This window comes from Pimephales promelas, chromosome 25, assembly GCF_988280905.1.
Source record: "Pimephales promelas chromosome 25, fPimPro1.hap1.1, whole genome shotgun sequence".
NCBI classification, from domain to species: Eukaryota; Metazoa; Chordata; class Actinopteri; order Cypriniformes; family Leuciscidae; genus Pimephales; species Pimephales promelas.
This window is the reverse complement of record NC_142793.1, coordinates 1,467,333-1,755,690: the sequence shown is the minus strand read 5'-3', so window position 1 is coordinate 1,755,690 and position 288,358 is coordinate 1,467,333. Positions and strand designations below refer to the sequence as shown.

At 41.5% G+C, this 288,358-nt stretch overlaps 9 protein-coding genes, 2 long non-coding RNA genes and 4 pseudogenes across 18 annotated transcripts; 6 read left to right on the top strand and 9 right to left on the bottom strand.

Annotated features, from left to right (window-relative positions):
- Positions 1-70,571: 70,571 nt before the first annotated feature.
- On the bottom strand, positions 70,572-75,248 carry urahb (urate (5-hydroxyiso-) hydrolase b). 3 transcript variants are annotated; one of them, XM_039674608.2, is made up of 5 exons: positions 75,181-75,248; positions 74,932-74,985; positions 73,766-73,907; positions 70,922-71,057; positions 70,572-70,843 (listed from the first exon to the last, which is right to left on the bottom strand). In XM_039674608.2, exons 3-5 carry the CDS (start codon positions 73,894-73,896, stop codon positions 70,754-70,756), a joined length of 357 nt encoding a protein of 118 aa, XP_039530542.1. In that variant the 5' UTR covers positions 73,897-73,907; positions 74,932-74,985; positions 75,181-75,248; the 3' UTR covers positions 70,572-70,753. The 3 variants fall into 3 exon arrangements, with proteins under 3 accessions (XP_039530542.1, XP_039530540.2, XP_088983872.1); XM_039674606.2 differs by having other exon boundaries at positions 74,932-74,956; positions 75,181-75,225; XM_089127746.1 differs by lacking the exon at positions 75,181-75,248 and adding an exon at positions 75,154-75,172.
- Positions 75,249-75,380: 132 nt separating this feature from the next.
- Positions 75,381-113,480, bottom strand: LOC120481146 (uncharacterized). 2 transcript variants are annotated; one of them, XM_039674605.2, is made up of 8 exons: positions 113,237-113,353; positions 102,925-103,017; positions 101,500-101,575; positions 88,386-88,540; positions 84,149-84,262; positions 83,838-83,977; positions 76,381-76,425; positions 75,381-76,299 (listed from the first exon to the last, which is right to left on the bottom strand). In XM_039674605.2, exons 3-7 carry the CDS (start codon positions 101,565-101,567, stop codon positions 76,390-76,392), a joined length of 513 nt encoding a protein of 170 aa, XP_039530539.2. In that variant the 5' UTR covers positions 101,568-101,575; positions 102,925-103,017; positions 113,237-113,353; the 3' UTR covers positions 75,381-76,299; positions 76,381-76,389. The 2 variants fall into 2 exon arrangements, with proteins under 2 accessions (XP_039530539.2, XP_088983816.1); XM_089127690.1 differs by lacking the exon at positions 102,925-103,017 and having other exon boundaries at positions 113,237-113,480.
- On the top strand, positions 107,168-119,663 carry LOC120481142 (fibulin-7). Its single transcript, XM_039674601.2, has 7 exons — positions 107,168-107,370; positions 111,547-111,697; positions 111,791-111,964; positions 113,456-113,590; positions 114,418-114,555; positions 118,156-118,291; positions 118,659-119,663. The coding sequence occupies exons 1-7, from the start codon at positions 107,308-107,310 to the stop codon at positions 119,017-119,019; spliced, it is 1,158 nt and encodes a 385-aa protein (XP_039530535.2). The 5' UTR covers positions 107,168-107,307; the 3' UTR covers positions 119,020-119,663.
- A 5,520-nt stretch (positions 119,664-125,183) lies between these two features.
- glg1a (golgi glycoprotein 1a) lies at positions 125,184-168,332 on the bottom strand. 4 transcript variants are annotated; one of them, XM_039674594.2, is made up of 28 exons: positions 167,994-168,332; positions 152,609-152,638; positions 152,251-152,337; positions 151,961-152,176; positions 150,566-150,772; positions 150,421-150,492; positions 149,244-149,430; positions 148,854-149,065; positions 147,607-147,728; positions 147,183-147,284; positions 146,011-146,164; positions 145,875-145,913; positions 144,844-144,981; positions 141,443-141,529; positions 141,291-141,353; positions 139,078-139,191; positions 138,897-138,985; positions 138,693-138,810; positions 136,722-136,814; positions 136,506-136,643; positions 135,946-136,069; positions 135,381-135,523; positions 132,896-132,997; positions 132,601-132,708; positions 132,172-132,292; positions 131,977-132,083; positions 126,605-126,768; positions 125,184-125,389 (listed from the first exon to the last, which is right to left on the bottom strand). In XM_039674594.2, the coding sequence occupies exons 1-28, from the start codon at positions 168,294-168,296 to the stop codon at positions 125,323-125,325; spliced, it is 3,507 nt and encodes a 1,168-aa protein (XP_039530528.2). In that variant the 5' UTR covers positions 168,297-168,332; the 3' UTR covers positions 125,184-125,322. The 4 variants fall into 4 exon arrangements, with proteins under 4 accessions (XP_039530528.2, XP_039530529.2, XP_088983814.1 ...); XM_039674595.2 differs by lacking the exon at positions 145,875-145,913; XM_089127688.1 differs by lacking the exon at positions 125,184-125,389 and having other exon boundaries at positions 126,219-126,768.
- A 1,300-nt stretch (positions 168,333-169,632) lies between these two features.
- rfwd3 (ring finger and WD repeat domain 3) lies at positions 169,633-189,258 on the bottom strand. 2 transcript variants are annotated; one of them, XM_089127866.1, is made up of 13 exons: positions 189,079-189,258; positions 187,057-187,221; positions 186,703-186,884; positions 182,018-182,079; positions 181,535-181,933; positions 177,678-177,769; positions 177,484-177,598; positions 174,937-175,153; positions 174,714-174,864; positions 172,536-172,712; positions 172,238-172,452; positions 170,584-170,801; positions 169,633-169,942 (listed from the first exon to the last, which is right to left on the bottom strand). In XM_089127866.1, the coding sequence occupies exons 2-13, from the start codon at positions 187,206-187,208 to the stop codon at positions 169,799-169,801; spliced, it is 2,124 nt and encodes a 707-aa protein (XP_088983992.1). In that variant the 5' UTR covers positions 187,209-187,221; positions 189,079-189,258; the 3' UTR covers positions 169,633-169,798. The 2 variants fall into 2 exon arrangements, with proteins under 2 accessions (XP_088983992.1, XP_088983993.1); XM_089127867.1 differs by having other exon boundaries at positions 181,535-181,900.
- A 23,688-nt stretch (positions 189,259-212,946) lies between these two features.
- LOC120481141 (uncharacterized) lies at positions 212,947-230,203 on the top strand. Its single transcript, XM_039674600.2, has 5 exons — positions 212,947-213,489; positions 221,603-221,779; positions 222,936-223,157; positions 225,379-225,592; positions 226,203-230,203. Exons 1-5 carry the CDS (start codon positions 213,037-213,039, stop codon positions 226,379-226,381), a joined length of 1,245 nt encoding a protein of 414 aa, XP_039530534.2. The 5' UTR covers positions 212,947-213,036; the 3' UTR covers positions 226,382-230,203.
- Positions 230,204-230,503: 300 nt separating this feature from the next.
- On the bottom strand, positions 230,504-232,562 carry nudt7 (nudix (nucleoside diphosphate linked moiety X)-type motif 7). Its single transcript, XM_039674604.2, has 3 exons — positions 232,218-232,562; positions 231,410-231,568; positions 230,504-231,336 (listed from the first exon to the last, which is right to left on the bottom strand). Exons 1-3 carry the CDS (start codon positions 232,374-232,376, stop codon positions 230,986-230,988), a joined length of 669 nt encoding a protein of 222 aa, XP_039530538.2. The 5' UTR covers positions 232,377-232,562; the 3' UTR covers positions 230,504-230,985.
- Positions 232,563-240,001: 7,439 nt separating this feature from the next.
- Positions 240,002-243,759, top strand: tmed6 (transmembrane p24 trafficking protein 6). Its single transcript, XM_039656728.2, has 4 exons — positions 240,002-240,404; positions 240,484-240,610; positions 240,919-241,094; positions 241,301-243,759. The coding sequence occupies exons 1-4, from the start codon at positions 240,192-240,194 to the stop codon at positions 241,529-241,531; spliced, it is 747 nt and encodes a 248-aa protein (XP_039512662.2). The 5' UTR covers positions 240,002-240,191; the 3' UTR covers positions 241,532-243,759.
- Positions 243,760-245,022: 1,263 nt separating this feature from the next.
- On the bottom strand, positions 245,023-248,277 carry LOC120460139 (uncharacterized; annotated as a pseudogene).
- Positions 248,278-248,671: 394 nt separating this feature from the next.
- On the top strand, positions 248,672-250,304 carry LOC148964965 (immunoglobulin lambda constant 7 pseudogene; annotated as a pseudogene).
- A 9,645-nt stretch (positions 250,305-259,949) lies between these two features.
- Positions 259,950-260,653, bottom strand: LOC148964964 (uncharacterized). Its single transcript, XR_016150774.1, has 2 exons — positions 260,500-260,653; positions 259,950-260,203 (listed from the first exon to the last, which is right to left on the bottom strand). It is a non-coding gene; the product is annotated as an uncharacterized LOC148964964 (long non-coding RNA).
- A 3,172-nt stretch (positions 260,654-263,825) lies between these two features.
- On the top strand, positions 263,826-265,448 carry LOC120483650 (immunoglobulin lambda constant 7 pseudogene; annotated as a pseudogene).
- Positions 265,449-273,095: 7,647 nt separating this feature from the next.
- Positions 273,096-276,315, bottom strand: LOC120468093 (uncharacterized). The gene is made up of 3 exons (XR_016150682.1): positions 276,121-276,315; positions 275,571-276,050; positions 273,096-273,806 (listed from the first exon to the last, which is right to left on the bottom strand). It is a non-coding gene; the product is annotated as an uncharacterized LOC120468093 (long non-coding RNA).
- A 394-nt stretch (positions 276,316-276,709) lies between these two features.
- LOC148964963 (immunoglobulin lambda constant 7 pseudogene) lies at positions 276,710-278,248 on the top strand (annotated as a pseudogene).
- A 4,150-nt stretch (positions 278,249-282,398) lies between these two features.
- LOC148964962 (uncharacterized) lies at positions 282,399-286,137 on the bottom strand. The gene is made up of 3 exons (XM_089127735.1): positions 286,062-286,137; positions 284,491-284,617; positions 282,399-284,117 (listed from the first exon to the last, which is right to left on the bottom strand). The coding sequence occupies exon 3, from the start codon at positions 284,101-284,103 to the stop codon at positions 283,087-283,089; it is 1,017 nt and encodes a 338-aa protein (XP_088983861.1). The 5' UTR covers positions 284,104-284,117; positions 284,491-284,617; positions 286,062-286,137; the 3' UTR covers positions 282,399-283,086.
- Between the last annotated feature and the right edge of the window lie 2,221 nt (positions 286,138-288,358).

Sequence of the window (288,358 nt, the reverse complement as noted above, 5' to 3'; positions counted from 1 at the left end):
CTCAGCTCTGGAAGGGGCTAGAGCCTCCATTTTTGCACTCAGGTCTAAGTCTCATGGCCCTCTATCAGAATTTGGGAAGATTGGAGAAACTTAATTTTTCGCCCAAAAAAAAAAACGTAAGGGGTACCACTGTCGTTTTTTTTTCGGGCCGAATTTTTGAGTTTCGATATCTCAGCTCTGGAAGGGGCTAGAGCCTCCATTTTTGCACTCAGGTCTAAGTCTCATGGCCCTCTATCAGAATTTGGGAAGATTGGAGAAACTTAATTTTTCGCCCAAAAAAAAAAACGTAAGGGGTACCACTGTCATTTTTTTTTCGGGCCTAATTTTTGAGTTTCGATATCTCAGCTCTGGAAGGGGCTAGAGCCTCCATTTTTGCACTCAGGTCTAAGTCTCATGGCCCTCTATCAGAATTTGGGAAGATTGGAGAAACTTAATTTTTCGCCCAAAAAAAAAAAACGTAAGGGGTACCACTGTCGTTTTTTTTTCGGGCCGAATTTTTGAGTTTCGATATCTCAGCTCTGGAAGGGGCTAGAGCCTCCATTTTTGCACTCAGGTCTAAGTCTCATGGCCCTCTATCAGAATTTGGGAAGATTGGAGAAACTTAATTTTTCGCCCAAAAAAAAAAACGTAAGGGGTACCACTGTCATTTTTTTTTCGGGCCTAATTTTTGAGTTTCGATATCTCAGCTCTGGAAGGGGCTAAAGTCCCATTTTTGCACTCAGGTCTAAGTCTCATGGCCCTCTATCAGAATTTGGGAAGATTGGAGAAACTTAATTTTTCGCCCAAAAAAAAAAAACGTAAGGGGTACCACTGTCGTTTTTTTTTCGGGCCGAATTTTTGAGTTTCGATATCTCAGCTCTGGAAGGGGCTAGAGCCTCCATTTTTGCACTCAGGTCTAAGTCTCATGGCCCTCTATCAGAATTTGGGAAGATTGGAGAAACTTAATTTTTCGCCCAAAAAAAAAAACGTAAGGGGTACCACTGTCGTTTTTTTTCGGGCCTAATTTTTGAGTTTCGATATCTCAGCTCTGGAAGGGGCTAGAGCCTCCATTTTTGCACTCAGGTCTAAGTCTCATGGCCCTCTATCAGAATCCAGAGTTTTGGGAAGATTGAAGAAACTTAATTTTTCGCCCAAAAAAAAAAAAACGTAAGGGGTACCACTGTCGTTTTTTTTCGGGCCTAATTTTTGAGTTTTGATATCTCAGCTCTGGAAGGGGCTAGAGCCTCCATTTTTGCACTCAGGTCTAAGTCTCATGGCCCTCTATCAGAATTTGGGAAGATTGGAGAAACTTAATTTTTCGCCCAAAAAAAAAAACGTAAGGGGTACCACTGTCGTTTTTTTTTCGGGCCGAATTTTTGAGTTTCGATATTTCAGCTCTGGAAGGGGCTAGAGCCTCCATTTTTGCACTCAGGTCTAAGTCTCATGGCCCTCTATCAGAATTTGGGAAGATTGGAGAAACTTAATTTTTCGCCCAAAAAAAAAACGTAAGGGGTACCACTGTCGTTTTTTTTCGGACCTAATTTTTGAGTTTCGATATCTCAGCTCTGGAAGGGGCTAGAGCCTCCATTTTTGCACTCAGGTCTAAGTCTCATGGCCCTCTATCAGAATTTGGGAAGATTGGAGAAACTTAATTTTTCGCCCAAAAAAAAAAAAAACGTAAGGGGTACCACTGTCGTTTTTTTTTCTGGCCGAATTTTTGAGTTTCGATATCTCAGCTCTGGAAGGGGCTAGAGCCTCCATTTTTGCACTCAGGTCTAAGTCTCATGGCCCTCTATCAAAATTTGGGAAGATTGGAGAAACTTAATTTTTCTCCCAAAAAAAAAAAACGTAAGGGGTACCACTGTCGTTTTTTTTTCGGGCCGAATTTTTGAGTTTCGATATCTCAGCTCTGGAAGGGGCTAGAGCCTCCATTTTTGCACTCAGGTCTAAGTCTCATGGCCCTCTATCAGAATTTGGGAAGATTGGAGAAACTTAATTTTTCGCCCAAAAAAAAAAACGTAAGGGGTACCACTGTCGTTTTTTTTTCGGGCCGAATTTTTGAGTTTCGATATCTCAGCTCTGGAAGGGGCTAGAGCCTCCATTTTTGCACTCAGGTCTAAGTCTCATGGCCCTCTATCAGAATTTGGGAAGATTGGAGAAACTTAATTTTTCGCCCAAAAAAAAAAAACGTAAGGGGTACCACTGTCGGTTTTTTTTCGGGCCGAATTTTTGAGTTTCGATATCTCAGCTCTGGAAGGGGCTAGAGCCTCCATTTTTGCACTCAGGTCTAAGTCTCATGGCCCTCTATCAGAATTTGGGAAGATTGGAGAAACTTAATTTTTCGCCCAAAAAAAAAAACGTAAGGGGTACCACTGTCGTTTTTTTTTCGGGCCTAATTTTTGAGTTTCGATATCTCAGCTCTGGAAGGGGCTAGAGCCTCCATTTTTGCACTCAGGTCTAAGTCTCATGGCCCTCTATCAGAATCCAGAGTTTTGGGAAGATTGAAGAAACTTAATTTTTCGCCCAAAAAAAAAAAAACGTAAGGGGTACCACTGTCGTTTTTTTTTCGGGCCGAATTTTTGAGTTTCGATATCTCAGCTCTGGAAGGGGCTAGAGCCTCCATTTTTGCACTCAGGTCTAAGTCTCATGGCCCTCTATCAGAATTTGGGAAGATTGGAGAAACTTAATTTTTTGCCCAAAAAAAAAACGTAAGGGGTACCACTGTCGTTTTTTTTTCGGGCCGAATTTTTGAGTTTCGATATCTCAGCTCTGGAAGGGGCTAGAGCCTCCATTTTTGCACTCAGGTCTAAGTCTCATGGCCCTCTATCAGAATTTGGGAAGATTGGAGAAACTTAATTTTTCGCCCAAAAAAAAAAACGTAAGGGGTACCACTGTCATTTTTTTTTCGGGCCTAATTTTTGAGTTTCGATATCTCAGCTCTGGAAGGGGCTAGAGCCTCCATTTTTGCACTCAGGTCTAAGTCTCATGGCCCTCTATCAGAATTTGGGAAGATTGGAGAAACTTAATTTTTCGCCCAAAAAAAAAAAACGTAAGGGGTACCACTGTCGTTTTTTTTTCGGGCCGAATTTTTGAGTTTCGATATCTCAGCTCTGGAAGGGGCTAGAGCCTCCATTTTTGCACTCAGGTCTAAGTCTCATGGCCCTCTATCAGAATTTGGGAAGATTGGAGAAACTTAATTTTTCGCCCAAAAAAAAAAAACGTAAGGGGTACCACTGTCGTTTTTTTTCGGGCCTACTTTTTGAGTTTCGATATCTCAGCTCTGGAAGGGGCTAGAGCCTCCATTTTTGCACTCAGGTCTAAGTCTCATGGCCCTCTATCAGAATCCAGAGTTTTGGGAAGATTGAAGAAACTTAATTTTTCGCCCAAAAAAAAAAAACGTAAGGGGTACCACTGTCGTTTTTTTTTTCGGGCCGAATTTTTGAGTTTCGATATCTCAGCTCTGGAAGGGGCTAGAGCCTCCATTTTTGCACTCAGGTCTAAGTCTCATGGCCCTCTATCAGAATTTGGGAAGATTGGAGAAACTTAATTTTTCGCCCAAAAAAAAAAACGTAAGGGGTACCACTGTCGTTTTTTTTTCGGGCCGAATTTTTGAGTTTCGATATTTCAGCTCTGGAAGGGGCTAGAGCCTCCATTTTTGCACTCAGGTCTAAGTCTCATGGCCCTCTATCAGAATTTGGGAAGATTGGAGAAACTTAATTTTTCGCCCAAAAAAAAAACGTAAGGGGTACCACTGTCGTTTTTTTTCGGACCTAATTTTTGAGTTTCGATATCTCAGCTCTGGAAGGGGCTAGAGCCTCCATTTTTGCACTCAGGTCTAAGTCTCATGGCCCTCTATCAGAATTTGGGAAGATTGGAGAAACTTAATTTTTCGCCCAAAAAAAAAAAAAACGTAAGGGGTACCACTGTCGTTTTTTTTTCTGGCCGAATTTTTGAGTTTCGATATCTCAGCTCTGGAAGGGGCTAGAGCCTCCATTTTTGCACTCAGGTCTAAGTCTCATGGCCCTCTATCAAAATTTGGGAAGATTGGAGAAACTTAATTTTTCTCCCAAAAAAAAAAAACGTAAGGGGTACCACTGTCGTTTTTTTTTCGGGCCGAATTTTTGAGTTTCGATATCTCAGCTCTGGAAGGGGCTAGAGCCTCCATTTTTGCACTCAGGTCTAAGTCTCATGGCCCTCTATCAGAATTTGGGAAGATTGGAGAAACTTAATTTTTCGCCCAAAAAAAAAAACGTAAGGGGTACCACTGTCGTTTTTTTTTCGGGCCGAATTTTTGAGTTTCGATATCTCAGCTCTGGAAGGGGCTAGAGCCTCCATTTTTGCACTCAGGTCTAAGTCTCATGGCCCTCTATCAGAATTTGGGAAGATTGGAGAAACTTAATTTTTCGCCCAAAAAAAAAAAACGTAAGGGGTACCACTGTCGGTTTTTTTTCGGGCCGAATTTTTGAGTTTCGATATCTCAGCTCTGGAAGGGGCTAGAGCCTCCATTTTTGCACTCAGGTCTAAGTCTCATGGCCCTCTATCAGAATTTGGGAAGATTGGAGAAACTTAATTTTTCGCCCAAAAAAAAAAACGTAAGGGGTACCACTGTCGTTTTTTTTTCGGGCCTAATTTTTGAGTTTCGATATCTCAGCTCTGGAAGGGGCTAGAGCCTCCATTTTTGCACTCAGGTCTAAGTCTCATGGCCCTCTATCAGAATCCAGAGTTTTGGGAAGATTGAAGAAACTTAATTTTTCGCCCAAAAAAAAAAAACGTAAGGGGTACCACTGTCGTTTTTTTTTCGGGCCGAATTTTTGAGTTTCGATATCTCAGCTCTGGAAGGGGCTAGAGCCTCCATTTTTGCACTCAGGTCTAAGTCTCATGGCCCTCTATCAGAATTTGGGAAGATTGGAGAAACTTAATTTTTTGCCCAAAAAAAAAACGTAAGGGGTACCACTGTCGTTTTTTTTTCGGGCCGAATTTTTGAGTTTCGATATCTCAGCTCTGGAAGGGGCTAGAGCCTCCATTTTTGCACTCAGGTCTAAGTCTCATGGCCCTCTATCAGAATTTGGGAAGATTGGAGAAACTTAATTTTTCGCCCAAAAAAAAAAACGTAAGGGGTACCACTGTCATTTTTTTTTCGGGCCTAATTTTTGAGTTTCGATATCTCAGCTCTGGAAGGGGCTAGAGCCTCCATTTTTGCACTCAGGTCTAAGTCTCATGGCCCTCTATCAGAATTTGGGAAGATTGGAGAAACTTAATTTTTCGCCCAAAAAAAAAAAACGTAAGGGGTACCACTGTCGTTTTTTTTTCGGGCCGAATTTTTGAGTTTCGATATCTCAGCTCTGGAAGGGGCTAGAGCCTCCATTTTTGCACTCAGGTCTAAGTCTCATGGCCCTCTATCAGAATTTGGGAAGATTGGAGAAACTTAATTTTTCGCCCAAAAAAAAAAAACGTAAGGGGTACCACTGTCGTTTTTTTTCGGGCCTAATTTTTGAGTTTCGATATCTCAGCTCTGGAAGGGGCTAGAGCCTCCATTTTTGCACTCAGGTCTAAGTCTCATGGCCCTCTATCAGAATCCAGAGTTTTGGGAAGATTGAAGAAACTTAATTTTTCGCCCAAAAAAAAAAAAACGTAAGGGGTACCACTGTCGTTTTTTTTTTCGGGCCGAATTTTTGAGTTTCGATATCTCAGCTCTGGAAGGGGCTAGAGCCTCCATTTTTGCACTCAGGTCTAAGTCTCATGGCCCTCTATCAGAATTTGGGAAGATTGGAGAAACTTAATTTTTCGCCCAAAAAAAAAACGTAAGGGGTACCACTGTCGTTTTTTTTCGGGCCTAATTTTTGAGTTTTGATATCTCAGCTCTGGAAGGGGCTAGAGCCTCCATTTTTGCACTCAGGTCTAAGTCTCATGGCCCTCTATCAGAATTTGGGAAGATTGGAGAAACTTAATTTTTCGCCCAAAAAAAAAAACGTAAGGGGTACCACTGTCGTTTTTTTTTCGGGCCGAATTTTTGAGTTTCGATATTTCAGCTCTGGAAGGGGCTAGAGCCTCCATTTTTGCACTCAGGTCTAAGTCTCATGGCCCTCTATCAGAATTTGGGAAGATTGGAGAAACTTAATTTTTCGCCCAAAAAAAAAACGTAAGGGGTACCACTGTCGTTTTTTTTCGGACCTAATTTTTGAGTTTCGATATCTCAGCTCTGGAAGGGGCTAGAGCCTCCATTTTTGCACTCAGGTCTAAGTCTCATGGCCCTCTATCAGAATTTGGGAAGATTGGAGAAACTTAATTTTTCGCCCAAAAAAAAAAAAACCGTAAGGGGTACCACTGTCGTTTTTTTTTCTGGCCGAATTTTTGAGTTTCGATATCTCAGCTCTGGAAGGGGCTAGAGCCTCCATTTTTGCACTCAGGTCTAAGTCTCATGGCCCTCTATCAGAATTTGGGAAGATTGGAGAAACTTAATTTTTCGCCAAAAAAAAAAAGCGTAAGGGGTACCACTGTCGTTTTTTTTTCGGGCCTAATTTTTGAGTTTCGATATCTCAGCTCTGGAAGGTTCTAGAGCCTCCATTTTTGCACTCAGGTCTAAGTCTCATGACCCTCTATCAGAATCCAGAGTTTTGGGAAGATTGGAGAAACTTAATTTTTCGCCCCAAAAAAAAAAACCGTAAGGGGTACCACTGTGGTTTTTTTTTAGGGCCGAATTTTTGAGTTTCGATATCTCAGCTCTGGAAGGGGCTAGAGCCTCCATTTTTGCACTCAGGTCTAAGTCTCATGGCCCTCTATCAGAATCCAGAGTTTTGGGAAGATTGAAGAAACTTAATTTTTCGCCCAAAAAAAAAAAACGTAAGGGGTACCACTGTCATTTTTTTTTCGGGCCGAATTTTCGAGTTTCGATATCTCAGCTCTGGAAGGGGCTAGAGCCTCCATTTTTGCACTCAGGTCTAAGTCTCATGGCCCTCTATCAGAATTTGGGAAGATTGGAGAAACTTAATTTTTCGCCCAAAAAAAAAAACCGTAAGGGGTACCACTGTCGTTTTTTTTTCGGGCCGAATTTTTGAGTTTCGATATCTCAGCTCTGGAAGGGGCTAGAGACTCCATTTTTGCACTCAGGTCTAAGTCTCATGGCCCTCTATCAGAATTTGGGAAGATTGGAGAAACTTAATTTTTCGCCCAAAAAAAAAAAAACGTAAGGGGTACCACTGTCATTTTTTTTTCGGGCCTAATTTTTGAGTTTCGATATCTCAGCTCTGGAAGGGGCTAGAGCCTCCATTTTTGCACTCAGGTCTAAGTCTCATGGCCCTCTATCAGAATTTGGGAAGATTGGAGAAACTTAATTTTTCGCCCAAAAAAAAAAAACGTAAGGGGTACCACTGTCATTTTTTTTTCGGGCCTAATTTTTGAGTTTCGATATCTCAGCTCTGGAAGGGGCTAGAGCCTCCATTTTTGCACTCAGGTCTAAGTCTCATGGCCCTCTATCAGAATCCAGAGTTTTGGGAAGATTGAAGAAACTTAATTTTTCGCCCAAAAAAAAAAAAACGTAAGGGGTACCACTGTCGTTTTTTTTTCGGGCCGAATTTTTGAGTTTTGATATCTCAGCTCTGGAAGGGGCTAGAGCCTCCATTTTTGCACTCAGGTCTAAGTCTCATGGCCCTCTATCAGAATCCAGAGTTTTGGGAAGATTGAAGAAACTTAATTTTTCGCCCAAAAAAAAAAAAACGTAAGGGGTACCACTGTCGTTTTTTTTCGGGCCTAATTTTTGAGTTTTGATATCTCAGCTCTGGAAGGGGCTAGAGCCTCCATTTTTGCACTCAGGTCTAAGTCTCATGGCCCTCTATCAGAATTTGGGAAGATTGGAGAAACTTAATTTTTCGCCCAAAAAAAAAAACGTAAGGGGTACCACTGTCGTTTTTTTTTCGGGCCGAATTTTTGAGTTTCGATATTTCAGCTCTGGAAGGGGCTAGAGCCTCCATTTTTGCACTCAGGTCTAAGTCTCATGGCCCTCTATCAGAATTTGGGAAGATTGGAGAAACTTAATTTTTCGCCCAAAAAAAAAACGTAAGGGGTACCACTGTCGTTTTTTTTCGGACCTAATTTTTGAGTTTCGATATCTCAGCTCTGGAAGGGGCTAGAGCCTCCATTTTTGCACTCAGGTCTAAGTCTCATGGCCCTCTATCAGAATTTGGGAAGATTGGAGAAACTTAATTTTTCGCCCAAAAAAAAAAAAAACGTAAGGGGTACCACTGTCGTTTTTTTTTCTGGCCGAATTTTTGAGTTTCGATATCTCAGCTCTGGAAGGGGCTAGAGCCTCCATTTTTGCACTCAGGTCTAAGTCTCATGGCCCTCTATCAAAATTTGGGAAGATTGGAGAAACTTAATTTTTCTCCCAAAAAAAAAAAACGTAAGGGGTACCACTGTCGTTTTTTTTTCGGGCCGACTTTTTGAGTTTCGATATCTCAGCTCTGGAAGGGGCTAGAGCCTCCATTTTTGCACTCAGGTCTAAGTCTCATGGCCCTCTATCAGAATTTGGGAAGATTGGAGAAACTTAATTTTTCGCCCAAAAAAAAAAACGTAAGGGGTACCACTGTCGTTTTTTTTTCGGGCCGAATTTTTGAGTTTCGATATCTCAGCTCTGGAAGGGGCTAGAGCCTCCATTTTTGCACTCAGGTCTAAGTCTCATGGCCCTCTATCAGAATTTGGGAAGATTGGAGAAACTTAATTTTTCGCCCAAAAAAAAAAAACGTAAGGGGTACCACTGTCGGTTTTTTTTCGGGCCGAATTTTTGAGTTTCGATATCTCAGCTCTGGAAGGGGCTAGAGCCTCCATTTTTGCACTCAGGTCTAAGTCTCATGGCCCTCTATCAGAATTTGGGAAGATTGGAGAAACTTAATTTTTCGCCCAAAAAAAAAAACGTAAGGGGTACCACTGTCGTTTTTTTTTTCGGGCCTAATTTTTGAGTTTCGATATCTCAGCTCTGGAAGGGGCTAGAGCCTCCATTTTTGCACTCAGGTCTAAGTCTCATGGCCCTCTATCAGAATCCAGAGTTTTGGGAAGATTGAAGAAACTTAATTTTTCGCCCAAAAAAAAAAAAACGTAAGGGGTACCACTGTCGTTTTTTTTTCGGGCCGAATTTTTGAGTTTCGATATCTCAGCTCTGGAAGGGGCTAGAGCCTCCATTTTTGCACTCAGGTCTAAGTCTCATGGCCCTCTATCAGAATTTGGGAAGATTGGAGAAACTTAATTTTTTGCCCAAAAAAAAAACGTAAGGGGTACCACTGTCGTTTTTTTTTCGGGCCGAATTTTTGAGTTTCGATATCTCAGCTCTGGAAGGGGCTAGAGCCTCCATTTTTGCACTCAGGTCTAAGTCTCATGGCCCTCTATCAGAATTTGGGAAGATTGGAGAAACTTAATTTTTCGCCCAAAAAAAAAAACGTAAGGGGTACCACTGTCATTTTTTTTTCGGGCCTAATTTTTGAGTTTCGATATCTCAGCTCTGGAAGGGGCTAGAGCCTCCATTTTTGCACTCAGGTCTAAGTCTCATGGCCCTCTATCAGAATTTGGGAAGATTGGAGAAACTTAATTTTTCGCCCAAAAAAAAAAAACGTAAGGGGTACCACTGTCGTTTTTTTGTCGGGCCGAATTTTTGAGTTTCGATATCTCAGCTCTGGAAGGGGCTAGAGCCTCCATTTTTGCACTCAGGTCTAAGTCTCATGGCCCTCTATCAGAATCCAGAGTTTTGGGAAGATTGAAGAAACTTAATTTTTCGCCCAAAAAAAAAAAAACGTAAGGGGTACCACTGTCGTTTTTTTTTTCGGGCCGAATTTTTGAGTTTCGATATCTCAGCTCTGGAAGGGGCTAGAGCCTCCATTTTTGCACTCAGGTCTAAGTCTCATGGCCCTCTATCAGAATTTGGGAAGATTGGAGAAACTTAATTTTTCGCCCAAAAAAAAACGTAAGGGGTACCACTGTCGTTTTTTTTCGGGCCTAATTTTTGAGTTTTGATATCTCAGCTCTGGAAGGGGCTAGAGCCTCCATTTTTGCACTCAGGTCTAAGTCTCATGGCCCTCTATCAGAATTTGGGAAGATTGGAGAAACTTAATTTTTCGCCCAAAAAAAAAAACGTAAGGGGTACCACTGTCGTTTTTTTTTCGGGCCGAATTTTTGAGTTTCGATATTTCAGCTCTGGAAGGGGCTAGAGCCTCCATTTTTGCACTCAGGTCTAAGTCTCATGGCCCTCTATCAGAATTTGGGAAGATTGGAGAAACTTAATTTTTCACCCAAAAAAAAAACGTAAGGGGTACCACTGTCGTTTTTTTTCGGACCTAATTTTTGAGTTTCGATATCTCAGCTCTGGAAGGGGCTAGAGCCTCCATTTTTGCACTCAGGTCTAAGTCTCATGGCCCTCTATCAGAATTTGGGAAGATTGGAGAAACTTAATTTTTCGCCCAAAAAAAAAAAAAACCGTAAGGGGTACCACTGTCGTTTTTTTTTCTGGCCGAATTTTTGAGTTTCGATATCTCAGCTCTGGAAGGGGCTAGAGCCTCCATTTTTGCACTCAGGTCTAAGTCTCATGGCCCTCTATCAGAATTTGGGAAGATTGGAGAAACTTAATTTTTCGCCAAAAAAAAAAAGCGTAAGGGGTACCACTGTCGTTTTTTTTTCGGGCCTAATTTTTGAGTTTCGATATCTCAGCTCTGGAAGGTTCTAGAGCCTCCATTTTTGCACTCAGGTCTAAGTCTCATGACCCTCTATCAGAATCCAGAGTTTTGGGAAGATTGGAGAAACTTAATTTTTCGCCCCAAAAAAAAAAACCGTAAGGGGTACCACTGTGGTTTTTTTTTAGGGCCGAATTTTTGAGTTTCGATATCTCAGCTCTGGAAGGGGCTAGAGCCTCCATTTTTGCACTCAGGTCTAAGTCTCATGGCCCTCTATCAGAATCCAGAGTTTTGGGAAGATTGAAGAAACTTAATTTTTCGCCCAAAAAAAAAAAACGTAAGGGGTACCACTGTCATTTTTTTTTCGGGCCGAATTTTCGAGTTTCGATATCTCAGCTCTGGAAGGGGCTAGAGCCTCCATTTTTGCACTCAGGTCTAAGTCTCATGGCCCTCTATCAGAATTTGGGAAGATTGGAGAAACTTAATTTTTCGCCCAAAAAAAAAAACCGTAAGGGGTACCACTGTCGTTTTTTTTTCGGGCCGAATTTTTGAGTTTCGATATCTCAGCTCTGGAAGGGGCTAGAGACTCCATTTTTGCACTCAGGTCTAAGTCTCATGGCCCTCTATCAGAATTTGGGAAGATTGGAGAAACTTAATTTTTCGCCCAAAAAAAAAAAAACGTAAGGGGTACCACTGTCATTTTTTTTTCGGGCCTAATTTTTGAGTTTCGATATCTCAGCTCTGGAAGGGGCTAGAGCCTCCATTTTTGCACTCAGGTCTAAGTCTCATGGCCCTCTATCAGAATTTGGGAAGATTGGAGAAACTTAATTTTTCGCCCAAAAAAAAAAAACGTAAGGGGTACCACTGTCATTTTTTTTTCGGGCCTAATTTTTGAGTTTCGATATCTCAGCTCTGGAAGGGGCTAGAGCCTCCATTTTTGCACTCAGGTCTAAGTCTCATGGCCCTCTATCAGAATCCAGAGTTTTGGGAAGATTGAAGAAACTTAATTTTTCGCCCAAAAAAAAAAAACGTAAGGGGTACCACTGTCGTTTTTTTTTCGGGCCGAATTTTTGAGTTTCGATATCTCAGCTCTGGAAGGGGCTAGAGCCTCCATTTTTGCACTCAGGTCTAAGTCTCATGGCCCTCTATCAGAATTTGGGAAGATTGGAGAAACTTAATTTTTCGCCCAAAAAAAAAACGTAAGGGGTACCACTGTCGTTTTTTTTCGGGCCTAATTTTTGAGTTTCGATATCTCAGCTCTGGAAGGGGCTAGAGCCTCCATTTTTGCACTCAGGTCTAAGTCTCATGGCCCTCTATCAGAATTTGGGAAGATTGGAGAAACTTAATTTTTCGCCCAAAAAAAAAAAACGTAAGGGGTACCACTGTCATTTTTTTTTCGGGCCTAATTTTTGAGTTTCGATATCTCAGCTCTGGAAGGGGCTAGAGCCTCCATTTTTGCACTCAGGTCTAAGTCTCATGGCCCTCTATCAGAATTTGGGAAGATTGGAGAAACTTAATTTTTCGCCCAAAAAAAAAAAACGTAAGGGGTACCACTGTCATTTTTTTTTCGGGCCGAATTTTTGAGTTTCGATATCTCAGCTCTGGAAGGGGCTAGAGCCTCCATTTTTGCACTCAGGTCTAAGTCTCATGGCCCTCTATCAGAATCCAGAGTTTTGGGAAGATTGAAGAAACTTAATTTTTCGCCCAAAAAAAAAAAAACGTAAGGGGTACCACTGTCGTTTTTTTTTCGGGCCGAATTTTTGAGTTTCGATATCTCAGCTCTGGAAGGGACTAGAGCCTCCATTTTTGCACTCAGGTCTAAGTCTCATGGCCCTCTATCAGAATTTGGGAAGATTGGAGAAACTTAATTTTTCGCCAAAAAAAAAAAGCGTAAGGGGTACCACTGTCGTTTTTTTTTCGGGCCTAATTTTTGAGTTTCGATATCTCAGCTCTGGAAGGTTCTAGAGCCTCCATTTTTGCACTCAGGTCTAAGTCTCATGACCCTCTATCAGAATCCAGAGTTTTGGGAAGATTGGAGAAACTTAATTTTTCGCCCCAAAAAAAAAAACCGTAAGGGGTACCACTGTGGTTTTTTTTTAGGGCCGAATTTTTGAGTTTCGATATCTCAGCTCTGGAAGGGGCTAGAGCCTCCATTTTTGCACTCAGGTCTAAGTCTCATGGCCCTCTATCAGAATCCAGAGTTTTGGGAAGATTGAAGAAACTTAATTTTTCGCCCAAAAAAAAAAAAACGTAAGGGGTACCACTGTCATTTTTTTTTTCGGGCCGAATTTTCGAGTTTCGATATCTCAGCTCTGGAAGGGGCTAGAGCCTCCATTTTTGCACTCAGGTCTAAGTCTCATGGCCCTCTATCAGAATTTGGGAAGATTGGAGAAACTTAATTTTTCGCCCAAAAAAAAAAACCGTAAGGGGTACCACTGTCGTTTTTTTTTCGGGCCGAATTTTTGAGTTTCGATATCTCAGCTCTGGAAGGGGCTAGAGACTCCATTTTTGCACTCAGGTCTAAGTCTCATGGCCCTCTATCAGAATTTGGGAAGATTGGAGAAACTTAATTTTTCGCCCAAAAAAAAAAAAACGTAAGGGGTACCACTGTCATTTTTTTTTCGGGCCTAATTTTTGAGTTTCGATATCTCAGCTCTGGAAGGGGCTAGAGCCTCCATTTTTGCACTCAGGTCTAAGTCTCATGGCCCTCTATCAGAATTTGGGAAGATTGGAGAAACTTAATTTTTCGCCCAAAAAAAAAAAACGTAAGGGGTACCACTGTCATTTTTTTTTCGGGCCTAATTTTTGAGTTTCGATATCTCAGCTCTGGAAGGGGCTAGAGCCTCCATTTTTGCACTCAGGTCTAAGTCTCATGGCCCTCTATCAGAATCCAGAGTTTTGGGAAGATTGAAGAAACTTAATTTTTCGCCCAAAAAAAAAAAACGTAAGGGGTACCACTGTCGTTTTTTTTTCGGGCCGAATTTTTGAGTTTCGATATCTCAGCTCTGGAAGGGGCTAGAGCCTCCATTTTTGCACTCAGGTCTAAGTCTCATGGCCCTCTATCAGAATTTGGGAAGATTGGAGAAACTTAATTTTTCGCCCAAAAAAAAAACGTAAGGGGTACCACTGTCGTTTTTTTTCGGGCCTAATTTTTGAGTTTCGATATCTCAGCTCTGGAAGGGGCTAGAGCCTCCATTTTTGCACTCAGGTCTAAGTCTCATGGCCCTCTATCAGAATTTGGGAAGATTGGAGAAACTTAATTTTTCGCCCAAAAAAAAAAAACGTAAGGGGTACCACTGTCATTTTTTTTTCGGGCCTAATTTTTGAGTTTCGATATCTCAGCTCTGGAAGGGGCTAGAGCCTCCATTTTTGCACTCAGGTCTAAGTCTCATGGCCCTCTATCAGAATTTGGGAAGATTGGAGAAACTTAATTTTTCGCCCAAAAAAAAAAAACGTAAGGGGTACCACTGTCATTTTTTTTTCGGGCCTAATTTTTGAGTTTCGATATCTCAGCTCTGGAAGGGGCTAGAGCCTCCATTTTTGCACTCAGGTCTAAGTCTCATGGCCCTCTATCAGAATTTGGGAAGATTGGAGAAACTTAATTTTTCGCCAAAAAAAAAAAAGCGTAAGGGGTACCACTGTCGTTTTTTTTCGGGCCTAATTTTTGAGTTTCGATATCTCAGCTCTGGAAGGGGCTAGAGCCTCCATTTTTGCACTCAGGTCTAAGTCTCATGGCCCTCTATCAGAATTTGGGAAGATTGGAGAAACTTAATTTTTCGCCCAAAAAAAAAACGTAAGGGGTACCACTGTCGTTTTTTTTCGGGCCTAATTTTTGAGTTTCGATATCTCAGCTCTGGAAGGGGCTAGAGCCTCCATTTTTGCACTCAGGTCTAAGTCTCATGGCCCTCTATCAGAATTTGGGAAGATTGGAGAAACTTAATTTTTCGCCCAAAAAAAAAAAACGTAAGGGGTACCACTGTCATTTTTTTTTCGGGCCTAATTTTTGAGTTTCGATATCTCAGCTCTGGAAGGGGCTAGAGCCTCCATTTTTGCACTCAGGTCTAAGTCTCATGGCCCTCTATCAGAATTTGGGAAGATTGGAGAAACTTAATTTTTCGCCCAAAAAAAAAAAACGTAAGGGGTACCACTGTCATTTTTTTTTCGGGCCTAATTTTTGAGTTTCGATATCTCAGCTCTGGAAGGGGCTAGAGCCTCCATTTTTGCACTCAGGTCTAAGTCTCATGGCCCTCTATCAGAATCCAGAGTTTTGGGAAGATTGAAGAAACTTAATTTTTCGCCCAAAAAAAAAAAACGTAAGGGGTACCACTGTCGTTTTTTTTTCGGGCCGAATTTTTGAGTTTCGATATCTCAGCTCTGGAAGGGGCTAGAGCCTCCATTTTTGCACTCAGGTCTAAGTCTCATGGCCCTCTATCAGAATTTGGGAAGATTGGAGAAACTTAATTTTTCGCCCAAAAAAAAAACGTAAGGGGTACCACTGTCGTTTTTTTTCGGGCCTAATTTTTGAGTTTCGATATCTCAGCTCTGGAAGGGGCTAGAGCCTCCATTTTTGCACTCAGGTCTAAGTCTCATGGCCCTCTATCAGAATTTGGGAAGATTGGAGAAACTTAATTTTTCGCCCAAAAAAAAAAAACGTAAGGGGTACCACTGTCATTTTTTTTTCGGGCCTAATTTTTGAGTTTCGATATCTCAGCTCTGGAAGGGGCTAGAGCCTCCATTTTTGCACTCAGGTCTAAGTCTCGTGGCCCTCTATCAGAATTTGGGAAGATTGGAGAAACTTAATTTTTCGCCCAAAAAAAAAAAAACGTAAGGGGTACCACTGTCGTTTTTTTTTCTGGCCGAATTTTTGAGTTTCGATATCTCAGCTCTGGAAGGGGCTAGAGCCTCCATTTTTGCACTCAGGTCTAAGTCTCATGGCCCTCTATCAGAATTTGGGAAGATTGGAGAAACTTAATTTTTCGCCCAAAAAAAAAAACGTAAGGGGTACCACTGTCGTTTTTTTTTTCGGGCCGAATTTTTGAGTTTCGATATCTCCGCTCTGGAAGGGGCTAGAGCCTCAATTTTTGCACTCAGGTCTAAGTCTCATGGCCCTCTATCAGAATCCAGAGTTTTGGGAAGATTGAAGAAACTTAATTTTTCGCCCAAAAAAAAAAAAACGTAAGGGGTACCACTGTCGTTTTTTTTTTCGGGCCGAATTTTTGAGTTTCGATATCTCAGCTCTGGAAGGGGCTAGAGCCTCCATTTTTGCACTCAGCTCTAAGTCTCATGGCCCTCTATCAGAATTTGGGAAGATTGGAGAAACTTAATTTTTCGCCCAAAAAAAAAACGTAAGGGGTACCACTGTCGTTTTTTTTCGGGCCTAATTTTTGAGTTTCGATATCTCAGCTCTGGAAGGGGCTAGAGCCTCCATTTTTGCACTCAGGTCTAAGTCTCATGGCCCTCTATCAGAATTTGGGAAGATTGGAGAAACTTAATTTTTCGCCCAAAAAAAAAAACGTAAGGGGTACCACTGTCATTTTTTTTTCGGGCCTAATTTTTGAGTTTCGATATCTCAGCTCTGGAAGGGGCTAGAGCCTCCATTTTTGCACTCAGGTCTAAGTCTCATGGCCCTCTATCAGAATTTGGGAAGATTGGAGAAACTTAATTTTTCGCCCAAAAAAAAAAAACGTAAGGGGTACCACTGTCGTTTTTTTTTTCTGGCCGAATTTTTGAGTTTCGATATCTCAGCTCTGGAAGGGGCTAGAGCCTCCATTTTTGCACTCAGGTCTAAGTCTCATGGCCCTCTATCAGAATTTGGGAAGATTGGAGAAACTTAATTTTTCGCCCAAAAAAAAAAAACGTAAGGGGTACCACTGTCATTTTTTTTTCGGGCCGAATTTTTGAGTTTCGATATCTCAGCTCTGGAAGGGGCTAGAGCCTCCATTTTTGCACTCAGGTCTAAGTCTCATGGCCCTCTATCAGAATCCAGAGTTTTGGGAAGATTGAAGAAACTTAATTTTTCGCCCAAAAAAAAAAAAACGTAAGGGGTACCACTGTCGTTTTTTTTTCGGGCCGAATTTTTGAGTTTCGATATCTCAGCTCTGGAAGGGACTAGAGCCTCCATTTTTGCACTCAGGTCTAAGTCTCATGGCCCTCTATCAGAATTTGGGAAGATTGGAGAAACTTAATTTTTCGCCAAAAAAAAAAAAGCGTAAGGGGTACCACTGTCGTTTTTTTTTCGGGCCTAATTTTTGAGTTTCGATATCTCAGCTCTGGAAGGTTCTAGAGCCTCCATTTTTGCACTCAGGTCTAAGTCTCATGACCCTCTATCAGAATCCAGAGTTTTGGGAAGATTGGAGAAACTTAATTTTTCGCCCCAAAAAAAAAAACCGTAAGGGGTACCACTGTGGTTTTTTTTTAGGGCCGAATTTTTGAGTTTCGATATCTCAGCTCTGGAAGGGGCTAGAGCCTCCATTTTTGCACTCAGGTCTAAGTCTCATGGCCCTCTATCAGAATCCAGAGTTTTGGGAAGATTGAAGAAACTTAATTTTTCGCCCAAAAAAAAAAAAACGTAAGGGGTACCACTGTCATTTTTTTTTTCGGGCCGAATTTTCGAGTTTCGATATCTCAGCTCTGGAAGGGGCTAGAGCCTCCATTTTTGCACTCAGGTCTAAGTCTCATGGCCCTCTATCAGAATTTGGGAAGATTGGAGAAACTTAATTTTTCGCCCAAAAAAAAAAACCGTAAGGGGTACCACTGTCGTTTTTTTTTCGGGCCGAATTTTTGAGTTTCGATATCTCAGCTCTGGAAGGGGCTAGAGACTCCATTTTTGCACTCAGGTCTAAGTCTCATGGCCCTCTATCAGAATTTGGGAAGATTGGAGAAACTTAATTTTTCGCCCAAAAAAAAAAAAACGTAAGGGGTACCACTGTCATTTTTTTTTCGGGCCTAATTTTTGAGTTTCGATATCTCAGCTCTGGAAGGGGCTAGAGCCTCCATTTTTGCACTCAGGTCTAAGTCTCATGGCCCTCTATCAGAATTTGGGAAGATTGGAGAAACTTAATTTTTCGCCCAAAAAAAAAAAACGTAAGGGGTACCACTGTCATTTTTTTTTCGGGCCTAATTTTTGAGTTTCGATATCTCAGCTCTGGAAGGGGCTAGAGCCTCCATTTTTGCACTCAGGTCTAAGTCTCATGGCCCTCTATCAGAATCCAGAGTTTTGGGAAGATTGAAGAAACTTAATTTTTCGCCCAAAAAAAAAAAAACGTAAGGGGTACCACTGTCGTTTTTTTTTCGGGCCGAATTTTTGAGTTTCGATATCTCAGCTCTGGAAGGGGCTAGAGCCTCCATTTTTGCACTCAGGTCTAAGTCTCATGGCCCTCTATCAGAATTTGGGAAGATTGGAGAAACTTAATTTTTCGCCCAAAAAAAAAACGTAAGGGGTACCACTGTCGTTTTTTTTCGGGCCTAATTTTTGAGTTTCGATATCTCAGCTCTGGAAGGGGCTAGAGCCTCCATTTTTGCACTCAGGTCTAAGTCTCATGGCCCTCTATCAGAATTTGGGAAGATTGGAGAAACTTAATTTTTCGCCCAAAAAAAAAAAACGTAAGGGGTACCACTGTCATTTTTTTTTCGGGCCTAATTTTTGAGTTTCGATATCTCAGCTCTGGAAGGGGCTAGAGCCTCCATTTTTGCACTCAGGTCTAAGTCTCATGGCCCTCTATCAGAATTTGGGAAGATTGGAGAAACTTAATTTTTCGCCCAAAAAAAAAAAACGTAAGGGGTACCACTGTCATTTTTTTTTCGGGCCTAATTTTTGAGTTTCGATATCTCAGCTCTGGAAGGGGCTAGAGCCTCCATTTTTGCACTCAGGTCTAAGTCTCATGGCCCTCTATCAGAATTTGGGAAGATTGGAGAAACTTAATTTTTCGCCAAAAAAAAAAAAGCGTAAGGGGTACCACTGTCGTTTTTTTTCGGGCCTAATTTTTGAGTTTCGATATCTCAGCTCTGGAAGGGGCTAGAGCCTCCATTTTTGCACTCAGGTCTAAGTCTCATGGCCCTCTATCAGAATTTGGGAAGATTGGAGAAACTTAATTTTTCGCCCAAAAAAAAAACGTAAGGGGTACCACTGTCGTTTTTTTTCGGGCCTAATTTTTGAGTTTCGATATCTCAGCTCTGGAAGGGGCTAGAGCCTCCATTTTTGCACTCAGGTCTAAGTCTCATGGCCCTCTATCAGAATTTGGGAAGATTGGAGAAACTTAATTTTTCGCCCAAAAAAAAAAAACGTAAGGGGTACCACTGTCATTTTTTTTTCGGGCCTAATTTTTGAGTTTCGATATCTCAGCTCTGGAAGGGGCTAGAGCCTCCATTTTTGCACTCAGGTCTAAGTCTCATGGCCCTCTATCAGAATTTGGGAAGATTGGAGAAACTTAATTTTTCGCCCAAAAAAAAAAAACGTAAGGGGTACCACTGTCATTTTTTTTTCGGGCCTAATTTTTGAGTTTCGATATCTCAGCTCTGGAAGGGGCTAGAGCCTCCATTTTTGCACTCAGGTCTAAGTCTCATGGCCCTCTATCAGAATCCAGAGTTTTGGGAAGATTGAAGAAACTTAATTTTTCGCCCAAAAAAAAAAAAACGTAAGGGGTACCACTGTCGTTTTTTTTTCGGGCCGAATTTTTGAGTTTCGATATCTCAGCTCTGGAAGGGGCTAGAGCCTCCATTTTTGCACTCAGGTCTAAGTCTCATGGCCCTCTATCAGAATTTGGGAAGATTGGAGAAACTTAATTTTTCGCCCAAAAAAAAAACGTAAGGGGTTCCACTGTCGTTTTTTTTCGGGCCTAATTTTTGAGTTTCGATATCTCAGCTCTGGAAGGGGCTAGAGCCTCCATTTTTGCACTCAGGTCTAAGTCTCATGGCCCTCTATCAGAATTTGGGAAGATTGGAGAAACTTAATTTTTCGCCCAAAAAAAAAAACGTAAGGGGTACCACTGTCATTTTTTTTTCGGGCCTAATTTTTGAGTTTCGATATCTCAGCTCTGGAAGGGGCTAGAGCCTCCATTTTTGCACTCAGGTCTAAGTCTCGTGGCCCTCTATCAGAATTTGGGAAGATTGGAGAAACTTATTTTTTCGCCCAAAAAAAAAAAAAAAACGTAAGGGGTACCACTGTCGTTTTTTTTTCTGGCCGAATTTTTGAGTTTCGATATCTCAGCTCTGGAAGGGGCTAGAGCCTCCATTTTTGCACTCAGGTCTAAGTCTCATGGCCCTCTATCAGAATTTGGGAAGATTGGAGAAACTTAATTTTTCGCCCAAAAAAAAAAACGTAAGGGGTACCACTGTCGTTTTTTTTTTCGGGCCGAATTTTTGAGTTTCGATATCTCCGCTCTGGAAGGGGCTAGAGCCTCAATTTTTGCACTCAGGTCTAAGTCTCATGGCCCTCTATCAGAATCCAGAGTTTTGGGAAGATTGAAGAAACTTAATTTTTCGCCCAAAAAAAAAAAAAACGTAAGGGGTACCACTGTCGTTTTTTTTTTTCGGGCCGAATTTTTGAGTTTCGATATCTCAGCTCTGGAAGGGGCTAGAGCCTCCATTTTTGCACTCAGCTCTAAGTCTCATGGCCCTCTATCAGAATTTGGGAAGATTGGAGAAACTTAATTTTTCGCCCAAAAAAAAAACGTAAGGGGTACCACTGTCGTTTTTTTTCGGGCCTAATTTTTGAGTTTCGATATCTCAGCTCTGGAAGGGGCTAGAGCCTCCATTTTTGCACTCAGGTCTAAGTCTCATGGCCCTCTATCAGAATTTGGGAAGATTGGAGAAACTTAATTTTTCGCCCAAAAAAAAAAACGTAAGGGGTACCACTGTCATTTTTTTTTCGGGCCTAATTTTTGAGTTTCGATATCTCAGCTCTGGAAGGGGCTAGAGCCTCCATTTTTGCACTCAGGTCTAAGTCTCATGGCCCTCTATCAGAATTTGGGAAGATTGGAGAAACTTAATTTTTCGCCCAAAAAAAAAAAACGTAAGGGGTACCACTGTCGTTTTTTTTTTCTGGCCGAATTTTTGAGTTTCGATATCTCAGCTCTGGAAGGGGCTAGAGCCTCCATTTTTGCACTCAGGTCTAAGTCTCATGGCCCTCTATCAGAATTTGGGAAGATTGGAGAAACTTAATTTTTCGCCAAAAAAAAAAAAAGCGTAAGGGGTACCACTGTCGTTTTTTTTTCGGGCCTAATTTTTGAGTTTCGATATCTCAGCTCTGGAAGGTTCTAGAGCCTCCATTTTTGCACTCAGGTCTAAGTCTCATGACCCTCTATCAGAATCCAGAGTTTTGGGAAGATTGGAGAAACTTAATTTTTCGCCCCAAAAAAAAAAAACCGTAAGGGGTACCACTGTGGTTTTTTTTTAGGGCCGAATTTTTGAGTTTCGATATCTCAGCTCTGGAAGGGGCTAGAGCCTCCATTTTTGCACTCAGGTCTAAGTCTCATGGCCCTCTATCAGAATCCAGAGTTTTGGGAAGATTGAAGAAACTTAATTTTTCGCCCAAAAAAAAAAAAAACGTAAGGGGTACCACTGTCATTTTTTTTTCGGGCCGAATTTTCGAGTTTCGATATCTCAGCTCTGGAAGGGGCTAGAGCCTCCATTTTTGCACTCAGGTCTAAGTCTCATGGCCCTCTATCAGAATTTGGGAAGATTGGAGAAACTTAATTTTTCGCCCCAAAAAAAAAACGTAAGGGTTACCACTGTCGTTTTTTTTTCGGGCCGAATTTTTGAGTTTCGATATCTCAGCTCTGGAAGGGGCTAGAGCCTCCATTTTTGCACTCAGGTCTAAGTCTCATGGCCCTCTATCAGAATTTGGGAAGATTGGAGAAACTTAATTTTTCGCCCAAAAAAAAAAAACGTAAGGGGTACCACTGTCGTTTTTTTTTCGGGCCGAATTTTTGAGTTTCGATATCTCAGCTCTGGAAGGGGCTAGAGCCTCCATTTTTGCACTCAGGTCTAAGTCTCATGGCCCTCTATCAGAATTTGGGAAGATTGGAGAAACTTAATTTTTCGCCCAAAAAAAAAAACGTAAGGGGTACCACTGTCGTTTTTTTTTCGGGCCTAATTTTTGAGTTTCGATATCTCAGCTCTGGAAGGGGCTAGAGCCTCCATTTTTGCACTCAGGTCTAAGTCTCATGGCCCTCTATCAGAATCCAGAGTTTTGGGAAGATTGGAGAAACTTAATTTTTCGCCCCAAAAAAAAAAAAAACGTAAGGGGTACCACTGTCGTTTTTTTTTCGGGCCGAATTTTTGAGTTTCGATATCTCAGCTCTGGAAGGGGCTAGAGCCTCCATTTTTGCACTCAGGTCTAAGTCTCATGGCCCTCTATCAGAATTTGGGAAGATTGGAGAAACTTAATTTTTCGCCCCAAAAAAAAAACGTAAGGGGTACCACTGTCGTTTTTTTTTTTCAGGCCTAATTTTTGAGTTTCGATATCTCAGCTCTGGAAGGGGCTAGAGCCTCCATTTTTGCACTCAGGTCTAAGTCTCATGGCCCTCTATCAGAATCCAGAGTTTTGGGAAGATTGGAGAAACTTAATTTTTCGCCCAAAAAAAAAAAACGTAAGGGGTACCACTGTCGTTTTTTATTTCGGGCCGAATTTTTGAGTTTCGATATCTCAGCTCTGGAAGGGGCTAGAGCCTCCATTTTTGCACTCAGGTCTAAGTCTCATGGCCCTCTATCAGAATTTGGGAAGATTGGAGAAACTTAATTTTTCGCCCAAAAAAAAAAACGTAAGGGGTACCACTGTCGTTTTTTTTTCGGGCCGAATTTTTGAGTTTCGATATCTCAGCTCTGGAAGGGGCTAGAGCCTCCATTTTTGCACTCAGGTCTAAGTCTCATGGCCCTCTATCAGAATTTGGGAAGATTGGAGAAACTTAATTTTTCGCCCCAAAAAAAAAACGTAAGGGGTACCACTGTCATTTTTTTTTCAGGCCTAATTTTTGAGTTTCGATATCTCAGCTATGGAAGGGGCTAGAGCCTCCATTTTTGCACTCAGGTCTAAGTCTCATGGCCCTCTATCAGAATTTGGGAAGATTGGAGAAACTTAATTTTTCGCCCAAAAAAAAAATGTAAGGGGTACCACTGTCGTTTTTTTTTCGGGCCGAATTTTTGAGTTTCGATATCTCAGCTCTGGAAGGGGCTAGAGACTCCATTTTTGCACTCAGGTCTAAGTCTCATGGCCCTCTATCAGAATTTGGGAAGATTGGAGAAACTTAATTTTTCGCCCAAAAAAAAAAAATGTAAGGGGTACCACTGTCGTTTTTTTTTCGGGCCGAATTTTTGAGTTTCGATATCTCAGCTCTGGAAGGGGCTAGAGACTCCATTTTTGCACTCAGGTCTAAGTCTCATGGCCCTCTATCAGAATCCAGAGTTTTGGGAAGATTGAAGAAACTTAATTTTTCGCCCCAAAAAAAAAAACGTAAGGGGTACCACTGTCGTTTTTTTTTCGGGCCGAATTTTTGAGTTTCGATATCTCAGCTCTGGAAGGGGCTAGAGCCTCCATTTTAGCACTCAGGTCTAAGTCTCATGGCCCTCTATCAGAATTTGGGAAGATTGGAGAAACTTAATTTTTCGCCCAAAAAAAAAAACGTAAGGGGTACCACTGTCGTTTTTTTTTTCGGGCCGAATTTTTGAGTTTCGATATCTCAGCTCTGGAAGGGGCTAGAGCCTCCATTTTTGCACTCAGGTCTAAGTCTCATGGCCCTCTATCAGAATTTGGGAAGATTGGAGAAACTTAATTTTTCGCCCAAAAAAAAAAACGTAAGGGGTACCACTGTCATTTTTTTTTCGGGCCTAATTTTTGAGTTTCGATATCTCAGCTCTGGAAGGGGCTAGAGCCTCCATTTTTGCACTCAGGTCTAAGTCTCATGGCCCTCTATCAGAATTTGGGAAGATTGGAGAAACTTAATTTTTCGCCCAAAAAAAAAAACGTAAGGGGTACCACTGTCGTTTTTTTTTTCGGGCCGAATTTTTGAGTTTCGATATCTCAGCTCTGGAAGGGACTAGAGCCTCCATTTTTGCACTCAGGTCTAAGTCTCATGGCCCTCTATCAGAATTTGGGAAGATTGGAGAAACTTAATTTTTCGCCCAAAAAAAAAAACGTAAGGGGTACCACTGTCGTTTTTTTTTCGGGCCTAATTTTTGAGTTTCGATATCTCAGCTCTGGAAGGGGCTAGAGCCTCCATTTTTGCACTCAGGTCTAAGTCTCATGGCCCTCTATCAGAATCCAGAGTTTTGGGAAGATTGGAGAAACTTAATTTTTCACCCCCAAAAAAAAAACGTAAGGGGTACCACTGTCGTTTTTTTTTCGGGCCGAATTTTTGAGTTTCGATATCTCAGCTCTGGAAGGGGCTAGAGACTCCATTTTTGCACTCAGGTCTAAGTCTCATGGCCCTCTATCAGAATTTGGGAAGATTGGAGAAACTTAATTTTTCGCCCCAAAAAAAAAAACGTAAGGGGTACCACTGTCATTTTTTTTTTCGGGCCTAATTTTTGAGTTTCGATATCTCAGCTATGGAAGGGGCTAGAGCCTCCATTTTTGCACTCAGGTCTAAGTCTCATGGCCCTCTATCAGAATTTGGGAAGATTGGAGAAACTTAATTTTTCGCCCAAAAAAAAAAACGTAAGGGGTACCACTGTCGTTTTTTTTTTCGGGCCGAATTTTTGAGTTTCGATATCTCAGCTCTGGAAGGGGCTAGAGCCTCCATTTTTGCACTCAGGTCTAAGTCTCATGGCCCTCTATCAGAATCCAGAGTTTTGGGAAGATTGAAGAAACTTAATTTTTCGCCCAAAAAAAAAAAAACGTAAGGGGTACCACTGTCGTTTTTTTTTCGGGCCGAATTTTTGAGTTTCGATATCTCAGCTCTGGAAGGGACTAGAGCCTCCATTTTTGCACTCAGGTCTAAGTCTCATGGCCCTCTATCAGAATTTGGGAAGATTGGAGAAACTTAATTTTTCGCCCAAAAAAAAAAACGTAAGGGGTACCACTGTCATTTTTTTTTTCGGGCCTAATTTTTGAGTTTCGATATCTCAGCTCTGGAAGGGGCTAGAGCCTCAATTTTTGCACTCAGGTCTAAGTCTCATGGCCCTCTATCAGAATTTGGGAAGATTGGAGAAACTTAATTTTTCGCCCAAAAAAAAAAAAAACGTAAGGGGTACCACTGTCGTTTTTTTTTCTGGCCGAATTTTTGAGTTTCGATATCTCAGCTCTGGAAGGGACTAGAGCCTCCATTTTTGCACTCAGGTCTAAGTCTCATGACCCTCTATCAGAATCCAGAGTTTTGGGAAGATTGGAGAAACTTAATTTTTCGCCCCAAAAAAAAAAAACCGTAAGGGGTACCACTGTGGTTTTTTTTAGGGCCGAGTTTTTGAGTTTCGATATCTCAGCTCTGGAAGGGGCTAGAGCCTCCATTTTTGCACTCAGGTCTAAGTCTCATGGCCCTCTATCAGAATCCAGAGTTTTGGGAAGATTGAAGAAACTTAATTTTTCGCCCAAAAAAAAAAAAACGTAAGGGGTACCACTGTCGTTTTTTTTTCGGGCCGAATTTTTGAGTTTCGATATCTCAGCTCTGGAAGGGGCTAGAGCCTCCATTTTTGCACTCAGGTCTAAGTCTCATGGCCCTCTATCAGAATTTGGGAAGATTGGAGAAACTTAATTTTTCGCCCAAAAAAAAAAACGTAAGGGGTACCACTGTCGTTTTTTTTTCGGGCCGAATTTTTGAGTTTCGATATCTCAGCTCTGGAAGGGGCTAGAGCCTCCATTTTTGCACTCAGGTCTAAGTCTCATGGCCCTCTATCAGAATTTGGGAAGATTGGAGAAACTTAATTTTTCGCCCAAAAAAAAAAACGTAAGGGGTACCACTGTCATTTTTTTTTTCGGGCCTAATTTTTGAGTTTCGATATCTCAGCTCTGGAAGGGGCTAGAGCCTCCATTTTTGCACTCAGGTCTAAGTCTCATGGCCCTCTATCAGAATTTGGGAAGATTGGAGAAACTTAATTTTTCGCCCAAAAAAAAAAAACGTAAGGGGTACCACTGTCATTTTTTTTTTCGGGCCTAATTTTTGAGTTTCGATATCTCAGCTATGGAAGGGGCTAGAGCCTCCATTTTTGCACTCAGGTCTAAGTCTCATGGCCCTCTATCAGAATTTGGGAAGATTGGAGAAACTTAATTTTTCGCCCAAAAAAAAAAACGTAAGGGGTACCACTGTCGTTTTTTTTTTTCGGGCCGAATTTTTGAGTTTCGATATCTCAGCTCTGGAAGGGGCTAGAGCCTCCATTTTTGCACTCAGGTCTAAGTCTCATGGCCCTCTATCAGAATCCAGAGTTTTGGGAAGATTGAAGAAACTTAATTTTTCGCCCAAAAAAAAAAAAAACGTAAGGGGTACCACTGTCGTTTTTTTTTCGGGCCGAATTTTTGAGTTTCGATATCTCAGCTCTGGAAGGGGCTAGAGCCTCCATTTTTGCACTCAGGTCTAAGTCTCATGGCCCTCTATCAGAATTTGGGAAGATTGGAGAAACTTAATTTTTCGCCCAAAAAAAAAACGTAAGGGGTACCACTGTCGTTTTTTTTCGGGCCTAATTTTTGAGTTTCGATATCTCAGCTCTGGAAGGGGCTAGAGCCTCCATTTTTGCACTCAGGTCTAAGTCTCATGGCCCTCTATCAGAATTTGGGAAGATTGGAGAAACTTAATTTTTCGCCCAAAAAAAAAAACGTAAGGGGTACCACTGTCATTTTTTTTTCGGGCCTAATTTTTGAGTTTCGATATCTCAGCTCTGGAAGGGGCTAGAGCCTCAATTTTTGCACTCAGGTCTAAGTCTCATGGCCCTCTATCAGAATTTGGGAAGATTGGAGAAACGTAATTTTTCGCCCAAAAAAAAAAAAAACGTAAGGGGTACCACTGTCGTTTTTTTTTCTGGCCGAATTTTTGAGTTTCGATATCTCAGCTCTGGAAGGGGCTAGAGCCTCCATTTTTGCACTCAGGTCTAAGTCTCATGGCCCTCTATCAGAATTTGGGAAGATTGGAGAAACTTAATTTTTCGCCAAAAAAAAAAGCGTAAGGGGTACCACTGTCGTTTTTTTTTCGGGCCTAATTTTTGAGTTTCGATATCTCAGCTCTGGAAGGTTCTAGAGCCTCCATTTTTGCACTCAGGTCTAAGTCTCATGACCCTCTATCAGAATCCAGAGTTTTGGGAAGATTGGAGAAACTTAATTTTTCGCCCCAAAAAAAAAAACCGTAAGGGGTACCACTGTGGTTTTTTTTAGGGCCGAATTTTTGAGTTTCGATATCTCAGCTCTGGAAGGGGCTAGAGCCTCCATTTTTGCACTCAGGTCTAAGTCTCATGGCCCTCTATCAGAATCCAGAGTTTTGGGAAGATTGAAGAAACTTAATTTTTCGCCCAAAAAAAAAAAAACGTAAGGGGTACCACTGTCGTTTTTTTTTCGGGCCGAATTTTTGAGTTTCGATATCTCAGCTCTGGAAGGGGCTAGAGCCTCCATTTTTGCACTCAGGTCTAAGTCTCATGGCCCTCTATCAGAATTTGGGAAGATTGGAGAAACTTAATTTTTCGCCCAAAAAAAAAAACGTAAGGGGTACCACTGTCGTTTTTTTTTCGGGCCGAATTTTTGAGTTTCGATATCTCAGCTCTGGAAGGGGCTAGAGCCTCCATTTTTGCACTCAGGTCTAAGTCTCATGGCCCTCTATCAGAATTTGGGAAGATTGGAGAAACTTAATTTTTCGCCCAAAAAAAAAAACGTAAGGGGTACCACTGTCATTTTTTTTTTCGGGCCTAATTTTTGAGTTTCGATATCTCAGCTCTGGAAGGGGCTAGAGCCTCCATTTTTGCACTCAGGTCTAAGTCTCATGGCCCTCTATCAGAATTTGGGAAGATTGGAGAAACTTAATTTTTCGCCCAAAAAAAAAAAACGTAAGGGGTACCACTGTCGTTTTTTTTTCGGGCCGAATTTTTGAGTTTCGATATCTCAGCTCTGGAAGGTGCTAGAGCCTCCATTTTTGCACTCAGGTCTAAGTCTCATGGCCATCTATCAGAATTTGGGAAGATTGGAGAAACTTAATTTTTCGCCCAAAAAAAAAAACGTAAGGGGTACCACTGTCGTTTTTTTTTTCGGGCCTAATTTTTGAGTCTCGATATCTCAGCTCTGGAAGGGGCTAGAGCCTCCATTTTTGCACTCAGGTCTAAGTCTCATGGCCCTCTATCAGAATCCAGAGTTTTGGGAAGATTGGAGAAACTTAATTTTTCACCCAAAAAAAAAAAACGTAAGGGGTACCACTGTCGTTTTTTATTTCGGGCCGAATTTTTGAGTTTCAATATCTCAGCTCTGGAAGGGGCTAGAGACTCCATTTTTGCACTCAGGTCTAAGTCTCATGGCCCTCTATCAGAATTTGGGAAGATTGGAGAAACTTAATTTTTCGCCCAAAAAAAAAAAAACGTAAGGGGTACCACTGTCATTTTTTTTTCAGGCCTAATTTTTGAGTTTCGATATCTCAGCTATGGAAGGGGCTAGAGCCTCCATTTTTGCACTCAGGTCTAAGTCTCATGGCCCTCTATCAGAATTTGGGAAGATTGGAGAAACTTAATTTTTCGCCCAAAAAAAAAAACGTAAGGGGTACCACTGTCGTTTTTTTTTTCGGGCCGAATTTTTGAGTTTCGATATCTCAGCTCTGGAAGGGGCTAGAGCCTCCATTTTTGCACTCAGGTCTAAGTCTCATGGCCCTCTATCAGAATTTGGGAAGATTGGAGAAACTTAATTTTTCGCCCAAAAAAAAAAAACCGTAAGGGGTACCACTGTCGTTTTTTTTTTCGGGCCGAATTTTGGAGTTTCGCTATCTCAGCTCTGGAAGGGGCTAGAGACTCCATTTTTGCACTCAGGTCTAAGTCTCATGGCCCTCTATCAGAATTTGGGAAGATTGGAGAAACTTAATTTTTCGCCCAAAAAAAAAAACGTAAGGGGTACCACTGTCGTTTTTTTTTCGGGCCGAATTTTTGAGTTTCGATATCTCAGCTCTGGAAGGGGCTAGAGCCTCCATTTTTGCACTCAGGTCTAAGTCTCATGGCCCTCTATCAGAATTTGGGAAGATTGGAGAAACTTAATTTTTCGCCCCAAAAAAAAAACGTAAGGGGTACCACTGTCATTTTTTTTTTCAGGCCTAATTTTTGAGTTTCGATATCTCAGCTATGGAAGGGGCTAGAGCCTCCATTTTTGCACTCAGGTCTAAGTCTCATGGCCCTCTATCAGAATTTGGGAAGATTGGAGAAACTTAATTTTTCGCCCAAAAAAAAAATGTAAGGGGTACCACTGTCGTTTTTTTTTCGGGCCGAATTTTTGAGTTTCGATATCTCAGCTCTGGAAGGGGCTAGAGACTCCATTTTTGCACTCAGGTCTAAGTCTCATGGCCCTCTATCAGAATTTGGGAAGATTGGAGAAACTTAATTTTTCGCCCAAAAAAAAAAAATGTAAGGGGTACCACTGTCGTTTTTTTTTCGGGCCGAATTTTTGAGTTTCGATATCTCAGCTCTGGAAGGGGCTAGAGACTCCATTTTTGCACTCAGGTCTAAGTCTCATGGCCCTCTATCAGAATCCAGAGTTTTGGGAAGATTGAAGAAACTTAATTTTTCGCCCCAAAAAAAAAAACGTAAGGGGTACCACTGTCGTTTTTTTTTCGGGCCGAATTTTTGAGTTTCGATATCTCAGCTCTGGAAGGGGCTAGAGCCTCCATTTTAGCACTCAGGTCTAAGTCTCATGGCCCTCTATCAGAATTTGGGAAGATTGGAGAAACTTAATTTTTCGCCCAAAAAAAAAAAACGTAAGGGGTACCACTGTCGTTTTTTTTTTCGGGCCGAATTTTTGAGTTTCGATATCTCAGCTCTGGAAGGGGCTAGAGCCTCCATTTTTGCACTCAGGTCTAAGTCTCATGGCCCTCTATCAGAATTTGGGAAGATTGGAGAAACTTAATTTTTCGCCCAAAAAAAAAAACGTAAGGGGTACCACTGTCATTTTTTTTTCGGGCCTAATTTTTGAGTTTCGATATCTCAGCTCTGGAAGGGGCTAGAGCCTCCATTTTTGCACTCAGGTCTAAGTCTCATGGCCCTCTATCAGAATTTGGGAAGATTGGAGAAACTTAATTTTTCGCCCAAAAAAAAAAACGTAAGGGGTACCACTGTCGTTTTTTTTTTCGGGCCGAATTTTTGAGTTTCGATATCTCAGCTCTGGAAGGGACTAGAGCCTCCATTTTTGCACTCAGGTCTAAGTCTCATGGCCCTCTATCAGAATTTGGGAAGATTGGAGAAACTTAATTTTTCGCCCAAAAAAAAAAACGTAAGGGGTACCACTGTCGTTTTTTTTTCGGGCCTAATTTTTGAGTTTCGATATCTCAGCTCTGGAAGGGGCTAGAGCCTCCATTTTTGCACTCAGGTCTAAGTCTCATGGCCCTCTATCAGAATCCAGAGTTTTGGGAAGATTGGAGAAACTTAATTTTTCACCCCCAAAAAAAAAACGTAAGGGGTACCACTGTCGTTTTTTTTTCGGGCCGAATTTTTGAGTTTCGATATCTCAGCTCTGGAAGGGGCTAGAGACTCCATTTTTGCACTCAGGTCTAAGTCTCATGGCCCTCTATCAGAATTTGGGAAGATTGGAGAAACTTAATTTTTCGCCCCAAAAAAAAAAACGTAAGGGGTACCACTGTCATTTTTTTTTTCGGGCCTAATTTTTGAGTTTCGATATCTCAGCTATGGAAGGGGCTAGAGCCTCCATTTTTGCACTCAGGTCTAAGTCTCATGGCCCTCTATCAGAATTTGGGAAGATTGGAGAAACTTAATTTTTCGCCCAAAAAAAAAAACGTAAGGGGTACCACTGTCGTTTTTTTTTTCGGGCCGAATTTTTGAGTTTCGATATCTCAGCTCTGGAAGGGGCTAGAGCCTCCATTTTTGCACTCAGGTCTAAGTCTCATGGCCCTCTATCAGAATCCAGAGTTTTGGGAAGATTGAAGAAACTTAATTTTTCGCCCAAAAAAAAAAAACGTAAGGGGTACCACTGTCGTTTTTTTTTCGGGCCGAATTTTTGAGTTTCGATATCTCAGCTCTGGAAGGGACTAGAGCCTCCATTTTTGCACTCAGGTCTAAGTCTCATGACCCTCTATCAGAATCCAGAGTTTTGGGAAGATTGGAGAAACTTAATTTTTCGCCCCAAAAAAAAAAAACCGTAAGGGGTACCACTGTGGTTTTTTTTAGGGCCGAGTTTTTGAGTTTCGATATCTCAGCTCTGGAAGGGGCTAGAGCCTCCATTTTTGCACTCAGGTCTAAGTCTCATGGCCCTCTATCAGAATCCAGAGTTTTGGGAAGATTGAAGAAACTTAATTTTTCGCCCAAAAAAAAAAAAACGTAAGGGGTACCACTGTCGTTTTTTTTTCGGGCCGAATTTTTGAGTTTCGATATCTCAGCTCTGGAAGGGGCTAGAGCCTCCATTTTTGCACTCAGGTCTAAGTCTCATGGCCCTCTATCAGAATTTGGGAAGATTGGAGAAACTTAATTTTTCGCCCAAAAAAAAAAACGTAAGGGGTACCACTGTCGTTTTTTTTTCGGGCCGAATTTTTGAGTTTCGATATCTCAGCTCTGGAAGGGGCTAGAGCCTCCATTTTTGCACTCAGGTCTAAGTCTCATGGCCCTCTATCAGAATTTGGGAAGATTGGAGAAACTTAATTTTTCGCCCAAAAAAAAAAACGTAAGGGGTACCACTGTCATTTTTTTTTTCGGGCCTAATTTTTGAGTTTCGATATCTCAGCTCTGGAAGGGGCTAGAGCCTCCATTTTTGCACTCAGGTCTAAGTCTCATGGCCCTCTATCAGAATTTGGGAAGATTGGAGAAACTTAATTTTTCGCCCAAAAAAAAAAAACGTAAGGGGTACCACTGTCATTTTTTTTTTCGGGCCTAATTTTTGAGTTTCGATATCTCAGCTATGGAAGGGGCTAGAGCCTCCATTTTTGCACTCAGGTCTAAGTCTCATGGCCCTCTATCAGAATTTGGGAAGATTGGAGAAACTTAATTTTTCGCCCAAAAAAAAAAACGTAAGGGGTACCACTGTCGTTTTTTTTTTTCGGGCCGAATTTTTGAGTTTCGATATCTCAGCTCTGGAAGGGGCTAGAGCCTCCATTTTTGCACTCAGGTCTAAGTCTCATGGCCCTCTATCAGAATCCAGAGTTTTGGGAAGATTGAAGAAACTTAATTTTTCGCCCAAAAAAAAAAAAAACGTAAGGGGTACCACTGTCGTTTTTTTTTCGGGCCGAATTTTTGAGTTTCGATATCTCAGCTCTGGAAGGGGCTAGAGCCTCCATTTTTGCACTCAGGTCTAAGTCTCATGGCCCTCTATCAGAATTTGGGAAGATTGGAGAAACTTAATTTTTCGCCCAAAAAAAAAACGTAAGGGGTACCACTGTCGTTTTTTTTCGGGCCTAATTTTTGAGTTTCGATATCTCAGCTCTGGAAGGGGCTAGAGCCTCCATTTTTGCACTCAGGTCTAAGTCTCATGGCCCTCTATCAGAATTTGGGAAGATTGGAGAAACTTAATTTTTCGCCCAAAAAAAAAAACGTAAGGGGTACCACTGTCATTTTTTTTTCGGGCCTAATTTTTGAGTTTCGATATCTCAGCTCTGGAAGGGGCTAGAGCCTCAATTTTTGCACTCAGGTCTAAGTCTCATGGCCCTCTATCAGAATTTGGGAAGATTGGAGAAACTTAATTTTTCGCCCAAAAAAAAAAAAAACGTAAGGGGTACCACTGTCGTTTTTTTTTCTGGCCGAATTTTTGAGTTTCGATATCTCAGCTCTGGAAGGGGCTAGAGCCTCCATTTTTGCACTCAGGTCTAAGTCTCATGGCCCTCTATCAGAATTTGGGAAGATTGGAGAAACTTAATTTTTCGCCAAAAAAAAAAAGCGTAAGGGGTACCACTGTCGTTTTTTTTTCGGGCCTAATTTTTGAGTTTCGATATCTCAGCTCTGGAAGGTTCTAGAGCCTCCATTTTTGCACTCAGGTCTAAGTCTCATGACCCTCTATCAGAATCCAGAGTTTTGGGAAGATTGGAGAAACTTAATTTTTCGCCCCAAAAAAAAAAAACCGTAAGGGGTACCACTGTGGTTTTTTTTAGGGCCGAATTTTTGAGTTTCGATATCTCAGCTCTGGAAGGGGCTAGAGCCTCCATTTTTGCACTCAGGTCTAAGTCTCATGGCCCTCTATCAGAATCCAGAGTTTTGGGAAGATTGAAGAAACTTAATTTTTCGCCCAAAAAAAAAAAACGTAAGGGGTACCACTGTCGTTTTTTTTTCGGGCCGAATTTTTGAGTTTCGATATCTCAGCTCTGGAAGGGGCTAGAGCCTCCATTTTTGCACTCAGGTCTAAGTCTCATGGCCCTCTATCAGAATTTGGGAAGATTGGAGAAACTTAATTTTTCGCCCAAAAAAAAAAACGTAAGGGGTACCACTGTCGTTTTTTTTTCGGGCCGAATTTTTGAGTTTCGATATCTCAGCTCTGGAAGGGGCTAGAGCCTCCATTTTTGCACTCAGGTCTAAGTCTCATGGACCTCTATCAGAATTTGGGAAGATTGGAGAAACTTAATTTTTCGCCCAAAAAAAAAAACGTAAGGGGTACCACTGTCATTTTTTTTTTCGGGCCTAATTTTTGAGTTTCGATATCTCAGCTCTGGAAGGGGCTAGAGCCTCCATTTTTGCACTCAGGTCTAAGTCTCATGGCCCTCTATCAGAATTTGGGAAGATTGGAGAAACTTAATTTTTCGCCCAAAAAAAAAAAACGTAAGGGGTACCACTGTCGTTTTTTTTTCGGGCCGAATTTTTGAGTTTCGATATCTCAGCTCTGGAAGGTGCTAGAGCCTCCATTTTTGCACTCAGGTCTAAGTCTCATGGCCATCTATCAGAATTTGGGAAGATTGGAGAAACTTAATTTTTCGCCCAAAAAAAAAACGTAAGGGGTACCACTGTCGTTTTTTTTTTCGGGCCTAATTTTTGAGTCTCGATATCTCAGCTCTGGAAGGGGCTAGAGCCTCCATTTTTGCACTCAGGTCTAAGTCTCATGGCCCTCTATCAGAATCCAGAGTTTTGGGAAGATTGGAGAAACTTAATTTTTCACCCAAAAAAAAAAAACGTAAGGGGTACCACTGTCGTTTTTTATTTCGGGCCGAATTTTTGAGTTTCAATATCTCAGCTCTGGAAGGGGCTAGAGACTCCATTTTTGCACTCAGGTCTAAGTCTCATGGCCCTCTATCAGAATTTGGGAAGATTGGAGAAACTTAATTTTTCGCCCAAAAAAAAAAAAACGTAAGGGGTACCACTGTCATTTTTTTTTCAGGCCTAATTTTTGAGTTTCGATATCTCAGCTATGGAAGGGGCTAGAGCCTCCATTTTTGCACTCAGGTCTAAGTCTCATGGCCCTCTATCAGAATTTGGGAAGATTGGAGAAACTTAATTTTTCGCCCAAAAAAAAAAACGTAAGGGGTACCACTGTCGTTTTTTTTTTCGGGCCGAATTTTTGAGTTTCGATATCTCAGCTCTGGAAGGGGCTAGAGCCTCCATTTTTGCACTCAGGTCTAAGTCTCATGGCCCTCTATCAGAATTTGGGAAGATTGGAGAAACTTAATTTTTCGCCCAAAAAAAAAAAACCGTAAGGGGTACCACTGTCGTTTTTTTTTTCGGGCCGAATTTTGGAGTTTCGCTATCTCAGCTCTGGAAGGGGCTAGAGACTCCATTTTTGCACTCAGGTCTAAGTCTCATGGCCCTCTATCAGAATTTGGGAAGATTGGAGAAACTTAATTTTTCGCCCAAAAAAAAAAACGTAAGGGGTACCACTGTCGTTTTTTTTTTTCGGGCCTAATTTTTGAGTTTCGATATCTCAGCTCTGGAAGGGGCTAGAGCCTCCATTTTTGCACTCAGGTCTAAGTCTCATGGCCCTCTATCAGAATCCAGAGTTTTGGGAAGATTGGAGAAACTTAATTTTTCACCCAAAAAAAAAAAAAAACGTAAGGGGTACCACTGTCGTTTTTTTTTCGGGCCGAATTTTTGAGTTTCGATATCTCAGCTCTGGAAGATGCTAGATCCTCCATTTTTGCACTCAGGTCTAAGTCTCATGGCCCTCTATCAGAATTTGGGAAGATTGGAGAAACTTAATTTTTCGCCCCAAAAAAAAACGTAAGGGGTACCACTGTCGTTTTTTTTTTCGGGCCTAATTTTTGAGTTTCGATATCTCAGCTCTGGAAGGGGCTAGAGACTCCATTTTTGCACTCAGGTCTAAGTCTCATGGCCCTCTATCAGAATTTGGGAAGATTGGAGAAACTTAATTTTTCGCCCAAAAAAAAAAAACGTAAGGGGTACCACTGTCGTTTTTTTTTTCGGGCCGAATTTTTGAGTTTCGATATCTCAGCTCTGGAAGGGGCTAGAGCCTCCATTTTTGCACTCAGGTCTAAGTCTCATGGCCCTCTATCAGAATTTGGGAAGATTGGAGAAACTTAATTTTTCGCCCCAAAAAAAAAACGTAAGAGGTACCACTGTCGTTTTTTTTTTCGGGCCTAATTTTTGAGTTTCGATATCTCAGCTCTGGAAGGGGCTAGAGCCTCCATTTTTGCACTCAGGTCTAAGTCTCATGGCCCTCTATCAGAATCCAGAGTTTTGGGAAGATTGGAGAAACTTAATTTTTCGCCCAAAAAAAAAAACGTAAGGGGTACCACTATCGTTTTTTATTTCGGGCCGAATTTTTGAGTTTCGATATCTCAGCTCTGGAAGGGGCTAGAGCCTCCATTTTTGCACTCAGGTCTAAGTCTCATGGCCCTCTATCAGAATTTGGGAAGATTGGAGAAACTTAATTTTTCGCCCAAAAAAAAAAAACGTAAGGGGTACCACTGTCGTTTTTTTTTCGGGCCGAATTTTTGAGTTTCGATATCTCAGCTCTGGAAGGGGCTAGAGACTCCATTTTTGCACTCAGGTCTAAGTCTCATGGCCCTCTATCAGAATTTGGGAAGATTGGAGAAACTTAATTTTTCGCCCAAAAAAAAAAAACGTAAGGGGTACCACTGTCATTTTTTTTTCAGGCCTAATTTTTGAGTTTCGATATCTCAGCTATGGAAGGGGCTAGAGCCTCCATTTTTGCACTCAGGTCTAAGTCTCATGGCCCTCTATCAGAATTTGGGAAGATTGGAGAAACTTAATTTTTCGCCCAAAAAAAAAACGTAAGGGGTACCACTGTCGTTTTTTTTTTTTTGGGCCGAATTTTTGAGTTTCGATATCTCAGCTCTGGAAGGGGCTAGAGCCTCCATTTTTGCACTCAGGTCTAAGTCTCATGGCCCTCGATCAGAATTTGGGAAGATTGGAGAAACTTAATTTTTCGCCCAAAAAAAAAAACGTAAGGGGTACCACTGTCGTTTTTTTTTTCGGGCCTAATTTTTGAGTTTCGATATCTCAGCTCTGGAAGGGGCTAGAGCCTCCATTTTTGCACTCAGGTCTAAGTCTCATGGCCCTCTATCAGAATTTGGGAAGATTGGAGAAACTTAATTTTTCGCCCAAAAAAAAAAACGTAAGGGGTACAACTGTCATTTTTTTTTCGGGCCTAATTTTTGAGTTTCGATATCTCAGCTCTGGAAGGGGCTAGAGCCTCCATTTTTGCACTCAGGTCTAAGTATCATGGCCCTCTATCAGAATTTGGGAAGATTGGAGAAACTTAATTTTTCGCCCAAAAAAAAAAAACGTAAGGGGTACCACTGTCGTTTTTTTTTTCGGGCCGAATTTTTGAGTTTCGATATCTCAGCTCTGGAAGGGGCTAGAGCCTCCATTTTTGCACTCAGGTCTAAGTCTCATGGCCCTCTATCAGAATTTGGGAAGATTGGAGAAACTTAATTTTTCGCCCCAAAAAAAAAACGTAAGAGGTACCACTGTCGTTTTTTTTTTCGGGCCTAATTTTTGAGTTTCGATATCTCAGCTCTGGAAGGGGCTAGAGCCTCCATTTTTGCACTCAGGTCTAAGTCTCATGGCCCTCTATCAGAATCCAGAGTTTTGGGAAGATTGGAGAAACTTAATTTTTCGCCCAAAAAAAAAAAACGTAAGGGGTACCACTATCGTTTTTTATTTCGGGCCGAATTTTTGAGTTTCGATATCTCAGCTCTGGAAGGGGCTAGAGCCTCCATTTTTGCACTCAGGTCTAAGTCTCATGGCCCTCTATCAGAATTTGGGAAGATTGGAGAAACTTAATTTTTCGCCCAAAAAAAAAAAACGTAAGGGGTACCACTGTCGTTTTTTTTTCGGGCCGAATTTTTGAGTTTCGATATCTCAGCTCTGGAAGGGGCTAGAGACTCCATTTTTGCACTCAGGTCTAAGTCTCATGGCCCTCTATCAGAATTTGGGAAGATTGGAGAAACTTAATTTTTCGCCCAAAAAAAAAAAAACGTAAGGGGTACCACTGTCATTTTTTTTTCAGGCCTAATTTTTGAGTTTCGATATCTCAGCTATGGAAGGGGCTAGAGCCTCCATTTTTGCACTCAGGTCTAAGTCTCATGGCCCTCTATCAGAATTTGGGAAGATTGGAGAAACTTAATTTTTCGCCCAAAAAAAAAAAACGTAAGGGGTACCACTGTCGTTTTTTTTTTCGGGCCGAATTTTTTGAGTTTCGATATCTCAGCTCTGGAAGGGGCTAGAGCCTCCATTTTTGCACTCAGGTCTAAGTCTCATGGCCCTCTATCAGAATTTGGGAAGATTGGAGAAACTTAATTTTTCGCCCAAAAAAAAAACGTAAGAGGTACCACTGTCGTTTTTTTTTCGGGCCTAATTTTTGAGTTTCGATATCTCAGCTCTGGAAGGGGCTAGAGCCTCCATTTTTGCACTCAGGTCTAAGTCTCATGGCCCTCTATCAGAATCCAGAGTTTTGGGAAGATTGGAGAAACTTAATTTTTCGCCCAAAAAAAAAAAACGTAAGGGGTACCACTATCGTTTTTTATTTCGGGCCGAATTTTTGAGTTTCGATATCTCAGCTCTGGAAGGGGCTAGAGCCTCCATTTTTGCACTCAGGTCTAAGTCTCATGGCCCTCTATCAGAATTTGGGAAGATTGGAGAAACTTAATTTTTCGCCCAAAAAAAAAAAACGTAAGGGGTACCACTGTCGTTTTTTTTTCGGGCCTAATTTTTGAGTTTCGATATCTCAGCTCTGGAAGGGGCTAGAGACTCCATTTTTGCACTCAGGTCTAAGTCTCATGGCCCTCTATCAGAATTTGGGAAGATTGGAGAAACTTAATTTTTCGCCCAAAAAAAAAAAAACGTAAGGGGTACCACTGTCATTTTTTTTTCAGGCCTAATTTTTGAGTTTCGATATCTCAGCTATGGAAGGGGCTAGAGCCTCCATTTTTGCACTCAGGTCTAAGTCTCATGGCCCTCTATCAGAATTTGGGAAGATTGGAGAAACTTAATTTTTCGCCCAAAAAAAAAACGTAAGGGGTACCACTGTCGTTTTTTTTTTTCGGGCCGAATTTTTGAGTTTCGATATCTCAGCTCTGGAAGGGGCTAGAGACTCCATTTTTGCACTCAGGTCTAAGTCTCATGGCCCTCTATCAGAATTTGGGAAGATTGGAGAAACTTAATTTTTCGCCCAAAAAAAAAAAACGTAAGGGGTACCACTGTCGTTTTTTTTTCGGGCCGAATTTTTGAGTTTCGATATCTCAGCTCTGGAAGGGGCTAGAGCCTCCATTTTTGCACTCAGGTCTAAGTCTCATGGCCCTCTATCAGAATTTGGGAAGATTGGAGAAACTTAATTTTTCGCCCAAAAAAAAAAAACGTAAGGGGTACCACTGTCGTTTTTTTTTTCGGGCCGAATTTTTGAGTTTCGATATCTCAGCTCTGGAAGGGGCTAGAGCCTCCATTTTTGCACTCAGGTCTAAGTCTCATGGCCCTCTATCAGAATTTGGGAAGATTGGAGAAACTTAATTTTTCGCCCCAAAAAAAAAACGTAAGAGGTACCACTGTCGTTTTTTTTTCGGGCCTAATTTTTGAGTTTCGATATCTCAGCTCTGGAAGGGGCTAGAGCCTCCATTTTTGCACTCAGGTCTAAGTCTCATGGCCCTCTATCAGAATCCAGAGTTTTGGGAAGATTGGAGAAACTTAATTTTTCGCCCAAAAAAAAAAAACGTAAGGGGTACCACTATCGTTTTTTATTTCGGGCCGAATTTTTGAGTTTCGATATCTCAGCTCTGGAAGGGGCTAGAGCCTCCATTTTTGCACTCAGGTCTAAGTCTCATGGCCCTCTATCAGAATTTGGGAAGATTGGAGAAACTTAATTTTTCGCCCAAAAAAAAAAAACGTAAGGGGTACCACTGTCGTTTTTTTTTCGGGCCGAATTTTTGAGTTTCGATATCTCAGCTCTGGAAGGGGCTAGAGACTCCATTTTTGCACTCAGGTCTAAGTCTCATGGCCCTCTATCAGAATTTGGGAAGATTGGAGAAACTTAATTTTTCGCCCAAAAAAAAAAAAACGTAAGGGGTACCACTGTCATTTTTTTTTCAGGCCTAATTTTTGAGTTTCGATATCTCAGCTATGGAAGGGGCTAGAGCCTCCATTTTTGCACTCAGGTCTAAGTCTCATGGCCCTCTATCAGAATTTGGGAAGATTGGAGAAACTTAATTTTTCGCCCAAAAAAAAAACGTAAGGGGTACCACTGTCGTTTTTTTTTTTCGGGCCGAATTTTTGAGTTTCGATATCTCAGCTCTGGAAGGGGCTAGAGCCTCCATTTTTGCACTCAGGTCTAAGTCTCATGGCCCTCTATCAGAATTTGGGAAGATTGGAGAAACTTAATTTTTCGCCCAAAAAAAAAAAACGTAAGGGGTACCACTGTCGTTTTTTTTTTCGGGCCGAATTTTTGAGTTTCGATATCTCAGCTCTGGAAGGGGCTAGAGACTCCATTTTTGCACTCAGGTCTAAGTCTCATGGCCCTCTATCAGAATTTGGGAAGATTGGAGAAACTTAATTTTTCACCCAAAAAAAAAAAACGTAAGGGGTACCACTGTCGTTTTTTTTTTCGGGCCGAATTTTTGAGTTTCGATATCTCAGCTCTGGAAGGGGCTAGAGCCTCCATTTTTGCACTCAGGTCTAAGTCTCATGGCCCTCTATCAGAATTTGGGAAGATTGGAGAAACTTAATTTTTCGCCCAAAAAAAAAACGTAAGGGGTACCACTGTCGTTTTTTTTTTCGGGCCTAATTTTTGAGTTTCGACATCTCAGCTCTGGAAGGGGCTAGAGCCTCCATTTTTGCACTCAGGTCTAAGTCTCATGGCCCTCTATCAGAATCCAGAGTTTTGGGAAGATTGGAGAAACTTAATTTTTCACCCAAAAAAAAAAAAAAAACGTAAGGGGTACCACTGTCGTTTTTTTTTCGGGCCGAATTTTTGAGTTTCGATATCTCAGCTCTGGAAGAGGCTAGAGCCTCCATTTTTGCACTCAGGTCTAAGTCTCATGGCCCTCTATCAGAATTTGGGAAGATTGGAGAAACTTAATTTTTCGCCCCAAAAAAAAACGTAAGGGGTACCACTGTCGTTTTTTTTTCGGGCCTAATTTTTGAGTTTCGATATCTCAGCTCTGGAAGGGGCTAGAGACTCCATTTTTGCACTCAGGTCTAAGTCTCATGGCCCTCTATCAGAATTTGGGAAGATTGGAGAAACTTAATTTTTCGCCCAAAAAAAAAAAACGTAAGGGGTACCACTGTCGTTTTTTTTTCGGGCCGAATTTTTGAGTTTCGATATCTCAGCTCTGGAAGAGGCTAGAGCCTCCATTTTTGCACTCAGGTCTAAGTCTCATGGCCCTCTATCAGAATTTGGGAAGATTGGAGAAACTTAATTTTTCGCCCCAAAAAAAAACGTAAGGGGTACCACTGTCGTTTTTTTTTCGGGCCTAATTTTTGAGTTTCGATATCTCAGCTCTGGAAGGGGCTAGAGCCTCCATTTTTGCACTCAGGTCTAAGTCTCATGGCCCTCTATCAGAATCCAGAGTTTTGGGAAGATTGGAGAAACTTAATTTTTCACCCAAAAAAAAAAAAAAAACGTAAGGGGTACCACTGTCGTTTTTTTTTCGGGCCGAATTTTTGAGTTTCGATATCTCAGCTCTGGAAGAGGCTAGAGCCTCCATTTTTGCACTCAGGTCTAAGTCTCATGGCCCTCTATCAGAATTTGGGAAGATTGGAGAAACTTAATTTTTCGCCCCAAAAAAAAACGTAAGGGGTACCACTGTCGTTTTTTTTTCGGGCCTAATTTTTGAGTTTCGATATCTCAGCTCTGGAAGGGGCTAGAGACTCCATTTTTGCACTCAGGTCTAAGTCTCATGGCCCTCTATCAGAATTTGGGAAGATTGGAGAAACTTAATTTTTCGCCCAAAAAAAAAAAACGTAAGGGGTACCACTGTCGTTTTTTTTTCGGGCCGAATTTTTGAGTTTCGATATCTCAGCTCTGGAAGAGGCTAGAGCCTCCATTTTTGCACTCAGGTCTAAGTCTCATGGCCCTCTATCAGAATTTGGGAAGATTGGAGAAACTTAATTTTTCGCCCCAAAAAAAAACGTAAGGGGTACCACTGTCGTTTTTTTTTCGGGCCTAATTTTTGAGTTTCGATATCTCAGCTCTGGAAGGGGCTAGAGCCTCCATTTTTGCACTCAGGTCTAAGTCTCATGGCCCTCTATCAGAATCCAGAGTTTTGGGAAGATTGGAGAAACTTAATTTTTCGCCCAAAAAAAAAAACGTAAGGGGTACCACTGTCGTTTTTTATTTCGGGCCGAATTTTTGAGTTTCGATATCTCAGCTCTGGAAGGGGCTAGAGCCTCCATTTTTGCACTCAGGTCTAAGTCTCATGGCCCTCTATCAGAATTTGGGAAGATTGGAGAAACTTAATTTTTCGCCCAAAAAAAAAAACCGTAAGGGGTACCACTGTCGTTTTTTTTTCGGGCCCAATTTTTGAGTTTCGATATCTCAGCTCTGGAAGGGGCTAGAGACTCCATTTTTGCACTCAGGTCTAAGTCTCATGGCCCTCTATCAGAATTTGGGAAGATTGGAGAAACTTAATTTTTCGCCCAAAAAAAAAAAAAAACGTAAGGGGTACCACTGTCATTTTTTTTTCCGGCCTAATTTTTGAGTTTCGATATCTCAGCTATGGAAGGGGCTAGAGCCTCCATTTTTGCACTCAGGTCTAAGTCTCATGGCCCTCTATCAGAATTTGGGAAGATTGGAGAAACTTAATTTTTCGCCCAAAAAAAAAAACGTAAGGGGTACCACTGTCGTTTTTTTTTTCGGGCCGAATTTTTGAGTTTCGATATCTCAGCTCTGGAAGGGGCTAGAGCCTCCATTTTTGCACTCAGGTCTAAGTCTCATGGCCCTCTATCAGAATTTGGGAAGATTGGAGAAACTTAATTTTTCGCCCAAAAAAAAAAACGTAAGGGGTACCACTGTCGTTTTTTTTTTCGGGCCGAATTTTTGAGTTTCGATATCTCAGCTCTGGAAGGGGCTAGAGCCTCCATTTTTGCACTCAGGTCTAAGTCTCATGGCCCTCTATCAGAATTTGGGAAGATTGGAGAAACTTAATTTTTCGCCCAAAAAAAAAAAACGTAAGGGGTACCACTGTCGTTTTTTTTTTCGGGCCGAATTTTTGAGTTTCGATATCTCAGCTCTGGAAGGGGCTAGAGCCTCCATTTTTGCACTCAGGTCTAAGTCTCATGGCCCTCTATCAGAATCCAGAGTTTTGGGAAGATTGGAGAAACTTAATTTTTCACCCAAAAAAAAAAAAAACGTAAGGGGTACCACTGTCGTTTTTTTTTCGGGCCGAATTTTTGAGTTTCGATATCTCAGCTCTGGAAGAGGCTAGAGCCTCCATTTTTGCACTCAGGTCTAAGTCTCATGGCCCTCTATCAGAATTTGGGAAGATTGGAGAAACTTAATTTTTCGCCCCAAAAAAAAACGTAAGGGGTACCACTGTCGTTTTTTTTTCGGGCCTAATTTTTGAGTTTCGATATCTCAGCTCTGGAAGGGGCTAGAGACTCCATTTTTGCACTCAGGTCTAAGTCTCATGGCCCTCTATCAGAATTTGGGAAGATTGGAGAAACTTAATTTTTCGCCCAAAAAAAAAAAACGTAAGGGGTACCACTGTCGTTTTTTTTTCGGGCCGAAATTTTTGAGTTTCGATATCTCAGCTCTGGAAGGGGCTAGAGACTCCATTTTTGCACTCAGGTCTAAGTCTCATGGCCCTCTATCAGAATTTGGGAAGATTGGAGAAACTTAATTTTTCGCTTAAAAAAAAAAAAAACGTAAGGGGTACCACTGTCATTTTTTTTTCGGGCCTAATTTTTGAGTTTCGATATCTCAGCTCTGGAAGGGGCTAGAGACTCCATTTTTGCACTCAGGTCTAAGTCTCATGGCCCTCTATCAGAATTTGGGAAGATTGGAGAAACTTAATTTTTCGCCCAAAAAAAAAAAACGTAAGGGGTACCACTGTCGTTTTTTTTTTCGGGCCGAATTTTTGAGTTTCGATATCTCAGCTCTGGAAGGGGCTAGAGCCTCCATTTTTGCACTCAGGTCTAAGTCTCATGGCCCTCTATCAGAATTTGGGAAGATTGGAGAAACTTAATTTTTCGCCCAAAAAAAAAAACGTAAGGGGTACCACTGTCGTTTTTTTTTTCGGGCCTAATTTTTGAGTTTCGATATCTCAGCTCTGGAAGGGGCTAGAGCCTCCATTTTTGCACTCAGGTCTAAGTCTCATGGCCCTCTATCAGAATCCAGAGTTTTGGGAAGATTGGAGAAACTTAATTTTTCACCAAAAAAAAAAAAAAACGTAAGGGGTACCACTGTCGTTTTTTTTTCGGGCCGAATTTTTGAGTTTCGATATCTCAGCTCTGGAAGAGGCTAGAGCCTCCATTTTTGCACTCAGGTCTAAGTCTCATGGCCCTCTATCAGAATTTGGGAAGATTGGAGAAACTTAATTTTTCACCCAAAAAAAAAAAAAACGTAAGGGGTACCACTGTCGTTTTTTTTTCGGGCCGAATTTTTGAGTTTCGATATCTCAGCTCTGGAAGAGGCTAGAGCCTCCATTTTTGCACTCAGGTCTAAGTCTCATGGCCCTCTATCAGAATTTGGGAAGATTGGAGAAACTTAATTTTTCGCCCCAAAAAAAAACGTAAGGGGTACCACTGTCGTTTTTTTTTCGGGCCTAATTTTTGAGTTTCGATATCTCAGCTCTGGAAGGGGCTAGAGACTCCATTTTTGCACTCAGGTCTAAGTCTCATGGCCCTCTATCAGAATTTGGGAAGATTGGAGAAACTTAATTTTTCGCCCAAAAAAAAAAAACGTAAGGGGTACCACTGTCGTTTTTTTTTCGGGCCGAAATTTTTGAGTTTCGATATCTCAGCTCTGGAAGGGGCTAGAGACTCCATTTTTGCACTCAGGTCTAAGTCTCATGGCCCTCTATCAGAATTTGGGAAGATTGGAGAAACTTAATTTTTCGCTTAAAAAAAAAAAAACGTAAGGGGTACCACTGTCATTTTTTTTTCGGGCCTAATTTTTGAGTTTCGATATCTCAGCTCTGGAAGGGGCTAGAGACTCCATTTTTGCACTCAGGTCTAAGTCTCATGGCCCTCTATCAGAATTTGGGAAGATTGGAGAAACTTAATTTTTCGCCCAAAAAAAAAAAACGTAAGGGGTACCACTGTCGTTTTTTTTTTCGGGCCGAATTTTTGAGTTTCGATATCTCAGCTCTGGAAGGGGCTAGAGCCTCCATTTTTGCACTCAGGTCTAAGTCTCATGGCCCTCTATCAGAATTTGGGAAGATTGGAGAAACTTAATTTTTCGCCCAAAAAAAAAAACGTAAGGGGTACCACTGTCGTTTTTTTTTTCGGGCCTAATTTTTGAGTTTCGATATCTCAGCTCTGGAAGGGGCTAGAGCCTCCATTTTTGCACTCAGGTCTAAGTCTCATGGCCCTCTATCAGAATCCAGAGTTTTGGGAAGATTGGAGAAACTTAATTTTTCACCAAAAAAAAAAAAAAAACGTAAGGGGTACCACTGTCGTTTTTTTTTCGGGCCGAATTTTTGAGTTTCGATATCTCAGCTCTGGAAGAGGCTAGAGCCTCCATTTTTGCACTCAGGTCTAAGTCTCATGGCCCTCTATCAGAATTTGGGAAGATTGGAGAAACTTAATTTTTCGCCCCAAAAAAAAAACGTAAGGGGTACCACTGTCGTTTTTTTTTCGGGCCTAATTTTTGAGTTTCGATATCTCAGCTCTGGAAGGGGCTAGAGACTCCATTTTTGCACTCAGGTCTAAGTCTCATGGCCCTCTATCAGAATTTGGGAAGATTGGAGAAACTTAATTTTTCGCCCAAAAAAAAAAACGTAAGGGGTACCACTGTCGTTTTTTTTTCGGGCCGAATTTTTGAGTTTCGATATCTCAGCTCTGGAAGGGGCTAGAGACTCCATTTTTGCACTCAGGTCTAAGTCTCATGGCCCTCTATCAGAATTTGGGAAGATTGGAGAAACTTAATTTTTCGCCCAAAAAAAAAAAAACGTAAGGGGTACCACTGTCGTTTTTTATTTCGGGCCGAATTTTTGAGTTTCGATATCTCAGCTCTGGAAGGGGCTAGAGCCTCCATTTTTGCACTCAGGTCTAAGTCTCATGGCCCTCTATCAGAATTTGGGAAGATTGGAGAAACTTAATTTTTCGCCCAAAAAAAAAAACCGTAAGGGGTACCACTGTCGTTTTTTTTTCGGGCCCAATTTTTGAGTTTCGATATCTCAGCTCTGGAAGGGGCTAGAGACTCCATTTTTGCACTCAGGTCTAAGTCTCATGGCCCTCTATCAGAATTTGGGAAGATTGGAGAAACTTAATTTTTCGCCCAAAAAAAAAAAAAACGTAAGGGGTACCACTGTCATTTTTTTTTCCGGCCTAATTTTTGAGTTTCGATATCTCAGCTATGGAAGGGGCTAGAGCCTCCATTTTTGCACTCAGGTCTAAGTCTCATGGCCCTCTATCAGAATTTGGGAAGATTGGAGAAACTTAATTTTTCGCCCAAAAAAAAAAAACGTAAGGGGTACCACTGTCATTTTTTTTTCAGGCCTAATTTTTGAGTTTCGATATCTCAGCTATGGAAGGGGCTAGAGCCTCCATTTTTGCACTCAGGTCTAAGTCTCATGGCCCTCTATCAGAATTTGGGAAGATTGGAGAAACTTAATTTTTCGCCCAAAAAAAAAAAAACGTAAGGGGTACCACTGTCATTTTTTTTTCAGGCCTAATTTTTGAGTTTCGATATCTCAGCTATGGAAGGGGCTAGAGCCTCCATTTTTGCACTCAGGTCTAAGTCTCATGGCCCTCTATCAGAATTTGGGAAGATTGGAGAAACTTAATTTTTCGCCCAAAAAAAAAAAACGTAAGGGGTACCACTGTCGTTTTTTTTTTCGGGCCGAATTTTTGAGTTTCGATATCTCAGCTCTGGAAGGGGCTAGAGCCTCCATTTTTGCACTCAGGTCTAAGTCTCATGGCCCTCTATCAGAATTTGGGAAGATTGGAGAAACTTAATTTTTCGCCCAAAAAAAAAACGTAAGAGGTACCACTGTCGTTTTTTTTTCGGGCCTAATTTTTGAGTTTCGATATCTCAGCTCTGGAAGGGGCTAGAGCCTCCATTTTTGCACTCAGGTCTAAGTCTCATGGCCCTCTATCAGAATCCAGAGTTTTGGGAAGATTGGAGAAACTTAATTTTTCGCCCAAAAAAAAAAAACGTAAGGGGTACCACTATCGTTTTTTATTTCGGGCCGAATTTTTGAGTTTCGATATCTCAGCTCTGGAAGGGGCTAGAGCCTCCATTTTTGCACTCAGGTCTAAGTCTCATGGCCCTCTATCAGAATTTGGGAAGATTGGAGAAACTTAATTTTTCGCCCAAAAAAAAAAAACGTAAGGGGTACCACTGTCGTTTTTTTTTCGGGCCTAATTTTTGAGTTTCGATATCTCAGCTCTGGAAGGGGCTAGAGACTCCATTTTTGCACTCAGGTCTAAGTCTCATGGCCCTCTATCAGAATTTGGGAAGATTGGAGAAACTTAATTTTTCGCCCAAAAAAAAAAAAACGTAAGGGGTACCACTGTCATTTTTTTTTCAGGCCTAATTTTTGAGTTTCGATATCTCAGCTATGGAAGGGGCTAGAGCCTCCATTTTTGCACTCAGGTCTAAGTCTCATGGCCCTCTATCAGAATTTGGGAAGATTGGAGAAACTTAATTTTTCGCCCCAAAAAAAAACGTAAGGGGTACCACTGTCGTTTTTTTTTTTCGGGCCGAATTTTTGAGTTTCGATATCTCAGCTCTGGAAGGGGCTAGAGACTCCATTTTTGCACTCAGGTCTAAGTCTCATGGCCCTCTATCAGAATTTGGGAAGATTGGAGAAACTTAATTTTTCGCCCAAAAAAAAAAAACGTAAGGGGTACCACTGTCGTTTTTTTTTCGGGCCGAATTTTTGAGTTTCGATATCTCAGCTCTGGAAGGGGCTAGAGCCTCCATTTTTGCACTCAGGTCTAAGTCTCATGGCCCTCTATCAGAATTTGGGAAGATTGGAGAAACTTAATTTTTCGCCCAAAAAAAAAAAACGTAAGGGGTACCACTGTCGTTTTTTTTTTCGGGCCGAATTTTTGAGTTTCGATATCTCAGCTCTGGAAGGGGCTAGAGCCTCCATTTTTGCACTCAGGTCTAAGTCTCATGGCCCTCTATCAGAATTTGGGAAGATTGGAGAAACTTAATTTTTCGCCCCAAAAAAAAAACGTAAGAGGTACCACTGTCGTTTTTTTTTCGGGCCTAATTTTTGAGTTTCGATATCTCAGCTCTGGAAGGGGCTAGAGCCTCCATTTTTGCACTCAGGTCTAAGTCTCATGGCCCTCTATCAGAATCCAGAGTTTTGGGAAGATTGGAGAAACTTAATTTTTCGCCCAAAAAAAAAAAACGTAAGGGGTACCACTATCGTTTTTTATTTCGGGCCGAATTTTTGAGTTTCGATATCTCAGCTCTGGAAGGGGCTAGAGCCTCCATTTTTGCACTCAGGTCTAAGTCTCATGGCCCTCTATCAGAATTTGGGAAGATTGGAGAAACTTAATTTTTCGCCCAAAAAAAAAAAACGTAAGGGGTACCACTGTCGTTTTTTTTTCGGGCCGAATTTTTGAGTTTCGATATCTCAGCTCTGGAAGGGGCTAGAGACTCCATTTTTGCACTCAGGTCTAAGTCTCATGGCCCTCTATCAGAATTTGGGAAGATTGGAGAAACTTAATTTTTCGCCCAAAAAAAAAAAAACGTAAGGGGTACCACTGTCATTTTTTTTTCAGGCCTAATTTTTGAGTTTCGATATCTCAGCTATGGAAGGGGCTAGAGCCTCCATTTTTGCACTCAGGTCTAAGTCTCATGGCCCTCTATCAGAATTTGGGAAGATTGGAGAAACTTAATTTTTCGCCCAAAAAAAAAACGTAAGGGGTACCACTGTCGTTTTTTTTTTTCGGGCCGAATTTTTGAGTTTCGATATCTCAGCTCTGGAAGGGGCTAGAGCCTCCATTTTTGCACTCAGGTCTAAGTCTCATGGCCCTCTATCAGAATTTGGGAAGATTGGAGAAACTTAATTTTTCGCCCAAAAAAAAAAAACGTAAGGGGTACCACTGTCGTTTTTTTTTTCGGGCCGAATTTTTGAGTTTCGATATCTCAGCTCTGGAAGGGGCTAGAGACTCCATTTTTGCACTCAGGTCTAAGTCTCATGGCCCTCTATCAGAATTTGGGAAGATTGGAGAAACTTAATTTTTCACCCAAAAAAAAAAAACGTAAGGGGTACCACTGTCGTTTTTTTTTTCGGGCCGAATTTTTGAGTTTCGATATCTCAGCTCTGGAAGGGGCTAGAGCCTCCATTTTTGCACTCAGGTCTAAGTCTCATGGCCCTCTATCAGAATTTGGGAAGATTGGAGAAACTTAATTTTTCGCCCAAAAAAAAAACGTAAGGGGTACCACTGTCGTTTTTTTTTTCGGGCCTAATTTTTGAGTTTCGACATCTCAGCTCTGGAAGGGGCTAGAGCCTCCATTTTTGCACTCAGGTCTAAGTCTCATGGCCCTCTATCAGAATCCAGAGTTTTGGGAAGATTGGAGAAACTTAATTTTTCACCCAAAAAAAAAAAAAAAACGTAAGGGGTACCACTGTCGTTTTTTTTTCGGGCCGAATTTTTGAGTTTCGATATCTCAGCTCTGGAAGAGGCTAGAGCCTCCATTTTTGCACTCAGGTCTAAGTCTCATGGCCCTCTATCAGAATTTGGGAAGATTGGAGAAACTTAATTTTTCGCCCCAAAAAAAAACGTAAGGGGTACCACTGTCGTTTTTTTTTCGGGCCTAATTTTTGAGTTTCGATATCTCAGCTCTGGAAGGGGCTAGAGACTCCATTTTTGCACTCAGGTCTAAGTCTCATGGCCCTCTATCAGAATTTGGGAAGATTGGAGAAACTTAATTTTTCGCCCAAAAAAAAAAAACGTAAGGGGTACCACTGTCGTTTTTTTTTCGGGCCGAATTTTTGAGTTTCGATATCTCAGCTCTGGAAGAGGCTAGAGCCTCCATTTTTGCACTCAGGTCTAAGTCTCATGGCCCTCTATCAGAATTTGGGAAGATTGGAGAAACTTAATTTTTCGCCCCAAAAAAAAACGTAAGGGGTACCACTGTCGTTTTTTTTTCGGGCCTAATTTTTGAGTTTCGATATCTCAGCTCTGGAAGGGGCTAGAGCCTCCATTTTTGCACTCAGGTCTAAGTCTCATGGCCCTCTATCAGAATCCAGAGTTTTGGGAAGATTGGAGAAACTTAATTTTTCACCCAAAAAAAAAAAAAAAAACGTAAGGGGTACCACTGTCGTTTTTTTTTCGGGCCGAATTTTTGAGTTTCGATATCTCAGCTCTGGAAGAGGCTAGAGCCTCCATTTTTGCACTCAGGTCTAAGTCTCATGGCCCTCTATCAGAATTTGGGAAGATTGGAGAAACTTAATTTTTCGCCCCAAAAAAAAACGTAAGGGGTACCACTGTCGTTTTTTTTTCGGGCCTAATTTTTGAGTTTCGATATCTCAGCTCTGGAAGGGGCTAGAGACTCCATTTTTGCACTCAGGTCTAAGTCTCATGGCCCTCTATCAGAATTTGGGAAGATTGGAGAAACTTAATTTTTCGCCCAAAAAAAAAAAACGTAAGGGGTACCACTGTCGTTTTTTTTTCGGGCCGAATTTTTGAGTTTCGATATCTCAGCTCTGGAAGAGGCTAGAGCCTCCATTTTTGCACTCAGGTCTAAGTCTCATGGCCCTCTATCAGAATTTGGGAAGATTGGAGAAACTTAATTTTTCGCCCCAAAAAAAAACGTAAGGGGTACCACTGTCGTTTTTTTTTCGGGCCTAATTTTTGAGTTTCGATATCTCAGCTCTGGAAGGGGCTAGAGCCTCCATTTTTGCACTCAGGTCTAAGTCTCATGGCCCTCTATCAGAATCCAGAGTTTTGGGAAGATTGGAGAAACTTAATTTTTCGCCCAAAAAAAAAAACGTAAGGGGTACCACTGTCGTTTTTTATTTCGGGCCGAATTTTTGAGTTTCGATATCTCAGCTCTGGAAGGGGCTAGAGCCTCCATTTTTGCACTCAGGTCTAAGTCTCATGGCCCTCTATCAGAATTTGGGAAGATTGGAGAAACTTAATTTTTCGCCCAAAAAAAAAAACCGTAAGGGGTACCACTGTCGTTTTTTTTTCGGGCCCAATTTTTGAGTTTCGATATCTCAGCTCTGGAAGGGGCTAGAGACTCCATTTTTGCACTCAGGTCTAAGTCTCATGGCCCTCTATCAGAATTTGGGAAGATTGGAGAAACTTAATTTTTCGCCCAAAAAAAAAAAAACGTAAGGGGTACCACTGTCATTTTTTTTTCCGGCCTAATTTTTGAGTTTCGATATCTCAGCTATGGAAGGGGCTAGAGCCTCCATTTTTGCACTCAGGTCTAAGTCTCATGGCCCTCTATCAGAATTTGGGAAGATTGGAGAAACTTAATTTTTCGCCCAAAAAAAAAAACGTAAGGGGTACCACTGTCGTTTTTTTTTTCGGGCCGAATTTTTGAGTTTCGATATCTCAGCTCTGGAAGGGGCTAGAGCCTCCATTTTTGCACTCAGGTCTAAGTCTCATGGCCCTCTATCAGAATTTGGGAAGATTGGAGAAACTTAATTTTTCGCCCAAAAAAAAAAACGTAAGGGGTACCACTGTCGTTTTTTTTTTCGGGCCGAATTTTTGAGTTTCGATATCTCAGCTCTGGAAGGGGCTAGAGCCTCCATTTTTGCACTCAGGTCTAAGTCTCATGGCCCTCTATCAGAATTTGGGAAGATTGGAGAAACTTAATTTTTCGCCCAAAAAAAAAAAACGTAAGGGGTACCACTGTCGTTTTTTTTTTCGGGCCGAATTTTTGAGTTTCGATATCTCAGCTCTGGAAGGGGCTAGAGCCTCCATTTTTGCACTCAGGTCTAAGTCTCATGGCCCTCTATCAGAATCCAGAGTTTTGGGAAGATTGGAGAAACTTAATTTTTCACCCAAAAAAAAAAAAAACGTAAGGGGTACCACTGTCGTTTTTTTTTCGGGCCGAATTTTTGAGTTTCGATATCTCAGCTCTGGAAGAGGCTAGAGCCTCCATTTTTGCACTCAGGTCTAAGTCTCATGGCCCTCTATCAGAATTTGGGAAGATTGGAGAAACTTAATTTTTCGCCCCAAAAAAAAACGTAAGGGGTACCACTGTCGTTTTTTTTTCGGGCCTAATTTTTGAGTTTCGATATCTCAGCTCTGGAAGGGGCTAGAGACTCCATTTTTGCACTCAGGTCTAAGTCTCATGGCCCTCTATCAGAATTTGGGAAGATTGGAGAAACTTAATTTTTCGCCCAAAAAAAAAAAACGTAAGGGGTACCACTGTCGTTTTTTTTTCGGGCCGAAATTTTTGAGTTTCGATATCTCAGCTCTGGAAGGGGCTAGAGACTCCATTTTTGCACTCAGGTCTAAGTCTCATGGCCCTCTATCAGAATTTGGGAAGATTGGAGAAACTTAATTTTTCGCTTAAAAAAAAAAAAACGTAAGGGGTACCACTGTCATTTTTTTTTCGGGCCTAATTTTTGAGTTTCGATATCTCAGCTCTGGAAGGGGCTAGAGACTCCATTTTTGCACTCAGGTCTAAGTCTCATGGCCCTCTATCAGAATTTGGGAAGATTGGAGAAACTTAATTTTTCGCCCAAAAAAAAAAAACGTAAGGGGTACCACTGTCGTTTTTTTTTTCGGGCCGAATTTTTGAGTTTCGATATCTCAGCTCTGGAAGGGGCTAGAGCCTCCATTTTTGCACTCAGGTCTAAGTCTCATGGCCCTCTATCAGAATTTGGGAAGATTGGAGAAACTTAATTTTTCGCCCAAAAAAAAAAACGTAAGGGGTACCACTGTCGTTTTTTTTTTCGGGCCTAATTTTTGAGTTTCGATATCTCAGCTCTGGAAGGGGCTAGAGCCTCCATTTTTGCACTCAGGTCTAAGTCTCATGGCCCTCTATCAGAATCCAGAGTTTTGGGAAGATTGGAGAAACTTAATTTTTCACCAAAAAAAAAAAAAAAACGTAAGGGGTACCACTGTCGTTTTTTTTTCGGGCCGAATTTTTGAGTTTCGATATCTCAGCTCTGGAAGAGGCTAGAGCCTCCATTTTTGCACTCAGGTCTAAGTCTCATGGCCCTCTATCAGAATTTGGGAAGATTGGAGAAACTTAATTTTTCGCCCCAAAAAAAAAACGTAAGGGGTACCACTGTCGTTTTTTTTTCGGGCCTAATTTTTGAGTTTCGATATCTCAGCTCTGGAAGGGGCTAGAGACTCCATTTTTGCACTCAGGTCTAAGTCTCATGGCCCTCTATCAGAATTTGGGAAGATTGGAGAAACTTAATTTTTCGCCCAAAAAAAAAAACGTAAGGGGTACCACTGTCGTTTTTTTTTCGGGCCGAATTTTTGAGTTTCGATATCTCAGCTCTGGAAGGGGCTAGAGACTCCATTTTTGCACTCAGGTCTAAGTCTCATGGCCCTCTATCAGAATTTGGGAAGATTGGAGAAACTTAATTTTTCGCCCAAAAAAAAAAAACGTAAGGGGTACCACTGTCGTTTTTTATTTCGGGCCGAATTTTTGAGTTTCGATATCTCAGCTCTGGAAGGGGCTAGAGCCTCCATTTTTGCACTCAGGTCTAAGTCTCATGGCCCTCTATCAGAATTTGGGAAGATTGGAGAAACTTAATTTTTCGCCCAAAAAAAAAAACCGTAAGGGGTACCACTGTCGTTTTTTTTTCGGGCCCAATTTTTGAGTTTCGATATCTCAGCTCTGGAAGGGGCTAGAGACTCCATTTTTGCACTCAGGTCTAAGTCTCATGGCCCTCTATCAGAATTTGGGAAGATTGGAGAAACTTAATTTTTCGCCCAAAAAAAAAAAAAACGTAAGGGGTACCACTGTCATTTTTTTTTCCGGCCTAATTTTTGAGTTTCGATATCTCAGCTATGGAAGGGGCTAGAGCCTCCATTTTTGCACTCAGGTCTAAGTCTCATGGCCCTCTATCAGAATTTGGGAAGATTGGAGAAACTTAATTTTTCGCCCAAAAAAAAAAACGTAAGGGGTACCACTGTCGTTTTTTTTTTCGGGCCGAATTTTTGAGTTTCGATATCTCAGCTCTGGAAGGGGCTAGAGCCTCCATTTTTGCACTCAGGTCTAAGTCTCATGGCCCTCTATCAGAATTTGGGAAGATTGGAGAAACTTAATTTTTCGCCCAAAAAAAAAAAACGTAAGGGGTACCACTGTCGTTTTTTTTTCGGGCCGAATTTTTGAGTTTCGATATCTCAGCTCTGGAAGGGGCTAGAGCCTCCATTTTTGCACTCAGGTCTAAGTCTCATGGCCCTCTATCAGAATCCAGAGTTTTGGGAAGATTGGAGAAACTTAATTTTTCACCCAAAAAAAAAAAAAACGTAAGGGGTACCACTGTCGTTTTTTTTTCGGGCCGAATTTTTGAGTTTCGATATCTCAGCTCTGGAAGAGGCTAGAGCCTCCATTTTTGCACTCAGGTCTAAGTCTCATGGCCCTCTATCAGAATTTGGGAAGATTGGAGAAACTTAATTTTTCGCCCCAAAAAAAAACGTAAGGGGTACCACTGTCGTTTTTTTTTCGGGCCTAATTTTTGAGTTTCGATATCTCAGCTCTGGAAGGGGCTAGAGACTCCATTTTTGCACTCAGGTCTAAGTCTCATGGCCCTCTATCAGAATTTGGGAAGATTGGAGAAACTTAATTTTTCGCCCAAAAAAAAAAAACGTAAGGGGTACCACTGTCGTTTTTTTTTCGGGCCGAAATTTTTGAGTTTCGATATCTCAGCTCTGGAAGGGGCTAGAGACTCCATTTTTGCACTCAGGTCTAAGTCTCATGGCCCTCTATCAGAATTTGGGAAGATTGGAGAAACTTAATTTTTCGCTTAAAAAAAAAAAAACGTAAGGGGTACCACTGTCATTTTTTTTTCGGGCCTAATTTTTGAGTTTCGATATCTCAGCTCTGGAAGGGGCTAGAGACTCCATTTTTGCACTCAGGTCTAAGTCTCATGGCCCTCTATCAGAATTTGGGAAGATTGGAGAAACTTAATTTTTCTCCCAAAAAAAAAAAACGTAAGGGGTACCACTGTCGTTTTTTTTTTCGGGCCGAATTTTTGAGTTTCGATATCTCAGCTCTGGAAGGGGCTAGAGCCTCCATTTTTGCACTCAGGTCTAACTCTCATGGCCCTCTATCAGAATTTGGGAAGATTGGAGAAACTTAATTTTTCGCCCAAAAAAAAAAACGTAAGGGGTACCACTGTCGTTTTTTTTTTCGGGCCTAATTTTTGAGTTTCGATATCTCAGCTCTGGAAGGGGCTAGAGCCTCCATTTTTGCACTCAGGTCTAAGTCTCATGGCCCTCTATCAGAATCCAGAGTTTTGGGAAGATTGGAGAAACTTAATTTTTCACCAAAAAAAAAAAAAAAACGTAAGGGGTACCACTGTCGTTTTTTTTTCGGGCCGAATTTTTGAGTTTCGATATCTCAGCTCTGGAAGAGGCTAGAGCCTCCATTTTTGCACTCAGGTCTAAGTCTCATGGCCCTCTATCAGAATTTGGGAAGATTGGAGAAACTTAATTTTTCGCCCCAAAAAAAAAACGTAAGGGGTACCACTGTCGTTTTTTTTTCGGGCCTAATTTTTGAGTTTCGATATCTCAGCTCTGGAAGGGGCTAGAGACTCCATTTTTGCACTCAGGTCTAAGTCTCATGGCCCTCTATCAGAATTTGGGAAGATTGGAGAAACTTAATTTTTCGCCCAAAAAAAAAAACGTAAGGGGTACCACTGTCGTTTTTTTTTCGGGCCGAATTTTTGAGTTTCGATATCTCAGCTCTGGAAGGGGCTAGAGACTCCATTTTTGCACTCAGGTCTAAGTCTCATGGCCCTCTATCAGAATTTGGGAAGATTGGAGAAACTTAATTTTTCGCCCAAAAAAAAAAAACGTAAGGGGTACCACTGTCATTTTTTTTTCGGGCCTAATTTTTGAGTTTCGATATCTCAGCTATGGAAGGGGCTAGAGCCTCCATTTTTGCACTCAGGTCTAAGTCTCATGGCCCTCTATCAGAATTTGGGAAGATTGGAGAAACTTAATTTTTCGCCCAAAAAAAAAACGTAAGGGGTACCACTGTCGTTTTTTTTTTTCGGGCCGAATTTTTGAGTTTCGATATCTCAGCTCTGGAAGAGGCTAGAGCCTCCATTTTTGCACTCAGGTCTAAGTCTCATGGCCCTCTATCAGAATCCAGAGTTTTGGGAAGATTGAAGAAACTTAATTTTTCGCCCAAAAAAAAAAAAACGTAAGGGGTACCACTGTCGTTTTTTTTTTCGGGCCGAATTTTTGAGTTTCGATATCTCAGCTCTGGAAGGGGCTAGAGCCTCCATTTTTGCACTCAGGTCTAAGTCTCATGGCCCTCTATCAGAATTTGGGAAGATTGGAGAAACTTAATTTTTCGCCCAAAAAAAAAACGTAAGGGGTACCACTGTCGTTTTTTTTCGGGCCGAATTTTTGAGTTTCGATATCTCAGCTCTGGAAGGGGCTAGAGCCTCCATTTTTGCACTCAGGTCTAAGTCTCATGGCCCTCTATCAGAATTTGGGAAGATTGGAGAAACTTAATTTTTCGCCCAAAAAAAACAAAAACGTAAGGGGTACCACTGTCGTTTTTTTTTCTGGCCGAATTTTTGAGTTTCGATATCTCAGCTCTGGAAGGGGCTAGAGCCTCCATTTTTGCACTCAGGTCTAAGTCTCATGGCCCTCTATCAGAATTTGGGAAGATTGGAGAAACTTAATTTTTCGCCAAAAAAAAAAAGCGTAAGGGGTACCACTGTCGTTTTTTTTTCGGGCCTAATTTTTGAGTTTCGATATCTCAGCTCTGGAAGGTTCTAGAACCTCTATTTTTGCACTCAGGTCTAAGTCTCATGACCCTCTATCAGAATCCAGAGTTTTGGGAAGATTGGAGAAACTTAATTTTTCGCCCCAAAAAAAAAAACGTAAGGGGTACCACTGTGGTTTTTTTTTAGGGCCGAATTTTTGAGTTTCGATATCTCAGCTCTGGAAGGGGCTAGAGCCTCCATTTTTGCACTCAGGTCTAAGTCTCATGGCCCTCTATCAGAATTTGGGAAGATTGGAGAAACTTAATTTTTCGCCCAAAAAAAAAAAACGTAAGGGGTACCACTGTCGTTTTTTTTTCGGGCCGAATTTTTGAGTTTCGATTTTCTCAGCTCTGGAAGGGGCTAGAGACTCCATTTTTGCACTCAGGTCTAAGTCTCATGACCCTCTATCAGAATCCAGAGTTTTGGGAAGATTGGAGAAACTTAATTTTTCGCCCCAAAAAAAAAAACGTAAGGGGTACCACTGTGGGTTTTTTTTAGGGCCGAATTTTTGAGTTTCGATATCTCAGCTCTGGAAGGGGCTAGAGCCTCCATTTTTGCACTCAGGTCTAAGTCTCATGGCCCTCTATCAGAATCCAGAGTTTTGGGAAGATTGAAGAAACTTAATTTTTTGCCCAAAAAAAAAAAACGTAAGGGGTACCACTGTCGTTTTTTTTTCGGGCCGAATTTTTGAGTTTCGATATCTCAGCTCTGGAAGGGGCTAGAGCCTCCATTTTTGCACTCAGGTCTAAGTCTCATGGCCCTCTATCAGAATTTGGGAAGATTGGAGAAACTTAATTTTTCGCCCAAAAAAAAAAACGTAAGGGGTACCACTGTCGTTTTTTTTTCGGGCCGAATTTTTGAGTTTCGATATCTCAGCTATGGAAGGGGCTAGAGCCTCCATTTTTGCACTCAGGTCTAAGTCTCATGGCCCTCTATCAGAATTTGGGAAGATTGGAGAAACTTAATTTTTCGCCCAAAAAAAAAAAACGTAAGGGGTACCACTGTCGTTTTTTTTTTCGGGCCGAATTTTTGAGTTTCGATATCTCAGCTCTGGAAGGGGCTAGAGCCTCCATTTTTGCACTCAGGTCTAAGTCTCATGGCCCTCTATCAGAATTTGGGAAGATTGGAGAAACTTAATTTTTCGCCCAAAAAAAAAAACGTAAGGGGTACCACTGTCGTTTTTTTTTCGGGCCGAATTTTTGAGTTTCGATATCTCAGCTCTGGAAGGGGCTAGAGCCTCCATTTTTGCACTCAGGTCTAAGTCTCATGGCCCTCTATCAGAATCCAGAGTTTTGGGAAGATTGAAGAAACTTAATTTTTCGCCCAAAAAAAAAAACGTAAGGGGTACCACTGTCGTTTTTTTTTTCGGGCCGAATTTTTGAGTTTCGATATCTCAGCTCTGGAAGGGGCTAGAGCCTCCATTTTTGCACTCAGGTCTAAGTCTCATGGCCCTCTATCAGAATTTGGGAAGATTGGAGAAACTTAATTTTTCGCCCAAAAAAAAAAAAACGTAAGGGGTACCACTGTCGTTTTTTTTTCTGGCCGAATTTTTGAGTTTCGATATCTCAGCTCTGGAAGGGGCTAGAGCCTCCATTTTTGCACTCAGGTCTAAGTCTCATGGCCCTCTATCAGAATTTGGGAAGATTGGAGAAACTTAATTTTTCGCCCCAAAAAAAAACGTAAGGGGTACCACTGTCGTTTTTTTTTCGGACCTAATTTTTGAGTTTCGATATCTCAGCTCTGGAAGGGGCTAGAGACTCCATTTTTGCACTCAGGTCTAAGTCTCATGGCCCTCTATCAGAATTTGGGAAGATTGGAGAAACTTAATTTTTCGCCCAAAAAAAAAAACGTAAGGGGTACCACTGTCGTTTTTTTTTCGGGCCGAATTTTTGAGTTTCGATATCTCAGCTCTGGAAGAGGCTAGAGCCTCCATTTTTGCACTCAGGTCTAAGTCTCATGGCCCTCTATCAGAATTTGGGAAGATTGGAGAAACTTAATTTTTCGCCCCAAAAAAAAACGTAAGGGGTACCACTGTCGTTTTTTTTCGGGCCTAATTTTTGAGTTTCGATATCTCAGCTCTGGAAGGGGCTAGAGCCTCCATTTTTGCACTCAGGTCTAAGTCTCATGGCCCTCTATCAGAATCCAGAGTTTTGGGAAGATTGGAGAAACTTAATTTTTCGCCCAAAAAAAAAAAACGTAAGGGGTACCACTGTCGTTTTTTATTTCGGGCCGAATTTTTGAGTTTCGATATCTCAGCTCTGGAAGGGGCTAGAGCCTCCATTTTTGCACTCAGGTCTAAGTCTCATGGCCCTCTATCAGAATTTGGGAAGATTGGAGAAACTTAATTTTTCGCCCAAAAAAAAAAACGTAAGGGGTACCACTGTCGTTTTTTTTTCGGGCCGAATTTTTGAGTTTCGATATCTCAGCTATGGAAGGGGCTAGAGCCTCCATTTTTGCACTCAGGTCTAAGTCTCATGGCCCTCTATCAGAATTTGGGAAGATTGGAGAAACGTAATTTTTCGCCCCAAAAAAAAAAACGTAAGGGGTACCACTGTCGTTTTTTTTTTTCGGGCCGAATTTTTGAGTTTCGATATCTCAGCTCTGGAAGGGGCTAGAGCCTCCATTTTTGCACTCAGGTCTAAGTCTCATGGCCCTCTATCAGAATTTGGGAAGATTGGAGAAACTTAATTTTTCGCCCAAAAAAAAAAACGTAAGGGGTACCACTGTCGTTTTTTTTTCGGGCCGAATTTTTGAGTTTCGATATCTCAGCTCTGGAAGGGGCTAGAGCCTCCATTTTTGCACTCAGGTCTAAGTCTCATGGCCCTCTATCAGAATCCAGAGTTTTGGGAAGATTGAAGAAACTTAATTTTTCGCCCAAAAAAAAAAACGTAAGGGGTACCACTGTCGTTTTTTTTTTCGGGCCGAATTTTTGAGTTTCGATATCTCAGCTCTGGAAGGGGCTAGAGCCTCCATTTTTGCACTCAGGTCTAAGTCTCATGGCCCTCTATCAGAATTTGGGAAGATTGGAGAAACTTAATTTTTCGCCCAAAAAAAAAAAAACGTAAGGGGTACCACTGTCGTTTTTTTTTCTGGCCGAATTTTTGAGTTTCGATATCTCAGCTCTGGAAGGGGCTAGAGCCTCCATTTTTGCACTCAGGTCTAAGTCTCATGGCCCTCTATCAGAATTTGGGAAGATTGGAGAAACTTAATTTTTCGCCCCAAAAAAAAACGTAAGGGGTACCACTGTCGTTTTTTTTTCGGGCCTAATTTTTGAGTTTCGATATCTCAGCTCTGGAAGGGGCTAGAGACTCCATTTTTGCACTCAGGTCTAAGTCTCATGGCCCTCTATCAGAATTTGGGAAGATTGGAGAAACTTAATTTTTCGCCCAAAAAAAAAAAACGTAAGGGGTACCACTGTCGTTTTTTTTTCGGGCCGAATTTTTGAGTTTCGATATCTCAGCTCTGGAAGAGGCTAGAGCCTCCATTTTTGCACTCAGGTCTAAGTCTCATGGCCCTCTATCAGAATTTGGGAAGATTGGAGAAACTTAATTTTTCGCCCCAAAAAAAAAAGCGTAAGGGGTACCACTGTCGTTTTTTTTTCGGGCCTAATTTTTGAGTTTCGATATCTCAGCTCTGGAAGGTTCTAGAACCTCTATTTTTGCACTCAGGTCTAAGTCTCATGACCCTCTATCAGAATCCAGAGTTTTGGGAAGATTGGAGAAACTTAATTTTTCGCCCCAAAAAAAAAAACGTAAGGGGTATCACTGTGGTTTTTTTTTAGGGCCGAATTTTTGAGTTTCGATATCTCAGCTCTGGAAGGGGCTAGAGCCTCCATTTTTGCACTCAGGTCTAAGTCTCATGGCCCTCTATCAGAATCCAGAGTTTTGGGAAGATTGAAGAAACTTAATTTTTTGCCCAAAAAAAAAAAAACGTAAGGGGTACCACTGTCGTTTTTTTTTCGGGCCGAATTTTTGAGTTTCGATATCTCAGCTCTGGAAGGGGCTAGAGCCTCCATTTTTGCACTCAGGTCTAAGTCTCATGGCCCTCTATCAGAATTTGGGAAGATTGGAGAAACTTAATTTTTCGCCCAAAAAAAAAAACGTAAGGGGTACCACTGTCGTTTTTTTTTCGGGCCGAATTTTTGAGTTTCGATATCTCAGCTATGGAAGGGGCTAGAGCCTCCATTTTTGCACTCAGGTCTAAGTCTCATGGCCCTCTATCAGAATTTGGGAAGATTGGAGAAACTTAATTTTTCGCCCAAAAAAAAAAAACGTAAGGGGTACCACTGTCGTTTTTTTTTTCGGGCCGAATTTTTGAGTTTCGATATCTCAGCTCTGGAAGGGGCTAGAGCCTCCATTTTTGCACTCAGGTCTAAGTCTCATGGCCCTCTATCAGAATTTGGGAAGATTGGAGAAACTTAATTTTTCGCCCAAAAAAAAAAAACGTAAGGGGTACCACTGTCGTTTTTTTTTCGGGCCGAATTTTTGAGTTTCGATATCTCAGCTCTGGAAGGGGCTAGAGCCTCCATTTTTGCACTCAGGTCTAAGTCTCATGGCCCTCTATCAGAATTTGGGAAGATTGGAGAAACTTAATTTTTCGCCCAAAAAAAAAAAAACGTAAGGGGTACCACTGTCGTTTTTTTTTCTGGCCGAATTTTTGAGTTTCGATATCTCAGCTCTGGAAGGGGCTAGAGCCTCCATTTTTGCACTCAGGTCTAAGTCTCATGGCCCTCTATCAGAATTTGGGAAGATTGGAGAAACTTAATTTTTCGCCCCAAAAAAAAACGTAAGGGGTACCACTGTCGTTTTTTTTTCGGACCTAATTTTTGAGTTTCGATATCTCAGCTCTGGAAGGGGCTAGAGACTCCATTTTTGCACTCAGGTCTAAGTCTCATGGCCCTCTATCAGAATTTGGGAAGATTGGAGAAACTTAATTTTTCGCCCAAAAAAAAAAACGTAAGGGGTACCACTGTCGTTTTTTTTTCGGGCCGAATTTTTGAGTTTCGATATCTCAGCTCTGGAAGAGGCTAGAGCCTCCATTTTTGCACTCAGGTCTAAGTCTCATGGCCCTCTATCAGAATTTGGGAAGATTGGAGAAACTTAATTTTTCGCCCCAAAAAAAAACGTAAGGGGTACCACTGTCGTTTTTTTTCGGGCCTAATTTTTGAGTTTCGATATCTCAGCTCTGGAAGGGGCTAGAGCCTCCATTTTTGCACTCAGGTCTAAGTCTCATGGCCCTCTATCAGAATCCAGAGTTTTGGGAAGATTGGAGAAACTTAATTTTTCGCCCAAAAAAAAAAAACGTAAGGGGTACCACTGTCGTTTTTTATTTCGGGCCGAATTTTTGAGTTTCGATATCTCAGCTCTGGAAGGGGCTAGAGCCTCCATTTTTGCACTCAGGTCTAAGTCTCATGGCCCTCTATCAGAATTTGGGAAGATTGGAGAAACTTAATTTTTCGCCCAAAAAAAAAAACGTAAGGGGTACCACTGTCGTTTTTTTTTTCGGGCCGAATTTTTGAGTTTCGATATCTCAGCTATGGAAGGGGCTAGAGCCTCCATTTTTGCACTCAGGTCTAAGTCTCATGGCCCTCTATCAGAATTTGGGAAGATTGGAGAAACGTAATTTTTCGCCCCAAAAAAAAAAACGTAAGGGGTACCACTGTCGTTTTTTTTTTCGGGCCGAATTTTTGAGTTTCGATATCTCAGCTCTGGAAGGGGCTAGAGCCTCCATTTTTGCACTCAGGTCTAAGTCTCATGGCCCTCTATCAGAATTTGGGAAGATTGGAGAAACTTAATTTTTCGCCCAAAAAAAAAAACGTAAGGGGTACCACTGTCGTTTTTTTTTCGGGCCGAATTTTTGAGTTTCGATATCTCAGCTCTGGAAGGGGCTAGAGCCTCCATTTTTGCACTCAGGTCTAAGTCTCATGGCCCTCTATCAGAATCCAGAGTTTTGGGAAGATTGAAGAAACTTAATTTTTCGCCCAAAAAAAAAAACGTAAGGGGTACCACTGTCGTTTTTTTTTTCGGGCCGAATTTTTGAGTTTCGATATCTCAGCTCTGGAAGGGGCTAGAGCCTCCATTTTTGCACTCAGGTCTAAGTCTCATGGCCCTCTATCAGAATTTGGGAAGATTGGAGAAACTTAATTTTTCGCCCAAAAAAAAAAAAACGTAAGGGGTACCACTGTCGTTTTTTTTTCTGGCCGAATTTTTGAGTTTCGATATCTCAGCTCTGGAAGGGGCTAGAGCCTCCATTTTTGCACTCAGGTCTAAGTCTCATGGCCCTCTATCAGAATTTGGGAAGATTGGAGAAACTTAATTTTTCGCCCCAAAAAAAAACGTAAGGGGTACCACTGTCGTTTTTTTTTCGGGCCTAATTTTTGAGTTTCGATATCTCAGCTCTGGAAGGGGCTAGAGACTCCATTTTTGCACTCAGGTCTAAGTCTCATGGCCCTCTATCAGAATTTGGGAAGATTGGAGAAACTTAATTTTTCGCCCAAAAAAAAAAAACGTAAGGGGTACCACTGTCGTTTTTTTTTCGGGCCGAATTTTTGAGTTTCGATATCTCAGCTCTGGAAGAGGCTAGAGCCTCCATTTTTGCACTCAGGTCTAAGTCTCATGGCCCTCTATCAGAATTTGGGAAGATTGGAGAAACTTAATTTTTCGCCCCAAAAAAAAAAGCGTAAGGGGTACCACTGTCGTTTTTTTTTCGGGCCTAATTTTTGAGTTTCGATATCTCAGCTCTGGAAGGTTCTAGAACCTCTATTTTTGCACTCAGGTCTAAGTCTCATGACCCTCTATCAGAATCCAGAGTTTTGGGAAGATTGGAGAAACTTAATTTTTCGCCCCAAAAAAAAAAACGTAAGGGGTATCACTGTGGTTTTTTTTTAGGGCCGAATTTTTGAGTTTCGATATCTCAGCTCTGGAAGGGGCTAGAGCCTCCATTTTTGCACTCAGGTCTAAGTCTCATGGCCCTCTATCAGAATCCAGAGTTTTGGGAAGATTGAAGAAACTTAATTTTTTGCCCAAAAAAAAAAAAACGTAAGGGGTACCACTGTCGTTTTTTTTTCGGGCCGAATTTTTGAGTTTCGATATCTCAGCTCTGGAAGGGGCTAGAGCCTCCATTTTTGCACTCAGGTCTAAGTCTCATGGCCCTCTATCAGAATTTGGGAAGATTGGAGAAACTTAATTTTTCGCCCAAAAAAAAAAACGTAAGGGGTACCACTGTCGTTTTTTTTTCGGGCCGAATTTTTGAGTTTCGATATCTCAGCTATGGAAGGGGCTAGAGCCTCCATTTTTGCACTCAGGTCTAAGTCTCATGGCCCTCTATCAGAATTTGGGAAGATTGGAGAAACTTAATTTTTCGCCCAAAAAAAAAAAACGTAAGGGGTACCACTGTCGTTTTTTTTTTCGGGCCGAATTTTTGAGTTTCGATATCTCAGCTCTGGAAGGGGCTAGAGCCTCCATTTTTGCACTCAGGTCTAAGTCTCATGGCCCTCTATCAGAATTTGGGAAGATTGGAGAAACTTAATTTTTCGCCCAAAAAAAAAAAACGTAAGGGGTACCACTGTCGTTTTTTTTTCGGGCCGAATTTTTGAGTTTCGATATCTCAGCTCTGGAAGGGGCTAGAGCCTCCATTTTTGCACTCAGGTCTAAGTCTCATGGCCCTCTATCAGAATCCAGAGTTTTGGGAAGATTGAAGAAACTTAATTTTTCGCCCAAAAAAAAAAACGTAAGGGGTACCACTGTCGTTTTTTTTTTCGGGCCGAATTTTTGAGTTTCGATATCTCAGCTCTGGAAGGGGCTAGAGCCTCCATTTTTGCACTCAGGTCTAAGTCTCATGGCCCTCTATCAGAATTTGGGAAGATTGGAGAAACTTAATTTTTCGCCCAAAAAAAAAAAACGTAAGGGGTACCACTGTCGTTTTTTTTTTCGGGCCGAATTTTTGAGTTTCGATATCTCAGCTCTGGAAGGGGCTAGAGCCTCCATTTTTGCACTCAGGTCTAAGTCTCATGGCCCTCTATCAGAATCCAGAGTTTTGGGAAGATTGGAGAAACTTAATTTTTCACCCAAAAAAAAAAAAACGTAAGGGGTACCACTGTCGTTTTTTTTTCGGGCCGAATTTTTGAGTTTCGATATCTCAGCTCTGGAAGAGGCTAGAGCCTCCATTTTTGCACTCAGGTCTAAGTCTCATGGCCCTCTATCAGAATTTGGGAAGATTGGAGAAACTTAATTTTTCGCCCCAAAAAAAAACGTAAGGGGTACCACTGTCGTTTTTTTTTCGGGCCTAATTTTTGAGTTTCGATATCTCAGCTCTGGAAGGGGCTAGAGACTCCATTTTTGCACTCAGGTCTAAGTCTCATGGCCCTCTATCAGAATTTGGGAAGATTGGAGAAACTTAATTTTTCGCCCAAAAAAAAAAAACGTAAGGGGTACCACTGTCGTTTTTTTTTCGGGCCGAATTTTTGAGTTTCGATATCTCAGCTCTGGAAGGGGCTAGAGACTCCATTTTTGCACTCAGGTCTAAGTCTCATGGCCCTCTATCAGAATTTGGGAAGATTGGAGAAACTTAATTTTTCGCTTAAAAAAAAAAAAACGTAAGGGGTACCACTGTCATTTTTTTTTCGGGCCTAATTTTTGAGTTTCGATATCTCAGCTCTGGAAGGGGCTAGAGACTCCATTTTTGCACTCAGGTCTAAGTCTCATGGCCCTCTATCAGAATTTGGGAAGATTGGAGAAACTTAATTTTTCGCCCAAAAAAAAAAACGTAAGGGGTACCACTGTCGTTTTTTTTTCGGGCCGAATTTTTGAGTTTCGATATCTCAGCTCTGGAAGGGGCTAGAGACTCCATTTTTGCACTCAGGTCTAAGTCTCATGGCCCTCTATCAGAATTTGGGAAGATTGGAGAAACTTAATTTTTCGCCCAAAAAAAAAAAACGTAAGGGGTACCACTGTCATTTTTTTTTCGGGCCTAATTTTTGAGTTTCGATATCTCAGCTATGGAAGGGGCTAGAGCCTCCATTTTTGCACTCAGGTCTAAGTCTCATGGCCCTCTATCAGAATTTGGGAAGATTGGAGAAACTTAATTTTTCGCCCAAAAAAAAAAACGTAAGGGGTACCACTGTCGTTTTTTTTTTTCGGGCCGAATTTTTGAGTTTCGATATCTCAGCTCTGGAAGAGGCTAGAGCCTCCATTTTTGCACTCAGGTCTAAGTCTCATGGCCCTCTATCAGAATCCAGAGTTTTGGGAAGATTGAAGAAACTTAATTTTTCGCCCAAAAAAAAAAAACGTAAGGGGTACCACTGTCGTTTTTTTTTCGGGCCGAATTTTTGAGTTTCGATATCTCAGCTCTGGAAGGGGCTAGAGCCTCCATTTTTGCACTCAGGTCTAAGTCTCATGGCCCTCTATCAGAATTTGGGAAGATTGGAGAAACTTAATTTTTCGCCCAAAAAAAAAACGTAAGGGGTACCACTGTCGTTTTTTTTCGGGCCTAATTTTTGAGTTTCGATATCTCAGCTCTGGAAGGGGCTAGAGCCTCCATTTTTGCACTCAGGTCTAAGTCTCATGGCCCTCTATCAGAATTTGGGAAGATTGGAGAAACTTAATTTTTCGCCCAAAAAAAACAAAAACGTAAGGGGTACCACTGTCGTTTTTTTTTCTGGCCGAATTTTTGAGTTTCGATATCTCAGCTCTGGAAGGGGCTAGAGCCTCCATTTTTGCACTCAGGTCTAAGTCTCATGGCACTCTATCAGAATTTGGGAAGATTGGAGAAACTTAATTTTTCGCCAAAAAAAAAAGCGTAAGGGGTACCACTGTCGTTTTTTTTTTCGGGCCTAATTTTTGAGTTTCGATATCTCAGCTCTGGAAGGTTCTAGAACCTCTATTTTTGCACTCAGGTCTAAGTCTCATGACCCTCTATCAGAATCCAGAGTTTTGGGAAGATTGGAGAAACTTAATTTTTCGCCCCCAAAAAAAAAACGTAAGGGGTACCACTGTGGGTTTTTTTTAGGGCCGAATTTTTGAGTTTCGATATCTCAGCTCTGGAAGGGGCTAGAGCCTCCATTTTTGCACTCAGGTCTAAGTCTCATGGCCCTCTATCAGAATCCAGAGTTTTGGGAAGATTGAAGAAACTTAATTTTTTGCCCAAAAAAAAAAAACGTAAGGGGTACCACTGTCGTTTTTTTTTCGGGCCGAATTTTTGAGTTTCGATATCTCAGCTCTGGAAGGGGCTAGAGCCTCCATTTTTGCACTCAGGTCTAAGTCTCATGGCCCTCTATCAGAATTTGGGAAGATTGGAGAAACTTAATTTTTCGCCCAAAAAAAAAAACGTAAGGGGTACCACTGTCGTTTTTTTTTCGGGCCGAATTTTTGAGTTTCGATATCTCAGCTATGGAAGGGGCTAGAGCCTCCATTTTTGCACTCAGGTCTAAGTCTCATGGCCCTCTATCAGAATTTGGGAAGATTGGAGAAACTTAATTTTTCGCCCAAAAAAAAAAAACGTAAGGGGTACCACTGTCGTTTTTTTTTTCGGGCCGAATTTTTGAGTTTCGATATCTCAGCTCTGGAAGGGGCTAGAGCCTCCATTTTTGCACTCAGGTCTAAGTCTCATGGCCCTCTATCAGAATTTGGGAAGATTGGAGAAACTTAATTTTTCGCCCAAAAAAAAAAACGTAAGGGGTACCACTGTCGTTTTTTTTTTCGGGCCGAATTTTTGAGTTTCGATATCTCAGCTCTGGAAGGGGCTAGAGCCTCCATTTTTGCACTCAGGTCTAAGTCTCATGGCCCTCTATCAGAATCCAGAGTTTTGGGAAGATTGAAGAAACTTAATTTTTCGCCCAAAAAAAAAAAACGTAAGGGGTACCACTGTCGTTTTTTTTTTCGGGCCGAATTTTTGAGTTTCGATATCTCAGCTCTGGAAGGGGCTAGAGCCTCCATTTTTGCACTCAGGTCTAAGTCTCATGGCCCTCTATCAGAATTTGGGAAGATTGGAGAAACTTAATTTTTCGCCCAAAAAAAAAAAAACGTAAGGGGTACCACTGTCGTTTTTTTTTTCTGGCCGAATTTTTGAGTTTCGATATCTCAGCTCTGGAAGGGGCTAGAGCCTCCATTTTTGCACTCAGGTCTAAGTCTCATGGCCCTCTATCAGAATCCAGAGTTTTGGGAAGATTGGAGAAACTTAATTTTTCGCCCAAAAAAAAAAAAAAAACGTAAGGGGTACCACTGTCGTTTTTTTTTTCGGGCCGAATTTTTGAGTTTCGATATCTCAGCTCTGGAAGGGGCTAGAGCCTCCATTTTTGCACTCAGGTCTAAGTCTCATGGCCCTCTATCAGAATTTGGGAAGATTGGAGAAACTTAATTTTTCGCCCCAAAAAAAAAACGTAAGGGGTACCACTGTCGTTTTTTATTTCGGGCCGAATTTTTGAGTTTCGATATCTCAGCTCTGGAAGGGGCTAGAGCCTCCATTTTTGCACTCAGGTCTAAGTCTCATGGCCCTCTATCAGAATTTGGGAAGATTGGAGAAACTTAATTTTTCGCCCAAAAAAAAAAAAACGTAAGGGGTACCACTGTCGTTTTTTTTTTCGGGCCGAATTTTGGAGTTTCGCTATCTCAGCTCTGGAAGGGGCTAGAGCCTCCATTTTTGCACTCAGGTCTAAGTCTCATGGCCCTTCATCAGAATCCAGAGTTTTGGGAAGATTGGAGAAACTTAATTTTTCGCCCAAAAAAAAAAACGTAAGGGGTACCACTGTCGTTTTTTATTTCGGGCCGAATTTTTGAGTTTCGATATCTCAGCTCTGGAAGGGGCTAGAGCCTCCATTTTTGCACTCAGGTCTAAGTCTCATGGCCCTCTATCAGAATTTGGGAAGATTGGAGAAACTTAATTTTTCGCCCAAAAAAAAAAAAACGTAAGGGGTACCACTGTCGTTTTTTTTTTCGGGCCGAATTTTGGAGTTTCGCTATCTCAGCTCTGGAAGGGGCTAGAGCCTCCATTTTTGCACTCAGGTCTAAGTCTCATGGCCCTCTATCAGAATTTGGGAAGATTGGAGAAACTTAATTTTTCGCCCAAAAAAAAAAAAACGTAAGGGGTACCACTGTCATTTTTTTTTCAGGCCTAATTTTTGAGTTTCGATATCTCAGCTATGGAAGGGGCTAGAGCCTCCATTTTTGCACTCAGGTCTAAGTCTCATGGCCCTCTATCAGAATTTGGGAAGATTGGAGAAACTTAATTTTTCGCCCAAAAAAAAAAACGTAAGGGGTACCACTGTCGTTTTTTTTTCGGGCCGAATTTTTGAGTTTCGATATCTCAGCTCTGGAAGGGGCTAGAGCCTCCATTTTTGCACTCAGGTCTAAGTCTCATGGCCCTCTATCAGAATCCAGAGTTTTGGGAAGATTGAAGAAACTTAATTTTTCGCCCAAAAAAAAAAAAACGTAAGGGGTACCACTGTCGTTTTTTTTTCGGGCCGAATTTTTGAGTTTCGATATCTCAGCTCTGGAAGGGGCTAGAGCCTCCATTTTTGCACTCAGGTCTAAGTCTCATGGCCCTCTATCAGAATCCAGAGTTTTGGGAAGATTGGAGAAACTTAAGTTTTCGCCCAAAAAAAAAAAACGTAAGGGGTACCACTGTCGTTTTTTTTTTCGGGCCGAATTTTTGAGTTTCGATATCTCAGCTCTGGAAGGGGCTAGAGCCTCCATTTTTGCACTCAGGTCTAAGTCTCATGGCCCTCTATCAGAATCCAAAGTGTTGGGAAGATTGGAGAAACTTAATTTTTCGCCCAAAAAAAAAAACGTAAGGGGTACCACTGTCGTTTTTTTTTTCGGGCCGAATTTTTGAGTTTCGATATCTCAGCTCTGGAAGGGGCTAGAGCCTCCATTTTTGCACTCAGGTCTAAGTCTCATGGCCCTCTATCAGAATCCAGAGTTTTGGGAAGATTGGAGAAACTTCATTTTTCGCACAAAAAAAAAACGTAAGGGGTACCACTGTCGTTTTTTTTCGGGCCGAATTTTTGAGTTTCGATATCTCAGCTCTGGAAGGGGCTAGAGCCTCCATTTTTGCACTCAGGTCTAAGTCTCATGGCCCTCTATCAGAATCCAGAGTTTTGGGAAGATTGAAGAAACTTAATTTTTCGCCCAAAAAAAAAAAACCGTAAGGGGTACCACTGTTGTTTTTTTTTCGGGCCGAATTTTTGAGCTTCGATATCTCAGCTCTGGAAGGGGCTAGAGCCTCCATTTTTGCACTCAGGTCTAAGTCTCATGGCCCTCTATCAGAATCCAGAGTTTTGGGAAGATTGGAGAAACTTAAGTTTTCGCCCAAAAAAAAAAAAACGTAAGGGGTACCACTGTCGTTTTTTTTTTCGGGCCGAATTTTTGAGTTTCGATATCTCAGCTCTGGAAGGGGCTAGAGCCTCCATTTTTGCACTCAGGTCTAAGTCTCATGGCCCTCTATCAGAATCCAGAGTTTTGGGAAGATTGGAGAAAATTAATTTTTCGCCCAAAAAAAAAAAACGTAAGGGGTACCACTGTCGTTTTTTTTTCGGGCCGAATTTTTGAGTTTCGATATCTCAGCTCTGGAAGGGGCTAGAGCCTCCATTTTTGCACTCAGGTCTAAGTCTCATGGCCCTCTATCAGAATCCAGAGTTTTGGGAAGATTGGAGAAACTTCATTTTTCGCACAAAAAAAAAACGTAAGGGGTACCACTGTCGTTTTTTTTTCGGGCCGAATTTTTGAGTTTCGATATCTCAGCTCTGGAAGGGGCAAGAGCCTCCATTTTTGCACTCAGGTCTAAGTCTCATGGCCCTCTATCAGAATCCAGAGTTTTGGGAAGATTGGAGAAACTTAATTTTTCACCCAAAAAAAAAAAACGTAAGGGGTACCACTGTCGTTTTTTTTTTCGGGCCGAATTTTTGAGTTTCGATATCTCAGCTCTGGAAGGGGCTAGAGCCTCCATTTTTGCACTCAGGTACAAGTCTCATGGCCCTCTATCAGAATCCAGAGTTTTGGGAAGATTGGAGAAACTTAATTTTTCGCCCAAAAAAAAAAACGTAAGGGGTACCACTGTCGTTTTTTTTTTTCGGGTCGAAATTTTGAGTTTCGGTATCTCAGCTCTGGAAGGGTCTAGAGCCTCCATTTTTGCACTCAGGACTAAGTCTCATGGCCCTCTATCAGAATCCAGAGTTTTGAGAAGATTGGGGAAACTTAATTTTTCGCCCCCCCCCCCCCCCAAAAAAAAAACGTAAGGGGTACCAAATTAGACAGCATAGTCTAATGATGAAAGTATAAACAGAAAGTATGACACTTCTGAATGAGTAGCCAACTTTGTGATGTATTTGCGTCAATAATTAACAGATGTGTGCATTTGATAAAAAAAAAAAAGAATAATAATAATTAAATAATACAATAAAGGCAACCAGAAACTGAGATATTAATATTATTGAGACAATAGAATTTATTTTTATTTTTGGTCATTCAAAAAAATACTGAACAAACAACAACAGGATGAGGTTCAGATTGTTGACCGCTGTTGAAGTTGACCCATAGTGATGTGATGAATGAAACTCCAGCACAGTGTGTGTGTGTGTGTGTGTGTGTGTGTGTGTGTGCTCTAGCTCCCCCTGTAGGTGCTGTACGAGTATCTGCTCACCAGCAGCGGCACATGGACGCTCTGATCGGCAGCGCTTACAGTAAAGACAATCTAAATCAAGAAGAATACACACATTAGCATTCAGACTCTGTGAATACAGTCCGTTCGCCATTAGCCTTTCCTACACACCTCAACATACGGGTAAAAGCTGGACTGGCCCAAACTCTCCCAGTACTGGCCCGTCTCGAAGCGCATCTTGTACAGTCCTGGAGTGAAGGCGTCGCTGGTTATCAGTCCCGGACAGCGTCCGTCCTCATTTGTGTTTCTGGAAAAATCAGTGACAACATCATGACATATTTATTTTCCAGGGTTTTGATTTTAAACCTCTCCAAATTTGACCCAAACCACTTTGGACAGTTTCGATGGCAACAGTTTGCAGAAGAACACTATTACAATAATTTAAACTTTGTTTTGGACAAAGCGAAGACTTGACACAAGTGATGTCAACAGAGCTGAGTGTTAGCATTAGCATGCTAGCTAGGGTGGGTGACCAGACGCCCTATCGACCGCTACTGCCCGTGGAGTGGAGCTGCCATCTTAAACCGGTCATCCGCTCCGCTCAGTGTAATCTGAGTGCTGTCAGCACATTAAATTAATCATATCTCACTGAATACTGAACTGATTTTCACACGCTTTTTTTTTTTTTTTTTTTTTTGCTGCAAAGGTCATTCATGTAGCTATGATACAGGACACCAGTGGTGGAATGTAACGAAGTACAAATACTTCGTTACTTTACTTAAGTACATTTTTCACGTATCTTTACTTTACTTAAGTACAATAAATAGTGCATACTTTTTACTTTTACTTCGTTACATTTTGCAGCAATTATTATACTTTCTACTCCACTACATTTCTACAACTTCTGTTACATTTTCGTTACATTTTCCCCTGCCAAAACGTCATCTGACCGTCCGTTCGTTGCATGTTTGTCTCACCAGTGACGTTTGGTTGCCATAGATACAGTATATCAACCCGGTCACACTAAATGCGTCTCGCACGCAGTGTGTTTATCATGCAACTCATACGCGAAAATTTGTTTTTACGTGCATAGGAAACGCACCGTGTGTAATATATGTTTGGTTTGGTTAGGATTATGGCAAGCCAAGAGGTTCAGAATTACACCATAAATGAATCGCGTTTACTGCCAAACATAGTTATTAACATATAGTAAGGATAAGCATGATATTGCCTAATTGCAAGCTTGTTTCAGTAATGGTGACATTTTTTTTCCATCATTATTGAACATCATTATAGGAGTAGGCTATTAGGTTGAATGAGTTAGAATTAAATGTTTTATTAATCATTAGAAAATAGACATTAAGATAATAAATTGTTATGCAAGTACTTTTAATACTTAAAGTACATTTAAAATAAAGTACTTTGTACTTTTTACTTAAGTATGGTTGTCATTGTGTTACTTCTACTTTTACTAAAGTAAATATTTATCTGGGTATTTGTACTTTTACTTAAGTACTGAGATTCAGTACTTCCTCCACCACTGCAGGACACATGGTTCAGTGTATTTTAATATCCATAGTAAGTTTAACAGTAATATAGTATTCTGATATAGTGACCAGACACAATATGTGTGATGAAGGATATAATGTAAGCAGAAACAGATAGTAGCAGTAAAGTAAGATATTTTAATAAGTTGAAGAAACAATTTATGATTTGTAACAAGCACATACACACACGAACAGACACACAAACAAATACAAACAGACACAAACAAACATGGACAGACAAACACACACTCTCTCTCTCACACACACACACACACACACACACACAAACACACTCTCTCTCTCTCTCTCTCTCTCTCTCTCTCTCTAGAGCTAACATACCCTAATTAACGGTTCCGATTTCAGTACCGTAATAGCAAATATCCTTGCTCCTTCTCGATTATCTGGTAAAATTCTATTCACAAAATACAACCAATAGTACGGTAATGTTAAGACTTACTTGTGAAAAGTCCTATTTTTGATGGTCCTGCCATTAAAACAGGAAAATGCTCCACAATGCTCTGGCGAAACTAGGAATACGGCCGGTTCAAGATGGCGGCCGGATTTCTCGGTTTCCAGTGGCCAATAGGGCATCTAGTCTCTATATGATATCTATGGACTAGACACCCTGTTTTCTGAGGACAATCCTGGGTTTTGTTGTCCTTTTCTGAACTCGCTTTCCCTGAAATATCTCAAAATGCCCCGCAAAAAAAAAAATCATGAAATTTTTAATTACTGCATACAGTATATTCATAGTAATTAAAATGTTAAATACATTTATTTCTTAAAAGTGGTTTTATTTATATATTCTAATTAATTTTGGTTTATTTTTGCAGAATGGTCTGTTCGCAGTGGTAATTATTTACTATTGTTCATTGTGTAATTTTTAGTAAAACCTAGTCCGCACACAACCCTGTACACAACTCATATAATATAATAAACATAAAAAATGTACTAAATATTGGGTACAGCAGTCCATTTTAATAAGTCTAAACAATTAATACTGATACTTTTTAATTCTTGAGAGATTTCAAGTACATGTATTGCCGTTTTGGATGATTTTTTTCACTGAGGTTATCGCTACACATTCTGAGATTGCTTTCTCTGTGTAAGATATATGCTTTATTACTACTATTGTTTTATTCTTGTAAACTGTCCAAAAGAATCAGACATTGCAGCAGTTTTGGACAATAAAGTCATAAAGTCAGTAAAAAAGTCAATAAAGTCATAAAGTCAATAAAGTCAGTTATCCACAATAAAGTCGTATTAATGGCTGTTTTAAAGGTGAAGTGTAATTTCAGCGCCATAATATCACCAAACAGACTCACTATTGTCAAACAGGTTTTCCAACCCACCCTCCCCCCTCTGCCATTGGTTGTCCAAACAGATATCCCCGCCCCAAAGTCACATGACTGGTTGTGGCAGTGTTTTTGCGTCAGGAAGATGTTCACACACACATGCGTGGACTCACCCGACGGCCACGAGGCTCCAGACGGTGATGCGGGGGTCCAGGCGGTGTAGACTGAGGGCCATGCGTGCCGCTGGGACCCCGTCCCCGGTGTTCAGCACATGTGTAGTGAGGGGACCTTTCACCGAATCCATCGCTCTCAACCCTACAACACAGTAGATCACCACGTCCCAGGCATTTATTATACGACCGTTTAAACCTGAGACCATGTACAGGCAACTTCCACATCTGTACCTGGAGATGTTAAAGGTCCCGTATTATGCCCTTTTTCACAAGATGTAAAATAAGTCTCTGATGTCTCCAGAATGTGTATGTGAAGTTTTAGCTCAAAATACACAACAGAACATTTTTTACAGCATGTTTAAATTGGAGTTTTTGGTGGCTCAGAAAAACGCGCTGTTTTAGTGTGGGCCCTTTAAATGCAAATGAGCTGCTGTTGCTGCCGGCACAGGGGGCGGAGCTTCATGAGCTCGCGCTCAGTCTCTCAGGACAATTTCATCTCACGGAACGATGATAATATCAGAAACTCTCAGTAAAGGTGTTCATTTCCAGTAGGACAATAATGCCTACAGAGTCAGAGTGCTGTATAGAGATGGAACAGGTATAGTTTAGTAGTTTAATTACGCTTATCACAACGTATTTGTCATCTGCTTGTGTCCATTATTAGCCTACAAGTCTGCTGTTTCGGACCACCAGGTCCGAATGATGATCAAATATATACTGATGAGTTTAATAAAGTTTACTGTACATCACACAAAAGATGAAGTGTCAGTTTTACTTCAGAAAATCACCGTAAGAGCTGAGTAAACACAGTAAGTTATAAGAAGTGCGAGAGTTGCGGGACGTCGGGACCATTCCTTTGGGCGGACGCTAGTCAAAAAACTGTTCTACTGACGTCATTAAAGAAGGAAGTAGATGGATGTAGTCCAAACCGGCTGTTAGATGTATGCTACTTCTGTTAAATAAAATATCTCTATTAATTGGCATTGAACTTTGAGCGTTATAATTTTACAGATATACTTTATACTCTTAACAACAACATTACACACTACCTAAACTTTGAAACATGGATCACGAAGAACAGGACAACTGAAGCATATTTAAAATGGCTCGACACACTTTCATATGCGCCTTTTCTAACAGAATTACTGAAGATATTAAGATCTTACCTGTTATGAAGTCTGTGTCATCTGGCTGTGTGTCGCCGTTTATATGAGGAGGATCTGGACACCGTTTGATTAGTTTCAATGAGTTAATCAACAAAACAAACCAGCGTAAGCACACATGCAGGGTTAATATTTAAGCAAACCCGTCTTAAAAAGTTCCAGTATCACAAACCTTTAGACTATAAAGTACTACAAAACTAAGACAAGATATCTGAATCTACATACAATCCTAGCTTAAAGTCGTTTACATACGAGAGCGGTGGAAATCCTGTTAGGGCAGATGGACTTTGAGCTCTGGGAACTTGTTTGGTTTGGATCTTTAGACGAGTGGAAAAACATGAAGGTTAACTATGAAGACTGCACTTCTATCCTCTGCTAGACTGCCTTCGGGTTCAAAACCATGATGATTGTACAGATACTGGCTTTTGAAATTATATTCAGACTGCATAGCCTACTATACATGAATGTATTTTTATTTCGATTGGTGAATACATTCAAAATTCTGTGATACAAACCAATGTAGCATTCCCATTATATTTGACATAATCACAGATATCTATTACGAAAGATACACAAGCATGCAGCGGGAAACCGCTTTACCATGTTATGCCTTATTTCAAAGAACGGTTTTGATAAGTGCTACATTTTTACATGAAAAAAATGACATAAGCTGATCATAAATCTAGTCATGAAACTAAATTGGCCATATTGATGGATGAGCCGATAGCAAATGACATTTGGGTTCAGATAAGTGTTTTAAATATAAATCTTAAATCTCACATACATTTAATTAACATAATTAAATTAATTTGTAAATATCAGGGTCATGTATGGGGTTATCAGTTGATATAGATTTATTTAGATATCGTTATTGGCATCAGCTGTTTAATAACCCATATCAGTGACCCATAACTATTGCGTACATATCATAAAATTATGCATGTAGGATATTTGCAATAACATGGTGTGTCTGTGTTTCAATATTATCGTGTCGGTACTTTACTGATTGAAATCATGGAAAAACACCAGTAACACAATAAGTCATAAAATCAGCAGCAGCGTTTGACAACCAAATGCAGCAGTTGAGTTTGTTTCGGTCTGTTCATAGCACACAGATCATCCTGAACTGGATTCAAACCAGATTCAAACACTTCAAGCTGAAATCAATGAGTGTTTCAGCATCAGTCCATCACTGAACTCATAAAGATACGAGCTGACATCATTCAGCTCTGCGCTCATGTTTAGTTTACAAGATGAAGCGGTCAGCAGATCAGTGGAAATTGTCCAAACATCTCTCCTCGTTTATAATGGTCCTTTTCTTTACACCATCACAGATTAATCCCGTGGCTTTTCCCAAATAACTTGGCGTGTCTGTGAGAAAGAGCAACAGAGCACTTAAGAATCAGTTTCATACAGTTTATTTAAAACCAATAGTTACAGATTTTACTTTACCTGAAGTCTTTACATGTAGAACAAATCTGGTTCATAGTCATTAACCTAGCAAACACACGCATAGATACATGTTAAGCAAAAACTCTTAAACATTATATCATTATTGTATTTCCTGAAATTTTGTAGGAAGATGTTTTAGTCCAAAAAAATAAGTTTGTTCGATCACAATAACATACATTTACCAAGGTACGCCATTATTACTACAGATATTGTTACTAGGCGAGTCTCAAGAAACCTGGGCACGTTCTTGACAGGTTTGGACTCAACTACTGTAAAATCCTAATAAATTAATACAAAATCTCCTTCAGGAAAGATAAGAAACTTCACAATCTTAAAAATGTAACTATTTTAACCGCAGCCACAATATCTATAAAAATGGGTAACACTTTATTTTGATAGTCCACTTTAGACATTCTACTAACCATAAGTAACTTTTCAACTACATGTCAACTAACTGTCATTAGAGGATTAGTAGACTGTCAGCTTAATATCTGCTAACACTTTATTTTGTTGGTCCCCCAACAGACATTCAACTGACTATAAGTAACTTGGCGACTACAAGTAAACTTATTCTGCTAACCCAAAGCCTAACACCTAACCCTAACCTAACAGTCTACTGACAGTCTATTATAATATACTAATACTTTAATGAGATTTAGTTGACATGTAGTTGAAAAGTTACTTATAATTAGTAGAACGTCTAAAGTGTAACCTAAAAAGTGTAACCTAAAAAGGTAACCTAGGGTTCCTGAAAAAGGGGACGAGACTCCTCAGAGTGACCGGTGCCTGAAGCACGTGGTAAAACGCGACAATTTTATTGGCCGGCAATAGCCTATGTCACCACTACCAGTGCGAGCGTGAGTATACATCATCCTCTTGTTGTCTAGTGACAGTTTAGCCATAATTATTGGCTTATTCTGGTCAATAACCTTAAATATCACTCAATAAGTGCCATAATTAAAGGATAAAACTTTCTCTTTGGAACACTTTAGGTCAAATTGTCTTTATTACACTATTTTAGCAATTTACGTAATTACACGTAGGCTAACTTGCAAGTATGGACGTACAGAAAAAAAATCTATTTATACGGAGCGGGACATGAATGTTTCGGGCAGGAGCGGTAGAAGCTAACATCTGAAGTCTCAACACTGATGTAGCTCTGGGGGACTCTACATGATGACCCTCTAAAACAAGAGGAGAACTTACAGTTTATCAAGGAGGCCTGAAGAAAGTTTCTCTACTTGAAATAAATATGTTGTTAAAAGAGGCCCCAGCAGACCCACCGTTAACTACGGTGGCCCCTGGAGGCGAAGCCCATCACTAGACAATCCTGTTATATTAGCTCTAATGGAGTGGGTATTGATTGAGAGTGTTGAACAGTACAAGTATTCGGGTACTGTCTTAGATAACAATTTGTCTTTTTATCTAAATTCTGAAGCTTTGTGTAAGAGGGGGCAGCAAAGATCGTATTACTTGCGGAAACTAATTATAATAATTAATTAGTGGTAATTAACCTGGATAAAACATTGATGTGTATGTTCTACATATCCTATATTGAGTCTCTGTTATCTCGTTCACTGTTGTGCAGGTTTAATTCTCTAAATTTGAAAAACAAGAATAGTATTGAGAGGATTGTAAACCAGGGAAGTAAAATAACGAAGCTGATGACCATGGCCCAGCTATATCACAGATGGTATTGGGTAAAGCCCAGAGCATAATGTTAGATGATTCCCACACCATGCATCACAAGTTTTTAACTCCTCCCTTCTGGTATTCGGTATAGAACTCCTATTAGTAAAACAAATCGGTTTAGACGTTCACTGCTGTAAAGTTCCTAAATTTGAGGTTAATACTTTTTAGAAAGGAAATTTAGAGACTTTTGCTGAAAGACTCTCTAAACAAGAGGAGGTAACCCAGATAGCAAACTGACATTGAATCAACGTGGAAACATGACATCGAAACAACGTTGATCTGACATTGTTTTGCTCATCGAATTAACGTTGAACCAACGTCAGACGCGTCATTCTTTCAAAACTAACGGAAAATCAACTTGAAATCAACGCGTTGTTTCAACGTTATGAAAGCAAACCAATTTTCGATTTTCATTTAGCTTTGAAGAATGCCGCGTCTGACGTTGGTTCAACGTTAATTCGATGAGGAAAATCAACGTTGTTTCAAAGTCATGAGAGACGTCGTTTCCACGTCGATTCAATGTCAGTTTGCTGTCTGGGAATAGTTCCTCGTACTAGGGCTGCTTAATGAGGAGGCTCAGAAAGACACTCACTTACTTTTACAAAGAACAGGGCTTTTAGGGAGCGAGTACTCAGTGTATTGACCCTCAGTACTAGGGGAGTACTAATAACGCTCAACTATGATCCTGCTAGTGAAGGCACTGTTTTTCTTGGAAAGCCATTCGCCTGATAATAGAGCTCTTAGGGAGCAGGGTACTCAGCATGAAGACCCTCTGACGGGAGTACTACCAATGCTTGACAAAATGAGATTGTCAAAAATTGCTTAGCAGAAGCCATTCAACTTAACTTAATAGGGAAGGGTAGTTTCATCATGGTTTGCAAGGAAGGCCCTTAGTGGGCCGACCTGACAAAAGCCATAACATCAGTACCATAACATTAAAGGATTAGTTCACTTTTGAAAAAACTTTTGCTGATAATTTACTCACCCCCATGTCATCCAAGATGTGCATGTCTTTCTTTCCTCAGTCGAAAACAAATTAAGGTTTTTGATGAAAACATTCCAGGATTTTTCTCCATATAATGGACTTACATGGGAACCAGACGGTCCAAGGTCCAAAAGACCGTTAATAACAGTTTCAGATGCAGCTTCAAATGTCTTTAAACGACACCAGACGATGAATAAGGGTCTTATCATGCGAAACGATCGGTTATTTCAAAGCTTATTGCAAAAATGTAACTTTTCTAAGGACAAATGCTAGCCTCTCTCTATTCTGTGAGGCGCGTTTGTAACGTCACGTAATACGTAATTACGTTAAAAAGGTCACGGGCGACGTAGCCGGAAGTACAGAGTCAGAGAGTTTACAAGTTGAACGCATAGGTTGAACGTGCAAACTAACTCAAACGGCGTTTACAAAAAAGGAATTAAAAGGTAAAACAACGATGTCGGACGATTTTGATTCTGTACTTCCGGCTACGTCGCCCGTGACCTTTTGAACGTAATTACGTATTACGTCACGTTGCAAACGCGCCTCACAGAATACAGCAAGGCTAGCATTTGTCCTTAGAAAAGTTACATTTTTGGAATAAGCTTTGAAATAAGCGATCGTTTCGCATGATAAGACCCTTATTCATCGTCTGGTGTCGTTTAAAGACATTTGAAGCTGCATCTGAAACTGTTATAAACTGTCTTTTGGACCTTGGACCGTCTGGTTCCCATGTAAGTCCATTATATGGAGAAAAATCCTGGAATGTTTTCATCAAAAACCTTAATTTGTTTTTGACTGAGGAAAGAAAGACATGGACATCTTGGATGACATGGGGGTGAGTAAATTATCAGCAAAACTTTTTTCAAAAGTGAACTAATCCTTTAAGGAGGCTCAGCAAGAGCCTTACAACTTAATGCTAATTAACTCAGAGGAGAAATGCCACCTGAAGAACGCAGGAAAATACTCAACTCTGGATAAGAAATCATATGCTCATTTTAAAGACCTGAGCTGAACCATCAGAAGGCAGATCTTATCTTCGCCAAATCTATCGGTAGTTCAGCCCGGTGGAGTACACAACTTATCGACCCTTTGAAATGAGGGAAATACAAACAACACTCAAGCATAACTAAACTTGTCAAAAAGGCTCACAAAAAGCCATTTAACTTGAGCTTTTACGGAGCGGAGTACTAACATGCTAAACATGGGGGGGATCTGCCTCAAGACATAGTACAACCTTCACCTGTGTGTGGACAGCAGATTGGGGTGGATTTATTAATAACATCTGCCTCATCTCACTCTGTATCCGATTCCTCAGAATTAGACATTTCACCTTAATCAGAGCTAGCAGGAAGAGTCCAAAAATGAAAGGACTTCCCATCTAACTCTGCCAGGAATGCATCACTACAAGATTTTTTTCAACTCTCTCCAGAGCTAAATGTGCTCATACTAATGCTGATATGGGTGGAGCTTCTCACCGTGACCATGAATACATCGCTAAGAGTGCCTTTATCTCCCTCAATGAGTACTATACCTCAGGAGAGAAAAAAGAAGCACAAAGCTTCTTACCAGTTTCTTTCAAGTGAGCATATCCAGAGGAGTCAAGTGCGCTTCACCCGTGGCGTTTCTGTCTGATACGTGCATACAGACAGCTCCTGAAGACAAAAAAGATGATGACGTGTTCCTCAGGTGCCCTTTTGTACTTTATGTACTGGTAGTGACGTCTTAGGCTGTTGCGAACCAATACAATTATCGCATTTAGACGCGTGCTTCAGACACTGTTCAAGCTCTGTGAGTTCCCATTCAAAATGGAAATCCAGTTTTAATTTATGGGTAAAATTATTTAATCACATTGTTCCTCTGTGTTTCAGTCTCTCTGTGTGTGTTGTGTGTGGGCAGGAGTGGGCATGTTTAGCTACAGTGGGGGAAATAACAATTTGATCCCCGAGCAAAACATGCCTTGTTATTTGGTGGAGAAACCTTTTTGTTGGCAAGCACAGAGGTAAGATGTTTCTTGTAGTTGGTCACCAGGTTTATACACATCTCACAAGGGATTTTGGTCCTCTTTACAGATACTCTCAAAATCCTTAAGGGTTCTTGGCTGTCGCTCGGCAACTCAAAGTTTAAGCTCCCTCCACAGATTTTCTATAAAGGATTACTGGCTAGGCCTCTCCAAGACCTTAATGTGCTTCTTCTTTAGCCACTTCTTTGTTGGCCTGGCAGTATGTTTTGGCTCATCCACAATCTATCTTCAGTGTTCTGGCTGAGGGAAGGAGGTACTCGTCCAAGACTTTATGGAAAAAATTGCATTCCATCAATTCCCCGTCCATCGGCCCCTCAATACAGTGAAGTTGTTCTGTACCAGTCGTCCAGAACATGATGTTTCCACCTCGTGCTTGACTGTAGGGATGGTTCTTGAGGTCATAGTCAGCATTTCTCTCCCCCTAAACACGACAAGCTCAATATTGGACTCATTTGACCACAGCACTTTCTCCCAAGCCTTCTCTGAATCATTTGATGTTTATTGGCAAACTTCAGACAGGCTTGTACATGAGCAGCCTTCTTGAGCAGGGGGACCTTAGCCCCTTTTCCACCAAAGCATTTTGAGAGCCGGTGCCTGCGCGCGAACCAGTTCTTTGTGTTTCGACAGCCAACGAACCGGTTCTCGGCCCGGAGAACTGGTTCCAAAGCGGTACCAACTCTTTGCTGGACTAGAACCGTTCTTTTACCGCGTCATGCTTACGTCGGGGGCTTGGCCGGGTTTAGATGTGTTTTAAACATCTTTTCTGACCATAAAAAAAGGATCGCAAAGCCAAGAGAAACATTTGCAGAAACACGATGGAGTCCACCTTTGTAATTGCTATGCTTGAAGTCAACGCAAGCGTTTCTATTTTTGTAAAAAAAAAATTTTGAAGACATTATAAGCAAAGAAGAAAACCGTCACAATATAGAACAAATAAATGGAAAGAAAAAAACAAGACAGGGGTACATAATTTATCAGAAAAGATTACATATAACAAAAAGATTAAAAGACTTAAATATATCAATTGTCTTTAAAGCCTTCTTGGTACACGAGTTAGAGATAATTCCAAAGTAATGTTGTACTTGCAAGCGTTTCTAGCTAAGACATATGGCGACGTACACAGTGACGTAACGACGTCGTTCCCTGGGCGCTCTAGTAGTCAGTGGAAAAACAAACAGGTTCTGAAGCGGTTCGCAAGTTGAACCAACTCCGAACCAACTTTGAACCAGCACCAGTTTCGAACCAGTTCTTTTTTTGGTGGAAAAGGGGCAGGACTTCAATCCATTGTGGCGTAGTGCTTGGTGACTGTGGTCCCAACTGCCTTGAGATCATTAACAAGCGTTGTAGTTCTGGGCTGACCCCTCACCTTTCTCATGATCATCCTTACCTCATGAGGCGAGATCTTGCATGGAGATACAGACCGAAGGCAATTGATTTTTTAATTTTTTCCATTTCTGAATAATCACACCAGACAAAAGTCTCCTTCTCACCAAGCTTCTTGCAGTTGGTCTTGTAGCCCATTCCAGCCTTGTGCAGGTCTACAATCTGGTCCCTGACGTTTGACAGCTCTTTGGTCTTGCCCGTGGTGGTGGACAGGTGTCTTTTATACACATAATGAGCTGACATCAGGAATCCTTTCACAGGACTAGTCCAGGACTAATCTGTGTTTCACATGGGCACATATGAGGGGATCCGATACTTATTTCACTCGATCAAATGCTAATCAATTTACAACCTTTATATGATGGATTTTCTGGAATTTTTGGCTGATATTCTGTCTCTTTCCATTAAAATGAACCTACCATAAAAATGAAAGACCCTTCATTTCTTTGTAAGTGGGCGAACATACAAAATCAGCAGAGGATCAAATTGTTATTTCCCCTACTGTATACTTGTGAGGATCAAATGTCCCCACAAGGATAGTAAAACCTGAGATTACCTACATTGTGAGGACCGCTGGCTGGTCCTCACAGGGGAAATGTATTAATAAACATAATATATTGTGCTTTTTTGAAAAAATAAAAATGCAGAATGAATGAGAAGGTTTAGGGGTAGGGTTAGGGTTAGTGTAAAGGCCAATTTATACTTCTGCGTAGGGTGCGCGCAGTAGGGACGGCATAGCATACGCACAGACGCGTCCCATACCGCGTACCCTTCGCCGTCGCCTGACGCGCACCTCTTCAAAAATGTAACTACACGTCGCGACGACGCGGACCGCAAGATCGGTGATTGGTCGGCTTGGTAGCATCGCATTTCCTGCTACGCATTTCCGCACGTACCTTCTCACGCATTTCCATCACTGTCTATGATTTCCACACGTACCATCTCCTCCGACGTCTTCTGTCATTTCTGCCTTTCAGTTTTAGTAATTTCACTAAAGTGAACTGTTTTTCCACCTCAATAAGCTCCAACTCCAACATGATCAGCTCTCTTTCAGTCGCTATTGCTTGTAGCAACCTAGCCGTGAGGAATCTAAACACAGTGGAACATTAAAACCCTCCGCCGCCAACTAGCGTTTCGGAGCAGTACTGCAGAGCAACCAAGACCTGAACGCAGAAGTATAAATGCTCACAACGGCGTCGCCTACGTGCGTAGCAAACGCCGTGCACTACGGCGTACCCTCGACGCAGAAGTATAAATTGGCCTTAAGGGGACAGAATACAAAGTTTTTTACAGTGTAAAAATCATTATGTCTATGGAAACTCCTCATAAAATATGAAAACAACATGTGTGTGAGTATATGTGTGTGTCTGTGTTTACATGTTGTCTGTATTCATCACTGTTGACTGCTGTCTGTGGACTCTGTGTCTCTCTGTCGGTCCTCGAGGGAGGAGAGCTACCAGATGAGTCGTCCGCACTGCTCACAGAGCCGTGGAGCGGAGAGAACGCCACACTGTCTCCTGGGACACACACACACACACACACACAAAAGAGCACTAAATAGCATCAAACAGAAGATCAAGGACAGAGACAAGGCACCGTCTCTTTGGACATCCCACTTGCCCAAACTGTGAGACATAACATCAGAAATATGAGCCTGGTTCATAACGATGACAGAATGAGTGTTTTACCGCACAGCTCTTGGTTTTGAGGGTCCATCTGCTCCAGACTGTCCAGCAGCTCATCTATCTGTGATTTAATCACGGTCAGTTCCTTCTTAATGCACATGAGCTCCTCCATTCTTACTGCGGAGAGAGAAGCACAGGGTCAGCGCATCTGTTGAGTTCAGCATATACAGTGACGATCAGCAGCAGCTCAAAAATATGGAGGTACTTATATTAAAGGGGACATATCATGCAAAATCCACTTTTTTAGCCCTTAAATGCATTTTGTTGTATATTTGGAGTGTTTTTAAGTACAGAAAAGATGAAATTATTCTCTTTAGGTGCTTCATTTATATCTTTATATTCTGTTTTGGTCATATTTTTCAACCTGTTCAGATTTTTCTGTTTTCTATGACGTTTTTTGAACTATAACGTCACCGTATTTGCAGCGGAACTGACAAATAAGGACATCGACTACCGGTCCAACACTTCCAGCAATCCGCCATTATTATTTCTCGCTCCGATTTTGTAGTCCGAGCTCAATGATGCAGAAGTTACGAGAGGGCAAGTCAAAATGTTCGGTTGCTGGATGTACGTTAGTGACCTGAAGCACTTCAAGGATTCCCACTTCAACAACCTCCGCCAGTAACGTTATACAGAAGGGTTCGCCGATCGACTTCGTCTGAATGAGGGGTAAATTCATTCTATCTTTGGAGACGACGAACAGAGCGTTTCGATAAGCTGTAAATATCGTTAATAAAAATAAAGTACTTTACTTTCTTAAAACACATGGTGGTCGTGGTTTAGCAGTATCTTTGTCTTTCTTTGTTTTGGTTTTGAAGTAACGTTACACGTCTGCAGTATTATTGTTCTTGAGTTTCATCAATGCTCATTTAGCTGCTGTGTTTTCATATTAACAGCACAGATTGTTTGTGGTAAGATTAGACCGTAGTCATTTATCTTGTCAGTGTGCTTGTTTTAACAAGAGAAATAGTCGACTTTCACTAATAACACAAAACAGTTAACTCACATACCAATACATCCATATGGTTCTGCAGGTTCGTCGTCTTTATCAACTCGCACGCTCTGGCTCGAATATGTAAGGCTTGATGGACAAGTCTTCTGTTGTTGACATTTTATTAACGTGTGAATAAAAATGTTCTTTGAAGGTATCGTATATAATCGTATATCTCTAATCAAACTACAATAATGGCCGAACGTGGGGAGTTGAACCGACCCTGAACTCAGCGACCTGGAGAGCGGGCGCATCTCCTTTTTATTTAAAGGGGCCGCTTTGAAACGGGTCGCTCACAGACGCACATCAGAAAAGGGGCTTGTGGAGCTATAATAATGAGGAATTCAGACCCAAGCATTGCAGTTTTATATAGACCACAACGGTATGATTTATATGTAAAAATTAATGATTTAAAAGCATGATGTGTACCCTTTAAAGTTGAAGTGTGATATTTGAAAAATGTATTTAAATCATTAGGGATGTTCACACCATGTCGGAATTACTGTAAATGTGTTTTGAGCAGATTAAATAGTTTTGAGGCAATTGTTTGATTTTGCCAGAAGAGTCGGAGAGTCTGTGGATGTGGTTTGAAAATAAGTTTTTGTGTTTATGGTTTTGAGAAATTGAGTGATGGTTAATGGTTTCAAGAAATGTGTTTTTGCAATTCAGAAAAACTGTAATTCAGCTCACAACAGCTTACATTGGGTGTATTTGCCGACCTCTTCTGAAAAAAAAAATTATATAACATGATATTTAATGACTCTTGCCACTAGACAGCCTTATATCTTTATATGGTGAAACTGGGTCCTAAAGTTAATTCATTCAGTGTGCATTCAGATACACATGTAGACATTATAAAATCATGTTTTTTAGTAAAGTTTTAGCATTTTTAGTTTGAATTTTGAGCATTTTTAGGTTTTTCTATGCATACTGAAGCATTCCTTGATTCATTCCTATTGGGGGTCAAAATGACCCACATTGTTACTTTTTTACATTTCAACCACAAAACTCGAATCAATTACATTTTTTCTGTGTGTGTGTATTCGTGGTTCAAATGTGACAATCCTGGGTTCTTGGACTTCTCTGATGAACACTCAATTTAAAAAAAAAAAAAAAAAGGAGGGAAGGATGAGGGTTTAAGGACTGTTAAAATACGACTTTAGCTTTAAACGGAAGTCAAGCTGCTGGACATTCACAAGTCAAATAAGGAGATGTTTCAGGGATTAATTCATTCTCTTCATAAGCCCAGATATCAGCAGCAACTCTTCTAATGTCTCTAATGATGGAAACTTAGATTGGACCTCTTCAGCACAGCGTGATAATACTACACAAACACCCCTCCAATCCCAGCTGGATAAAAAAGCCCATTCCGGCTCGGCGGCAGCCATTAAAAAGCGGTTTGACCTCCCAGCTACAAAGGCAAACTCATTCTACTGTGATCTGCTGGCAGTAAAAACTATTAGGCCTTGTAATAAAGCACTATAAACGCTTCTTATTGGTTATGCACTATTAATTTGCTATAATTGCTTTTGGTGATAGGCTAGGTTTGATTACGGAGGGAGTAGTCCTATAGCGAAGGGAGGATTTTAATGAAGAAACCATCTGGAGTTCAACAGCAGAGGAGCATGCATGCACGTACACACACACACTTATATATGCAACATATACCAACACAATAGTGTGGAAAACATGGAGACGAGAGACGAGCTGATATTTGTCACGAGACAGAGACACAGACAAATTACGGTGACGGACTCCAGTACTGAAGAGGGCGATAGAGTTAACTTAAAATTGCGGAGTTTGCTATAAACATACTGACAGTTTAACTAACTTTAAATTCTTTAGTATCTTTAGATTGTCAAGTTAAGATGTGCGTAACATTAAAAAAAACAATTGGGTTTAGTTTATGTAGCGCAGCAAAACCATGATTTGCTATTTGCTATTATTAGTCAAATTCTTATTCTTGAGAGCATTTTACTGGACAGAAAAATTACATATTCCCCTTAGTGCGAGATGATGTCATCAATAAATTCAGCCCTTTTTCGTTGAAGAGAAAAATCAATTATGTATATATATATATTAGAGCCCAACCGATAAAGGATTTTGAAGGCCGATACTGATACAAATATTTTTGGGTTTTAAAATCCGATATTCCGATATATCGGCCGATATGTTATTTATTTATTTATTTATTTATTTTAAACTGGACATGATAGTCACAAATTTTGTCCTGCTTATTTGAGTTGAGCGAACTGATGGGGATGATCTTTTAATTGTTATTCAAGCAATGTATGTATCGTGACCAACTCAACGAGTGTTGCCAACAGGAACGGTGTAGAGTGCCCTCTGGTGGACAAACTATACAACTCCAACACTCATGACATGGTTGAAGCGTGTTTCGTCTGTTTTTATTTTATTTTTTAAATATTCATTTATCGGCCATCATAACTGCCGATACCGATAGTTTGGAAAATGCCTAATATCGGCCGATAATATCGGTCTGCTGATGTATCGGTCTGGCTCTAATATATATATATATATATATATACACACACATACATACAGTACTTACTATAATATATATAGTATAAGTCATAATACTATGACTTATACTATAACTTATATAGAATAAGTTGAATATAGTAAGTTGTATTTAGTTGTAGTTGTATTTTTCGAAGCTTTTTCCCCCAAAACTGAACACTTTACAATTTAGATTTTTGTTTTAACAGAGTCTTAATTATGTCATAAAGTGGATTGATTCTGCTTTTCTCCAGGTTTATCTCTCTTTAGTGTGTAATGTTGACTGTTTGAGCATGAAAAAGCTCTGGAAAGCTGCAGTTCTCCTCTATATCAGTGTCAGTGTTCTACCGGGAACACGTCACAATATTCCTCATTATAATAATCCATACGCAGAATAAAGGGGCGGGGCCTGGTTGAGTTAGTTAGTCGTGTGTTAAACTGGCGGTTATGGGAAGAGGCGGGACATTTCCAAAACGCATTCGAAGCGCTCGACCAATCACAGCACACTGCTCCAGCCGACCAATCAGAGCACAGTTTGCTTTTCAGAGGAGGGGCTTCATAGAGACAGGAAGTAAACAGAGCGTTACTGACAGACTGGGAAGAGAGGAGCCGCAACAATGGAGAATATGAGGAGAATAATCAACATTCAAGCAGGAAAACCTGTTCTAGACTCTGTGAACGTGTTTAACAGCTCCTGTTTAAGCTTTGAAAGAGGCGAGTGCTTCTTACGCTGGGTCCCTCTCCTCCGGGACTTGTGTTTGCTCTGAGGTTTGTCTCTGCTTTGCCGGAGGTCTGCAGAAGATGGAGAGGGAGAGGAACACGTCCGTCCGAAAGGAGCAAAGTCACACGTCACAGACACCGGGACATGTTGATAATCGAAAACCCTGAAAATGAAAACCACATCAGTCAAGCTGAAAGAAATAGTCAGACTTTCGTTGAAGTTGTGCTTCACAAGGCCTAGTTATCATTGGCAGCTCTGGCCTACTTCTGCACTGAGGAACATCAGCTGATTCGGCACGATACACACATTAGCGGAACGCCACTTCACTGATCACACTCCAGCACATCCTCGGCACGCTGCCAACGTCTCCGGAGAAACCCTGGCCACAAAACTCGCAAGGCTTTTATTTAAAGATTAGCAGTTTCTATGAAAGTGGAGAGTTTTCCCATTATGCCCCAGGGCCGAGCGGTTTGTGACCGGAGAGAGATATCAGCGGATGAGAGAAATCTGCGGCTCGTGTCAAGAGCATGATGGAGCATGCAATTAAAAAAACGGGGTAGGATCGGGTGAAAGAAACGAGACCTGACAGATAGAGACATAAGCAGGGCCGGATGGAGTCTGCAGCTAAACACAACGGATTTCATCATAAACCGTATTAAAACAGCATAATTAGGGATACATTCGACCTGGATCTAGATGCACCGATGTATCAGACGATTTATCGGATCAATTGACAACCGTTGGCATATTGGCGATGCCACGAAACAGGCTAATTTAACAAATTGATGGATTATTAGTTAATTGATGAAAGCACTGAGCTGTATAATGTCTGTAATACTCCTGCTGTCTGCGTTTGAATGTTAATCAAACAACTATAGACAAAAAAATTACTCACTACTCTTGACTAAATAACTTTTCTAACTATCATAGGGGTTAATATATGAATTTGTCAAAGTTTAGGTTAGTAAACGTAAATAAAATAGTGTCTGTGAATATTAAGCTGCAAAAAGATTTAAATATGAATCCTGCATGTTCTGCGTGTAACTGTGTGTGAATGAATGGCTCAGACAAGCAGTTTCATTTACCTCACACACACACACACACACAGAAGCACGCATGACGTTTTTCTCCATATGAGGGCATGAATGCATGAACTTCAGCTCCAGAGTCACTTCATCCGCATTTTACCAGTTCATTTGACAAAACTATCGTCATATCAAAACACACAGAAACTCGAACGTCTTCACGGCAACCCGTCAAAATAAAAGTTCAGCGTAACAAAGTAATACGTCTCAATGTAATAATAATATATGTATTTAATATAAACAGTGAAGAATATGCAGTGTTATTAGAGTTGATACTTTATTTCTGTACCCGAAACATCTAAAAAGCACTGTTTATTTCATATGTATCTTTGTTGTGTTGTGTATTTCTGTTGGCCTGCTGAATGCTAATGGACCCAATCCATGTTCATTGGAAACGGTTTGATGATGCCGCAATAAACAAGTAACTTAAAGAGTAACTAAACACTTAACCAACTTTTTTTAGTCAATGATCTGTAAGAATGGATCTTTATTAATACCAGTTATTGATTCGAGTTACTTTTTTGACATTTGTTTATAAAGTGGTCAATTTCTACAATATATGGTGTAAAAGCGTCTTAGTGCTGCCCTCTTCAGGTTGAACGGTGGCTACTGCAGTTGAATTCTCCTATTGGATGTTAGCGATTCTTTGTGACGTATGCAGGTTTCAGCTCACCACTCAATATAAAAAGGAGTTGGAATTGTGAGTATTGAAAACGATCAGGATAGAGTGTTTTAGCATCTATTTCGTCCCCTCTATCTCCGCTGGGGTCTGCCCACGTTTTCAGCATTTTCAAATATTGCCAGTGGGTGGAGTCAGGCTCTGACCAGAGGTTTAGTTACCCTGTTTAATGCATTTGAACTTTGCTGATTTAAACACCATCAATTTTAATGACAAAAGTTAAAATAAGAGAGCAAATATCAGTATTAGCCAATAATTGTTTGTTAAAATCCTATTGGTGCACCCCTACTTGCTACATGTGTTTTTTAAGCCGATAAGAACTAGTCGTTGGTACTAGGATTCACTAAATAATTGAGAAACGTGAGGGATTCGAGACACAAAGCAGGCTGGAATCAAACCTCAGACTCCCACATGAGCACCACGGCTTGAGCTAACGCTAGGCCACGGCTCCACAACCGCTAATGCTCTTTACTCGCTCTCCCTCGGAGAAGGAAATGGGATCACACGCCACACGGAGAGGTCTCTTCAAACTAATGAGATTTTGTAGTAAAGTGACAGGCTGATCTCTCAGACAAGCTTCATTATCCCGAGTTCAGTCTCCGTCTGACGGCTCACGGGGAGAGAGCGAGCGGCAGACGCGGCTCCAGCTAACGCTTCACTGTGTGCCGTTTTATCAACGCTCATTCATGTACATTTGGACAGATATCAGCTTTCATTTTATTGCAAAGCAGTTCAATAAATCATAGAACAGCAGGAGCCATAAAGACAGCGATGATATCTCTCTTTATGAGCTTAAAAATAAAGAAAATCGAGTTGGCACGAAACATTCTGATCTATGTCTGAAATGGTTTGCTGCATCATTAGCGCATCTGTTTGTTGTTGACTAAATTCGCCGCGTAAATCATTGCAGGACAGAAGGTGTTAAATGGGACGAACTCACTGAAGGGATATTGGGACGTGGTGTAAATGTAAAACTGCTCTCTTGTCCTTCGTGAGTAGGACATGATTGATTCTCTCCCTGAGGTAATTCAGATCGATTAATTCAGATTGAGTGTGCACGCAGGGGGAAAGTGGTTTGGCTGAAATGAATGGGGATCACAGAAGCGGGATGGAGGTTAATGGAGTGGAAGGAAATCTTTTGCTATTTCAGCAGTTAAAAATCAAAACATGGCCATTTCCGATGAACAGGAAAATAACGTCAAGAGCTCACACACACACTGCTGCATCCACACAAGTGAAATCTGTAAACGCTGCTGCTGTGGATGCATGCGCAAGCCTTACGACATGACCTGAGAGATCACCAACAATCATTTGTATTAGTCTCACAGTATGGAGAGTTGACTGAAACATTCCTGCTGAGCTTGGCTAATGTGTCGAATGTACATGGATTAAAAAACACAGTTCGTTTAGAAAAGGCAGCAAATAGTTCTCCAGTTTGGTAACACTTAATAATAATGTTATATATGTTAACATTATTTAATGCATGGGTTGGTTGGTTAGTTGTTTGTTGGCTGGCTGGTTGAATTAAATATACTGACAATTGATTGGTTAAGTGTCTGGCTGGTTGGATCATTGATACAACAGAACAATAATATGTTGATTGGTAGACGGACTAATTGATTAGTTGGATAATTGCCTGGCTAACTGGTTGGTTGGTTGATAGAAAAGTGTGCATGTGCGAACTTGCTCTAGTACGTAATAACGAGCCTAGATTGAATCAGGAGAAATGAGAAAAATGAGGGTGGCCCATGAAGCACGGTCGCCTCAGGTCGGCAGTTCGAGGCCTTTCTGTGTGGAGTTTGCATGTTCTCCCCGTGTCAGCGTGCGTTTCCCAGTTTCCCCCACAGTCTAAAGACATGCAGGAAAGATTGATTGGATATGCCAAATTGTCCTAGTGTGATTGTGAATGTGTCGCAGCACTCTCAGTGATTGTGACAGGAAGGGTATTTGATGTAAAACCTGTGCCGAATCATGTGTGTGTGAAGCGGACCCTGCAAATGAGTGGGAATAACGCTTAAACAAAGAGAAAGTACTGAGAAATATTCCTCAGACGCCATGTCTGTCATTTACAGCAAAACATCTAGCATTAATTTGATCTCAGACAGATTTATTAAAGGGTTAGTTCACCCAAAAATGAAAATTAAGTCATTAATTACTCACCCCCATGCTGTACCAACCCCGTAAGACCTTCGTTCATCTTCGGAACACAAATAAAGATATTGTTGGTTGAATCTGAGAGCTGGATCACTCTTCCATTGGCTTCCTAAGGGACTGGCTCTTGACGGCCCATAAAGTCATTAAAGAAAATGTTTAAATGTTCCATGTGCCTACAGCGGCTCAATTATAAGTTTATCAAGCGACGAGACTACTTTTTGTGCGAAAAAAACATAAATAACGACTTTATTCCACTATTCCATTACTTCCTTATGGGCACATGCGCGAGAACTGAGACGAGGACGTTCTCATTCGTCTACTTCTTGTTACCGGCTGCTCACCGCTTAGGAGTTTTACCGCCCCCTACCGTATAAGATGATAATAAGGCACACTGTCGTTTTTTGAGAAGATTAAAGGTTTTTAAGTGCACCTTGTAGTGCGGAAAATACGCTAATTGAAAAGCGTATGTACAGCGCGCATCTTCCTCTAATTGTAAACAGAAAGTTTTGCGCTTCCAGCTATATCAGCACATCATCTTATACGGTAGGGGGCGGTAAAACTCCTAAGCGGTGAGCAGCCGGTAACAAGAAGTAGACGAATGAGAACATCCTCGTCTCAGTTCTCGCGCATGCGCCCGTAAGGAAGTAATGGAATAGTCAAATAAAGTCGTTATTTATGTTTTTTTCACACAAAAAGTAGTCTCGTCGCTTGATAAACTTAAAATTGAGCCGCTGTAGGCACATGGAATATTTAAACATTTTCTTTAATGACTTTATGGGCCGTCAAGAGCCAGTCCCTTAGGCAGTCTATGGAAGAGTGATCCAGCTCTCAGATTCAATCAACAATATCTTTATTTGTGTTCTGAAGATGAACGAAGGTCTTACAGGGTTGGAACAGCATGGGGGTGAGTAATTAATGACTTAATTTTCATTTTTGGTGAACTAACCCTTTAAAGGGGTGGTAAAATGCCATTTTCACAAGATGTAAAATAAATCTCTGATGTCCCCAGTGTGTGTGTGTGTGTGTGTGTGTGTGTGTGTGTGTGTGTGTGAAGTTTTAGCACAAAATACCCGACAGATATTTTTATATAACATGTTAAAGTAGTCACTTTTTTAGGGTTTGCAAAAAATGCACGGTTTTGTGCCTGGCCCTTTAAATGCAAATGAGCTGCTGCAGAGGGCGGGGTTTCAAGAGCTTGCGTGTGTTAGCAGCTGCGATTACCTCACGCAGACACACTAAAATGACAGAAACTGTTCTCCCTTTAATGTTAAAACGGAGTCAGTCAAAGATGGAGCGATTCAAGAAGAAGTGACAGCATGTAGAATGCAGCAGGACGTCTCTGAATGGTTAGTTGATGAAGTTATGTTGCTAATGTGGAGTTAACTATCTTTAATTAGCATATTCTGTCATGATAATCTATACATCGCTCATATAGGAACTGTTGTAAGTTGCGCACAGAGTGACTCTATTGCATGCGAGTTAAAGTTTGAGCTGACTCACAAATGTACTCTTATACAACAGCTCTTCCTCTTCACTATGGACTGTGTGTTCCTGTGGGCGGGGTTTATGCAGATTTTAGGGTTGGTGATGTCACCAACCCTGCAGGAATGTCGTGTAGTCCCTACCAGCCATTTGTTGTAGTCCTTCCTTTGCTTGAACTTTGAGCGGTGTAATTTTGATCCTGTTGTTTATGCTCAAACAGCAACATTACACACTAACTAAAGTTAGAAAAGTGAAATCATACTTTACCACCCCTTTAAAAGTAGTTACTACTTCTTTACTACTATTACTCCACCTGCATCACATCATTAACTAACATGGTTGAACTACCAATTTGCAACAATATAGTTTTGGCAAAAAGTCATGACTAGCTAGTTGATTTCTTCAACGTACTGTGATAGTTAAGCAGCGAGTTAGAGCATTGTACGGGAAACACACCGTTGTGCGTTGATTCGTAGGCTAACTGGATGGATGGATGGATGATAGAACAGTTGGTAGGTTGTTTGGTAGACTCAATTATTGATTGATTGTTTGGCTGACTGGTTGGTTGATAGAAGAGTTAGTAGGTTGATGAGTTCACTGACAGAGTGTTTTATTAATGAGTTTGTTGGTTAATTGGTGGGTTGTTGGGTTGACTGGCTAATGGATTGGTTGGTGAGTTAGTGTGACTAATTGATTTAAGTCAAGCTCACACTACACACTAGATTTTGCTTTCTGTGACAAAACCCCGGGTCAGCAATATTTTCAAACCTGTTTGATGGCGACAGATAACAAGACACCTTGTTGTGTGGTGTGCGCACTACAGCGATTCACAGTAGTGTGAGGCTGTTAAGCTGACTGACCGAGGGGCCGTTTACACAACATCTTTTTCAGCTAAAAACGTAAAACTTTTTCTGCCTTTTGGCCATTCGTTTACACAACAATAGCGTTTTTGAGTGCCTGTGAAAACACTAACTTTTGAAAACGAGATTCAAAGTGAACGTTTTTTAAAACGGTCTCCGTGTAAACGACAAAAACCTGAATCTCTGAAGATGATGACGTCATACACATGCGTATTACCTGTTCAGTCTATTTTGTGGTTTTTGCGGATCCGTGTGACTGGGGATCGTTTTGACAATGCTGTCGTCTGTACACGGAAAACTCAAACGAAAAACTTCTCCGTTTTTAAGCATATTGTTGTCGTGTAAACGTACCCTTATTGATTGATTGATTGATTGATTGATTGATTGATTGATTGATTGATTGATTGATTGATTGATTGATTGATTGATTGATTGGTTGATTGGTTGGTTGGTTGACCAGCTCACTGAATGATTGGTGGTTGGTTGTCTGGGTGGTAAAGTGTGTTTATCACCACAATTATATTTTTATACTGTAACTGGTTCGGTTTCTTCAGCATAAATTGCTGATAAATTTAATTAGTCTCCATCACTCATATGTGCATATAACATAAACTGAAAATTACCATATAACTTATTTACTCTTGTGCAAGTTGAAATATGTAAACCGAATATGATACATTCATTGTGTTTTTGAGTGATCCCAGGTGGGTTTTGGCTTTGCTTTGAGGTTGCAAGCATTGTTCAAATAGTATATTGGTCCTGTTCCACTGTTTTATGGGCCTTACAGTTTCCCCTGGATCCAACACAGTCCCGATAGATTCTCTGATCCACAGATAGGGAGCTGTAAATGACTTTTCCTCGGAGGACTAGGGTGATTGAGGGAGATATACCTTCGACTGCAGTGGGATCAGAGCGGGTCAGATTGCTGCTCTAAGCTCTGGGATAAAAGAGTCTTACGATACTGACATCCAGCTCTTAAAATAACCTGCTCTCGGCTGCAGATCGGAGCCGCAAACAAAACCTGAACCTGCAAAAGCCAACATCACTATTACTGTCACTCAAACCACATGCCTACACGTTAAATTTCATTGCACAACAACTGTGGTTTTATTCCAATTAGCTCCCATTTATTCTCAGTTCTCGATCTCCCGTGTTTCCTTGTGGATTTAAATAGACTATTTTGTTGTTACACTGTTACGAATATCAGCCTCACAACACTGTGGAAACGGCATAGCAACATAAAAAAAGCGTAAAAATCTACTTTAAAATATCGATCATCGTAAATGTTATTTCAATATACAAAAACAATATTGCATAATTTTGCTTTTTTTTTTTGGAGGTATTTGCTGTATGGTATGGAAGACTGTTTCTGCAATATTATAAAATATAACTTAGCTTTTTATCTCAGAACTTTTTCCTTTTCTTTTTTGCATGTGGTCAGGTCAGGTTTCTAAAAATACAAGATAAAATATAAAACATATTTTAATATAATCAAAGACAGATTTTTATTTTTCCAAATATTTATATTTATTATTATTTACTTTTTAGATTTATTTTTATTATAAACTTTCTGTTCCCTGGTCTTCATGTTACTCTCTTATGTTACGCCAATATTTGTGGAGTCCACTGTATGATATCGATGCATCCATATTCATTCAGCAGCGATACAACATGCAAATATTTTATGACGCTTTTCAAATGTTCACTCACTGACAAATGTGAATCATATTTTTGAAAGGGTGCTTTTTGAGCGCCCTCATGAGCGCCAAGAAAGACCATTTTATTGTTTATTCAAAGTAATCCCTTGTGAAACCCTTTATTCCTCTCCTATATGCTTCCAAAGGAAAGAAAATGGGATTGTGAGCCAGAGGCAAGATTTTGCACAGTTGAGGTTTAAACTTAGACGTTTGTTATGGCAGACACACACACATCTCCAATCTAAAAAGAGCGGCCACCGGAGAGACGGCTCTGTGCCACACTAATGCATGCTGCCAAACGTGTGTGAGAGGTTTTCTCTATACAACGGGATGCATGGCCCTATGGGAGGGCGTTTAAAATGCAGATTGAATCTAGGGCTAGTGTTGAATCTCAGCGCACACTAATGCACTAACAACAACCCACCGCCGAATCTGACCGCAGGCAATAACCAATGAGACGTCAGATCTTCTGATGAGATTGAAATAGAGAAGAAAGTTCCTGATGTGTGAAAACACTTAACAAGACGCAAATAAGCCCAGCAGTGTGAGTCACACGGAGCCCAGAGCCGAGAGAGAAGATGCCAGTCAGAGCCGCCCCGTAACATTATGCAGATGAGCCGAGTAAATTCCTGTCGTGTGTGTGTAAGAGTGTGTGTGTTTAAGTGCTGCTAGGACGCTTAGGAAGGTAAATGAGATTAAATGGACTGTGAAACTGCATTATAGACCTTGTACTTTTTAAAGTGCATTATGGGTAGATAAAGGACATTCAATTTAGTCTGAAGGGCTCATCATAGATGTTCATCAGAAGCCGCGTTTCCACCGAAATTACCCAGAACAATTTGTCCCAGGAGCTTTTTCCCCACAGACCTGTTGCTGTCTTTTTCTCTAAAGTGCCGTGAAGATTAGGCAGATTAGACCGTGACGCAGGACTGCGCACTACTTTAAAGTTCCCGCTGGATTTCATCCTCTGAATTTAAGCTTAATAAAGCCTGAACCTCGTCGTCGGTCGTGTTTTTTAAACTCCATTGTTGATTCGAATAGCAAACATCTCTTACTGCATGCACCGCAACAGATTTAAAATAAATGGTGGTTGAAATAAACTGCTGCGTTGAGTCAACCAATAGAAATGCAGCATGAACTCAACCAATCAGCTTGTTCAGTGCCCGAGTCCCACCCCTGAAAAAGTACCACCTTGCCAGCAGGGACTTTCTGAGGGTGAAATTTTTACCCAGAACTTCATTTAGACCCGGGTTCCTGCAGTGGAAACACACCGAGTACTAACACACAGTCCCTGGTTCCTGGAGAAAGTTGCTGCGGTGGAAATACGGTTAGAGATGTGCAGTAGTGTGCCAGCTTATCCGTGGCAAGGGTCCCTTCGGTCAGGGAATAGTGGCGGTGGGAGTGGGAGGAGAGCTAGGTGCAGTTCATGTGCAATCACCACTCTCAATTGCATTCATAGCAATGCAATCTTTACTCTGCTACTTTATCTATAAAGTTATATTTCTCACAGAAATCTTTGAGAAATATAACAACCCAAAGACAAAAGAACTGATAAAAATAAGCTGTAATGTAGGAGCGTTGTGTCATATGCAATGGCTTATTTGTTCATTATTGACGTCATCTGCAACTAGTCGACGTCGACTACATAAATGTCGAATGTGAAGTCATTCAACACCATGCCTGGACACTTGTTGTAGAAAGGCACGGTCTGACCAGGGGCTGAGTGTCTGGCGACCGCTTGTGTGATGGTCATGCCCATCTCAGAACTGGGACGTGTAGAGAAGGGGTGGATGGGAGTGAGGAAGAGATTGAGGAAACTGCTCTTTTATTGAGAAAGTGTGTACTGGAACAGGACTAAAACTAAACTGAAGATTCTCCAACCGGCCCCTTCTCCGGGGGAAGGAGTGGGTCGTTCACTCTGTCCTGGTTCAGGGCAGCTCTCTCCATCACTGGGCCACCCGTCTCAGGGCAGCTTAGATGGACAGGTTACGGTTAGGTGGCCTGGATGGGGTGATTCACCTTCCGTGGGCTCGACAGGGCGAATGGGATAAGGACTCAAGTCGTGGATAAGATTTATTGCCTCAGTCTTACTAGAACAGCTGGGCGAAGTCCTCGACTGTGTCACCAAAGAGGCTGGCCTGGGAGATTAAGAAAGAGGCACATTAAGAAAGCAAACTTTGTTGACGTTCTTCACCTCAGACAGGTCCAACCAGAGATGGACAGACGTCGTCCTTTCGTCACCCGGAGGGCAAGGTGCGCGGTTCCTGCATCAACCCTGGCTGAGAACTAGCCTCATGCAGCTCTTAGAGAGTTTTTTTCCTGATGGACCTGAAGGATGGCCATGGCTGCTGTCGTCTTGCAGGCCTTGGACGGGAGATGTGGGGGATTCTGCCGGCTGGCAGGACTCTGGGCAGTGGAAGAGGCTATAGAGCGGCTACGGGCACTAAAAGGTGCCTTCCACGACTCCTGAACCTCCTCATGCTCTTCCGAAAAGAGAAGCTATGGGGAACAATGAGGTTATGAACCATGCACCACTGCATGCAGGAACAATTATCCAACCATGAGCACTCAAGGTAAGGTGGAGGGTCCCACTCAAGCCCGTTGCCCAGGCAAGCATGACAGTCAACTCTGAATCCGATTCAAGAGGGGGTCTTCATCACCCTCTCCAGAGGAGCCCGCTCCGCTCTCCGAAGCTGCGATTAACATCTGGTCCACATCTTGAGTGCCGAGGTGCCCCTCGCAAAGGGTTAACCATATCCGCGGCTCTGCTATGAGAAGCGGTGGCAGGCTGGGTAACAGCAGAGGGGACTCGTGCCACCGCAAAGAAGGGGAGTCGCCACCGCAGCCACCAACATGGACATGCGCTCGGCCCAGAAATGTGAGACTTTGTAAGACTTCTATATAAAGACGCTCCTGATTGATCTTTTCGGAAAAAAGATCACGCCGAAGTGCTAAGTGGTGAAACGCTGTACTTCTCCACCCACCGCTAGAAGCACTCTTACACCGGAAGGAGAGGTCCTCACAGGATTAGCTCTTTATTGCATTAATTACTAATATTCAAATCATACTTGAATTTAAAAGAAATGATTACAGTTGGGGGGGGAGGAGCTTTTGGCTTGTCTCCTGAGGCCACAAGAGGGCGCATTGAGCTAAATATTAATGCACCGCATTGAACTTTATTCAAAGCAATGAAATAACATGACTGAGACTGACTATACAAAAAAGTGCATAACGTTTAAACTAATGTTTATAATTCAAAATATAATTTCATAAATTGCATAAACAATTATGAACAAAAAAACATCCTGTATTTATGCCTAGTTTAAAGGGGTCATGAACTGGCTTTTTAGATTTTATCATATTGTTGTCTGAGGCCAACTTATGATGTTAGCTTGGTTTTTACAGTACATTCAAAAACATCAAAATGAATAACTAATAAGCTGTTTTCTACCCTAGTTTTGAGCCTAGCTGAAAAACGCTGGGTTTTTATGGGCGTCTCTCGCACAGAAGACTTGGAAGTAAACGCCCACTGCTGTGAGTGGATAACAGTTTCGCATATTATAATGAGTTTCAAATGACTTGTCAGTGGACGTGAGGGAAGTTGTTTTGAAAACGTCAAATGTTGTAAAATGGCAACCGGAATGATTCGCCCATACATGTTCGACCCAGAGTCCGTGTGTTGCACCATTCCTGTCAGATCCAATATAGACGGCACAGCACCGTTCTTTACTCTTAATCGCTCTGCAAATCCAGTCTTGTTTACAGAACAATCCTCAGTGAAATGAATCGAACAGACGGACGATGTTTTACCTCATCAGCTGGAACGTCATTATAAATAAAGTTTATCCATGCAGTCCTATAGGAATCCACAGGAAGCTTATGCAGCGACTGTCTTGCACAACCAGCACTGCACAATATTCTGTATCGCTCGGTTTGTCATCACGAGGTAGGCATCTATGTTATTTAGCTATGCGTGTAATGCGCGAATCGGTGGGCGGGGCTAAACCGGCCGTGTTGAAGTAGGCATTGATCTTCTTCTGCGGGGGTGGGGTTTTATCCTCTTTGACGTCATAGTTCCCCACTTTGAAAAACGAGTCGTTTGCTGAGGCTGGTGTCAATAAAAGCTTTTATTGGACTAACAAGGACGTTTTCAGTTCTGAAACTTACAGGATATTCTTATAATATGATGACCTCTTAGATGTCAAAAGCTCAAGTAAAATTTGATTTCTCAGTTCATCACCCCAAAGTGCCGATCACACAGAGTGCCTTTTTTTTTGCATTTAAAAACATGAGATGCAGTGGAATAGAAAAGTCACGAGACATGTTTTTTAAAGCCGTCTAAACACGCAGCTTTCTTGTGCGAGACGCGAGTGCAACGCCAAAGATGTCCGTCTAGCGCATGTTTTCCCATTAAACAAAGGAAAAGCAGCGCAAAAAATGTGTTCTATGTGAACAGCTTGGGTTAGGTTGACATAACTAAGATCTCCTCCACATTTATCTTCTCTATTTCTGCAATGATTTGAATGAACCGCAGCAGCGTCGCATGGTTCGACTAAAACAAATACAACTCTTCCATCGCCATCACATCTCGCGCAGTACGCCACTGATAAAGATGCCTGATGCACACCTGAAAAAAATATCAAATTATAAAATGCACCCTTTTTTAAAATCAAATGTGGATTTGTATTTTAAATTTGACAAATATTAATAAATTTGGAAAAGACTTAAATTCTAAATTAAGTATTTTTGTCCTATGTTCATATACGTTTGTGCTTCAGATTATCTTGTTGCTGGCTGGCTAGATTCATTCATGCTTATAACTCTTTTTAAAATGCCTGTGGGAAAAATTATTCAGGAACCAGCGCCGATAAAAAGTGGGCTATAGCAATCTGCCGACTGGACCAGACTTTATGCCCAGAGTCAGAAGTTTGACTATGTGAGACAAGGTACACAAATGCAATCTAACCGTCCAATCTGGCTCATAACTAGCGAAAACACCCGGAAATAGATATTGGCTAGGAATGAAATGAGAGACAAAGATGAGAAAATCACAGTGACAGAATGTCAAAAATAGAGCAGATGTTTAATGTGTTCATGACGCGAGTTGTGAAATATGCCTGTGAGAAATGAGAAATGTGTGTGTGTGTGTGTGTGTGTGCGTGTACCTGTAAGGCTGGTTCCGAGGGCGCTTCATACCGGGTCTGTGTTTGGAGCTTCGCAGAACACCCGTCATGCTTTGGTCTAAAAAGGAAAGACAGCACAATGAGCTGAATAATACAACAGCACTCCTTCTGTCACAGCGACACACACACACACACACACACACAGAGTATATCAAGAAACCGGAGAAGGGAAAATGTTAGAATGGAGAACATAGACACACGACATCTCTTTAGTGACAATGAAAATTGTCCTCATAGATTTAAAGAAACACCGTCTCGTTTTTTCACTGTCAGTATGAACACAAATGGCGTTACCCCACATCTGTTGCAGAGTTAATCATCTGTGTTTCTCAAGATTAATATCTCTGTCACTATCCAGTGCACTTTCACCACTAACGCATCATTGTCCTAGTGATATAGGCCATTTAACAAGTAATGACTACAATAAAACACCTGCAGCGTCCGTCCGGTGCACTTTTTACTTTGTAAAGTTGATCTTTACTTGTCTTGCCATGAGTAGAATAGCAGTGGCTGAATCATCATATGACTGCAGAAAGACACTGTCCAGTATAGTCTAATATCAGTCTCATATATTACAGCAGTCTGATGTTATTTTATGTATATGTTATTAGAGTGTAGAAAGTGTGCTGTTGTTATACTGTGAGACGTCTTCCTCGTCTGAAGTGACATTACTGCTCTGACCTGAAGTAGTCGATTTAAGAGTGTCGTTATTGGTACTAAAAATAAAAATAACATAGTTTTCATTAATTGAAATAAAGCTGAAATAAAATATTAATCTATTTTGACGAAAATGTAAAGCTTAATTCGAGAAAAAAAATCGTATTTAAAATTAGATACATTTAGAAATTAAATAAAATAATAAGTTCAAGTACTACAAGTACTACTTTAATAAATCTCAATAAAATTAAAGCTCAATAAAAATATTACAAAACCAAAAACTAATAAAAATCACACAAAAAAAACCACTGGACAATTAATAATATTAAAGTGATATAATAAAAAGAAATAAAATAAAAGCTAATTCAAAATATTACGATAGCAATTAAATAATACTAAAATAAATATACAGGTCTTCTTTCACCCCAAACACAAAAATAAGAAAACTAATACAGTAAATAGTAATTAATTAATTTATTTATTAATTTATTAATTAATTTATTTATGGATAAAAATCTTCATATTCTTCACGCAAAATATACTTTCTTGTTATATTTTGTAAAATGTGACAGACATTTTAAATGTAGTAATAAAATCTCTCCTCGTCCACACACACACACACACACAGAGATAATAAGACATTCCTTAACACCAGCTCACATCTGACAACACCTCAGCTCGGTGTAAATGATGCTGATGAGAGTGAGTGAGAGAAAGTGAGGAGAATGACACACGATAGCTCAGACTTACACTGAAGACTGCGATGCTGTCTTCTCACAGGCTCGGTTCAGTCTTATATTCTGCTCATCCTGCTCGTCCTCGAAATGCTGTCTTTATATCTGTCTATCCTCAGAGAGAGAGAGAGAGAGAGAGAGAGAGAGAGAGAGAGAGAGCTGTTTCTGGGTCTTATAGCTACCATACACTGGGGGTCGAACCATCGCAGTCAGAGGGGCTGCTGGACGGGTCCATTTCAGGAGAGGATAGGAGAAATACAGATGGGAAACATGAAAGTTGTAAAGCAAAATTCAGCTGAGACCTCATAAATCACTGTCTTCTCAGCACACACACACACACACTGCCTCTGTCCTTTCATTAGCGTTTGCCACATTTCCTCCAGGCGCTCTTATTAAGGAAATCAATGAAACGATAACTTAATATAAAACTGTCGGTTCCCGTTTTAACACGACACAGCTGACTGGTTCTTTTCTTGTTGTTCAGGGAGCTTTAAACTCGCTCCCTCGAGCCCCTCCCCCAGTTCCCGCGCTAATGTGACTGAGAGGATGACAGATGAAAACTAACTTTAGCTTTGAGCTCCAGCGGGTGAAATCACGCTTGTAAAATGCTGATGATGTAAAACTGTCGTGGGTTTGGGATTTAAAAGCTGTGGTCTGTGACAGCTGTGATCTCGGAGAATGTTAGTCTTGGGAACACATTCGGATGATTAATGGACGACTGGATTTCTATGAAAAGACATGACGTTTCGTTGAATGCTTTGATAGCAATAATTTAATCTATAACTAAAACATCATTTCCTGACATCATTTAGGCTGCTCACCCTCATGTGACTGACTCTCCGTCGAATTCTAAGAAAGAGGATCATACCTTGAAAACATGAAATTATTTTAGACAGTTTCATTGCCTCATTTGCCCTTATCTTGAGGACCACATAAGTTAAAAAAAGTCTCATATTCGCTCTTAAAAAGACAACCTCCATGATTTCACTATTCTAACTCTAGTTATGTTGCTGTTCGAGCATAAACATCATCTGCAAAGTTATGAAAACTTGTGAAACTCAAAGTTCAAATCAAAGGAAGATATTTGCTTTTAAAGAAATCGTTGAGGACTACAACAAAGTGACATCACAAACTCTAAAAACTACATAAACCCTGCCCCCCTGGAACACGATTTATAAATGATTGAGACAGAATATGTCTCTTCATTATCGTCTTACTCCAGTTTGAACATAAAAATTGATATTTTCAGTGCATGTCTATGAGGTAAAAGGACACGAGCTGCTGAAGCTCCGCCCCCTGCGCCGGGAGAAGCAGCTCATTTGCATTTAAAGGGGCCGACACAAAAAGTGAGGGGAAAAAATACAGGGCATAACACATATAGGCTACAATATAGTAACAGACTTTGTTGGATTCTGTCATGTATACAATTCAACAAAGTCTGTTACAATAATAATACGATTTTGAGGACAGTTACACTGTATTGAGAGAGTTATAAATAATAATATAATAATAAGAAGAAATAATATTTTTATCTTTTCAACAATAGGCCGTGTGTCCACCAAAGCATTTTTAGCTAGCTGAAAACGCTAGACGCTCTGCTATAGCGTCCTTTGAGCGCTTGAGAGCGTTTTGTCAGCGCAGCGTTTTTTCCGTTGAGACGTTTCGTTGCTATGATACAGAATATCCGCAGCAGTTAGAATGTTGTGACAGTTGGCCGGTGTGCTATTAGTCCCGCCCCTCCTCCACTGTGATTGGACGGCTGGGTAAAAAGTGATAGTGATGAGCGCTGCGTTTTATCCAAAGTTGAACATTTTTCAACTCCCAGCGACCAGTAAAAACGCTGGGCTCTCGGCGCTTCAGCGTGAAAAAGAAAAAACGCTCAGTGCCTCGGTACGCTCATGGCGTTTAAAAAACGTGGCGCTCCCATTGAAAACAATTGAAAACGTACGTCAGGCGCAAGGAAAAACGCGACACACGGCCTAATTGTCATTGTTGAACCCTTGATCTTATCATGTTTCTGATTTCTCAGATTTGTCAGTATTTTAGCAAATAATTTATTTGATATGTTTTGAGGCAATTTGTTTTAAGAAGTTTCAAATAGTAAATAAAAAGTAAAGTAAAACTTTTTTGAGAAGGCTATCTATTTTTTCTGAAGTATTTATTTTGTATTAATACATAACCTCTCTGTATTAAATTATAATGTATTAGTATATTGATCGCGTCATATTTGTATCAATAGTCGTCAAGCACAGGGGACTCGGCGTAGTGGGAGGGGCCCCCAAAAGGCTCGGGCCGGCTCTGTCTTCACATACACACTCCGGGGACATCTATTATCCCACCCCTTTAACATGCGACAAAGAGCAGGTTACTTTCCATATGAAAGTCTCAGCCTTCAAATTGCGTACGTTTTATTATGAAATTCAAACGCTCTTTATGTGGCGTGACAGATCATCTCTTCCTCTTTAATATAAGTTACAGCAGCAAATAAACATCAGTGAACATTAGAATGAATTTTCTGTTGTGGTACAATGTTGTTCTTCATAAAAATCAGATTGCATTGATATCATATCACGTACCACAGAGTCCCCCTGTGGCAAAATCCAGCTTTTAATGTTGTTTATGTGTGTATGTGGTGTTATTAATACGCTTTAACACACACCATGGGTAAGTTGATAAGTGGACAGCATTGCTGATTATTTCCTCCTTAAAACTGCAGTGAACCAAAGACAGTCTCAAACACACGGTGTGAAATCGCTGGTGTTTCTGACGTCACAAACCACCTTGTAACCAATCAGATCAACGTGTGATCGTCAACCAGTGGATCAGTAAGCCGAGTGAGTGAGTGGAGACAGGGCTCATTTGCATATTCATAGAACTGCGTATACTAAATGAGGCAAGGGTGTCGAGTTACATTTTATATATTTTAAGGGCCCACTGATCACGCTGCTTTGTTTGATGCGTTGATGTAATTTCCACTGAAACAGGAAGCTAAGGCGGGACATATTGAATGGCCCCTCCCCTTTTCAAATAGCCAATAGTGTTTAGTTTACAGTCGTAAAATATGCTTTCCACTGGACAAAAACTAGCCTACGATAAAACCTCTTGGAAATCTTTTGCATCAGTGAACACCCACAACCACAGAAACCAACCCGATCTCACGACCAAGTCGTACGAATTCGACGAATGATTAAAAAGTGGCTAATTCGTAACAATTCATACGACCTCAGTCGTACGAATTAATACGATTTTGCTAAATCGTACATATTTTACGAATTGGCCAATTCGTATGAATTCGTACGAATGACCTACCCCTTACCCCGCCCCTAAACCTAACCATCACGTGGGTTTAGACAAATCGTACGAATTAGTACGAGTGAGGTCGTACGAATTAGCCACTTTTTAATCATCCGTCGAATTCGTACGAATTGGTCGTGAGATAGTGTTGCAGAAACCTAAAATCCTGGGGCCAGCACCATGTCCAAATTTCAATGTTAAACGTTCAATTTCATCAGAAACGATCTTAAAACAGGGCTTTAAGTGTAAAAGTAACCCTTTAAAGCACTGAACATTATCTCCTCTTTAAAATTAAAAAAATAGTTTACAAACAAAACAAATTTAAAATGTTACGTGTTTACCCACAATTACATATTGCCAATCTAAACAATTACAATAATATAAAGTTTGTCGAAATTCTTAATTAATATAAATAATACTGAATATTAGCTGGTTATTTAAAATGATTAGAAATCAATTCAATGTTCAGGGATTGACTTGATAGGTGGCGAGAATCAACTGGTTTGTTCATCCCTACCATAGTAAACAATATATTATTTTTTTAATCACCTTTAATCATTGGTATCCCTCCTAAAGCTGAAATCAGATATCGGCCCTGATCTAGAGAAGAGCATTTAGGGAAAAAAGCACTTTACATAGGCTACATTATATTTTTACTCAAATACTATTACATTATTATTATTATTGTTTATTATCATAACATCCTATTATTATAAAAACCACCTTATGCAATTACAAATCAGTAATTAAATAAAAATGTACCAGCTGACAGGGTTTCCGTGTAGTTTGCAACATTAATTAACATACTATATCCATGTTTATCCAAAGGAAAAGATATTAAATCGACATGGAAACAAGACATTAAAGCGGCAATATCTTATACGCCGTCGTCGCCCAACGATAGAGTTTCTATAGACGCGCGTTCGCGTGCAGATGTGAGCGCGCTCTGATCTAAAGGGCGGGTTGAAACATCTTCTCAAAACAAGCAAAGACATCATAGATGTTCAGTCAGGACTCTCACTGGATCTATTCTACACCGGAAGAACAACAGCAATCTCGACTTCTCTGACATCCACTCAGGATTTTGAGGACTTTTGTTTTAAGGATGAAGGTGGTATTTTTTTTCATGATCATTTTTACAAGCCAAATCTTCACATCTCAGGGGCAAGTAAGTGACTTTAAAACAATATATAATAAAAATCAACAAAAAACGATCCTTAAAAAAGCTTTTTACAAATCATTTATACTTTGCTGTCATGGGATTTTCTATTGGACTTATATATCAATGTTCTCTGTCTTTAATGTATTTCTTTTAATTAATTACAATAATAATAATAATTTGTTATATTATCTGTCCTATATAATATTTCATAATTTAATGTTTTTAATAATAATATTTTTACATTTTTTAGTGAAATATACATTTTATTATGAATATCAATGTAAATATAAGAATGAATATAAATATGAAAGTCTTTTAATAAAAATACTTCATGCATTTAATATATTATTCCGGTTCTCCAGGGCCTAATGCTGAATACTCAACATTTTAAATCTCTGTTAAACAATAGCATATTAATGAGTTTAGTAATCATAACAAAGTTCCTGTTAAGCTCTCTTCATAAACATCATGATTCTCACTTGAAAACATCTTCCAGCTCAGTCTGCAAATATTTGTTTCACACTGTGAAACCGCTGTGGTGTTTGCCTTTGGTTTTAACACCAGGCTCTTATATTTTCCCAAAACACAGAGTAGATCTAGTCCAAGACTAACCAGATTTGCAGTGAACAATCCAAATGACAGGGTAATTAAACTCAGAATAGCCTTAAACTTCGTTTGGAACGGATTCTGGATTCTTCTGTAAAATGCACATAAAAACATACTGTATTGTGCCTATATATATATATATATATATAGTAGGGTGACCATATTTTGATTACCAAAAACAGAACACTCGGCCCGGCAAACAGATGGGCCTACTCAAATGATACTCGAAGTTTACTCAAAGATACCTTATTAATTTCAATACAAGTAGGTTATGCCTGCTCTGTATGGATAGAAAATGGTTATATTGTTATATGAAAACTGTCCTGGGAAAACAGGACAGTTGGTCACCCTAATATAGAGTGCATCTGGAAAGTATTCACAGTGCTTAACTTTTTTCCACATTTTGTTATGTTACAGCCTTTTTCCAAAATTGATTAAATTTATTATTAACTATTCTCCTCAAAATTCTACAAACAATACCCAATAATGACAATGTGAAATAAGTTTGTTTGAAATCTTTGCAAATTTATTAAAATTAAAAAAACATAAGTATTAACAGCCTTTGCTCAATACTTTGTTGAAGCATGTTTGGAATCAACAAAATCTCAAGTCTTTGTGAGGATGATGCTAGCTTGGCACAGCTATTTTTGGGCAGTTTCTGCCATTCTTCTTTGCAGAACCTCTCAAGCTCCATCAGGTTGGTGCACAGCCATTTCCAGATCTCTCCAGAGAGGTTCAAGTCTGGGCTCTGGCTAGGCCACTCAATGACATTCACTGAGTTGTCCCGTAGCCACTCCTGTGTTATCTTGGCTGTGTGCTTAGGGTCAGGTCTTGTTGGAAGATGAACCGTCACCCCAATCTGAGGTCCAGAGCTCTGGAGCAGGTTTTCATCAAGGATGTCTCTGTACATTCATCTTTCCCTCGATTCTGACTAGTCTCCCAGTTCCTGCCGCTGAATAACATACTCACAGCTGATGGTGCCACCACCAGGCTTCACTGTAGGGATGGTATTGGCCAGGTGATGAGCGGTGCCTGGTTTCCTCCACACGTTACGCTTGCCATTCAGGCCAAAAAGCTACTTGGAAGAACCAAAAAACAACTAATACAGCTCTCAGTGATATGTGCCGAGTCCCCGCTATGATAACCAGGGGCGGTGTGGCAATCGGGAGATTCAGGGCTTTTCCCGGTGGGCCGGTAGTGTTTCGAGGCCGCGAGGGCCGGTCTGATAATAGTTATACATTGCAAGTTCTTAGCAACACAGCATCCGGTGGCCTGGTGGTCAAACTGCAGCCTCTCAGCTCAAACCGTACATAAATGCATCGATCAGCAGGTTTTCTTTGAGTTCTTCAATGGTCTAGTGGTAGATCTTTTGCCAAGTGTGTCAGAAGTTACTGGTTCTAATCCACACTCGTATAGTTTTTTTTTTCTTTCATCAAAACCGAATATGTTCATCAGTGGTTACAGTCTATTTCAAGCATTCAATCAAAAAGTGGTGGGGGACAATATTATATCGATCCTGAGAAAAAGTGGTGGGACATGACTTGGATCTACTGGATCTAACCATATAAATCTAACCATAGATGTGACCAGTAGCGGTGGCTTTCTTAATCTATTTTAAACAATTTTGCAAGGGAGACAGCGCTCATAAAGAGAAACAATATTTGGTTAAATAGTGATGCAGGTAAAGTGATGCTGCTACTACTCGACCTCAGTGCTGCATTTGACACTGTCGATCATAACATACTTCTTGACAGGCTTTCTGGGATAGTCCTAAAATGGTTCAGGTCTTCATCAGCCCTGTGAAGGCCTCACGCCTCAACAAACTCGTATTTATACCAACATGACGACTCCAACCAGATGGAACTGGATAGTATTGTGAATGTTCTGATCCCATCTGACTTCTGACCTGCAATGTTGCCTAAATGTTAATCATACACTGTCCGTTCGTTGGCCAGAGGAGAACTGAGCGACTGAGTCTAGATTCTCTTCAGGAATGCGTTGTGGTCGTGTCCAGACTTGTCAGATGGTTCACTGTCTGATCTGGATACGGCCTGGATCCGGCTGACTTCAGTAAAGATTGGAATAAATGGAAAGACTGAAATTAGCGTAGATGCCATTCTTCTTACGATGCAACACGTACATCAGATGTTGTAGGAAGTGTCCCCGGTCCCGGCTGACATAATCTATGCAGCCTAATCAACATTTAACTGATTTGAATAATAGAAATATATAATGTTCTGTGTGAATGTGGTAAAAGAGATGTGTTTTCAATCTAGATTTAAACTGACAGAGTGTGTCTGCTTCCCGGACAATGTTAGGATATATACACTCACCTAAAGGATTATTAGGAACACCATACTAGTACTGTGTTTGACTGCCTTTTGCCTTCAGAACTGCCTTAATTCTACGTGGCATTGATTCAACAAGGTGCTGAAAGCATTCTTTAGAAATGTTGGCCCATATACTGATAGGATAGCATCTTGCAGTTGATGGAGATTTGTGAGATGCACATCCACTCCCGTTCCACCACATCCCAAAGATGCTCTATTGGGTTGAGATCTGGTGACTGTGGCGGCCATTTTAGTGCAGTCAACTCATTGACATGTTCTAGAAACCAATTTGAAATGATTCCAGCTTTGTGATATGGTGCATTATCCTGCTGGAAGTAGCCATCAGAGGATGGGGACATGGTGGCCATAAAGGGATGGACATGGTCAGAAACAATGCTCAGGTAGGCCGTGGCATTTAAACGATGCCCAATTGGCACTAAGGGGGTAAAGTGTGCCAAGAAAACATCCCCACACCATTACACCACCACCACCAGCCTGCACAGTGGGAACAAGGCATGATGATCATGTTCTCATTCTGTTTACGCCAAATTCTGACTCTACCAACAGAAATCGAGACTCATCAGACCAGGCAACATTTTTCCAGTCTTCAACTGTCCAGTTTTGGTGAGCTCTTGCAAATTGTCGCCTCTTTTTCCTATTTGTAGTGGAGATGAGTGGTACCCGGTGGGGTCTTCTGCTGTTCAAGGTTGTGCGTGTTGTGTCTTCTTCACGAATGCTTTGCTGCATACCTCGGTTGTAACGAGTGGTTATTTCAGTCAAAGTTGCTCTTCTATCAGCTTGAATCAGTCGGCCCATTCTCCTCTGACCTCTCGCATCAACAAGGTATTTTCTCCCACAGGACTGACCCATACTGGATGTTTTTCCCTTTTCACACCATTCTTTGTAAACCCTAGAAATGGTTGTGTGTGAAAATCCCAGTAACTGAGCAGATTGTGAAATACTCAGACACCAACAACCATGCCACGCTCAAAATTGCTTAAATCTCCTTTCTTTCCCATTCTGACATTCAGTTTGGAGTTCAGGAGGTCGTCTTGACCAGGACCACACCCCTAAATGCATTGAAGAAACTGCCATGTGATTGGTTGATTAGATAATTGCATTAATAAGAAATTGAACAGGTGTTCCTAAGAATCCTTTAGGTGAGTGTATATACAGTATATACATGTATATATTTTAGCATTTATCTTATAATATTGGTCTTGCATTTCTGTGTTTGATTGCTCAGGCCTGTCGGAGTGGACCGGAGGTGCTGAACGCTCTTCGGCAGGTGCAGAAGCTCCTCTCGGCCCACGAGATGTCCTTCCTACAGAGTCTGCGGAGCCTCCGCAAGAAACTGGGCCTGTTGCAGAACAGCACAGTCAAACCCAGCAGCACAGGTCAGCAGCGCCACGGCCCAACACAGATCACTGTCCTTTACACCATGTCAGTGTTGAAGTACAGGCTGTAGGAACTGCTCGTCTCGTTCCCAGTCTCGGCCTGCCCTCCTCCTGAACCGCTGGCGAACGGCCGGGTCCTCGGGAGTGTGTTTGAGTCGGGACATGAGGTCCACTTCGTGTGCAGCCCTGGCTTTGAGCGGACGGGGCCGGAGACCAGAGTCTGCCTGGAGTCCCGGAGCTGGAGCGGAGCAAAGCCGTCCTGCAGGGGTACGACTACTACACGCACCACTCTGACGTCAGTATTTAGTACGTAGCCTATGTTTGACACATGAATGTCTAGACCAGGGGTTTTCAAACTGTGGTCCAGTGCTAGTCCATGGAAAAGCAGTGTAAAAATAATGAAATAAATTTGATTAAATTAAAATTGTATTAAAATAAAAAACTAATTAAAATAAATAAATTGGACAAAAGTAAATAACTAAATGTTAATAAAATAAACAAAAATAAATATAAAAATAAGTCTAAACTAAGTAACTAAATAAATTAATGAACTTAAATTTGACTTATTTGATTAAAAGTAAATAAATTAAAAAATACATTTCTAACTTTACCTTATAATAGTTCAGCACTGCACTGAGTAGAAATGTCATAGAAACCAAATTTTTTAAACATTTGAAATATTAATTTTCCACAGTAATACAGGAGTCTTTATACATGAAATCATATAATAAAATCATATCATATTGGTCATATTTCATATGATCTGTGGCATTTGAGAGATTGAAAAGCGTTGGTCTAGACGAGTCTAAGTTGACCGAATGTTCGTTTGTGAAGCTCTCGCTTAGTGTCAGTTCAGTGTAACAAGCAGAACAAATCTGAAAAACCTCGTTTCAATTGTCGCGTAACGGTTAAATTTATGGCTTATTATAAATTATTTTTGGCTTAAAATTCATGAATAACAAATTATTGCGTTCAAATAACAAAACATACACTTAATTTATGAAGCAGCAGCTTAGCAAATAGTGTAAATTATTTGTAAAACGTTTAACAAAAACATTGAATTGATTGCAAGAATAAACGCCTCGTTTATAAAACATGAGCAACAAAATCTGTAACTCCTTCATAAAGCCTTTGGCATTAATTGTCAAGTGTAACAATGTACTCATGAAACACAAGGTGAATTATTAATTAAATCTTTAGCATAAATGTTTGCAATGAATTCAGTATGACAGTTTATGCCTTATTTGTGAAACACGAGTCAAACTAATTAGTGTAAATCCTTTGTAAAAGCTCTTGCATAAATTATTTAATTCAGTTATTACTACACAGGCATGCCTTCCTCTGTGTCACGAATAAATTATTCATTAAATCTTTTGCATGTGCACATTTAAAACAGTTTAAGAATCATTCATTAAACACAAGCTGAGCATTTTTGTGTAAATGGTTTATAAAACATGCTTCAATTCAAAGCAACACTTTTGACCTTTTCATGAAACACAAGCTGGATAATGTGTGTAAACATTTTAACAACTTTCTTACCTAAAGTCACACGTAGGTTTAATGAACGAATCTCAGTCCAGAGTTGTGTTTCTCTCGAACCGAAGCCATGTTTCACCCAGATATACAGCCGTACGACACACTGAATGGACTGTGCTTCCATCGAGACCTTGCTGTCCTGTTAACTGTGGGGTCTACCCTGACCGAAGTGTAGAAGGTCAAAGGTCAGTGTATAAGCGTGTTGTGTTTGTGTGGTCTCAGCTGTGGACTCTGACGTATCCGCGGCTCTATCAGCGTCCGTGAGGCCGTCGCGCTGCGTCCAGTTCCTGGACTCCAGTCACTGCAGCTGTGAGCCGGGGTTCAGCATCTCCAGCCACAACACCACGCTGTGCACAGGTCTCACACACACACACACACACACACACACACACATTGGCAAAATGTAGAAACTTTCAGCTGTTTGCAATGGACATATATATACACATATACATATATATACACATATATATGTCTAGAGTACACTATATATAGAATATATATATATATAGAGTATGGTGTATGTCTTGAGCATATATATATATATATATATATATATATATATGTATATTTGATATACGTTTTTTATAACGTTACAATCAATGAATTTGTTTGCCCACTAAACCCTCAGTATTGATCGTCTATCACTTCTCAGAAAGGTTATTTGTGTGCCACAGAGACTCTGGCTGTATCCGGAGTTACACAGGGCATGTACAGTATCTGGAGAGAGCCACTGTTGTGGAGGATCAGTGGCAGACCACACTTCTGCTAACAAATAACACATAATTGTGTTCTTCAATTTATATTAATCGACTATAAATGTAGGCATATATATATATGAATTAGATTTTTATATTATAAACACCTGCCCTAACCATGAAAATCAGCTTATTCCAGTAATGCATCAGTGTTGTTACTGCCTCTCAATGCCGGTGATAAAAGAACATGTCAGCCAATGGTCAATTAAATGTATTTTTAAAATGCTAAATTATTCAGTGTGATCATGTATGAAATGAAACCGAACCGAAATTAATGAATACAGCATGCTAGGTTTGATGTATGATTAATGAGTTTCATTTCTGAACAGTTTTCAGATGAAAATGCCACAGCAGCCGTGTTGGGACTGAACTGACAGCAGCGACGTCTCTCTCTCTCTCTGTGTGTGTGTGTGTGTGTGTGTGTTTCAGACATTGACGAATGCGAGCTCTTCCGCCTAACTCCACCTGGCCGTCTGTGTTTGCACACCTGTGTGAATACCGCTGGAAGTTTCCAATGCCAGTGTCCCGCCGGATACCGCCTGGGCCGCGATAGCAGGAGCTGCCATGGTGCGTTCACCACCAAACTACAGTCCCCGCGTCTGTATAATCATCTTACACTGACGACAGAGCGTCATTATCTAGTGTGCTGCTCACAGATGCACTGCCTCCTAAATACAACCTTCCTCTTTAGTTAGGGTTGGGTATCGAGAATCGAGTATCGATTGGAACCGAGACTAACTTTTCGTTTTTCCTGGAATCGTTCAAAAGTAAAAAATTCGATTCCTAGTTTCGATATTCCCAGTCCGCCGAGCGGAAGAAGAAACCGCTGAACAACACCAACGAAGAAGCGTCTACCGGAAGTGTTGGCATAACCACGCGAGTCGAACATGAGTAGCTTACGTCGGCGATCCAAAGTGTGGCTTCACTTTTCTAAAAACAACGAAATCTCGGCAAAATGCAAAATTTGTGACAAAAGGAGTATTTTTACAGAAGGAGTATTTCCTTCAGAAAGGCCGTTGGTTAGCAAGGTTAGCTAAACTTTTTTGACCCTGCCTCTTAAAAGAATCGGAATCGAGAATCGTTAGGAACCAAAACAAGGAATCGGAATCAGAATCGTTCAAATTCAAGCGATACCCAACCCTATCTTTAGTGACGGAGAGATTTGTAGCGCACTAGATCAACTTTACTTCTGGGGATTCACAAGGTGACGTAAACCCCATTCGTTGTCTTCATAGAAAATAGTTTCAGATGAATAATTATATGTTTTCCAGTCTTAAATCGAGCCGCTCGACCGCGTGACGGCACTAAATCGAACGCCCCTCCCACGACTGTTGATTGACAGCAGTGTTTCAACACAGACCCGCCCTGAGCGAGCGGTCATCATAGTCCATCATTGTTGATGCGCTGGAGCAGAATGGCGTCTGAGCGATTGTGGTGTTCTGTTCTTTGTCAGATAACAAACAGTTATTTTGATGTTCCTAAATCCGAACCGCTGAAGACGCAGTGGCTGAGTTTTATTTTGGAAGGGAATATTCCCCACGAGCAACGTCAATGCGTTCATGTTTGCGAGATTAACAAATCTTTTCTCACAGACTGCTTTATAAATGAGGATCAGACTCAATATAAAGCTGGTTTTGCCAAGAAGCTGCTCCTGAAAAATGAATCAGTGGCAACTATTCATGTTCCTGCTGCACCTCCAGAAGAAGTGTGTAAAATTTGATATTTTAGATTAATCTTTGTAAATCGCTTGCATGCTTCACGACGAATGCGGTTTACACTCAGGGTACATAACGGCATGTTTTCTATACGAAGTTCTCATTATAATTCACAATCCCTCATTTATAATGAACAACTCGTTATGGTTATTGTTTTATTACAAACTAAGTATGTATACATCAGTAAACACATAGTGTTCGTATCTCACTTTCTCTACCCTGTCAGTACACAAAGATAGAGCAAAGTGACATTACGTTATCCAACCATTCAGAAACGTCCCGTTCGAGCCTTAATTGTCAAACTTCTTTGGGCCGTCATCTTGTTTTGGGTGCGACTCCGGTTCAACCTGAGGCCATATTTTTCTCTCCGGTTTGGTTTTCTGTCCACACTGAGATGGCGTTTTAAATCAATGAAAACATAGCTTTTGGAAAACGCCCTCAAAGCGGATACATTTGAAAACGCAGTTTTCACGTTGCAGTGTGGACTGTGAAACCAGAGGTATTTGAAAACGATGGCGCAAGTTTAGTCATGTGATCCATGTTGAACCAATAGATATTCATGTTTACCGATATTGTGCCTGTTATGTGCTATTCGCTAGCACAAAAAAACACTAGTGCGGACAGGGAGCGTTTTTAAACGAAAATGCCGTACGGTTGCACAGATGTGTCCTCAGAGACTCCCGCTGCCTTTCTTTCTCCAAAATATACCTTCAACTGTTGTCAAGGCAACACTCCACAGTCAAAACGCAAAACAGAGGGGCGGAGTCAGCGAAGCTCATTATCATTTAAAGCCATATGCACTGAAACGGCGTGCTGGAAACAGAGCTGTGTTTGACCAGGTAAAATTTGTGTTCTTAAAATAATATGAGTATCATCAACAAAAAATTTCATTTAGACCCTAAAAAATCATATTAACTTGCGTGAAAATGACATTGTATGACCCCTTTAAAATACGGTGGCCGAGAGGTGCAAAACAAATCACAATTATGAAAACAAAAAAACAAGTCAGAAAACACAACGACAATTCAGAAAACAAAATAACAATTCAGAAAACACAACAACAAATCTGAAAACAAATTAACAAATCAGAAAACACAAAAACAAATCTGAAAACAAATTAACAAGTCAGAAAACACAACGACAAATCTGAAAACAAATTAACAAGTCAGAAAACACAACGACAAGTCAGACAAAACGGAAAAGGTAGGTATATGTGGCGAATGGAATACTGATCGCTGATTGGACGAGACATCTGTCAATCAAGACATACAGAAAGTACAGCAGACTGCGCCTGCGGCAGAAGAAAGATTGATTCGCATGTGTATGTGTAAATATTAGCTGTCTATTTAGCCGGCTAATTTAGTGATATTATGGAGAACAAAACTTTTCAAATTAAAATCTTCTTACCACTATTAGTAAACGCAACTCCTTTAAGCTTGCGTTCGGTTATCCACTGGACCGCGCTGCCTAGTTCAAAGTAAACTAGTGAAACAACTGAAACCAGCGCTATTTTGTTCTCTATTTGTTCAAGATTACTGACCGAGAAACAGCTTCAGATGATTCAGTGACAGAACGGTCCGAACGAATCCGAATCGTTTCCTACTGTTATGCATGCGTTTGGCCAATTCGTGAAAAGGAGATAGGAATCGAACCAACGAATGATTAATATCGCTGGTTCAGTCGACAGAAATACGGGACACACATATTAACTGCTGAAATATTCGGACTGAAAACGTTTTTCTCAGGTCAATCGGAACGCTCGTGGTACACACACAGTGCTTATACAGCTGCACGCGCCACTGCGACCACGCGCATATCAAACCAAATTTAGCCACACCACCAGAAAATAGGAGGAGGAGGATTGCTCTTGGATTGCTCTCGGGCCGCATGGAGATGATTGGGGGGCCGCCAATTGAATAGCCCTAGCCTAGACGATACAGCTAATATTTACACATGCACACGCGAATCGATCTTTCTTCTGCCTGTATGTCTTGATTGACAGATGTCTCGTCCAATCAGCGATCAGTATTCCATTCGCCACATATACCTACCTTTTCCGTTTTGTCTGACTTGTCGTTGTGTTTTCTGACTTGTTAATTTGTTTTCAGATTTGTCGTTGTGTTTTCTGACTTGTTAATTTGTTTTCAGATTTGTTTTTGTGTTTTCTGATTTGTTAATTTGTTTTCAGATTTGTTGTTGTGTTTTCTGAATTGCTATTTTGTTTTCTGAATTGTCGTTGTGTTTTTTGATTTGTTTTTTTGTTTTCATAATTGTGATTTGTTTTGCACCTCTCGGCCACCGTATTAAAATGCTTCCTTGGTAAACCACGCTCTAGGATATACAAAGCTAAGAGTCAACTAACTTAAAAATGGGAAAACTGAGGTCTAATATTCTCATAGTAGAAAAAGGGAATCTTTAAAATAAAGTTGTTTTTATCACGTGCTATGTGTAGACATTGACGAGTGTGTGAGGGCGAGCCATAACTGCAGCAGCGAGCAGGTGTGTGTGAACACATACGGAGGTCATCGCTGTGAGTCGGTGGACTGTCCTCGCTTCCACAACGCCACATACATCAAAACCTCACCGCTGTAAGTACAGCACCGCCGCCGTCATCTCAGCACGAGTGGGTCTCGAGAGACCAAAATATTACAATTGTGTAAACTCAAACTCTTTTAGCTATGCTAGCGCAATTTCACTTCATACTGACAGACCTGAAAATCGACTTGGCGCAGCTAAAAGGGTTTGGTTGGTATATTGGTTTATACAGCAACAGATGGGAACGTGTTCTCAGCATTGTTGCGAGGGCCACTATTATTTTTCCTAAGGTGATCCATAATTTGCTCCAAGTTTTAAATCTTAATTTCTGGATTTACTGCTCTGTGCCAATCACCTTGCTATATTTCCAAGACATAATTTGAGGTTATAGTTAGGTCTGGTTTCTCTTCCTCCACCCAGGCGTTGTGACCGTAACCCGTGTGTCCAAGGAGACGACTCCTGTCTGCAGGCCCCGGTCTCCATTAACTTCCACTTCATGGCAGTGGTGTCCAACATGTCGGCGCCCACCGTGCTCTTCCGCCTGTCTGCTGCCCGTGTCCTGGGCGACGCGCTGCGCTTCGGCCTGCTGGGGAAGCCGGGAGTTCAGCACTTCAGCGTCCAGCGCGCCGGCAGACACACGGGGCAGCTGGTGCTGGTGAAGCCCGTCCAGGGTCCCGCCACGCTAGAGGTCGACATCCAGATGAGCGAAATGGAAAGAAACGAGCTGTTGGGGCGATACGTCACGAAAGTCACTCTCTTTGTGTCACCATACAGCTTCTGAGACGCAGAGGACAGTGCTGTGGAATCATTCACAGGCGAGATACTGGGCACTGACCCTGCCGAAGAGAGATAGAGGCACTATTGTACTATTCCTGAGGAGCCAATTTACCAGGACAAAAGAAAACTTACGAATGGCCGGAGTCATTTAAGCCCTCAGAATAGGAGACAAAAACCTTCCATTTGGACCGAAATATTCATGCAGTGTTGAAGTTAATTACGACAATGACATGTCATTTTGAAATGCGGAGAAATTACCTAATTTGAATAGATTTGTCCTTTTTTATTGTTGTCTTCGACTACCTTATTTGTCAGGGTTTTTTTTTTCCCCAAGAAAACACAATTTTCAAGACAAGCATTTACTGACTTTTTTTCTTGATGTTACAACACATTTAAAGTAATAATTTTTTTATACTATGAATGTGTATTATGTTTAAAAATATTTTTTGAAAACATTTTAAATTATGTCACTTATGCAAGTTTTTGGAGAGTTGCACCACATGACATTGAAACAATTGCTTCACTACATATTTTTACAAAATAAAGAAATATTGTCTTGCTACTAAAGATCATTCTCAGATATTTCAGTCTTTTCATGAGACTCATGATCTCTACCTGGATATTTCTACATTAAAGGGTTAGTTCACCCAAAAATGTAAATTCTGTCATCATTTACCCTCATGCTTTTCCAACCCCGTAAATCTTTTTTGATGAAATCCAAGAGTAAATTTAAGTATATTTATATAAAGCTTTTCACAATATAGACTGTATCAAAGCAGCTTCACAGTTTCAATCAAAACATAATGTTTTTCTTAGTGGACATTTGGTAGAGCTGATCAAGGGTGACAAGGAACAGAAAAACTCCATCAAGTGACCCAACGGTGTCCTAAAACTCCATCAGGCGACCCAATGGTGTCCTTAAACTCCATCAGGCAACCCAATGGTGTCCTTAAACTCCATCAGGCGACCCAATGGTGTCCTAAAACTCCATCAGACGACCCAATGGTGTCCTTAAACTCCATCAGACGACCCAATGGTGTCCTTTAACTCCATCAGGCGACCCAATGGTGTCCTTAAACTCCATCAAGTGACCCAATGGTGTCCTAAAACTCCATCAGACGACCCAATGGTGTCCTTTAACTCCATCAGGCGACCCAATGGTGTCCTTAAACTCCATCAAGTGACCCAATGGTGTCCTTAAACTCCATCAGGCGACCCAATGGTGTCCTTAAACTCCATCAGGCGACCCAATGGTGTCCTTAAACTCCATCAGGCGACCCAATGGTGTCCTTAAACTCCATCAGGCGACCCAATGGTGTCCTTAAACTCCATCAGGCGACCCAATGGTGTCCTTAAACTCCATCAGGCGACCCAATGGTGTCCTTAAACTCCATCAAGTGACCCAATGGTGTCCTTAAACTCAATCAGACGACCCAATGGTGTCCTTAAACTCCATCAGGCAACCCAATGGTGTCCTTAAACTCCATCAGGCGACCCAATGGTGTCCTAAAACTCCATCAGACGACCCAATGGTGTCCTTAAACTCCATCAGACGACCCAATGGTGTCCTAAAACTCCATCAGGCGACCCAATGGTTTCCTAAAACTCCATCAGGCGACCCAATGGTGTCCTTAAACTCCATCAGGCGACCCAATGGTGTCCTAAAACTCCATCAGGCAACCCAATGGTGTCCTTAAACTCCATCAAGTGACCCAATGGTGTCCTAAAACTCCACCAGGCGACCCAATGATGTCCTAAAACTCCACGAGGTGAACCAATGGCGTCCTAAAACTCCATCAGGTGACCCAACGGTGTCCTTAAACTCCATCAAGTGACCCAATGGTGTCCTAAAACTCCATCAGACGACCCAATGGTGTCCTTAAACTCCATCAGACGACCCAATGGTGTCCTAAAACTCCATCAGGCGACCCAATGGTTTCCTAAAACTCCATCAGGCGACCCAATGGTGTCCTTAAACTCCATCAGGCGACCCAATGGTGTCCTTAAACTCCATCAGGCAACCCAATGGTGTCCTTAAACTCCATCAAGTGACCCAATGGTGTCCTAAAACTCCACCAGGCGACCCAATGATGTCCTAAAACTCCACGAGGTGAACCAATGGCGTCCTAAAACTCCATCAGGTGACCCAACGGTGTCCTTAAACTCCATCAAGTGACCCAATGGTGTCCTAAAACTCCATCAGGCGACCCAATGGTGTCCTTAAACTCCATCAGGCAACCTAATGGTGTCCTTAAACTCCATCAGGCGACCTAATGGTGTCCTTAAACTCCATCAAGTGACCCAATGGTGTCCTTAAACTCCATCAAGTGACCCAATAGTGTCCTAAAACTCCATCAGGCGACCCAATGGTGTCCTAAAACTCCACCAGGTGACGCAATGGTGTCCTAAACCTCCATCAGGTGACCCAATGGTGTCCTAAAACTCCATCAGGTGACCCAATGGTGTCCTAAACCTCCATCAGGCGACCCAATGGTGTCCTAAAACTCCATCAAGTGACCCAATAGTGTCCTAAAACTCCATCAGGCGACCCAATGGTGTCCTAAAACTCCACCAGGTGACCCAATGGTGTCCTAAACCTCCATCAGGTGACCCAATGGTGTCCTAAAACTCCATCAGGTGACCCAATGGTGTCCTAAACCTCCATCAGGTGACCCAATGGTGTCCTAAAACTCCATCAGGCGACCCAATGGAGAAAAAAAAACCCTTAGGAGAACCCAGGCTCAGTCGGGGGCCAGTTCTCCTCTGGTGTTTATGAACTAGAGGCCGGATTCACAGTAACTGTAAGGTAAAAATGCATATGAATGTCTCGAAACAGACTTAAAACGCCAACCTGTGATAAACGCTGATGGTGTTCACATGCGCATTAAGAATTAACTCTATAGTTATGTGTGTTTGAATATATGCGCGCAGGTTTGTAATTCGTTACAAAACCATGCCTGAGCAAACTACTTGTCTTGTTTATAAATTTGATACAGAATTTTATTTTATCACTTCGGGGTAGGTACGTGAAATGAAATTCACAACGCTTTATCTGTAGAGTAGGAAAGGGATCCTCCATAGGGAGAGGCTAGTTGGCACTTCAGCACTGCATCGTCACCGGGTCCAGGCTAAGGTCCTCATCAGATCTGGATCCAGCAGTCTGTGGGAAAACCTCGGGATAAACAAAGACACTCAAATTAGAGTAGATGCCATTCTTTTTATGATGTAACGAGTACATCAGGATTTAAGGGAAGTGTTTCCAGTTCCAGCTGACCTAATCTATGCAGTTTACCATTGAATTATAGAAATCTATAATGTATTATGTGTATGCTTAGGGCTGTGATGTGTTTTTAGTCTAGATTTGAACTGACAGATTGTGTCTGCTTCCTGGACAATGGTAGGAAGACTATTCCAGAGTTTTGGTGCTAAATAGGAAAAGGATCTCCCGCCAGCAGTCGATTTCGATATTCTAATTATTATCAACTGGCCGGAGTTTCGAAATCGCAATAGACGTGAAGGAGTATAATGCGTTAAGAGCTCGCTCAAATACTGCGGAGTAACATTTATACGATGTTTAATACGCAGCCAATGCAGGGTTGACAGAACCGGGCTAATATGGTCATTCTTCCTGGTTCTGGTAAGAACTCGAGCTGCTGCGTTTTGGACTCGCTGAAGTTTGTTTATTAAGCGTGCAGGGCAACCACCCAGTAGAGCATTACGATAATCTAGCCTTGATGTCATGAACCCATGAACTAACTGTTCCGCATTAGTCAATGAGAGCATATGACGTAATTTAGAGATATTTTTAAGGTGGAAAAATGCGGTTTTACAGATACTAGACATGTGACTTTTAAATGAGAGATTAGCATCAAAGAGCACACCCAGGTTCCTAACCGACATCATGACTTTTGCGTAAACATAAAACTTGACTCGAAAGTGGCGTGTTATCTCTCCGCATTTTGAGCTATCCGCGTGTATGTCTAGGCCATTAACGTCCGAGTGATTCCGCTTGTCTGTACACGCCGTCAAATGTCCGCGCGAAACGAAGCAAAATGTACATCTACATCTGGGGAGCGATATTTTTTTTCCTAGGATGGTAAGGGAACAGTCATAAATGCCATTAACCGCAGTGACGGGTAGGTTTAGGGACGGGGTTGAGCTAAGTCATATATTTATATATACAGTAATAACGTTAAGTCAACGGCGTTCATAAACACGCTGAAAAGCGATTATGCGTCTTGATAGCACGCCAAAAATGGAAATATACACGCTACTTCATGAGATCAGTCTGTAACCGACGACAAAGACGTAACAGATCAGCCATCGAGTGTTAGACAGTATTCTAGGCTGTAACGTGTGGACGTTTTTTGTCCAGTAATCAGAATATCTGTTTTTCATAATTTAGTAGTAGGAAATTACTAGTCATCCAATTGTTTGTATCAGCAATGCATTCTGTTAATTGGTAAGAATTGACAGCTATGCAACTACCACAAAAATGTAATGAACCGATTGTAACTAACCCAAATTATTTGAGTGATAGTCCACATTTTGTTCTTGTTGAAGCTCAAGCGTGATGCGTAACACAAGAATGAACCTCATTGGCTCTTGTTGAAGCTCAAACGTGCTGCGTAACACGAGGATGAACCTCATTGGCTCTTGCTTGTCAAGCAAACGTGCGTGAGCTTTCATTTAACACAACTGATGCGCGCGTTGATGAATAAAAGCCTAAAATCTGTTCATATAAAGCGACTAAATCTCTACAGAATATTTGGACTATATTGCCAAATGTATATGGATTACTTTTACGATCTCTTTATGAACTTTTTGAAGCATCAAATTGGTAGTTGCATAGCCGTCAATGGAGGGACAGAAATCGCTCAAAAATATCTTCATATGTGTCCCAAAAATGAAAGTAATTGGGTGAACCCTTTAAGCCATTCCTTTTTAATTCAGAAATTATTCAGTTTTAAAGTTCGATAAATTAATAGATCCATAAAAAGAGTCGCACGTCATTGACTCTTCTAAAGAATGAACCAGAATCTTTGCTGGGGAAAAAAATGGTTTCAGGAGCACACCGATTCCTTTGAAGGATTAAATTAAAAGCATTCCCTCCTCCACAAGTGCTCATTTCCATCTCACGACTATCTCCACTGAAGCACCAACAGAGAAGTGAAATGTTTGTCGTACAAAGTCTAGGTTGAGAAACTGGTTGAAGGGAATGTGGCACCTCAGTGTCGTCCGGCCACACCAGAAGATCCCGACGCCGTCTCGACACTCCTGACCTTTACTGGGTGAGGAGGATATATGACGACACTCACACACACCAACACCCAATCACGATTCCCACTGGTTATTTTCAAGTTCAAACAGGACAAAATACAGCATATACAAACCATCAGATCAATTTTATTAACAACGGTCCAATTCGACTTGTACAGAACAGAACATGAAAATGGCAAAAGGAAAGCGCAGTTATTGTGTTATCTGTATAGTTCACGGCTCGATTCGATTGAGAAATACTTTCTGAATAAATTTGTGCACGGAAAGGAAATACAAAAACAGTCCGGCATTTATCATCTCTATGTCATATATAAGCTTGACAGACAGAAAGCATTGGTTGTTGAGCAGATGAAACACTCGCACGTTTTCCAGTAAACTCGTTCAAAAATAATGTAGAAACACGTCAAGAAAAAAAACTGCACCCAGCGCCGACAGCCATAAGACAGAAAACCACCGTATATCATTGATACAAACTACTTGCAGGTCACGTTCTCAACGGATTACGACTGAGATCGGCTTAATCAGATTCTTATCAGATCTGATCAAGGCGATGAAAATTACAATAAGCTTTATTGGTTAAATGCTCAAAAAACAGCTTAGTTTTTATTCATTTAAGGGTGAACTATGAACCAGACTCACAAATATAAGCAAAAGTACCTGTTTATTCCTAATGTCGAGGCCAAACGGACAACGGTTTAAATGAACTGCTGCTTGTGCGTTAGTACCACCATGTTCAAGTAATTTGTATCAATATAAACCAATTAAAAACAGGCGGAGGAGATGAAGGACGTGGTTTCCATGCTGCGAGTGGAGAACTCAACCGTTACATGGGGAAGGAATGAAAGCGTAAAGGATTGGGCTTCCGCATGTTTGATCAACACATGAACTGAAGCAGGAGTGTGTAAAGCTAGAGACACATGGAGCGCAACGCCTAACTTGTGGAGACATTCAATGTATGGCCTAGAAATTATCTTTAGAAAATCATGCAGAAACATATTAAAGCACAGGCTAAAAGTGGCTATTTTTGTTAGTGAATAAGAACGTATCCTTTCCTGTCCTTGATTTTAGGAGCAACCCATGGCTGAGCAAGTCTTCTGCAAAGAAAAGAAGAAATGCCAAAGTTAAGGCAGAGTTTGTGAGACCCACAATCCTCCAGTAAAACCATAAAGCTATTTACAGTACGGACAGCGCATGACTTCGGATTATTAAAGCACAGCTTGAATGCACAAACACTAGAACCAAAAAGTCCACTTTAATGTCGTTTTGTACAAAAGCATACAAATATAACAACAATACAAAAGCCAAATCAAAGGCAGAGATGCTCAGGGGCCGTACTGCGGTTTTAATAGTGTGACGTCACTCCAAAGGGTGAACTTTAGTGTCACTGGGGAACAAATATGGGGGTTTATGCATTAAAGCCTTCAGTGATTCGGGGAAAAGAGTGAATCCAGTCGATAACGTTTCAGTACAAAAGAAACAGGACAAAAACAGCACGCTAAAGCTGAAACTGGGGCGTTCATGGACGGCGCTGAGCTTCACATGTTTCAACCGACTGTCAGGAAAGCTCATTTCAACAATTTGTAAAATCAACCAAAACCGGCCTAGAGGTGTCTGCGCGAGTGATCCACAGATGTGTGTGTGTGTGAACCGTCACTTTGACAGAAACTCTCCGTATGGATGTTTTATGTTAATGGCACAATGGAAACATGAATGGAGCCGTCGTGATATAAACACAGTCTACATCCGGCGGCTCCTGTGGTGCGTGTGAACCCTTCAGAAACCCTCCCCTAATGAAATAAACCAAACACAGGACAGAACAAGCTCATATTTAAAGCCCCGGCTGCGGAGACGAGACGGGGGAAATCGTGTCTCCGCAACGTGAAGAAAAAGAAACCCATGATAAAAGCAACAGAAACATCAGTGCCCGTCACACACACACACACACACGAAACAAGCTCTCTCACTCGGACGGGCAAAGGCACAAACACGCACTCATTCGATCGCTCCGTCTTTGTCAATATGCACATCTGGCTGTTTCCTAAAACACCGCACACATCCTGCGCGTCCACTCGTCAATAAATAAACAGTTCGGCTGGAGAGAGTCTCTGATGTCCGTCGATGAAGCGGTGGAGACGAGGGGGAGAGTGTGTGGAGCGATTCAAACTGGGTCCCCATGTGGCCGTCTGTGGCACACACACACACACAAACACACACACACACAGCACGAGTCTGCCCCCCGTCACCCAGTGTCCTCCCCCGGCCCGGGACGGGGTCGAGTGTGTGTCTGGGCCATGGGCGGATCCCTCTACCTGTCCTTCAGCTCCTGCGTCACACGCTTGGTGATGCGGCCGCACAGCAGACCCATGAGGAACAGCAGCAACACACACACCGCCAGCATGCACAGGATGTAGCCCTTAGCTGGAGACGTGAACACCTGACTCGCTAGGTCCGAGAACCCCTCTGCTGGAGCCACCTGTGGGGGACGAGAGCAACGAGTGTGTGTGGGTTAACTGCTCAAACTGCACACGGGTGCTGTGTGTGTGTGTGTGTGTGTGGGTGTGTGTGTGGGTTAACTACTCAAACTGCACTCAGGTGCTAAATTCGTAAAATGTCACTGTTAAAAATTTGGACAAATTTACATATTGATTTAAACGCAGAAACACGAGTAAGAATCGCGTAATTTGTCTGTAAAATGCAGGATTTGCGAGGGAAATTATGCGCAGGCTAATTGTGAACACGTGAGGTATTTACGAGTGACTGAAATCCACTACGAACCCAAGCATTTGTGAATCTGGAGGAGTTTACAATAGATACATCGGCAGACCGATATTATCGGCCGATATTAGGCATTTTCCAAACTATCGGTCCAAACTATCCAAACTACTCTACACCGTTCCTGTTGGCCAGTAGCGGAGTGGCAATCGGGAGAGTCGTGAGTTTTCCCGGTGGGCCGGTAGTGTTGAGGCCGCGAGGGCCGGTCTGATAAAATATATTTATTGGAAGTTCGCCATGACCCAAGCTAAGGGAAGAAAACATTTTTGTTTTGTTTTTTACATTTTCTATAATGGAGCATATATTTGCACTAAGTGCCTGTCTTTACAGCAAAAAGACGCACGCTTTAAACAGCCTCAGTGGCGTAGGTCGTAGGGTGTGAAGTGCATGAAAGCAGCTTTTTGATGCGCTGAACGCGAGTTCGAATCCGCCTTTTGCCGAACTCTCTCTTCTCCCTTTTCCCAACACATATATGCATAGCTGTCAACATTGAACATTGAAAATAAGGGAGTTTTCCCGGAATCAATCCCCAAAATAAGGGATTTTTTTTTACACGATTCTTACCCACAAACTTTAAAAATAAAGCACTAATCCTTAAAAGTCTAAAGGGTTTATAACTAGCCTAGAAATAGTGTGTAATTTTAAGAAAAAAAAAAATCTACATTTGGATTAGCGGTGTGTTGCTCTTGCCTTTACGACAACAATTTCATCTGTTAGCCATCACATCTTCCACAATCCGGGTGGGCTGTCTGTTTATTTCAATTACATTTTGTGTAGCTTTAAAGAGCCTATATTTAGCCTGGTCGTGGACCATCTCTCAGAAGACACTGTTGTTATTGTAGCCTATCCTATCTTTACCTGTATATCCTCCTTTTTTTTTTTTCAAAAGTTTTTTTTTTCTTCTTGATGTAATCACATTGTTAAGAGCATAAGAAACAAATGAAAAAAAGAAATGATATTTTATTCATATACTATATGACATTAAATTATATATAGGCAAAAACTAATGGCAATATTTGAATATCGATTATTATAATTATTATTTGTTTAAATTACATTGATATCTGAATTTAGGTAAAAACCTTGAATTTCAAACATCAAAATGTAAAATGTAGGCTATTCGAGTACAAAATGACAAACATCGTTTCTTATTTATTATTTATTTATTTGCCTGGAAACGCTTTCAACACGCTTGCGTGTCGCGTGAAAAATAGGCGTCAGTTCAATTTCTAGCATGCACGCGTTTTCTGGAGACGCGCGTGTCACGCAGGCAGTGTGCAAGCTCTAATCTGTTAACATGGGAGCCGAAATAAAAACGGACACGCCACGCAGCCAGTGTGTCTCCGGCCAGCGCGCGCGGCGGCACATCCGAGGATAAACGACTTCAAGCCAAATCAGTCCGAGCTCGTACGTCTCACACAATCAGAGTAAAAATACGGGATATTTTACGGGGAAATACTAAAACGGGAAGACAGCGGGAAAAGAGCAAAATTACGTGAGAAACCCGGAAAAAACGGGAGGGTTGACAGCTATGATATATGTAAAGATATAAAATGTAAAACCTAACATTAAGGTCTCTAGCGTTATATTTTGCTAACAAACTAAAATTGAAACCATGAATATATATGGCGTTGCGCCATTATAATAACTGGCATTAGAATAGCATCCAGTTTGTGCTGCGTGATTACTTTGCTCACGCGATCATCATGGTCAGGCTGCTGGTGTTTTCTCCTAAATAAAAGCTCAAGGGTTTATTTCTTGCAAGTGAAGGAATTAGGACAAAAGTATTTTAATTTTCCTATATTTAAGTGTAATGTAGGTTAAAATATACTTTTGAAATACTCATTTTCATTTACATAGTACATTTATGGGCTATAAATGGATTTTACGTCATATAAATAATTATATAAATCATTATTACATTATTATAATAATTGTTTGGCATCCTAAAACTCCATTGATAATGTAATGCAGACTGAGACTCTCATAACTAAAAAGATGTTTGAGACCTCTTTATTGTCCTGGTACAAATTAATGTTTATTCTTTGTTCAACGAGCAGTTCATGGGTTGAAGCTTTTAATTGTGATCTCTCAGAGAGCACGAGATTGATGCATTATAACCTTAACCCTTGTGCATCCTTATGGACATTTTTGTCCTTTTCAGTTTTGGTTTTTTGATCACTTTGCCTGTGTTAAAGCTAACTGCAAAAAACTTGGCACAGGTGTGTATTTTTATTGTAATTTTACTATTTCACCGTCATTTAAAAAAAAAAAATTTTTTTGCATTCGGTACAAAAAATACTCCCTCTCGGCACCTTTTGGACAAAAATGTCCCCATTAAAACTGCCATTTTTAATCCCTGGTTCAGTTAACTATAAAATTATGCAATCTTTGTTAAGAGGCTTTCATTCTGAGGGCAAGGCTTCAAAATTTTATTTTTTACTATTTTTTATCAGATGGTGTCATTTTTTTAAAGTTTGGCCTATAAAACAAATATCGCTTTATTTCTGTTTTCTGGTTCGGCATATTATAGAGCCAACTGGATAAATTATGCAACAATATTTGTGTGGGTGTGTTGGTATGGATGTCAGAATGTGGTTAGTATGTGTGTTATAAAAAAATATGTGTGTGTGCGCGCATGTGTCTGTTTGTAATACTGAGAGAGAAAAACTGCAAATTCAAATCCAATCACTGTGAGCTCCAGTGGGGTTTTGCTGGCACCCAATGAGGAAAATATGTTACTACACCCAAACAAACTGTTACCCAAAGCTCATTTTTTGAGATATCATCCTCAAATTTGGAACACAACCTATTTAGATTTATGGCTTTGATTTTATTGCAGTTTTGAGTTCAACCTGATTTAAAAAAATATATATTTTATTTAAAATATTTTTTGTAAATAATTTTCATAAACTTATACCTATAGAACTTTTTTTTGGATTCACTTATTATTATTTTTTCACTTCAGCAATAATCTGCAAAGGGTCTTCTTTAAAATGATACCAAACTTAAGTCTGTGCTCCAAAGCGTCACATTTTTATGACAGTCTTTTGACATGGACATTTTTGTCCTCTTTTTACCTATGTGTAACTTTTTTTAATTGATGCACAAGGGTTAAAATGTCCAAAATTTTCTTGCGGGGGAACATGCCCCCGAACCCCCCTAGAGGCACAGAGTCCTCCCAACATAGTTTTACAAATTACTATGGGAAAGAACGACCATTTATGAACTTTACTCCAGCATAGTACAACAAAGTTCCTTTTAAATCAGTAAAACCGTAAATGCTATCGGCTATTAAAATTGTGCCGGCGACGAGGGCCGGTGGTCTATGAAATTTCCCGGTAGATTTTTTGGTCCCACTCCGCCCCTGCTGTTGGCAACACTCGTTGAGTTGGGCATGAGACACACATTGCTTGAATAACAATTAAAAGATCATCCCCATCAGTTCTCTAAACTCAAATAAGCAGGACAAAATTTGTGACTATCATGTCCAGTTTTGCTGCTGTTAAATAAGCCGAGAGTGAAGAATTAGCTAGTAATAGTTACGTTGTGTTGTTTCAGTGTAGTCGACTGACTGTCCTTTTAACTTTTGACAATGTGACTGAAGTATTTCTTTAATAGCGCGTGACCGTTATAGCAATGAGACGTATCATCTCTCCTCGGCCTGTTATATTGAAAATTTATGTTTTACAATTTGCAGAATGACGATATCCATTGCTAAATTATGGCTCATCGTAGACTAGCTAACCATAAAGCTAGCTAATGCCACTATAATCAGTCTGTTCTGTTAAACAAGTTCATTTTTAAAATGCATTATCATATTATTTTAGTTAAAACTCATAAATAACTCATGTTAGGGAAATCTGTTAATGTTTTGTTGTGCGTTTCTGAAAAAAAAAATTAACTAAAAAATATCGGCCAATATATCAGAATATCGGATTTTAAAACCAAAAAATATTTGTATCGGTATCGGCCTCAAAATCCATTATCGGTTGGGCTCTAGTTTACAGCAAGCTCCAGTTCATGTGCAATAACTGAACATTTATAGCCTGGGTTTCCCATGATGCCTTGCAGCAGTGCGATTTTATTCACATGGACACCATGAACCATATATTCACCTGAGATAAGGAACCAATCAGAGAATGGGGAGGGAGCAGTAAGACGATGGCGACGTACATGCGACACCGGAGCAGTTTGTTTATATCTATGGACCCATCATTGATACAGCCTTTGTGTAAACATAAATCTCCTAAATCTCTGACCCATTGTCATCTTCCTCGTCTAATTTTCTGCCGCTCTACACACGTCATCTGGTATCAGTGACCCGATTGGCTGTGAGCTACATACAGGCGCATTTGATAGACATTCGTAGCACCCAATCATACGTGAACCACACCTCAAATACGAGAAAATGAACATGTGGTTTCCAGACCACGCCTCATTCTCAATGATACATGGTCTGGCGTTAGCTAGGCTAGTACATCTATGGATACTTCATTAATGGCGTTTACTGTTCGTAAAATGATTTGAGTCAGACGTTGCATTGGGTTCAGTTTTAGATTCATGCAGTCTGTGAATCTTCACAGCGCATTGAACGCAACTATTTTCAGACGATTTCTTGAAATTGTCCGTAAAAAAACATAATTACAAAAAAAAGTTGTGTTTGTAAATTGTTTGTGAAACCATTGGGATGTAAACTCAGCGAACTGATTCATTCAGAATAAGATTTGAGTGAATTGTTTGTAAAAATCTCAAATCCAAAAAAATCAAAAAATCAAATCCACCAACTTCACAAGACAGTCGTTCAGAAGATCATCCTGAGGCAACGTTCTCGTGATATACAGACCTCATAACACATGCGGAGCAGTCAGTTATCTGTGTGTGTGTGTGTGTATGTGTGTTAGCTCACCTTGGCAGCGTAACTCCACATGTCGATGCGGTCCTGTAGTCTCTTCTTGCACTCGGGCTGGAGTCTCACACGCTTGTCCTGCAGCGCCTCCATCAGACAGGACATCTCTGCACACACACACACACACACACACACACGCTGGGATTAGCATCTACACACTTCACTCAGCGCCCAATCCCTGTCGGCATGACTCACGTCGCCCTCGTCCCGGCGGGATCGCAGCACACTGGTGCTTAATGTCCAGCGCACAGGCGGTGTGGAGAACCGGATCCACGAAGATATCAGCCTTGCTCTCCTTCAGGATGTTCAGCACCTCCTGCAGTCACACACACACACACACACACACACCTCATTAGCTGGATAACAACACTGGATGAGCATTCAAAAAGCATGCGCTCAATCGAGGCGGATCTGATGAGATGACATGCGCACACACACATCTACACATTAAACACAACGTTTCCTCAGCGTCAGCTACAGTAACAAGTGGACCAATGGCATCGCAGCGTCTCTTCCGTAACTTCAGCTGGTTGCGATTCCTCACCTCACCACCAGATGCCGCTAAACATCACACACACACACACACAGCACCTTTAAATCACAGATTGAGACGGGCGGCCGAACCTTCTTGCAGCCCTCGTGGTTGATCTTCAGCAGGTTGTACTTTAAACACTCCTCCACCTGACCCGTCTGCTCCTGCGCCGCCACCTCCTCCGCACACAGCCGCGGGATCTGCACACACACACACACACACACCAGTGATTCAGCAGCAGAGCACTGCGTGTAGCTCAGGTTAAGGTGTGTAAGGTGATGGAGGTGTGCAAGATGTGTGTGTGTGTGTGTGTGTATTCACCTCCTCACTGCACTGGAGCTGCAGCTGTGTGTGTGTGTGTGTGTGTCTGTGTGTGTGTGTATTCACCTCCTCACTGCACTGGAGCTGCAGCTGTGGGTCGAGCCTGTAGTCGAGCGCCGACTCCTGCAGAATCACACTGATCTGACCCTCACAGTCCGGAGAGAGACGCTGCACACACACACACTTACATGAGTCCTGCTCAGTGCGGGGTAAGTTACTATCAAAGGTAAGTATTTACTAGTGGAATCAGCTGGATAATACAAGATACACATGAGATGTTTTAATTGTCTGAAATGAACAGTGTTGGGGAAGCTACTCTGAAACTGTAGTTTGACAAGCTACTCATAAGTTAAAGTAGTTCAACTACAGTCAAGTTACCCTTTTGGAAAAGTAGCTAGCTACACTACAAGTTACTATCAAAAAGTAGCTAGCTACGTTGAAACTACTTTTGCTTTTTGAACAACATATTATAAATATTATATTACATATTATTATTATTATAACATGCTATAAATTGTATATTATAAATAACTGAATAAGTGTCTGATGAAGGTTTTAATTAAAATATTTAGTGTTTAAAACAATGCAATACAATTATGATTTCATAGAGTATTGTTTTATTACACACAACACTCAAATATCTCAGACTGTTTGTCAAAAGTGCAAAATTGCAACAAATAGCCTAGAAACATTGCAAGAACAAAATATACATTCAACATAAATTGCATTTAGAACATTTTCTCAAAAATACCGATTCAACTTGGACAAAAGACCATGGGTAATTAACGTTAGTTGTTTCTCCATCATCCAAATCTGCCGTCACCTCTTGCTCCATCATGGATAATCATAATATGGGTGTGTCAACCCACTTATTCAGGTCAGTGAAGCGTTAGCCGCAAGACGCGTGATTAAACAACAGGTGGCGGTGATGGCAAAAAAATGAGTTTATAATCTAACGAGAAGAAGAATATCCTTGCATCGGGCTGATTCGCGCAGGCTCGACAAATGCAATGTAGCTTTTCCTCGCGCTACACCGCTACTTGCTGCAAAAAGTAGTTAGCTACTGGAAAAGCTACACTGTTTAAAAAGCAACTGAGCTACTGCCAAGCTACTGAAAAATGTAGTTAAGTTAGTAGCGTCACTACTTGTAGTTAATACTCCCCAACTCTGGAAATGAATCCTCTAAACCTGCAGGAACTACACTGACCAACACTGTGACGGCACATCAGAAACACTTCAACACACCACTGTTTATACAGAACTACTTTACACTAGGGCTGTCAACTTAATCGGTCGATGCCGTCTTGGTCGACTGACATTCTTATTGGTCGACCAGTTGCATTTTTTTATTTTTTTTTATTTTTCAATGATTTACTCCTTGATATTTATTCCTTTATGAGCAGTTATTTATTACTGTATTCTCAATATAATTAGCCTATGCTTTGTCCCCAACTTTAAAATGCTTTAATTTAGGCTATTTTTGTAACTGCGCCACAGTTTAGCGCACACACATGATACACTCGGGAACCGCACGTGTGGCCGGCTGCGCTGCTGCTCGCGCTCGGTAAGGGATGCTGTATTCATTCAGTTAGAACGACAAAATGTCCAGGAAATCGAAATCTTTTGTCTGGCTGCATTTTAAAACAAAGACGACAAGACTGTGGAGGAGGCGATCGCGTTGCTCCATTATGAACGCGCAAAAGACGTGAGCAGCCTTTTAACGGCTAGATCATGCTGACTCAATAGATTGTGTTTTCTTAATGTTTTCGTTTTTATTTGTACACTTGACGCATTTGAAAATAGCCTAAATAATGCAACAAAACGAAAATAAACCTATACGCGGTCCTACAGCCTATTATTAGGATTATTTTTTAAGTTATTTGGGTTTTTTGTGTGTTGTTTAAAACGCCTTGATCGTCAGGACGAAAGTTAACCCATAGCTTTGAAAGTAAAGAAGAATATAAAGCCTGTATAAACGAGAGCTTTTGTTGGGATTTTTCATTATGTGGTCAGGTGCGCGATTGTGACTGTTACTACAGATCTAGCACAGAGCTCTTCACTTTTTGCAGTTAAAAAAATCACTTAATTTTCAAAGAACTGTATTATTATGGTTTTATTTATTTGTGATGTTTTTTCGTTGTTGTTTTATAAATGCTCAATGACAATTGTTTAAAAAATGTTTAATCAAAACATCACGTTTTTTTTTTGTTGTTTTTTTTTAAGTCGACTAATCGTTGCGCAGGACAAGACTTTGGTCGACTAAGGATTTCTTTGGTTGACTACAGCCCTAATTTACACAGTCCAATCTCACAGCATTTCACACAACGGCTGACTCGAGTGTGTGTGTGTGTGTGTGTGCTTGTGTGATTCAGTGAACGTGAGATCGGATCGTCTACACACAGTATTACAGCAGAACTCACTCGTTAAACTACACATTTCAGAGGAATCCCTGACTTTACTTTTTTAAGGGAAAGTAATGAAGCTACAGTATCTAATTGTGTGTGTGTGTGTGAGCCGTGTTGGTGTAAGTAGCTCGTGAGCGTACACACACCTGGTCTGCGTATTTGAGCTTGAGGCAGGAGATGACCTGGCCCTCCAGCTCGTTGTCGTCTTTGGCCTTGTTGAGGATGTTCTGGCAGAACTTGGGGATGTCCGCTTTACAGGCCTTCCTCAGCACTGGGTTCAGGCGATAGTCTACAGCACACACACACACACACACACACACGTCAGTGCGGTTTACACCAATAATGCCACATTCAACTGTGACACGCAAAGGTGGCGATTTCAACCCATTCTCAAGCATGATGGGAAAAATAATAATACATTACAGTTTCATAAACATTTAAAATACATTAAATCAGTATTTTGTCAAAGTTTAGAGTTATTTTTGTTCTTCTGAACTATCTTGTTATTGCAATGTTTTATAAATTTGCAGTAATGCCACATACGTTGCCACTTAAAGAAAATACTTGATTGCAAATTACAAATCTCAATTAATTAAGTTTAGAATCAGGAACTAATTTTTCAAAAGTAAATAAAAACAAACAGCTCTAGGCGGACGGGAACAGTGAAGAGTAAACACACCTGTGTGTGTGTGTGTGTGTGTGTGTGTGTACCTGTGTTCTGGGTGATCTGTCTCTTCGTGATCATCTGTTTGCATTTCGGGTCCATGGTCTCGCTGTTCTTGTTTTGTTTCAGACACTGCAACATGTTCTTCGCATCAGTCTCGCTGCAGAAACGCTGAAGGACACACAACACAACACCGTTACAATTTACAAACAATTTCAAGCCATCATTCAATTGTAAGGTCTAATAACAGGGTTTCTGCAGCGAGATCTATAGTAGATCTATAGTAACATTTAAACCATAAAATGACTGTAAATAACAATTTAACTCAAGTTAATCTTTTTTTTTTAAATGACACCAAACATTTCAGCCTTTAAACCATTTTAAATCAAAAGTGACTATAGTTATATTCATTAAAAAAAATACCATATCCTAAATGTTTAGATTGTTTGAATGAGTATTAGGCAATTTCAAGATTTCTGCTTTCATCTCTAAAGCCGCTCTAAATGATTAAGACTTCTATATTAGCTGTCCTGGAACTGTGTGTGCGATGTGTTGTGCTGTGGGGTCGTGTCGTGTAGAGTTGTGTAGTGAGGAAGAGGCTGGTCACCCGGATCATCTGCTTGCAGACCCGCATGAGCTGGAAGTCGAGCTCGGGGTCCATCATCTCGGTCTCCTGCAGCCGGAACACCTTCTGATGGCACTGCTGGGTCAGGTGCTTCTTGTTCTCCTTCAGACACTCGATCACCTGACCACACACACACACACAGATGAGCACGTGATTGCAGGTAAAGTGATGATGATGATGATGATGATGAAGGTTTACCTGAGCGTTCCCGAACACCACGTTCTGGCAGTGCTGCTTGATGTCCTGACGACAGCTCTCGTACAGATCCGGCTCCAGACGAATGTCCTCCGACTGACACACACACACACACATCAGAGCTCTAACCGCACACATCAGTATATCTGTTCAAATGTGTTATATAAGGCCCTATGAAATGAGCTTTCTTTTTCACAAATTCAATTTTCAGTTTAGTAATCAAAATGCATGTTTAAAATTTTCTGGAGTCCTTTTCTTTTATTTATACGTTCGCGTGTGGCGCTCGCGTGCGGTCAAGCGATCTTAGCGGTGACTGGCTCAATATGTTAGCGGAGGCATGAGTCTGTTGGATGGTGCTTTAACCTGGTGAGACGCTATCAAGTAAATAACATGTGTCCCTGTCTTTTACTCACTTCGAGCTTATACTCGTTTGCTAGGTTAGCTAGCTAGCCATGTTTCATAGCCGGTCAGTGGAGCGGAAGCTAATGTGTGCGCTCTGTCGTGTCTGACGACCTCATGATTGAGTGAAGGGCTGGCTACTGTCTCGCAAACAACAGAGCGCACTCTGCTGGACAAACTGCGCCGTTACACTATTTACAAGCATTTATCCACATTGTTTTGTAAAAAAAAAAAAATTAAATCCTATCTGCGTCATATGCGCCGACACCGCTATATCTGCCTCCAATGAAGTGACTGGAGAATGTTTGTCAAAATTTTCAAATTCTATGAATTTCCACATTGTACAGTAAATTGTTTTTATGACTCCAAACACAGGGCTTTCTTTAGGGAAGGACAACATGCCTGCGCACATATATTCAAAACACACACACACGCCTATAAAATGAGCTCTTTATACACATGTGCACGCCATCAGCGTTCACACAGGCTCGCGTTTTTTCAAGTTTGCGTAGATAGAAGTTTTCTGTTAAAACGATGCGTCAGCGACCCCTGAGTTAACAACTAATGATGGATGTGACGGAAGTGAATCCATTAAACTAACTTTAAAGGGTTAGTTCACCCAAAAATGAAAATTCTGTCAGTATTTACTCACCCTCATGTTGTTCAACCCCGTAAGACCTTCGTTCATCTTCGCAACACAAATTAAGATATTTAAGATATTAAGATCGCTCCTGTATACTAGTCCATAGGCTTCTTGAGGGAATGACTCTTGCTGTCCTCGAAAAGTCATTAAAGACATCGTTAAAATAGTCCAAGTGACTACAGGGGCTCAATCTTAACTTTATCAAGCGACGAGAACACTTTTGTGCGCAAAAACAAACAAAAATAACGACTTTATTTCAACTATTCACTTCCTTCTCCATGGGCCTGTAGTCAGTTAACGTAGTGTGATTGCGTAGAGCTACGTCACACGTAGGCTCACTATTGGCCGACGCTGGTCATGTGTGTGATGCGTGTGACGTACAATAACAGAAGCTTACGCTATTAAACTAGTAACCTGACTCGCGCAGAGGGAGAAATAAACCAATAGTTGAAATAAACTCGTTATTTTTGTTGTTTTTTTGCGCACAAAAGTGTTCTCGTCGTTTGATAAACTTAAGATTGAGCCCCTGTAGTCACTTGGACTATTTTAACGATGTCTTTAATGACTTTGAGGACAGCGAGAGTCATTCCCTCAAGAAGCCTATGGACTAGTATACAGGAGTGATCTTAATATCTTAAATATCTTAATTTGTGTTGCGAAGATGAACGAAGGTCTTACAGGGGTTGAACAACATGAGGGTGAGTAAATACTGACAGAATTTTCATTTTTGGGTGAACTAACCCTTTAACTGGACAATAACTTTATTCGAGAGCTGTCATAACGCCAAAACAATCTCTGTTACTTTGATTTCCTATCATCACTGTACAGGCACTTTGGAACGATCTCCATTGCTAACAGCGCTGTGGAAATGAAGGAGACTGGCCTAGCCGGAGAGACACTGGCCTAACTGGAGAGATGACGACGGCACTGACCATCTCCAGCTCCTCCACACGCAGCTGCTTCCGGCACTTCATGGAGACGCGCTGCTCTTTGACCTCCTGTAGCGTGTCGTTCCTCACTGTGGTACTCAGACAGATCACCACATCAACCCTGAGGACACACACACACACACACACCATCAGGACCATCCCAGCATGCTTCAGTGTTCCCCAACACATCCGCTGCGCTGCGCTCACTTCTTCTTGATGTTGGGACACAGTTTGAGCACGTCCTCCTTGCAGGCCATCTTGAACTTGTAGGAGAAGCGGAAGTCCTTCATCTGGATCTGAGGATGAGGAGGAGAAACGGGCGGGTGACAGAGCTGTAGTAACAGAAGGAGAGAGAGAGAGAGAGCGAGTGTGTGATCGGCAGACGCACCAGCTGGAAGTGTGTGACTCCCACAGCACACTTCTCATTCATTTCCTTCTGGTGTTTATTGGCCACGAGACACTCCATCAGGTCCCCGGTGTCGATCTGGTTATCAGCCACGTCCTGCGAGACACAGAAGAAGAAGAAGAAGATGATGATGAATCCTCCTCTCTATGCATGGAGGAGATCCAGTCAGATGATGAAGTCTAATTTTATTTCTCAACAGCACATGATCAAATAAATGAAAAAGTAAAATTAATTTTCAAATAATCAGGATTTTGAATTTAATGAAGAAACAGGTTTAAACGAAGTAGCTCAAAAATGTAATTAATTTGTAAATTTTGGTCATAAATAAGCTGGTAATGTTCCTATTGGAACTGGCGAACCCCTGGATTATATATCAGAACATTTCCCTATTTTGAGTCTCCTGAGGCACAGGAAATAAGAGAAATTGATGAATTAAAAATATCTTCAGCGGCTCATGATAATATTTCTGTTTCTTGTCAAACAAGTGAAAATGTTTCTCTCTCTTCGAAAACAGGCAGAAGGTTTAACAGCTCAAGTTATTCCTCCGTTTAAAGCGGATGATCAGGTTGAACAGCTATAGGCCGATAAACTCAAACTTTAGAGAAACCTGTTCACGTGTGTTTCCGTCGCTCTCTCTGCTGCACTGATGGACGGGTCGTTACCCTGCTCTGGAAAACCGTGATTGACAGACAGTATTTATATAGATCCGTCAAAAGCTTTTGGTAGTTTATCATTTCATCTTATTGGAAAAGCTGTATAAATATGGTTAGCATGATATTACATACAAATGGTTTTCTGCCTCTCACTGCACAGTATTTGGACTGTATTTTCTTCCTCTAATTGTATATTATTTAACATTTACGCACATTCAACTAAACGAAAGTCTAAGGATAGACTGACCAGATATTAATCTCTGTTATACCATGGTCTGGGTGAATACTGGATTCTGATTGGCTGCAGGGTGTCCGTTAAAAGGTGATAGAGGACACCTAGTAAAGTAGTTCTGGTGAAACTGCCTGTTTACCATTCGAAATTAATAAATAAATGCGCTGCCTACAACGGCTGTGAGTAACCATAGCAACAGGCAGTCACATGCTCTATCATCTAACGTTAGATATTATAGCCTAATACAACAATGAGCGACTTCGTGCTATTTCTTTTAACATTCATGGAGAATATGGCAACTTTGACGACTGGTATGCTGCTGAAGAAAGAAAAAATGTAAATAAAACGGAGAAAATTACACCGCTGCTGCTCTGCTCCATTGAACGCTATTGGTAACGACGTAACTTGCGACCATAGTTGGATAACGATGCTTTCGGGAAACGCACCCCTGAATGAGACCCTGCGGGAGTTTTACGCAGCTGTCCAGACAACCAAGGCAGGAGAAGGCTGAACGTTACAGCGTTTCAAGCCTAAGGAGCCTGAGGCAAATGACCCTCTCTTTGATCTGATTAATTTAGAGCTAGGTTTTTTTTATTGTTGTTTGATTAATTGTTTTATGTGTAATAAAAAAAACAAAAAACTATGCCTACCTACCTTTGTTTCATGAAAAAAAAAAAATGCATTTGAGAAACCTGAAGGGATACGAGCTAAGCGGACCATAAATATCTCCGTTTGCTAAATAAACAGTCAGGCAAGGCAAGTTATTATTTGTAAAAACTAGATTTAGCCTAATTAAAATATAAACTAATGTTTTAAAAATGTTTTATTTGGCAAGTGACCATGGTATAAGCGGGTTAATGCCCTCCGAGGTGTCCATTGTCAGGTTTTAATGGACTTCGACGGAGGCAACCGCTGCGCGTCGGCCGGTTTACGCCTCGCCGTCGTCCATTAAAACCTGACAATGGACACCTCGTCGGGCATTAACCCTTACTTATACAGTTGCTTATCGGATCTGAGCCAAGTTCCTGTTCTCATATATCGCATCGGAGCAAACACACACACATCTCTGTGTGTCATGTCTTGACAGTCTTAGCTGAACATCAGTGTACAGGCTAACACCTCAGAGTAACACTTTATTCTGAGACTCGAGCCTCTGTGGCCTGTGCATCGGAGGCGAAGTACATTTCAGATGATAATACTAGTAAACTCATCAAAATGGTAGTCATGAAAAACATCAACATGTTTTAAGAAATCATTATCATGATGAGCCAGAAATATGTTGTTTTCTTCAGTAGTGATCGGAGACTCACGTGACAGTAGGACTGGATCACGGGCTCACAGGCTCGGATCAACAGCGCCTCGATCTGAATGTCCTGGAAAAGCAGACCCAGAGAAGTTAGTAAACACGCGTCTCGCTCGCAACACTACACACACATCAGACATAAACAGCATCTTTCTGTACCTCGGACTCCAGTTCTGTGAGGTTCCCCACCACATCCCTGCATTGAGGGATCAGATCCTCCAAGTGATCCTGCAGGCACTCCAATTCCTGACACACACACACACACACACATACTGAGTACGGTTCGTGTCTCTCAATTCACGCAGTTTCCACAGATGGCAAGATCAGTGAATAGAGCATCTGCTGGTGTCCCGTGAGTCTGTAGAGCGTTACTGCACCCTCTACACGGAGCGATCCCACAAGAGCCGACTGAACTCGTCTAACTCCATTACTGTGGACTCGGGCAGCTCAGCAGACACTAATCACAGCCAAAACAAGTTTAGCACAGACATCTTTTAAACATTCAAGCGCAGGAACACGTGAAAGAACACACATGCGCTGTGTGAGGAGTTGTGTGTGTGTGAGTGTGTGTGTGAGAGAGGAGTCGTGTTTGTGTGTGTGTGTGAGAGGAGTCGTGTTTGTGGAGTTGTGTTTGAGGAGTCGTGTGTGTGTGTGTCTGTGTGTGAGGAGTCGTGTTTGTGTGTCTGTGTGTGTGTGAGAGGAGTCGTGTGTGGAGTTGTGTTTAAGGAGTCGTGTGTGTGTGTGAGAGAGGAGTTGTGTGTGAGAACTGCACATCAGAAGCACACTGGATGGAACTCTTTCAAGTCTTGCGTCAAAATTGTGTCAAAATATTCATCTTGGCAAGTATCCCAGTATACACATTTAGTTGTGTGTTAACTGAACATGAACAGTAAAGAAAGCAAAAGCAGGATCATTGCAGTGGATCAGTGGATTATTGCAGTGGATCAGTGGATTATTGCAGTGGATCAGTGGATTATTGCAGTGGATCAGTGCAGTGGATCAGTGCAGTGGATCGTTGCAGTGGATCAGTGTAGAGGATCAGTGGATCAGTGCAGTGGATCAGTGGATCAGTGCAGAGGATCAGTGGATCATTGCAGTGGATCAGTGGATCATTGCAGTGGATCAGTGTAGAGGATCAGTGGATCAGTGCAGTGGATCAGTGGATCAGTGCAGAGGATCAGTGGATCATTGCAGTGGATCAGTGTAGAGGATCAGTGCAGTGGATCTGAATGTCCACTGCACTGATCCTCTATCCCACTGCACGGTCCCACTGCACGGATCGTTGCAGTGGATCAGTGGATCAGTGCAGTGGATCAGTGGATCAGTGCAGTGGATCGTTGCAGTGGATCAGTGGATCGGTGTAGAGGATCAGTGCAGTGGATCAGTCTAGTGGATCAGTGGATCATTGCAGTGGATCAGTGTAGAGGATCATTGCAGTGGATCAGTCTAGTGGATCAGTGCAGTGGATCAGTGGATCAGTGCAGTGGATCGTTGCAGTGGATCAGTGGATCGGTGTAGAGGATCAGTGCAGTGGATCAGTCTAGTGGATCAGTGGATCATTGCAGTGGATCAGTGTAGAGGATCATTGCAGTGGATCAGTGGATCAGTGTAGAGGATCGTTGCAGTGGATCAGTGGATCAGTGCAGTGGATCAGTGGATCGTTGCAGTGGATCAGTGTAGAGGATCAGTGCAGTGGATCAGTCTAGTGGATCAGTGGATCATTGCAGTGGATCAGTGGATCAGTCTAGTGGATCAGTGGATCATTGCAGTGGATCAGTGGATCGGTGTAGAGGATCAGTGCAGTGGATCAGTCTAGTGGATCAGTGGATCATTGCAGTGGATCAGTGTAGAGGATCATTGCAGTGGATCAGTGTAGAGGATCAGTGCAGTGGATCAGTGTAGTGGATCAGTGGATCAGTGTAGTGGATCAGTGCAGTGGATCAGTCTAGTGGATCAGTGGATCATTGCAGTGGATCAGTGGATCGGTGTAGAGGATCAGTGCAGTGGATCAGTCTAGTGGATCAGTGGATCATTGCAGTGGATCAGTGTAGAGGATCATTGCAGTGGATCAGTGTAGAGGATCAGTGCAGTGGATCAGTGTAGTGGATCAGTGGATCAGTGTAGAGGATCAGTGCAGTGGATCAGTGGATCAGTGTAGAGGATCAGTGCAGTGGATCAGTGTAGAGGATCAGTGCAGTGGATCAGTGTAGAGGATCATTGCAGTGGATCAGTGTAGAGGATCAGTGGATCAGTGCAGTGGATCAGTGTAGAGGATCGTTGCAGTGGATCAGTGGATCAGTGCAGTGGATCAGTGGATCGTTGCAATGGATCAGTGAAGTGGATCAGTGTAGAGGATCAGTGCAGTGGATCAGTCTAGTGGATCAGTGGATCATTGCAGTGGATCAGTGTAGAGGATCATTGCAGTGGATCAGTGGATCAGTGCAGTGGATCAGTGGATCGTTGCAGTGGATCAGTGAAGTGGATCGGTGTAGAGGATCAGTGCAGTGGATCAGTCTAGTGGATCAGTGGATCATTGCAGTGGATCAGTGTAGAGGATCATTGCAGTGGATCAGTGGATCAGTGTAGAGGATCAGTGCAGTGGATCAGTCTAGTGGATCAGTGGATCATTGCAGTGGATCAGTGGATCGGTGTAGAGGATCAGTGCAGTGGATCAGTCTAGTGGATCAGTGGATCATTGCAGTGGATCAGTGTAGAGGATCAGTGGATCAGTGTAGTGGATCAGTGCAGTGGATCAGTGTAGTGGATCAGTGGATCAGTGTAGTGGATCAGTGCAGTGGATCAGTGGATCAGTGTAGAGGATCAGTGCAGTGGATCAGTGTAGTGGATCAGTGGATCAGTGTAGTGGATCAGTGCAGTGGATCAGTGGATCAGTGTAGAGGATCAGTGCAGTGGATCAGTGGATCAGTGTAGAGGATCAGTGCAGTGGATCAGTGTAGAGGATCAGTGCAGTGGATCAGTGTAGAGGATCAGTGCAGTGGATCAGTGTAGAGGATCAGTGCAGTGGATCAGTGGATCATTGCAGTGGATCAGTGGATCAGTGTAGAGGATCAGTGCAGTGGATCAGTGGATCATTGCAGTGGATCAGTGGATCAGTGTAGAGGATCATTGCAGTGGATCGTTGCAGTGGATCAGTGCAGTGGATCGTTGCAGTGGATCAGTGTAGAGGATCAGTGCAGTGGATCAGTGGATCAGTGTAGAGGATCAGTGCGTTCACTCTTAAAGGGACAGCAGTCTCACATTTTAGCCTCATTACCCACTCTGCTGTAGTTTTCTTATGAATTATACTTGTTAATATTATAAAGTGTGTTTAAGTGAGATATGTATAACCAAGACATGAATGTTTACACGTCCTATGTTTTAGCAATGGCTACAAAAACTGTAAATCTCATAAAATTAACAGAAAAACAAAACCACTGACCATTTTAAAGATACAAAATATGTATGGGAAAGTGAGTTACAGTGTGAAATGAGTGCAGTAAAGTGTGTGTGAGTGTGTGTGTGTGTGTGTGTGTGTGTGTGTGTGTGTGTTTGTGTTTAACCTGTCCAGATTCAGTCTTCTCACTGCACCACTTCCCCAGGTCCGTCATACAGCGATGCTGAAGATCCGGGTCCAGCTTCACATCCAGAGCCCTCTGGTGCAGGATCCTCTGAACCTCAGTCTTACAGTCCCGGGACAACTGCAGAGCGACTGATGCGTTAGCACACACTCTCTCTCTCTCTCTCTCTCTCTCTCTCTCTCTCTCTCTCTCTCACACACACACAATCCTCTGGACCTCAGTCTTACAGTCCCGGGACAACTGCTGAGCGACTGATACATTTGCACACACACACACACACACAGATACCAAACACATCCACAAGTTACAACCCTTCGATCACACACACACAGACTGCTAGTTCCAGATTCAGCTGAACTGCTAAAACAGCAATCTGTGTGTGTGTGAGACACGTTACCACGGAAATCATTCAATCACAGTGTCTGTTTAGAGATCTCCCAAGACCCTCATCATTGGAGTGAATTTCCTATCAATCACTACCAGTCATTTAAAGCCCACAACATCATTCATGTGATTTCAGTCTCGAAAAGGAGGAAGACTTTGATTGGTCCCTGATAGTTTAGCAGAAAGCATGTGTTTGTAGCTTAAGCATGTTTACTCTCAGAGTGAATGAACATCGCCAGGCCTGGCAAGAACATAACCCGGTCATATCACAACATTTTGTTGTAATAATTTGAGACGTTAATATTTTCTGCACAGACACATTATTTTTTTAATTTTAGATTCAAATCAGCATAAATGAAAGTTAATACAAATAAGCATGAAGTATAAACTATATAAATACACATTGTGTGTGTGTGTGTCTCAGTGCGGTGATGTTTTTTCCTCAAATTACGGTAATGAGAATTAAGGGAGGGTCCTTAAATTTACATGAAATAATGTGTCAGTGCATAAATTGGTACAAAAACTGTTTGAATGCTAAATGTATTCATTTTTGGATGTGAAATGCAACCTAGACATGTTCTTGACAGGTTTGTGAGATCCAGCTCTTTGAAGAAATCAGATATACTCACATCCGAACTGACTTCAGAAGATTCTGAGTCTGACGAAGCCTACGGTTGCATTGAGGAAGCCTCAGATAAGCTATGGAGAAGTTTCTCAGTGCTAAAGTCTGATACAGCAGTGTGTGTGTGTGTGTGTTACTCGTACCCGTCGCCCCTGCATCTCGGTGCGGTACGCGTGCCGGTACAGGCAGGAGAAGACGGCTCCGGGAGGCATGAACTCGCTCGTCTCGTTCCAGCCGTGAGTGTGACAGATGCGGGCCGCGTCGTTCTGGCACTTCTTGTACAGGATGGGGTCCAGTCTGCCAACAGAACCGCAGAAAACACGTGTTCAGGTATATCACAGATAAATGAACAGGAACTCTCAAAGTTGTGTGTGACATGAACAAATGTTCTGACATAAAATTAACCTTCAACAAACTAAAGCAACACCAAACCAAACAAAATGCAAAAAACAAAACAAAAACCTTCTCAAAACAAACCATAATAAAGAAGACAAAATGCTGCACGATTCTGGATAAACTGAGAAGCACAATTTTTGCTTGTTTAAAATAAAGATCACGATTGTGAATAGAACAGACATAAGGGCAAAATAACACCATTTACTAGAGGCTCTGACAAAATTAATTGACACAGGCTATTTTTTAAAAATAGTTTAAATTAAATGCATTTAAAAAAGATATTTTGTGAATGATTCAATGAGCTCATAAAGACTTCACTTTCATTACTAGATGACTGAATGAATAATTAAATGACAAACACATCTGTTATTATCAGTCTCCTGACGCCACCTACTGGCAAAACGATGCAATATTCATTTAAAGCATCAAGTTTATTTCTAAAGATCGCTACCGTAGACATCAGTGTTTATATCCGAACTGTAAAATTGTATACAAACACTTCTCTATTTCTGTCTCATAATAATTCAGATGTTCAATGATACTGTGATGTTGAATAGACTGAAGCGGTTTCATGATAACGCAAAATGGACGAGTCAAAGGTTTCATACAGAAGAATCACTGAATTCAGGAATAAGATCACCATCTTTAAACAATTAATCGTGCAGTTCCAGTTAAACTTACTGGGATTATCAAATATTGCCATCATAATATTTAGCCGATTCTGCAATATGTGCTCAATCTTGCTCAATCAAGTAACATTCCTTAAAACTGTGTTACACAGAGACACATTCCTGAATTCTACCTGAAGAATGGTGAAAAAGACAAATACGGAAGTACTTGAAGTGTATGTGAAAGTTTTTCACTGGATTTTGTTCAATTAAAATTGTGGAATTTATAGTGGCTCTGTTTTGTGACTCACTTCCAGTCTCTGGAGATGAAGTACTGCAGCTCCAGCAGTCTGTGTTCACAGTCTTCAACCATCTTATCAGTGTACAGATGCTCCATCAGACACGACAGGATCCTGCATACACACACACACACACACACACATACTTGACAAAATACCTGGACTACACACTTCACCTTCAACGTTTCTATTCCTGAACAGAAAGAAGGTCAAATGTAAAGACCAATCAACGTTCTGGAAAGTTTATGGTAAAACTGGTTCGCTCGGACTTCTTCAGTGCCTGAGGCAACACAACAGGTCTTGCTACAGAAACACAAATATGCCAGTCATCCCTGACATTAATAAAAGCACTCATTTGTTCCACGTAATGTTCACGTTTGTAGCGTAGAGGATGAGTACGTGACTCGATTGACCTGGTCATCTCACACACACTCACATGGGGTCTCCGTTTCGGATGTGTTTGCAGGCGGTCTGGATGACGGACTCGCAGGCCTCGTTCAGGGCCCGGTCGATGCGATAGTCGGCCCCGGGGTCCGTCTCCTGAATCAGCGTCTGGAGCTGAGGGACACACACACACACACAGTTATGAGTGTCATTCATCAGCCGCTGCATTATTGAACATGAAAGAATCTCTCATGACTTTGTTCATGATTTAAATCAGCCTCGGTTCATTCATCAGGAACTACTGAAACAAACGCACACAATTATCTTCAGATTTTTTCAGTATTTTTACAGTATGTATGCATGTTTTTATCAGAAATAAATTCATTTATTATAAAATTATTAATATGCCCCAATTAAACACATAGTAGTAATATATTACAACTGCAAAATTTAACTATTAATCTCTTCAATTCATCCATCCCTTTCCATCTCTATATCAGCCCTATATTAATCCCTATTTCATCCCTATATCATCTCTATATCTTCCCTATATCCACCCCTATATCATCCATATATCCATCTGTTCATCACCCCTATAATCCCTATATCCATCTGTGTATCCATCTCTATCCACTTCTATATCATCCCTATAACCCCTATATCCATCTGTGTATCCATCTCTATATAACCCCTATATCCACCCCTATATCATCCTTATATCCATCTGTATATCATCCCTATAATATATCATTCCTATATCCATCTGTATATCCTCCCTATATCTATATCTATCATCTGTATATCCACCCCATATCATCCCTACATCCACCCATATCCCTATATAACCCCTATATCCATCTCTATATCATCTCTATATAACCCCTATATCCACCCAGGCTTCCAGCCAGCGACTAAATGGTGGCATTTTGCAACCTTTTTTCCTGCCGGTGAGACTAAATTTAGTTAGAAGTGCCCAACTGATAAGAGCTGCATTCCTGAATATGAGACGTGTCAAACGACAAACGAAAGTGAAATGAAAGCGTGCTTCTGGATTGAGCTGTGCTGCGGGCCGTTCATTAGCTCAGAGCGACAGACAGCGCTGAACACTGAGCGGACACCTTGCTCTTTCGGCCAAAAACACAAAATGCCATTATTGGCCGACATTTTTCTCTGGCTGAAATTCCGGAGCGCCCCTAGCAAAAAAATACTGTGCAAAATATCAGACATTAACTGGCCAGTCGCTAATACTGAATGTTGAATATCTCGAGCAGATAAACTAGCGCAGTAACTGAAACTCACAGCTTTCTGGCAGTGTCCTTCGAGGATGCCCTTTTCCCGGGACACCCTCATGAGGCAGTGCAGGGTTCGGCCCTTGTGGTGCAGGCCGGAGCAGTGTGTGTCGATCTCCCCTCGGCAGTGCAGCACGATCTCGGGACTCAGCGAGAAATCCTCCATCAGCATCCGCCTGTAGTCCAGCATCTCCCCCTGACACTCGCCACTCACGGTCTGACCTGAGGCAGAGAGAGAGAGAGAGAGAGAGAGACACTGAGTCACACTGTAGAGACGGACAGAGAGAGAGACAGCTGTAGGGGGCAGAGTGTGTGTGTGTGAGACTCACCGCGGTGTACGGCCGCCTCCAGGCACAGGTGTGTGTGTGTGTGTGTGTGTGCGTGTGTGTGTGAGACTCACCGCGGTGTACGGCCGCCTCCAGGCACAGGAGCAGGTACGAGAGCTTGGCTTCGCGCGCTCGAGGCATCGCGGTGTCCATGTTGCAGCGGTATTTACGCAGGTCCGGTTTACAGGCTTTAGCCAGTGAGTAGCTGACCTTGTAGTCCTGAGCGATCAGCTTCTGGCGAGTGGACAGAGCGTCCTTGCACTGTGCGGGACACACACACACACACAAGCAGAATAATTTACTGGGAAACGCTTCTCATTTAAATTGTTAGAGAAATGAATACTTGATCAACTTGAAATAATATAAATGTTAAAGGCACAGTTTCACCACTAGAGGACGCTTATTCAAAACCAACACAGGCGTAGCTTGATGACGGAGCGCGGGATCATGGGAGTTGAGATAATGAATAACTGTGGTCCCTCACAAATGTGCAAAGCAAACATATAGAGCATTGGTCTAGTGGGTTTTGGATAGTTTAATTTAACATAAATAAAACCAGTTAAAATGACAAGAAAATTACTTAAACCAAGATGAAAATTAACTTTAATATTTTAATGAGTTAGTGTTATTTCAGTGTTATATACTATTGTAGAATTTATTAACTTATTTATGATTTAATGCCAAATCAACAGCAATAGCTAAATTCATCCAAATCAACAGTATTTAAATTTTGAAAAATAATTCTGATTACAATCAATTCAAAACACTGTTCCCAATAATTTAATTTTTTTCTTTAAAAAAAAAAAAAAAAATTCATAAAATAAAAATAAAAATCAATATACAATAAAATCATACATTTATAATTTTTTTATATTTCTCAATTCTAAAATTATTCCTGGAGAACCTTTTTTTTTTTTTTTTTTAATTACAATTTGTATATTTTCTGAATAAAGATGTTGTGTAATATTGTTTTAAAAAGGACGTTCTATTAAAGTATGTTTTACACGTGAAATTCTTACACAAATCCCAAACCGGTTTCTCTTCCCCTTTTAAATAAATAGGACTGAGCGAGTCGTGAATGTCCAATCCGGCATCTCGTATCCATAACCTGGTCATGTCTACTCTAAAATAATGAACTCCTTATCCTGTCATTTCCAACTGAAGGGCCTCCTTAGCTGTAAAACTGCTCGTAAAGGAGGAAGAGGAAGAGGAAGACGAGCCTCAGCTGGTAAAGGACTGAAGCAAACGCACCTTCTCAGACATGCTCTCCTCGTACTTGTGGTTGAACAGGCATTTGTAGACCTTTCCTTCTCCGGCTGCAGTCTAGAAGTAAGAGGCACGGCATTAGCATTAGCATTAGCATGCAGAAGCGTGGGCGTGTGGGGTGGCGGCTCACGTGTTCGCAGAAGCGCTCGCGGTCCTCGCGGCAGGAGAAGTACAGGTGTCGGTCCAGGTGGAAGTCGTCGGACGAGAGCTCGGCCACACGCATGATGGCCTTCTTGCACTCGTCTTTGATGCCGGACTTGCCATCCTCCTCGGCCTCAGCCTCGCTCACCAGGCCCTTCTCCAGACACGAGATCACCTCGCCCTGGGAGTGCAGGTCCTGCGGGACGAGAGGAGGAACACACAACCTCAAACCTCAGCAAACGCTTGTCCTGGACACAGCTGAGCACACGTGGGTCACGCCGAGATGTTCACTCAAAACCCATAAGAGTTACAAAACACAGTGTTCGAGTGCTGTTTGAACAGTTTAAAGCAAAACTATCTTTGCTTATGACAGACCTGCGCCGCACATGAACTGCATCTTGCTTTTTTGAAGCGTCTCAGTTGAAGGAAATAACCCATTAATAAACCTTGATGCGTGACAACCAATAAGAAGGCATGCACAATATATCGCCCACCGTATATGTTCATTTTTAATGTTATTATTGTCATCGGCCCGAAAAGAGAATCCGGCCGATGACAATAATAACATTAAAAATGAACATATACGGTGGGCGATATATTGTGCATGCCTTCTTATTGGTTGTCACGCATCAAGCAAGAAAGTTCGAGTTTGCATTTACATAATGAAGTAAATCCCTTCATCATATAAAGCAAGAGTGTCTTCAGAAACCCTAAATCTCTCAATTCATACAGATTATTTTTATGACGTCTTTATGAACTGGAAGGTTTCATTAAAAATAACTCCAAAGTGTTTCAAAAATGAACAAAAGTGTTATTGGTTTGGGATGAAAAGTTGTGTAAATTAAATTTGAATGAGCTGATCAAATGACCAATGACTGACCACTGAAGCAAACCGCTGGACATCATCAACCGATGCTCGTCGCATTAGGACTGATAACCAAACCAATATATCAATGAAAACAAACCCATAGTTTAAAAAGCTTCAAGAGAATTGAAGGCATCTCCACTTTATAATCGACCGTATGACAAATGGATATTCACTAACTCATATTTAACAGTGTAATTAAATGTATTAAACTGGGAGTGTTAATAGTTGCAAAGGCAGAATTTCGAATTAATGTACTAAAACTAATTAACTATTACTTTTTCCAGCTGTTAATTTGTGGCAGAACTGTTTGACACATACGCACAGACACATTTAAATGATCAAAACTATGTTTGTAATCTTACAGTGTTTGTTCAGTTCGGTATTTGACAGTAATGTTACACAGACTGGCAGAGATACTAAAGATATCAAACAGGAAGTTCTGGTTTTAAAAAAAAGTGTTACATCCTTCCTGTAAAAAGGCTCAGGCCGAGTTACCCAGAGTGCAGTGCGCTTTACCTTCTCCCCCGTGGTGACGCTCCCGCAGTGCAGCTTGTTGATGTCGTCTCTACACTTGTCCATGAAGCCACAGATCAGCCTGTAGTCGCTGAACACTATACTGGTCATCTTGGTGATGTACTGGTCACACTGGTACTCGGAGATGTTGGTGCGGTGGTCCACTAAACACGACACCAGGTAGCCCTTCCCACGCTCCTCAGCGGCACACTCCTTGATCTGGGGAGGGGGTTAGGGTGATGAGGGTGTGTACTGTGGCAAGAGAGAGCGTGTGTGTGTGTGTGTGTACTCACCGCATTGATGGTGGTCTTGCACACCTCGACGGCCACGGACTCGAACTTCGGGTCAGTCGTCAGGTTCAGCTTGTAGTTCCAGAGCAGCTGGAGGAAACACCGGGAGATTTACTCACTGCACATCATTAATCATAAAAGTAATACAAGAAATATTTAAAACAATAAATAACAGTAAACAAGTCAATAGGTAAAAAAAAAAACTAACTTGAAAATTAAAGATGTTTAAAGTGTGAATAACAGTTCTGTCTCAGCAAACCACACAAAAAAATAAAAAAAATAAAAAAAAACTTCATTTCTACGGCTGAGTGTGTGCTAAAGTGCAGCTAGTGTGTGTGGGTCGTGCTGTGTGAAGACTTACATGATTGCAGTCTGAGGCGATCTCGGTGTCCTGGAGAGAGAAGGAGAACAGCAGGAGTTACACAATAGATCAGGGATCACACACGGACAACAGCGATTAGAGATCACACACAGACAACAGCGATCAGGGATCACACACACGGACAACAGCGATCAGGGATCACACACACGGACAACAGCGATCAGGGATCACACACGGACAACAGCGATCCGAGATCACACACGGACAACAGCGATCAGAGATCACACACGGACAACAGCGATCCGAGATCACACACGGACAACAGCGATCAGAGATCACACACGGACAACAGCGATCGGGGATCACACACGGACAACAGCGATCAGAGATCACACACGGACAACAGCGATCGGGGATCACACACGGACAACAGCGATCAGGGATCACACACAGACAACAGCGATCAGAGATCACACACAGACAACAGCAATCAGGGATCACACACGGACAACAGCGATCAGAGATCACACACGGACAACAGCGATCGGGGATCACACACGGACAACAGCGATCAGGGATCACACACAGACAACAGCGATCAGAGATCACACACGGACAACAGCGATCAGGGATCACACACGGACAACAGCGATCGGGGATCACACACGGACAACAGCGATCAGAGATCACACACGGACAACAGCGATCAGAGATCACACACGGACAACAGCGATCAGGGATCACACACAGACAACAGCGATCAGAGATCACACACAGACAACAGCAATCAGGGATCACACACGGACAACAGCGATCAGAGATCACACACGGACAACAGCGATCAGAGATCACACACAGACAACAGCGATCAGAGATCACACACAGACAACAGCGATCGGGGATCACACACGGACAACAGCGATCAGGGATCACACACAGACAACAGCGATCAGGGATCACACACGGACAACAGCGATCAGGGATCACACACGGACAACAGCGATCAGAGATCACACACGGACAACAGCGATCAGAGATCACACACAGACAACAGCGATCAGAGATCACACACGGACAACAGCGATCAGAGATCACACACAGACAACAGCGATCAGAGATCACACACGGACAACAGCGATCAGGGATCACACACGGACAACAGCGATCAGGGATCACACACAGACAACAGCGATCAGAGATCACACACAGACAACAGCAATCAGGGATCACACACAGACAACAGCGATCGGAGATCACACACGGACAACAGCGATCAGAGATCACACACGGACAACAGCGATCGGGGATCACACACGGACAACAGCGATCAGAGATCACACACGGACAACAGCGATCAGAGATCACACACGGACAACAGCGATCGGGGATCACACACGGACAACAGCGATCAGGGATCACACACAGACAACAGCGATCAGAGATCACACACGGACAACAGCGATCAGGGATCACACACGGACAACAGCGATCGGGGATCACACACGGACAACAGCGATCAGGGATCACACACAGACAACAGCGATCAGAGATCACACACAGACAACAGCAATCAGGGATCACACACGGACAACAGCGATCAGAGATCACACACGGACAACAGCGATCAGAGATCACACACAGACAACAGCGATCAGGGATCACACACGGACAACAGCGATCAGAGATCACACACGGACAACAGCGATCAGAGATCACACACGGACAACAGCGATCAGAGATCACACACGGACAACAGCGATCAGGGATCACACAAAGACAACAGCGATCAGGGATCACACACGGACAACAGCGATCAGAGATCACACACAGACAACAGCGATCAGAGATCACACACAGACAACAGCGATCGGGGATCACACACGGACAACAGCGATCAGGGATCACACACAGACAACAGCGATCAGGGATCACACACGGACAACAGCGATCGGGGATCACACACGGACAACAGCGATCAGGGATCACACACGGACAACAGCGATCAGAGATCACACACGGACAACAGCGATCAGGGATCACACACAGACAACAGCGATCAGAGATCACACACAGACAACAGCGATCAGGGATCACACACGGACAACAGCGATCAGGGATCACACACAGACAACAGCGATCGGGGATCACACACGGACAACAGCGATCAGGGATCACACACGGACAACAGCGATCAGAGATCACACACAGACAACAGCGATCAGGGATCACACACGGACAACAGCGATCAGAGATCACACACAGACAACAGCGATCAGGGATCACACACGGACAACAGCGATCAGGGATCACACACAGACAACAGCGATCGGGGATCACACACAGACAACAGCGATCAGGGATCACACACGGACAACAGCGATCAGAGATCACACACGGACAACAGCGATCGGGGATCACACACGGACAACAGCGATCAGAGATCACACACGGACAACAGCGATCGGGGATCACACACGGACAACAGCGATCAGAGATCACACACGGACAACAGCGATCGGGGATCACACACGGACAACAGCGATCAGGGATCACACACAGACAACAGCGATCAGAGATCACACACAGACAACAGCAATCAGGGATCACACACGGACAACAGCGATCAGAGATCACACACGGACAACAGCGATCGGGGATCACACACGGACAACAGCGATCAGGGATCACACACAGACAACAGCGATCAGAGATCACACACGGACAACAGCGATCAGGGATCACACACGGACAACAGCGATCGGGGATCACACACGGACAACAGCGATCAGAGATCACACACGGACAACAGCGATCAGAGATCACACACGGACAACAGCGATCAGGGATCACACACAGACAACAGCGATCAGAGATCACACACAGACAACAGCAATCAGGGATCACACACGGACAACAGCGATCAGAGATCACACACGGACAACAGCGATCAGAGATCACACACAGACAACAGCGATCAGAGATCACACACAGACAACAGCGATCGGGGATCACACACGGACAACAGCGATCAGGGATCACACACAGACAACAGCGATCAGGGATCACACACGGACAACAGCGATCAGGGATCACACACGGACAACAGCGATCAGAGATCACACACGGACAACAGCGATCAGAGATCACACACAGACAACAGCGATCAGAGATCACACACGGACAACAGCGATCAGAGATCACACACAGACAACAGCGATCAGAGATCACACACGGACAACAGCGATCAGGGATCACACACGGACAACAGCGATCAGGGATCACACACAGACAACAGCGATCAGAGATCACACACAGACAACAGCAATCAGGGATCACACACGGACAACAGCGATCAGAGATCACACACGGACAACAGCGATCGGGGATCACACACGGACAACAGCGATCAGGGATCACACACAGACAACAGCGATCAGAGATCACACACGGACAACAGCGATCAGGGATCACACACGGACAACAGCGATCGGGGATCACACACGGACAACAGCGATCAGGGATCACACACAGACAACAGCGATCAGAGATCACACACAGACAACAGCAATCAGGGATCACACACGGACAACAGCGATCAGAGATCACACACGGACAACAGCGATCAGAGATCACACACAGACAACAGCGATCAGGGATCACACACGGACAACAGCGATCAGAGATCACACACGGACAACAGCGATCAGAGATCACACACGGACAACAGCGATCAGAGATCACACACGGACAACAGCGATCAGGGATCACACAAAGACAACAGCGATCAGGGATCACACACGGACAACAGCGATCAGAGATCACACACAGACAACAGCGATCAGAGATCACACACAGACAACAGCGATCGGGGATCACACACGGACAACAGCGATCAGGGATCACACACAGACAACAGCGATCAGGGATCACACACGGACAACAGCGATCGGGGATCACACACGGACAACAGCGATCAGGGATCACACACGGACAACAGCGATCAGAGATCACACACGGACAACAGCGATCAGGGATCACACACAGACAACAGCGATCAGAGATCACACACAGACAACAGCGATCAGGGATCACACACGGACAACAGCGATCAGGGATCACACACGGACAACAGCGATCAGGGATCACACACAGACAACAGCGATCGGGGATCACACACGGACAACAGCGATCAGGGATCACACACGGACAACAGCGATCAGAGATCACACACAGACAACAGCGATCAGGGATCACACACGGACAACAGCGATCAGAGATCACACACAGACAACAGCGATCAGGGATCACACACGGACAACAGCGATCAGGGATCACACACAGACAACAGCGATCAGGGATCACACACGGACAACAGCGATCAGGGATCACACACGGACAACAGCGATCAGAGATCACACACAGACAACAGCGATCGGGGATCACACACGGACAACAGCGATCAGGGATCACACACGGACAACAGCGATCAGAGATCACACACAGACAACAGCGATCAGGGATCACACACGGACAACAGCGATCAGAGATCACACACAGACAACAGCGATCAGGGATCACACACGGACAACAGCGATCAGGGATCACACACAGACAACAGCGATCGGGGATCACACACAGACAACAGCGATCAGGGATCACACACGGACAACAGCGATCGGGGATCACACACGGACAACAGCGATCAGGGATCACACACGGACAACAGCGATCAGAGATCACACACGGACAACAGCGATCAGGGATCACACACAGACAACAGCGATCAGAGATCACACACAGACAACAGCGATCAGGGATCACACACGGACAACAGCGATCAGGGATCACACACAGACAACAGCGATCGGGGATCACACACGGACAACAGCGATCAGGGATCACACACGGACAACAGCGATCAGAGATCACACACAGACAACAGCGATCGGGGATCACACACGGACAACAGCGATCAGGGATCACACACGGACAACAGCGATCAGAGATCACACACGGACAACAGCGATCAGGGATCACACACGGACAACAGCGATCAGAGATCACACACAGACAACAGCGATCAGGGATCACACACGGACAACAGCGATCAGGGATCACACACAGACAACAGCGATCAGGGATCACACACGGACAACAGCGATCAGAGATCACACACGGACAACAGCGATCAGGGATCACACACAGACAACAGCGATCAGGGATCACACACGGACAACAGCGATCAGGGATCACACACGGACAACAGCGATCAGGGATCACACACGGACAACAGCGATCAGGGATCACACACGGACAACAGCGATCGGGGATCACACAAGTGCTTATATAATGCATTTAACGTCAAATAATACAAAGCAGACACTTCAAGATTTCTATAGATCATCTGTTCTCGTGTTGGTGCGAATAGTAGACTATTCGCTGTGTTTTGGTTGATTTTGCGTAACGTGCGCCAGAAAGTAGATTAACTTTGGAGATGTTTTCTTTATTTTTTAAAGGTATGACATTTTGTAGTCATTTATATTGTAGCCTAGGCATAAAAAAAAAATTGTTTCCGGTTTCCGACCGACCTTGTCAATTTATGTGCAACCCACATTTATTTTATGAGCTTGGGGAAGAAATAATAAAAATTAAATAAATACACAAATAAAAAAACTTTGAGGTGAACTATAAATTTATACCATCTATACTTTTTATAGCACGCGATGCAAGATGCATCTTGTCCTCCAGCAATGCTATTAACAAACGAGGCAGATATCGTTCGCCAAACTGAACTATAATACATACAAGTCTTTTTTTTGTCATTTAGGACACTTTTATTTATATTTGCACACATACAAATACATGCATTCATAGGTATGCACACACCACATACTAATACCTCCATCCGCATAGTTTTATTAAAAATCATCCCATTTCCAATCATGATCCCAATCCCATCTTCTGCGGTCTACCACTTCTTTCGCCATGTATTTGTTCGTTTCTTTCATTATTTTATGCAATCCAAAACACTCTAACCTGCCGCGGTTCGTATCTCCAGAGCCCGTCTAACTTGTCCGCTTTTCCGGGACAAATGGATTTTTGAAGGACAAGTAAAAGAGAATTTTACTCGCCCCAACGGACAAGTAGACTGATTAGAGCATCAATAACAAAAAAAAAATAACTAGGGAATCACTAAACCGAGAGAATGATTCTGATTTTATTACATTTATTGCAAGTTGCGATCGATTGTGGATAATAAATGCAGGCCTACTGTATTACTGATGGTAAGGTTGCGCTGTTGACGCTCGCGCAGAGAAATCTACACACATGAGCGGAGCCTCAATTTTTTTCCTGAATACCATCACGATTGAAAAAGTGACATTGATTTCCTACAACAGTTCAATAAACACTTTTTATAAGCAATATTGGGTGTTTTTGTTCCATTTCAGCAGCGAAAATAGTTCCAAAGAAAAGTCACAGCAGAACCACGACGCATCTCACAGGAACTCATCCTGTTTTCATTACTGAATGATTCAGCATTTTGAACGAATCGGTTGAGTCAAAGATTCAATGACCCATTCATAAACATCTGTCTCATTCTTGAATGAATCAACCGTTTGAACGAATCGTTAGAATTAATGAATCAATAACTCACTCATTTATACGGCCACCTGCCGCCACCTATTGGCAGTTTAGTGTTATGTTTATAAGTAGCCTAGTATAATTCTTTCCAATATTTCTTATTTGCACATTTAAATCAATTTCATAACATTATTTTATGAAATTGTAATTTTTCAGTGTAAATGATTTAATTTGATCAGCCCTACCTAGGGTAACAGTATGCTTCATCTTTTATTTTAAATTCCTAAATTTGATCAATAAATTCAATTATTTAGAATAATAAGACACTATAGGGCATTTAATAATATTGGGGGAGGGGGTGCCCTTAAAGGTGCAGATATTACAATATGCCTTTTTAAATATCAAAGCTGATTGAACACTGATGAGAATATTGCTTCAGAATAAAAAAATAAATACATTTAAAAAATCCGGACAAGCAACTTTTTTACTCAGACAAGTGATTGACAGATTTACTTACTTGTCCGGAGGACAAGCACGTGAAAAGGCTTAAGGGGATAGTTCACTTTGAAATTATTTTTTGATATGTTTTATCTTACCTCAAGGGCATCCACCTGTGTTTTGTTTCCACAGTAGTTTCAATTTTGATATTTTTGGGTTTGACCTAAAAATGTCAAAATTGAAAATACTGCGGAAACAAAAACACCTACATCTTGGATGCCCTTGAGGTACATATCAAAAAATAATTTTGTGAACTATCCCTCTAATGTCGAGCCCTGAATAATTTCCTACCCATCCCTTCCTGCCACTGAAAAAAAAAAAAAAAAAAAGTCCCTACTGACCCATGACCTCAACTGACAACCAACCGGAACCAAACTTTTTTTTTTTATGCCCTATACACAAATAAAAAAATGGACACTTTACTGTTTTGAAATGATGTACTCTGTGTCTTATCCGTATGACCATAAATAAGAGTATTCGTTAGTTTTCACTGCTGAGGATAAAATCCCAAATAATCGCGTCGGCGTCTCGCGTGCGTGCACATTATGTCAGTTCTAGCTCAGCTGATTTGATATTAGAAGCTTGATCATATCAAAATAAAAGTGCATAGGACAGGGCCGTACCCATAATTGAGGTCCCCGAGGTATATAATGAAAGTTGTGAAATAATTGCCTAATATTAACTTAATTAGGTGCTGCAAGAATATTGTACATCACGATGATGTACAACAACAACAACAGCTCGTCAATGTCAAAATGTTTGAGTCGGAGATGAACTCAAAGCCCTGTTCTTATGTTCACAGAAGCTCCCCGCACGACGCTTCAGTTAACGGCCGTAAAGTGCGAGATAAGATGTAGGCCTAAATAGCTAAACTAAACAGCTGTTTTAGATAGAAGTTTTAAACGAACGACTGAAACGGTTAGATTGCAAACTATCAATCAAAGCTCAGTTTGGGAAAGGAAATAGCTAGAGGTCAAGAGAAGCCTCCTGTGCCAATGAGATAACATTATATTATTATATACTATATGTTGTTTACCTAATTACAGTGGGTATGAGCTCAATTTAACAACAATTGCCATTACTATTGTTTAAATATAGACTAGGCTGTGTTTGTGTGCAGAATAGGCATAATCATTAAAACCTCTCTCATTACGCGATTGAGTTTTGATTTAGCCAACAATCATATACATTCTGCATTTCCATTTTGTATGTGGATCATTCATTGTAAAATTTAAACGGTCATCTTGACAAAAAAATGTAAGCCACTGCCCACTGCCCTGCTACTAAAGCTATAGTTATCCAGTTGTGGGGCCTTAAAACACCTTAAAATGCACATGTGTAGATCAAGAACATCAAAACTTCCTCGGGGTTGGCATCCCAAGCAAGACCACTTTTGAGACCTCAGTTGGCTATTTAGAAATCCCTGACCCTGGGTGGAGAACATTTCTGCAAAAATATTTCATTAGCCACTCGCACATTAACTTTGTACTCAATCCCTGTCATAAATATGAGCGGGTCTTTGGATTTTCTTTCCCTAACTCCAAAAATGTTTGAGAATTCCCCGAGTTCACAAACCGGTTGAAGGAGCTCAACTATAACCGGACGCAGAAACTCGAAATGCCTTTAATTCACCAAAAACACCCGTGGATCATTCAAGCACTGGTGCTGCAAAGGGTTAAGTAAATGATCTACTAAGCTAACTAAACTCAGCTAAAGCTACTCTTAAAAATATCAAACAGCTGTTGGACGACTAGGCTAAAGTTACGGCCCATCCCAAGATCAGCAGTGTGTGGTATTGACTTTAAAGCTTTGGCAGTGTGTGTGTTCGAGATGTGTGAAGAGTAGATGCAAACACAGATCTGGCCTCGCTCATCCGGTGTGGACTCATCTGATCATGTGACCGAGTCAAAGGCTCAGAGCACTGCCTTTATACGCCACGAGTTCAATATTTGACCACAAACATCCATTATAACAGCGTAATTACAGATCAGGTGAAATAAAGTACAACAAGCACTAATTAAACTTATTAGGCTTTCAGTTTTTGGTGGAGGAGAACGTTATCACGTGGTATAGTGACGTTATTTCACTCAAATTCAGTCTTGATGAACAAAATCACACTGTATATCGGCACGATATATCGGCCACCACGATATATCGGCCACCATATCGGTATCGGACGATATTTGCTCATTTTTATGTTATCGTTATCGGCCCGATAATAAAATTTGGCTGATATATTAAAGCTGATAAATGATGAATTATTTCCTTCAACACTTGACACCTGAGACACTTAAAGGGTTAGTTCACCCAAAAATGAAAATTAAGTCATTAATTACTCACCCCCATGCTGTACCAACCCCGTAAGACCTTCGTTCGTCTTCGGAACACAAATGAAGATATTTTTGATTAAATTTGAGAGCTGTATAACTACCACATTGGCTCCTAAGGGACTGCCTCTTGACGGCCCAGAAAGTCAATGAAGAAAATGTTTAAATATCCCATGTGACTACCGTGGCTCAACTATATGTTTATCAAGCGACGCGAATACTTTTTGTGCGAAAAAACAAACAAAAATAACGAGTTTATTCGACTATTTCTTTTCTTCCTTGTAGGCCAGAAACGAGACTTCCTTAGATTTCCACGACGCATGCGCGAGAATTGCGATGCATGCGCGAGATTTGCGATCTGAAGTAGCAGATCGCAATTCTCGCGCATGCGTCGTGGAAATCTAAGGAAGTCTCGTTCTGGCCTACAAGGAAGAAAAGAAATAGTCGAATAAACTCGTTATTTTTGTTTGTTTTTTCGCACAAAAAGTATTCGCGTCGCTTGATAAACATATAGTTGAGCCACGGTAGTCACTTGGGATATTTAAACCTTTTCTTCATTGACTTTCTGGGCCGTCAAGAGGCAGTCCTTTAGGAGCCAATGTGGTAGTTATACAGCTCTCAAATTTAATCAAAAATATCTTCATTTGTGTTCCGAAGACAAACGAAGGTCTTACGGGGTTGGTACAGCATGGGGGTGAGTAATTAATGACTTAATTTTCATTTTTGGGTGAACTAACCCTTTAATATGCACACTGTTCAACGTGATTGATCTTAATTGCTTGAAATATGATTGGAATCAAAAAGGAAAATATAGTTAAGTGCAAAATGTGCTGTCATATCAGCTACATGAAATTATAATGAGAACATTACAATTGTGTTAGGGGATGGATTTTAATTGTGAGACTTTTGTTTTTGCAATCAGGATTTCGAAAATTATATAAAAATTGGATTTAGATTTATCGGCCGATATATCGGTTATCGGCTTTCGAATATAAAGCGTTATCGGTTATCGGTATCGGCCAAAATGTTCATATCGGTGCATCCCTACACATGACCAACAACACTGGCTATCTTCATCTCTAATAAACGTCATACAGCTTTTATTAGTGTCTCTCACAAGAGGAAGCTCTTGTGCTTGGCATGAACAAGAGCAATATTTCCCAACATGACAGCTGATCGAGCGTTAACTTGGACTACTGTGTGACGGATTATGATGATGACACTGCAAAACACTGCAGAGAGAGAGATGAGGAGTCCAGAACAGCAACTTTAAAGGGGAAGTTCAACAGCAGTATAAAGCGAGAGAGCGTCATCATGGCCGCTTCAAGACCACATTTTAAAATGTGTATAAACACAATAACCACATTTTCTTCCTCCATAATAACTCTCTCTTTAGAGTCTCTCGAACCATGAGGACTTGATCCTGATCTTTATTAGAACAGGGTCAGTGTCTTCACATTTAGTGCCTTCTGGACACACACACACACACACACACACACCTCCTCTCAGAGCTGGACGAGCAGATCCTACTGTTCAAAACACTCTTACAGGTAAAGGTGGTAAAGACAGTAAAAGTACAGAAGTAGAAGTACTTCAGTATCAGAAGTCAATGCATTGTTTTATTATTGTTGCATTGCTGTATGAAATACCTGTGCCTGTCCTCATATCAATATCAGCTTTACTCCTCGAGCAGGTCCAGTAGTGAACCGCATGCGAGACTGAACAAGTACACTCAGCGTCCACAACGCTCCTCTAAGAGTGCAAAGAGGTCTGGCTTTTAGTATGAATATGTCAGCATTACTGTAATCTATAAGATAGTGTGCTCCAAAACTGACAACATTTGCATTCAGAAGACAAAACCCAGCCTTGAAAATGACAGAGTAGCGCGTGTATGACACGCCAATTCGTATTTCCATTTTCGGCGTGCTATCAAGACGCATAATCGCTTTTCAGCGTGTTTATGAACGCCGTTGACTTAACGTTATTACTGTATATATAAATATGACTTACCTCAACCCCGTCCCTAAACCTAACCGTCACTGGGGTTAATGGCATTTATGGCTGTTCCCTTACCATCCTAGGAAAGAAATATCCCCAGATGTAGATCTACATTTTGCTACGTTTCGCGCGGACATTTGACGGCGTGTACAGACAAGCGGAATCACTCGAAAGTGGCGTGTATGTTTACGCAAAAGTCATGATTGCAGATGAAAACCGTGCTGCCGTCAGAAACCAACATCAGTCGGGCTCCTGACTTTCATATCCACAATCCTCCCGACTGACGGCACTACCGTCTCCTCGAGGACCTCCACAGAAACGCAGCGGAGTTACAGTTAAAAGCTTCCAGAAATAATAATACTCAAGTAAATGCGTGTTGTTCCGGTCCACCTCTGGCCGCCATGTTGTTCACAGTAATGCAAACACTTCTGCTGTAGGACTACAACGTGATTTTCTCCCTCTGGCCAATCCACATATGGGTAAATAAGCTATTAAGCTAATAATTAAGCTAATAAGCTAAAATAAGCTATCTGTCCCGTTACGAGATCGACCGGCAGGCTACTTCTACAGTCTATGGCTTACATTCCCTGCAAAGCTGCTGAAGAACACTGCACTGTGGGACATATTACATTTATTCATCTGGCGTTTCAAACATCAGTTAAAGTAACTTATCTGAGGCGATTTAATGCTAACTGTTGCAGTGCCACTGCCCACAAACATTCATGCTAAATAGTGCCAACTACGTGAAGAATAGAAGTGGAATAACACTGGCTGGAAAAAATGTCCCGATGTACTCCTACAGTGTCGGTTAGTGCCGTTTATAGCAGAGCAACCCATTTATGTAGGATATTTCGATACAAATGTCCAGAGAGGATACAGAGGTGGTATGATGTCTTATGTCTACTCGGTGCAGCCCGTTATCAGCTGTCAATCAAAGCTAACCACGCCCTTATATGGCATACATTTTATTTCTAAATACGATTCTAACGAGTTAGAAAAAAGTTCACCCCCCTCACACTCGGGACATATCCACAAGTTTCCTACGCCCCATGAGGCCTTGCGTCAGAAGTGGGCGCGTCTTCCGGTTGGAAGTAAACAAAGCGCGACTTGTCATACTTCACACTCGTTCATTCAACAGTTGACAGTCATTCAAGTTATAGCGATCCAAACTAGCTAACGATGTGGAAACACAACCTCAACGAAATTAAAAAGGGTGAAATAACAGTACCTTTACCCTCGGCAGTAGCTGATTGGGAGTATTATAATAACATTATTAATAATCAATACTCATCAAGGCATGGTGACGGACAGTTGTGCGAGCTGACAAACAATTAAAATAAAAAATACACACTTAGTCATTGTGCTTTGGAGTTTATTCAAAATTAAAAATGAATGTGCTCCTAATATATTTGGTATTCTGTCAATACAGGCTTTGATCCTGAGTTTAGGTGTAACATCAGTAGTGAACAGCCAATCACATGCTGATAGAGTTTATAGAACATTAAGAATTTAAACAAATGTACACAGGAAGATTCGTCGTCTTTTGGGAGGTGATGGAAACTACAGTCGTTGGAAGGATCACTCTGATTTCGTTTTCAGGTTATGTTCAAAACAATCACGTTTAAGCCACTGAATTAGTTTAGTCCGGTTATACATACAACCACGAACAGCACATGTTGCCCCTGAGCTCCGTAACGACATCTCTCATAAAGATTTGCGTCTTTAAATAGTAAAATAATTCTCCGAAAAACAGCTAGCCTCTTCGCTAACGAACACACAAAACACCATTGGAACGCTACTCCCGCCGCCTCACCGGAAGTTTCACCCACTTTATTTTTTACAGGAGCGCCCCTCGGAAACTTGTGGATAGAAAAATACAATAAAAGTCTATGGGACGCACCTGTAAAAACATGAATTTATGCTGTGAAACACGAGGTATTTGAACACAGGGTCTGTGGGTATTTGCTCCTTTTGGGACCTCCTCTAGTCTAGCGGATTCCCGATTGCAGTTTTTGCACTTCCGGATAGGCTTCAGTTCTCAGATTATAATGTTTCCGTCTGGTGTGAACACACTCACAGAGTCACAGACACATGATCCGTGAAGGCCTTGATCAGGATGTCTAACTCTTCGTTCTCAGGGTCAATGTTACTAAAAACAGCCTCCAAATCCAATCAAAGAGAGAAACCCGCTCGCCCCAGAGTCGTCCTTCAGCAGGGTTTATCGTGGCTGAAAGCCTTTGAAATACAGAGTGTCTCTGAGCAATCTCCTGCATCTGTAATCTCTAACTCAAGTGAAAAGAACACAAGCGCTCACGTTTATAACCATGCATGATCACAGCGAGACATGGGGGAGAGAAGCCCACAGTCCAGTCCGAGCTCAGCACCATCTCTCTCTCCGGCTGGGTCAGGCTTTCGGTTCAGAAAACTGTATTTTTACAGAAGCTACAGGGCCTTTAGCCTCCGGAAGACCATCAATCATCAAGTAAACAAAGTGGCTTTATTAATAACAATGAGGAACTGTGTCCGACTGAGCGATTGGCCTTATAGTACAGCTCACACTGACACGGACTCTACAACAAGTGTTGTGTGTGTGTAATCAGTAACTAAGAACTAATGACCCGACCCACATCACACACACAGATCTGACCAAACACTGCCAGTGAACAGCACACACACTTCAGAATCATTATTACACATGGCGTTTGTGTTCGTGCCGCGACTCCACATCAGTGCGGTTTCAACAACGTCTAATCTTTGACAAACAGTCAGCAGGATTCATATTTGTGTGAAGAAGTCCTAAAACAAGTCAGTCAAGTCGAACAACTAAAGGAATCTCCACAACAGAACACACACGAGTAAAATAAATAACACACGAGTTACAATATTGGGAAAACGATGGGCAAGACACCAGACCAGTCACTCTGAGATGATGGGCATCTGTGGTGCCATCGAGGGGCGCAATCAACCGATTCTGCTGTACTGTGACGAGTGTGTGTGTGTGTGTGTCGGATTATCCCCAAAGCAATAACAGGGTCGGAGAGGGGGTAATAATACTCAACTTCAGCACATTTATCAGATATTCATTCAGTCTTTCCCATTTTGTGCCACTGTTTCATAATGAATCCAAAATGTAAAACTTATAGCCCAACAAAGGTCTCTAACGTTTTATTTTGCCAATAAGTGCCAAAATTTCTCCTAAATAAAAGCTCAAGGAGTTATCTTCTGCAAGTAAATAAATCAGGAAAAAATAATTCATTTCCTTACCAGTAAAGTAAAAAATAGTTCATTTATATTGCAATAAATGGTTATTGCCACTGAGACTAAAAGATGTTTTAACCGCTTTAAAGTCCAGGTACAAGTCAATGCATTTTCTTTGATCATTTTGCACTGTAAAGGAGTTAAAACTCTTAATTCGGAGCTCTCAAAGTGCACCATTTTGTAGGATCAAACGTTCAAAATATATCGATTTTAATTCAATTTTAAACACATTATGTATTGATTTCATGCCAACTTTAGCAGAAGTCATTCCACTCATATAATTTGCTAGCTTTAGATATTTCCCCATCGCTAGTTATCGGTATTTATTATTAGTCATAAAAAAAGTCATCGGAGTGCACGTGCTGACGTCACGCCGCATATCTGGCGTATCGGCGAGTTGCAAAACAGCTTTTAACGGTTTAAAGCACAGGCATAAACAGAAAACACATTTCCCATCTATATTAAATCACGATAACCAGATTTAAAACATTGAACACCCCCAAACCTGCATGTATGTGATATTTAAAGGCCCTTTCTTGACAAAAAGCCGTTTAGTTACTGAATATCTGCTATTTATTCTCAAGCCAGCCCTGCTTCCGTCGACATCTATAGACTGTGTGTGATCTACAACTTCTGAGTGTCGCAGGAAGACGCTGCAGGTCCAGATGTGTGTTGTTGTAACGTTACGCACTATTAGACTGGTGGTGGTGCGTTATACGCGCTTTAAATCGCAGACGCTGCGTGTATAAACATGTCCTTACGTCTTTGCGGTCCTGCAGGCACTCGAGCACGGCCAGGTTGTTGTTCCAGGAGTGTTTGGGGCAGATCCTGCTCACGTCCTCCCGACAGGCCTCCTCCTCCGCCAGCCTCCAGCCTGAGCTCCTGCGGCCCGCCTGCGGACCGTCCGCGGCCTTCGCATCCCCCGCGGGGTTCCGGGCTCTCTCGCTGATGCCCGCGGGGATATCGCCGTCTCCGAGCGCTGGTTTGGCCTCCCGAGCAGAGCAGATCGAGCCGGAGATGAAGAGCACCAGCAGGAGCCGCAGAACACGTCCACACGCCGCCATCTTCCTCAGCTGAGTTACCAATCCTACTACGCCGAAGAGCGCGCTCATGAATATTAATCAGCACGCGCTGACGTCGTGGCGTAGGCTTCTTAATATTCATGAGAGAAATCCGTCGCTGTAGTATGATTCGCTAGTTCTCTGTGGAAATAAATACTGAATTGCGGATCATGATTTCAAGCTTTATTGTTCTGTTTTGTGTAATTGCTCAAGTAAAAAGGAAATTAGAGCTTATAGCCTTGTTAGCAAATATGCTGTTGTATAAAGTAGCACACTTTTTCCCGTCCTCTGGCTCTGTTTTTATTTTTACTTTATTCGCTTTGAATGAATATGTCTCGTATTTTTCTGGTTCATGGTGCATTGATAATAATGAATAAATAAAAGGAAGATAATGGAGGGAATTAGCAGTTCGGAAAGTGGGCGGGGCTTGGATATCCCGAACTTGTCTTTAACTGGTCAGGTACAATGAGTCTAAGTATTTTAATAATTCAACTTATACCGTGTAATGTACTCTCAATCAAACAACTATACGGTTATTGGTGGCATTATTCAGATGTAAACTTTGGCCAGGACGCGATTGCTGTTGCTGGATGGTGTGGTCAGCTGGTGCGTGTTGCTCTTCTCAGCGTTGATGAGGATGGGCCAATCACAATCGTTTCTGATTACTGGGAAATGTTTATTTTAAATAAATGTATCGTAAGTCTTGTTTTGGATTTTCATTTTATGTCAGGCAATATTTCTGGAAACAACATTGAAATATGTATTTTATAGAGCAAATGAATCTTCTAATAAAATAATTAAATAAAGCGAATTTGTTTGAAGGGAGAATTCGCCCCCTAGAGGACGGCACGTTTACTTTCTACAGGAAACTTTAGTTTTATTAATATCTTGTTCATGCATCATTCGCCTGCTTTATAGGCAATTTTATTCCTAAAAACAGTGGAAATGTTTTTTTTTTTCCTGATTTATGAAGTGATTAAAAGCACATAAAAAGAAATCCCTCTGTAAAAACTTTCAAATAAGTTAATATAATTGGAATTCTGAACCTGCCTTCATCCGATGTTCATTTCTACTATGGAATGTATGCAAATTAGTGCATATTTAATTAGATAACATAATATGCATTTTTAAACATAACATTTCAGAAAACTTGTAATAAAAACAACTGTATTAATGTACTGAGATGAATAAACTGGTGAAAGAATGGGGATGCTTATATTTTAAGAAAATTTTAAAACTAAAAATAAATAAATAAATAACGCACCTGGAAATACACCGAGTGATTTTCCAAACTATATTAATGTTCCCTTCCCTTGGGTGTTTTTAAGTTCTCACAAACTGTCAAAGCACGTTTGCATTTATTATTTTAATAAAGAAATACAAAAACACTTACATATATACAAAGAAAATAGTGAGCAATGATGACTTTGAACTGAAACATTGAGAAAGCACTGATTTAAACAGAAGGCGTGGTCCCGTCGGACTCGGTTCTGGTTCTGTGGGTCTCACTCCCACTTGTAGACCTTGAGCATCTTCTCGGTGAGCGAGGCCAGGAAGCTGCTCTGCTGGGCCTGGAACGGGCAGATGTCCAGCACAGGGAGATCCGCAGGCATCTTCTGCAGCAGCGCCCCGGTGCCCGCGTCCCACACCTGAAATACACACACACACGCTCATGTAGGGCTGTCAGACGGGGAAATAAAATCACAGTCATGCATTGAATCAATGCTATATTGGTCTCTAAGTGAAGCATCAGCTTCGGCGTTACCTAGTGATGCACCGATGTGAAAATTTGTGGCCGATAACCGATATTAACATTGCTGTTATGGCCGATACCGATATTTACCGATGTCGATATTAGAGGTCATTTTTTATGCCAGTTTTTTGTATTTTTATAATAAAGTTCAGCACTGTTTTACTTGGAGTGTTATGTTTGTTTTTATCCAGTATCAATTTGAAAAACTATCGGTTGATTAATCGGTTATCGGCAAGTACAGCCCAACCTAGCTATCGTTATCGGTAAAATCCAATATCGGTCGACCTCTAGTCGATATCCCTCTATAGAAAACACATAACGAGGATTAGGGCTGCACGATATTGGTAACAAATGACATTGTGTAATTTTATTTTTTCACCAGATTATTTGAATTGCTCTATTTGGAAAGAATGAATCATTCTAGAATGACTGGGGTAGTTTTGTCATGGAGTAAATACGCATAGAAACTAATATTAGTAGAATGTTAACGTTAACGTTCAGTTATCGGAGGACGGTGGATGCAGAGCGGGGCCTCACCATGGTGGAGTTGCTGGCCTCATCTCCGGCGCACACGAGCGTGGCGCCCTGTCCCGCCGGGCTCCTGAACACACGGTTCTTGGTGAGCAGTTTGCAGGAGGCGCCAGCGCTGAAGGTCTGCACGGCCGCGCAGGAGCACACGGGCGTCTGGGTGCCATCGGTCTGGGGCGTTCGGTTCAGCTCCATCAGGACACAGCGCAGAGACGGGTGTGTACGACCTGCACAACACACACAGGCTTTACAGATGCAACCAATCAGAGGATCACGCAGGTTATCAGGGCTTCTCTATAAAGTCCCCCTGTGGTAAAAATCAAGTTTTTAAATGTTGTCTATATGTCCATGTGGTGTTTTTAATATGCTTTAATACAAACCATGTGTAAATTCATAAATCAACACCACTGCTGAGTATTTTCTCCTTAAAGTTGTTGTTGATCATTTTAATTTCTTAAAACTTACATAAGCATTTTTTCCTTGGAAAAAATATTCTTTATGCCTTAAAGGGTTAGTTCACCCAAAAACGAAAATTCTGTCAGTATTTACTCACCCTCATGTTGTTCCAACCCCGTAAGACCTTCGTTCATCTTTGAACACAAATTAAGATGTTTAAGATATTAAGATCGCTCCTGTATACTAGTCCATAGGCTTCTTGAGGGAATGACACTTGCTGGCCTCGAAAAGTTATTAAAGACATCGTTAAAATAGTCCAAGTGACTACAGGGGCTCAATCTTAAGTTTATCAAGCGACGAGAACACTTTTGTGCGCAAAAAAACAACAAAAATAACGACTTTATTTCAACTATTCACTTCCTTCTCCATGGGCCTGTAGTCAGTTAACGTAGTGTGATTGCGTAGAGCTACGTCACACGTAGGCTCACTATTGGCCGACGCTGGTCATGTGTGTGTGATGCGTGTGACGTACAATAACAGAAGCTTACGCTATTAAACTAGTAACCTGACTCGCGCAGAGGGAGAAATAAACCAATAGTTTAAATAAAGTCGTTATTTTTGTTGTTTTTTTGCGCACAAAAGTGTTCTCGTCGTTTGATAAAGTTAAGATTGAGCCCCTGTAGTCACTTGGACTATTTTAACGATGTCTTTAATGAATTTTCGATGCCAGCAAGAGTCATTCCCTCAAGAAGCCTATGGACTGTATGCAGGAGCGATCTTAATATCTTAAATATCTTAATTTGTGTTGCGAAGATGAACGAAGGTCTTACGGGGTTGAACAACATGAGGGTGAGTAAATACTGACAGAATGTTCATTTTTGGGTGAACTGACCCTTTAAAATAGCTTGAATGTAACTTGACACCCTTTTCTCGTTTAGTTTAGACTATTAATATGCAAATGAGCCCCGCCTCCACTCACTCACTCACTCAGCTCAGAGATCCACAGGTTGACGATCACACGTTGATCTGATTGGTTACAAGGTCGTTTGTGACGTCAGAAACACCAGCGATGTCACACCGTGTGTTTGAGACTGTCTTTGGTTCACTGCAGTTTTAAGGAGGAAATACTCAGCAATGCTGTCCACTTATCAACGCACACATGGATTGTCTTTAGTGAAGTGAATTTTCAAGGAAATCAAAGATGAGTTTCAGCACCTCTACGAGCAGGCCTGGTTGAGAAGTGTGTGTTGCTGCGGTGGTGCGGTACCTGGCCTGTACGTGACGAGGCAGTGTCGGCTCTCCGGCTCCACCTGGATGTCGGTGCAGTTCCCGGACTCCAGAGGCAGGATGTGAGGCGTGTATGCGGTTCCATCCACGTGCTCCCAGAAGCAGCCGCCCTCCAGCGAGCCGGCGATCAGCCCTCCGCAGGGGAACGAGCTCGAGGCGGAGCGGGGCACGTACGACAGCGACACCACCGGGCAACTGCACACACACACGACCAGATCAACACATGACACACGACCAGATCAAACTGCACACACACACACACAGTCTGTAGGGCTGACCTGGACCGCAGCGGCGCCAGCTCCTGCACGTGTGTGCTCGTGTCCCGCGTGTCGTAAACCAGCACAGAGCCGTTGCTCAGCCCGGCGTAGATGTAGTTGTTGTTGTCCTGGCACCAGCAGCAGCTCCACACGGGCCGGCCCGTGTTATAGGCCTGGACCACGGTGTTCGTCAGCAGGCTGTGGAGGAACATCTGCGTTAGCCTCGCGCAGGACACCCATAGGGCAAACATTGTACTTGACATTATTACACAACAGGGCCAGGGAATGCTTGGATCTGATTGGTTGACGGGCGCTCTAAGGTGTGCAGGTATTTTCAGGGAAACGCATGGATGAAGTAGTTGCGGCAGGTCTCGACCGCATTACAGAGAGTATATAGTCCTATCTTTAATCAATAGAAAAATAAACTCAATATGTAAACTGTTCATTGTTTGTTCATGTCAGTTCACAGTGCTTTCACTAATGTGAACAAAAACAACCGCAGATTTGAATCATGTATTAGTAAATGTTCAAACTAAGGTAGTGAACTAATGTTAACTAATGAACCGTACTGTAAAGTGTAACTGAAACATCAGAGACGAGATCGATCTCCTCGCGACCCTTCGCGTCACTGAACCGCACAGCCAAACTATTCCCCCGTTTTAAAAATTCATCTTACAAGGCCAAAATTAAGTGAAACGACCAAAAATAATAAAAAAGCAATTTACAAATAACAGGGCAAATATATGAAGGTAGATTTGTGTCTTTATTATTCAAGCAAAAAAAATATTTTCAATTAAAAAAACCTTCACTTCAATGAAAAAAAAACTTTTCAATCAAAGAAAAAAAGTATTTGAATCCAAAAATATATTTGAGACTCAAAAAAATTGTTTGTGATTGAAAATGTTTTCTTTGATAGAAGTCTGTTTTTTTGTTTTGTTTAAAGCAACCTTTTTAATTAAAGTAACATTGGTTTTTGATTGGACCATATAATGGGTAGGACATTTGTGTCTTTATCATTCAATCAAAAAAGAAGTTGCTTCAAACAAACAAACAACAGATTCAATTCAAAAGTCACTTCAATGAAAAGATAAACATTTTCAAATATAGAAAATCATTTTTGAATGCAAATAAAATATTTGAGACTCCAAAAATTGCATTTGAACACCTTTTGTTTTAATTGAAAATGTTCTCTTTGATTGAAGTAATCTTTTTTGTGTTTGGGCCATACATGGGTAGGACATTTGTGTCTTAATCATTCAATTCCAAAAAAGTTGTTTCAATCAAAAAAAAAATATTTTCAATCAAAGAAAAAACTGTTCAAAAGCAAAAAAAAAAAATGTATTTATCTTGTGAATAAAAAATTATTGAAGAGAATCTGTTTTTTCGTTGTTTTTGTTTTTTATTTGAAGTGAAAAAAAATAGAAGTTCAAATTGTTTTGATTGAATAATTTTTTTTTTTTTTAGGCGCAAAAAGTTTTGAACTTCAAATTTTTTTGATTGAATCATTTTGACACAAACGTTCCGCAGTGGGCGGGTGCTTCTCTGTTGGTCAGACATGTTTGATTGACAAGTGTCTACACCAACGACATCTTTCTGACAAAGAAAGTTAACGTTACTTTAATTAAAAAGGTTGCTTTAAACAAAAAAAAAAAAACACGGACTTCTATCAAAGAAAACATTTTCAATCAAAGAAAAGCAGTGTTCAAATGTATTTTTTTGAGTCTCAAATATATTTTTGGAATCAAATACTTTTTTTCTTTGATTGAAAAGTTTTTTTTTCATTGAAGTGAAGGTTTTTTTAATTGAAAATATATTTTTTTTGATTGAATAATAAACACACAAATCTACCTTTATACAAATACAGCATCACTGGATCTGCACCATTCATAACTTAACAGAAAAGGCGGGTTTTCCATCCTTGGCTCTGATTGGCTAATGTACTGTAAGCACTATAGCTTTTCACGTCGTTTTCTTCATATGCAAAACAGTCATGTTTAACAAATGGTTTCACAATTGATGGGGTTTTCTGATTTTATACAGTACAAACGAAGACTTGAGCTCTGGCCAAAGAGAAACAATAAAACGCTCCGCAGCTAGCAGCGCCGGTTTGACCCGCGGCTCCACAGAGCCAATTCATTCAGCAGGTCGCCGCCATGTTTGATAAGCCTTCCCTACAGGGCGAGTGTGTGAGAGCCGCACCTGGTGAGCTTGATGGTGCTGTCGAAGGAGGCGGACAGGAGCAGGCTGTCCTGCTGTTGGCTGAAGGCCAGGCCTCGGATCTGCTTGCTGTGGATGGGGATGTACTGACTCGGCTTGAGCGTCGCGGCGCTGATCATCTTCACCCCGAAGCCTGAGGTACAGATAGTCAATCACAGCGACACGAGCCCTACAGAACTGACTCCGTGTGTGTGTGTGGACTCACCGGGCAGCAGCGTGGCGTGTGTGGAGGGCTGGGACGCCAGCAGACACCCGAGGGGCTCGCAGTAGGACATCACGCGACTGCTCCCGCTCTGAGACACCAGCAGAGCCTTGGAGAACACGTAATGCCCCGCGCCGGACGCGTCCTGCCTCTGGGACGAGGAGAGGAACGAGCCCTGGGACGAGCCCAGCGACACCTGCGCTTTCCACCGCCTCAACTCCTGCGCAGAACACACACACATCACGACTCGGATGATGAAGATCATAACCGGAGCCTCTCGTTTGACAGCAACATGTGAAAAAACGTGAAAGTTAATAAGGACCAAAATTGGGTTTTTGGACCCCATTGACTTTCATTGGTAAAATATGATTCTCCCATTCTGCTTTCTAGAAACTGGTTCGACATCATGAGACTAATGAATTTCCTTCTATTAAAGCGCTAATTATTAAGCGACGAGACTACTTTTTGTGCGAAAAAAACATAAATAACGGCTTTATTCGACTATTCCATTACTTCCTTATGGGCGCATGCGCGAGAACTGAGACAAGGACGATCTCCTTCGACTTGTTACCGGCTGCTCACCGCTTAGGAGTTTTACCGCCCCCTACCGTATAAGATGATGTGCTGATATAGCTGGAAGTGCAAAACTTTCTGTTTACAATTAGAGGAAGATGCGCGCTGTACATACGCTTTTCAATTAGCGTATTTTCCGCACTACAAGGTGCACTTAAAAGCCTTTAATCTTCTCAAAAAACGACAGTGTGCCTTATTATCATCTTATACGGTAGGGGGCGGTAAAACTCCTAAGCGGTGAGCAGCCGGTAACAAGAAGTAGACGAATGAGAACGTCCTCGTCTCAGTTCTCGCGCATGCGCCCATAAGGAAGTAATGGAATAGTGGAATAAAGTCGTTATTTATGTTTTTTTCGCACAAAAAGTAGTCTCGTCGCTTAATAAACCTATAATTGAGCCGCTGTAGGCACATGGAACATTTAAACATTTTCTTTAATGACTTTATGGGCCGTCAAGAGCCAGTCCCTTAGGCAGTCTATGTAGGACTGATCCAGCTCTCAGATTCAATCAAAAATATCTTTATTTGTGTTCCGAAGATGAACGAAGGTCTTACGGGGTTGGTACAGCATGGGGGTGAGTAATTAATGACTTAATTTTCATTTTTGGGTGAACTAACCCTTTAATAAGGACCAAAATTGGGTTTTTGGACCCCATTGACTTTCATTGGTAAAATATGATTCTCCCATTCTTCATTCTGCTTTCTAGAAACTGGTTCGACATCATGAGACTAATGAATTTCCTTCTATTAAAGCGCTAATTCTAACAGGAACACGATGATCCCCACTGACGTTATTCTGAAATGTGCCTGGACTTGTTTAAAGTGATTAACGTCAAACACACACATCTGTGTATCTGTGTGGAGTGTGAGCCCAGGTTTATTAGCACAGCTCATTTCCCACACGCTAATCGCCTCAGACTCACCTTAAAATAATTTAGGCTCACCGTATATACCGGTAATAAATGATATTATCATATATTTACTGATGGTTTCAGGCTTATATTTTCATTCTTAAAGATCAATAAAGAAATTCAATATAAAGCACCATATGATTGCAATAAACTTCCAATTTCAATTCGCTTTTTAACTTCTTTTCCAATATTTAAAAGTCATTTAGCTCAACATCTTCAGAATTTATTTTATTATATTTATTTCTCACTGTAACTTATTTTTTTGGCATGGTACATATATATATATATATATATTTTTTTGTCTGTATATGAGTTTACTTGTGTTTTGATGTTGTCTTGGCACAAATGATATGGTTTACTCTATTTAGGGAGGAGTGTGCCACCTTTTGGGAGTCTTGTATGAATGAATGTCTTGTTTGGTTTTGGCTTATATATTTAGCTATACGTATAGTACTACTGTAAAGCATTTTTTTTTTCGTTTTGTTAGTTCTTCTTGTGTATTTTTTATTTGTATTTTGGTTTTTGCTATTTGTTTTGTTAAATTCCAGCTTTTTTATTTGAATCTAGAATTAACTCCTCGAAAACGAGACGGCTCATCTCAAGGGGCTATTCCTCTTTAATAAAAATGTCAAATTCTTGTTCTATAATGAAAACTGTTCAATGATGAGATTTGCTGTGGAATGAAGGGAACTAAAATGTTTGTAAACGCTTGATTTTATTTCCAGTATTTTCCATTATTTCTGAGTGTAATAATATAAAGTCACACACAGAGGTCAGATGTGACTTGTGTCACAAGGATAAATGAATCATTCAGATTTTTGTTCTGATTTTTGAACAATGTATCGTAACTGTTGTATTTATTTTAACTTTAAGTGTTTCCAGTTGATCCAAGCGCTGCCGGTTTCAGACTTGATCTCGACTCCAGCACTGCATCATGGGACACACGTGTGTGTTTGTGAGCATTGCCGTTCTGGAGTCACTAGCCAACTATCTCAACATGTGTGTCCCTGCGGTGTCGCTGCTTGTGTCTCTCAGGATGGGATCATAAACACACACGCAGGATACACACCTCGAGCTCTCTGCGCAGACGTGCGTTCTCATCGGCCACGAGCTGCTGCTGCTGACGGCACACAGCGACCTCCAGCTGCTCCATGCGGCGCATGCCCTGCTCCAGCTCCAGACAACTGCACACACACACACACACATCAGCACAGGCTCCAGACGACTGCACACACACACACACTGAGAGAGCAGGACACACACCTCTTCAGACGCACCTCCTCCGCGTTGTCCAGCGCCTTCAGTCTGCGCGCGTACAGGAAGATGATGTGGCTGCGCTTCGCCTGCTTGTTACACTGAACACAACGACAGATCATCAGATACACTCTTTTATTAACTCCAGTGCCACGTGTCTGCACATATATTCAATCAAAATTAAGGTTTTTAAATATTTAAAACATCATGTTCATTTTAATGTTATTGTTATCGGTCCGCGATATATTAACCCCTTAACTGTCACCGTCCCGGTACCGGGACGCCTAACTTTACTTCACTATATTTCTATTAAATCCTAATCTAATTATGACAAATTATATATTGTTGGAAAGGTCTAAGACTTCTAAATAAATATTCTACCCTTGTTTTGTGTTACAAATTATGTAGTAAGAGTAATTAATGAATTTATGACAAGAGTGCACCTAAAAAAATCTGCATCATAACAGGAGTTTTGACCTTTATCACAAAAAGTTGATGCACCCACTTTTAATCATTGAAACTTCTGTTTTTATGGTAAAAGTTCATAATAAAACATATAATCTAGTATTTTTCAATAAAAAATAAAAAGTATAGTATAACATTATCCTCTAAAAATTATAATATATATGTATATATTATCCTCTAAAATATAATAATATTTTTGTATAGCCTTTTTTATTATATTACATATTTTAGTAGTTATCTTAAATTAGGTATCATTTGAAAGCTTATAGAATCAGAATTCATCCTGTGAAAACCATTTTATAATTGAATGTTGCGTTACCATAGAAACGGTACTTATTTTATCAGGCTCCTCCCCTTTTGGGTATCGTTATATTTCATAATTTATTGATCAAAACCTTTTCTAATCTTGACAAAACACATATTGTCAGAAAGGTCTGAGTCTCAAGGTTCCAAATTTTGTGACAAAATTGATATTTGGACAGAAATGTATTAATTTGTTAAGGCAGAATGTTCACAACTAAATTCAATGTAATTCAATGGCACCCGGTGGCTATTTTTGGTACTACGCCTAAACAAAATCTCATGGGAACTTCAATTTTTGTGATATCAACTTCAAATTTGGAACATAACTTGGTTAGATTTATGGCTTTTTCATACTTTCATTTTTTGAACTGTTTTCACTTTAGCAATAATCTGATGAGTGTTTTCTTTAAAACAAGATCAAACTTGGGTATGTATTCCAAAGCATTCTTGAATTACAACCATTTAAGTGTGAATAGAGCATTTAACCCCCATTCTCAAAAAGGGGGGGTGACAGTTAAGGGGTTAAATCCACTTCAGTTCCCCATGATGTATACATCACTCTGACAGGAGAACGCACTTAAGTGCAGCGCAGATCTGCTTTCAGATATAGATAATTATCCGTATCGGCTTAAATGTTCATATGGGTTCATCCCTTTACTTTATATCTCCTTTTCTTTTTATCAATATCATTAAAACTCAATAGAGTAGCTATAGGTCAACATCAGCATTAAAAACCATAAATGTGTAGGAGCCAGTGTAGATGACATCACACGAGCCCATCTCAGCACTACATCCTGAACTCACACACTCATTCAGGAGTGTACAGCCCGGCTGCATCATTGACCCTTAAGAACACACTTAAGCTTCCCTTAAACTTCATAAAACATAAGCAGAAATTATATTTCTTTAGGTGAAACTTCATACAACCTAGAATTTCCCTTTAGTATCTATTTTTCCCATAAGAAATCTCTGAAAAAAAACAATAAGTGTTGCATTAAGCCCCTTTTCCTAAGTGTTACACGGCACGAGCAGATTCAATCCAGGTCTTCTAACGAGACACAATCGAATCGACCGCTTTATACAATAAACTGAGTGCCGTATTTCCATATATAAACACAAAGCACATGTTATATGGTTACCAGAAGCTCAAACATGCCTGCGTCACACACTTGCCCTCACCGAAGCAGCCTGAATCATATGGATTACCTCTATGTCTTTCAATAAATGGACAGAAATGATGAACGAATATTAAACGAATCTTTATTTGTTACTAAAGATGAATGAAAGTCTGACTGAATTGAATGAAAGGGTTTAGACCGACATGAGGGTGATTTCTGGTCTCGTCTGGTCCTTCTCTTTCATATTTGGTTTTCTTATCCATGTTTAGCTGTTTTCTGTGAAATTTACTGCTATCTGTATTAACAAATAATGTGTCCATGGTGGCAGTAATCGAATTTAATCGAACGCCCAAACCTGGGTCACTGTCGTAAAACACTTAACGGTTTCCTTTACCTAAGAGAACCATTTAAAGCATTGTATGCAGCATCCTTAAAGGAATAGTTCAGCCAAAAAACTCTCCCTCAAGTCATCCTAGCTGTATATGACATTGTTCTTTCAGACGAATACAATCATATTAAAATTGAATGCATTATACCAGTTCATACCGAAAACTGGTTTCTATTTTTGTTACGATGACATGTTCATTTTTAATATACCGCCATACTGATGTATTTAATTACACAGCGTTCGGAACGAACGTTATGCCGCGCCGCCGACACCGTCTCACACAGACCCTTTACAATGTTGCACTTCTAAGCAGCGACGGTGAGGCGAGGGTAAACCAGACAGCAGTGCTCTGGTGTTACGTTACAGCGAAGGTGGATGCTGCAGAACTATAGTTATTTTCCTGTCAAATGTCGAAAGCGCACTATTGTAGTGCTAAAGGAAATTAATATAATGCGCGAGCGCAAATCTCGCTCTCAGATACACGTTGCTCTTGTGAGAATAGGTCTATTTTCTCTGGGCTCGCTCAGAGAATCCTGCACTTAAAACATCTTCAGTGCAATCGCGAATCTATCCTCTTCCCCAGCTAACAATTTTAGGTTATAAGAATCTTTTTGTTCCCATTAAGTTATAAAAACGTTATTTCTGAATGTTCAAGGAACATTTAAAGCATCCAGTTTTTTTAGACGTTGTATTAACGTTCTTGCTTGGTTATAAGATTGTTATTAGAATGTTACCGGAAAACCGGCTTAACTCTGAAAAAAAAAAAACGTGATATCAATAATTGGTCAAACAGCCCAGCACTAATTGAATGGCCATCAAAGTGCATCTATCCATGATAAAAGTGCATCTATCCATGATAAAAGTGCATCTGTCCATCATAAAAGTGCATCTATCCATGATAAAAGTGCATCTTTCCATGATAAAAGTGCATCTGTCCATCATAAAAGTGCATCTATCCATCATAAAAGGCATCTATCCATCATAAAAGTGCATCTGTCCATCATAAAAGTGCATCTGTCCATCATAAAAGTGCATCTCTCCATCATAAAAGTGCATCTATCCATCATAAAAGTGCATCTCTCCATCATAAAAGTGCATCTATCCATGATAAAATTTCATCTGTCCATCATAAAAGTGCATCTACCCATCATAAAAGTGCATCTGTCCATCATAAAAGTGCATCTATCCATCATAAAAAGTGCATCATCCATGATAAAAGTGCATCTGTCCATCATAAAAGTGCATCTATCCATCATAAAAGTGCATCTATCCATCATAAAAAGCGAATCTATCCATCATAAAACTGCTCCACAGGCTCTGGGGGGTTATAAAGCACTTATGAAGAAAGTTTGTGTAGAAATTAGAAAGTAAAATGAATACGCTTCCGGCAGACGGCTGGAAGAATGTCATAGCCTACACCTGGGATGACTTGAGGGCAAGTAAATAATGGGCTAATTTTCATTTTTGGGTGAACTATCATTTTAGTTGTTCCCTTAGCTGAGGGGAAATCACGCCTTAAGTCTCATACTCAAGGGAAGAACGTATGCAACTGTGCACTGGCCCTGTAATGTTGAATGAGAGAGTGAGCGCACCTGTGGACACTTGTTCCCTCCGCCCGATAGCCAGCGTGAGATGCAGATGTAGCCGAACAGGTGTCCGCAGCGCAGAGCGGCCAGCCGGTGGTCCCCGGCCGAGGTCCAGGGCTCGAAGCAGATGGAGCAGATCTCGCCCTCCCCGTCCCGGTCCTCAGCCTCTCCTGCGGGACACGGCACCGCTCCTGCGGGACCCCCCGGCTCTGGCACAACCTCTCCTGCGGGAACCCCTGGCTCCGGCACAGCCTCGCCTACGGGACAGGGGACAGCTCCTGCGGGACTCTCTGGCTCCGGCAAAGGCTCGCCTGCGGGACCCACCGGCTCCGGCACAGCCTCTCCTGCGAGACCCACCGGCTCCGGCACAGCCTCTCCTGCGAGACCCATCGGCTCCGGCACAGCCTGGGTAGAGAGAGGCAAATACTGTACCCACAATCCTTCACAGAACAGCAAGAGCTCAGGACCAACACAAGCTCTCAATCACACCTCAGACTCTGGTCTCGGCTCTCCTGCTCCCGTCCCTCCGGGCTCCTGAGGAACACTGGGTCCTGTGTGTTACACACAAACATCTTCATTAGTGATCAATGGATGCTCACAATTAGATATAGTGTCTGTCATATAGGGCAAAGCGCCTTTACCTAAAGTCTTTAAAGGGTTAGTTTACTTTAAAATGAAGTGGCCATCTAGTGGCAAGAGTCATGGAATATCATGTTATATTAGGTCGGCAGACACTCAATGCAAGATATTTTGAGTTGAATTAAAAGGTTTATGCATACAAATTTAGTTATTTTAAATTTAAGTTGAAAGAATGTGAGGAAAGTGCTTAAATTACTATTTAATGATTACTTCTGATTAAATAGTCATTTAAAAGTAAATAAAAAAATAATACAAAACCAAGATAATCCATCCAGCTCACAGGTGTGGCATATCATGATGCTGGTTAGACAGTGTGATTATTGCACAGGTGTGCCTTAAGCTGACAACATTAAAAGGCCACTCTAAAATGTGCAGTTTTACTGTATTCCCCAAAAAAAGGTTGTTGATTGTGGCCTTTGAGATGTTGGTCCACTCCTCTCCAATGGAAGTGCGAAGTTGCTGGATGTTGGCAGGACCTGGAACACGCTGTCGTATACGCGGATCTAGAACATCCCAAACACATTCATTCATGCTGACTGCAGGAATGTCCACCAGAGCTGTTGCCCATGAATTTAATGTTCATTTTTCTACAATAAGCCGTCTCCAAAGGTGTTTCAGAGAACTTGGCAGTACATGCAACCAGCCTCACAACCACAGTCCACGTGTAACCCCACCAGCCCAGGACCTTCACATCCAGCATGTTCACCCCCAAGATCATCTGAGGCCAGTCACAAGACGGCCCGAGGCCACCCGCCCCGGACACAAGACGGCCCGAGGCCAGCCGCCCCGGACACAAGACGGCCCGAGACGGCCCGAGGTCAGCCGCCCCGGACACAAGACGGCCCGAGGCCACCCGCCCCGGACACAAGACAGCCCGAAGCCAGCCGCCCGGACACAAGACGGCCCGAGGCTAGTCGCCCAGGCAACAAGACGGCCCGAGGCCAGTCGCCCGGACTCAAGACCGTCTGAGGCCAGTCGCCCGGACACAAGATCGTCTGAGGCCAGTCGCCTGGACACAAGATTGTCTGAAACCGGACACAAGACCGCCCGAGGCCAGCCGCCCGGACACAAGACCGCCCATGGCCATAAACCAGGTTATTTACTATGTCAGGGTCTGTGAAAGGTGGTAGTGCTTTGGGTCTTTCGTCCATTCTGTACTAGCAGGTCGTACGGGTTCCTATGTTGTTGATGTCAAGTAGTTTCTCTAAATAACATTGTTTGGTGTTGTTATTTAGTCTCTCCCGGTAGAGCTCCTTTCCTTTTGATTCTCCCTTCTTTGTTTATTCCCAAGAAACTGTGCCTTATCGCAAAAATGCAAACAACTATCAAGCTGCTCTCTCTCTGTTGCTTTCTCTCTCAGTCTCAAGTTCGAAGTAACTATGACAACGGATAGCATATCGTTCCAAGACGTCGACACCTTACAACAATGCAACACGGAGTGAAATGCGTGACTGACACAGCCGCCCGGACACAAGACCGTCTGGGGCCAGCCGCCCGGACACAAGACCGTCTGAGGCCAGTCGCCCGGACACAAGACCGTCTGGGGCCAGTCGCCCGGACACAAGACCGTCTGGGGCCAGCCGCCCGGACACAAGACCGTCTGGGGCCAGCCGCCCGGACACAAGACCGTCTGGGGCCAGCCGCCCGGACACAAGACCGTCTGGGGCCAGCCGCCCGGACACAAGACCGTCTGGGGCCAGCCGCCCGGACACAAGACCGTCTGGGGCCAGCCGCCCGGACACAAGACCGTCTGGGGCCAGCCGCCCGGACACAAGACCGTCTGGGGCCAGCCGCCCGGACACAAGACCGTCTGGGGCCAGCCGCCCGGACACAAGACCGTCTGGGGCCAGCCGCCCGGACACAAGACCGTCTGGGGCCAGCCGCCCGGACACAAGACCGTCTGGGGCCAGCCGCCCGGACACAAGACCGTCTGGGGCCAGCCGCCCGGACACAAGACCGTCTGGGGCCAGCCGCCCGGACACAAGACCGTCTGGGGCCAGCCGCCCGGACACAAGACCGTCTGGGGCCAGCCGCCCGGACACAAGACCGTCTGGGGCCAGCCGCCCGGACACAAGACCGTCTGGGGCCAGCCGCCCGGACACAAGACCGTCTGGGGCCAGCCGCCCGGACACAAGACCGTCTGGGGCCAGCCGCCCGGACACAAGACCGTCTGGGGCCAGCCGCCCGGACACAAGACCGTCTGGGGCCAGCCGCCCGGACACAAGACCGTCTGGGGCCAGTCGCCCGGACACAAGACCGTCTGGGGCCAGTCGCCCGGACACAAGACCGTCTGGGGCCAGCCGCCCGGACACAAGACCGTCTGGGGCCAGTCGCCCGGACACAAGACCGTCTGGGGCCAGTCGCCCGGACACAAGACCGTCTGGGGCCAGTCGCCCGGACACAAGACCGTCTGGGGCCAGTCGCCCGGACACAAGACCGTCTGAGGCCAGTCGCCCGGACACAAGACCGTCTGGGGCCAGTCGCCCGGACACAAGACCGTCTGGGGCCAGTCGCCCGGACACAAGACCGTCTGAGGCCAGTCGCCCGGACACAAGACCGTCTGAGGCCAGTCGCCCGGACACAAGACCGTCTGAGGCCAGTCGCCCGGACACAAGACCGTCTGGGGTAGTAGTAGTTTCTCTAAAAAACGCTGCTTGGTGTTGTTATTTAGTCTCTCCCGATAGAGCTCCTTTCCTTTTGCTTCCGCCTTCTTCGTTTATTCACAAAAAACCGTGCCTTATCGCAAAAATGCAAACAACTATCAAGCTGCTCTCTCTCTCTCTCTCTGTCGCTATCTCTCTCAGTCTCAAGGTTGAAGTAACCATGACAATGGATAGCGTATCCTTCCAAGATGGCGACACCTTCCAACAATGCAACACGGAGTGAAACGAGCGACGTCACATTCTCATTGTCAATAAGACAGCGTGTTCCAGGTCCTGCCAATATCTAGCAACTTCGCACAGCCGTTGAAGAGGAGTGGACCAACATCCCTCAGGCCACAAACAACCTTTTTTTTTTCAACCCCAGGACCCCCAATACAGTAAAACTGCACATTTTAGAGTTGCCTTTTATTGTGGCCAGCCTAAGGCACACCTGTGCAATAATCACACTGTCTAACCAGCATCTTGATGTGCCACACCTGTGAGGTGGATGGATTATCTCGGCAAAGCAGAAGTGCTCAGTAACACAGATTTAGGCCATGTCCACACGGACACTTTATAACCGTGACTTTTTTTACGCGGTTCGGCCGTTCGTCCACACGGAAACGCAGTATCAGGACACTGAAACCGAACATTTTTGAAAACCCCTGCCAGGGTGAGTATTTTCTGAAACGGCGGTTGCTGCGTTGTCGTGTAAACAGCGAAATCGGAGTTTTTGCAGCGCTGACGGCTTCTGATTGGCTAACGTGGCTTTAGGGTTAGGTTTATATCGCCGCCTGCTGGTGTTGCATGCTCTTGACAGCACATGATAGCGTGTTTTTGCGTTTTCATGTGGACAGAGGTCTTTTTTTAAACGCAGGAGGGAAAAACTCCGGTTATAAAAATACCCGTGTCCGTGTGGACAAGGCATTAGACAGCTTGTGACAGTGTTGTAGTACTCGAGACTCGGACTCGATCTCGAGACCATATTTTAATGGTCTTGGTCTTGTCATGGACTCGTGTGCATTTGGACTCGGAATTGACTCGTACTCGAACATTTTTTTTTAGGACTCGGAACTCGGAGTCCACTCGAGTTCAATTCAAAATATTTTTCATGATTATTAATATATGTTAATAAAATATTTCTTTAAATTGATTGACACGCCCGGTGATTTTCTAGTGCGCAACTGCGCATGACAAATTGTAATAAAATTACTTTTAACACCACCTACTATGTGGCCTTTTTACCCTAAACTGATCATATTTTTTAAACTAAGTAAATTCAGTAAAAAAAAAGGATTTCTCTAAGTAAATAAAAGTAAATTAGGTAATCAACCCTCACTGGTCTCTGTCTCGACTCTCTCTGATCTCGGTCTCGACTCGAACTCGAGTGAGGTGGTCTCGACTACAACACTGGCTTGTGAACAATATTTGAGAATAATAGGCCTTTTGTGTGCATAGTAAAAGTCATAGTAATCTTTAAGTTCAGCTCATGAAAAATGGGGGCAAAAACAAAAGTGTTTATAATTTTGTTCAGTGTTTAAGGGAAGACCAAAACACTGAAGTTGGTTATGGTATCTATCTGACAAAATTATTTTGGCAAAAAACACAAACTACAGGTTTTATTTTACAATGCAAAAAAAAAATAAAAAAAAATCAGTTATTAATATTTTGTAGGTTCTCTCTTGTTTCTGCATGTTCATCATTTCTCTTGATGACAGCTTGGCCAAAAATTAGACGCACAATAGTCACAGTTTAAAACAAGACCAAACTTGAGTCTGTGCTCCAAAGGCTTTACATTTTTAGGTTTTTAACACAGGCATTTTTGTCCTCTAAGGACCTCAGAGCAACTCTTTCCTTTTGAAGGACACACATAGGGTTAGAGAATGGAGGAACCTGTGTGTGAGGAGAGGGCTGGCCGTGGGCCCGAGGCGGTGGGCTGACGGGACGTGTGTGTGATGACGGCAGCGGGCCGGCTGGAGGAGTGTGCGTGAGCGTCAGCTGTGTGTCGTCTCAGGCGCTCCGACAGCTCCTCTGTGTCCCGTATGAGCGCCTGGAGCTCTTCACGAGTGCTCAGTCTGGGAAACAGAAGAAGGCCATGGACTCATTTCTCCAACAGCAGCTTAAATGTCTATCGCTGGAAAACGTGAGTGAACCCTTTGCATTTACTTGTGAATTATATATAATTGCTGCGTAATTTACAGTTCTAAAGAAATACTGCATTATGGGGGAAAGCTGTGGTTCTGTTACCCAGTCCTCCGCCTCCTCCTCCTCTGGACCTGCAGATTCACCGGACGCCGGAGCCGATCCAACAGCGAAGACACACTCTCGTCTTCTGTGGTGCTGTCGGACTCCGAGAGCACGATCACACCGGCCGCTGCATCCACCTCCATGTCCTCCATCCTCACACACCGCCTGCAGGACACACGGAGACGTGAAACACTACACACACCGCCAGCGCTCTACTGTTTACGCCAGCGACTACAGGAAACCAATTCACTTAAACAAACCACAATTCTGAAAACAAAACAACAAATTTATAAACGCAATGGAAAGATTAAAAACAAGTGAACAAGATTGAAAACTCATTAACATTTTTGAAAACTAAATAACAAACCAGAAAACACAACGACAAGTCAGACAAAATAGAAAAGGTAGGTATATGTGGCGAATTGAACACTGACCGCTGATTGGACGAGACATCTGTCAATCACGACATGCAGAAATTACAGCAGAAGGAAGTTGATTGGCATGTGTAAATGTGTAAAACAATGAAGGTCAGTATTCCATTCGCCCGTTTTGTCTGATTTGTTGTTGTGTTTTCTGACTTGTTCATTTGTTTCTTCAGATTTGTAATTGTGTTTTCTGATTTGTTATTCTTATGCGCGTGTGATCAGCGTTTATCACAGTTTAAAGTCTGTGTAGAGAACGGTGTCGTCTTAGCGAACCCTAATTTAATAACAAATGATCATTTCGACGGAAGTGAAATCAATCAAAACTAACTTAAGCTGGAAAAAACATAATTCAAGAACCACTATAAACCCAAACCAATCTCTGGGATTGTAAATGAAATGGGTTTTTTTTTTCTAAAAAAATATATAAATGTTCTATCAAACGATACCTACCTTTTGACTCTTGCTATACTTTTGCGTTTTACAGTCTTTACTTCAGAGTATGCCTTAAAAGGAGTAGTTCACTTTTGCTGATAATTTACTCACACACAAGTCATCTGAGATGTCCATGTCTTTCTTTCTTCAGTCCAAAAGAAATTAAGGTTTTTGATGAAAACATTCCAGGATTTTCTCTATATAATGGACTTCAATGGGAACCAAACGGTTCAAGGTCCAAATGAGTTTCAGTGCAAACTGTTCAACGGGCTAAACGACACCAGACGATGAATAAGGGTCTTATATAGCAAAACTATTGCTCATTTAAAAAATGACTCGAGAAAAGAACAGGAGAGTCACGAACACACATCACAGAACAGAGCAAGGCGAGCATTTGTGCTTACAAAACGTAAACATTTTTATTTATTTTTTAAATGACTGATGGTTTCGCTTGACAAGACCCTTTTAGCTGCACTGAAACGGTGATTTGGACCTTGAACCGTTTGGTTTCCATTGAAGTCCATTATATGCAGAAAAATTCTGGAATGTTTTCATCAAAAACCTTAATTTCTTTTCGACTGAAGAAGGAAAGAAATGGATACCTTGGATGACATGAGGGTGAGTAAATTATCAGCAAAAGTTTTTTTTTTTTTTTTAAGTGAACTAAGTTACTCACAAGTGGGTAAGACACAAGTGGGTCTGCATCTCCACACCTCTGCCTCAGACGGGGAAAAGGGAATAAACATTCGCCTCTGTGTCACACCAATCCTCACCAACTCCACACAAAGGTCTTGTTTATGTAACACTTACATCATACTCTGAAAATTAACTTTATCCTTCGCTAAATTACTTTCGGTTCCCCTGAAAGAGAAGCAGAACAGAGTTCGCTATCCGGGTCTCTCTCGCATACTATCGGGTTGAGTTCGAGTACGGGGAGTATGCGAACTACACTAGCTTGAGAAACGTCCTGCTAGATCGCCTGTTAAAAGTTGTAGTCGTCAAATCACACGGTGCCTGTATAACTTAGATCAGAGTTATCTAAAGTCAACATCCAGCAGGTCAAAGCTTTCTCTAACAAACTGACCAGAGACACTGTTATCATGAGCATGATTGCTAATGTTGCTAACTACAGCACACCAAAACATCTGACATTAACAACATTTACCGAGCACAGCGTCCGGTTTGCCTGAGGGATTTCTTCGTCCGGTCGCCAACAAACCAGCTTTCCCAGCTTTAAAGTTGATCGTGGTGCGATTTCGAATAATTACAAACAATCTCGATAAATTCGTGAAAGAATGCATGCAGGATATTCGCTCCTGCTGCAAACACAACCGCCAACCCAAAGCCCCGCCCCCTCCGAGCGTTATGGCGTTTGATTGGGCAAGAGCGTGCGACGGTCTCTGACTCATTCTTCTTCTTCTCTCGAAAAATGGCGGATTGCAACCAACTTTGAGGTGCATACCGCCACCTACTGTACTGGAGTGTGTAACATCATGCTATTTAATTGATCTCATATTCTACCCATCAACCCTGTGACTTTAAGAAATTTAAAAAGTGCCATTCTGGTGCTTATAATCCCTTTCCTCTCTCCTTCTGTTCCCAGTATCCCAATCAGATTCCATTCCCGTCCTGCTTCCTGAACCCCATCTTGTAACACCCGTCTTTCCAATTCATATAATATACAGTGTAATATGACATGTTCAGCATTTTCTTTAACCCCACATTTTTCACAGTTTTCACTATTCCTTTTCCCTATTAAATACAAAGTGCTATTCAATCCTGTATGGTCCACTCTTAGTCTTGATATTATAATTTCCTCCCGCCTAGTCTTTTCTTTATAATTTTTAATACTGACACATTTTTGTACTTTATAATATCCCCTTCCTTTCGTGTCTTCTTCCCACCATTTCTGCCATATTCTCATACCTTTCTCTCTTATCACTGCTTTTCCTTCTCCTTTTCCGAGTGGAATTGGGACTGTTATTTCCTTCTGTAATGCATCTTTTGCTAGTTTGTCTGCACTCTCATTTCCTTTCACTCCCTCGTGTGCTGGTACCCAACAAAACTGAACATCTATGCCACCCCGATGTAATCTTAGCAAACTGTGATTTAGTTCTAATAGTAAGTCTTCTCTGGCAGATTCCATTGATTGTATACTTTTAATGATAGATAATGAGTCTGTACATATTACCACTCTATCAGGTCTAACCTCTTCCACCCATTGTAATGCAATGATGACTGCCACAATTTCTGCTGTGTATACTGATAACTGGTCAGATAATCTTTTCGACATATTTATTTTGAATTCAGGAATATGTATTCCAACTCCCACACATTCCTGTTTACTCTTTGATCCATCTGTATAAATTCTGAGATAATTATTGTAACTGTTCCTTATATAAATACTTGTCTTGATTCCCACTTCCTCCATTCTCCATTCCTTTTTCTTTTCTAGGATACTAACATCTGTTTTTACCTCTGGGAAAAACCATGGTGGAATATTACTAACTGGGGTAGACGTTATGAAATCTAAGGCTTTTAATCCATATTCCTCCACTCTCTTTTCCCTGGTCCAGCCAAACCCACGCCCCTGATACTTGTAGTATTCCAACACAGTCTCATGAAGATGCGTATCTATACCACGAGTGTCATTTCTCGTGGCATTTATACGCCAAAAGTGTTTTTTTCGTGTATATGGTACGCACTAAAAAACCCTGGGTTAGGTTTAGGGGGGAGGGGGGTGGGGAGTTCGTGCGTATTATACGCAAAAAAGTGCGTATCATATGTACGCGAAAATCGCGTGCCAAATACACGCAAAAACTGTTTTTGGCGTATAAATGCCACGAGAAATGACATTCGTGCCATAGACACGAACTTTCATGAGATCGGGCTGAGTATTCCCAACAGTCCTGTATGATCTCCTTAGTAGGGTTCTCTTTCCCACTTCCTTTCAATCTAATCCAATAAGCTAGTGCAAGTTTTTCTCTCCTTAACTTCAGTGGTGTCTCTCCTGTTTCTATAAGTATTGCGTTAGTGGGTGTTGACTTAATAGCTCCAATGCATACACGTAATGCTCTATATTGTAATCTATCAATTTTTTTTAATGATGTTTTTGCTGCTGCCCCATAAATTATACAACCATAATCTATTGATGACCTCATGCAAGCTCTATAGATGTCAATTAGAGATATTTTATCTGCACCCCAATCATAACCAGCCACAGCTCTCAGTAAGTTGATAACTTTTTTACATTTAGTTTCTAAGTGCTTTATGTGAGTTTTCCATGTATATTTACTATCAAACCATAAACCCAGGTACTTAAATTCATTTACTTTTACCATTGGTTGCTGGTATAATGATAATTTTTCAACCTGATACTTGCGTTTGTTTGTGAATATCATATAACATGATTTGCTTGTGGATATCTTATATGACCACTTTTCTACTTTCTCTACTGCTCTCCTTATGTTCTCTAACACGTATGTCACATTCCTTCCTCTCATCCATATGGCCCCATCATCCGCATATAGCGCTGATTTGATGCATTTATCTAAATTTGAAAACATGTCATTTATCATAATGTTAAACAATACTGGGCTGATTGCACTCCCCTGTGGAATACCATTGTTTACATTAAACTCCATGGATACCTCTGATCCAACTTTCACTCTTATTTTCCTATTTGTTAAAAAATCCATTATCCAGTTATACATCCTTCCTCCAAAACCCATTCTACTTAATTTAATAAGCAGACCTTCTCTCCACATAGTATCATACGCCTTCTCTATGTCAAAGTATACTATTGTCATCAGCTCTTTCATTTTCAATGCCTTTTCCACTTCATTACTAACTCTAACTAGAGCATCTGTTGTAGAGTGTCCTTTTCTAAATCCACTTTGTATGTTAGTCAATAATCCTCTCTGTTCTAGTACATGCGATATCCTACGAACTATAACCCTCTCCATCCATTTGCATAAATGGGATGTCAACGCTATGGGTCTATAATTACCAGGATTAGTTGGATCTTTACCTGGTTTATTAAATGGTAGTATAATTGCAGTTTTCCAGCTACTTGGTATCATTCCATACCTCCATATTTTATTAAATAACCTTAATACTAAATTACATGATTCTATTGGTAACTGTCGGAACATGGCATAACACAATTGATCATGTCCAGGAGCTGTATATCCAGTGCCCGATAAAGCCATGTTAATTTCAGACATCAAGAAATCCACATCTAGCGTTGACATACCATCTTCCCTCTTAAGCTTCAAATCCTCATTCACTCTAAGTGCAAGGTCTTTCTGCTGTTTATGAATGTCTGTAAGGTGATCACCACTGTGCACTGCCACAAATGCCCTACCCAAAACCTCAGCCTTTTCTTTATCAGACACCACCACCTTTTCACCATCAATCAAAGCTGCAACTTTTACATCTTTCCTTTTCCCACTCATTCTTTTAAACATTGACCATATATCCCCTAACTCTATCCCTCTACCTATGTTGGAACAGAACTCTCTCCAGTTGCTCTTTTTAGTATATTTAATTGTCCTACGTGCCACTGCCCTTTTCTTTTGATATTCCATAATATTCTCTTGTGACAGATTCTTCTTCAATGCTCTAAATGCCCTGTTTCGATCTTTAACAGCTCTGCTACATTCCTCATTCCACCAGGGAACTACTTTCTTCCTACCCTTTGTTGTTCTTTTTGGAATACTCATAATTGCTGCATTTAAAATATGATCAGTAAGTTGCTTTGTGCATTCCTCTATATCTCCTTCTAATGTAACCAGGTTTACTGACTTCTTACAACATGTCCTAAACATTTCCCAATCTGCTTTTTCAAAACACCATCTATTAATTGTATTTCCTTCTTGAATACTAATATTTGTGTAAACTATAGTGAGAACTGGATAATGGTCACTTCCTATAGTAGAATCACTCTTGACATACCAGTCACATCTATTTACCAAATTATCTGAAACCAACGTAAGATCCAAACATGATATCTTACCTCTATTCACATCTATTCTTGTGCCCTGTCCATTATTAATGCAGACCAATGATCTATCTTCCATCAATTCTTCGACTATGTTTCCATTACTGTCTGTGTAATTGCTACCCCATAAGCTGTTATGAGCATTAAAATCCCCACACCATATTTCTTTCTGTATGCAGTCCCTTGCGATTTCATTTAATTTGTTAATATCTAAATTTTTGCATGGGTTATAAAAATTTATCAACTTAATATTTCCCTCTTCCTTTGTGCTACAGATCTCAACTATTACACACTCTATATCTTCGGGGCTGGGGACTTCCCTATACGCTAACCCATCTTTGATAAAAGTAATACACCCTCCACCAATTTTATTGTTAGTTCTATCATATCTTACAGAATTGAACCCTGGGATCACAAAATCTAGATGAGCTTGTAACCAAGTTTCTTGTATACATACTACATCCGGAACAACATCTAATTCATGAATGTACTTTTTCAATTCTTGACCATTAGATATAAGGCTTCTGGCATTCCATTGTAATATGTGTAGTACCATACACAGGGTCCTAAACCTCAGCTTGTGTAGTATCTCCATTTTCGGTTACTGTCAACAATGCATGTATCTGATCTGCTTTGATGTCTCTCATGTCAAGAAATTTTTCTGCTGCCTCAACAATAGCCTTAATTCTGTCACTTTTCTTTTTCAACTGTGATGCAACATTGATTGTGTAGCAAATAAAACCCACAAAGTTTACTTTCTTCAGTATCAAGGTATCATCATCAATTTTACATTTGTGATCACAACCCTTCTGCATTTGTCCTGTAATCTGAATTTGTGTCTTATTAATTGGTGTTGTGTTTCTTTGAACCATTTTACTGTCATTTCTGTGATTGGTTTCTCTTACTTTCTTTAGAGCTTCTGCATATGATACCTTATTCAGAAACCTAACTTTCTGGGCTTCTCTGGCTTCTCTTTGTACTTCACATCCTCCAAAGGCTGCACTATGCTCTCCTCCACAGTTACAGCATTTAATCTTTGCATCTTTTTCACATTTACCATACTCGTGCTGACCTCCACATCTAGCACACCTTAGCTTTCCTTTGCACTGCTGTGCTGTGTGCCCCATTCTCTGGCATTTGTAACATCTGAGAGGTTTAGGAATATACTCTCTCACACTGTAATTCATATATCCCATTTGCACTGCCTTCGGGAGGGTTCTCTCGAATTGAACTACCACAGATAATGTTTCTTTTAATGTTCCATCTCGTTTAGTTTTTAGCCGTGTAGCCTCAACTATTTTGCCTCCCTGTATCTCTTTTTTGACGTCGTCCATTGACATACTCAATGGGACTCCTGAGATAACTCCTCTCACCTTTGCCATTGCTCCAGGGATGTGAGCCTTCATCCTTTCCCCTTGTAGTGAGGACATACTAAGAATTTTTTCTTGTTGTTGTTTATTGGTTGCATGAATCAGTATTCTTTTATTATTCATAAACCTTGCAAATTTAATTTTACCAATCTCCTTCTCGATCGCCTTGGTAAGTTTGATTGGGTGATAGTGTCCACCATCCTGATTAAATTCAATTATAACTTTCCATTCGTTTTCTTGTGCTGACTCTACATTCCCCATTTTTTGTTTCTCATACTGGTTAGCTCTCAGTTTCTTGCTCATGCTTCCCTCACCAGCCTCGCTATGTTCCGACCAACTTTTCCTTCTATTTCTTTCTCTCATAGCCCTTTTCATTTTTGCAGATCTGGATATCATCCAATCCATTTCATCCTCATCTGATTCTGAACTATTTGACATGACGTTACATTCACAGTACAGTTTATGCAGATCCGCCAAAACCAAAAAACAATCAAAATTCCCACGCTCACGCTCCTCTCTCTGTCAGCCGTCCCGCCGCACTTCCTTCCGGTCTCTGATTCCCCTCTGACTCATTTCCGGGAATCGGTCCTTTCAAACAGTTCATTCTACAGAACCAGTGGTCTGTTGCATAACAAACTGCTTTGAGGAATAGTCTTACAAGCTGAAGCTAGTCATGTAATTTTGTTGGGAATAACTTTTTTAAGTCACTCATAAAACTGTAGAATGGTCTAATTGGAATCCAAAAAGTAAGATTCATGATTCGTTCAGAACGACTATTTGAACTGAAAAGAATCGACTCAACAGGACGATTCGCTTAAGAAAAAAAACATAATAGAGGCAATGCTCAAATAATTTATTGTTATTTTTAAAGACTTGCCACATTATTAGGGCCCAAGCCCTGAAAGGGCGAAGGCCCTATTGTTTTCCTTCCGATTATTTTTTATTTTTTTTTTTCTTTTATTTTTCTAACGACTATTCGGGCACTTTTGGGGCCCTTAACATGCTCGAAAACTCTTGAAACTTTGCACACGGGTCAGAACCCGCGGCCATCAGAGCCGGGCTGAAGCTGGTACCCGGGCGTGGCAGGGGGGCTCGACAGCGCCCCCTGGAACGGGGTCCGAACACTTGGTCCATAAATCAAACACGCTTGCATGTAATAATATGAAACTCGGTACACATGTTGATCTCATCGTTTCATCTATACCTCGCGCTTTTACTTTTTACCCCAGCCCAACAGGAAGTCGGCTATTTAGGGTTGTTCGTAAAACACTCGCAATGGAATTTTTAATACTCCTCCTAGAGCTTTGATCCAAATTCGACGAAACTCGGTCAGCGTGAAGTCAAGACATTGAGGATGAAAGTTTGCGAGGGGATTTTTGATATCTGGAACGGTTTGGCCGTGGCGAGGAAACAAAATTATGGCGAGAAACGTGAAACAGGAAGTGTATCGTAACTTCAGCACACATCAACCGATCTTGATGAAACTTCAGCAGTGTGTTCGCTGTAAGAGGACGATCACATGGATGTGACTATTGCGAGTCAAAGTTATAGCGCCACCAACTGGTAGCAGGAAGTGTGTCATTTTCAAAATGCTTTGATATCACCCTTTTATTTTTACCCGATTTGCTTCAAACTTCATCTGTATAATGTAAACATACGGCAGATGTAGACCTGTGAATGGATTCTTGATATCTTTGAAACTGTTGCCGTGGCAACGCATCAAACTTTACCATTCTTTTAGGATGCTTTTGAGACTCTTAGCATGCTTCAAATTGCATGAAACTCGACAGACACATCACATTTATTAGCCAGTAGACATGTGCAACGTTTCAGAAACGGGTGTGGTGAGGGCTCAGTAGCGCCACCTTTTGACAAAAGTGGGGTTGTTAGTTTTATCTACAGTTACAAAAATCAGTATGTATATTGTACTCCTCGAGCCGGACAACTTTCTAATTGACACTCATTAGCTAGGACCCACAGAAAGTCAGATATGTTTGTTTGAATATAGAGAAAATCTCAGAATTTTGCCAGTGTCTCAGTGTCTCTCTGTGTGAGTGAGAGGAGGGGCGCCTGTCAGGTTAATTTTAACCCTTTATTTGCTGTGTGCAACTTCTCTGCCATTTTTGGGGGCCTTAACATCCTCTAAAACTCTTGAAACTTTGCACACGGGTCAGAACCCATGGCCATCAGGGCCGGGCTGAAGCTGGTAACCGGGCGTGGCAGGGCGGCTCGACAGCGCCCCCTGGACTGGGATTCGAAAATTTGTCCATAAATCAAACACACTTGCATGAATTAATATGAAACTCGGTACAATTAAAGATCACATCAGGCCAAACAACTTTCGTGCTCTAAGTTTTAAGAAGGAAGTTGGGAATTATGGGTTGTTTGAATAATTCTCCTAGGAGAAATACATCAAATTACAACGCATGTGTTTACCAATCACAACCAAACTCGGTGTGCATGAAGTCAAGACATTGAGGATGCTCAATTCCGGACGGATTTTTGATATCTCGAACGGTCTGGCCGTGACGAGGAAATGAATTTTATGACTAAAAAAGGACACATAAAGTGTGTTATAACTTTGCTCATTTTACCTACAGTTACAAAACTTTCCACGTATATTGTTCTCGTCAAGCCGATCAACTTTCCAATTTAAAGTCATTCGCTCTGAGCAACAGAAATTCAGATATTGTAGTTTGAATGGATTTATTTCCCCTGCGATTCACTCTCTCTCTCTCTCTCTCTCTCTCTCTCTCTGTGTGTGTGTGGGTGTGTGTGTCTGTGTGGGGAGGGGAGGGCTGTTGTCTGTGTTTGTGTGTGTGTGTGTGTGTGTGTGTGTGTGTGTGTGTGTGTGTGTGTGTGTGTGTGTGTGTGTGTGTGCATGTGCGTGTGTGTGTGGGGGGAGGGGAGGGCTGTTGTCTGTGTTTATGTATGTTTGAACCACACACTGTGGCTGGCTGCGATTTTTCCTATAAGTCCTTGTCTCTAAGTCCTTGTCTTTTTGCATAACAATTTTGTATTTTTTTTAAATGACAAAATAGGCATATAACCCCCATCTTTTAAATGTATAGTTTGCTTTAAATAAAAGTAAGATTGTATTTGTAATTGAAGCTGAATGAATTTAAAATTCTTGTGCTATATTTCAATATATTTGTTTTCCTTAAGATTTTAAAACACTAACTTCATTCTTTTCTGAATTACAAATATTTGTTTCTGTATAAAATAATACTCTGACTAAAAACACATTTGATGTTTCTTTTTGTATTTTTATTTACATGTATTTATGTATGTGTGTGTGTGTGTGTGTGTGTGTGTATAAAGTGCAGGTTTTTTGAGATAAAGTAGAATTTCTATATGTAACGGTTACCAGCTGGAGTGCCCTCTTGAGCCACCAGAGGGCACTCCAGATAAGACTATGTTTCACACAAACTACGTTTCCCAGAACTCACTGCCCGGACTCATCATCACTGATCACATCCACCTGTACCTCATTCACTGATTGCATTCACCTGTCTCATCATCCTGTTAGTCTGGCTATATATACCTTGTTCATTCAGTCACTCACCGCGAAGTCTTGTTTAAGTGTTACACTGCATTTCTGAGCGTTTTCCGTGTTTGTTTTCTGGTTTTTGACGTTGGATTGTTCTTGGATTTTGATTACTGCTGCCTGCCCTGACCTCTGCCTGTTTCCCGGATTCCCACTGTGTATTCTCCATTGTCCTGTCTGCTAATTCTCGACCCTGCCTGTACGACTAATCTTAAATAAAGCTGCATTTGGATCTTCATCTCCAAGTCTCGGAGCAGTTCTTAACAGAAGACTTCGCCACACCGAGATCCAGCAGCCATGCCAACAAGAAGCCCAGACGTCCAGATCTTGCGTCTCCGTCAGGAGAATCGGTCCGTCGAGGACTATGTTTCTGAGTTCATTGAACTGGCCCATTTCGCCTCAATGAGCACAGAGTGTTTAATGATCTTTTTCCGAGGAGGACTCTCTGAACCACTCAGTTCACTCATGCCCTTACACAATCGTCACGGGACATTAGAGGACTATATTAACCAGGCCCTTTTGCTAAGCGGTTCCTTGTTTACTGTGGGCGTTGTAGAGAAGGAGCTCCATGAACCCGTGGTATCTACTCAACCAGAGCTTCACGTTATGCCAGAGCTTCATGCCGAGCCCGCGCTCACCGTCAGCTCTGCCGAGCCCGCGCTCACCGTCAGCCCTGCCGAGCCCGCGCTCACCGTCAGCCCTGCCGAGCCCGCGCTCACCGTCAGCCCTGCCGAGCCTGCGCTCACCTTCCAGCCAGAGTCTCGTCCCGCCGAGACAGCCCAGCCAGAGTCTCGTCCCGCCGAGACAGCCCAGCCAGAGTCTCGTCCCGCCGAGACAGCCCAGCCAGAGTCTCGTCCCGCCGAGACAGCCCAGCCAGAGTCTCGTCCCGCCGAGACAGCCCAGCCAGAGTCTCGTCCCGCCGAGACAGCCCAGCCAGAGTCTCGTCCCGCCGAGACAGCCCAGCCAGAGTCTCGTCCCGCCGAGACAGCCCAGCCAGAGTCTCGTCCCGCCGAGACAGCCCAGCCAGAGTTCCATGTCAGCCCTGCCGAGACAGAGACGCTTCACGTCACTTCTGCCGAGCCAGAGACGCTCCACGTCACTTCTGCCGAGCCAGTGTCTCCGGACAAGATGGCCGCCTCCGAGCCAGTGTCTCCGGACAAGATGGCCGCCTCCGAGCCAGTGTCTCCGGACAAGATGGCCGCCTCCGAGCCAGTGTCTCCGGACAAGATGGCCGCCTCCGAGCCAGTGTCTCCGGACAAGATGGCCGCCTCCGAGCCAGTGTTTCCGGACAAGATGGCCGCCTCCGAGCCAGTGTCTCCGGACAAGATGGCCGCCTCCGAGCCAGTGTCTCCGGACAAGATGGCCGCCTCCGAGCCAGTGTCTCCGGACAAGATGGCCGCCTCCGAGCCAGTGTCTCCGGACAAGATGGCCGATCCAGTGTTTCCGGACAAGAGGGCCGATCCAGTGTCTCCGGACAAGATGGCCGATCCAGTGTCTCCGGACAAGATGGCCGATCCAGTGTCTCCGGACAAGATGGCCGATCCAGTGTCTGCTCCCGATCCAGTGTTTGTTTCTGTGTCTGTGTCTGTCCTTGTGACCATTTCTGTTGTAGTGTCTGTTCCTGAGCCAGTGCCTGGTCCTGAGAGGGCATCACCGCCGTGGCCGCCCGAGGGGTCTTCGCCGCCGTGGCCGCCCGAGGGGTCTTCGCCGCCGTGGCCGCCCGAGGGGTCCTTGCCACCGTGGCCTCCCGAGGGGTCTTCGCCGCCGTGGCCTCCCGAGGGGTCTTCGCCGGCGTGGCCGCCCGAGGGGTCTCCGCCGCCTTGGCCTCCCTTACAACCTGCTCCGCCCTGGCCGCCTGCACAGCCTGCTCCGACCTGGTCGCCTCCACAGCCAGCTCCGCCGCAGTCTCCAGGTCCTCTTCCGCTCCACGGGCCTGGCCCTCCATCCCGCCCCCAGATCCGCCTCCCTCCTGGACATTTTGAGGAGCGTCTGGAATCCGCTCCTTAAAGGGGGGGCTATGTAACGGTTACCAGCTGGAGTGCCCTCTTGAGCCACCAGAGGGCACTCCAGATAAGACTATGTTTCACACAAACTACGTTTCCCAGAACTCACTGCCCGGACTCATCATCACTGATCACATCCACCTGTACCTCATTCACTGATTGCATTCACCTGTCTCATCATCCTGTTAGTCTGGCTATATATACCTTGTTCATTCAGTCACTCACCGCGAAGTCTTGTTTAAGTGTTACACTGCATTTCTGAGCGTTTTCCGTGTTTGTTTTCTGGTTTTTGACGTTGGATTGTTCTTGGATTTTGATTACTGCTGCCTGCCCTGACCTCTGCCTGTTTCCCGGATTCCCACTGTGTATTCTCCATTGTCCTGTCTGCTAATTCTCGACCCTGCCTGTACGACTAATCTTAAATAAAGCTGCATTTGGATCTTCATCTCCAAGTCTCGGAGCAGTTCGTAACACTATAACTGTGTTGAACTGATAAATCACTCTTTTTTTTTTCTTTTTTTTTTAACCTTTATTTATCCAGGTAAAATGTTTGAGAACCACTTCTCATTTACAAACATGACCTGGCCAAGAGGCTACAGGAAAAAATAAGAACATAATGTACAGCTGTACATAGTCAAACACATAACACTTAGAACAAGCAGCTAAATAAAAATAAAAAAGACAACAAAGAGGAAAAAGAAAACGAATAGAGTGCTTAAATAAGTGTGTAAATATGGTTCATGATTGTCAGCAGGAACAAGAGTCAACTATGTAATTTTCGAGGTTTTGCTTAAAGGTGGAGATTGGGATCAGAGATGTAAGTTTCAGGGTATTTTGTAGTATGTTCCAGTCGTGTACTGATGCAAAGCGGAAGGCATTATGTCCAAAGGTAGTAGAAGTAGGGGGGATACTAAATTTAATCAAATTACTTGATCTTGTGTGATAGGTGTTATAAGCGGCATGAAATAGGGATGACAAATAGAGAGGTGCCTTGCCCAGAATTGTATATATGAAGAGAAACCAATGATGGAGCCGCCGGGTATGAAGGGAGGGCCAACCCACCAGTTTATACAGGTCGCAGTGATGAGTGTGATAGGGTGCATTAGTGGCAAAACGGATGGCTGAATGATGGATTGTGTCAAGTTTTTTTAGAGCTGTGTTTGGTGCCACTCTTGTGTGTGTTAAACACAATCTACTTAATACAGACAACTTCATTATAAAGATAAATAACAAATCCAAAAAAATATATGATTATAATCTATGACAAAAAAAGCCATTACAAACTATATTAGTGGTAAATACACATTGCTCTTTGTATTGTTGTAAAATACATTCATGAAAAACAAGATAACAAAAATCAAAAAGATAAATTATTTTAGATAGAGCCATGGCTGCTATAAAATTGAGACAACATGTTTTAAATGTATAGCAGAGATGTTAAATGAGGCAGCAACATACAAACTTTCTAGAACAACATGGACCTGGACCTGGATAGCTGGTTTTTATGGAGGACAGTGAAGAGGAAGAGGGTGCAAATCAAACAGCTCATTCTCAGACTACACAGCAAACAGCTTAAGTTTTTAGTGCTTTGTTTGAGGTTTTTAGTGCTCTGTCCTATCTTTTATCAACACATAATAGATAGAACAGAACAAGAAAGGCAATTAATAATCTGTCATTGCATTATGATATGAAAGGCTCAGTACAGTGTGGCACAAAACGCTTATGCGCATCCCGAGTGGAGAATGATGCGCTTAAAGCCACATGGAGTTACAGCGCACAGCGCATCGAGTCCGCATTGATGCAAGCTCTACAATACACTTCTTTTCGACAGTCAAAGTGGGGGTTACGTTTTTGCACGTCATACAGAATAACCCTAAAGGCACCAAGGTGGCGGTGCCACCGGCTTTATATTAAATATAAATATAGCTGTGAGCAGCGATAAAGGGCCAAAGCCGGCGGTACCACCATCCCGGTGCCTTTAGGTAACTAAAGGCATCAGGGTTGCGGTGCCACCGGCTTGGGCCCGCAATCGCTGCTCGCAGCTATATTGTTACCTTTAACATGCTACACGGACACACCGCTAATATTGTTACAGAAATGACTGTGATAGTTCAGTTCATGTAGAACTTGTACGCACACACACACACACACACACACACACACACACACACACACACACTTTAGCCAGCCCAGCAGAGGGCGTTGCGATTCTATTCTGCTGTAAAGATGCTGAATTTTGTGTTATTTCATGATCATGTCCAACATTACTCCACCTGTCGCTGCAAACAGTCCCTAACCCAAGAGTAGATAGGACATACTTTTAACAGTTGTGAAGTAATCACTTGTTCAAAAGAAGTAGCTTACATGCAATTTCAGACGCAGCTAATGAGATTAATAGAATTTAGGCCCAGAATGCATTGCAACAACCTCCAAAAAATCCTCCCAAGATGGCAGACAAAGTATAAGAAGTGTTTTTATAATAATTCACCCAATGCCAAAAATACAATAGACTATTAAATTATAATGTTTATTAGAAAATTGCTTGTTATCTTAGTAACATGCTACTGCATTGGAATCAACACTGAGTCGAGCCTCTGATGCAAAGCCTGCGGGGAACGCTATTTGTTTGACTAATTAGCACTGTCAGGTATTAAGCTAACAAAGCTGGCAAAGTGCTAGCATTGCTAAGTTTGTTGATCATGTAACCTTGTATTATGTTTTTTTTTATTATTATCTTTTGTTCTATTTTCACAATTAGCCTACATTTTCCAAACTCTTAGTACTAAAATACAGATCATCAAAAGCACTTTTTCACACACACACCGGAAGTGAGAGAGAGAGAGAGATGCATCAACAGACAGATGGCATCAAATCCTCAAGTCTGTGTCATACTTTAGCACACCTTATGATAACACACTATATAACATAATGGATTCAATTACATAAGCCTGTAATTACTTAAGAAACAAGTTTGTTTTGATACCCAGATAACAGTTTGGACAGAGACTGTCCCGCTGGATAGGGTACATGATAGCGCTAGCGCTAGCTCACAGGTCCCTGGACTAGCAGGATCCATCACTGACATCTGCTCGACATCATGTGACATCTTTATCAGGTTATATAACTCTGGCCCCGTTCACAGCTGGTTTTAAGATGTGTTTCGGTCGATCGGATCATGAGTGGACGATGCTAAAAGCTGGTGTCTAACACATTTAGAGCTTGTCCACTTTCGAAGACTTCCAGAGGTGTTGTTGTTGTTGTTGTTGTTTCTCCATCAGATCGAAAGATCTTAAAAAGCCCCTACATTCCCCCACCCATAGACCCTCACCTCTAAGAAATCAGGACAGAAGTGGGTGAAAGTGGACAGAAGAGACGGATTAAAGGGTTAGTTCACCCAAAAATGAAAATTCTGTCAGTATTTACTCACCCTCATGTTGTTCCAACCCAGTAAGACCTTTGTTCATCTTTGAACACAAATTAAGATATTTAAGATATTAAGATCGCTCCTGCATACTAGTCCATAGGCTTCTTGAGGGAATGACTCTTGCTGGCATCCAAAAGTCATTAAAAGACATCGTTAAAATAGTCCAAGTGACTACAGGGGCTCAATCTTAAGTTTATCAAACAACGAGAACACTTTTTGAGCGCAAAAAAACAACAAAAATAACGACTTTATTTCAACTATTGGTTTAATTCTCCCTCTGCGCGAGTCAGGTTACTAGTTTAATAGCGTAAGCTTCTGTTATTGTACGTCACACGCATCACACACACATGACCAGCGTCGGCCAATAGTGAGCCTTCGTGTGACGTAGCTTTACGCAATCACACTACGTTAACTGACTACAGGCCCATGGAGAAGGAAATACATATTTGAAATAAAGTCGTTATTTTTGTTTGTTTTGGCGCACAAAAGTGTTCTCGTCGTTTGATAAAGTTAAAATTGAGCCCCTGTAGTCACTTGGACTATTTTAACGAAGTCTTTAATAACTTTTCGAGGCCGACAAGTGTCATTCCCTCAAGAAGCCTATGGACTGTAGGCTATGCAGGAGCGATCTTAATATCTTAAATATCTTAATTTGTGTTGAAGATGAACGAAGGTCTTACGGGGTTGGAACAACATGAGGGTGAGTAAATACTGACAGAATTTTCATTTTTTGGTGAACTAACCCTTTAAAACACCAGGTCTAAACGGGACTGAGTCTCCATCGTCCACATCGTTCCCCATCTTAATTCCAGGTGTAAACAGGGCCTTAGACGTCCCGCCCCTCAGACAGCCTAAACCAGTCTGCACTAGTTGTACGGCACACTATTAAATCGCGTTCCCCATATGGTGTGCGTCAGAAACGGACACAATGCGAGAGAAGTATTGTGTGTTTAAGCCCTCATGTTTGCCATGTGTCTTGGTCAAGTTTTATTTGTGTAATCACTGTCTGGTAAGCTCCGTGTGCATGTCACGCTTTTGTTTTGTTTGTTCACGTTATCCTAAATAAACTGCACTTGGGTTCTCATCTACACTTGCCCCCAGTGGACTTCCTTACAATGATAAACGATCCATGCCAGAACATCGTCACACCATGTCCTGTTTCTTCACTGTCGTGTTGGTTTGCAGTCGTCAGACGTGACCCGCAGTCCTGACATCGTGGACAATGAACTGCAGATTTTAAACCACATAATCTCTTAGCAACTGGTCAACATTGCCGTAAAGATGTTATTATTAGTGATAGTTGCTGAGGCGAGGAACCAGGAACATGTAATGAGAAGGTAAATAGGGTTCATTTTCATTGTTCAAGAAACACTGGCAAACCATTAGTCATTTTGGCTATTTATGATGGCAGGAACAATCGTCAGTGTGTGAGTAACACTGATCAGAGAAGTAATATGGTGTTGCTAAGAGACTCCTCCGTCCTGGTCTCATGAACACCTGGAGTCTCTTCGGATCAATCCGCTCTGGTTGCCAGGAGCGTGAAGAGTGACACGCGTTTGCTGGAGGGGGTGAAACTGCCATCTGAAACTCCTCCAATCAGAGTGTGAGGACCTTTCAGTGTGGAAAGAGTGCTGTCTACCTACCCAGAATCCACTGCTGTGATGGTTGTCAGGGCATCCCTGTACGGTTGCTAGGTGTTCTGAGTGGTTTTAGCATGTTGCTATGAGGTTGCTAGGGTGTTCTGAATGGTTCTTTGGGCATTGTATATTGTGGGCCTGTAAAAAAAACTCCCATGATCTTTCTGTCATCTCCTAACCGCACTGTGTGGTGGCTAGGGGCTGTAGGTGTTGTTAAGGTGTCACTCTGTGCTTACTAAATAGTTGCTAGGTTGTTGCCACGGCATCGCTGTGTAGTTACTAGAGTTCTTTCCAACATGTTTCTATGTGGTCTTCGGGTTCTGGGTGGTTGCTAGGGCATTGCTATGTGGTTTCTAGGGTGTTCTGGCGGTTGCCAGGGTGTTGATACATGGTTGCTAAGTCTTTTGAGCTGTGAACATGCTGCTATGTGGTTTACAGGGCATTCTGGGTGGTTTCCAGGGCTTCGCAATGCAGCTGCTAGTTGTTCTGATCCGTTTTTAGCAGGTCACTGTTTAGATGTTAAAGTATTGTGGATGGTTGCTAGGGCATTTCTTGACGGTTGCTAGGGTATTGTTTGCTTGTAAAAAAAACTCACTGTGATGATGTTGTAAGTTGTTTACAGGGCATCACCATGGTTGATAGGTGTTCTGGGTCCTCAGTAAAGTTTTGCTATATTGTTGCTATGACGTTGCTAGGTAGTTGCCAACGCATTGGTGTTCTCGGGGTGGTTGCCAGGGAATTGCAATATTCGTTTTGTATGTATGCTGTTTGTATGTACGGATTTTGCACGTTGTCCAAGACAAATTTCCCAGCAATGGGACTAATAAAGTATAAAAAAGTAATATTGCTGTGGTGTTCTGGTTTGTTGCTAGGATGTTGCTTTGTGGTTGTGAGGGGTTCTGAATGTTTTCAACACACTGTCATGTGGTTGCCAGGGCGTCACTATGAATTTACTAAATGTAATTTTTTTAACATGTTTTAATGTTTCATGTTATAGGTGGTTGCTAGGGCATTGCTATGTGGTTTCTAGGGTGTTCTGGCGGTTGCCAGGGTGTTGATACATGGTTGCTAAGTCTTTTGAGCTGTGAACATGCTGCTATGTGGTTTACAGGGCATTCTGGGTGGTTTCCAGGGCTTCGCAATGCAGATGCTAGTTGTTCTGATCCGTTTTTAGCAGGTCACTGTTTAGATGTTAAAGTATTGTGGATGGTTGCTAGGGCATTTCTAGACGGTTGCTAGGGTATTGTTTGCTTGTAAAAAAACTCACTGTGATGATTTTTGGATGATGTAAGTTGTTTCCAGGGCATCACCATGGTTTATACAGTAGGTGTTCTGGGTCCTAAGTAAAGTATTGCTATGTGGTTGCTAGGTAGTTGCCAAGGCATTGGTGTTCCCAGGGTGGTTGCCAGGGAATTTCAATATTGCTATGGTGTTCTGGTTTGTTGCTAGGATGTTGCTTTGTGGTTGTGAGGGGTTCTGAATGTTTTCAACGCACTGTCATGTGGTTGCCAGGGCGTCACTATGAAATTACTAAATGTATTTTTTTAACATGTTTTAATGTTTCATGTTCTATGTGGTTGCTAGGGCATTTCTATGTGGTTGCTAGGGTGTTCTGGAGTTTACTATGGCATTGCTAGGGGGTTGAAGGTGGTTGCCTTGAGTCCCTCCTTTAATGAATGTTAGACACGTTCAGTTTGAGCTGCTTGCACATCTTCTATTAGCCACCCAACTTATTATCATAAAGGTCAAAGCGAGACATTGATCTTCAGTACGAGCCAGATCAGCACACTTACCCTGATGAATGTCCAGTGAGGAGAGATGTGACATGTCATTTGATTTCATGATTTCAGAAAATATGACCAGAACAAGTTTGTTTTTCATAATCAGTTTAAGCAGATCGTACAGATTCACACAAATTAGCCACCGATTCTCCAAAACGGAAATGATAAGGGATAGCCATTGTTTTTGCAATAGCACGTGATGTGGTGGTTAAGCTTCACATACAATCTTTTAATCAATCATGCTGAATTGTCCACACTCAGCTGCGTGATAATTATAGATCTGCAATCAAAATGACAAGGCCGCCCGGTCAGCATCCGATGCGTAGCGCTAAACCTTTTATTTCTGACTCGATAAAGAAAGTTATGCGACCTCTCGACTGTTCAATTCAATCCTATTTTAGTCAGAGAGCCTCTTTCAATGGTTTGAAGCACCCATAAAGAAAAGAGTTGGCCGTGAAACACTGAGCCCATGGCAACAGTAGCTAAGGGGGCGTTCTCAAAGGGAAGACGACTCGATGGACCTGAGAGCAAATCTCAGAAACCAGAGAGAACAGACCTGACACTGATCAGGCACACGATCACATAAATCATTACTTAAACTGTTTGGATATAGGTTTACTCAATTAAATGGGCCTAGTCAGGTTTAGTTACTCATAGGCCTATATATTCAATTCAATTTATTTATGAAGCACATTTAAAACAAACATAGAAAAACAAAATAAGAGCAAAAACGCTCAAACAATAATTAGTATTTAATATTTATTTATATTCAATATGAAGTCCTGTCCTGATGGGTGGAGGTTGTACAGTAAGGCAGACAGTAAGTTATAGTTTCTTGATCTATAAGCAATCTGGATGGATTGTGGAAAACATTTAAATCAGAAAGATATTTGGGAGCTAGATTGTTGAGAGCTTTGTTCAGAAATAGTCCCATTTTAAAACGGCTTCGATATCTCACCGGCAGCCAGTGCAGAGAGCGTTAAATCGGTGTCATTCGATCTCGTTTGTGGCTTCCCGTGAGCATGAGCAAGGTTTGTTTGTCTAACTTCAGACCACTATCCTAAATGTTTAGCATCAGAGGTGCGGCGGGAGGGTGCCAAGATTGATAGCATTTCCATCCCTGTGATCTTAATTGCATAATTAGTGTTTTGTCATTGTTGAGTAGATTAGACTGTTGGTGAGACACAGTTCGAGTTCATGAAGAGAGGCTTCCTTTGACCGCATAGTATAATGAAAATAGTAGCGGTCCCAAGATCGAACCCTGTGGTACACCACAAGTGAGATAGGTCGTCGAGGATGAGTGGACACCTAAACTTATAGGAAAACTTCTATTAGACATAAAAAAAGACTGGAACCCTTCAGTGCCGTACCTGTGGTCCCGATAGAGCAGTCCTGGCGAGGTAAAAGAGCCTGCGGTCCACAAACTCAAAAGCCAATCTCAAATCCAGAAGCACTCGAATTTCCCAGAATTTTTTTTAATAAAAAATATTCTTTATTGTCCCTAATGGGAAATTGGTTGTGGATTTGATAATCAACATTTCTACATCATCCGTCACACCTAGAATTATTCTAAAATCACATTCACAAAAATGTACACACATCATATGACTTTCACGTACATTCACCACACACGTGGGCTGCCGCAATAGGATTATTAAATTTGACTAGTCCTTATATAACTGTTTAATTGATACCAGCACAAATGAATTGTTAAACCTGTTCTGTCCCAGTGTAGGGCTGAGCCCCAGCTAACAAAGTTAGGTTCTGAGAACGTTTTTCTAACGTTCCATTTTGGTTGTGGGAACGTTAATTTCAAATGTTCTAAAAACGTGGAAATGTCCAGTTTGCTTAACGTTGCTGGAACGGTGTCTTAATGTTTGCAGAACGTTGCTGGAACGTTAGCATAATGTTGTTAGAACGTTATCCTAAGGTTAGCATAATGTTGCTGGAACGTTATGAGAACGTTTATCAAACACAAATAACGTGATAAAGACGTTCCGATAACGTTGTTCTAAGAACGTTTTTTATCAACGTAATGAGAACGTTCATCAAATACAAATAACGCGATAAAGACGTTCCAAGAACGTTGTTCTAAGAACGTTTTCTCTCAACGTTACAAGAACGTTAATAACGTTATATGAACGTTCCGAAAACAATATTTTAATAACGTTTTGTCCTAACATTTACACAACTTTTAAAGAACGTTAGTGAATGTTCTGGGAACGTTCCCTGTTAGCTGGGCAGGAGAACTCTTTAACCCCGGCACACCGGGGCATAACCTCATACTATAGAAAGGCTTTTACAACTTCGTCTGCACAACGGTGCGATATTCGTTATACGTTCTCTATACAGTTTGCCTGCTTTAAAGGCTTTGAGAATCCTTCCTTTTATCACTGATGCTGTTGAAAGCCAAGTGATTATAACTTTCGTTATCTAAGCGTTCAGGTTAAATCCTACATCAGTTCTAAGAAAGACCTTTAAAGAATAAGAGGTTAACCACTTTAATGGAGTCAGATTCATTATATTGGAATCAGATAAATATATGAATTATACACGCCATCCTTCAACTGCCTTTTGTTCCGATTATTGGTTCAAAATAGTAATATAAAGAAGCTAATATTTTGCTGATACTCTTCATGAAAAAGGTTTTAAACCAGCAAATTGTTTTGTTATAATGCAATTTACTTCAATGTTTTCAGAACAACGAATAAAACTTCTTTTATTCTCAGACCTTTTAAGTTCATCAATTTGAGGGCAATTTGAGTTGTAACTGAGTTATAGTCTGGCAAAGCATCATAGACAAATTATTTTTTTAACGGACGTCGTGGATAGACCTAAAACCAATCAGAGCAATGAAAGAGATGACGTATGCAGAGCGGTGGAGAAACATCTCCGAGTGTTGTTCTTTGCTCTGGTTTTTAACAAAAAGGAAAGGTTCAAATCGCTTAAAACAGACGTCCTGAACTGGTTGCAGTTCCACTCTGTGTCCATATGAGGGCGTTCACGGGCGGAGTGCAGAATGAATGGAGGTCTATGGAGCAATACCCCTCAAAACACTTCTCGGGATATCATTTTTTGTCTAGCAATTTGAATGTTGTATTCGAAAGGAGATCCAAAGGAATTACACATTGTGTTAGATTTTTTTAGAGTCACTTATTTGCTTTTAAAAAGTCTTTTAAAATGTCAATGACGTCATACACATCGTACGATGGTGCTTCCGCGCATAGACAGACAAGAGAAGCGGCGAAATTTAAAAATACAACTGTTATTCTGTCACGAAATTTAGTTTGAATAGTTTTTCAGTCGACAATGCAGTTGTTCGAATTTGTGCTCAAATTTGTGGTTTATTAATAAAGATAGCGCCTGTTTAAAAATGTCATCTGACGTTGTAAGAGCCAGTCTTTCACCGGGTTCTCAGCACTCATGTAGGCCCTAGGACAGGATATATTAGGCTGCTGTCACTTTAAGACTGATCCAATGTACTGATACGCATGCGTGACACATGTCTGTGCACTAACACCTCACATACAGCGAGTAACAAACTAAGTGCCATTTTGCTTCTTTTTGCAAAGAAACAAAGTCATAATGTGAGATTAAAAGTCACAATTACTTGTTTTATTCCCTAGTGGAAACAAGCGACGGAAACTTGCTTTTATTTGATTAATTCGCCCCCTCAACAACTGTTGTTCCTACTGAATAACGGCTCTTTAGTTTTGGGATCATAAACTGAATCAGTGTGTTTGACCTCACCTCAGGTGTCTAACACACACACACACGTCTGACAGAGGACCACTGCCTTAAAGGGACTGTCATTGATGCATTCACCGTTTATGACTATTACAGATTTTTTCCACTGTTAAATATGCAATTTACAACTCGGCACCGCTGTAAACACTGCAGAATGCAATACACCGTTCCTGATGGAGGCTTGGAAGGTAGAGGAGTAATTTATTACAGTTTAATCTGAGACTGGGTTTCATCGGCTTGACAGTTTTAGCTCTGGAGAATCAATAAAAGCTGGAGTAGCCTAACATCAGGTCTCGAACCCGACGAGCTGACTCTAAAAATAACCTACAGTGGGCCGATGATGTTACAGACACCAGAGACCAACAAAATACTGTGGGACTGCTACGGGAGAATGTTCTTTCTGCATGTATGTTATTGATTCATTAACATAGTGCGCTCATGTTTTTACTCTTGTTTTGTGAAAGATTCCTCTGTTGACATTGTCAAGAAACGCAGTCATTTCTGTGCGGTGTTGACGGATGTTATTAACGGCGTAAGAAACTCTGCATTAAACTCTGTTTAGTGTCTAATGCAGAATAAATGCACTTGAATGCTATTTTTATATTAAATACTCCAAATTCCATATCCTCATTCACCACCATTAGAGTTAAAGGAGAACTCCGGCGAACAATGAACCTTTGGTCTAATAAAACATCGGTACCTAGTCAACCGTTCTCTGTCGTTTATACCACTAACAAGGCTCAAAATAGCCCCACACTCACACAGTAACATAATGAGGGTCCATACATGCAAAACGAAGCATTGAGAACTTTGTAAGTGTACAGACCGTTTATTAAGAAGATACTTTATGAAGACAGTTCACTTCGCGTATACAGACAGGGGCCATCTTAAAAAATAGTCTCGATAAGTCGATCCCTGAACGCCGTTCATACAGTTCAGAAGTTCGCTGAACTTCATAGAGTTCAGATCACTCAGCACGACGTTCGTGGTTTGACTTATCGAGACTATTTTTTAAGATGGCTCCTGTCTGTATATGCGAAGTGAACTGTCTTCATAAAGTATCTTCTTATTAAACGGTCTGTACACTTACAAAGTTCTCAATGCTTCGTTTTGCATCTATGGACCCTCATTATGTTACTGTGGGCCATTTTGAGCCTTGTTAGTGGTATAAACGAGCGATTTCTTTTTACTTAGTCAATGCCCCCATTACTAGCATTATACGCTAAACAGTTTTTAGAGATAAAACTCTTTACATTCGATTATCATGAAAACAAATCTCAGAGAACAGTTGACTTTGTACCGATGTTTTATTAGACCAAAGGTTCATTGTTCGCCGGAGGTCTCCTTTAAGAGTCTACTGTACACGAAAAAGAAATTAATTCTAAAATTAGCTTTATTGAATTTGAAATTTCATGCTTTCACGAGTAGTTTTCCCTAACGTGCTTTATAACCTAGGACATTTCATGAGAAAATGCAGAATTTATGTTTTATGTTTGCTCCATACACAGCTCACAGGCTTATTGCTTTTATAAAACAGTTATACAAATATTTATTTTAATATTTCACAGGTGTAGCCTATGTCTATAGACATGCAGGGCTCAACCAATCAGAATCAGGGACCAAAATATCCGTTTTAACCCTTCGGTACTGTTCGTGTTTCGGTCAAAAATTACAGATTTTTATTTTTCTTTTATTTCAATTAAATGATTGTACTATTTAGTTTGATAATGATTTTATTTTATTTTATATTTTTTATGGTACTAAATTACATTTAGGCTATGCAGTAGGCCTAGTTATAATCCATCTATTCACTTTTTGATAAAATGTACACGTAAACTGTCATAAATCGTGCGTGGATGCGTCGGAGCACAGACTTCAGCTTCTATTTTTTCTTAAAGTTGTAAAATTTAAGATTTATTGTTATGAAAAATTCACAAAATTATTATTTATCAAGTTTTGTAGGCTATTATTCAAATGAAGTATTTCTTTTTTAAATAAAATCATAATAAAATCATATTTTTTATGGGCGCAAATAACAGTGATAAATACGTAAAAACTGACAGCTAAACGGTCCACCCCCAGTGTTTTTGAACTGTCTTCAGTATTCTGCCAAACTCAGTGTTGAATATCAAAATCGCTCGAAAAGCGCATTTACACCGAGCAGGCGTTCTTTTTTCAAAAGTTATTTTTAAAATGCTGAAAACTTTGTATGATTTTCACAGGCAGACACAATGACCTGATGTGCGCTCAGAAAAGAAAGCGACGCGCATCTGTACAGACTGATTTCTACTGAAGAAGGAGAGAGAGAGAGGGAGAGAGAGAGAGAGAGAGAGAGAGAGAGAGAGAGAGAGAGAGAGAGAGAGAGAGAGAGAGAGAGAGAAAGAGAGAGAGAGAGAGTTTGTGTGTGTGTGTGTGTGAGAGAGAGAGAGAGAGAGAGAGAGAGAGAGAGAGAGAGAGAGAGAGAGAGAGAGAGAGAGAGAGAGAGTGTGTGTGTGTGTGTGTTTGTGTGTGTGTGTGGGGGAGAGAGCGAGAGCGCGTTCAGTGTTCACGTGTACCGTGGCAGATCTCCTCCACCGGTGAAGCGCGCGGTCTTGTCTTCATCTGCTCGCGGAATGAGCGCGGAGAGCCCCGCGGATCAGCAGTACCGGACTCTGGCGCTCGACACGGCGCTCGGCACCGGGCTCGCAGTGCTCGTGTACGCGCTGCTGAAGCTGAGCCTCTCCGGGCTCCGCGTGTGGCGCGCACGGGTCTCGGTGCTGGTCGTGGGCGCGGGTCCGGTCGGGCTCACCGCGGCGCTGGTCGCTGTCCGCTCCGGGAAGGTGCTGAAGCTGACGCTGCTGGACGCGCGCTACCGGAGCGCGTTGCTCTGCAGACCGCAGCAAATCGCGCTGGACCCGCGCAGCGTGCGCTTTCTCCTGGACCTCGGCGTGGACTTCGACAACATGGAGGGCTGCTGGCACAACGAGCACTTCTTCACCAAGATCGGCGTGTTTCAGGAGTATCTGCTGAGCATCCTGGAGCAGAACAAGCGGGAGGGGGGCGTCGAAGTCCATCTGGGCACAAAGGTTCGTTTCTCGCAAAACAACCAGAACTACTTCGTAAAGTTAGAACCTGATTATTTTAGTCACCTGCTTGTCCTGACCTACTCATAATTACATGATGCATTAAGCTGATAGATAATGAGCTATAGCTCTGGCCTGATCACACAGCTGGTAAACTAGCTAAGACAAGACAGCTTTTTATTTCATGATGTCACATGTGTAAACATAATGATATGCATGATTCAAAAATGCTTGATATTTGTAAAAAGATATTTATTGTTTACCTTGAAAAGTAGTTTTGAAAAAGTTATTGATGATGAGGATGATGATGACGATGAATACACTCACGTCACGTCTTAAAGGTGCAAGCAAAATAAGTTATTACAGTAACACTTTACTATTCGGCTCATTAGTTAACATTAGATCACTACCTTAGTTAACATGAGCTAAGAATTAACAATACTTCTTCAGCATTTATTAATCTTAATTAATATTATTTTCAACATTTACTAACCAACGGTAGTATTTGTTAACATTTGTTAATGCACTGTGAACTAACATGAACAAACAATGAATAACTGTATTTTTATTAGCTAACATTAACAAAGATGAATAAATACTGTAATGAATGTATTGCTAATGGATAGTTCATGTTAGTTAATGCGTTAATGTTAACTACTGAACCTTATTGTAAAGTTTTACCATTATTACTTATTACTCCATTGATAGTAAGAGGCAATAAATTGAATCAGGTCCGTTTCTCCTCAGAGGTTTATGTTCACACATGTTCAGGTCTGACTGTCACTTACCACACACAGGAAAAGAAATCCAATCGCAGTAGTTTATTTAATAAGGGCAATCCAAAATCGTAGTCTTCCAGGCAGGGGTCAAAATCCAAATAATCAAACCAAACATGAAAAATAAAACTCGAACAAGCTTGAAAACAGACTTCCGAAGTGGTGACATCAAACAACGACTCCGTAGCACATACTGACACAGACAAGAAATATATACATACAGATCTAACAAAGAACTAACAAGGAACAGCTGGGTTCAATGATTACGGGGAACAGCTGAGTGCAATGAACAGTGATTGGTACAGTCAAGGATTGTGGGGAATGCAGTTCATGAAAGGATGACATTGCGGGGAACAATGTCTTGTGGACACCCGTGGAAACACAAACCAGACTCTGTGACATAATAACCCCCCTCCCCTCTACGGAGTGGCTACCAGACGCTCCATGACAACAACTAAAACATAACACAAGAGTTCAGGAGGGAGGTGGAATGGTGGAGGATCAGGGGAAGGGATGGTGGGCCAGGTCCATGAAGGGAAACAGGAACAGGGGTTGATGGTTTAGCCGGGGACCAGGGCGAAACTGAGAGTCTATCGGGCGACCAGGGCAAAACAGCGAGTCCATCGGGCGGCGAGGGCGAAGGAGAAGACATTCCATTGGGCAGCCAGGATGGTGAAGACCCCTTGGGCGGCCAGGGTGGTGACGTCACCTCGGCATGGCCATGGCAGAGGCTCTGGAACAGACAGAACTGCCCCCCTCGGCTCTGGAACAGACACTGGCACTGGCTCCCAGCTCAGGAACAGCAGATACCGGCATGTCCAGGATCCGAGCCAGACGTTTCAAGTAGTCCATAAGTGTATCTGTGGCCACACGAATGGCCATGTCCTGATCTGGACAGACGGGACATGAACAGTCTCTGGCTGGGTAGACGGGACGTGAACAGTCTCTGGCTGGGTAGACGGGACGTGAACAGTCTCTGGCTGGGTAAACGGGACGTGAACAGTCTCTGGCTGGGTAGACGGGACGTGAACAGTCTCTGGCTGGGTAGACGGGACATGAATAGTCTCTGGCTGGGTAGACGGGACGTGAATAGTCTCTGGCTGGGTAGACGGGACGTGAATAGTCTCTGACTGGGTAGACGGGACGTGAATAGTCTCTGGCTGGGTAGACGGGACGTGAATAGTCTCTGGCTGGGTAGACGGGACGTGAATAGTCTCTGGCTGGGTAGACGGGACGTGAATAGTCTCTGACTGGGCAGACGGGACATGAACAGTCTCTGCCTGGGCAGACGGGACGTGAATAGTCTCTGGCTGGGTAGACGGGACGTGAATAGTCTCTGGCTGGGTAGACGGGACGTGAATAGTCTCTGGCTGGGCAGACGGGACGTGAATAGTCTCTGGCTGGGTAGACGGGACGTGAATAGTCTCTGACTGGGCAGACGGGACGTGAATAGTCTCTGGCTGGGTAGACGGGACGTGAATAGTCTCTGACTGGGCAGACGGGACATGAACAGTCTCTGCCTGGGCAGACGGGACGTGAATAGTCTCTGGCTGGGTAGACGGGACGTGAATAGTCTCTGGCTGGGTAGACGGGACGTAAATAGTCTCTGACTGGGTAGACGGGACGTGAATAGTCTCTGGCTGGGTAGACGGGACGTGAATAGTCTCTGACTGGGCAGACGGGACGTGAATAGTCTCTGGCTGGGTAGACGGGACGTGAATAGTCTCTGGCTGGGTAGACGGGACGTGAATAGTCTCTGACTGGGCAGACGGGACGTGAATAGTCTCTGGCTGGGTAGACGGGACGTGAATAGTCTCTGACTGGGCAGACGGGACGTGAATAGTCTCTGGCTGGGTAGACGGGACGTGAATAGTCTCTGGCTGGGTAGACGGGACGTGAATAGTCTCTGGCTGGGCAGACGGGACGTGAATAGTCTCTGGCTGGGTAGACGGGACGTGAATAGTCTCTGACTGGGCAGACGGGACGTGAATAGTCTCTGGCTGGGTAGACGGGACGTGAATAGTCTCTGGCTGGGTAGACGGGACGTGAATAGTCTCTGACTGGGCAGACGGGACGTGAATAGTCTCTGGCTGGGTAGACGGGACGTGAATAGTCTCTGACTGGGCAGACGGGACGTGAATAGTCTCTGGCTGGGTAGACGGGACGTGAACAGTCTCTGCCTGGGCAGACGGGACGTGAATAGTCTCTGGCTGGGTAGACGGGACGTGAATAGTCTCTGACTGGGCAGACGGGACGTGAACAGTCTCTGACTGGGCAGACGGGACGTGAATAGTCTCTGACTGGGCAGACGGGACGTGAACAGTCTCTGACTGGGCAGACGGGACATGAACAGTCTCTGCCTGGGCAGACGGGACGTGAATAGTCTCTGGCTGGGTAGACGGGACGTGAATAGTCTCTGACTGGGTAGACGGGACGTGAATAGTCTCTGACTGGGCAGACGGGACGTGAACAGTCTCTGACTGGGCAGACGGGACGTGAATAGTCTCTGACTGGGCAGACGGGACGTGAATAGTCTCTGACTGGGCAGACGGGACGTGAACAGTCTCTGACTGGGCAGACGGGACGTGAATAGTCTCTGACTGGGCAGACGGGACGTGAACAGTCTCTGCCTGGGCAGACGGGATGTGAATAGTCTCTGACTGGGCAGACGGGACGTGAATAGTCTCTGACTGGGCAGACGGGACGTGAATAGTCTCTGACTGGGCAGACGGGACGTGAATAGTCTCTGACTGGGCAGACGGGACGTGAATAGTCTCTGACTGGGCAGACGGGACGTGAACAGTCTCTGACTGGGCAGACGGGACGTGAATAGTCTCTGACTGGGCAGACGGGACGTGAATAGTCTCTGACTGGGCAGACGGGACGTGAATAGTCTCTGGCTGGGTAGACGGGACGTGAATAGTCTCTGACTGGGCAGACGGGACGTGAATAGTCTCTGGCTGGGTAGACGGGACGTGAATAGTCTCTGACTGGGCAGACGGGACGTGAATAGTCTCTGGCTGGGCAGACGGGACGTGAACAGTCTCTGACTGGGCAGACGGGACGTGAATAGTCTCTGACTGGGCAGACGGGACGTGAACAGTCTCTGACTGGGCAGACGGGACGTGAATAGTCTCTGACTGGGCAGACGGGACGTGAACAGTCTCTGACTGGGCAGACGGGACGTGAATAGTCTCTGACTGGGCAGACGGGACGTGAATAGTCTCTGGCTGGGTAGACGGGACGTGAATAGTCTCTGACTGGGCAGACGGGACGTGAACAGTCTCTGCCTGGGCAGACGGGACGTGAATAGTCTCTGACTGGGTAGACGGGACGTGAATAGTCTCTGACTGGGCAGACGGGACGTGAATAGTCTCTGGCTGGGTAGACGGGACGTGAACAGCCTCTGACTGGGCAGACGGAACGTGAACAGTCTCTGCCTGGGTAGACGGGACGTGAATAGTCTCTGACTGGGTAGACGGGACGTGAATAGTCTCTGGCTGGGTAGACGGGACGTGAATAGTCTCTGGCTGGGCAGACGGGAAGTGAACATCTCTCAACCACCTCCTCCGCTGCGGCCTGCACGGGTCCCACGAAACTTGACCAATCAGATCCCCTTAATAAACTCCCTTCTCTCACTCGTGTTCAGGTCTGACTCCTGGGTTTTCTCAGAGGTTTAGAACAGATTTTGCACAGGATTAAACCAATGGATCTCCATCATTAGGTGAAAATTAGAACATTTTTTCATTAAACAGATTTAGTGCCAACTAACTAACTGTCATGTGTCTGTCATATATTGAAGACGTGATCGTATTTAACAGGCATTAATAAGGATAAACCATTGGCCATTCTCTTTTTGCTCTCTCTTTCGCTTTTGTCAAGGCCAACCGTGCTTTATGGTTTGCTCTAAAGTGCTGGATCTTATCTGGGTGTCTGCGTGCTGAACGCGACTCATTTCCAGTCGAGACAGGGGTTTGTGTGGGACTCTTATATTGACCGAGGGACAAGCTATTCGTCACTGAAGCAAAGATTCTTTCAGAGAAAATCAATATCGTTGGTTATTTATTATGCCAGAGATACTGAAGTGTCATTCTAGCATACTATAGACACTATTGCATATGCAGTGATCAAAATTTTTGACAAAAGTGGTCACTTTAATGCACTACATAGAATACTGTATCCCACAATGTAATGCACTCGCATATGACATCACACATCTCGTCATATGATGAAGCTCAAACGTGTGCGTGATGTGGCAACCAACGAGGTTTGATGTGCGACACACACCTGTGTGTGTGTGCCGATCATTGTTAATATGTGACTACATGCCTAAATTAAATCTGTTCATCATTTAAAGGGATCGTATCTCTTCAGAAGCCTTGGATTAAACAGACTGATTCATATATATGTGGAGCTTCTAAGTTCTGTTTACCTGGACTTTCAATGGAAGGACAGAAGCATTTAACACTTTCACCGCCGGCATTGTAAAAAAAGTTGCCAGCCAGCCAAAATTTTCATGGCCCTCAGAATATTTTGTTCTATTAATATCTGAATATGCAATACATCAAAAGAATGTACAGAGCCTCAAATACAAAACAAAACATTATTCTAGCTTAATGCATTATTTTTTTATCAGCACTTTGAAAGTGGGTATGGTTCATTAAAAAAAAAAAAAATTATCCAACACTTTGATGGGATTTAGAACGAAGGGCAACGCTGGGCAGTTTTTATTTAAATGCTGTTGAATGTTGATGATCGCGTTATTTGACATGTGCGTTAGCAACGCTTCTATCACTTGTTTCTGCTTCTTCTCCTGTGTTCTGAGATACTGTACTCTTTGAGAGGATGTGTAATAGCGCCCCCTAAAACACGGAAAGCAGAACACTGCATCAATGGGGGGAAAATATTCATTCAAATATCTTAATTTGTGTATTGAAGGTTAACCAGTCTTATGAGTTTGGAATGACATGAAGGTGAACAAGTTTTTGGCTGAACTAGCCCTTTAAATTCTCAACTTTTCAAGATTGTTCTTTCATTTATGAATTTATTTAATTTTTTATTTGAAATCTAATTAAAAGTAAAAAATAACCACTTTTATTTCCAAAATGATAACAAATGATAACAGGCTTGGGAGTGTTTCCATACGGGCGTACTTTAATTCAGACGAGTGTGCATGGCACCAACACCGTCAAAACTTAAAAGGAAAATAACACAAGCAGTTAAGTCAGATACAAAATAACCCTTTGACAAATGCAAGCTACCATAGCAAGCTAGCATCACATTGATAACAGCATAGCAGGCAACAGCCATCATGAAATTAATCTCATTACCATTTGCATGAACGTATGCAATGAATTAATATGAAACGGTACATTATAATGAACCACATACCTCACTCCGCATATCAAAGAGTGCTAAAGAGTAGTGATCCAGGGGGAGTCTGCCACCATTAACTTAACTTGGACATTAGAGAGCTATCTAGCAACTTCGTAAACTATTCTCAAACTATTACTGCCAATCAAATAATTACAGAGGAATAACACTTCAAAGAAAAAACATTTTAGTTTTAGTTTACAGTAATATTTTCCAACCTCTGACAGACTCTAAACATGCATTGTCTTATATCATGCCTTCTTGCGTTTACCCTTTTTACGAGTGAGCGCGTGCGCATAGAGAAAATAGTCCCCCCAGTGCAGATAGCATGATGTCAAAATAAAAGTCGCATAAAATAAAAATATAAAAAAAGAGGATAATCATAATAAAACACTGCTAATGGTAATCTACATCCGCCATGATGAATGTTTAAGACACTAGCTTTGAAGTGTTTCTTGTTGCATATTGTGTGCATTTCACATAAATATGTTTTTACAGTGAGGAACGAGCTCCAGTTTGAGTAAATGATTTCTCTGGCCTCGGACTCTCTTTATCCCACGTCTCTGATGTATCTAGATGAGCTCACATCCAATAAACCAAGCAGCCTTGAGTTTCATTTCATTTACAGCTATTCTGGGTGACAAGCTGTCGCCTGGTTGAATAAAAGCGTCCTTCTGCTCCGAGGAGAACAAACCACCGATGAGAAACCGAGTCTGTAGCTGTCGCTGTCTGTGCAGATCCACCTTTGATGCTCTTACACAGTCTGAACACACAAGTCTGCTGTTACAGGATGGCTATCCTTCTTCTAACGTTTCATCTTTAAGGCTGAATCCAATCCACTAACAACAACACTAAAAATGTGTATTTTTAAATCCACTTTTCTTATAGATTTACTATTCAGGCAACACTGGTCCAGTTGCATGTATTTGATTTAAAATACTTGGTTAATTTTTTCAAGAGCTGAAGAGCACTGCGTGTGTTGTCGTTTCAATCAGTCACTAAAAAGACACATAGGAGGCATTTATTCAGAAATCTCTTCTAGATTTTAATTTAAAGGGGACCCTTTTACATGGTGTTAAAACAATGTCAAATATTCTCCCATTCCACTCCCATTTTTACTCCCCATAAATTATAAACAGTGTTTCAGAAGCCATTTGCAGTTTCTATGCAGTGTGATGTCACATTGCACAGGCCCCGCCCATAAACAGCTGACAGACTCCGCCCTATTAGCATAGCTCCTCCCCTCAGTGATGTGTACACAGTCCGCCATGTTTATCTCCTATCAGTAGTTATTCATTAAAGAGCAGAAACTTTGTTTTTCTTTTGTTGTTTGATTCATATTTACAGCATATACAGCAGTAAGTCCTGTATATTATGCTGCTGTCACTTTAATACACACATATAGGCTATATATACACATGCGATTTTTTCCCCCGTGCCGTTTACGTTCAGAGACATAACCGACGGTGTTTATGTGAACTTTGTGTGTTTTGACAGTTTAAGCACAATAAGACGCTAAAGAGAACTTTTATACTCACGAGACGCTGCGTCTGACATCCGGCTTTCTGTGCAAATGCTTCGGAAGTGTGCGCTCAGAAAACCATATTTCAGAAGTTTAGACTGATATGACTTATAATAAACCGCAATGGCATGTGAGCATGGCCGCGATAGAGATGATCATCAAAACCAAACAGATGTTTTAATTCTTGGAGTAACTGAGGCACGAGCTGTACAGGCTCCGCCCTTTTCTGGAAAGGGGGCGGGGAGTAGCAGGTCATTTGCATTTAAAGATACATGCACGAAAACAGCATGTTTTCAAAAATGAAACTTCCGATGATGACAACCGAGACTTATATTACATATTGTAGAAAGGGGGCATAATCGGTCCCCAGTAAAAGCACGACTCTTCAGAGGCGTTTGCTCTGGATCTGACAACACCAGAGCGCTGATGTGTGGTTCTCCTGTAGTTCAGTGAGGAGTACCTGAGGAAGATGTCCAGGGCAGAGTGGCCGCGGGTGATCGTGGTCGCTGACGGCTCGTGTGGAGACTCCTGCTCTGTGCTGGGCATCAGCACCGATTACATCGTCGAATCGTGCCACGCTTACGGGGCCAATGCCACGATAGAGAGACTGGACCAGAGACAGGTGAGCTGCAAAAACACGCTCACATACAAGACCTTTAAATGTCATCTCACAAAGTAGCATTTTCAAGTTAAAATGACCATGTATTATGCCTTTTTCTTCCTTTCTTTTTAAATCATTACACCGTATCCCATATTTATATCTCCGTTCCCCTTCTCAAGCTGCGATCCTCAGAAATCTCTCATTGTTTTCTTGAATATTAATGTTAACCTGACAGTCGGTGTTCATGAGGTCATCATGGTCCTACTGGGCTGATTCACTTTATGAATGCTGGGGAGGAAATTAAGCCATTATGAATAATAATCGAGTCTATTTCTGCCACGGGGATGCAGGTGATCCAGCGAGAAGCATGAACTGCACATGTTTCAGTGATGCGGTCTGTAATTGGATTGTTTTTTACACAGGTTTAGAATGATGCTTTGTATAATTGATTTTCTCTCTCTCTCTCTCTCTCGCTTTAGTAAATGGGCTCTGTGTTTGAACAGATGGTAAAGCAGGTTTAGCTAATGCAGATAACGGAGGGCCGCTCGCGTCCCCTGACAGGCTGTTCTGTTAGTCTTTGTTATGTATACAGTAATTCATCAAGCAAGCTTTAGCAACCTTGATAAGGTTCAGAGATAAGCAAGGTTTCAGTCTAATTAGTGTACCTGAAACTTGGCGCTGGATATTGAGGATTCACGGCCATTGACCATAATTTTCATGACCACTTCTATCTCTCTGAGGCTTAATGTTCATGAAATCAAAACTGACAATTTTGGGGGTTTTTTTGGAACATTGCAGTGTTTATTATAAATATTCAAATATTGAAAATCGATCCATGATCCATTCAGCAGTGAGCGTAAATCTGTTCGGACAAGGTCTTGATGGGCAGAACATGTCCTGCTGGATTGTGCTGTACTGATGCTTCTGCCAGCATTATTCAATTGTTTCAGCAAATAGTGCCTGTTGGAAGATTCCCCCCATCAGTCCAATCAAATTTCCTGTCCTCATTTCATCTGACTAAAAGATCTCCAGTTTTGTCCGAGATGGGAAATAGAACAGGCGATTCATCTTTCTACTCTGCAATAATTCATTTGTCAATCATTGGGCTACAGGTATAGTGAAATTTGAATTATACATAAGCTTGAAGGTAAAGATTTGTTCAAACTCTGTTTTCTAGGTTCCCACACCAGAGATCCGTGCTCATAGTCTGTACTTTGACCTGTCGGCGTACGGGCTCGACACCGTGAAGGACCGCCGCAGCTCCGGCCAGCCCGCGGCCAAGCCCGGCTTCCACCTGAAGATATACGGCACCTTCCGGAACCGCTGCATGGCTCTGGCCTGCACTTCCGAAGCGGACTCCAAAATGATGCATTTCCTGCGCCACACGGCCAACTCTTCAGTAAGGCGCCACCATCCCAGCATGCATCTGTTTGTCTTGAAAACTTCAACTTAGGTTCAGGGTATTCTATGCATTCTTAAAGATATTCTGCTCGACCTACTAGCTGACATGACGTCAGTTGGTGTTCAGTGGTGAAACAACATTGAAACAATGTTTGATGTAAAATATTAGGGGTGTGACCGCGATATTAAAATGTGACGAGATACACTCACCTAAAGGATTATTAGGAAAACCAATCAACCAATCACATGGCAGTTACTTCAATGCATTTAGGGGGGTGGTCCTGGTCAAGACAATCTCCTGAACACCAAACTGAATGTCAGAATGGGAAAGAAAGGTGATTTAAGCAATTTTGAGTGTGGCATGGTTGTTGGTGTCTGAGTATTTCACAATCTGCTCAGTTACTGGGATTTTCACACACAACCATTTCTAGGGTTTACAAAGAATGGAGTGAAAAGGGAAAAACATCCAATATGGGTCAGTCCTGTGGGCCAAAATGCCTTGTTGATGCTCGAGGTCAGAGGAGAATGGGCCGACTGATTCAAGCTGATAGAAGAGCAACTTTGACTGAAATAACCACTCGTTACAACCGAGGTATGCAGCAAAGCATTTGTGAAGAAGACACAACACACACAACCTTGAACAGCAGAAGACCCCACCGGGTACCACTCATCTCCACTACAAATAGGAAAAGCTCACCAAAACTGGTCAGTTGAGGACTGGAAAAATGTTGCCTGGTCTGATGAGTCTCGATTTCTGTTGGTAGAGTCAGAATTTGGCGTAAACAGAATGAGAACATGGATCCATCATGCCTTGTTCCCACTGTGCAGGCTGGTGGTGGTGGTGTAATGGTGTGGGGGATGTTTTCTTGGCACACTTTACCCCCTTAGTGCCAATTGGGCATCGTTTAAATGCCACGGCCTACCTGAGCATTGTTTCTGACCATGTCCATCCCTTTACGGCCACCATGTCCCCATCCTCTGATGGCTACTTCCAGCAGGATAATGCAGCATGTCACAAAGCTCGAATCATTTCAAATTGGTTTCTTGAACATGACGATGAGTTGACTGTAGTAAAATGGCCGCCACAGTCACCAGATCTCAACCCAATAGAGCATCTTTGGGATGTGGTGGAACGGGAGCTTCGTGCCCTGGATGTGCATCCCACAAATCTCCATCAACTGCAAGATGCTATCCGATCAATATGGGCCAACATTTCTAAAGAATGCTTTCAGCACCTTGTTGAATCAATGCCACGTAGAATTAAAGCAGGGGGTCAAACACAGTATTAGTATGGAGTTCCTAATAATCCTTTAGGTGAGTGTATATCGCCATGATGGGGTGTGAGAATGAAATTAGCATAGAATATGCCACCACTATGTTACATTACATTACCTCCACTGTCCTTTTGCTTTTTTATAGGAATAACAAAACATTTAATTCAGTTGGATAAGAGTCGCTTCAATTATAAACTAAACGTCTGCTCTGCTCATCCAGCACGAGCTGCAGTCGCACAGTGCAAGAGTCATGTCCACTGATCACATGACGAGAGCGAGGCGAAATGACTGACAAGACTACGGCGGAGGATTCGTTGTGCAACAGAGCCGACGCGTCTGATAAATGTCTTATCTTGTAGAATGCGCTCAGCACCATCGCTCCCTCTACGAGCGATCGGAAATTAAAGTAAGCGACTAAAGTAAAACACGAGATGTGCGCAAATTAGGCTGCAAACAATAGTCTCCCAATATCAAACCATCTCTGGACTGTGTAGTGGAGGCTCTGGTCTCTGTTTGCACTTGAATACTGAGAGTACTTTGGTTATGGTTGAACTTATTGCACTTTTTACAGTGCTTGTATAAGTGTTTGTCTTTTTTTCCAGTCATGAATTTTTGTCATTGAGGAATTCCTAACAATACTGCGCAAAAATCCGTTCTCGTGAACACAATCTCTTGATAGTTGTAAAAGGTTTACAAAATACTTATATCAAAAGTTGTAAACAGAGTCTAAAAATAAGAAAAGAACAGAAATAGCACAAAGATGTGAGCGGTTGAAAAAGAAAAGAGACAAGATGTGTCAGGGCACAGCCGTCAGAGCAGGATATGTAATTCACTGTTACCTGGTTACAGCCACCGTGTGTGTGTGTGTGTGTGTGTGTTTAGAGGGAGTATAAAGCATGTAGGGAGGGAGACTGAACGAATCACCTGACCTCTGTGTTGACTCAGATCATGAAGAACATCTTCCACCAGTCGTTCAACGCGTACAAGACGGACATCGAGCCTCGTCTGAGCGAGCTCACGCTGCACCACATGCAGTGCAGTCGCAGGCTGTTCGAGATCATGCTGTCGTACAGGCGCGTCAGTGCCGCGTACATCGAGGGAGACGGGGTGGCCGTGACTGTGGAGGGAGAAGCAGCGAGAGTGTTGAACTTCGACACCGGTGAGAGCAGCAGCGTTTCTTTTTTATACTTGTGCTTATGGATAGTCTTCATTTACTAATTATATATCATTTAAATGATAAAAACAGAAAATGGAACCTACATTTTGTAATGCAAAAACAGGAAAGCTTTTTAAAAAATGTATACACTTTAAAAAAGTCAATACACGTTAAAGCTGCTGTCCGTAACTTTTTTGTGTTAAAAATGTACAAAAATTATAAAATGAGCAAACATGAATCCATTTTCCAAACCGTGTTTTTGTCTTATCCTGAATCACTACGATACGCTTATAATAAGTGTTTATATTGGTACTATTTTAGACCGGTTGGTCTAAAATAGTATGTTCCTCCGCAAGATGCATGCAGTTCTGTTTATTAACCACTAGAGCGCCAAAGATTACGGACTGCAGCTTTAAGTGAATGGCGAGACCAGATTATGAAGTTCGGTGAGGCATGTCCTTATGTGTTGCTGTGTTCGAAATCGCCCCCTCACTATTCCCTACATTACTCTACTAATATGTAACACTTGAAGGAGTGAGTGAATTCGGACATTGTGTGCTCTGGAAAGGCTGCTGTGATCTATGATATGAATATGTGTTTGCTGATCTGTCAGGCTGCGGTGTGAACCTGGGCATGCGAGGCCTGGAGTCGCTGGGGATGTTCATCTACAGAACCGCCACGGCTCTAGACCAGAGCGACGTGTTCGAGGCGCTCTCGGCCAAAATCCAGCACTCGCGACTCGTGGCGGAGACCTTCCGGAAGAGCGGACTGACCTCGGCCGTGTTTGAATGACCCTGCGTGTGTTATGAGGGAAGTTATAAACACAATGCTTACATATAATGATCAATGTTGTGATCGTTTGGGAATGATGAATATCCACTGCATATTGGAGTGACCAAAGCTTTAATTTGTAATCTATGTATTTGCATTTATTTTGAAATTTCTTTTTTTTATGGTGCAAGATGGAAGCTTGATATATATAAAAAAAAAAAGGTAATTGTGACTTTTTTTATCCCACAATTCTGAGATTTCTAAGAAATAATATGATATATAAACGTGCAATTAGATAAACATGTTTTTTTATATAAAAAACCTTATATCACAAATCTGTGAAATAAGAAGTCGCAATTACCTTTTTAAAGTTTTTTATTCTTATGTTGCGTGTGCAACCCGATTCCCTGACACTAGGCTGTGTCTTGGTGTTGACAGACACAATGGGGAAAGTCCTCCGAGTGACCGGTGTCTGAGGCCAGATGTAATCGTAGCAAAGGTTATGCTTTTTAAAACATAAACGCACTTGTGTAAATGGCCTGAAACTCCTCACCATGCAGAGTGGTGCCAGGGTGTCCCTAGGGTGAGATCGGGGCATCAAGGTGAAAAGTTTTCTCCTTCTTGATTCCTGACAGATTAAGACACAGGTGCTTCTCTGTGACCGTCATCGCTGTCATCGAATGACCGATGTCTTGCTGGCCCGGAGCCGTTGAGCAACTGCATGTTCAGGTGACAACCTCTGCCCCTGGTCCAAGTCCGTAAGCAGGCTGGCTTAGTTTGTCTGCCCCACCGTCATGACCCACTGCCACATGCGCCTTACCTACGACCCGCGAGGTGGTAAGACCTAAATGAGGATACCTCAGTCTATGAGAGATAGGCATCTCTTCCTCACGAGGCATCTTCATGTAACAGAGCTATGCGTGAAAACCTCACTCCCCTGATATCAAGGGTCGCTTTAGCCTCCTTGTTGGAGTGTCTCACTCCCATGCAGACGGTTTGAGTCCTGCTTTGAGCGGGACTATAGTGGTGCCGTGACCCGGGTGGGAGTGAGGTTTAGGGGGGGTTAGTGTAACAGAGGCGCTCTAGCGACTAACGTGAGAGTCTAGGGTCTTTAGCCTTTTTGTAAGTGCCATGCAAACGGTTTGAGTCCTGCTTAGAGTGGGCTGAGGGACTATAGTGGTGCCGTGACCCGGGTGGGAGTGAGATTTAGGGGGGCGAGTGTAACAGAGGCGCTCTAGCGACTGACGTGAGAGTCTAGGGTCTTTAGCCTTTTTGTAAGTGCCATGCAGACGGTTTGAGTCCTGCTTAGAGTGGGCTGAGGGACTATAGTGGTGCCGTGACCCGGGTGGGAGTGAGGTTTAGGGGGGTGAGTGTAACAGAGGCGCTCTAGCGACTAACGTGAGAGTCTAGGGTCTTTAGCCTTCTTGTAATTGCCATGCAGACGGGTTTGAGTCCTGCTTAGAGTGGGCTGAGGGACTATAGTGGTGCCGTGACCCGGGTGGGAGTGAGGTTTAGGGGGGTGAGTGTAACAGAGGCGCTCTAGCGACTGACGTGAGAGTCTAGGGTCTTTAGCCTTCTTGTAATTGCCATGCAGACGGGTTTGAGTCCTGCTTAGAGTGGGCTGAGGGACTATAGTGGTGCCGTGACCCGGGTGGGAGTGAGATTTAGGGGGGTGAGTGTAACAGAGGCGCTCTAGCGACTAACGTGAGAGTCTAGGGTCTTTAGCCTTTTTGTAAGTGCCATGCAGACGGTTTGAGTCCTGCTTAGAGTGGGCTGAGGGACTATAGTGGTGCCGTGACCCGGGTGGGAGTGAGGTTTAGGGGGGTGAGTGTAACAGAGGCGCTCTAGCGACTAACGTGAGAGTCTAGGGTCTTTAGCCTTTTTGTAAGTGCCATGCAAACGGTTTGAGTCCTGCTTAGAGTGGGCTGAGGGACTATAGTGGTGCCGTGACCCGGGTGGGAGTGAGATTTAGGGGGGCGAGTGTAACAGAGGCGCTCTAGCGACTGACGTGAGAGTCTAGGGTCTTTAGCCTTTTTGTAAGTGCCATGCAGACGGTTTGAGTCCTGCTTAGAGTGGGCTGAGGGACTATAGTGGTGCCGTGACCCGGGTGGGAGTGAGGTTTAGGGGGGTGAGTGTAACAGAGGCGCTCTAGAGACTAACGTGAGATCTAGGGTCTTTAGCCTTCTTGTAATTGCCATGCAGACGGGTTTGAGTCCTGCTTAGAGTGGGCTGAGGGACTATAGTGGTGCCGTGACCCGGGTGGGAGTGAGGTTTAGGGGGACGAGTGTAACAGAAGCGCTCTAGCGACTGATGCAAGAGTGTGGGGTCTTTAGCCTCCTTGTAATTCCCATGCGGATGGGCCAGGGTTCAAGTCCTGCTTAGTTTCACATTCACATACCCCTGCTCACATAATGCCTCCACATCTGTATGATTTGAATGTTTTAAAGGAAAAAATGGGGGTCCACCTTCAGTGTGAAGGAACGGATGGCTCACCAATTTCTCGTCCAATCAGACGTGAGTGACTTCACACTTCTCACAAGCCCAAGTCCAATGCAACCTGAACGTGGCGTGAGGCATTACATCATGCAGATCCCCACATGCAGGGCAGACAGAGGTCAGAATTTCACCATCATGCCCTATCATGCGCCAGCAACATGCTCTCTGCTAGTGTGGTAGAAAGAAAGAGTGGGATTTCGAATCAGCAGATCGACTGAAATGGCAAGAGGGATTGGGAAATGGACATCCCCCTGAGCGGACCCGCCCGAGCCACGGGTGCAGACGCCCGTTCCTCTTCCCTTGAGAAAAGGTGCGAGTGGAGATTTTTCAACTGTTAGCAGTGAGCGCAGTCATCTCCCTCGAGAACTGAACGCAGATGCTCCTGCAAGGCTAAAGATAACACCGAGCTCGAGCGGGTCCTCTGCTGTCATAAAGTGGAGGAACACACTCCCTGAAAATCTTGTTCTCCTTTGTCATGCGCTACAAACTAAAGGCTTCAGAAGACAACAGAGCTGATGCTGTGTAACCTATGGTCCATCTTAGCACGTGTAGTACAAAATAACAGTGACAAGACAGATAATAAAATAATACAAATAGAATGAGTAAATAGGAAATATACAAAAAAATATTTAAAATGTGCACTGGCATGTGACAGCGGTCACTCCGAGGCCATTCCCCATAGCGGCAAGACCAAGACTAAAGTAATATGGTGGTAAGATAATGTGTTCAGTGACTGGATCAAAAGAACTGGAGACCAATTTAGCCTAGAATAATAAAAGTACAAACAAGAAAAACTTGACTAAAGAGACAGTGATCTTAAAAAATATTTGGTCCCTTCTAAAAGTATAAAAGCCACTGTGTCGGATAACAAACTCTCATATTTAGAGCGGCGCTGGTCTTGATCCTGGCTCACGGGTCACCAACACTGAGTCCAGTGTGAAGAAGTGTGTTTCTCAGAGACATTCAGTGCCTGTGAGTTTGAACATCTGTTCATGAAGCTCGCCGTTGACGTCAGTCACTCCTTTACAGGACAAACGTGTTCACTACGGAACAAATACAAGCAAAAAATAAGTAGGTAGTAGCAGTAGATTTAGCTGTGGTATTTCCAGCACGCTTCTGTGAGTCCGTGAATGCAGTGCCACAAACACACACACACTAAACACTCTGATCCACACACACACACACACACACACACACACACAAGGAATGACTCATCAGGTCAGTAGAAACTGAAACGAAGTGCCTGCCAGAAATCACAACATTCACTTCTATAAGATTACATACAAACATGAAGATGTCTATTTATTTTGTAATATTTGTTAATAAAATAAAGTGTTTGCCTTATGATTCTGTGCATTCTCTTTTATTCATGTATAGATTTAAAGTCTCTCATATTTTTTACTAGTGAAACAGAATAGCCAATAAAACATTGTAATATGATTATATTTAATTGTTAATTCTAAAACATAAAATGCCCAGACTCAGTGTATGCACATGTGATGATGTGCCGACCTCTAGTGGACGAATGGAAAAACGCAGAACGTGAAGAGTTTGATTTGTGAGATTGCAGTAGGTTCAGGAGTTGATGAACGAAATAGAAAAACATATAAAATTAAAATAAACAATCGTATAATAAAATAAACAGGCTTGTTTTAAAAGAACATAAATATTTGTTTATCCGTCATGTGACGATTTACTGACATTGAGACCTGTTAACATGCATTGAATATATTTAAAAACATACATTTTGAATTATACTTTTAGTTTGCATTTAGTCATTTTAGGAGCTTGTGTCATTGTTAGTAATTCCATTTAGTTGTCATTTGATTTGATTACATTTTTAGCACTTTAAATAAACTTAGTTTATTTCAGGTAGTTGACAAGGCAACATCTTTAATTTTCATATAAGTTTTACTGATATTTTCACTTTAGTCACCAGTAGAAACATCGATTGAAATATTTAAATCTCAGGGTGTCTGTATTAAATCTAATATATTATTGCATAAACACTACTGGTCAAAAGTGTGGAATAGTTTGTCATGTTTTAACGATAATAATTCTGCTCATTGTAACTCATAAAAATAATTGAAGAATGACCTTGCTCATCAGAAACACTGAATCTGAGGCTTTCATAACTTGCTCAACCTGCGATTCAGAAAGTCTTTAAAGGCAGAAGCCGGGTCGCTCAAGTCGAAGCCGAGCTCGAACTCCGGCTCCTTCCCGAGGGCGAGAGCCGCGACGGTCACGGCCAGAGCCGCGGTCAGACCCCAGATCTGGTGCACGTGTCCGGTGCGGGGGTCCGTGAACAGGAAGCTGTGTGTGGGGCCGAAGGCGCTGGGCACCGGATAGCAGGAGTGATCCGCCTCTTTAGTGAAGAACTCCAGAGGAAGAGTGAACACCTCGCTGACTTCGTCTGCGTTGGGACGGGGCACGAACGAGCTCTCGATGAAAGCCACGACCGGAGTGATCAGGAGCCCGGCCTGTGCACAGGGCTTGAGCCATTACAGTTCAAATAATACCCATCAGATTAAACACACAGATATAAGAGCGAACCTGGTTTAGGACGGGGAAGAGTCTGCAGACGACCTGCACGGTGTGTGGAGGAAGGCCGATCTCCTCCTGAGCTTCTCTCAGAGCCGTGTGTGTTTCATCCGTGTCGCCGGGCTCAGACATTCCTCCCGGGAAACACACTTCTCCTGCGTGCCGCTTGAGCTGAGAGAGCGAGGGGAGAAGTGCACTTACAAGGGTACTCACCCACCACTGAAACCTGTCATCATTCACTCGCCCTCAGTCTCTTTCTTCTGCTGAACACTAAAGAAGATATTCTGGAAAATGTCAGTAGATGGACCCCATTGACTTGCATTGTATTTTTTTCCATATGAAAGACAATGGGGTCCATCAACTGTTTGGTTGCAAACATTCTTCAAAATATCTTCTTTTGTATTCAGCAGAAGGAGAAAAAAAATGCATACAGGTTTGGAACAACATGAGTCATTTATGACAGAGTTTGACTTTATTTGTGGGTGAACTAACCCTTTTAAGTCGACCTATTATGGAAAAATACACTATAAAAGAATACATTTAAAGGAATAGTTCACTTGCAAATTAGGGTGAGTAAATGTTGACAAAAAAGTGTATTTTATATCTGTTTTCAGACACTTAAATGCAATGTTATAGTTTCAATTTACATTAAATGTAATTAACAGTTTTAAAAGTATATTATATTATCTGAAAGTACAGTTTTTAAAAAATATACTTTTAATATTTGAAGTAGCCTACACTCATTTCTATAAGTTCATGAATGAGGTGTGAATACTGTTGTCATACGGGAGATACTGTGAGATCATGAAGATCTGCTTACGTGGACGGAGCGCACGGTCATGAGCGCGTGCACCTCTCCGTGTCTCAGCAACAGCGGGATCAGCACCGACGCTTTAGGAAGGGTTGCCGGTAACCGGGGAAACGCGTCGCCGCCGGCGTGTTTCTTCAACGACGCGATCGTTTTCTCCTTGAGATCCATCGCTGATTATAAACAAACGTCAGGAGACTTTCACTGTACACTTCCGCTTATCTCAGCGTTTCCCATAATGCTCCTCGGGGCTCTTGGCTCAGCTCCTGTGAAAACATTGCCTGATAACAGACAGAAATAGAACAAACAGTTTGACCAGACTGTAAAGGAGTTGAGTTTACGAGTTAAACATTTTTTACACTAAGGGCGGGGCTAAGTGGCCCTAAAGTCGTCCCTTCTGGTCAGAGAAGTTTGCGTCATTTAAAGTGACAGTGTGGAGGAACATTACTTATGAATATGTAACAGAATTACAAAAGATATTTTTCTCAGCCTAGTGTTTATCCATGACTTTGCGAACATACAAAAAACAAATAAATAAATATACTTTCTATAACTGAGATTTACATTCTTTTGCTTTGTCAGTTACACAAGAGTTTTTTTTTGTGGAATGTGGACTTTTTTGTGGACTTGATTAAAAATAAATAAATATACGAAGAAATGTAAAAAAAAAAAAAAGCAAAAATACATAAATAAATATACAAAGAAATTAAAAAAGTACAAATAAATGAGTATTTATACTTTTATTTCCTCATTTATGTATAATTATATTTTTTCACATATTTATTTTTTTAAGTCCAGTTCACCCAAATAAAGTGGATGCTGTAGTAGATAGTTAGACAGACGGGCTTTGGTTCTACTAGCGATTTGACTGGAGACCAACAGCCAATAACAATTGACCTTTAATTTTCCAATAAAATTAAGAGGTTGAGAGAGACAGAGGGGGACTTGACAGGAGCGCAGAGAATAAGTTTGAGAGAGCACCTGTAATCTGCGTGAGGGGTTATTATTGGACGACGTTAATATGGATAATAGCAAATACATTTATTGAGCACGGAATTGTTTTTTCTTTGCTCAAACCATTTTTTTTTTTTTTGCGATTGTTATTTTCTGTTCAAAATATAATGCACTGTGCTTGCAAAATATAGTTCTCTGTGCTCAAAACATACAATTACCCGCTCAGGATTGAGGCACATTTAACGCCATGCATAGTCTCAGGGTGGATCCTCGACTGATTCTGGGGCTCAGGTCAGGAATGGACAGACTAAACCAGCTGTCTCGTGTCACTGAGGTCAGATAAATCCTAGTCTCAGCCTCAGACGTCACGCCCACGGAACGTTGGCTAAACGTCTGATGCATATGGTACACTTAACTGGAAACACTTCAGGAATGTCGAAGTCGTCATCTGATTGGTTGAATTTTATCGGATTTCCGGGGGGCGTCAGTGTCGCGTTTATTTTCGGTCCGCCGGGAAACAAAGCGCAGATGTGTGATTGCGGAAGAAAAACTGTTGTGTTTATATGAGTGGCCTATGTGAGTGACAATGAGCATTTCTCAAGATCAGCTAAACGTAGTTGTATGTCCCCTCCAATCTATTATGGAAGATCAAGTGAAGTACTTAATTGCGAAGGGTATATCAGCTGCGTTTGTGGACAAACATGAAACAGACGCTGACATCGCAGCTGGCCGATTCAGTATTCATATATAGGTCGCGCACACTGGATTATAAGGCACATAAGATACTGCAGAGTCAAACGTTTGACTGGGTTTGCGTTATGCATCCACTAGATGTGCTAAAGGCTAAAGGGAATGTAGCGAGTGCGCGGCGCCGGAGGTGAGGCGTTTATTTATTTAGTAGGCGTGAGCGCACTGGGGCGGGGACGTAACTTACATTCGTGTGACAAAGCGGACATAAGATGGACATGAGCGAGTTCGTGGGTGAATTTAATAACACGGAGCGTTGTTAGCGCCTCCGGTGACTGCTGACTGACTTGTTGCACACCGGTCTGTTGTTGTGGGGACATTTCCACGCCCCGAAACATGACGCTGAACGAAACGAACTGTAATTGGTTGTTTGACATGTCGGTCTAACGGGCTTATGGGCGGGCCTTGACCAAAGAAAGCTGCTATGAATTCCAGACCTTCAGCCGTCAGTCTGAAGGTCTGGCTACGCGAGACTAGATAAATCCCATCGCATAGAGACTCTTTCACCTAGAGATCATCATATAGACACTGTGACTGTTCCCGATCTAGGAAATACATAAAACTCCCAAACCTATTTAAGGGAAAAAATTTACAAAACAAATTAAAAACAAAATTGGTTATAATTTATTATAAGGTGTCTTTGTTACAGTGTAAAGATCATTGAAGTACTGAGTGATATTAGTTAACTACATGTACTTACTATAGGGTTAGGGTAGCATTAGGATGTGGTTGAGGGTTAGTTGCATGTAATTTACTGTTAATACTACAGTATGGTAAGCAGTGTTGTGCACTCGAGACTCGGACTGGGTCTCGGGCTCGGTCTCGAGTCCATATTTTAATGGACTCGGTCTTGTCATGGACTCGTGTGCATTTTGACTCGGAATTGACTCGTACTCGAACATATTGGGAGTCGGACTTATTCCCGAGTCCACTCGAATCCCATTCAAAATATGTCATCATGATTATTACTGTATGTTAATATTTCTTTAAATTGTTGTTTGATTGAAACGTCCAATGATTGCTGACTTTCTTGTGCGCAACTGTGCATGACTTGAGACTATAATGTTCGCGGCACGCAAATGCAGCAGGACCCAGGTCAGATGTGATGTGGAGCCCCTAGCTCAACTATGTATTGAAAATGTCTGCCTTATCATCCCTAATTCAGTTTGCATATAATAGCCACACAGAATTCGTGTACAGTAATGTTCTGTGAAAGAGCACTCACTGATTGTAAAAATTGTAAGTCATATAATAAAATTACCTTTACACCACTACAGTATATGGCCTTTTACCATTACAGTGTACATGATTCCATGGTATAATTGGTTTCCTGTTTGAGTATGGTGCCAATTTTATTGTTACCACCAAATATTTTACATGTTCTTGAAGATATCTTTAAGTCTGGTTTGAGACCGAACCTTAGGTTATCCAACCTCTCTGGTCTCGGTCTCAACTCGGACTCGACTGTCTTTGGTCTCGGTCTCGACTTGGACTTGACTGTCTTTGGTCTCGGTCTCGACTCGGACTCGACTGTCTTTGGTCTCGTTCTCGACTCAGACTCGACTGTCTTTGGTCTCGGTCTCGACTCGGACTCAACTGTCTTTGGTCTCGGTCTCGGACTCGACTGTCTTTGGTCTCGGTCTCGACTCGGACTCGACTGTCTTTGGTCTCGGTCTCGACTTGGACTTGACTGTCTTTGGTCTCGGTCTCGACTCGGACTCGACTCTTTGGTCTCGGTCTCGACTCGGACTCGACTGTCTTTGGTCTCGGTCTCGACTCGGACTCGACTGTCTTTGGTCTCGGTCTCGACTCGGACTCGACTGTCTTTGGTCTCGGTCTCGACTCAGACTCGACTGTCTTTGGTCTCGGTTTCGACTCGGACTCGACTGTCTTTGGTCTCGGTCTCGACTCGGACTCGACTGTCTTTGGTCTCGGTCTCGACTCGGACTCGACTCTTTGGTCTCGGTCTCGACTCGGACTCGACTGTCTTTGGTCTCGACTCGGACTCGACTGTCTTTGGTCTCGGTCTCGACTCGGACTCGACTGTCTTTGGTCTCGTTCTCGACTCAGACTCGACTGTCTTTGGTCTCGTTCTCGACTCAGACTCGACTGTCTTTGGTCTCGGTCTCGACTCGGACTCGACTGTCTTTGGTCTCGGTCTCGACTCGGACTCAACTGTCTTTGGTCTCGTTCTCGACTCGGACTCGATTGTCTTTGGTCTCGGTCTCGACTCGGACTCGACTGTCTTTGGTCTCGGTCTCGACTCGGACTCGACTGTCTTTGGTCTCGTTCTCGACTCAGACTCGACTGTCTTTGGTCTCGTTCTCGACTCAGACTCGACTGTCTTTGGTCTCGGTCTCGACTCGGACTCGACTGTCTCTGGTCTCGGTCTCGACTCGGACTCGACTGTCTTTGGTCTCGGTCTCGACTCGGACTCGACTGTCTTTGGTCTCGGTCTCGACTCGGACTCGACTGTCTTTGGTCTCGGTCTCGACTCGGACTCGACTGTCTTTGGTCTCGTTCTCGACTCAGACTCGACTGTCTTTGGTCTCGGTCTCGACTCGGACTCGACTGTCTTTGGTCTCGGTTTCGACTCGGACTCGACTTTTTGGTCTCGGTTTCGACTCGGACTCGACTGTCTTTGGTCTCGGTCTCGACTTGGACTTGACTGTCTTTGGTCTCGGTCTCGACTCGGACTCGACTGTCTTTGGTCTCGGTCTCGACTCGGACTCGACTGTCTTTGGTCTCGTTCTCGACTCAGACTCGACTGTCTTTGGTCTCGGTCTCGACTCGGACTCGACTGTCTTTGGTCTCGGTCTCGACTCGGACTCAACTGTCTTTGGTCTCGTTCTCGACTCAGACTCGACTGTCTTTGGTCTCGGTCTCGACTCGGACTCGACTGTCTTTGGTCTCGGTCTCGACTCGGACTCGACTGTCTTTGGTCTCGGTCTCGACTCGGACTCGACTGTCTTTGGTCTCGGTCTCGGTCATGAGCGCGTGCACCTCTCCGTGTCTCAGCAACAGCGGGATCAGCACCGACGCTTTAGGAAGGGTTGCCGATAACCGGGGAAACGCGTCGCCGCCGGCGTGTTTCTTCAACGACGCGATCGTTTTCTCCTTGAGATCCATCGCGGATTATAAACACCCGTCAGGAGACTTTCACTGTACACTTCCGCTTATCTCAGCGTTTCCCATAATGCTCCTCGGGGCTCTTGCCTCAGCTCCTGTGAAAACATTGCCTGATAACAGACAGAAATAGAACAAACAGTTTGACTCATAGCCAAACTGTAAAAGAGTTAGACGAGTTAAACATTCAGAACATTCACGTTGTCCTTGACACTAAGGGCGGGGCTAACCGGCCCTAAAGTCGTCTCTAACTAGTCAAAGAAGTTTGCGTCATTTAAAGTGACAGTGTGGAGGAATATTACTGTTACAGAATTACAAAAGATAATTTTCTCTGCCTAGTGTTTATCCATGACTTTATGAACGTACGCTAAAAAATAAAATAAAATAAATAAATAAACTTTCTATAACTGAGATTTACATTATTTTGCTTTGTCAGTAGTAGACAATGATGGAGTTTTTTATGGAATGCCAATGCTGACTTGATTAAAAATAAATAAATCCATAAATAAATATACAAAGAAATGTAAAAACAAAAACAAAAAAAGTACAAAAATAAATATACAAAGAAATTTTAAAAAGTACAAATAAATTAGCATTTATACTTTTATTTCCTTATTTATGTATAATTGTATTTTTTCACACATTTATTTTTTTAAGTCCAGTTCACCCAAATAAAGTGGATGCTGTGTAGTAGATAGTTAGACAGACGGGCTTTGGTTCTACTAGCGATTTGACTGGAGACCAACAGCCAATCACAACCCAGATAGCAAACTGACATTGAATCAACGTGGAAATATGACATTGAAACAACGTTGATCTGACATTGTTTTGCTCATCGAATTAACGTTGAACCAACGTCAGACGCATCATTCTTTCAAAACTAACGCAAAATCAACTTGAAATCAACGCGTTGTTTCAACGTTATGAAAGCAAACCAATTTTTGATTTCATTTAGCTTTGAAGAATGCCGCGTCTGACGTTGGTTCAACGTTAATTCGATGAGCAAATCAACGTTGTTTCAATGTCATGAGAAACGTCGTTTCCACGTTGATTCAATGTCAGTTTGCTGTCTGGGAATTGACCTTTAATTTTCCAATTGGTTGATTCTGTGGCACACTTGTAACGCTGTTGCAAGTTGAGTGAGCTGTGTGTCCATAGACATATGTCATATACACTAGACGTCACCTTGGGGTTGTGAGCATGCGTCAAAACCGCCGCCATCTTGGAACAGGGGTTTTGTCATAGGAAGCAGGTAACGCTGCTATCTCTGCCTTTACTGCGAATTCATTGGTGGTAGGCGGACTTTTGTGCAGCGTATGATGTTCACGGATGAAATCTGAACTAGGAAGAATGTTTTTTTTTGTTTTTTTTTCCGGAATCAATGATAAATACATGTCTGACCGTTGGAACAAACAAAAAAAACGAAAAAAAAATCGCATTCATGATGATTTATGGTGATTTTATTTCCGTTAGACCTGTGTGTACATTGACGCTGATGTATTAAAGTGGAGGGGCTCCCCTGTTTCAAGATGGCGGCTCTATTGACGCTTTCTTTCCAATGAACTGCCTTAGCCAAGGTGACGTCTGTATATGTCTATGGTGTGTGTCAAGAGTTGAGCGCGCACAAAATTAAGAGGTTGAGAGAGACAGAGGGGGACTTGACAGGAGCGCAGAGAAGGGGTTATTATTGCTCATTAATGTGGATAATAGCAAATACATTTATTGAGCACGGAATCGTTTTTTCTTTGCTCAAACCAATTAATTTCTGTTCAAAATATAATGCACTGTGCTTGCAAAATATAGCTCTCTGTGTTCAAAACGTACAATTACCCGCTCAGAATTGAGGCACACATATAACGCCATACATAGTCTCAGGGTGGATCCTCGGGAAGCAGACAGACAGGCTAAACCAGCTGTCTCGCGTCACTGAGGTCAGATAAATCCCATCGCATAGAGACTCTTTCACCTAGAGATCATCATATAGACACTGTGACTGTTCACCGATCTAGGAAATACATAAAACTCCCAAACCTATTTAAGGGAAAAAAATTTCAAAACAAATAAAAGAATTCGGTTATAATTTATTATAAGGTGTCATTGTTACAGTGTAAGATTATTGAAGTACTGAGTGATATTAGTTAACTACATCTAATTACTAGAGGGTTAAGGTAGCATTAGGATGTGGTTGAGGGTTAGTTGCATGTAATTTACTATTGTGTGTTACCAAAATGTCAAAGTTCTGTTGCTTTTCTGTTTTTATTTAATGTGTGTGGACTGAAGTATGCTATGATTTCATCTGCTTTTCTTCTGTGTATAAAAAATACTTTATATATTATATCTGTGTCAAGCATTTTGGATATCATTCATGTTGCGTCAGAATCATACAATGTGGTCATCATTACTGACATGTTTTATCATTCAAAAAAACAATTCATAACTGTATATTAAATATAAAGCAGCTATATTGTCAAATAGATTGTGCATGTCAGGGTGTCGGAGAGAAAGGACCCAAAAGCGACTTGCAGCAATTAACAGTGTTTAATGAAATGAGGAAGCTGTCCACAGGCAAATCAGTAATGAACAGAATTCCTCAGAAAATGCAAAATGTTGAACAAAACTGCCAGGAGACTGGACAAGTGAAAACACATCATAAATCCTCCTCTACGACAGCGTAATGAAGGAAGCTGAGACTGATGGAAGAGCACGTGGAAAGAGTGTGTGTGTGTGTAAAGAGCGGCGAGTGTGTAACCAAAAGAGGGAGCCAGAGAAAAGAAAAAGATACCAGATCATGACAGTGTAACAATGACTATATATTTATATACAATAATGTATTATTATTGTATTGAAATAATTATTGTTTGTAAATGGTTGATATTTTACGTAGTTACAGCACAGTGAAAGAGCAAAACAAATAAGTTGAAGTAAAGTTGGTATTGGGAATCAAAATTGTTTAGTAAAAACATCTGTTTCCAGGCTCTTGAAGGCCCTCCGGAGATGTTTCCAGAGCACCTGTGGCCTAGCTGGGATTTTCCCACCTGTGAAGGGACATGTGCCACATGTCAGACTCAAAGTTAATCATCATCAGAAACTTCAGTGCACTGAAACTGAATAGATCTCCGGTGTCATTGAGCTTATTGCCAGTCATATTTCAAATCTGAAATGTTACAGAATGGCGTTTATCTTGTTTGTCTTCTGCTATTGTTTGGGCTGAGTAACAGTGGAGCGTTGAAAGAGCCTCATCCAGATCTTTCAGACCAAGAGCTTTCCTGGGGAGCGGATCAGTATGACTTTGCCATCATACTCCACGCCAGAGGCCTCCAGTGCTTCTGGCACTTTGCTCACCATGGAGAACGCTTCTACTTAAACTTCATGGTAAGACATTAATCTGCATTTAAATATTAGTATGCTCTTGAATCCTTTGAGTGTTACAGCTCAGCATGTGTGTGTTCAGGTCCAGCTGGTGACTGGCGTGGCCCTTGATTCACATCTGTCTGTGATTGTTAATGCGCCGAGCGGCTTAATAGTCGGCAAAGTTGACGATGCAAGTGGTCAGATTGGCTTAAGTGTTGAGGAGACTGGTGAGTCTCACCTTCATACTGGTTTTAGTTAATCTGCTGTCTGTGCTATGAACAGAGAAATCATCTGTTTTTACAAACCAAAGTGGATTTAATGTGGACCATGCAGAGAATGCCAGACACAAAATAATTCAAGGAGAAATTTAAAAATTATGTTGTTCCAAATGTGTATATTATTTTTTCCCCCATAAAATATTATACTCAATTATTTAACATCAAAGTACCATACTAAAAGTCACACTTTCAAACATAAAAAATATAAAAATTGAATAAATCGATCAATCAAGCAATAATCATGTGTTACCGTGCAGGTTTTTATCAGATGTGCTTCAGCAATTTCCACAATCGCTTTGGAAGCATGCAGGTTTTCCTGAACTTTGGTGTGTATTACGAGGGACAAGAGACCACTGAGAAAAAAAAGGAAGAAGAGAAGAAAAAGAAAGAGGAGGATATGAAACAAATAAACAATACATTGTCCTTCATTGAGGTAATCAACAACTGCATTTAGTGGCAACAGTGGATTTGCTTATTCAGTATGTTTTTGAATTTCTTGTTTTTCATCTCTATTTTAAAAACAATGTGAAATATTAAATAGATTTGGTTATTTTTTGACACAAAAAAATATATGTCTAGTATTTCACATATATATTGTCTTCCACCATCCAACTGAATAACGTTTTGCGCTGCATACAGGAGAGCAGCGTCAGACTGCAGAGGTTTGTCTTCCACATGTGGCGTCACTACAACTATGAGCGAATGAGACGAGGAGCTGATTTCTACCTGCTTCAGTCCAACTCCACTTATGTGAACAGCTGGTCTGCTGTCCAGAGTCTCGTCATCATCACCGCTGGATTCCTGCAGCTCCGCTTCCTCAAGAGGCTGTTTAACAGCAAACCAGCAGAGGGCGACAAACCCCGCTGTTAACAAACACTAAACCTGTGACTCTTTATCTCCCAACCAGCAGAGGGCGACAAATCCCACTGTTAACAAACACTAAACCTGCGACTGTTCATCTCCAAACCAGAAGAGGGCGACAAACCCCACAGTTAACAAACACTAAACTGCTAGTTCAGGTCATACTTATCTGACCGCTACCATTTCGTCTGCTTAAAGGGATACTCCACTTTTTTTTTTAAATACGCTCATTTTACAACTCCCCCAGATTTACCTTTTTTGAATCCATTCAGCCGATCTCCGGTTGTGGCGGTACCACTTTTAGCATAGCTTAGCATACATCACTGAAGTGCACAAGACCAGCAGCATTTCTCTCAAAAAAATTACCAAAGTGTTTCGATATTTTTCCTATTTAAAACTTGACTCTTCTATAGTTACATCGTGCACTTAGACAGACGGAAAATGTAAAGTTGCGATTTTCTAGGCTGATATGACTAGGAACTATACTCTCATTCCTGTGTAAAAAAAAAAATCGATCATAACTTCGGCAAACTATGGAGTGCCACAGGGATCTGTGTTAGGCCCTCTGCTATTCTCAATATATATGCTGCCACTTGGTAATATTATAAGGAAACATGGAATTAGTTTCCATTGTTATGCTGATGACACTCAAATATATATTTCATCACGACCAGATGAACACGCTAAATTATCCAAATTGACAGATTGTGTGAAAGATTGGATGACGCATAATTTTCTTTTATTAAATCCAGACAAGACAGAGGTAATACTTATCGGTTCTAAAAAACGTCCACAAAACCTTTCGCAGCACGACTTTAACATATTAGGATGCCCTGCTACTTTATCCGCTACAGTAAAAGACCTGGGTGTTATATTAGGCTGCAACCTGTCTTTTGAAAAGCATATTTCATGTTACAAAAACAGAAACATTGCTAAGCTACGTAACATGCTATCTGTCTCTGATGCAGAAAAGTTAGTTCACGCATTCATGACCTCGAGACTAGATTACTGTAATGCTTTATTAGCCGGTTGTCCTGCATCCTCAATAAACAAGCTACAGTTAGTACAAAATGCAGCTGCTAGAGTTCGTACTAGGTCAAGAAAATATGATCATATAACACCGATTCGATCATCACTTCACTGGTTACCTATTAAGTTCCGTATTAATTACAAGGTATTGCTTTTGACTTATAAAGCTCTAAATGGTTTAGCTCCAGTGTATTTAACAGATCTTCCTTCGCCCCACAATCCATCGCGCTCTTTAAGATCACTAAATTCGAGGCTTCTGGTCATTCCTAGGATATCCAGATCCACCAAAGGAGGGAGTGCATTTTCACGTTTAGCTCCGAAGCTCTGGAATAGCCTTCCTGATATTGTTGGTTGCTCAGACTCGCTCTCCCAGTTTAAAACTAGACTAAAGACGCATTTATTTAGCCTGGCATTCATATACATTTTTAATCTCACAGTTACTGTAAATTTGTTACCTCTAGTTCATAAACGCCAGAGGAGAACTGGCCCCCGACAGATCCTGAGTTCTCCTAAGGTTTTTTTTTTCTCCATTGGGTCATCTGATGGAGTTTTAGGACACCATGGGTCACTTGATGGAGTTTTTCCGGTTCCTTGCCACTGTTGCCTTTGGCTTGCTCAGTTGGGGATATTCAAATTAAATGACCCATCATACCATTGATCAGCTCTACCAAAAAGATTGTCTTTTCATGAATAAACAAACACTGTTATGTTGTCTTGATCGATACTGTGAAGCAGCTTTGATACAATCTGTATTGTGAAAAGCGCTATATAAATATATTTGACTTGACTTTACTAAACATGTGACTGTTAATCTCCAAACCAGCAGAGGGCGACAAACCCCACAGTTAACAATCACTAAACCTGCGACTGTTAATCTCCAAACCAGCAGAGTTTATGTAGATTGAATTATTTTACCCTTTAAAAGACTTAAGTATATTAAAGTATATAATATTTCCAACACACCGAACAATCACAAGAAGACAACAGTGTCAGTGAAGATGAAACGTGAGACATGCGATGAGTGAAGAAAATAAAGAAAAGTCAAAGTAAATATCAGAACATGTACAGTGTGTATCATTTATGATTAAGCTGTGTGGAAAAGTGTTTAGGATGCATGAAATATTAACAGGCAAGACCAAGGAGTAGGTATTTCATTCCAAAAATATTAAAAATGTCATTTCCATGACATAATGCAATTAAACTCAACAAAACATTTGAGACGTGATGGAAATTTTCATGACTTAAATGGCAAAATGGCATTATTTGTAATGTTGTATGAAAAGGAGATGAATTTCAGTAATTCTATAGTAATTCAACAGTAATTCTGTCTTCTACAGAAACATGAGACTTTATTTGATGGTTTGTAACCCCAGTATATCTCCAGAAACTGGAGAAGTGGTGTATTCCAGTAACATGAAGCTCCTGTGAACATCTGCTGATGGAGCGCCTCTATTCTCAGAGGAACACAATCACCTGATGATGCAAATATGAGTTTCACTGTCTGACACTTTATTCTCTGAAATGACTTGAGTTGGACTAAATGGAGAGATGAGCTTTGCTCATATTTAGGGTGAGTTTAGTCTGAATTATACATCTTCTTTAACAAAATACACAACATTTCCTCTCCTCTTCTCCTTTGAGGTATAACACAAAGATTACAAATTAAACTGAACCACCTATAGTCGTGAATAATGAAATGAAATTTCTCTTATAAACATTTCTATAAAAGAATGAGAACATTCAGCCTTCGAGTTGAATTCCTTATGTAAATGAACAGAACTAATGAGGGTTGAGGGTAGTCTACTTCAAACCCTAGCTAACCTTGGGAGATAATTCTGCCCCGAGCAATAAGGGGAACCCCTGACTGAGTATAATTGAAGGCGCGACTCCCGTACTGGATATCGTGGCCTGTCTGGTTTTCATTTTCTGTCAGAACAACGGGTGATGACGGTTTCCTGAGGAGATGAGCAATATGCTGTGGTAGGCTCAGAAGTGAACACTCCTGACGCTGGTGTACTGTCACTAATTTGGTCAGTAACGTCCAGTGTTGTAGTTCTCGAGACTCGGACTATTTTAATGGTCTTGGTCGTGTCATGGACTCGTGTCCATTTGGACTCGGAATTGACTCGTACTCGAACATTTTTTTTTTAGGACTCGGAATTATTCCCGAGTCCACTCGAGTTCAATTCAAAATATTTTTCATGATTATTAATATGTGTTAATAAAATATTTCTTTAAATTGATTGACACGCCCAGTGATTGGTGATTTTCTAGTGCGCAACTGCACATAAAAAATTTTAATAAAATTACTTTTAACACCACCTACTATGTGGCCTTTTTACCCTAAACTGATCATATTTTTTAACCTCTAAGTAAATTCAGTAAAAAACAAAAAAAAGGATTTCTCTAAGTAAATAAAAGTAAATTAGGTAATCAACCCTCACTGGTCTCGGACTCGACTCGGACTCGACCGTCTCTAGTCTCGGACTCGACTCGGACTCGACTCTCTCTGGTCTCGGTGTCGACTCGGACTCGAGTGAGGTGGTCTCGACTACAACACTGGTAACGTCAATGACTTTGTGGAAATTTGTCAAGCATCAAGATGTTTGTCTGAAACATGTAACCTCCTGGAGAAAGAGGATTTGGTCGTTTGAAGGACGAGAAGGAAGTAGAGCCAGTGGAGCCAGGGGATTCTCTCAAGACAAGAACAGAATACAGAGATTTACCTGCGAGATCATGAACTCCAGGCCTAAAACACCTAGAAACCCTGAGACCTGCCATGGGGTGGATGGACCAGAAGAGGAACAGACTTTATTATTTTCCAATGCATTATATTATGTGTTCTATGTTTAAACATTGAATTTCAGATAACTTAATGATTGGTTTAGGACACTCCTACTGGCTGTGCTGGTTCTTAAATGTGGTCTCACACACATACAAGATCATGTTTGTATCTCATATTTCCAAATTTTCGAAGAGTCTCTTTGATAATTCTACCCAATCGGATGGAGCTGTACCGAGTTTGCATGAGGTGTCGACCCAAAGACGGGTAAGATCCTCCGATGGCCATAGAGGGACAACCTAAGCCAGGGCTTCACCTCCACTGGGCTTCTGCCCGATAGAGAAGGGAGGAGTAATCTGTGAGTGGATGTGATGCTTCTTTTGGGCCAGGAGTATCAGAGAGGGGACTGTACGAAATTGTAGTCTGCCTCGACCCGGATTCCCCTCCCAAATATATTTTAGAATGAGCTCATCCCCAAAATGTCTTATCATAGAGATGAAGGACGTGTTATATTGTTTCTTCACCTTTTGGGTTGATCACCTAATGAATGGGAATGGGTGTGAGACACCGAGAACCTCCTCAGACAGCGACGTGTCTCAACTTTATTAACATGCAGAACACAGCAGTTACAACACAAGCAACTTCATTTACACATCATTTTTTTTCTTACAATTGTGTAGTGTGTGATCCTCCATCAGCAGCTGCAGTTTCTCTCAGCTGTATCAGTGCAGTCACTGCGACGTCTGACTGACAGAGGTTTTTGTACGACTCTTTATCACTGTGTGAACACATTCTGACTGTTGATCCAGTGATAACTCTGACAGTAATAATCTCCTGTATCTTCAGTCTGGACTCCACTAATGCTCAGAGTAAAATCACTGCCAGATCCACTGCCACTGAATCTAGATGGAGTTCCAGTATTACGGGTTGTTGCATAAGATATCAGGAGTTTATGAGCTTCTCCAGGTTTCTGTGAGTACCAGGCTAACCGATAGTGATGGCCGGTTCGTGAACGAATCGTTCTTTTGAACCGGTTCTTTTTAGTGAACCGGTCGAACCAGTACACTAAATCGGACTGAATCGTTCGAAACAGTTCGCGTCTTGCGTCAGCGCTAAACCACAAGTTACTAAAGTTACTCACTTTCAGACATGCCTGACAGTCCCTCCGAATCGAAATAAACCAATATCCAGAAGTACATTTTATTCCAGTAACTCAAAAAGTTCACTGAACGGAGACATGTTGGTGCTGAGAGAAGTGATGAGCACGAGCAGCTGATATTGCGCATGCGTGTACTACCGAACGTACAGGTACAGCGGTCGGATAACCATAACCATTTTTTTCTGAGGGACGGAATGTATGTTTCCATGTCTTTAGTTGAACATCAGTAAGTGTAACAAAATAAAACATTTTGGAAACATGTTTATCACATAATTACTGTATCACTGTATTATTTTAACGATTGGAAACAATGGTTGGATTCTAAAACTGTCAAACTACTAAACATTTATTATTATACTAAAATAATATTTTCAGGAACAGCTCATTTAATTTCTAAGTAACAATATAAATCTTTGATGTAAACTCTTGCCAAGGTTTTAATGGTGCACTGCTTAGTAAATGTTTATAATGTGTTAACATAACGAATTAAATGTTTAACATGATGTATACTGTATAGGCTACAGAAGGCTATATTAGAGACATGCATCGATTTTTTTTTTAGTTTTGTCGACTATATTAAGGTTTCAGCTCAGCACACACAGGCCTATGCTATGGTTCTCGAGTCGAGAACTGGTTGTTGCAGTTCTTGAATCACTAGTGCAGAACCGAGAACTGTTTCTTTCGGACACGTTCGATACAGAGAACCGATGAGCTGGAGATACTGCGCATGCGTGATAGCGCCGTCTCTGAACAGAACTTTCTTTCGGCCGGCTGATCCTGTGCTGATACATGAGCACGCAGTAGTACGGGTGAACCCAGGACTTAAATGAGAGGGCGAATCGGCGAAATGTAAGTTTATTTAATAACAAATAAAATGATGAAGACCATTTATGCATTTTATATATTTAAAACATGTAAAACATCCACGTTAGCACATCCCCTAGGCTGCAGCAGGGTTCGTTTTCAAAATGTAAATGTAAGAAACTTATCCAAGATGATTATGAGGATGCGTACTATTATTTGACTGAAGTTATGATTACAAATGCCTTTTATTTAAAGTGTTTTTATCCGCCGGGATGATAGAATTGACGTCATTACGTGATGACGTAAAAGAACTGGTGAACCGGGTTTTTGAACCGGTTCATTAAAACGAACTGTCCGAAAGAACCGGTTCGCGGAAAAGAACCGGACTTCCCATCACTACTAACCGATCATTACTATACACATTACTGCTGGTTTTACAGTTTATTCTGACTTGTTCTCCTGATTGAACTGCTGATATTGATGGACTCTGAGTTACAGTGATCTGTCCTCTACACTCTGGAAGAAAACACACACAAAAATGTTAATAATATGTGATATACAGCATTTATATATATATATATATATTTCACATTTTAAGAGAACTAATAATTGTTGTAAAAACTGTATCACACAAACCTTGAGCAAACAGTGCAATGGTCCAGATGAAGATGCAGATGTTGTTCATAGTTGTAGTTTAGTCTTGTGTGATGATGAAGAGTGTGTGTGTTCTGCTCTCAGTCATGAAGTGTTAAACTCACAGCACTATAAACACTCTCAGAGCACTGAAGCATGTGCTGACAATGCAAAGAAGTGGGCAGGATTTACAACAGCTTGTGCTGACAACACACTCATATACACTAGAGTTACACAATCATGACTTTATTTAGTGTGTTTATTGTGACTCCTGAGACACTGAGGATGTGCAGATGAACGTCCATCTCTGTGTCCATATTCAGTCATGTGACCATCATCACTGCTACACTTCCACTAGATGAAGCGCCATCACTAAAGTAAGATCATGAATCATGAGTGTGTTCAGAAAGTATCAGGACTGATTGTGAATCTCTAATCAGAGTTCATGGTGTCACTCCATCTATCATGAAGCCTCATGTGTGTCTGAAATCATCAGATGGAGAAGAAACAGGCTGTTAAAGATGGACACATATTAGAGCTTGTTCACGTTTCATGAGATTCAGAACCAGTCCAGATACTTTTATAACACACCTTGAATATGAAAACATGCAAAACACAACTTTGAGATCTTCATTGTCACACTTTCTATTGACTTTGACTCTAATATTCAATAAAGTCATTATTTGAACAGATTCTCACTGAAGATTGAAGTGTGAAGCTGCAGGTTTTTCTGTCAATCATGATGATTGATCTGCATATGAAGAACAGAAGCATCATTATGAAAAACTCAAACACAACATCATCCATGATCAAAGAGGTCAAAGGTCACCTCAGAGGTCACAGCTCATCACATATATTTCTTTAAACAGTGTTATATCAGAAAGCATTTAGTCAAATCTGAATGAGTGAGTGTTGAGAAGAGCTGAGGATCTTCTAATATCAGTGTGTTGAAGTGTTGTTTCTCTCTCTCTGCTGGAGTGTGTGTTCACTCGAGTGGAATAGAGGTTTTTGTACGAGTGTTTCATTAGATTGGATCACTGTGGTACACATTCGGTGGAGGAACTAAACTGGTGATCAGATGTAAGTCTTTTTAATTACATATTTAAAAAATAAATCAATTTAGATTTCAGAAAGTGTTTTACTGTTGAAACAAGAACAACATTTATTAATAATAAATGGTTATTTTGATGATTAGATATTGTGGTAAAACTTTACTTCAAGCTTTAATGTACGATACACCTTAAAGGTGTTCATAATGTATGTTATAATGCAGTATATATTTTCTTAAATAATTGCAACCACATTTAAAATGGATTATAATACTTAAAATTCTTTGTTAAATCTAAAATTGGTTGTTTGTCATGAGTGTGAAAATGAATAGATAATATTATAATGTGTTAAAGCCTTGGTTACAATTATTGATGAGATCATACATGCATTATAATGTGTAAAACAATATATAATTAATGCATTAAACATACCTAGGCTTTAATTAAAGTGTTACTGATATTTTTGTATAATTATTTAATCTAAAACAATGATATTATTATCAGAATAGCATTATTCCTTTCAACTAAATCAATACAATTCTAAGCATATCTCTATACTGCGTCTCACTATGAGTTTATTCAGTTTATTACAGGTTTGTTTTTCCTTCATTTATTTCTACACTGAGTTCATATTTAGTTCATCTTTTATTGTAGAAATCATACATGTAAAAAGAGATTTGACATCAGAATGTAAATGTTGCTCCTTTCTGTAGTTCAGTCAATGATACTGAATCTCTTTTGCTCATGTTGTGCTTATAATTCAGTGCTTTATAATACAAACACAGACGTTGTTTTCTAGTTCTTATAAGTTATATACATTTCTTTTTATGTGAGCTTGAGTCAAACTTTTACATTGAGTTTTTTATTTGTTGAATATCTCACTTGAGTACAAACTAACTTTTGGGATTTCCAATTAAACTGAATTAAAGCAGTCTGTGTATTACAATGTTTAGTTTGATTGATGCGGTGTGTGTGTGTGTGTGTGTGTGTGTGTGTGTGTCTCCTGCAGCTGGTCCCACAGTGAAGCCCTCAGTGTCTCTGCTGCCGCCCTCTTCTCTGCAGATCTCTGGAGACTCAGCCGCACTGCTCTGCCTGCTCAGCTCTTACTCTCCACAGGGGGCGCTGGTGAGCTGGACACTGGACGGGTCAGAGGTCACCGAGGGGGTTCTGACCAGCGCAGAGAGCCAGCAGGACGGCCGCTACAGCCGCAGTAGCGTCCTGACCCTCAGCAAAGCACGCTGGGAAGAGGGAGAGCTGTACGTCTGCAGAGTAACACATGATGGAGCTCCTCATGAGGTCTCGTTCCACAAGAGCTCTGAGTGCTGATGTTTCTCTCCTGAAGATGAGCCGTATCTGAGTGTCCTGTGTCAGGCAGGATTCACATGAGTCTAGTGCTGCAGCTGGAGTGCTTTACAACTCAATACTCAAACAGTGTGTGTGTGTGTGTGTGTGTGTGTGTGTGTGTTTGCTGCAACATTCAATAAAGCTTCTCAACAAGTTCACTTTGTGTCTGACAACATCATTCAACTAACAGATGAAGATGCAGGAGCTTTTCAGAAGGTTGATGTGGCAGTAAATGTCAAATAAAGCTCTTGGGGTTTGAACATGGTCTCTGGAGACAGAGCTGCTCTATTCTGAGAGATCACAATCACTCCACCCTGACAATGCAAATGGGCTTTCAGTCTCACTCTCTGATTGGTCACATCATCTGGACTGGAACACTTTCACTTCTGCTGCACATTTACATGTCAAATGTTTCACAAATAAAGCTCTTGGGGTTTGGTCCTCAAGCTTGCACACAGATCCTGTCAGCCGGAGCTGGGCCGTATGTGGCATTTAAAGAAGTTTAGCTGTAGATCTAGCGCTATAATTACAGCTGTAATGAGATAAAACACTACAGATATAAATGGGTCATTTAACTGACAATTCCTGAGCAATAAACAAAAACACTTTATATTCATCAATATATTACGCTCATATTCTCCAGAGCGGCTGTATAGATAAATTAACAAAAATGAACCATCACTGAACTTACTTAACCCGTCCAACGTGTTTTTGGGGTCCTTAAAATATTTTGACATACCCTGACATTTGTGTTTTTTCCAGTTACTTATAATCATATGAATGTCATTTCTGTCAGGCCCACTATCGTCAAATATGATTGACAGTTAGCAACAGTTTGGACTGGCGGTGGGTTTCAACATCAATGTATGCAGATATCATTCATTCAAGATTTGAAAGTATTTTAGGGGAATCAAATGCCAAACCCTGCCTGAGACAGGAGGAGCTGGGGAGGGAGGAGGGTAATCGCTCCTGAGAAACGCCACAGCTGCTGATAATACTGAAGGAGCTTATATATGTATACAGTGATAGAGTCGTATTCCTGTAGTAGACGAGGATCAGCCGAGAGTCACTGATGAGAGCTTCACTAACATGACCTGCCAGAACTGACGCTACGCTTGATTTGTGTCGTTACTCTATTCAGCACTACCAGGACTACCATCATATGTGAGCAACATGTTTGTACGGCCACTTTCAACATGCAGTCTCGCACAAATTCTCCGTCACTAAACGGCTTGCTCCGCTTAGCTATTTCTTGAGCCGGTGTTACAGCTTCACCGGTTTTAGCCAAATTGTAAAACTGACTGTAGTCAGTCCTGTCCTTGACACTGAACTTATGGTAGGTTTTATGTTTGGTATCATAATGGATTTAACAAGTTGTCAAATTCGTTCAATACTTGTACATATTTGTATACTCGTACATAATCCTGCAGCTTTTACTCCTGCTGTCATTGGCTACTGCCTCAATTCATATTTATGGCCATATTTGTAATTCAGTTTTGCCCCTTCTTGGAAAGTAGTCGGATGTCCCACACACTGTCAGAAAGTTTATATTAATTTCATTGTATTCTTTAAAATTATTACAAATTAACCCGTGTGTGTTCATGGTCCAGTGATACATGACGTCTCTCCACACATCATAACCTTCCTCTGTTTGCAAGAGTGGGAAAGCTCATCTGACTTGTCACATGACATCAGAGACTCGATTATTTGGTCATGATCAGTTACACTGCTGATAACGGTCCCGTTTGCATGTAAATCGTGTCATTTTTAAACAAGTTCACATGATTATTGCTTGCTATTAAAGACATACTTTTGCATGTATAATTCCAGACGTAGCCTTGTGTTTTATTTTTTTTAGCACTGTCTTTATTGCCACTAGGCTATTAGTTATGCTATTTTGTGTCTACAGCAAATGCATACAAACGTGAATTTTGTATAAGTACTAATGTTGTAAATGTATTTTTCATGTATAACGTTATATGTTTTATGCCGTTATTTTCGCTTTGATCAAGAACGTAAACTTGCCGACGCTGTTTGAGTATAACATTAGTAGCCAGTCAGTTGCTAATGTTGCCAGTCAGATGCTATTGTGTAAAACAAACATGTATAAAGTTTAAAAAAAAATGTAGCAAATTATCATTCAGAAACGTTTATTAAGAGCCGTGTGTGTGGTGAGGTTCTGCTTGACTCTCTTCATCGCCGCTTTCTCGGTCTGATTCTGCCTCAAACCGATACTGCAGTTCGACGCATATTTACATCTGGACCGGAGCTCATGACGTGCACGTTTCGCCCGTAAAGGTAATGGGCGTTAACTTTCCGGGCAACGTGAGCGACAGATTAGCCAATCACAACACACCGGGCTAAGCTAACCAATCTGAGCCCACTGCGTGTTTCTGAGGGAGTGGTTTCATAGACACTGACAGTAAAGGTGAAGTTTATGAAAAATAAGACTTTTTAAAAACGAAAAACCACGAATACATGTTATATTGCACCCCATAAACACAATCATGCAAAGAAAAAAAGCAGTCAACCCCCCCTTTAATATAGTATTTATAGTTTTACTGATTTACTGTTCCTCTAGGGGGGTTCGGGGGCATGCTGCCCCGCAAGAAAATTTTGTACATTTTAATGTTAAATGCATCAATCTCGTGCTCTTTGAGAGATCAAAATTAAGAGCTTCAACCGATGAACTTCCCGTTGAACAAAGAAAACGCATTGATTTGTGCCAGGACAATAAAGAGGGCTCAAACATCTTTTTAGTTATGAGAGTCTCAGTCTGCATTACATTATCAATGGTGTTTTAGGATCCTAAACAAGTATTATAATAATGATTTATATAATTATTCCTATGACGTAAAATCCATGTAGCCTATAAATGTACTATATAAATGAAAATGAATATTTCAAAAGTATATTTTAGTCTACATTACACTATAATACGAAAATTAAAATACTTTTGTCTAGGCCTGCACGATTCTGGGAAAAATATGAATCACGATTTTTAAGCTTAGAATTGATATCACGTTTTTTTCAAGATTTTTTTTCTCATAAGTGTAATCAGGGTTCGTACAGATTCTGTAAAATGAAATTCCAGGACTTTCAAGGACTTTTCAAGCACTACTTTTTTGGATTTCAAGGACTTCAATAACCAATCCCTGAATTGTCACTGCATTTGTGATTTTTAAATGTTTTTTAAAACAAAATAAGAATAAATAATGGAATTACAAGTAGGACAAATAAATACAAAAATAGAACAAAGAAAAGCTGCAAATTAAATAAACAGTGTTTTTATAGTAGATCGGTATACATTTGAATAAAGTAATCAAATGTGAAAAAATTGCAAATTCATTACTGTATAAATTAAATATAGATGGATATTTTTGTAAAGTTTAAAAGGGCAGACTATTTAGTGTAAAGCAGTGAGTAATTTATTTGTCCTTTGATTAATATGAAAACACAGCAGCAGTTTTATTAAACTCCTGCCCCTTTAAAGTCCCCGTGAACCGGAAGTTGCAAACGATTTTTCTCCAGTGCTGTGACGTATTTCCAAGTGAAACGGAATATTGAACAGAGGGCAGGGTTTTACTCTAGCGCTCCTCCTCTCCATCTCTCGCTCATAGCAAACTAACGGTTTGAGGGGAGTGGTTACGCGTTTCCCCACCCAAACTGTGAAACCTACGTCATCAGAAAAAGAAACCGTTCCAGACCGGAAGTAACTTTTCAGATTTTGATTAAAGATTACTAAGGTAAAACATTTTTTAAATATATATTCACTTGCACGGATTAATTGTTCACCACAAGACTAGTAATATGCGCTAACCAAGTAAATAGGTTCAATTTTGATTTCACGGGGACTTTAAGTCCGAACGCATGGACCCCATTTGAACATGGCTAACTTACATTCACTTGAGATATAACCGACTTTGTTAACTAATAAACTTTGTTTACTCTAAACGACTTTATTTTTACATAATTTTGTGTAAATTTGTCCATACAAGCGCAAGACGTGAAAGACAATTTAATTCAGTATTCTTGCATGTTTGCGTTTATTGAACTCCTTGACCTGCAAACGCCCAGTAATAATGTACGTAGACTCACGGCGTTCTGGACGGTGTAAATTTCTACTCACTGTGTTTCGGACAGGTAGAAAGAGTCATTTCTAATATATAACGCATACATCTCAACAACTATAAGCTGGGTTGGTCGGAAGCGAAAGAGGACGAGGCACAGATGACGTGGATATATATATATCCCAGACAGCAAACTGACATTGAATCAACGTGGAAACGACGTCTCTCATGAAATCGAAACAACGTTGATTTGCTCATCGAATTAACGTTGAACCAACGTTAGACGCGGCATTCTTCAAAGCTAAATGAAAATCGAAAATTGGTTTGCTTTCATAGCGTTGAAACAACGTTGATTTCAAGTTGATTTTCTGCTAGTTTTGAAAGAATGACGCGTCTGACGTTGGTTCAACGTTAATTCGATGAGCAAAACAATGTCAGATCAACGTTGTTTCGATGTCATGTTTCCACGTTGATTCAATGTCAGTTTGCTATCTGGGTATAGATGCAATGACCATTAAGCGTTTATTTAAAGAATTTGCGTAAAACGGTCTAGTGTCCGGAATACAGTGATGTCCAGAATACAGCGAGTCTACGTTAGAGAAACACTCGTTATACATCAATCAGGTAACAGCTCATGTTTTACTTTACCTACATATACGATTTAGTTTTCATCCAAATAACACGTGACGTGAACGACCAGCAGCATTCAACAGAAGTGCGCGCTCTCTCTCGTCAGTTAACGACGTTAATAATAAGCTAGATTACTCGTTTCAATTTTCTTTGCCATTGACATCCGACTGAACTACAAACTTTCCACTGATGTCTGTTTAAAGTGATGCGCTCGACCAGCTCGCGCGTCTGTGCCACTGCGCGTTTCTAGTGCTCGCGCACCACACTTTCCACTAATAAGACGCATTTACTTCATAGACAGCCTTCTTTTTTTATCCCCATTCTGAGTGTTTCTTTGTCTGGACTCACACACACTGTAGTAGGCTATACACGCTTCAAAATAAAGGCCGATTTTTTTTATTTTTAAATCGAAGTCATTTAAAAAATAAATCGTGAACAGGGTGAATCGAGATCGCGATTTTATAACGATTTATCGTGCAGGCCTACTTTTGTCCTTATTTCTTCACTTCCAAGAAATAAAGCCTTGAGCTTGTATTTAGGAGAAAACACCAGATGACCATCCTGATCGCGTGAGCAAAGTGCACACTTTTCTTTAAATCACCCAGCACTGATGCCTATTCTTAAAGTCTTGTGCTGTTTTATAAATGCAAACAGCCATGCGATTTTAGTTCGTTGGCAAAATAACACGCTAGAGACCTATGTTAGGTTATACATTTTACATCTCATATGTGTTGGGAAAAGGGAAAAGAGACTTCGGCAAAAGGCGGATTTGAACTCGGATCCGAGCGCATCTAAAGCTGATTTGTGCGTTTAGTGCGTTACGACCTACGCCACTTTAGATGTAACGTGATCAGCGTCTTTTTTCATAAAAGACAGGCACATTGCACAATACTGAATGCTCAGGTATATAGTATAGTAAACAAACTGTAAATCACTACTAATAAATGGTAGAGCAAACCGAATGCATGTAGAGGTTTAATAATTAGGGAAAGTTGTCAGTGTGAAAGTGTGATGAGATGGGAGATGAGTTTTTATATTTTGTGTAGAATGTATTTTAGATCTATTGCTCAAATTAATAATTGCATGTTTTTGCTCTGATTTTTTATTTATTTTTATAATTTAAGGATGACAAGCCGGAATGAAAACAAGCCGAAATTAAATAGGAGTAACTAGACTATTTTTAAAATGTATGGAGTAGACAGAACAGATAATTGAGTGGAAATGTAAGGAGTCGGCTGAAAAAGAATTACTCCAGTAAAGTACAGATGCCCAAAATGTCTACTTAAGTAAGCTAACAATTAGGGATGTCAACGATTAATCGATTATCGGTTAATTGTCAATAAAACATTAATCGATCAAACTTATCTATCATCGATTAACCAGGTCTATGCGTGTGCCTGCTGCTCAACCGCGAAACATGTAAGCGAGCGCGCCGGAGTTATGTTTGGGACTTCATCATGACTACGTTTGCGTGTGTATTCGCAGCCTTTTGTTTTATGCAAATGTAAGTTGTAATAGTTTATTTTGTGTAACGTTATGCCTTACTATATCTGATTTATCTCATATTGTCACAGTGTCTGGTTGTGTTCCCTTGTTTGTCACTAGAGGTCTTCGTGTTTAAGGTGTCCTTCACTATTGACTTCATTTCCCAGCATTCTGTCTGTCACTGTCACTCATCAGTTCATTGCACTCAGCTGTTTCCCGTCATCATTGTTCCCAGCTGTTCATTGTTAGTCTTGTTAGATCTGTGTATTTATTCCCTGTCTGTGTTAGTATGTGTACGGATTCGTTGTTAGATGGCACCACTTCTTTGGTCTGTTTCCTAGTTGGTTTGTGTTTAGTTTTCATGTTTGGTTTGATTATTTGGATTTTGACTGGAAGACTATGATTTTGGATTGTCCTTTATAATAAACATCTGCAGATTGGATCTTCCGTCCCCTGTGTGTCGTGACACATATTGGATGAATTTTGTGAAGAATTGAAGCGTGATCTTTGGCTCAAACGGCAATGCACGACTAATAATTACTATTGGGAGTGTCATATTACATAACATTATAAAGAGAACAATATTGTAATAAAATGTGGTGAATAATTTGGGTTTAGTTGCCCTGTCTCGTTGTTCCAGAAAGAGCGCGTGCACAACATTCAGTCATTCTGAATGTCACATAACGTGGTTCAAATTCACTTGTGCACAGGGACGTGCACAGGGGGGTTGCTCAGGTTGCCCGGGCAACTGCCCATATGCCCTTCTCGACTCAGGTTCCCCTTCTGAGGAAAAAAAAAAAATCGTACAATGGATGTAGAATTTCACCTAGGCCTAGACAAAAAGTAATATAAAAATCGCAAAGCCTCATTCACTTCCAAAAAAAAAAAAAAAATTGAAATTCAAACTGTTTCCACGAGACTATAGACTGCACGCGACCGTATGGTAAGGCACCGCAAATTTAAATTACTCAGGCTGCGCCTCCATCTCGTGTCGCGCGCTAATTAATGTGTACGAAGTCCATGACAAAATGAAGCGAAACTATCCTTCTCGTCACGAAAAGAGGAAGAAGAAAAACATGAGAGTGAATTGCGGGAACAGCAGTCAGGTAAACTTGTGTTCTGTCCTCTCTAGTGTCAGCAAAGTTTGATGGTTTGTCTGGGCAGGCAATGCATCTCTTGCATCACTTTTTGCCTGACAAAAGTGAGAGTAAAATACCATTATTTATTACGTTTTGTTTTTGATAAACGACAAAGTGCAACAACAGTGTTTGCTTACTGCAGCTCGGAAAACATAACCGCATCGCGTGTGTTGCGTTCATATGCGCGTGCACGAAATGAAACTCGCATTTTTCAAGCAGAAATGTGGAGACCAGAGAAATACTGTACAATACTTGAATGATGGCACTCCCAATCAAAGTACACATTATAAAGACACTGATTATCTAGTCTCAGTGTAGTTAAAAACTCTAAACAACTGCACTAATTATGCAAGATATAAACCAATGTATTGGCAATTTGACATTGATTGACTATTGATTTATAGGCTATATTGAATTTAAAATGATGATTAGATGGACATTCTGGTCAATATGGATGCAAATCCCTCAGTAAATAACCATAAATTAAGATTTGCTTTAACATGCATAAAAATAAATAAATAAATAAATAAAAATCATAGGCTACTGATTCCGAAAATACCCTGGCTGTAGAGTGAACCAAAGCTAATCCCAAAAGCCAAAGTTCAGGGTTGTACTTTATTATTTTCTTCTTGTTTATGTTTACGTTAATATTCACTTGTTATCTTAACATTCTATTAAAATGCTTTATTCAGTAAATATTGTTTGTTTGAACCTCATTCTGTTCTATATTGTTGTACTTATTCTTTGACTGTTTTGTTTAAATGAGGGAGGATTGTATTGGGCGGTATTGAGTGGCAATGGCAAATGGTTTACATGGCTCACGGCATCACAGATCAGGTAGAGGGCCCCTTAGCAGAATTTTGCTTAGGGCCCCAGGGGGAGGTCAGGATTGGCAAAAAAAGAATTGTATTTTTTCCCGAAATCTAAGCGTTTTTTATTTTTTCGAGTTTTTTCCATTCAATCCAGATTATTTCTTTTCAAATAAATAAATAGATAAATAAATAATAATTTAAAAAAAAAACAATAAACAACAATATAAAGAACTCTTTTGCTCATTTGTCTCATCTCTGACATTTTGCAATCTTTATAAATAATTATAAGACCATAAGATGAGGCATTGCGTTTGGACATAAACACGGCCAGATAAGGCAATTTGGAAGGGGACAAATTCAACTGAATATATTCCTTCATATCGCCCGTGAGTGGGGAGGAGGGGGGAGGGGGGGTGCCCTTTATTCAGGTCAGAGCAACTGCCCCTCAAAATTCCTGTGCACGTCCCTGCTTGTGCATTCACGTCATTTTGTGAAGATATTATTTGTAAAATTATGTTCATTTTGTATATATCTGACTAATCTCATATCGGTTGTGTTTCTTTGATTTAAATAACGAAAGTGCTCATCGGTTATTCATTCAGCCCGCGCTGCTCAAGCAGAAATGCACTACTAATAATAACAATGATTAATTTGTGACTGTCATCTTAGATAACATCAGAACACTATTTTATTAAATGGTTGTGAATTCATTGTGTTTGGTTGCTGTTTTCAGTGCGCGTCCACAACACATTCTGACAAGCACGCATCTGAGGCGGCGTTGGTGACACGTTGTATGAGTCGTTTTATTTGATTATTAAATAATTAATTTAACTTAATTATCTATAATATTGAATCATTTTACAATCCTACTAGCCCTTTATTTAGATTAAAAACCATTCTCTTTAATTTGGTGAGGAACATAGCGTTTTGAGCAGTAGCAGAGACCCTGTCCAGCTTTTGGCCGTACGCCACCCACTGCAGCAGACGCATTATTGATTGTTAATTTAAATGACGATCAATCATGGGAATTTGTGAAAATGGACATCCCTTCAGTTTTATATTTGACATTTCCAGGTCTGGTAATCTTACTGTGACCTTTCTCACACCAAGGGGGATTATAAGAGCTGCTGCTAATGTTTACATTTTTATACAAGTAGTTTACCAGATAGATTATTAAATATAGACTTAATATATTAATGCTAAGCCTACCCATATGGATTTTTATTAACATATATTTTATCTTGCTAAATGTTTGCAAGAGGTGAGCCAGTGCACGAATATTTTTTTATGTATTTAAATTTTCTATGCATAATTTATTTTGTTAAACTACATAAATGCCATTCTGTACCATTTCCCAACTGTTACAATAAAACATCATTTGAGCAATATAACATGATTTTTATTCAGTATATAAGCAATTGTTACGTTCCAATATGTTACGGGCGGACGGACGCCACCCTGAACATAGAGGAGAGACGCACACCGGCCAGCTCGTGTCAAAAATAGGGGTATGTTTATTTAGTAGGTCGGTCAACAAGTACCGGATAGCTTCACGAAACACAGACAGATTAGTTACAAAGGCGGAGCGCTTCTGATTCCCGGGGTGGACTGCAAAAGCTCCTACGACAGACAGCACGGCAGTGCATCGACTCAGGCTCTCGTTCTCAGGCTCTGTGTGCCCTCAGGTGTGGGTCCGGAAAGCGATTGTAGCTCGAGTATGCGGCTGCTGCTCAGGTGTAGCTCATCTATAATTAAGAGCAAGAGAAACTCAGATGTGTAGAAACACACAGCGGGCTGGGGAACGTAACAGCAATATTTCGCTTTTTATGTTAAGACACTATTGATACAGTGAGAAATGTACAATCTCAGGAAAATAGCCGCTTATCAGTTAATCGTTAATCGATCGATAAGGTTAATGAATTAATCGATAATTTGCATCCCTAGTAAGTTACTTGACACGTCTGGTTTAAACTAATCAATGACAGTTCCTAATTGATTATGTTTTTACTAGTAATATTGTTTAATTAGTTTAGATGTGAACCTTTCCTCTCCTCCTTCTTCTAGACGTATCCAAGTCCGGGCGTGAGGTGCCAGTGCAGCGAATGGGCAACAGTTTCTCCTCAAATCTCATCCCTGGTTAGATTACTCGCACTCGAAAGATGCCGTTACTGTTTTGCTTGTGGCCATTTTCCCTCCCCGATGCTCCAAGGACAGTTTTCACCTCATTCGAGGGTTATCGTAACTGTAAAAAGCCTACAATGAAAGACAGTGGTTTCTGTTCTCAGGCCAGATCTGAAGGCCATGTAAAGGCAATGTTCGTATGGACAGAAAACAAGAAAACTATGGATAAAAATACTTCAATGTTTGGACTAATGGATGAGCAAAAGAAGAAGCAGGTGGCTGAAAATCAATACTATATTAAAATGTTTTCCACAACAGTGTGTTTCATGGAAGCTTTCTAGAGTTTGAAGGGGCAGAACACCAGGATGCTGCCGCCTGAAGTGACGAGATTATCTTCTTCCTTGAGTACCATGGGCTGGAGCACAAGAAAAACCTTGTAGGCCAGGGCTACGATGGCGTAGCAGTGATGTGCGGGGACATGCAGGTGTTCAAGCTGAAATTAAAGAAGAAGCCAAACATGCCACAGTAGTGCACACTGCTTGAACTTAGTTATAGTAGACGCTGTAAAAAGTATGGCAGATGCAGGAAACTTCTGCTCATTATTGGAACGACTGCATGTATTCATGTCTGGGTCTTATGGACATAACAAATGGCTGGAAGTGCAGCGGGAGATGTTTGATGGTGCACAAGGGAACTCCAGCAGCAAGTGACACACGTTGGGCCTGTAGGCACATAGCATGTTGCAATGTTATGGACAGGTTTCCTGCAATAGTACAGATGCTTGAAGAGATCGCACCTGAGAACCATACACAAAGAGCTGTCGAAGCAAGAGGGATATTGGCTCAAATTGATCTGAATTTTGCTGGATCTCTTGTTCTGTTCAGAAAAGGTCCTGAGTGACTCCTGAGGAGGAGACGATGCTTGAACCCATTTGGGAGGCTATCAAAGATCGCAGCCTTGGTTTTAGTGCTTCTGCATCCTAATGCTGATGCTGAGAGGGTATATTCGATGGTTGGTTTGAACAAAACCTCAACAACAAAACAGCTTGTCTCAATCATGACCCTGAATTTGCTGGACTTGAGCCGAACTGTTTCAAATGGGAGCCAACGCCAGATAAAGAAGTCAAAAAAAGTCAACAAACACTTACAATAAATAGTCTCTCTATCTCTCTTTCTCTCACACACACACACATGAATTGTCAGTGCCATGATTGTGTCAAAGCTTTTCTTCTGCAAGTCAATTATTAATAACAACAAAAACACTAATAATAATATTATTAATGAAACACCCCCATTCCTGTGACCCGTCACTCTTCTCCGTCTTCAAAACTTGAGAGCTGTTACTAGGCAACAGATAAGCACCACACACACACACACACACACACACACACACACACAGACCCAACACCTACAAACACACAAGATACACAAAATGAACACACGGATCCATGAACCGTGACAATTTTAGCATAGAGAAAATACGTATGGGGTTCCCATCGCAGCTCGAAGTTCCCTTGAAAGGGAACGTCTCAGGTTACGTATGTAACCCTGGTTCGAGAGGGAACGAGAGCTGCGTTCGCCTGCCATACTTCCTGCATGCCCTGATCGACTTGCTTCAGGCCTTTCACAGAAGCTGTCGCGGTCTGATCTCAAGGGTGCTTTATAGTTTCCTGGTCGATGACGTCACCTGACGTCCTACTCTCTCATTGGACTGATTGTACAGACGCTTCACGACGCAATCACGCAGAGCGTTCCCATCGCGTTTGACAACGCAGCTCTCGTTCCATCTCAGGGAACCAGTGTTACATACGTAACCTGAGACGGTTTTACAAGAACAAGCTCCACTCACATGTTATACACATTTTAGTCCAGTTTAGTGAGAGATATTAGATTATATGTTTACTGAGTACATCCTAATAAATGAATAAAGTGTGTGAAAGGTTTGATATTGTGTAGTGTGTGATCCTCCATCAGCAGCTGCAGTTTCTCTCAGCTGTATCAGTGCAGTCACTGTGACGTCTGACTGACAGAGGTTTTTGTACGACTCTTTATCACTGTGTGAACACCCATTTACTGTTTGGATAATGTAAACTCTGACAGTAATAATCTCCTGTATCTTCAGTCTGGACTCCACTGATGCTCAGAGTAAAATCACTGCCAGATCCACTGCCACTGAATCTAGATGGAGTTCCAGTATAAAGGGTTGATGTATAATATATCAGGAGTTTAGGAGCTTCTCCAGGTTTCTGTGAGTACCAGGATAGACAATGATGACCATTATAATAAACATTGCTGCTGGTTTTACAGTTTATTCTGACTTGTTCTCCTGGTTGAACTGCTGATATTGATGGACTCTGAGTTACAGTGATCTGTCCTCTACACTCTGGAAGAAAACACACACAAAAATTAAAATTATATTATACATGATGATATACAGTAGATGATAAATAGATATAATTTGGATTTTAAGAGAATTTATAATTATTGTAAAAACTGTATCACACAAACCTTGAATAAACAGTGCAATGGTCCAGATGAAGATGCAGATGTTGTTCATAGTTGTAGTTTAGTCTTGTGTGATGATGAAGAGTGTGTGTGTTCTGCTCTCAGTCATGAAGTGTTAAACTCACAGCACTATAAACACTCTCAGAGCACTGAAGCATGTGCTGACAATGCAAAGAAGTGGGCAGGATTTACAACAGCTTGTGCTGACAACACACTCATATACACTAGAGTTACACAATCATGACTTTATTTAGTGTGTTTATTGTGACTCCTGAGACACTGAGGATGTGCAGATGAACGTCCATCTCTGTGTCCATATTCAGTCATGTGACCATCATCACTGCTACACTTCCACTAGATGAAGCGCCATCACTAAAGTAAGATCATGAATCATGAGTGTGTTCAGAAAGTATCAGGACTGATTGTGAATCTCTAATCAGAGTTCATGGTGTCACTCCATCTATCATGAAGCCTCATGTGTGTCTGAAATCATCAGATGGAGAAGAAACAGGCTGTTAAAGATGGACACATATTAGAGCTTGTTCACGTTTCATGAGATTCAGAACCAGTCCAGATACTTTTATAACACACCTTGAATATGAAAACATGCAAAACACAACTTTGAGATCTTCATTGTCACACTTTCTATTGACTTTGGCTCTAATATTCAATAAAGTCATTATTTGAACAGATTCTCACTGAAGATTGAAGTGTGAAGCTGCAGGTTTTTCTGTCAATCATGATGATTGATCTGCATATGAAGCACAGAAGCATCATTATGACAAACTCATCATCCATGATCAAAGAGGTCAAAGGTCACCTCAGAGGTCACAGCTCATCCCATATATTTCTTTAAACAGTGTTATATCAGAAAGCATTTAGTCAAATCTGAATGAGTGAGTGTTGAGAAGAGCTGAGGATCTTCTAATATCAGTGTGTTGAAGTGTTGTTTCTCTCTCTCTGCTGGAGTGTGTGTTCACTCGAGTGGAATAGAGGTTTTTGTACGAGTGTTTCATTAGATTGGATCACTGTGGTGGACATTCGGTGGAGGAACTAAACTGGTGATCAGTAAGTCTGTCCATTTAATCACCTAATAAAAATATAATTTAGATTTCAGAAAGTGTTTTACAGTTGTTAATAATAAATGGTTATTTTGATGATTAGATGTTGTGGTAAAACTTTACTTCAAGCTTTAATGTACGATACATTATAAAGTATTTCATAATGTATGTTATAATGCAGTATATATTTTCTTAAATAATTGCAACCACATTTAAAATGTATTATAATACTTAAAATTCCTTGTTAAATCTGAAATTGGTTGTTTGTCATGAGTGAGAAAATGAATAGATAATATTATAATGTGTTAAAGCCTTGGTTACAATTATTGATGAGATCATACATGCATTATAATGAGTAAAACAATATATAATTAATGCATTAAAATACCTTTATAATGCAATATGTATAAAGGCTTTAGTTAAAGTGTAACTGATATTTTTGTATAATTATTTAATCTAAAACAATGTTATTATTATCAGAATAGCATTATTCCTTTAAAAAAATGTAATACAATTCTAAGCATATCTCTATAATGTGTCTCACTATGAGTTTATTCAGTTTATTACAGGTTTGTTTCTCCTTCATTTATTTCTACACTGAGTTCATATTTAGTTCATCTTTTATTGTAGAAATCATACATGTAAAAAGAGATTTGACATCAGAATGTAAATGTTGCTCCTTTCTGTAGTTCAGTCAATGATACTGAATCTCTTTTGCTCATGTTGTGCTTATAATTCAGTGCTTTATAATACAAACACAGACGTTGTTTTCTAGTTCTTATAAGTTATATACATTTCTTTTTATGTGAGCTTGAGTCAAACTTTTACATTGAGTTTTTTATCTGTTGAATATCTCACTTGAGTACAAACTAACTTTATTTTGGGATTTCCAATTAAATTGAATTAAAGCAGTCTGTGTATTGCGATGTTTAGTTTGATTGATGCGGTGTGTGTGTGTGTGTGTGTGTGTGTGTGTGTCTCCTGCAGCTGGTCCCACAGTGAAGCCCTCAGTGTCTCTGCTGCCGCCCTCTTCTCTGCAGATCTCTGGAGACTCAGCCGCACTGCTCTGCCTGCTCAGCTCTTACTCTCCACAGGGGGCGCTGGTGAGCTGGACACTGGACGGGTCAGAGGTCACCGAGGGGGTTCTGACCAGCGCAGAGAGCCAGCAGGACGGCCGCTACAGCCGCAGTAGCGTCCTGACCCTCAGCAAAGCACGCTGGGAAGAGGGAGAGCTGTACGTCTGCAGAGTAACACATGATGGAGCTCCTCATGAGGTCTCGTTCCACAAGAGCTCTGAGTGCTGATGTTTCTCTCCTGAAGATGAGCCGTATCTGAGTGTCCTGTGTCAGGCAGGATTCACATGAGTCTAGTGCTGCAGCTGGAGTGCTTTACAACTCAATACTCAAACAGTGTGTGTGTGTGTGTGTGTGTGTGTGTGTGTGTGTGTGTTTGCTGCAACATTCAATAAAGCTTCTCAACAAGTTCACTTTGTGTCTGACAACATCATTCAACTAACAGATGAAGATGCAGGAGCTTTTCAGAAGGTTGATGTGGCAGTAAATGTCAAATAAAGCTCTTGGGGTTTGAACATGGTCTCTGGAGACAGAGCTGCTCTATTCTGAGAGATCACAATCACTCCACCCTGACAATGCAAATGGGCTTTCAGTCTCACTCTCTGATTGGTCACATCATCTGGACTGGAACACTTTCACTTCTGCTGCACATTTACATGTCAAATGTTTCACAAATAAAGCTCTTGGGGTTTGGTCCTCAAGCTTGCACACAGATCCTGTCAGCCGGAGCTGGGCCGTATGTGGCATTTAAAGAAGTTTAGCTGTAGATCTAGCGCTATAATTACAGCTGTAATGAGATAAAACACTACAGATATAAATGGGTCATTTAACTGACAATTCCTGAGCAATAAACAAAAACACTTTAAATTCTACAATATATTACGCTCATATTCTCCAGAGCGGCTGTATAGATAAATTAACAAAAATGAACCATCACTGAAATTACTTAACCCGTCCAACGTGTTTTTGTCAGGCCCACTATCGTCAAATATGATTGACAGTTAGCAACAGTTTGGACTGGCGGTGGGTTTCAACATCAAGGTATGCAGATATCATTCATTCAAGATTTGAAAGTATTTTAGGGGAATCAAATGCCAAACCCTGCCTGAGACAGGAGGAGCTGGGGAGGGAGGAGGGTAATCGCTCCTGAGAAACGCCACAGCTGCTGATAATACTGAAGGAGCTTATATATGTATACAGTGATAGAGTCGTATTCCTGTAGTAGACGAGGATCAGCCGAGAGTCACTGATGAGAGCTTCACTAACATGACCTGCCAGAACTGACGCTACGCTTGATTTGTGTCGTTACTCTATTCAGCACTACCAGGACTACCATCATATGTGAGCAACATGTTTGTACGGCCACTTTCAACATGCAGTCTCGCACAAATTCTCCGTCACTAAACGGCTTGCTCCGCTTAGCTATTTCTTGAGCCGGTGTTACAGCTTCACCGGTTTTAGCCAAATTGTGAAAACTGACTGTAGTCAGTCCTGTCCTTGACACTGAATTTATGGTAGGTTTTATGTTTGGTATCATAATGGATTTAACAAGTTGTCAAATTCGTTCAATACTCGTACATATTTGTATACTCGTACATAATCCTGCAGCTTTTACTCCTGCTGTCATTGGCTACTGCCTCAATTCATATTTATGGCCATATTTGTAATTCAGTTTTGCCCCTTCTTGGAAAGTAGTCGGATGTCCCACACACTGTCAGAAAGTTTATATTAATTGCATTGTATTCTTTAAAATGATCACAAATTAACCCGTGTGTGTTCATGGTCCAGTGATACATGACGTCTCTCCACACATCATAACCTTCCTCTGTTTGCAAGAGTGGGAAAGCTCATCTGACTTGACACATGACATCAGAGACTCGATTATTTGGTCATGATCAGTTACACTGCTGATAACGGTCCCGTTTGCATGTAAATCGTGTCATTTTTAAACAAGTTCACATGATTATTGCTTGCTATTAAAGACATACTTTTGCATGTATAATTCCAGACGTAGCCTTGTGTTTTATTTTTTTCAGCGCTGGCTTTATTGCCACTAGGCTATTAGTTATGCTATTTTGTGTCTACAGCAAATGCATACAGACATGAATTTTGTATAAGTACTAATGTTGTAAATGTATTTTTCATTTATAACGTTATATGTTTTATGCCGTTATTTTCGCTTTGATCAAGAACGTAAACTTGCCAACGCTGTTTGAGTATAACATTAGTAGCCAGTCAGTTGCTATTGTTGCCAGTCAGATGCTATTGTGTAAAACAAACATGTATAAAGTTTTTAAAAAAAGTAGCAAATTATCATTCAGAAACGTTTATTAAGAGCCGTGTGTGGTGAGGTTCTGTTTGACTCTCTTCATCGCCGCTTTCTCGGTCTGATTCTGCCTCAAACCGATACTGCAGTTCGACGCATATTTACATCTGGACCGGAGCTCATGACGTGCACGTTTCGCCCGTAAAGGTAATGGGCGTTAACTTTCCGGACAACGTGAGCGACAGATTAGCCAATCACAACACACCGGGCTAAGCTAACCAATCTGAGCCCACTGCGTGTTTCTGAGGGAGTGTTTTCATAGAATCAGGAAGTCAACCGCTCGTTTGAGGACAGAGGAGAGCGCGGCTGACAATAAACGTGAAGTTGATGAAAAATAAGACTTTTTAAAAACGAAAAACCATGAATACATGTTATATTGCACCCCATAAACACAATCATGCAAAGAAAAAAAGCAGTCAACCCCCCCCCCCCCCCTTTAATATAGTATTTATAGTTTTACTGATTTACTATTCCTCTAGGGGAGGGGGGGGGGGGTACGGGGGCATGCTCCCCCGCAAGAAAATTTTGTACAATTTAAGGTTAAATGCATCAATCTCGTGCTCTTTGAGAGATCAAAATTAAGAGCTTCAATCGATGAACTGCCCGTTGAACAAAGAAAATGCATTGATTTGTGCCAGGACAATAAAGAGGGCTCAAACATCTTTTTATGAGAGTCTCAGTCTGCATTACATTATCAATGGTGTTTTAGGATCCTAAACAAGTATTATAATAATGATTTATATAATTATTCCTATGACGTAAAATCCATATAGCCTATAAATGTACTATATAAATGAAAATGAATATTTCAAAAGTATATTTTAGTCTACATTACACTATAATACGAAAATTAAAATACTTTTTTCTAGGCCTGCACGATTCTGGGAAAAATATGAATCACGATTTTTTTAGCTTAGAATTGATATCACGATTTTTTCATGATTTTTTTCTCATAAGTGTAATCAGGGTTCGTACAGATTCTGTAAAATGAAATTCCAGGACTTTCAAGGACTTTTCAAGCACTACTTTTTTGGATTTCAAGGACTTCAATAACCAATCCCTGAATTGTCACTGCATTTGTAATTTTTAAATGTTTTTTAAAACAAAATAAGAATAAATAATGTAATTACAAGTAGGACAAATAAATACAAAAATAGAACAAAGAAAAGCTGCAAATTAAATAAACAGTGTTTTTATAGTAGATCGGTATACATTGGAATAAAGTAATCAAATGTGAAAAAATTGCAAATTCATTACTGTATAAATTAAATACAGATGGATATTTTTGTAAAGTTTAAAAGGGCAGACTATTTAGTGTAAAGCAGTGAGTAATTTATTTGTCCTTTGATTAATATGAAAACACAGCAGCAGTTTTATTAAACTCCTGCCCCTTTAAAGTCCCCGTGAACCGGAAGTTGCAAACGATTTTTCTCCAGTGCTGTGACGTATTTCCGAGTGAAACGGAATATTGAACAGAGGGCAGGGTTTGACTCTAGCGCTCCTCCTCTCCATCTCTCGCTCATAGCAAACTAACGCTTTGAGGGGAGTGGTTACGCGTTTCCCCACCCAAACTGTGAAACCTACGTCATCAGAAAAAGAAACCGTTCCAGACCGGAAGTAACTTTTCAGATTTTGATTAAAGATTACTAAGGTAAAACATTTTTTAAATATATATTCACTTGCACGGATTAATTGTTCACCACAAGACTAGTAATATGCGCTAACAAAGTAAATAGGTTCAATTTTGATTTCACGGGGACTTTAAGTCCGAACGCATGGACCCCATTTGAACATGGCTAACTTACATTCACTTGAGATATAACCGACTTTGTTAACTAATAAACTTTGTTTACTCTAAACGACTTTATTTTTACATAATTTTGTGTAAATTTGTCCATACAAGCGCAAGACGTGAAAGTCATTTAATTCAGTATTCTTGCATGTTTGCGTTTATTGAACTTCTTGACCTGCAAACGCCCAGTAATAATGTACGTAGACTCACGGCGTTCTGGACGGCTGTAAATTTCTACTCACTGTGTTTCGGACAGGTAGAAAGAGTCATTTCTAATATATAACGCATACATCTCAACAACTATAAGCTGGGTTGGTCGGAAGCGAAAGAGGACGAGGCACAGATGACGTGGATATATATATATCCCAGACAGCAAACTGACATTGAATCAACGTGGAAACGACATCGCTCATGACATTGAAACAACGTTGATTTTGCTCATCGAATTAACGTTGAACCAACGTTAGACGCGGCATTCTTCAAAGCTAAATGAAAATCGAAAATTGGTTTGCTTTCATAACGTTGAAACAACGTTGATTTCAAGTTGATTTTCCGCTAGTTTTGAAAGAATGATGCGTCTGACGTTGGTTCAACGTTAATTCGATGAGCAAAACAATGTCAGATCAACGTTGTTTCGATGTCATGTTTCCACGTTGATTCAATGTCAGTTTGCTATCTGGGTATAGATGCAATGACCGTTAAGTGTTTATTTAAAGAATTTGCAGAAAACGGTCTAGTGTCCGGAATACTGTGATGTCCAGAATACAGCGAGTCTACGTTAGAGAACTACAAACTTTCCACTGATGTCTGTTTAAAGTGATGTGCTCGACCAGCTCGTGCGTTTCTAGTGCTCGCGCACCACACTTTCCACTAATAAGACGCATTTACTTCATAGACAGCCTTCTTTTTTTATCCCCATTCTGAGTGTTTCTTTGTCTGGACTCACACACACTGTAGTAGGCTATACACGCTTCAAAATAAAGGCCGATTTTTTTTATTTTTAAATCGAAGTCATTTAAAAAATAAATCGTGAACAGGGTGAATCGAGATCGCGATTTTATAACGATTTATCGTGCAGGCCTACTTTTGTCCTTATTTCTTCACTTCCAAGAAATAAACCCTTGAGCTTGTATTTAGGAGAAAACACCAGATGACCGTCCTGATCGCGTGAGCAAAGTGCACACTTTTCTTTAAATCACCCAGCACTGATGCCTATTCTTAAAGTCTTGTGCTGTTTTAGAAACGCAAACAGCCATGCGATTTTAGTTCGTTGGCAAAATAACACGCTAGAGACCTATGTTAGGTTATACATTTTACATCTCATACTGTATGTGTTGGGAAAAGGGAGAAGAGACTTCGGCAAAAGGCGGATTTGAACTCGGATCCGAGCGCATCTAAAGCTGATTTGTGCGTTTAGTGCGTTACGACCTACGCCACTTTAGATGTAACGTGATCAGCGTCTTTTTTCATAAAAGACAGGCACATTGCACAATACTGAATGCTCAGGTATATAGTATAGTAAACAAACTGTAAATCACTACTAATAAATGGTAGAGCAAACCGAATGCATGTAGAGGTTTAATAATTAGGGAAAGTTGTCAGTGTGAAAGTGTGATGAGATGGGAGATGAGTTTTTATATTTTGTGTAGAATATATTTTAGATCTATTGCTTAAATTAATAATTGCATGTTTTTGCTCCGATTTTTTATTTATTTTTATAATTGAAGGATGACAAGCCGGAATGAAAACAAGCTGAAATTAAATAGGAGTAACTAGACTATTTTTAAAATGTATGGAGTAGAAAGAACAGATAATTGAGTAGAAATGTAAGGAGTCGGCTGAAAAAGAATTACTCCAGTAAAGTATAGATACCCAAAATGTCTACTTAAGTAAGTTAACAAATAGGGATGTCAACGATTAATCGATTATTATCGATTAATTGTCGATAAAACATGAATCGATCAAACTTATCTATCATCCATTAACCAGGTCTATGCGTGTGCCTGCTGCTCAACCGCGAAACATGTAAGCAAGCGCGCCGGAGTTATGTTTGGGACTTCATCATGACTACGTTTGCGTGTGTATTCGCAGCCTTTTGTTTAATGCAAATGTAAGTTGTAATAGTTTATTTTGTGTAACGTTATGCCTTACTATATCTGATTTATCTCATACAGTGTCTGGTTGTGTTCCCTTGTTTGTCACTAGAGGTCTTCGTGTTTAAGGTGTCCTTCACTATTGACTTCATTTCCCAGCATTCTGTCTGTCACTGTCACTCATCAGTTCATTGCACTCAGCTGTTTCCCGTCATCATTGTTCCCAGCTGTTCATTGTTAGTCTTGTTAGATCTGTGTATTTATTCCCTGTCTGTGTTAGTATGTGTACGGATTCGTTGTTAGATGGCACCACTTCTTTGGTCTGTTTCCTAGTTGGTTTGTGTTTAGTTTTCATGTTTGGTTTGATTATTTGGATTTTGACTGGAAGACTATGATTTTGGATTGCCCTTTATAATAAACATCTGCAGATTGGATCTTCTGTCCCCTGTGTGTCGTGACACATATTGGATGAATTTTGTGAAGAATTGAAGCGTGATCTTTGGCTCAAACGGCAATGCACGACTAATAATTACTATTGGGAGTGTCATATTACATAACATTATAAAGAGAACAATATTGTAATGAAACGTGGTGAATAATTTGGGTTTAGTTGCCCCGTCTCGTTGTTCCAGAAAGAGCGCGTGCACAACATTCAGTCATTCTGAATGTCACATAACGTGGTTCAAATTCACTTGTGCATTCACGTCATTTTGTGAAGATATTATTTGTAAAATTATGTTCATTTTGTATATATCTGACTAATCTCATATCGGTTGTGTTTCTTTGATTTAAATAACGAAAGTGCTCATCGGTTATTCATTCAGCCCGCGCTGCTCAAGCAGAAATGCACTACTAATAATAACAATGATTAATTTGTGACTGTCATCTTAGATAACATCAGAACACTATTTTATTAATTGGTTGTGAATTCATTGTGTTTGGTTGCTGTTTTCAGTGCGCGTCCACAACACATTCTGACAAGCACGCATCTGAGGCGGCGTTGGTGACACGTTCTATGAGTCGTTATATTTGATTATTAAATAATTAATTTAATTTAATTATCTATAATATTGAATCATTTTACAATCCTACTAGCCCTTTATTTAGATTAAAAACCATTCTCTTTAATTTGGTGAGGAACATAGCGTTTTGAGCAGTAGCAGAGACCCTGTCCAGCTTTTGGCCGTACGCCACCCACTGCAGCAGACGCATAATTGATTGTTAATTTAAATGACGATCAATCATGGGAATTTGTGAAAATGGACATCCCTTCAGTTTTATATTTGACATTTCCAGGTCTGGTAATCTTACTGTGACCTTTCTCAGACCAAGGGGGATTATAAGAGCTGCTGCTAATGTTTACATTTTTTTATACAAGTAGTTTACCAGATAGATTATTATATATAGACTTAATATATTAAGGCTAAGCCTACCCAGAAGGATTTTTATTAACATATATTTTATCTTGCTAAATGTTTGCAAGAGGTGAGCCAGTGCACGAATATTTATGTATTTAAATTTTCTATGCATAATTTATTTTGTTAAACTACATAAATGCCATTCTGTACCATATCCCAACTGTTACAATAAAAAATCATTTGAGCAATATAACATGCATTTTTATTCAGTTTATAAGGAATTGTTACGGGCGGACGGACACCACCCTGAACATAGAGGAGAGACGCACACCGGCCAGCTCGTGTCAAAAATAGGGGTATGTTTATTTAGTAGGTCGGTCAACAAGTACCGGATAGCTTCACGAAACAGACAGATTAGTTACAAAGGCGGAGCGCTTCTGATTCCCGGGGTGGACTGCAAAAGCTCCTACGACAGACAGCACGGCAGTGCATCGACTCAGGCTCTCGTTCTCAGGCTCTGTGTGCCCTCAGGTGTGGGTCCGGAAAGCGACTGTAGCTCGAGTATGCGGCTGCTGCTCAGGTGTAGCTCATCTATAATTAAGAGCAAGAGAAACTCAGACACTCAAACACACGTGTAGAAACACACAATCAATAATTTACATCCCTAGTAACAATGTTTTTGTACTTCGTTACTTGACACGTCTGGTTTAAACTAATCAATGACAGTTCCTAATTGATTATGTTTTTACTAGTAATATTGTTTAATTAGTTTAGATGTGAATCTTTCCTCTCCTCCTTCTTCTAGACGTATCCAAGTCCGGGCGTGAGGTGCCAGTGCAGTGAATGGGCAACAGTTTCCCTAAGACCCTCCAGCAGAAGCGACTGGTTCAAATCTCATCCCTGGTTAGATTACTCGCACTCGAAAGATGCCGTTACTGTTTTGCTGGTGGCCATTTTTCCTCCCCGATGCTCCAAGGACAGTTTTCACCTCATTCGAGGGTTATCGTAACTGGAAAAAGCCTACAATGAAAGACAGTGGTTTCTGTTCTCAGGCCAGATCTGAAGGCCATGTAAAGGCAATGTTCGTATGGACAGAAAACAAGAAAACTATGGATAAAAATACTTCAATGTTTGGACTAATGGATGAGCAAAAGAAGAAGCAGGAGGCTGAAAATCAATACTATATTAAAATGTTTTCCACAACAGTGTGGTTCATGGAAGCTTTCTAGAGTTTGAAGGGGCAGAACACCAGGATGCTGCCGCCTGAAGTGACGAGATTATCTTCTTCCTTGAGTACCATGGGCTGGAGTTGCAGTGCTGAAAGTTCAGTGTCAGCAGAGATATCGTCTTTTAAAAATCAGGAAGTATAATTGCCTACAAAAACGACTGGATTGGGACTACAGCTGGGTAATGGTACGTCACTAACCCACACATTTGCATCAACCCCTCCCTCTGGAATATGCAGAAAATGGCATGCGCATATTTCTGTGGCACGTCGACTCGTCGAGTGTGTTGTTCACGCAGCTGTCAGGTCTTCTGTCTTTGAGCTTCCCACGGACGCTGTACTTCGTCAACAATGGATACAATTTATGTTTGATTATATTCCTGAAAGTGACGATCGTAATCTAGCTCTCTGTGCTGCGCATTTACAGAAGACAGCTTCCAGAATCTCCACGAGTTCAACACCGGATTCAACAAGAAACTGTCACTAAAACATGAAGCAGTTTCAACTTTAAAACCAGAGGCAGCAGTTGTTGGGCCACAACCTGTAAGTAGGCGAAGACTTCATCATTTTAAATGTATTTGCATGTTTAATTCCAGACGTAGCCTTGTGTTTTTTTTTTTTTAAATGCCAGCGCTGGCTTTATAGCCACTACTAGTTAGCCTATGCTATTTTGTGTCTACGACAAACGCGTACAAACATTATGGACCTGAATTTTCTATAAGTACTAATGTTGTAAATGTATTTTTCATGTATATATGCTTTATGACGTTATTTTCGATTTGATCAAGAACGTAAACTTGCCAACGCTGTTTGAGTATAACATTAGTAGCCAGTCAGTTGCTATTGTTGCCAGTCAGATGCTATTGTGTTAATCAAACGTGTATAAAGTTAACAAATGTAGCAAATTATCATTCAGAAACGTTTATTAAGAGCCGTGTGTGGTGAGGTTCTGTTTGACTCTCTTCATCGCCGCTTTCTCGGTCTGATTCTGCCTCAAACCGATACTGCAGTTCGACACATATTTACATCTGGACCGGAGCTCATGACATACATGTTCCGTCCGTAAAGGTAATGGGCGTTAACTTTCCGGACAACGTGAGCGACAGTTTAGCCAATCACAACACACTGGCCCAAACTAACCAATCTGAGCCCACTACGTGTTTCTGAGGGAGTGTTTTCATAGAATCAGGAAGTCAACCGCTCGTTCGAGGACAGAGGAGAGCGCGGCTGACAATAAACGAGAAGTTTATGAAAAATAAGACTTTTTAAAAACGAAAAACCACGAATACATGTTATATTGCACCCCATAAACACAGTCATGCAAAGAAAAAAAGCAGTCAACCCCCCCCCCCCCCTTTAATGAAACACCCCCATTCTCGTGATCCGTCACTCTTCTCCGTCTTCAAAACTTGAGAGTTGTTACTAGGCAACAAATAAGCACCACACACACACACACACAGACCCAACACCTACAAACACACAAGATACACAAAATGAACACACGGATCCATGAACCCTGACAATTTTAGCATAGAGAAAATTGTATATTTTACATTTACCTTTAAAGTCTTTATAAAGTTTGCTAGACATTGATATTGTGTAGTGTGTGATCCTCCATCAGCAGCTGCAGTTTCTCTCAGCTGTATCAGTGCAGTCACTGTGACGTCTGACTGACAGAGGTTTTTGTACGACTCTTTATCACTGTGTGAACACACGCTGACTGTTGATCCTGTGATAACTCTGACAGTAATAATCTCCTGTATCTTCAGTCTGGACTCCACTGATGCTCAGAGTAAAATCAGTTCTGGATCCACTGCCACTGAATCTAGATGGAGTTCCAGTATAACGGTTTGTTGCTGCATATATCAGGAGTTTAGGATCTTCTCCAGGTTTCTGTGAGTACCAGGCCATACAAGCATATGAACCTGGACAGGCATCGCTCACTACTGTGTTTGTTTTGCAGTTTATCGAGACTGATTCACCAATTGTAACTGTTTTTACAGAAGGAGTTTGAGTCACAGTCACCTGTCCACTGAAACCTGTGAGAAAAAGCAGGATTGTTAATAATATTATAATCATTTATTGCGAACATTTCTTTAATTGTTTTACCTTGAATAAACAGTGCAATGGTCCAGATGAAGATGCAGATGTTGTTCATAGTTGTAGTTTAGTCTTGTGTGATGATGAAGAGTGTGTGTGTTCTGCTCTCAGTCATGAAGTGTTAAACTCACAGCACTATAAACACTCTCAGAGCACTGAAGCATGTGCTGACAATGCAAAGAAGTGGGCAGGATTTACAACAGCTTGTGCTGACAACACACTCATATACACTCTACATAGAAGATTTTACTCTCAAAATAATGTTATTCAACCATTTGTTATTTATTTATTAATTGTGAAATATTTTTGTTTTTGAGAATCATGAATGTAGATCATTTTAAACATATTTGTCAAACTCAGAAATCTCTCTTTATGAGTACAGTCATCGGCTACACCTTTAAAAGCATGATAACTATATTTAGAGCAATCCAAAAATAGTCCATTATGGTCTTTGTAATCAATGTTGTCATGTTGCTCTCTGGGAAATATTTGTCTATTTTTCCCACATTTTCCACATGAAGTTCATTCATTCTTATAATCAGTTCATATGATACTAGATTAAACAATGTGGATCTGAAAAGTTCATAATTATTGATTAATGTTAAAACCATCCGTGATCAAAGAGGTCAAAGGTCACCTCAGAGGTCACAGCTCATCCCATATATTTCTTTAAACAGTGTTATATCAGAAAGCATTTAGTCAAATCTGAATGAGTGAGTGTTGAGAAGAGCTGAGGATCTTCTAATATCAGTGTGTTGAAGTGTTGTTTCTCTCTCTCTGCTGGAGTGTGTGTTCACTCGAGTGGAATAGAGGTTTTTGTACGAGTGTTTCATTAGATTGGATCACTGTGGTGGACATTCGGTGGAGGAACTAAACTGGTGATCAGTAAGTCTGTCCATTTAATCACCTAATAAAAATATAATTTAGATTTCAGAAAGTGTTTTACAGTTGAAACAAGAACAACATTTATTAATATTAATGATTATTACATATTGAGTATAGATTATTAGTGTACTTTATGTATAATGCCTTATACAGGTTTTCATAATGTATGTTATAATGCAGTATATATTTTTTGTAAATAATTGTAACCAAAGTTAAAATGTATTATAATACTTAAAATTCCTTGTTAAACTTGTTAAAACTGTGGTTACAATTATTGATGAGATCATACATGCATTATAATGAGTAAAACAATATATAAATAATGCATTAAAAATACATGTATAATGCAATATGTATAAAGGCAAGTGTTACTGATATTTTTGTATAATTATTTAATCTAAAACTATGATAATGATAATTATTATCAGAATAGCATTATTCCTTTCACCAAAAAAATTCTAAGCATATCTCTATACTGTGTCTCACTATGAGTTTATTCAGTTTATTACAGGTTTGTTTCTCCTTCATTTATTTCTACACTGAGTTCATATTTAGTTCATCTTTTATTGTAGAAATCATACATGTAAAAAGAGATTTGACATCAGAATGTAAATGTTGCTCCTTTCTGTAGTTCAGTCAATGATACTGAATCTCTTTTGCTCATGTTGTGCTTATAATTCAGTGCTTTATAATACAAACACATACGTTGTTTTCTAGTTCTTATAAGTTATATACATTTCTTTTTATGTGAGCTTGAGTCAAACTTTTACATTGAGTTTTTTATTTGTTGAATATCTCACTTGAGTACAAACTAACTTTATTTTGGGATATCCAATTAAATTGAATTAAAGCAGTCTGTGTATTCCGATGTTTAGTTTGATTGATGCGGTGTGTGTGTGTGTGTGTGTGTGTGTGTGTGTGTGTGTCTCCTGCAGCTGGTCCCACAGTGAAGCCCTCAGTGTCTCTGCTGCCGCCCTCTTCTCTGCAGATCTCTGGAGACTCAGCCGCACTGCTCTGCCTGCTCAGCTCTTACTCTCCACAGGGGGCGCTGGTGAGCTGGACACTGGACGGGTCAGAGGTCACCGAGGGGGTTCTGACCAGCGCAGAGAGCCAGCAGGACGGCCGCTACAGCCGCAGTAGCGTCCTGACCCTCAGCAAAGCACGCTGGGAAGAGGGAGAGCTGTACGTCTGCAGAGTAACACATGATGGAGCTCCTCATGAGGTCTCGTTCCACAAGAGCTCTGAGTGCTGATGTTTCTCTCCTGAAGATGAGCCGTATCTGAGTGTCCTGTGTCAGGCAGGATTCACATGAGTCTAGTGCTGCAGCTGGAGTGCTTTACAACTCAATACTCAAACAGTGTGTGTGTGTGTGTGTGTGTGTGTGTGTGTGTGTTTGCTGCAACATTCAATAAAGCTTCTCAACAAGTTCACTTTGTGTCTGACAACATCATTCAACTAACAGATGAAGATGCAGGAGCTTTTCAGAAGGTTGATGTGGCAGTAAATGTCAAATAAAGCTCTTGGGGTTTGAACATGGTCTCTGGAGACAGAGCTGCTCTATTCTGAGAGATCACAATCACTCCACCCTGACAATGCAAATGGGCTTTCAGTCTCACTCTCTGATTGGTCACATCATCTGGACTGGAACACTTTCACTTCTGCAAATGAAGGTGCTGGTATTTAAAAAATAAAAATATAATACAAATAATTTAAGTGACTGAATGCAGTGTGTTCAGTTTGATTGACAGGATCATATATTACACCTAAAACATGATGATCATATTAAAACACTGACTCATTCTCTTCATAAACACAAGATTGATGTAGATTGTAATGATATAGTGTTATTAGTGTTTGTGCTGTGGTCAGTGTGTGTGTGATTGTGTTGTATGTATCAGTCACTGTGACGTCTGACTGACAGAGGTTTTTGTACGACTCTTTATCACTGTGTGAACACAGTTTTACCGTTGATCCAGTGATAACTCAGACAGTAATAATCTCCTGTATCTTCAGTCTGGACTCCACTGATGCTCAGAGTAAAATCAGTTCCATGATCGGCTCCATTTCCACTGAATCTAGATGGAGTTTCAGTAGCAAGGGTTCGGATGCTGCGCACTAAGAGTTTAGGAGCTTCTCCAGGTTTCTGAAGGAACCAGGACACACAAGACTTACAGTTACCGTCTGACTGACGTCCAATGGAGCTGCTGGGTTTACAGTTCAGAGTGACTGTGTGTCCGTTCTGAACATGTTTCACTGCAGGAGTCTGAACTACTGTCACCTGTCCTGTAGAATCTAATGAACAGTGAAAACACATTGAAACTAACACTGAATATTACAAGTAAGCTAATTATTTTTTCGATTATAAGGTCTTACCCTGAAAATACATTCCTAAGATCAAGAAGAAGATGATGAATGTCATTTTACTCTGTTAATATGATAAACAGTGTCAGTCATGAAGTGTTAAACTCACAGCACTATAAACACTCTTATAAGCACTGAAGCATGTGCTGACAATGCAAAGTGACTCTCTCTATTTAAATCATTCAGCTGCAGTAGATCAGTCATGAACACATTTTCCAACAACTTACTCACGATGTGAATCATGCAAATGATTCCGTGTTACGGATATGTTAGACCTATAACCTCTGCCACTAAAGATTGCTTTATAAATTATCTTCCTGATCAGTTTCATCATCTCAGCATCCCAGATAGCTTAGAAGAACTAGAGGTATTTCGCATTTCATGGAAGGAGAGCTCGATTGCTTACAGAGAGGCATTAAAAGCTGCCAGATCTGCTTATTTTTCAACCCTATTAGAAGAAAATAAACAAAACCCTGGGTATTTATGTGAAACTAAACTAAAAATAAAGCTTCAAGCCCAGACATTTCCAAGGAGCACAACAGGAATGACTTTATGAAATTCTTGACTTATAAGATTGACTTTGAGTCAGGATTTAGACCGTACCATAGCACTGAGACAGCTCTGAGTCACAAATGATTTGCTCTTGTCATCCGATCGTGGTTATATCTCTCTATTAGTGTTACTCGATCTTAGTGCTGTATTTGATACTATCGACCACAACATTATTTTAAATAGACTCCAAAATGATGTTGGCATTAGTGGAATTGCATTAACATGGGGACCAAAAACGCACCCGTGCATTTTTCTCATCAGCCAAAACGATAAAATTCTGTATTATAAATTTTAAGGCCAGACAAGTAGTTTGTTGAGGGTTGGTTTTGTGGGGAAGGACTACATACCTGCGCACAATTCAAACGCGCATACCTATAGAATGAACTCTTAATACGCATGTGCACACCATCAGCGTTCTTGTGGATTCGCGTTTTTAAAGTTTGCGTAGAGAGAACTTAACAGTTTTCTTTTAGAACAGTGTCGTGTAAGTTAATCCGATCCGATAACCGATCGTTGACCAGAGAAAGCAAAGGTGAGAGTTGTCTAAGGAGCTCAGAAAATTAATAACAGACAAGCATGGTAAAGGTAAAGGCTACAAGACCCTTTCCAAGCAGCTTGATGTTCCTGTAACAACAGTTGCAAATATTATTAAGAAGTTAAAGGTCCATGGAACTGTAGCCAACCTCCCTGGGCGCAGCCACAAGAGGAAAATCAAGCCCAGATTGAACAGAAGGATGGTGCGAATTAGGGACGTGCACAGACATTTTGAGGGGCAGGGGCTCAAGTGAAAAAAAGGGCACTTCTCATAATTATGTTTTTTTTTTCCTTTTTTTTAAACTTTTTAAACAAAGTATATAATAATAATAATTCATTACATTTATATAGCGCCTTTCTGGACAATCAAAGCGCTTCACATAGAGGGGGGGATCTCCTCAACCACCACCAGTGTGCGGCTCCACCTGGATGATGCGACGGCAGCCATATTGCGCCAGAACGCTCACCACACACCAGCTTACTGGTGAAGAGGAGACAGTGATGAAGCCAATTGATATATATGGGGATGATTAGGAGGCCATGATGGACAGAGGCCACTGGGTAAATTTGGCCAGGACTCTTTCGAAAGACATCCTGGGATTTTTAATGACCACAGAGAGTCAGGACCTTGGTTTAACGTCTCATCCGAAGGACGGTGCTCTTTTGACAGTATAGTATCCCCATCACTTTACTGGGGCATTAGGACCCACACAGACCACAGGGTGAGCGCCCCCTGTTGGCCTCACTAACACCTCTACCAGCAGCAACCTGGCTTTCTCAGAAGGTCTCCCATCCAGGTACTAACCAGACTCAGCCCTGCTTATCTTCAGCGGGCAACCAGTCTTGGGCTACAGGGTGATACGGCTGCTGGCTTTATACCGCATTTTAGAGAATCGGATCTGTTGGATTTAACAAACGTCAATTTATCCACTTCTCCCGAAATACATGAAAGTAAGTGGCCGGTGAACTGGGAGAAGCATAGAGTAAACTTGAAAGTTACTTACACAATGTGTATTTGATATGAATTTTACGTGTTGTCTATTTATAATGGAAATAATTATTATTTCCACTCTTATAGACATAAGTGTGTATTTGACAAACTCTAAATGTATTGCTTTTTTTTAGTAACTTATGTGAATTTAAATTCTGAAACCTAAAATAAACACTATGATGTTGAAAACACTGAATAGTTGTGATGTCAAGCGGTGAGCGCTCTCCGTCTCTGGCTCAGAAAATATGTGTAGCCTACTACAGAACAGGCTTATTGAAGAAACACAAAATTAGTTAATCACTTAATTATGAACTTTCAAAGAGCACCAGATTCATGAATGTATCTTTAAAAGGTGCAAACTTTACAAACATACAAATTATTGCAACGGTGGGGCACGAACCCTTCCCTACCTTCAAAGTGGGCAATGGCAGAAAACAGAGAAACACTGGGTTAGCCTATGACACTATTTCATGCGTAAATAACTTAGGCCTGCCTTATGCACAGATGTTTGTGAATACAGGTGTAAATGTTTGAATTGCGTTCGCAAACGATCCATCCATTGCGTGTAGGCCTATCACTAAATGTGTGCAGTCGGGCCATCAACAGATAGGCTACTCGCGGTGATGCGGTCAGCCCATCAATATTTCTCCGTCCCATGGCCCATCAACAGATATATAAACGTTCACAAGGATTGATATTGAATCATGGGAAATGTAGGTATTATAAATAATAATAAAAAAAATTAGATATATGTTTTGGCAGTAGTTTGCTCTGATTAGGTAGCGAGTTGTTAGCTAGCTAAGTGGCTAACAGCTGGTAGCTTGCCAATCTCTTTAATTATCTAATAGATGTTTCTCTTTGTCCACACACACACACACACACACACACACAGAGAGAGAGAGACAGAAACACACACAGGAGAACTGAGAGATCTTTAATTATATTAATGGTAGAAGAGAGAGAATACAGGACAGTCTCTGACTCCATATGTGACATATCAAACACTTCTATAAACACACAACAATATTACTAATAACTCTTCAGATTTACATGCAAGCTCTGGTTAATATTTCATATAAACTTAGATCTCTTCTGATATACTTTCTGCACTTTAAATCAAGTGTTTTTAGGGATAGTTCACCCGAAACTGTCCACTGACTTCTAATGAATGGACAAAAATATCACAATATTGTCTTTTATGTTCCACAGAAGACAGAAAGTTATTCATCTTTTGATGGACATGAGCATATGTACATTATGTCAGTTTTTGAGTGAAGCATCTTTGTAATACATTAGTAATAGATGAATAATAGCCTGAATAGTAGTTATTAGGTAAAAGAGTATAATGTAGATGCATTAGGAACACAAGCAAGACTACGAGCTGAAACTACTTGATGTTGTTGATCTGTCAGTCTATCGGGGGAATGAAGAGAGAATAAACCGTGCTTTATACAACCCTCCTCTCCATCGTATGATAAAGTCCTGCTGATCCAGAACGCCAGCAGAAGCATCAACACTACATCAACACATCTTTAATAAAACTCTGTTCACCGCATGTGTTTTATGAGCAATTGCTGAATCAAGAGTTGTCTCTAATAAAGCTGAATGCCATAGAAAGGACGGGTGTGTGAGTGAACAGAATGGCATTGACTTCATGATGTTGAAACTGAAGTGCAGGTCCGTGAATGAGACGCAGGCTTTAGCACTGAAACACAGCAGGCAAACGCTGCACTACTGACTCCAGAGTGTTCGTCCCGTGTGTGTGTCGAATCCTGATGTGTGTCAGTTCTACAACAGCAGTGAACAGACTTCATTAACCCTCCGACATCAGGCCTGATGAACATGTACAGGACACAGTCAGCCAGTGGGTTCAGGAACAGGAGACATTCAGACAAACTCCAAAATATAGAAAACAAATGAAGGTTAAAGGGAGCAAACGTATATATAATGATCAGGATTATGTAGGGGAGAATGAGAAAAGTGTAAGTCAGAAGCACCAGGAACAAACTGCCCAAAATCTTTCTGCGCTTTACAGAAGTAAGAGATATTGCGCGTGAAAGACCGAGACAAGTGCCGATAAAACACAGAATGATTATCGGGTAGGGGATTAAAAAGGCGATCGCTCGGGACAGAGGTGTAAACAGCGGATAGTAGTTAAAGTCTGCAAATATCAGAGGAACAAACCAGACGATCACAGAAATAACACAGCAGACTTTCAGTGAATGATGAGTTCTGTACCAGATAGGATGAGAAACCAGAAGATATCGTTCAAGAGCAACACATGCCATAAAATACAGACCCGCAATCAAACTATAATAATATGCCCTATCCACCTTCTCTGACTCTGTGATTGTGTCTGTTAATATACAAATGATCTGAATGAGATCTGACAGAATCAAATGAATAACAAACACTGGAGTGGAGCGCTGAGATTTGAGAAGAGCACACAACGCACACAGAGTTACGATCATGACTACAATCTCAATGCCGGCAATGGTCCTGAAAATGATTGGTTCTGCAGCATCAAGTTTCCTGTAAAATTCCCTCATTTGACGCCTCCATTCATCATAACCTCTTCTAGATCCGCTGATATTATAACCTCCTCCACCTGATCCGCTGATATTATAACCTCCTCCACCTGATCCGCTGATGCTGGTGTTTTGTCCCATTGTCTTCACAGGCACTAAATAACAAACCAGTCATTAGTTTAAAAACATGCTTTCATTTACTATTGTAATCATATATTTATCCTTATTAAAACCAACAGGGAAAATAATGTGTAAATAATAACTCAATAATATATAAAAATAACTCATAAGTTGTTTTCTGTGTGATTGTTGAAATGCAGTTTGCTCAGTTTGCTTGACATGTTCTTTAGAGGAGTGTGTGTAATGTTAGAAAGCTTTAAATACGTGAAATGTCAGATTAAAGTTTGTAAATCCTCCATTTGAACAATATGACAGAAGCAAGAATGCTGTTGTTGTGAATATTGAGTCCAGCACAGCTGCAAGTGTACAATGGTTTATTAAAGGAGGAATAAATCTTGAAGAACTTACGTTACTGACAGGAGTGTGTGTTTGGTCTGCAGGTCAAAGCAGAAGTTTGTGGAATAACACACAGACTGACAGATGTTTCACAAGTTTCCACTGCCGTGTTTAAAGAGCTCTTCATTCACTGCACACACTGGAGAAACACACATCTTAAAGCTTGTTGATCTAACGGAGGAAATGCCTGAGATTACACACACACTATTTGACCCAACGTGTGAAACTGGAATGACCTTAAACACACAATGAACCAACAATGATAGAGTGAAAAACCAGTCTAACTTTCACTAATGGTTGGGCTCAACTACGACGACTGAAGTAATGTGAAAATGCTTTATATCTGACGCTGCTTTCACTCTTAAAGTTCACTAGCGTTTATTCATATCCTCAGTAAAAGAAGAAACCCATGAATGATGGCGAGAGAAAGCACAAATACTTTGATCTCTCTAAAATATTGGTTCTTCTGCTGCTCTGCAAGCCTGTTTTCTGTCAGAGATGTAAATCTGTGTAGCTGACTGACTGAAATCACACACAATGTTCATTAAAGGAAACTAGTTTCATAATCAACATTAACCTTTTGAAACGTGACCAGATTTGGTGAATCGTTCATCGGAGGGAAATAAATCTCTCGTTTCATTAAAATATCTCAGTTTTAATCTCATATCAAGCGCGTCTCCCCTGGAGTTCTTACTCGAGCCCGATCAGCCAATCAAAGAAAGAAAGGGTTGCACAATAGCCAATCAGAAAACAGCACTATTGTATCTGGGTAAGATTTAACGCAACAACCAATGAAAATAAAGCCTGGAATAGTTCCCGTGATTCTGCTACAACATCTCCCGATAGTTTCGTTCCCGCACAGAGGAAAGCACTGAGTCTCTCATCATCTCCTGTTTTAATCTTACAACTAACTCACAACTTGACTGACACAAACAATCACAACTTGACTGCGGTTAGAGAATGATTCCCAGGTAATTATCATCAGTTTTTCACGAGTGTCATATAGCTCTGTTATAGCATTTCACTGATCTTTATTATAATGTTTTATGTTCAAGAGATTATATATCCTGCTGTACTTTTTAATTTACTTTGTATTTATTTTGCAGTGTACACAAGATAGTATATTAAAGTGTTCTTGATTTCAGAGTGTGTATGTCTTTATTTTGTTATTTTTGCACTTTTAATATACTATTTTGAATACCGCTATATACAGCTTTATTAAAAAAAAATATTTCTAATGAGCTGAAATAAAGTTGTTTCAAAATAATACATTTAATACACACTCAGTACAGTATCATTTAAATATATTAAGTATGTCCAGAAAAGACACCTGGACAGACAGATGATGAAGTTTACGATCATCATCAAATGAATATCAAGAACCTGAAATGGAAACTGGATCCGGCAGAACCTTAAAGAAAACTTCCAAACCTGCTTTAAACAATTCCACCTTATTTCTTTAGTTTCTTCTCCACAATCAAGCACACTAGTGAGTCAACAAGCTGAACAACATGTGCTAACGTTTGAGTAAAGGCAGAAACACAAGAACACAATAATTCCCACATGAGACGACATGATCTTACCGGGAATCAGACTGAAGACTGAAGACGCTGCTCGTCAGGAGATGATGGTGTTTATGAGCTGCTCTGCTTCTTTTATTAACTCCAGAAACACCAAAAAAAGATGCATTAAACATCATTAACAGTTAATGCATATGCAACCACATCAGCAATCAGCAAACCACACTACACAATATACAACCATTAACAAAAGCACAAGTGTTATACAGAGGAGAATGTGAATGGCCATTAATACAGTGTAAAACAATATTAAAATGTTGTCATACTGTAAGTTTATCAAATTATGATTATGTTTTAAGGGGAAAATAAAGACAAAATATTATAGCAAGTTTTTCTACTGAAAACAAACTCGCTACATCTTTATTTGCAGTTTCATTCCAAGTCAAGCCGAGTAGAAATGTATTTCTAGTTGGTTGTTGGCATCCTTCTGTCTTTGAGAGACAATGGTTTAGAATCTGCACCCAGGTCAGTCTGTGGTTTAGTTGCAGACTCTACTATGACTGTAGAGTCCGACACGGGAGCGACAGCACTGCTGACACTTGCTACAGGTATAAGCAGTGGTGATGTCAATGGGAACAGGCTGAACGCTTTGCTGCCGGCGAGTCCTCTTCTCCTCCCACTGCATTGCTCTTTTTTCTTCGGCTAAAAGGACACCAGTGTTAATGGTGGGTCGCCAATTTTCACGGCCCAATGTCACTGCTTCTCGGACAGATGCTGAACGTTTTCAAGTCTCGCTTGCAGGCGTCCTTATAGCGCAGGGTTTGCAGTCCAGATGGTCGTATTCCTTTGGCAAGCTCCCCGTACAGAACGTCCTTTGGGATACGACCGTCATCCATCCTGCACAGGTGACCAAGCCAGCGCAGTCGCCTCTGTGTAAGGATGGTGAACATACTTGGCATACCTGCCTAGGCCAGGATGGCTATGTTTGTGATACGATCCTGCCAGGTGATGCTCAGGAGTCGTCTGAGGCAGCGCATATGGAAGGCATTCAGTCTTTGCTCTTGGTGAGAATATAGAGTTCAAGCTTCACTGCCATAGAGTAGGGTGCTCAAGACGCATGCTTGGTACACCTTCAGTTTTGTTTTGAGTGTCAATAGAGTGTTATCCCAAGCCCTCTTTGCTAGTCGAGCCATGGCGGTGGCTGCTCTATCCTTATATTGAGCTCAGTATCCAAGGATAGGTTACTGCAGATGGTGGAGCCAAGGTATGTGAAATTCTCCACTACCTCCAGGGTGTGGTCGCTGATAGTGATTTCAGGAGTGGTGTTGACATCTTGCACCATTATTTTGGTTTTCTTGATACTGATGGCAAGGCCAAAAGTGATAAGTCTCCGGAGGGCACCCTCAGTGTGTGCAGCAAGAGCAGCATCATCTGCAAACAGCATCTCCCGTATGAGTACCCTGCGGACCTTAGTCTTTGCTCTGAGGAGGGCAAGGTTGAAAAGGTTCCTGTCACTCCTAGTATGGAGGAAGATCCCGTCTTCAGAGTTGCAGAAGGTATAGCGCAGGAGCAGGGAGAAGAACAGGCCAAAAAGGGTTGGCACCAGAACACACCCCTGCTTCACACTGCACTTGATTAGAAAAGGGTCTGAGGATGACTCGCCATACTGGAATGTGCCCATCATATTCTCACGAAATGATATAATCAACTTCAAGAGCTTGGGTGGGCATCCAATCCTGTGTAGGAGAGTGGAGAGGCCAGCCCGACTGACCATGAAGAACACCTTGGTCAGGTCTATGAAGGCAAGGAACAGAGGACGATTCTGCTCACGGCACTTCTCCTGTAGCTGCGTAAAGGTGAACACCATGTCCAGTTGTTGACCGATTTGCTTGGAACCCACATTGCGACTCCGGGTTCACACGATCGGCGAGCAGTTGTAGGCTTAACCGGATAACACGTGCAAAGGCTTTCCCGACAACACTGAGGAGGGAGATCCCACGATAGTTATTGCAGTCACTGCGATCGCCCTTGTTCTTATAAAGCATCAGGATCTTAGCGTCTCGCATGTCTTGAGGTATGATGCCCCCTTCCCAGCATTTAAGCAGGAGGTTGTGAAGATGGCCAAGAAGAGAGCTCCCCTGTCCTGCCTTGATAATCTCTGGTGGAATTCAATCACTGCCTGGTGCTTTCCCACAGGCCAGTGAATCGATGGCCTTCCCAAGTTCCTCGATGGTGGGTGGCGAGTCAAGCTCCTCCATGATGGGCAGAGGCATGCTATTTCGAATGGCTGTGTCAGCAACAATGTTCTCTCTCAGTTCCTGGTATTGCTCAAACCATCTCTCCAACTGCTTTCGGCGATC

Coding starts and splice junctions, on each gene's coding strand:
- urahb (XM_039674608.2), bottom strand. CDS start 73,896: ATGGATTCGGTGAAAGGTCCCCTCACTACACATGTGCTGAACACCGGG. Junction 71,058..73,765: donor TGGAGCCTCGTGGCCGTCGG/GTGAGTCCACGC, acceptor TGATTTTTCCAG/AAACACAAATGAGGACGGAC. Junction 70,844..70,921: donor GCTTTTACCCGTATGTTGAG/GTGTGTAGGAAA, acceptor TTCTTGATTTAG/ATTGTCTTTACTGTAAGCGC.
- LOC120481142 (XM_039674601.2), top strand. CDS start 107,308: ATGAAGGTGGTATTTTTTTTCATGATCATTTTTACAAGCCAAATCTTC. Junction 111,698..111,790: donor AGTCAAACCCAGCAGCACAG/GTCAGCAGCGCC, acceptor TCTCGTTCCCAG/TCTCGGCCTGCCCTCCTCCT. Junction 114,556..118,155: donor CGATAGCAGGAGCTGCCATG/GTGCGTTCACCA, acceptor TGCTATGTGTAG/ACATTGACGAGTGTGTGAGG.
- LOC120481146 (XM_089127690.1), bottom strand. CDS start 113,357: ATGGAAGCACAGTCCATTCAGTGTGTCGTACGGCTGTATATCTGGGTG. Junction 101,576..113,236: donor AAACCTACGTGTGACTTTAG/GTAAGAAAGTTG, acceptor TTTCCTTTTTAG/ACCAAAGCATGACGGGTGTT. Junction 84,263..88,385: donor CCGGAGGAGAGGGACCCAGC/GTAAGAAGCACT, acceptor CTCTCTCCGCAG/TAAGAATGGAGGAGCTCATG.
- glg1a (XM_039674594.2), bottom strand. CDS start 168,296: ATGGCGGCGTGTGGACGTGTTCTGCGGCTCCTGCTGGTGCTCTTCATC. Junction 152,639..167,993: donor GCCTGCAGGACCGCAAAGAC/GTAAGGACATGT, acceptor TTCTCTCTCCAG/GACACCGAGATCGCCTCAGA. Junction 150,493..150,565: donor GCGAGCGCTTCTGCGAACAC/GTGAGCCGCCAC, acceptor TCTTACTTCTAG/ACTGCAGCCGGAGAAGGAAA.
- rfwd3 (XM_089127866.1), bottom strand. CDS start 187,208: ATGGAGGACATGGAGGTGGATGCAGCGGCCGGTGTGATCGTGCTCTCG. Junction 177,770..181,534: donor GAGGGAACAAGTGTCCACAG/GTGCGCTCACTC, acceptor CGTTGTGTTCAG/TGTAACAAGCAGGCGAAGCG. Junction 174,865..174,936: donor ACACGCCACGCTGCTGCCCG/GTGAGTCCACAC, acceptor TCTGTACCTCAG/GCTTCGGGGTGAAGATGATC.
- LOC120481141 (XM_039674600.2), top strand. CDS start 213,037: ATGAGCGCGGAGAGCCCCGCGGATCAGCAGTACCGGACTCTGGCGCTC. Junction 223,158..225,378: donor GCCACACGGCCAACTCTTCA/GTAAGGCGCCAC, acceptor GTGTTGACTCAG/ATCATGAAGAACATCTTCCA. Junction 225,593..226,202: donor AGTGTTGAACTTCGACACCG/GTGAGAGCAGCA, acceptor CTGATCTGTCAG/GCTGCGGTGTGAACCTGGGC.
- nudt7 (XM_039674604.2), bottom strand. CDS start 232,376: ATGGATCTCAAGGAGAAAACGATCGCGTCGTTGAAGAAACACGCCGGC. Junction 231,569..232,217: donor TGACCGTGCGCTCCGTCCAC/GTAAGCAGATCT, acceptor TCGCTCTCTCAG/CTCAAGCGGCACGCAGGAGA. Junction 231,337..231,409: donor TCTTCCCCGTCCTAAACCAG/GTTCGCTCTTAT, acceptor CCCTGTGCACAG/GCCGGGCTCCTGATCACTCC.
- tmed6 (XM_039656728.2), top strand. CDS start 240,192: ATGTTACAGAATGGCGTTTATCTTGTTTGTCTTCTGCTATTGTTTGGG. Junction 240,405..240,483: donor GCTTCTACTTAAACTTCATG/GTAAGACATTAA, acceptor GTGTGTGTTCAG/GTCCAGCTGGTGACTGGCGT. Junction 241,095..241,300: donor ATACATTGTCCTTCATTGAG/GTAATCAACAAC, acceptor CGCTGCATACAG/GAGAGCAGCGTCAGACTGCA.
- LOC148964962 (XM_089127735.1), bottom strand. CDS start 284,103: ATGGGACAAAACACCAGCATCAGCGGATCAGGTGGAGGAGGTTATAAT.